This window comes from Lutra lutra, chromosome 8 (assembly GCF_902655055.1).
Source record: "Lutra lutra chromosome 8, mLutLut1.2, whole genome shotgun sequence".
Taxonomy (NCBI): domain Eukaryota; kingdom Metazoa; phylum Chordata; class Mammalia; order Carnivora; family Mustelidae; genus Lutra; species Lutra lutra.
The window spans coordinates 17,293,380-17,581,737 of NC_062285.1; the positions used below are offsets into that span (position 1 = coordinate 17,293,380).

General features: G+C 43.0%; 1 protein-coding gene and 1 long non-coding RNA gene across 4 annotated transcripts; one reads left to right on the plus strand and one right to left on the minus strand.

Annotated features, from left to right (window-relative positions):
* Positions 1 to 31,519: 31,519 nt before the first annotated feature.
* Positions 31,520 to 206,003, plus strand: PIP4K2A (phosphatidylinositol-5-phosphate 4-kinase type 2 alpha). Its single transcript, XM_047740564.1, has 10 exons — positions 31,520 to 31,900; positions 140,290 to 140,387; positions 141,731 to 141,827; positions 157,062 to 157,214; positions 169,720 to 169,866; positions 175,518 to 175,556; positions 190,278 to 190,391; positions 199,464 to 199,707; positions 201,766 to 201,869; positions 204,390 to 206,003. The coding sequence occupies exons 1-10, from the start codon at positions 31,757 to 31,759 to the stop codon at positions 204,468 to 204,470; spliced, it is 1,221 nt and encodes a 406-aa protein (XP_047596520.1). The 5' UTR covers positions 31,520 to 31,756; the 3' UTR covers positions 204,471 to 206,003.
* LOC125106484 (uncharacterized) lies at positions 200,706 to 241,314 on the minus strand. Of its 3 annotated transcripts, XR_007129336.1 has the most exons (6): positions 241,029 to 241,314; positions 240,687 to 240,773; positions 203,954 to 204,053; positions 203,699 to 203,789; positions 202,990 to 203,152; positions 200,706 to 201,040 (listed from the first exon to the last, which is right to left on the minus strand). It is a non-coding gene; the product is annotated as an uncharacterized LOC125106484 (long non-coding RNA). The 3 variants fall into 3 exon arrangements; XR_007129335.1 differs by having other exon boundaries at positions 203,699 to 204,053; XR_007129334.1 differs by having other exon boundaries at positions 202,990 to 204,053.
* Positions 241,315 to 288,358: the final 47,044 nt, after the last annotated feature.

A 288,358-nucleotide genomic window follows, 5' to 3' on the forward strand; every position in this document is an offset into this window, starting at 1 on the left:
ACAAGAAGTAGTACTGATGGCTAGGAATCTAACTAATTTGGACATTAATAAGATATCAGTACTAGAGTTCAGAGTGATGATAATCAAGGTGCTAGCTGGGCTCAAAAAAAGCATAGATGATTCTACAGAATCCCTTTCAGGAGAAATAAAATCCCTTTCTGGAGAAATAAAAGAACTAAAATCGAACCAAGTTGAAATTTTAAAAGCTATTGATGAGGTGCACTAAAAAATGGAGGCTCTTGCTGCTAGGATAAATGAAGCAGAAGAGAGACTTAGTGATATAGAAGACCAAATGGTGGAGAATTAAGAAGCTGAGAAAAAGAGAGATAAACAACTACTGGACCACAAGGAGAGAATTCAAGAGATAAGTGATACCATAAGACAAAACAATATTAGAATAATTGGGATCCCAGAAGAAGAAGAAAGAGAGAGAGGGACAGAAGGTATACAGGGAGCAAATTATAGTAGAGAATTCCCCTAAATGGGTGAAGGGAACAAGCATCAAAATTCAAATTAACCCCCCTCAAAATCAATAAAAATAGGTCAACACCCTGTCATCTAATAGTAAAATTTACAAGTCTCAGTGACAAAGAGAAAAGCTGAAAGCAGCTCAAGACACGAGGTCTATAACCTACAATGGTAGAAATTAGATTGGTAGCAGACCTATCCACAGAGACCTGGCAGGCCAGAAAGGACTGGCATGATATATTCAGACACTAAGTGAGAAAAATATGCAGCCAAGAATACTATACCCAGCTAGGCTTTCATTGAAAATAGAAGCAGAGAAAAAAAGCTTCCAGGACAAACAAAAACTAAAAGAATTTGCAAACACCCAAACCAGCCCTACAGAAAATATTGAAAGGGGTCCTCTAAGCAGTGGACATCAAAAGAAAGCTGAGGTGGCAATCCTTATATAAGACAAATTGGATTTTAAGCCAAAGACTATAATAAGAGATGAGGAAGAACACTGTATCATACCTAAAGGGTCTGTCCAACAAGAAGATCTAACAATTTTAAATATCTATGCCCCTAACATGGGAGCAGCCAATTATATAAACCAATGAATAACAAAATCAAAGAAATACATCAACAATAATAAAATATTAGTAGGGGACTTTAACAACCCCCTCACTGAAATGGACAGATCATCTAAGCAAAAGATCAAACAAGGAAATAAAGGCTTTAAATGACACACAGGACCAGATGGACATCACAGATATATTTAAAACATTCCATTCCAATGCAACAGAATATAAATTCTTCTCTAGTGCACATGGAACATTTTCCAGAATAAATCACATCTGGGTCACAAATCACGTCTCAACTGGTACCAAAAGACTGGAATCATTCCCTGCAGATTTTCAGAACACCGTGCTTTGCAACTAGAACTCAACCACAAAAGGAAAGTTGGAAAGAACTCAAATACATGGAGGCTAAAGAGCATCCTACTAAAGAATGAATGGGTCAACCAGGAAATTAAAGAATTTTTAAAATTCATGGAAATGAATGAAAATGAAAACACAACTGTTCAAAATCTTTGGGACACAGCACAGACAATCCTGAGAGGAAAAGTATATAGCAATATAAGCCTTGCTCAAGAAACAAGAAAGGGGGGTGCCTGGGTGGCTCAGTGGATTAAAGCCTCTGTCTTCGGCTCAGGTCATGATCCCAGGGTCCTGGGATCGAGCCCTGCATTGGGCTCTCTGCTCGGCAGGGAGCCTGCTTCCTCCTCTCTCTCTCTGCCTGCCTCTCTGCCTACTTGTGATCTCTATCTGTCAAATAAAATAAATTAAAAAAAAAAAAAGAAACAAGAAAGGTCTCAAGTATACAATCTAACCCTACACCTAACACCTAAAGGAGCTGGAGAAAGAACAGCAAAGAAAGTCTAAACCCAGCAGGAGAAGAGGAATAAGAAAGATCAGAGCAGAAATCAATGAAATGGAAACCAAAAGAACAGTAGAACAGATCAATGAAACTAGGAGCTGGTTCTTTGAAATAATTAAAAAGATTGATAAACCTTGGCCAGACTTATCAAAAAGAAAAGAGAAAGGACCCAAATAAATAAAATCATGAATGGAAGAGGAGAGATCACAACCAACACCAAAGAAATACAAACAATTATAAGAACATATTATGAGCAACTATACACCAGCAAATTTGACAATCTGGAAGAAATGGATGCATTCCTAGAGACATATGAACTACCAAAACTGAACCAGGAAGAAATAAAAGACCTGAATAGACCCTTAACTAGTAAGGAGATTGAAGCAGTCATCAAAAATCTCCCAACAAACAAGAGCTCATGGCCAGATGGCTTCCCATGGGAATTCTACCAAACATTTAAAGAATTAATACCTATTCTTCTGAAACTGTTCCAAAAAATAGGAATGGAAGGAAAACTTCCAAACCCATTTTATAAGGCAAGCATTACCTTGATTCCAAAGCCAGACAAAGACCCCATCAAAAAAGAGAATTACAGACCAATATCCTTGATGAACACAGATGCAAAAAGTCTCACCAAAATTCTAGCCAATAGGATCCAACAGTACATTAAAAGGATTATTTGCCATGACCACATGGGATTTATTTCTGGGCTGCAAGTTTGGTTCAACATCCACAAATCAATCAATGTGATACCATATATTAATAAGAGGAAGAACAAGAAGCATATGATACTCTCAATAGATGCTGAAGAAGCATTTGACAAAGTACAGCATCCTTTCTTGATCAAAACTCTCCACAGTGTACGGATAGAGGGTACATACTTCAATATCATCAAAGTCATCTATGAAAAACCCACAGTGAATATCATTCTCAATGGGGAAAAACTGAGAACTTTTTCCCTAAGGTCAGGAAGACAGCAGTGCTGTCCACTATCACCACTGCCATTCGTCATAGTGTTAGATGTTCTAGACTCAGCAATCAGACAACAAAAAGAAATTGAAGGCATCCAAATTGGCAAAGACATCGTCAAACTCTCACTTTTTGAAGATGATATGATACTTAATGTGGAAAACCGGAAAGACTCCACTCCAAAACTGCTAGAACTCATACAGGAATTCAGTAAAGTGTCAGGATGTAAAATCAATGCACAGAAATCAGTTGCATTTCCGTATACCAAACCAAAGAAAGAAAAATTAAGGAGTCAATCCCATTTACAATTGCACCCAAAACCATAAGATACCTAGGAATAAGCCTAACAAAAGAGGCAAAGAATATGTACTCAGAAAACTATAAAGTACTCATGAAAGAAATTGAGGAAGACACAAAGAAATGGAAAAACATTCCATGCTCATAGACAGGAAGAACAAATATTGTGGAAATTCTATGCTTCCTTAAGCAATCTACACATCTAATGCAATCTCTATCAAAATACCATCAATGTTTTTCAAAGAAATGGAACAAATAATCCTAAAATTTATATGAAACCAGAAAGGACATTGAATAGCCAGAAGAATGTTGAAAAAGAAAACCAAAGTTGGTGGCATCACAATTCCAGACTTCAAGCTCTATTACAAAGCTATAATCATCAAGACAGTATGATACTGACACAAAAAACAGACACATAGATCAATGGAAAATAATAGAGAGCCCAGAAATGGACCCTCAACTCTATGGTCAACTAATCTTTGACAAAGCAGAAAAGCATGTCCAGTGGAAAAAAGACAGTCTCTTCAACAAATGGTATTGGGAAAATTGGACAGCCACATGCAGAAGAATGAAACTGGACCATTTCCTTACACCACACACAAAATTAGACTCAAAATGTTGAAAGACCTCAATTCAAGACAGGAATCCATCAAAATCCTTGAGGAACATAGGCAGCAACCTCTTTGACCTCAGCCACGGCAACTTTTTCCTAGAAACATTGTCAAAAGCAAGGGAAGCAAGGGCAAAAATGAACTATTGGGACTTAATTAAGATCAAAAGCTTTTGCACAGCAAAGGAAACAGTTAACAAAACCAAAAGACAACTGACAGAATAGGAGAAGATATTTGCAAACGATGTATCAGATAAAGGGCTAGTATTCAAAATCTATAAGGAACTTATCAAACTCAACACCCAAAGAACAAATAATCCAATCAAGAAATGGGCAGAAGACATGAACAGACATTTCTGCAAAGAAGAGATCCATATTACCAATAGACACATGAAAAAGTGCTCCACATCACTCGGCATCAGGGAAATACAAATCAAAACCACAGTGAGATACCACCTCACACCAGTCAAAGTGGCTAAAATTAACCAGTCAGGAAATGACAAATGTTGGTGAGGATGTGGAGAAAGGGGAGCTCTCCTATATTATTGGTGGCAATGGAGGCTGGTGCAGCCACTCTGGAAAACAGCATGGATGTTCCTTAAAAAGTTGAAAGTAGAGCTACCCTATGATCCAGCTATCACACTACTGGGTATTTACCCTAAAGATACAAATGTAGTGATCCGAAGGGGCACATGCACCTGAATGTTTATAGTAGCAATGTCCACAATAGCCAAACTATGGAAAGAACCTAGATATCCATCAACAGATGAATGGATAAAGAAGAGGTGGTATATATACACAATGGAATACTATGCAGCCATCAGAAGAAATGAAATCTTGCCACTTGCGACAATGTGGATGGAACTAGAGGGCATTATGTTAAGCAAAATAAGTCAATCAGAGAAAGACAATTATCATATGATCTCTCTGATATGAGGAATTTGAGAGGCAGGGCTGGTGGGGGTCATGGGGGGAAGGGAGGGAAAAAATGAAACAAGATGGGACTGGGGAGGGAGACAAACCGTAAGAGACTCTTAATCTCAGATAATCCATAAGAGACTCTGGGAGTGTCCCAAGCATAGGAGCTTCTGTCCCTGAGGAGTTGCTGAGGGTTGCTGAGGGTGGGGGAAGAAGGGATATGGTGGTTGGGTTACGGACATGGGGAAGGTATGCTCTATGGTGTGTGCTGTGAATTGTGTAAGACTGATGATTCACAGAAAGGTACTCCTGAAGGAAATTATACATTATAAGTTAATAAAATAATTAATTAAAAATTTTTAATTAAAAAAAGAATGGATAAATTGTGAAAATAGCCACAAATTCCTCCTCTTCCTACATCCACATTCTTGTGAAATGACTTTGTGTATTCTCTCATTGGGAGGTGAAATCTATTTCTCTACTCCTTAAGTCTGGGTTTGGTCATGTGACTTGCTTTGGTTATTGTAAAATATTAGCAAACCTGACTTAAGAAGAGACTTGAAAAACTCTTGTATGTTAGGATCTGCTCTCTGGCAGCTCGTGCAGACACTTTCACCACCATGTGGAAAGGCCTGGATATTTTAATGGATAATGAGGCCAAGTAATATGGTCCCAGCTAAGAGATGAGCCACCCCAGCCAAACCTCCGAGAATAACTAGCTCCTAGTGTCCCTAGAGGTTGACCACAGATATACAAAGAAGCCCAGTCAAGACCAGCAGAACTGCCTACGCTGAGCTCAATCCAAAATGTTTATCGACAGACTTGTGAGTTAAAGAAATTATTGCTTTTTGAAGCCACTGAGTTGTGGGATGATTTGTTACCCAGCAAAAACTGATACAGGGAGAGAGAGAACAAAAAAATCAGAGATACATGAATGTTCGATAAATAAGACTAAATGGGAAAGAAAAGAATAATATTTTTCTTATCTGAGATAAGGAACTGAGTCACCCAAAGAAGTCCTACAACTTTCTCAAAAGTCACATTTTTATTATAAATATTTAGACCAAAAAAATCTAAATAACTTGCATACTAGCTGTGTTCTAATTATTACTCTATAACTATTCCAGAGAACCCAGAAGAGTATAGTTCTTTCAAGTTATTAAAAGCTGATTTAGGTTTTGCTATACTCATTGCTATCTGATCTAAAAATTCTAGACCATGTAGGTTACAGCCAGTTGGGTTGTGAGGCAGTCAAATGTGATGTTTCCTTAAGTGTGGGAGGATATGTTACTACACTGGGTATGACTAAACTTTAGTTTTTCATTGCTTTAAAATTATAATAGAATATGGAGTTTTCCCTTACTGTTACTTTGAGTTTTCCAAAATCTCTATGTATTCCATTTATCTTTTTATGGGGCTTTGTTCGGACAAAACTAAATCTTCCTTCTGTGGTTCTCCTTTGCTCTCACACACTATTATACTCACAACACCTCTGACCACGTGTGGTTGCACCAAGCAATTCTTTTATTTTATTTTATTTTATTTATTTGTCAGAGAGAGAGAGAGAGTGAGAGAGTGAGTGAGCACAAGCAGGGGGAGCAGCAGGCAGAAGGCAAGGGAGAAGCAGGCTCCCCGCTGAGCAGGGAGCCCAATGGGGCACTCGATCCCAGGACCCTGGGATCATGACCTGAGCTAAAGGCAGTTGCTTAACTGACTAAGTCACCCAGATGTCCCGCACCAAGCAATTCTATGACACCAGCTGATTGTCCTACGATTAACTCAACTCGACATAGATAGTGTCAGATCCCGTAGAGTTAGGGCTCAGTCCCATGAGACTGGTCCCATTTTATTTTCCGTTCACAAGTGGTAGGTCCCAGGTCACCCACAGCTTCTTTCTGACTTGACAACAGATTGGAGGTTTCCATGGCCTTCTCCCCATTGGATTTGATTATTTGCTAGAACAGCTCACAAAACTCAAGGAAATGCCCTCTTATAGTAACAGTTTATGAGAGGATATGGTGAAGGATGCTGATGAGCAACCAGATAGAGAAGTATATAGGGCAAGGTCTAGGAGAGTCCCAAGCGTAGGAGCTTCTGTCCCCGAGGCGTTGGGGTGCATCACCATCCTGGCACAAAGATGTGCTCGCCAATCTAGAAGCTCTCTGAGCTCCCTACTACTGGGGTTTTTAGAAGGTTTCATCATACAGGCATGATCAATTAACTCCATTTCCAGCCCTTCTTCCCTCTCTAGAGAATGGGGGGTGAGGCTGAAAATTCCAAGCTTGTGATCATGGTTTGACTTTCTGGTGACCAGCCTCCATCCAGGAGTCCCCCCAAGAGTCACCTCATTAAAGCAAAAGATGCTGCTACCACCCAGGAAATTCCAAGAGATTTAGGAATGCTATGGGGATCAGGAACCAGGGCTAAAGACCAAATATTAGAACAAAAGGTATTCTTAGTGCTCTTATCATTTAGGAAATTACAAGAATTTTAGGTCCCCTGTACTGGGGTCAAAGAATAAGCATTGGAACAAGAGATTCTCCTGGCACCCCTGTTTACAAGGGCCTCAGGAAGCCTATGGTAACAACCGAGGCTGGAGACCAGTATAAATACATTTTTTATAATTTCACAGGCTTACTTTTGAGGAGTCCATGAAAGTCACTGGTTTTCAGTTGTTTTGAACAGTGTAAACATTATCAAGGTAATGAAAAATGTAAATTAACAAAAATTTAATTGTAGGATATCTATCTGTACCAAATCACATGTTCCATTTGGAATGATTTTGCATATTGAACTCTCATCCTATATTGACCACTGGGGACCATACATCTGTTAAGTCACAAAAGCAACAATGAAAAATTCTTGGCTACCTGTGCAATTTAGTTGAACAATTGTCTAATTCTTTCTTTTTAAGTTTTTTTTTTTAAATAATCTCTATATCAAACATGGAGTTCAAACTCACAACCCTGAGATCAAGAGTCACATGCCCTACCGACTGAGCCAGCCAGGCACCCCCAAAATTGTCTAATTCTTAACCAGAATCATCGCTTAACTGGACAAGCAGTATTCATAGTATTGTACCCTCAGAGTCAAGAAAAATAGGCACATTTGTAATAAAATGTTTAAGCGTGGCACTCTTGCACAGTTTCCTAAAATAGTCAATATAACAACAAAATTTATGGAGATAGACAAACAGTACTGGGTAAACATAAGCTTTGAAACTGGAATAATTTTTTTCAAAGTGTCCTATATTGACAAACAAGGTGTGTTATAGTGGTCCCTGGATAAGAAGGCAGAGCTTTCAAGATGGGTAAATGTATATCAAGTTCAGAGGTAATGAACACAAAGACCAAATGGATGGGAGTCCTGAGTTGACCATGAGGATGATTAATTGAGGCATGCCATTAGAGACAGTCCTTACAATTAATTAAGCTCCTTCCTGTCCTCCTTTTTTTTGCCTTGCAATGAGCAACATTGCCTTAAACTCAGCTTAGAGTGGAGAACAAGTGTGTTAGGCCTGAGAGAAAAGTAGCACCCCAAGATAAATGGCAACACTCACAAGCAACAGGGAAACCCCACACCTAGATGGCAAGCTGCTGGCATACTTCACACAGCAGCATTTTGTTCCTTCCCACAATCACCAGAGATAAGCTTTTACAATAGAACTGGCATCTCAGGTGAACATAAAGAGTCACTTACAAAGGGAGGGAGCTGGGGAATCAATAATCCAACCTCACTGCCTTCCTTTCCTTTAATCTCCTGCTAAGGTTCCCCATTTGTCAAACTCTATCATAAGTCAGAGGACAAGAAAGCCCACAGCTGAGGTCCACACAGAGCCTCACAGGGAAGAATATGGTGCATAAGGCTAAGAGAGGATGTGGATGGGGGCACCTGGCTGGCTCAGTCAGTAGAACATGTGACTCTTGATCTTGGGGTTGTGAGTTTAAGCCCCATGTTGGGCGTAAAACTTACTTAAAATAAACCAACAAATTAAAAAAAGAAAAGAAGTTGTGGATTGAGTAGGTGGATCAAATGTATAGGTTACAATTTTAATTATGACATTTCAAGAATAGAAATAATTTCCAAACCACTGGAACCAAGAAACACAAACTAAGCACATACCTGATCAGTCCAACGTTACAGTAGATTGCCTGCAGGGATGGTGAGATAGCCCCTCACACCCTGTCCACCTGACCCATTATAATAATCCTTTGCCATGGCCCCCATCAAGTGGTAGTGTTCCCTTCTTCACCCTCCAAATCCAGGCTGGACTTGTGACCTGATTTGACCAGCACAATGAGAAAGAAGTGATACCATGGGTCTTCTGAGCTCAGGACTCACGCTGTTTTGCTGCTTCCACTGTCTCACCTTCTCGGTAAAGAGCTATGGCTAAAAAGGTCCATGTGACCCTCCTTGAGAAGGGGAAACCATGTGTGGAGAGAGGTCCCCCTGAGAGTCAGCACCAACAGCCACACACATGACTGATGTCTCAGTTGAGCCACCAAGTAACTGCACCTGCATCAGAGGTCCTAGGCAGGACCAGTGGAAGAACCACCCCCTGCTGAACCCAGCCCAAAGTGCTGACTGACTGAAATCTGAAACAAATAAAAAGGTAGTTGTTTTGAGTTTGAGGGTGGTCCCTTATGTAGCAGTATATACCTAATGCATGAAAAAAGTACGCATGAATGGCAAGCAAAGAGCAAATCCAGAAATGCTATTTGTAGGAGTTACAAAAATGGCATGGTTTAAAAATGAAGGGACATCGACTTTACTCAAATAAAAAAAAAAAAAAGAAAGGAAGGAAGGAATGGAAGGGAAAAAAAATCATGTTAAGCAAAACGTAATTAAAATTAGAAAAAGTAAAAAGTATTTGAAAAACAAAGATATTTCATATTGATAAATGTGATTTTTTCCAGAAATATACAAAAATCATTAACTTTTATATACCTAATGTTGTAACTTCAAAACATGTAATAACTGCTTTAACATAAAAGAAAATTTGACAAAACACTTTAGAAATAAATAGATTAAAAATAAATAAAAATATAGAGAATTAAACTTAGATAATCAATAAACTTAATTGAAAGTTTATATTTTAATGAAATCTGTACCAGTCAGCGGTATGAGACTCTTGATCTTGGGGTTGTGAGTTTGAAGCCCATGCTGGGTGCAGAGATTACTTAAAAATAAAATTAAGAAGAAAAGGAAAGAAAAAAAAAATCTACACCAAATATTTGGAAAAATGCATTACAAAGTTTTATTTATCCTCTTGTGTATGTACTATTTCCAACATAAAAAGTACAATTCAACAGCATGTACCTGCCAATGAGATTGTTTAAAGGCTAACTGGCTTTGAGGTTTGTTAAGATCTTTTCATTTCTGATAAATAAATGTAAGAGACAGAGCAATACTTTCTTATCCCATTTACCTCTGTCCCTCTCTGAAGATAACAACTATCCTTTCTAAAATGTGAATTTCCCATGCTATTTTTAAAAAAGATTTTATCTATTTATTTGAGAGAGAAAGAGAGCGCCTGTAGGAGTGGGGAAGGGGGGAGGGCAGAGGGAAAGGGAGAAGGAGACTCCCTGCTGAGCAGGAAGCCCATCAGGCTCACGGCCCCAACCCAGGACCCTGAGATCATGACCTGAGCTGAAGACAGACACTTAACCCCAAATGAGCCACCCAAGTACCCTTCCACCCTGTTTTCCATACTTTTTTTACATATAGATGTCTCCATAAATAATATATGGGGTTGTTTTATGTATTTTTAATATATACATTGTAGGGGAGGAAAAAACCTTTTCCTGTGGCTGGAACTCTGAAAATTAAACTGATAAAAGACAGATTAACAAGAGAAAAACAGAGTTTATTAACATGCTTGGTAGAAACTCAATGATGAGTGACTCAAATTGAGTTAAAACTGGGAGCATATATAGCATCTCAACGAAGAACAATACATTTGTAGAGAAGTGACAAGACAAAGGAATAGAGATTTAGGCTCTTGGGGTGGCAAACTGTGGGAAGGTAAATATGTCAGGAAAATACTGGAAGATAAAGGCTGTTGAGTAAGATTTGTAACGCAGAATCCTTTTTCTGCCTAAGAGACTGGAGTCACCTCTGGGAATAAGCCCCCAGTGAGTGAGAGTTGTTCTCTGTACAGCACTAGTGATTATACTTAACAATACTCTATTGTGTATTTGAAAGTTGCTATGAGTAAATTTTTTTATAAGTTCTCATCACAAAAAAAGTTTTCAACTATGTGATGCGATAGATGGTAATTAAACTTGTAATCATTTTGCAATATATATATATATATATAAAATCATTGCATTGAATACCTTAAATTAACGCAATGTTATATGTCAATTTTATCCCTACAGACTGAAAAAAAAATTTTTTTTAATAAAATAAACAACCATCACAAGCAATGATAGCAATTTTCCTTCTCTGGTACTGGAGAGACAAACACCTTTACAAATGGAAAAATGATGTCCTGTTTTTACTCAGATAGGGGGAGGGCAGCGAGCTTTTTTCTGTGTCTGCTGTTCTTAATTTGTATAAATGTGTCTCTTCCTGCGATATTTTCTGAATTCAAAATAAAGTAACCAAGGTTCGTCTAGGTGGCTCAGTCGGTTAAGTGCCTACTTTTAGCTCATGTCATGATCCCATGGTCCTGGGATCAAGCCCCACCAGCTCTCTGCCTAGCAGGGAGTCTGCTCTCCCTCTCCCTCTGCCTGCTGCTCCCCCTGCCTGTGTGTGCTCTCTCTGTCAAATAAGTAAGTAAAATCTTTAAAAATAAATAAAGTAATCAAGCTATATCCATTTATTCTTTCCAGCTTTACTGAGATATATTTGACATATAATGTATCCATTTAAAAACATAACACAAAGTTCATTCGTTTTAGCTGTGGGGACGTCTTCAATTCAGTGATCCATTCTCTTACTGATGAATATTTAGGTTGCTCCTAATTTTTTGCCATCGTGATCATTCTATGGAGTGCCCCTTTGTCTACACTTCTGTAGATATATGTAGAAGCATTTCCCAGAGAAGTAGGATTGCTGAGTTGTGGGGAATCTGCATCTTCAGTTTCACTAGTTATTGCCAAATTGTGCTAAGTTGCACCAATTTACGCTCTATCAGAGGTGGCTGAGATTTGATTACCTCACATCTCAACCAATACTTTGTATAGTTGAATTTTTAAAAAAGATTTTATTTATTTATTTGACAGAGACAGAAACATCACAAGTAGACTGAGAGACAGGCAGCCGGGGGGTGGGGGGAAGCAGGCTTCCTGCCGAGCAGAGAGCCCAATGTGGAGCTCGATCCCAGGACCCAGGGATCACGACCTGAGCCAAAGGCAGAAGCCTACCCCGCTGAGCCACTCAGGTGCCCCTATAGTTGAATTTTTCAAAATCTGTGCCAATCTGATGGAAGAGATACGGTACAGTTTAGTTCCGAACAGATTCCTAGGTTGATTGTTACTTTCCCTCCATAATCCATTGTCACGTGACATCTCATATTGCAAATGAGAGATACACTATCAACTTAACTGACATTCTTTATCATTTTTAAAAGTGATCTCTACACTTAATGTGGGGCACGAACTCATGACCCCAAGATCAAGAGTCATATGCTCTATGGACTGAGCCAATCAGGTGCCCCGAACTTTCATTCTTTTCAGGTGACTTCTTTATCTAACTTTTGTATTTTTCCTTGTCTTTGATATTATACAGTTCACAATAATGGTAATCAGGTGTTGATATTGTAATTCATTCTGCTCTGGACTAGATATCTTCTTAAATTAGATCCTTTATAAGCTTCTAAAAAAATTCCCAATTATTATCTTTTAAAACATTGTCTCCTGACTTCCGTTTCCAACAATTTTGCAAATTTGGTGTAACCATCCAGGTAGAGAACCATTTTTCAATGATAGTAAGAAATAGGAAATCATATTTTTCAAACTATTTTTTAAAGGGTGAGGGGCAGAGAGAGAGAATCTTTACTAGGCTCCACACCCCGTGGGTAGTCTGACACAGGACTCCATCTCATGACCCCGAGATCGTGACCTGAGCCAAAACCAAAACCTGACACTTAGCCCACTGAGCCACCCAGATGCCACACAAAATAATATATTTCAAAAAAGATGTTTCTCTGTGGTCGAGAAAGTGAAAGAAAACAATGAGGCTACAAAATGCTAGACAACATGATTTCACATTCACTCAAACTAGCTTTTAACTGGAGAACATCCACAGGTCCCTGATGACCCAGGATCTGAAGACCAAACAGAATAAAGGGTCAAACTAGGGGTTGTGCACAAAAACCAGGACCTTCCCCTAAAGATGACCCATAATAGGGTGAACTAGAAAAGAAACACCTCAAGAAAGAACACTGACTTGTTTGGGCCTGGGCTCTGGGTAGAGTAACAAGAGTTGATCAAATCAGTGTGTGGTACATCTGAAACTAACATAAATTGTGTGTCAACTATTCATCAATAAGATCAAACAAATAAATAAGTAATTTTTTACATTTTTTTAAAGATTTTATTTATTTATTTGACAGACAGAGATCACAAGTAGGCAGAGAGGCAGACAGAGAGAGAGAGAGAGGAAGAGAAGCAGGCCTCCTGCTGAGCAGAGAGCCCGATGCGGGGCTCGATCCCAGGACCCTGGGATCATGACCTGAGCTGAAAGCAGAGGCTTTAACCCACTGAGCCACCCAGGCGTCCCAATAAATAAATAATTTTTAAAAGAGAGGTGGACAAGTCTCCTGACCATTGGTAGTCACAGCAGGCACTCACCCAGCTCTGGAGCTGGATTCATACTACTTATATGGCAAAAAAGGCCCATCCTGGAATCCTCTCTAGAAGAATGTTTCCTAAGGACAGTCCTCAAAGAATGCCAAAACATAAAATTCCAAACACACAGCTGTGTTAACACCTTGAGTTTAGCCTGGTGAAACCCATTCCAGACTTCCGACCTCCAGAACTGTAAGAGAACAAATTCTGTTGTTTTAAGCCAGTAATTTGTTGCCTCCCCCAAATTCCCATGCTAAGTTTTCTTACTTGATCTAAGGGACCTCTCACTTGATCTAAGATGAGAGAGAAGAAGGCCCCTGGCATTCTGCAGTGTTCTGTCAAATTTACTGTAATTTGTTACAGCACGGAGAGGAAACGAAGTCGGCAAAAATGCGTACATTTTCCCATGGACTTAGCAGATCTGCCCATAGTAGATTGCCCGACCCCTCACCTAAATGAACAGCAAACTTCTTTGCCCCTTGGCCAAGTAAGTGGGCAGACTTCTTTCTATTATTGTTTCCATGGGCAGGGCAGACTTTTGAGGTCAGGCTTTACCCACATCGCTCAGTTCCAGCTTTCAAACCTATACAGACCCAAGATCATGATGCCTAGGCTTTAAAAACCTTAGCAGACTGCCCCTCAGGCCTTTTTCCTGTCAGCTGTGGGAAAGATGGCAAACATGACATAATTCTCACTTAAATCATTTCATTCTTTATTTCTGGCCTCTGGAGAAGGCTGAGCTATTGACTTTTTCATTTTGGCTGAGTGGTTGACTAAAAATATTTTTTGTTGTATTTTGTCCTTCATTTCCAAGTAACTGCTAGGTTCAAAAGGACACTTAAAATAAAATTATAAACTATTTAGGAAAAGAGCAAAAGGGGAGCCTGGTTGGCTCAGTCAGCAGAGCATGTGACTCTTGATCTCAAGGTTATGAGTTCAAGTCTCATGTTGGGCATGGAGCCCTTTTTTTTTTTTTTTTAAGATTTTATTTATTTGACAGACAGAGAACACAAGTAGGCAGAGAGGCAGGCAGAGAGAGGAGGAAGCAGGCTCCCCGCTGAGCAGAGCCCGATGAGGGGCTCCATTCCAGGACCCTGGGATCAAGACCTGAGCTGAAGGCAGAGGCTTTAACCCACTGAGCCACCCAGGTGCCCCTAATTTTTTTTTAAGATTTTATTTTTTTATTTGAGAGAAAGTGCATGAGCAGTGAGAAAGGACAGAGGGAGACACAGGCCACCTGCTGAACAGGGAGCCTGACATGGGGTTTGATCCCAGGACCCTGGGATCATGACCTGAGCTGGAAGCAGATGCTTAACCAACTGAGCCACCCAGGTGCCCCCTCACCTCCATGGAGATTACTTTAAAAAAAAAAAAAAGTAAAACAAAAAATAGAAAAAAGCAAGAATGAGAAAACATTAAAACTATGAGACATGAGCATACTGATAACCAGGGAAAAATAAATAGACTTATTTTAGGGCATATATTAGAAAATAAGTAAGATTATAAATAAATAAAACATCTAACCATTCAATTCAAGAATACAGAAAACGAATAAAATAATCCATAGGGAGGATTTAAAAAATTTAAAAGCTGAAATTGTATATATTAAAAAAACAGAAGAAGTGATATAATCCATAAAACCAGTAAAACTTTTCTGGGAGTGAGAATAGAGGGCTAGCTATTTTTGTCAAATCGGGATCGGGAGAAAAACAAAACACATCTTGAAATTATACATAACTGCAGGTATAAAAGCTATTAATTTTATGAGATACCATATAAAAATTTATATTAATAATATATAAAACCTAAGTGGTTAATTTTCTAGAAACATGTATATTATCAAAATTGAGTCAAGGAGATAGAAAACTGAACAGGTAAATACCCAAAGAAACTCCTCTGAAATAGCTCCTGTGAGACGAGCAGTTTATGAGTGGTTTCTGCTATACTTTTAGTGATCATGTGAATCATATTTTATTTTAATATGATAGAAAAACATGTAAACTTGTGAAAAAACATTCCGATTTGTTACTAAAACCATGTAATGTGTATTAATAAGAATTGTCATTATAGACTTAAGTATAGTGAGCATTGGGTTTTTTTCTAAATGATTTTATCTACTTATTTGAGAGAGAGAGACATGGGGCAGGTGGGGGAGAGCAGAGGGAAAAGGACACGCAGACTCCCGCTGAGCACAGAGCCAGAGGCACGGCTCAATCCCAGGACCCCGAGATCATGACCTGAGCCAAAATCAAGAGTCGGGTACCTAACTGACTGAACCGCCTAAGACGCCCCAATATGCATGATTTTTTAAGTCTATGTTCTAATATCAGAAGCCCTATAGTCATTTAAATGACTAAGTGATGGGCTAAAGTCTCTATGAGGCCTCCTTGCTTCCAGTTCCCCTTTACTTCTGGGTAGAGCCATCTCGCGTGCCAATTAGAAGATAAGAGGACACACCAGGGTGACTATCATTGAAAGCCTGCTACTCTAAATTGTGGACCCTAAACACGAAAGCCTAAGAATAACTACTCAGTCTTTCAGTCGCCTATTTGGGAATTTGTAAAGGTCCCTCGGGGAAGAAGCACCCCACTTCCATGGATTTCCATCTTGTCCTTGACCTGAAATTAGAAATACTTCACAACCCCCACTCCACCCAGTCTGGTTCGCTCGGTGAGAAGCTTGCTCAGTAGTTACCTAATGTGTCATTTGGGGAAGGGGAAGGGGAAGTCTTCACACAGGGCATTTTAAGAACATACACTGGTGATTCAAAGCAGCAGAAAATGCAACAAAGGGCAATCAAGGGTTTATAAACAGAACACAGTCCACAGGAATTTGAACGGACTGGTGAAAAATATTTGGTTTTTAGTGATGGAATATAAAAAGCAAACACTAACAAACAAAAAACACTGTTGTTGTTTTTTTTAAGTTGACCCCGCAGGCTGCCAAGGGCTTGACGATTTGCACCTGGTTTGTGAGGCACTAATATAAACACCATTTCTTCCTGACAGAGTAATATGCTCTGGTTAGAAATGTGAGCACCTTACTTATACCATGAAGCTCTCAAGGTACAGACACAATCTTCAATCCTTCGTTGACCTCGAATGTGAAGTACTCCCTGAGTTCATGAATGGCACAAGGTTGACTCTCACAGAAAAGTGAATTCTAGTGGATGACACCTGTTTATGGTTGTGAATAAATACAAGTTTTAAGAATACAAAACTTCTTTCTTTTGATTAAAACTAATGATCCCCGGGGCGGGGGAGGTAGTCTCTATAAACCAGCCTTACTATGAACACAGACACAAGAAAATGGTAGTAACCAAAGCAGCAGGTTGTTATAAGGCAGAAGCTTAACTGACTGAGCCACCCAGGCACACCCTAAAACTAAAATTTAAACACAAAAATTTAATAAAGAAGTAAATCTAACAAGAAACGCATAAGGCTGGGGCACCTGGGTGGCCAGTCAGTTAAAGCGTTTGCCTTTGGCTCAGATCATGATCTCAGGGTCCTGGGATCGAGCCCCACATACCGCTCCCTGCTCAGATGGAAATCTGCTTCTCCCTCTGTCCCTTCCCCCTGCTTGTTCTCTCTCTCTCTCTCTCTCAAATAATAAATAAGTCTTTAAAAAATATATAAAACCTATAAGGAATTATAAAGTTTTACTGAAGGTCATAAAAAGAAAACTTTAAAAAATAGATATATATGTTCTTAGATAAGAAGTCTCAATGTTGTGGGATGCCTGCGTGGCTCAGTTTGTTTAAGCTGCTGCCTTCGGCTCAGGTCATGATTGCGGGGTCCTGAGATTGAGTCCCACATCCGGCTCCCTGCTCAGCAGAGATCCTGCTTCTCTCTCTCCCTTTGCCTGCCATTCTGCTTACTTGTGTTCTCTCTCTGTCAAATAAATAAATAAAATCTAAAAAAAAAAAAAGAAAGAAAAGAAAAAGAAGAAGAAATCTCAATGTTGTAAAGTTGTAACATTTCAGTTTAGTCTGTAAATTTAGTGCAATCAACAAGACAAGTTCATAAGAAAGAGAAAATGCTTGGAGTGCTTGGCTGGCTCAGTCTGTAGAGCATGTGACACTTGATCTCAGTGTTGTGAGTTCAAGCCCCACGTTGGGCATAGAGCCTACTTTAAAAAAATGCTTAAATACAGCCAAAAGTTTTTGAAAAGAAATTCCATCGTATTGGAAGATTGACCAACCTGATACCAAAGTAGAAAAATACAGTGTTTTAAAAAATAAAATATTAAGAGAAAAATAGATAAAAGATAACTGGATTGCAGAGTCAAGACATATTCCCATTTAAGCAAAATTTAAATTCCAGTATGCATGTCTTTTTACATCAGTTGGTAGAGAATAGTCTATAAATACATGGTCCTGGGGCCCCTGGGTGGCTCAGTCGGTTTAAGTGTCTGCCTTCGGCTCAGGTCGTGATCCCAGGGTCCTGGGATCGAGACCCACGCGAGGCTCCTTGCTCAGCAGGGAGTCTGCTTCTCTCTCTCCTTCTGCCCTTCCACCCTGCTTGTGCTTGTGCTCTCTCTGTCAAACAAATAAACTCTTTAAAAAAAAATGTAGGGACGCCCTGGGTGGCTCAGTTGGTCAGCAGCTGCCTTCGGCTCAGGTCATGATCCCAGCGTCCTGGATCGAGTCCCACATCGGGCTCCTTGCTCATCAGGGAGCCTGCTTCTCCCTCTGCCTCTGCCTGCCATTCTGTCTGCCTGTGCTTGCTCTCTCTCCCTCTCTCTGACAAATAAATAAATAAAATCTTAAAAAAAATGTAATAGATCTTTAAATAAATGACCCCTTAACAATGTAGAAGACCAACAATAGACAGAAATAGAATATTTGTGATGTGTATAATATATAAAGGATTATACCCAGAATAAAGCACCACTACAAGCCACTGAAGAAATGGAAAGACTATGAATAGACAATTCACAAATTAATAAATATACTTAGGGTAACACATACTAGGCTGTGTCCCAGTCCTGATGGATGTATCTCCCCAGCTGCTGGGGTGTTGCTGGCTGCCTGCCCTCAGCGTTCAGCCCTCTCTGGGAATGCTTCTTGCTGGAAGGGTCACTTCACCCAAAGGCTGTGTATCTTCCCAGGGCAGCCCTCATCCAATGACTGGGGGAAGCAGGGGTTCTAAAGGCTTGGCCACCGTGCTCTAACTCAAGACAGCTCACAAGGGTCAGCCTAGCTTCAGAGATCACCAAGAAGTCAGCTGAGGCCTTAGCTAAGCATCCCAACTTTTCCTCTACCTAATCCTGCTTCCTTCCCTTCCCCCTTCCCCCATGGGTGTTCATCAAAAGAGAGCACTCCTTCATAAACACAGGTACCCACATCTCCATCTCAGTATCTGCTTTGCAGGACCTGACCTACAGCAGTCAGTAAACATGAAGAGATGCCTTGCCCCAGTTCTCATGAGGAAATGCAAATTAAAAAACAAACAAACAAACAAAAACTAAAGGTCCTATTTTGCTCATTAGATAGGCAACATTTTCAAGGACTGGTAGTATCCAGAGCTGGTGAGGGTGTGGGACAAAGAGCATTTCATGAACCGTCAGAACTGTCATGAAACTGTAAGTCATTTTTGGAAAGCAATTGCCAAAATCTGTCAATTCCACCTGTAAGTACAAATCTTAGATAAATGCTAGTATGTATGTACAAACATATACATACATATATATATACATATATATATATAAGTTCATTGAAACTCTTTTAAAAAGGTTTATTCTTTATTTGAGAGAGGAGAGGGAGAGGGAGGGGCAGCAGGAGAGGGAGAGAGAGAATCTCAAGCAGACTCCCACTGAGCACATAGCCCCAACACGGGGCTCAAGCTCAAGATCCTGAGCCATGACCTGAGCCGAAATCCAAGAGTCAGACACTTAATCAAACCGAGACACCAGGCGTCCCTGAAATATTCTTTTAGGATTTATTTTTTAAAGTAATCTCTACACCAAATGCAGGGCTCGAACTCACAACTCTGAGATCAGGAACCACACGCTCCACCGGCCGAGCCACCAGGTGCCTCTTAAAACATTTTTAATAATGAAAAAACTGCAAACAGCAGTATATGTACTGTTTTGTAATCTGCTCAGCATTCCTTCTTTTGGAAAAACGCCACTTTCCCTCTCACTTAGGGCCAGTGGTGCTGTCACTCATAACGGCTCTATGATGGTTCATTTTATGTCAACCTGACTGGGTTAAGGGATGCCCAGATAGCTGTTTATTTCTGAGAGAGACTGTACGGGTATTTCTGGAAGGGATTAGCATTTGAATCAGCAGACCGAGTAAAGAAACAACACCCCCTCCCAACCCCGCATCAGTGTGGGTGGATGTCATCCAATCCTTTGTGGTCCTGAGTAGAACAAAAAGGCAGAGGATGAGTGGATCTGCTCTCTGCTTGTGCTGGATGACCATGCTTGGACATCAGTGTTTCTGGTTCTCAGGTCTCTGGCCTATACTGGGACTTAATACCACTGGCCCCCTGTGTTCTCAGATCTTCGGGTTTAGACTAGAACAACACCACCAGCTTCCTGGGCCAGTCATGAGGCTCCTCTGCCTCTGTAATCTTGTGAGCCAATCCCTCATAATCAACTTCTTTCTCTATATCTGTATCTGTATCGGTATCTATCTATTTAAATCTCCTATTGGTCTGTTTCCCTGGAGAACTCTGATTGATACAAGTTCCTTCCTCTATCTGGGCACAATGGCCAAGGCCTGGCTAAAAAAATAGCATTTGGCCAACCATTTGGACCCAGTGACAGATCCAGAGGTGGGTACTGACTCCATCAGGGCCAATCTGAGACCTGCTCTTGAACTGATAGAAGGACACTGGCATAAAGAAGGTATCTAGGCAGAGTAGTTGTTAAACTACGGGCTGTCAGGGGCCCTCTCCTCTGGCACATGGCAGGATGAAACCAACACACACACACAACACAGGCTCATCAAGAGATGGAAACATTGATGTCTGAAGCAATTGTTCCGTTTCCTAGTTCCAGCTATGCCCAAATCTTCCATTTCAATAAACCAGTAATTTCCTTAACTTTGCTAAAACAAATTTAAAATAGGTTGGTAAATCTTTCAACCAAAAGAGAATTTACATAACTTGTTGAGCAGTAGGGGACATGTTAAGCAAGTGACAGTGCTGGGTAGAGCGCGAGACTCTTAATCTCAGGGCTGTGAGCTCACACATGGTGTCAGGTATAGAGCGTACTAAAGTAATAATAATAAAAAAATAAGTGACAGTACCTTCATACCAAGAGTTGGCACACTTGGAGTACCTGGGTGACTCCTCAGTTGGTTAAGTGTCTGACTTCCATACGGGGCCTGATCTCAGGGTCCTGGGATCGAGCCCCGAGTCCAGCCCTGTGACCAGCTCTATGCTCAGTGGGAGTCTGCTTGTCTCTCTCCTTCAAATTCTGTCCTCTCCCCCATCCACCCCATCTACTCCCAACCCTCGCTCACGCACTCTCTCAAATAAATACAATCTTAAAAAAGGGGGGGAAAAAGGGAGTGGCAAACTTTTTTTCAGCCAGGTAGTAATTTTCTGTTTTAGGCTTTGCAGGTCATACGGTCTGCATCACAACTCTTCAACTCTGCTGTAGCAGCAGAATTGGCCCTCAGGAAAACACTGGCCAAGCCCTAAAAGTCCCGTCCTTCTGTAGATACTCAAGTAGTAGGATAATATAAGCGATATAACCACATGGCTTGCGTTCCAGGTAATTCCTTCTAACCTTTCCATGGGAAACCCTTGGCACCTGTAGGCATTCTGAATATTCTTCCTTTGGGTACCTGCCTGGATTGCTCTCTGCCTCCTCAGGTTTCTTCTCAAATGTTTCCGGGAGCTTTTCCCCTGGACATGCTTTCTCAAACTCATGAGCCTTCCCCAACCCTGCCTTTCCTTCTCCCCTGTTGTATGCTGTTCCTTCGTTATTTCCCCATTTAACATACTCTGCATTTCCCTACTCAGCAAGCTCCAGGAGGACGGGTATGTTAATCCATGTTATTCTCTATTCCAGCGTTTGTAACAGGCTCTGGCACATAGTAGTTGCTCAGTAAATAGTCGTTAAATAAAGAGTAATAACAGTTCTATCTATCTAGTACTTCCTACGTGCTGGGCACTGTAAAAAGCGCTTTGTGTTTATTTATTTGATTTATATTAAAGCATTTCCTATAAATACACATTTAATTCACATTAATTATATATTACTATACAATATGTTAATCTGTGGTTCAATTTATATTAATCTTCACAACAACCATTTGCAGTCGGTCCCGCTACTATTGTCTATTTGATGGGTATCTGGACGGTGACAATGTGGGTACCTAGTTGCCCCAGAGAAAGGCCAAAAGGCAACACATGCCAAAGTTTAAAATCCTTGGCTTTCCTTCCAAAATAGTTCCTCAAGACCCACAGTGAAGGTCAATGTGTTGAAAAGCCAAGGCTTTTGGCTTTTGCAAGAGCTGAACTTTTAAAAATTTTTTTAAAAAATGTAAGCAGATTTTTTTTGTATCCCAAAGCCAAGTATCCAAAGGATTTGAGAATAAAGTTTATCCTTCAATAATAGTTTGGGATATGAACATATGCCTTTTAGAAGGAGACAGGAAAAAAACACTCTTGCTTTGGGGTGCCTGACAGCTTCGTTGGTGTAGGGTGCTGCTCTTGATCTCAGAGTTGTAAGTTCGAGCCCCATGTTGGGTGTAAAAATTACCTTTAAAAAAAATCAGGGGCGCCTGGATGGCTCAGTGGGGTTAAGCCGCTGCCTTCGGCTCAGGTCATGATCCCAGGTCCTGGGTTCAAGCCCATATCCGGGCTTTCTGCTCCGCAGGGAGCCTGCGTCCTCCTCTCTCTCTGCCTGCCTCTCTCTGCCTACTTGTGATTTCTCTCTGTCAAATAAATAAATAAAATCTTAAAAAAAAATAAAAATAAAAAATAAACCACTCTTGGTGTAGCTGGGAGATCTTCTCAGAGTAAGAGGACAGCAGAATGGACCCCTGGTGTGTGTCTGGAGGCAATCCAGAACAGACCTGGATTATCCGGTCAGTCCCAGGAGGCTAAAAGCTGCAACTCCAAGAACGAGGGCATATCAGGACACGGAGTAGCGCGACTGACTGAGGTTCCAGGCAGAAGGGCCAGGGTAGCCCAAAGCCCCTGGGATCCTCTTAAGGAGGCAGAGGCGGCTGAGGTGGCTGAGGTGGGGGGAAGGGCAGACCCAAAGAGAACTGGAATCTGGCTGAGAAGTTTCCAGAGCATGAGGCCTGAGTAGAAGAGACCATGGTGTGAAGGAGGTCTTCTTCACATCTCCACAATCTTCAGTGGTCTTCACTCCTAAGGCATAGCACAGAAGCCACCTGCCCCCATCCTACTTACTCCTAGGAAGAGGGAAAATCTACCTTCACTGAGTATTTACCTAATAGAGGATGTGATCTAGAAGATATGCGATCAAGTTCTCTGGTTTTCACCTAAGAACTGAGCTAAGAGTGACATGAAGTGAAAGATGGATTAAGAAAAGGACAGTTTGTGTGCATGAGATGCATGACCATGAGACCAGTCCCTCTTTCTCCAGAGTGGAAAGATCTCCAAGGCATAGCATTAAGCGGAAAGGAAGCAAGCTGTAAAACACGATGAAAGTGCATTCCCATTTCTGCAAATGAAAGTAGAGGGGAAGTGGAGTGGAGGGGGGGACTTTCCCTTTTTAGTCCATGGTTGCCTTCTGGTTTGAACTTTTGTCATCTAGCTGCTTTTTGTACAGATACAACAATGAAATTTTAAAATGCTGTGATGATGCTGCGTAGACTTCTTTTAAACTCAAGCACCGTCATTTCAGGACCACCTTCCTTCCCTTCCCTCCTCTACCCCCACAGGCAGATGGAGTGGTCTTCTCGCTCCCCCACACTCTTGCCACAGCACATATACCATATATTACTGAAAAGGATCGGCACATGGGTTTATCTTCTCTACTAAACTCTGGGTTCCTCAAGGGCAAGGAACGTATCTTATTCATCTTTGTGCCCAGAATCTTCTAGGATTTCCACACGTACGGGATGAATGAGTGAGGGAAAAAATGGTAATAAACCTACTTCTGACTTCAGATTAGTCCCTGAGTTCTATTTTGTCACGTTTTAAAATATCACTATTATGACCTACTTAAAATGTGAGTATGAAAACTTAAACAGAAAAAGCTCAAATTAATAAAAGCAAAGCAGAGTTCCTCATTGAAAGTGAGCTTTCCGACAACTCTCTGAAGATTTAAGATGCCTTATTTAAGATGAAAGCACCAACAAACGGCATGAGTATTAGGAATGATCAACAGTCTCCTGTCTTTAAAATTCAGGCCTAGAATTTTATGTAACGATGATTTCATCTATAGCTTCCTTTCAGTATAACATTTGGATGTTAGCAGGCACTAAAAATACATAGGGGAAATTCAACGAGCTCCTCTGAATCCAAGCAACAGGATGAAACCCAACTCCCCTCCTTTCAAGACTTTAGGAGACCTGAGAACATAACTAAGACAGGTCTCTATAAGGTGACAGACACCAAATTATTAAGACTGAAAGGAATCAGAACTTGACATACTAAGCACCCAAACTCAAAACCGAAAAAACTCACTCATAGAATTCTGAGGTCTCCATACAGGTGAGAGAGAAAGGTCAGTGAATTTGCAGACTTCTAGAATGTTCTCTAGGGTCAAAATGGGGTGTGGAAATGGGGCTCCCCAGGTTTGGAAGAGAGGGTGTGAAGAACACAGTCATGTCCGAGGGATACCATTGTAGGACGCCCCCTCACTGCTCTGGGGCTGCTCCTACTTACGCGGGAGGCGGAAACAGTCCATTTCAGGAACCGAGAGCAGTGAGGGAAGAAGTGGAAACAGCCTGGGTAGGAATGGGCATCTTACCGGGATCCCTTGTTCCTCTTTCCCACTTCAGTTCTTCCCCGTGGGTGGATGGACTGTATATTTCCCATATACACATTGATTATTTCTCTAGGTTTTCCTTGCTGTAACATCAATATGGAACATAGCGTGTTTTCGAATTAAAAATACCAACATTAAAGAAGACTTAGGGTAAGATTGTTCTTTACATGCCTGAAAAACAGGTACTTAGGGGTGCCTGGGTGGCTCAGTGGGTTCAAGCCTCGGCCTTTGCCTCAGGTCATGATCTTAGAGTCCTGGGATGGAGCCCCACATTGGGCTCTCTGCTCAGCAGGGAGCCTGCTTCCCCTCCCTCCCACCACCCCCCCCCGCCTGCCTCTATGCCTACTTGTGATCTCTGTCAAATAAATAAATAAAATCTTTTTAAAAAAAGAAAGAAAGAAAAAGAAAGACAGGTACTTAAGCCAGAATGTCCCTTGATAGAAGGAATGTTAAAAACACAAATGCAGGAGTGACTGAGATCTTGCGCTAGGCTCTTTTTCCCCCCGCAGTGAGGCTAAGTTTGTGCTTTCTGGGCTTCCATCCACCTTAAGACACTACCACCCCTTGTAGATGCATTTGCCCATTTTTTTTCTCTATCTTTATTGTCAGGACTTCAGTCCAAGCCACCATTATTTCTTACTTAGTTTCCTGTATAGTTTCCTTTTTTCTCTCCCTATTTTAACATTCATGTTTCTTCAGTCTGTTCTCCTCATAGGAGCCCCTGAGATTTTTTACAAACAAATTATTAGCTTCCCGAGGACGCCTACGGCGTTTAGAATAAAATTCAGATTCTTGCCAGGGTCTCAATGACCTGACCCCTGCCTTCCTTGTCAATACAGGCTTCCTCTGGCTTCTAGAACGGAGGTCCTCACACAGATGGCCCCTCTATCCAGGCCACTTTTCGCCCCGTTCTTTCCATGGCTGACGCTTCTTATCTTGCAGGCTTATAGATCTCTTCCTTGGTGAGGTTTTCTCTGACACTCTACCTATTTTCTATCCCTGCACCAGGTTTATTACCCTCAGAACTCTGGTCACAATCTGTGATTTTAGGATTATCCCTTTACTTCTGCTCTGTGTCCTCTCAGACCGTAAACTCTGTGAGGGAAGAAATCATGTGTAGAACTTAGCATGCCATCTAGCACACAGTAGGTGCAATCAATAAATAGGAGTTACATAAATGCATTTTTCTGAAGTGTTAATGGAAAAATAAATAACTGAGGAAAATCCCAACCACCTCAACAAGAATCAGTTTTAACTCGTGCCACCACCATAAGGGATTGGGGCAAGTTCACAGACACCTTGCAGGGTTTTCTATCTCCCCACTTAGGGTCCTCACCAGCCTCCACACATGTGGGGTCCCCTTGCTTCCTGCTTCTTGACATCATGGACTTTTTTCTTAATCAGGAAAAGAGCTCAGACTGAAGTCTGATACCTCCAGTCTCTTCAGTCAGCCTTGGCTTCTGAAGGTCACACAGATTTGTATGGACATTGTTGATCAACAAAGAATAGACCTTCCTTCTTCCCAGAGCGTTTGAAAGGCTCTCTTAAGTATTGGGCATTCTTGATTTTAGGAGTTCCACCCCTTCATTGTATCAAATGTCTTAAAAGGAATTCATAACTCACATTTAATACAATACTCATGCTGTAAAATATTTTGGACAATATTTTTATAATTTTGCTCTCAGACTTTTTTGACTATGACTAACATTTCAGTTTTGGTTGGCTTTATACTATCTTTTTAAATCAATCATTATGTATGCTTATAAAATAAATGGTAATTCACCAATACTTGTCAATGTAGTGACATTTTTGAATAAATGGAATAAATTTGACTGTCCTATGTCATGTTTTGTAGCCAGTTAATAAAATGTTTGTTATTAATATTAATTTTACAGTTTTCTTTTGGATTCAGTTTTTTTAAGGTTTTATTTTTAAGTAATCTCTGCACCCAACATGGGGCTCAAACTCACAACCCCAAGATCAAGCATTGGATACTCTACCGACGAGCCAGGCAAGTGCCCCTGGATTCTCAAACTTATTCTAAAAAAAGAAAAGAAAAAAAAAAAGGGTAGGTCCTAAGCATTGAGAATATGATTCTCAATTGATGAGAAAAGCCCTATCACTATTTTCCTCATATTTGTAGTTTTGCTTTTCTTTTCTTTCTTTTTTTTTTAGGGATTCTGTGAGCTTCTCTTTCCCTTACATATTGGAAAATGGCCCATTCCAGTACAAACTTAGTTCAACACTGCCAAAATTATACTGTAACTATAATAAATAGCAAGGAATAACTTAAAAGGGTGTTCTGTTATAGGAATGGGCCAGTATGTTAAATGCTATTACTGTGTTATTTATTTAACCAGGGAAGATGGTTGCATGTAAAAAAAAATTACTATAAACATAACACAAATAAAGTTTAGAATATTTAGAAAATGCAGAAATATATTTTTAAAATCATTCTTCATCCAACACCTCACCCCTCATATATTACTCTTAACAATATGATGTATTTCCTTTTGGTCTTCTACAAGTATATACACACACGTACACACATTTTATGATGTCAAAACCATACTTATATACAATTTTGTATCTCATTTTTTTTCACTTATATTAGCATCTGATTACTTTAGGCCATTATATTCTCTGAAAACACAAGTTTTGGTTGCATTATAGTCTGCTATTTGATCTTACTGTACTTCATGAAAATTGCTCTCACAATGCTGGATATTTCTATTTCTATTATAAAGGTGTGAATAATAAAAATATAATGCCATCAGAGATTGTCCTGTCCTCCACAGAGGTTCCAAAGGGGCTGCTAAAGTTCTCAACCCTCTGGCTTGGGGAGGGGAAAGAGAAAGTGAGGCAGGCTGGGGTCCTGGTCACAGTCCCTATGTTGGCTCCTCTGTGTCCATCTTCTCCTTATCCAGTCTCTCTAGTCAGGCCAACGGAAGAGCTGCCAAGTAAGTGGTAGATTCCTGGAATTAACACCACTGTCCTGGAAGTCCCAGCCAGCTGGAGAAACCAGAAGAATCACTATCAATATTTCAGTTGGGTGGACAGCCCTTACCAGCTGCTGCCAAACCACAGCGAGCCCTGGAGGGGTTTGGACGGCACAGCTAGACCCTCAGGACTCCCAGATGGCAAGTTGGGCTGCCTCTTGTCAACCCTCCCACTAAAGAAAAAGTAATTTGTATGTCGCAACTGAATTCTTGGATCCCATTTCTTACAGTTTGTTTGGGTTCAACTATATGGATTTTAATAACGGTCTTCCAAAATAATACCATTTTGGCTGGCAAGGCTCTGGACGACACTACATTAGATGAAAGGGAATGGTCCCACATCTTGCCTTGATTTCCTTATGCAGCAATGAGAGGCATAAAAGCTTCCAAACAGCATTACTGAATGACTCAATGAAGAATTCTAATTGGAATTATTCACCAAAGGAAGGTTGTTTTTCTGGGGTTTTTTGTTTGTTTGTTTTTTAGTGAAAAGGGTAACAAAATATAAAAGCAGAGCATCCCCTTATTTCAATTTTCATTTTTGGTATTGTATACCTTAGTCAACATCACACTTTCGCCATACTTTTCGAGGTTAGTAAGTAGAACTGGTTAATAAGGTAAGAGACAGAAAAACAAAAACAACAGTAACAATAAGCAGAGACAAGTGAGCATCTGCCTTTCCATCTTCCTGACATTTCCTTCCTTCTTTGCAGTGAATTTGGCTGCTAGAGCATTTCTTGCAACTGTGATGAACTTGGCACTTGGATGAACAGCCCAAGAGGCCAAATGCAAACAAATGAGAGCAGATTCCCCCGACCAACATAACCACATACATCCCGAGATCAAATTTCTTTGCTCTTCTTTCTCTAGCCATGCCTCTGGTCAAGACCCTTGAGACATGCTGGTCGTTGGGGTGCTGCAACTCTGCCTGAACAGACACAAGCTGCCTGAATGTAGTGCTGAACCAAGGTCATATGCATTGTTTCATTATTGCACAAACTCCGAGGAAAAGAGCGATCAAATTGTTAAGTTGCAAAATCCATGTAGTATGTAAACTTCAACCTTTTTTTTTTTTTTAAAGATTTTATTTATTTATTTGACACCAAGAGAGAAATCACAAGTAGGCAGAGAGGCAGGCAGAGAGAGAGGGGGAAGCAGGCTCTCTGCTGAGCAGAGAGCCCGATGTGGGGCCCGATCCCAGGACCCCGAGATCATGACCTGAGCTGAAGGGAGAGGCTTAACCCACTGAGCCACCCAGGCGCCCAAACTTCAACCTTATTTTAAAAATTAATTAATTTAAAAATATTTATTTATTTATTGTAGAGACAGAAATAGTGTGTGTACGTGGGGGAAGGAGCAGAGGGAGAGTCTTCAGGCAGATGCCGCACTGAGCATGGAGCCCACCCTGGGGATCAAACTCATGATCTATGACATCATGACGGGAGCCAAAGCCAAGTCTGACACTTAACCAATAGAGCCATCCAGGTGTCCCTAACCTTCAACTTTAAATATTATGCCTCGCCTAGCCTAATCTTCTAATAAACTTTTCTGAATGGAACTTGGTACAAACATTTACTGGGCATGAAAACTTTCTGTGTAATTTTGCAGTTAGAGATGAAAATTTCCTTACCATTTGTTCACCAAAACTTTGCTGTAGGTGCTACCAGAAAGGGAGTATGTTAGGTTCATCTGGAGAATACAGAGTGACTTCCACATGGACCCTGCTTTCAAGAGTTTATTATTTGCCAACAAATTAGGAAGTCTCTTAAGTCTAGATCTTAGTTGTCTGAGTATATCGTTTGAGAACCAGATTAGGTATTTTCTGTGGTCGTTTCTGTGACTCCAGAATTTCCACATCACACACCCCCTATGCAAAGGACAAAGTTAATGCAAAAGGTCATTGGCAAACTTACTTAATGACCTATTCACGAATGGCATTTATTATAGTGCCATTCAAATCAAGTTAAATCACCCCAAATTCTATCACTTAACAATACTGTATCATGTACTTGGAAGTTACTAAGACAGCAGATCTTAAATGTTCTCATCACATACGTGGCACAAACACTAAGCAATTAGGTGTGATGGAGAGGTTAACTAAGCTTATTGTCCTAATCATCTCACCATATATACATGGCAAGACATCAGGCTGCACTTCTTAAACCTACGCAATGTGATATGTCAGTTGCAACTCAATGAAGCTGGAAAAAAATTCTGTCCTTTAACGGATACATCTCTGCTCATTACTATCCAAAATAGCACATAGATGTTCATCTCCAGGTCTATGCTCCTGACAGGCCCGACAGGGATGACGCCTTGTGCGCAAACCCTATCTTCCTGCTCTCCTACGTCTGACCGTCCCCACAGGTGTCCATCTCCCCTTCCTATAGATTCAACACGTGTCATCACTAAATCCAGTTTTTTCAGGGTTCACAGCACGCCCACTGTCTGCATTAATGATTACATTAATGATACACAATTAAGTACAATGAAATGCTACAGAGCATATCAAGTGTTATGGAAGCACTGAGGTGACAGATTGATTTTGACCAGGAGGACCATGAAAGCACTAGAGAAAGATATATTTGAGAACAGCTGTTTCCAAGGCCAGGACCTGGTAAAGGGTTATGTGGAGTATGGTGAGAAGCAGTAATCAGTGATGATTCTAATCTTTCAACCTGATCAATGAAAATTTTTAAACAAATGAACTTCTAGCTGGGGTAACTGAGTGATAGGAATGCCATTTCCATAGAATTAAAGAGACAACTTGGATTTAGACACTTTTTTTTTAAAGATTTATTTGAGAGAGCCACCACAAGCAGGGGGAAAGGCAGCAGGAGGGAGAAGCAGGCTCCCCTCAGAGCAGGAGCCCGCTGCAGGGCTAGTCCCAGGACCCAGATCATGATCAGAGCCAAGTGAGCATTCAACACACTGAGCAACCAGATGCCATCCATTTTAGACATTTTTTAAAAAAATGCATTTAAGTTTTGGACACTTTTTAAAGGTGCCTATGGACAACTGATGTAGAGATATTCACCCAGGCACTTAATTCCCTGAGGTCAGCAGAGATTATATGGTTATTTGCAAGTACTCTACATTTATGAGATTGAGCATTTCAAGGGATGAGGGTCTGTCACCCTTTGTCTCCTTGACAGAACCAAGCACATCACCAAGTACACAGTGGGCATCCACTATATTTGAGTCGAGTAATAATGACAATAGATAACATGTTTGCCCAGTGGGCTGAGTCAGGGCAGGTTTGGGGACAGCACTGTGTTTAGACACACTTGTAACGTCAGCTTCCTGAGGTGGGTCATTTATTCCCAGCATTAAGGTGTACATGGATGAAGACGATGAACAGGCATCTGTGGAAGGTTAGTGGAATGGATAAATGGAAGAAATGTAAGGGGACCTTGCGGAGGAGCTGAAGTAGAAGGTGCAGGTTTGGGGCATGACTCTCCAGCGAAACCACGGGCTGTGAACCAGGAGTCCAGGGTCTTGCCGGGTGGTGGGGTAGGAAAGACAGTCAGTGTGGTGGGTGGGCGTCTGCACTCTGCAGGACTCAGTGCAGAGGTCTGCAGTCCAGTGTATAAAAGGCCCGAAAGTTAAAGGCACAATAGGAGTGTAATTTCATGTCAGTGTCACTCTGGGAGGTGGCCAACGACGTGCCCAGGTTCTTTCCCTTGGTGCTAGGGAAGCCCCGGTCTCCACGCAGCATTTCAGGACTCGCCAGCTCTTCGGACTCCTGGCAACGGTAAGTGGCGGTTCCCTGAGCCTCATTCCTTCGCCCTACCGCCGCCTCTGGGGGCTCCTCTTCTCGGTTCTCCGCACTCTTCGGTCCTTCCCCCTCCCTTTCTCCCTGGGGAGCGAGGGGGGGGCGGTTGCCCAGCCGGAGGTCTCCCGCTCCTCGCCGGCCTCTTCAGCGGGACCGGAGCGGCCGCCTTGAGTTCGCGGCACACCAGGGCGCCGCGGAACCGGAGCCGGAGCCGGAGCCGGAGCTCGAGCGCTAGGCTGCTGCTTAACGGTCCCGCGGCCGCGCCCCGCCTGGCGGCGCCGCCGCTGCTACCCGCCCGCCCCCTGCGTCATGACGCCGGCGCCCAACGCGGAAGCCGCTCGCGGCGCGCCTGGTCCAGCCGCGGGCTGAGCGCGGAGCCGCGGCGGGCGCGGGATCCGGGCCGGGGCGCGAGCCGAGCGCAGCCTCCCTCCTCTGTCGGGCCGAGCGGGCAAAGCGGGCGGAGCGGGCACGGCGCGCCGGGGCCGCAACCGGGGGGATGCGGTTGCCTCCCCCGGCCGGCGTGTAGAGAGGGCGGGTCCCCGGCCTCGGGAGCGCGGCGGTGGAGGGGACGGAGGCGGCGGCCATGGCGACCCCCGGCAACCTGGGGTCTTCCGTCTTGGCGAGCAAGACCAAGACCAAGAAGAAGCACTTCGTAGCGCAGAAAGTGAAGCTCTTTCGGGCCAGCGATCCGCTGCTCAGCGTCCTGATGTGGGGGGTAAACCACTCGGTAAGGGCTCGGGCTGCGGCGCGCAGTCCCTTTCCTCCTCCTCCTCTTCCTCCTCGCTCCCCTCCTCCTTCTGCTGCAGCTGCTGCGGGGCGGGGAGCCGGAGCGGGGACCCGGCCCTCCGGCTGCTCGCTCTCCGGTGTTGTCCGCCCGCCGCTGCGCCTTGGTGCCCCCATCCCCGCGGCGCGCGCCCGCCTCCCCGGGTTCCCCGGGCGCCCCTTGAGCCCCGTTTGGACCTAGGGCCGGGTGCAGGACGAGGGTCCCATCTGCAGTTGAACCCTGCGGCGGGGACCACTGTGGTCCCCGGTCCGCGCGCTCGTCCGCCTGTCGGCCGGTCCTCGCAGCCGGGCAACTGGGAAGTTTGTGTGGGGCACGGCTCCGCCTGGGCTGTCATCCCAGGCGGGGGCTGCCGGGGTCTGAGTCTTGCACATCGCTCCCTTATGGCAGCTGGTGGCGGGGGCGGTCGGGTCCTCCGCTGGCTGGCAGGTGTACCTGTGCGAGGCTAGGAGCGTCTGGAGCCTCCCCGCGGGGGAAGAGGGGTGAGAATACTGGAGATCGGGAAATGTGGTCAGGGCTTTTTTTTCCCTTCGGTCCTTTTTTTCCTTTAAAGGCGATATCATTGGATACAAGGAATCTTTTTGGCAAAGAAAAAGCTCATGTAAATATGGCACTGGTGTTTAGCATCTTCCTCTGCTCCTCTCCCGCATCACTCTGCCGCTGTGCGGGCTGAAGAGCTGCTTGGCGGGGAGTCTTCCTCCCCACACCTCCTCCCCCACCTTGGGAGCCAGGCCGGAGTCACCGACTGCGGAAAGGCGGCCTGGGGAATGGCAGCAGGAGGGGGTCTCCGCGGGCGCGGACAGAAAGCGGTCTCGAGTTGGCCGCACCCGTTTTTGGGGGTTTGTTTAAAAGGCTGGAGGAGAACGCTCGGGAAGGTTAGCTTAACACACAGCCAGAGGTGGTTGGAGACTCGCCGCTGCGGACTCTGCGGACTGCGGTTTGAGGGTCTGAAATAGCCTCCTGCTGATCTTACTTCGAGAAACTCCTGCGGTTTTAATCTCCTTAGGATCAGGAAACACGATAGGAGCTGTTGGCTGAGCCATGAAAGTTTAAATGAGCCTGTGAATTTTGACCATGACCTTACCACTGCAGTCAGTTAGCATGTGAGGAAGAGTGTAAGCTTGCTTGCTGTCCTTTTGATTTCTTTGGATGTCTGTGTGCCCTTTTCAGCATAATAGAAATGACAGAAAACCATTCTCAGTTTAAGGAAGTTGTTTAAAATGGCTCAAAAGCATCATATTTGTATTTTCCTTTCTCAGGCTGAGCTGGGAAAAGGTGAACTAGCATATCAGGATTGATTGTGCTTGCATGAAATGATTGTGTTTAAGAGAGTTGTTTAAGAAAATGAGTTGTGTTAAAGAAAATGAATGCCTAATCCACTGACGTTCTTTTTAACTTCCTGATAACTTCTTTAGCAATTAGGAATGTGAGCTTTTACAAGCGCCTATGTTAATGCCCCTAAACTCTCCGAAGTTTCATTGTAGTAAGTGAAATGGAATTTTCCCTCAATAATGAATCTACAATTTAGAATTATATCTAATTCTATTACGCTTTTAAAATTATGTATGTTAGTTGCTGTTTCAAAAATATTAATATTGTTCTATATTTATTGGTGCTTTTATCTCCTTGAGAGTTCTGGTGTTTTGGTCAGGTGAGTTTGTGTGTGAGGGTTTAATGTAGTAAAGCATTAGTGCCAACAATATGCTGCGGAAAAAGAGCGTCCTTTCTGGGGATTAGTCTGAATTCCAGTTTACTTTACAAAATCTTGTAATTGTGCATATTTTCTTTTAACCACTTATGCTGTACCTTATGTTTATGAATTGCTACATTTGTTTTAGAATTTCTTGCTAATTGGAATTTTCAAAACTACTTATGGCTTATAAATATAATGTAGGTTTGTAGATGGTACCTTTTATGTTATTTTCTTTTGCTTTCAAGAAAAGTTAGCAATTCTCAGTATAGTCATCCCAAGGAGTCAAGTTTCCTTAGTATGTAATGTAACCAACCATGTTATTCTTCGAACAAAGATGTAGTAGGCAAATAGTACCGGTCACTGTGCAAAAGATGACTAAAACTGCCCATATTTTCATCCAAATATCTTTATTTTGAGGGCTTCACTGACATAAGAATGTTCTGTTTCACAGCATTCTTTTTCAAAATGTCTGTTTTCTTTATTTCTGGAAAAAGAGTGTATATAACTATGAAATCTAAACACCAAGATGCCATGTATTTCTGGTGGATTTCATTTTAGGTAACAAAGTCTAATACTAGATAAACATTTTTATATGAACTTCACCAAATATGACCAAAGTCAACAGTATAATATGAGAATAAACTACGTCAGCATTATTAAGAAGGAGCAAGCTTACTGTTGTGTATGTTAGGGACATTTGAGAAAGCTTAGCAGAGAAGGAGCAGATCATTTAAATCAGGCTTTCTCCTGCGTTTTTAATGTGACCACAATTAATGGGAAAAGACTTCTCATGAATATAGCAATTTCATGCTTTTATAATTCATTTGAATTTGTCTTACGGATATTTAGCAACAACTGTACCTTTGTAGCACTAAAGGAAAACTTCATATATATTTATCATGGAGGCATCTTATATGGGGATTGGGAACCTACATACTCTGGTAAAATGCTCAATGTACATGTGTTCTAATTTTTTCTCTAATTCTGGTGACCTTGGGCATGATAACTAACTAGTTTTTGCATTGACATTTGCATCTATGAAAGTAAGGTGATTGGTCTGGATGATTTCCAAGTATTTTTCTAACTTCGAGATTCAACCATTTTTACAGTCCACTGGGTTCATAGCATTATGTTAGGATCTGTAGACTAGCAGTAGTTAATGGTATAGAACAAAAGTGGCATTACTATTGTAACCTTGAAAATGCAGGGGCATTGAGGGAATTTTCAAGGCTGTGACTAGCGGGAAGAAATCTGTGGTGATTGTAAGAGAGGTGTGAACTAGGAGCTTGTTGGATTGATCCGAGTTGGACTGCATTGCAGTCTACGAAGTTAAAGTCTATTTGATTGAAATGTAAAAACTGGCAATTAAGGTGGAAATTTCCAAGTCCATTGTGGTGGTAACTCTCAGTGACAAGAATAAGCCTGACTTTGTGTGGTGAATTTGATATGTTACTGCTTTCTAACTTAAAACACCCATCAGTAAATGGATCCCTGCCAATTTTTATTTTAAGTGTTTTAAGCAGGGAATATAATTGAATACATAAAGGAAAAAAGACGACTTAAGCAGGCAATTTTGTCTTGTTACATTTGGAATTAAACTAAAAATGATCAGGCAGTTAGCTCTCTAAAATTATATTTTAATAGTGTGTGGAGCATGTAGCATGAGAGAAGCCAAGACTTATTTTAAAGAGATATCCTAAAAGATTTTTATGGAGAGTGAAATGTGAGCCTTTTGGAAATTAGTATTTAAAGACCTAATTAAATATCTAAAGGAATTCATCTGTATAGAAAAATATTAAAGGATATAAAACTTGTCGAAAACAAATATAGCATTTAGAAGTAGTCAGTATAAATGTTAAATTCCTTTTGTGGAAAGCTGTAGAAATGTGAATGAGCTTAGCCAAAAACTTTACTTGTTAGGAGGGTTTTGGAAGTCTGTCCTGTGCAAGGACCAATTAGTAACCAAACCTAGAGAACAGGAATAGGGTTGGGTTCAGCAGTAATTGGAACCAGGTGCTTGGGTGCTATCGGGACTTGTCTGTCCATTTTGGCTCTCTTCGTGCTCAAGGCTCACTGGTTTCCTCCACAGGGCAGGGAACTAATGGTTCCTGAATCTCACATTTTGTAATTTCTGCCCCTTCCCCCCTCCAAAAAAGGGACTTTCTGTCTCTGCTTCAGTTATAAAAATCCCATGGAGGGATTCTGACTGATCCGGCATTGCCCTGGGCTAGCAGTTTGGAAAGGTGGAAGCTGCTCTTGCCTTTTGGAACAGTTCCCATAAGAGTGGAGGGGGCCTGGATAGGCCGTGTGAGGCTGGTATCTGTCCTAGTGGGTGTTTGTCTTGGTGTCTGGGTGCCGTGTTTTGTGTGTTTGGGCAAATATGCGGTTTTCTGGGTAGAGCATCGAAGCTTTTGTTATATTCTCAACAAGTCCTGGGAGTTGAATTAGGTAAATACTATATTGGAAAACTAGTGACACCTTTTAGGTTTGTGGGTTTACATTTGGGCATTGAAAAAAATGAAAGAAGGAAACTAGGTTTAAAAATGAAATGAGTGACTGTGACATGTTGACTGAATGGAATATAATGAGGCGATTAAAATAGTAATTAGCTAGACATTGGATGAAACTTATTGAATGAAACCCAAATAACCATTCATTCAAGAACTAGTCTCGCACTGTTTTCGTTTTTGTTTTTGTTTCTAAGTAGGCTCCAACGCCGGGCTTGAACGCACGACCCTGAGATCAAGACCTGAGCCGAAATCAAGAGTTGGCTGATTAACCAACTCTAGACACCCAGGCTCCTCAGTCTCATACTATTTTTATTTCTTCCCTTTACTTTAGAGCAAAGAAGAATGCCAAGCAGACACACAGCATTTATTACTAAGGAAACAGTTTTATGCCCCTTCACACTTAGGATTAGATCCTGAGAAAAGAATACATTTTCTTCTCCATTTCCCAAATACCTTAGGCTGGACTTGAGTGTTCAGAAGGATGCCCGTGGCGAGACAGCGATTTCTCTTTCTAAACCTGGGTCCTCTGCTCCGCCTTTAGAAAGACTTTCAGCAAGAACTGTAATAAACAAAATCTACCTTAAGTTGAGTAGAAAATGCAGTCAAGCAGAGTAATTAATTCGGCCAACATACCCTTTGAAATACAAATTTTGGAATTTAAGGGAATTAGTGCAATTTGGCAAAACGGTTTGTGGTCAGACAGATTAGGTTCAAATCCTGCCTCCATCAATTATGGACTCCTTGAACAGATGATTTATCCACTTGAGCCTCAGTTTACTCATTCTGAAAATAGAGACGATGATGATTCTATCACAGGATTATTCTGAGTGTTAAGTAAGATAATGTATTTAAAGTCTAGAACTGTAATTAGCACATAATAGGGAGTTAGTAATTGATACCCCCAAATGTTCAAGTTCAGATGCAGTTAGGCTGTTAACATATTCATAAGCACCAGAGAAGTGCTTCTCAAAATTTAATGTGTGTATGAATCACTTGAGAACACTTTAAGAAATGCAGATTCTGACTTAGCAGGTCCTGGGGTATGGGGGTGGGTTCCCAAGACTGCATTTATTGTGCTCATAGGTGATGACAGTGCTGGTTCTTGGGACGCGTGTTGAGTAGCAAGTCCATAGGGCTAAAAATAAAGAGAAATACCCAGGATTTGTCCCCTGACTGCATGCGATGACTCTCCTTGGGAGAATGGTGACTCCATGGTAGAGTTAGGAGAAGGAATTGTGTATCGAAAAAGGTTAAAAAATTTTTCTGGCTGGCTCAGTTGGTAGAGCATGGGACTCTTAATTTCAGGGTTGTGAGTTCAAGGCTCACATTGGGCTTGGAGATTACTTAAATACATTAAGTGTTAATCTGCAGGAGATGGTGAATGGGTATTCTAGGGACAGTGCCCACGGGGGTGGGGAGTGTTAGAAGGTGGAATTATAGCTCAGGAGCAAGGTTAAGGCTGAGACGGAGAATGGAGACTTGTCCACGCTGGGTTGCTAAAAACGGGGGTAAAGTAGGTCTCTGAGGAAAACAACTGGCTTTGAGGGAGGGATGGAGGAAGAAGAAACAGGAAACAAGACGAAACTCTGCAGGAAGGCCAGCAAATGAATGCTTGGGAGATCATGATGTTCAGGGAGGTACTTTTCCTGACAGTGGCTGATTGGTATGTGTGCACGCACGCATGTGTGTGTGTGTGAGCTTAAAGAGTTAGAGAACAAATGATGGAAATAGAGGCAGCATTTCTTTTGAGAAGGTTAGGAGTAGAGGGAAGGAAGGTGGAACATGCCATTTTATTTAGGGTTACCAAGGTATTTTCCTCACCTCCATCACTTTCCATTCTCATCTCTACAGCCTAACCAGATTTGTTACCTTTCTTGAAATGTTAAAAATACCTCCTAGCTTATTTCCCTGTATCTACTTTTATCCACATTTCCCTTTTGTGCCACGTACCCCTATGGCAGTCTAGTGAAGGCTGTGGTCCCCTTCATAGAATAATGCTTTTGAATGAATAAATGAAAATACGTAAAGCTGCATGCTACCAAGTTCATGGATCCCCTGAATTCTGTCCATGGACCACTTGGGAGGTATGGAACCTAATTGAGAACTCTTGAAAGAATAAGGTAGGAGTGGGTATGGGGTGAGAAATGGGGGAGAGTGTGCAGCAGCCAGGAAGAATAATACATAGCAGGAATGTGCGCAGATGAAATTAATACCTGTTGAGCACACAGTGCTAGTAGGCGGTGGGATTCAGACCTGTACCCACAACCATTGAACTTGGCTGCCTGGGCCAGCCTCAGAGTTAGTCCTTTCTGTGCTTTCCTTAGTCTATTCTTCCCCTTCTTTTCTTTAGTCTTAAAAGCTATACTTTGACAGACTGAAAGCTATTACTATGGAGTATTACCTATTAATATGTGTTTAAAACAGTTTTTCCTTTATAGGAAGAAAGTCATTGCATATATTCAAAGTATGTGGGAAGAAAATGCATATATTCTATATTATATATATTATAATATATGTATATTATAATAAATTTTGTGTGGGTATACATATACCCACACAAAATTTATTAAAGAAAAATGTAGGGATTTTGAAGACAGTAACCTACCTAAAGATAAGCCTTTACATTCAAAGTAATTCTTCAAAGTTTTTCACCTGTCGGCCATGGTTAAGAGCTTGGACTTGGTGCCACACTGTTTGGTTGGCTTTGACAAAGTCATTTGGGCTCTCTCTCAGTTCCTTCTTTGTAAAAAGAGATAATAATTGTATCTAGTACAGAGATTTGCTGTATGGGTGAGATGAGTTTGTACTTGTAAGATACCTAAAGAGTTGCTGGCACATAGTAAGTTGTTAATGAATGTTAGCAGTCATTAGTACGTTTTAAAGAAATGTTTTAAATGAGAAAACGAGCAATTATTAGAGTGCATGTTAAAGTAATGTTACATGAACATTGTTCATAGATAAAGTCACTGCTGCAGTTGCATCCTTGAGCATCTTGGAGTTGCAAATTAATCCCTTTAGAATTATCTTTGTGCCCTTGCTTTGATTTCTCTATCTATTTTGTTATAATGGCCTTTCTTGTATCTTTAATGCTTCCACTATGGATCAGGTTGTTTGAGGTGTCAAAAATTTCATTCGGATTCATTAGTTGTACATTGTGTTAGCTCTTTCTTTCTTTCTTTCTTTCTTCCTTTCTTTCTTTTTTTAACTTCCTTCCTTGCTTCCTTCCTTCTGCGTCACTGTGCGAGACTCTTGGGATGCAAAATGAATATATTGTGGACCCTGCCCTCCAACTGATCATAACTACAGGGGAGAGAGACATAGACGCAGACCTTATGTATAAATAATAGAGTGTCTAGGAATGCTGGGGTTCAGGGTGTTACAGAAGGTGGTCAGACTATAGACAGGGAGGATGAAGGAGATGAAGGGGTTGGGATATCTGGGGGAAGGGCATTTTAGGTAGGAGGAACAGCTTGTGCAAAGGCCCAGGGCTAGTGGTGGCTCTTAGAAACTGCAAGGAAGCCTGTGTGGCTGGGGCAGTGTGAGAAAGGGGGAAAGTGATAGGAGATGGAGGCAGGGACTGGATCACGACTACTTGTGCCCAGGACTCTTGGAAGAAGAGTTCAAGAGGAGCTGACATTGAGAGGGCCTTGAAGATAGGGTAGAATCTCCCTTCTAGAGAAGGCAGGGAAAGGTATGTATGGCCAAAGGAACAAATTGCTAAAAGTACATAGTATGTGGTCTGGTATGACGATGGCCTAGGGCCTTGCCACTCATCAAGAGTGTAATCTACAGAATGGTGGCCTCAGCCATCACCCAGGTGCCTGTGAGAAATGCAGAATCGTGGGCCTCTCTCTGCAGACCTTCCAGGATGGAATGTGCACTGTAATAAGAAAGGTGGTTTGTGAGCTCATGCCAGCTTGAGAAGCATGGCTAGGGCAAATACTTGGTTTCAAACCCTGAGCTTCCTTGGAGGTGCCTCAGAGGGTGGTGGGAGGGGGCTGAGCTGGTGGGAGGGGGATGAGCTTATGGGAGGGGGATGAGCTGGTGGGGGGAATTGAGCCCCGACCTCACTTCCATCCAGAACAACTTGTTTTTGTTCTCCTCATCATCTTTTAAAAAATTTTTGATTGAGGGCACCCAATACGTACTGTGTAAATACAAGGGCAAATATGGACGGGGCAAAGTTTCTGCAACCACCAAGATTGAAAACCATAGAGGTAGATGATGGGAAATGTTTAGGAGATGGTAGAAGAGGTGGTTGGAGGTCAGATTTTAAAGGGCCAGTAGCCAGTGTTTGCCACTAAAAAACCTAACAACAGTTTCGGTGAGAGCCTCTTTAAAATTTACCATAAATCATAACATATGCTCTTTTTTTTTTTTTTAAAGATTTTATTTATTTATTTGACAGACAGAAATCACAAGTAGGCAGAGAGGCAGGCATAGAGAGAGGAGGAAGCAGGCTTCCTGCGGAGCAGAGAGCCTGATGTGGGGCTCGATCCCAGAACCCTGAAATCATGACCTGAGCCAAAGGCAGAGGCTTTAACCCACTGAGCCACCCAGGCGCCCCAACATATGCTCTTTGAAACCATTTCTTACCCTTTTCTTTCTCCTTAAACCTTCCTCTAGTGTTTTGCCCCTTTGCCCTCTTCCAGCTGGTAACCTTTCATGCTTTAGAAAACACTGGACCAACAGAAGCCACTTCCCACCACGCATGCTGCTAACTTATGGACAGCTGAATCCATGAATCCACAGACGTGCTGGAGGGCCGCACGGTCCAGTTTGGAAGCCATTGTCACACATAGCTATTGACATTTTACTGAATTGAAACTGAATCATAAGGTTCAGTCTCATGTCGAGTGCCCAACAGCCACACACACGGGTAGTAGCTCCGGAGCTGCACAGCGAGGGTGTAGACCGCTGCTGTCCCTGCAGCACTGTCTAGTGGACAGCGCTCCCTGCACTGGGGCCTCGCCCCTTAAAAACAAAATAAACAGCCAGAGTCACCAAAGTCTCCTTTGGTATTACACCCTCACTTTAGTGTCCACTCTGCTTCTCCGTTCCTTTTTCTAGCAGAAGTTGAAAAGCCTTGCCTACTGTACCTGCCTCCTGTTGTCCGTCCGCAGCTGCCGGCTCCTCCCTGCCTCTCTCCTCGAACCAGCGGTAGCCTCGCTTTCATCCTGCCTGCTCCGAGCACACAGTACGAGCGACACTCATGTTTTCAAATCCAGGGGTCCCCTTTTCATGTCTTCCCTTGTTTTCCTCCTGCCTTACCCTCTACTCCTTCCTAGAGACCTTCCTTACGAGGTTCCTCTTCCTTTATCCAGTCTCTAAAAGTGGGAGCGCCCAGAACTCTTTCCGGGGTCGTGTTCTGTAACTAGGCATATTTTATCCACACCATCTTAGTTAGTCTCTTGGCATTTCATGCTGATGACTGAGAAGTTTTTACCTTCAGCTCTGAGTTCCCTGCTGGGCTTCTATTCAATTTCCTATCAGATCTCTTCCCTCAAAACTGAATAGACATCTCAGATGTGACCCAAACAGGGCTCTCCATCTCCTCCTGCCCCTCTACCCCACCTGCTGTCACGCCCTTCGCCAGTTTCTTCCCCTGTCCGTAAATGGACTACCATCTCCCCAGCTGTTCAAGCCAAAAACCGTGGCGCCAGCCTTGATTCCTCTCTCATTATCACCACTACCATTTCTGAGTCCTGCACGTTTCTGCCTATTTCTCTCTTTCCCATACGAATTCCTTTTCTCCAGAGCACTGTCATGGTCTGCAGGTCTGCCTGTAGTCACCCCTCATGCTGGTTCCATCCAAATTCTCTACCGTTGTAGCAGAGTGATCTTCCTGTCATTTCACGTCTTCGGTGAAAACCTTCCAGAGGCTTCCTGTTGCATTGTGCACAAACCCCAGGCTCTTCTTCTCTGTGGCTTGCAAGGTCTTGCTGGCCTGGCCTCTGCTTCCTTCTTTGCCCTCATTGTTTCTCACTGTCTTCATGACTTCTTCATTCCAGCCACACTGGGCTTTCTCTGTTCCTTAAACAAGCTGACCTCAGGGCAGACACACAGAGCTTTTGCATTTACTTTGCTCTTTGGAATGGTCTTCCTTCAGGTCTTTGCGTGGCTGTCATTTTAGTCTCTCAGCTAAAGGGTTGTCTTCTCAGACGGCCTCTCCGACTGCCTGTAAAGTAACCCTCCACTCATGTTTCTGTTGTTTCCTCTGTGACACTTCACACCATCGGAAACTGAGTTGTCTCCATGTTTATGGTTTATTTCCCCCAACTGGGATGTTAAATTCCTCAGCAGCCATGGCTGTCTCAGTTACAGCTGCGTCCCCGCACCTAGAGCAGTGCTGGAATGTAGTAGGTGCCCAATAAACACTATCAAAGGACTGGACAAAGCTGGTGTCCGTAGACCGTAGGCCGTTCGTGCTCAGCTGGTGTACTGTGAGCCTTTCCACAGGAAATTTTCACCCATGTGTAAAATTCATTTCTGCTATGATCGAGCGCGGTATTTAGAGCATCTGGCTGGCGGGTTGGGCAGTGCAGTGGGGAGCGGGGAACTTGCTGCACAGCAGTGATAAGAGGTGTGGGGTAACCGTGAGCTGATGCCAGAGAAGGGGCTTTGTCCGCAGTGGCATGCAAGAGCTTGGCCTCATGCACAGCGCAGAGGAGGCTGAGTGAGGAAACCCCTTTTCTCGCAGGCTGTCACGGTGCTGCACAGCCACCGAGGGAACGCGTGAAGACAGTGAATGCGTTTCTGAACGTCTGAGACATTATTGAAGAAAAGGGCACTGCGGTGTTATTTCTGGTCAGAAGTTTGGCGTACATTAAGTTTAAGATTCTGTGACTGATGTAAAAATGGTGCTAATCCCAACATCCTGAATCTCTGTGGGGTCTGTTCCACTGTGTTACATTTCTGCTGGTTTGTGGTCCCGGCGCCTCCTTCCCATATTTGCTTGGTTATGTTGGCCACGAGCCGCTGCTTCCCCTTGGATGTTACTTGGGGAAGGATTCTCTGAATCTTAGGGCACAAGTGTGTCCCTTGTGCCCTCTTGTCCTGAGTGTTTATCCTTGCCATCTGGTGGAGGGGAGGCTAAGGGTGCTATAGATCAAGGCCATTTCAAACTAAACTCATAGCTTGGGATTTTTTGAGTCTCACAGTGATATAAATTTGGACTGCAGGCCCCTGGGGAGGGGGAGGAATGGGTTTATTTTTGGCTTGTACTTACTCTGAGGGTGTGACCCTTTTGGATTCTAGCCCCATGGAGAAAGCCCCTCTTAGACCCCACAGCTTGGGTCAGCTCTAGGCTCTGACTTCTGTTTGTCTCCACCTCAAGAGCGTCAGAGCCCTGAGGGCCGAAGTGGCTTCCCTGACTAAGCTGACTGCTCCGGCTTCCAGCTCTCACTTCACCTCTGCCGAGCTAACTCTTGCCTCCTCGGTGCTTCGATGTCTTCAAGAAGATGTTTACAAAATATTTTATTCAGGATGTTTAGAGCTGCATAACTTAGTGATACTCTATTAGTATTTACACTAATTTACTCTGAGATGAGCCTCAGAGTTTCTCAGGAGACAGGGATGGCCGGCGGTGAGTGAGGGGGAGCAGGTCAGAGCCTGTGGTGGGCCCAGGGCCAGATCACTCTGTCAGGACCTGGGGGCCACGGGAGGATGGACAGTCAGGGAGACAGGGCTGTCCTCTGGGAGTGGCAGTAAAGACAACGGGTGTGCCTGAGGAAAGCTCTGGAAGTCAGGTCAGCTGGATTTGGTGGCGGCTCAAGGGATCGGATAGTGGAAGACATATCTGGGTTTCCTGGCCTGGTTGCCTAAATAGTCTCTTGCCCTTCCTGCTCCATTCCGTTATTATCTTTTGGGCTCTTAGCCAAAAAGAGCCTGTATTAGCTGCACTTGTGTAACTAATAAGTGGAAATGACATTTCCAATGTTGAAGTTTTCACAAATGTTTTAACATATAGGTCAATCCAGCATTTGATCGATAACTCAGCATTTGATGTCCCGAATGTGACTAGAATCCTGAAGTGTGGTTTAATGCTCCAACTTTAACTAGTCCTTCATTTTGTAAAAATTGTCATTTTCATATCTAATAAAGTTCTACAACCAATAACCTATCATTGGTGTGCATTTTTTGGTATTTTCTCTAATAAGGCCTAATAAGAAAGACATATGAAAAAGATAGCTTTTGCTTGTAGGGAGTTCATAGTCTTACAGGAAAGATAGGCAGTGATTATGTGAACAAGGTGGTACATTGGTGAACGAACAGGAGTGCCTCATTCAAGGTTTATTTGGTGGCAAATAATAGGAAAGTCTGATCAGCTGAAGGAAAAACAGGGTTATTGGGTCCCCCTTGGAGCGGAAAGGCAGGACCCTCACCTGAGCCTCACATAGCCTGGGACCCAAAGTGGCTTCCTTCCTGTCTTTCTGATCTTTGCATCACTTTTCATGAACCTTTTCTCTAGGCACCTTGGCTTTTCTCGGCTGCTTTGTGCAAGTAGACCCCACACAGCTTCTAAGCTTACTTGCCCCCATATCCGGGTCCATGACGGGGGGCAATTAGCCACTCAGCATCCTCATTTCAGCTTTCTTAAGAAAGGAGAAGAGAGGGTGCCTGGGTGGCTCAGTGGGTTAAGCCACTGCCTTCACCTCAGGTCATGATCTCAGGGTCCTGGGATCGAGTCCCGCATCGGGCTCTCTGCTCAGCAGGGAGCCTGCTTCCCTCTCTCTCTCTCTGCCTGCCTCTCTGTCTATTTGTGATCTCTCTCTGTCAAATAAATAAAATCTTTAAAAAAAAAAAAAAAAAGAAAGGAGGAGAGACAAAAAGAAAGTTGGTGGCCATAAGATCCAGCCAGCTGTGGCCACAGGAGCAGGCCCTCCTGCCATGTGGCCTTGGTTTTGCCCGTGGAACTTGAGCAGAGGGTCAGTGACAGCTGTCAAGCGTCAAGTGGCACCCGTCCTCCCAACTTTTATGCAGCGACAATTACACACAAAAAAGGATTGATAAACCATTCCAGGGGGAGTTCGTGTTCTTTGGGTTGAATCTTGAAGAGTGAATTGTAATGAATCTGGTGAGGAGACTGGAGGAAACAGGTAATAGGCAGGGTTGAGTAGCAGGTACAAAAGCAGGAAGGGCCGCTGTCAGTTTTAGGGAACCGTTGAACCTTTTTTTTTTTTTTCTCCAGGTACTATTATACTTCCTGTGGTCTGTTTTTCTGGTTTTATTTGTTTTCCATTCTTTTGCCCATAATTCTATTGACATTATTTCTGTTCAGTTTAATTTCTTTAGGCTTGTTTTTTGAGGATTAGAATCGTGTTTGCAAGTGGCTTGGTGCCCTGAAGTTCAGAGCTGAGTATTATCTGTAGTTGTAATAAACACGCTTTCTGTATGTTTCCTCAACCTGCACTCTGAGGAAGGTGTTCTGTGTTACAACCCGTCAGTGACCTCTGGGGCCCTGTGTTCCACACAGCCTACCCCAGAATGCCCAGGCGCCTGGGAACGTGTGGGCTGAAATCCCATCGCAGCCTGCATACCATGGCGGAGGGCTGCACTAGCTGGAGACAGGCCCCTGCTTTGTGATGTTCCTGCATGGGGGGGGCGCGGAGCTCATCTTCTGATGGGCACGGGGTGGGGGGGGCCGGTGTGCCAGCCGCTGCCCTGTTTTGCCCTAGTTTTCTCGGGTCATGCGTCCAAAATTGCTCATGTCAAATTCCTACGTGCTGGCATCCTTGACGAAGCATTCAGGAGGTGTTTAGCCTAGACAAAAGAGAAGAAAATGGGATTTACTAACTTCCCTTACAGATTTGAATCTGCTTTGGCAAACGTATAATTATGCTGTCTTTTTTGCGACATGTGTGTTTCTATAATGCAAAGTAGTTTACACAAGGTGAACAGATAGGGAATGATGGCATATCATGTGGACATTGGTACATACGCAATTTCCCTGGAGCATCGCTGCATCCTAGGAACAGCAGCTAGATTCAAAGTCTGCTAACAAACAGCCAGAGGCAGCAGTCCAGGCAGGACAGCAGGACTGGGCACCTTGCTCATTTCATACTTGTTCTTCCTCATGAGTCAGGGGGCCAGGTACCTCATTCTTAGAAGTCATAATTTTGTGGTTCTCTCCATTCTTTATGCATTTTATCCTAATCTTGATAATTCAGAAGCCCTGGTTGTTCCTCACATTCTTTCCATCGGGCGATCTTCACAATTGTACTTTTAAAGATAAAGTCCATTCTGTATTTAAATGGAATTAAACAATTTTGAAGACTCATATATATATATTTAACATTTTATTTATTTATTTTCAAAAAGATTTTATTTATTTATTTGAGAGAGAAAGCAAATAAGAGGGTTAGAGGGAGAGGGAGAAGCAGACTCCTGGTTGAGCGGGGAGCTCAACGCAGGGCTCGATCCCAGGACTCTGGGATCATGACCCGAGCCAAAGGCAGATGCTTAACCGACTGAGCCACCTAGGTGGCCGGCATTTTTTTTTTTTTTTTTTTTTTTTAAAGCATTCTGGTGCTGAGTTCTGTAGGTTTTGACCGGTCTCCCTACATTGTGTTTTTGGTGTGTATACAGAACTTAGTTTTTCAGGAATACTATGACATTATAATAGAAACATTTGTACTGACCATAGCTGCATGCCCAGGCTGGAATCCCCCGGCATCGTCATTGTGTTGTTCTGCTTCCGGGGATAACCAGGCATAAATATGCTTACAAAGTTTGAAGACACATCTAAATCAGCAGAAACATAATTTCTTTATGGTCCTCTTAGATTTCCTTAGTGATCCTCCTCCTGCCTGGCCATGTTGCTGTGTCCCACTCTCTCCCACTCCCAGGCATCACGTGTGTTCGTATCTCTTTCAGGAGTCTGCCCCGACTCCTGGAGCTTCCGTGGTCCAAGATGGCCTATCTCGGTGTGCTCCACATCAACTTTACCTTTTTGAAAATTTGCTCTAGCTCTCTTCTGTGCCTGCAAACCTGATAAGGAACTTTATTTTCAATGGACCCCTCCCTCATAGATCCAAGACTTCAGGGTTTTACTTTTAACATGATGACTTGGAAAAGTTTCCTCATAGAAACAAACAGCCAACTTACAAATGAGTGTTTGGAATACAACCCATTCATAAATTAGATTCTGTCTGCACACAGATGAAAAGTTCAGAACGCTTTGGCATGGAAAGAACTGTTCAGAAACAATTATGATAAACCCATAAGGTACTTACTTTTTTTTTGGCACATGGAGCCAAAGTAGGAGGACAGGAACAAATTTAAGTGGGAAAAAAAAAAAAAGGTTAGGAGAAGCTAGTGTATCCTTTTGTCTCCCTCACTTTTCTCTTGCACTTTTGGCATCAGATATTTACATATTTAAAACATGCCAGTGAAGATTTGATCCAGTAGCAGCCAATAGTGAACATTTTTATTTTGTGTTACATGAAACTTCCTTCTCATGTTTATATAGGTGAACTAGAGACATTTATGATATCATAGGAATTTAAGTTCTAATTAATACAGAGGGAGATCTATCTTTCTCCCCCATACTTATTTTATATAATAATATATGTATGGTATGTACTCTGTATAGAAAACTTGAAAAATAGAGATAAATGTATTAAAAGTTACCATAATCATCCTATTCAGAGGCAATCAGTGTCAATGTTTTGATGTGTGTTTTTCAATCTCTTTTAAAATCTCATTGAGATTACATTGTCTGTATATTTCCTCATATCATTATGTATGCCTCGCAATGGTAATTTTTAATGACCACCTAATAGTCTAATGAAGTTTTAATAGTCTATACATTGGTTCCATTTTTTTGCTACCATAAAGAATGCAGCAGTCCGCATCTTCCTATAGAAAACATTTGCCTTTTTTGGTTGATTTCCTTAGAACAGATTCCCTTTTTGAGGAATTACTTGGTCGGAGGCTATGAATATGTTAAGGCTCTTGTACCTGTTGTCAGATTGCTTTCAAAAGGGCCACGTGAGTGTATAAAGCTTCTTAATCACATCTCCTGTCTGAGTATCCCTAAATTGTACGGCAAAGATTGGAATAAAAATATAGCCTTTTCTTTTTTTTTTTAAATATTTTATTTATTTATTTGAGAGAGAGAATGAGAAAGAGAGCACGAGAGGAGAGAGAACAGTGGGAGAAACACTCGCTGGCGATCAGAGAGCCTCATGTGGGACTTGATCCCAGACTCCAGGATCATGACCTGAGCAGAGGGCAGTTGCTTAACCAACTGAGCCACCCAGGAGACCCTAGCCTTTTCTTCATATGTATTTTTAAAGCTCTGTTGAGAGGCATTTTAGGCAGTTGAACATATGTGCAGTGCAGGGGCGTCTGGTCTGGGCAATGGAGGCGCGGCCTTCGCGCGAGCTGCCTGTCCTCTACAGAGGGCTACTTTCACTGAGTCATTCAGCCCAATCTCGTGGTCATTCAGCCCAATCTCGTGGTCATTCAGCCCAATCTCGTTCTTCATTTACGTTTAGAGTCCTCAGGTTTGTTGAAACAGAGGACTTGGTAATTCCCTTTTTAAAAAACAAAAGCCGCAAGACCACCTATGTGCTTTCCTCCAAGTCCAGGGTCTGGCAATTGGGGCGTCGAGAGAACAGTAGTGATTTTTCAGGCAGAGTACTTGGATCGCAGAATCTGTTTATGTTTGCTTCCCTTCAACTGGCCACACTCTACGTAGCTTTTATTATTCCCAGCCCGCTAGCATGTACAGGCAGGTTAAAGTCTTTAGACAGAATACTAGGAATCTGTAGTTGGTTACCTAATCTTACCACTTCACCGGAGACTTGACCAGTAGATGATTCAGTTAACAGCGTTCCTCAGATGTAAGGCGACACGCCTCTTGGAATCTGTAATTAGCATGTATGTATATGAGTGTTCTTACCCTTTGGTAGTCCTGTCCTTGGCTTGGAGCTCCATTCTGCATGCTGTCCCCTCTGCTCAGCATTATCTGATGTAAATATGTCAGTCACCTGTGCTGACTTTACAAACATCTTGCAGCCCGGCAAGGCCGGGTGGGGGAGGTATTCTGAAAGGAGAAAGTAGCATAATTTTTCCTTCGAACAGACATGAACAAGTATATTGTGTATTTTCATGAATAAAATTCCCTGCTGGCTCAGTTGGAAGAGCATTCGACTCTTGATCTCAGGGTCTTGAGTTTGAGCCCCACATTATGGGTAGAGATTACTTTAAAAAAATAAATAAATAAAATTACCTATTTTAACATTTAACTCTTTTCCATGGTCTTAAAAATAACATTTTATTGAAGAGAAAGAATTCTTGAGAACGTCGAAGAAAATTGAAGGGACATGCAGAACACTCTTAGAAGTGAAAAGTCATGGGGTGCCTGGTGGCTCAGTGGGTTAAGCCTCTGCCTTCGGCTCAGGTCATGTTCTCAGGGTCCTAGGATCGAGCCCCACATTGGGCTCCTGGCTCAGCAGGGAGCCTGTTTCCCCTTCTCTCTCTCTCTGCCTTTCTTTCTGCCTACTTATGATCTCTGTGTGTCAAATAAATAAATAAAATCTTTTTAAAATAATTTTAAAAAAGAGATGAAAGGTCATACTTATAAACTGCAGTCAACCAGATAAACTGTTATTTCTACTTTCTGTGGATGTGTTGTATTGTGACAGTGGTACTACAGTTGCCAATTTTCAGGAGGCCTAAATTACTGTTTCAGATGGATGCAGGCTTTAAAATTAGCCCCTGGATAATACATTTCGTTTAAAATGGAACTTAATTGATTTTTATTTTTTAAAGCTTGAATTAAGTAGAAAATTAAGGGCCTTTTATAAAAAGCTGGTAATAATATTTTAACTTGGATGATTACTTAATAGAGAATTATTCCTATCCTATTATTATTTTAAAATATTAACTGACATGAAAAGCAGAAAATATGCATCTTGTTAAGGAAGTCTCCTTAATTCACGTTTAAAAGTCACAGACCAGGGGTGCCCGGGTGGCTCAGTGGGTTAAAGCCTCTGCCTTCGGCTCAGGTCATGATCCCAGAGACCTGGGGTTGAGCCCTGCATGGGGCTCTCTGCTCAGCAGGGAGCCTGCTTCCTCCTCTCTCTCTGCCTGCTTCTCTGCCTACTTGTGATCTCTGTCAAATAAATAAATAAAATCTTTAAACAAAAAAAAAGTCAAAGACCATTCTGAATAGGCTTTGGGAAGGGTGTTGAGTGAGAAAGTAGTCAGTATGACTTTTCAGTATGAATAAACTAAATGTACTTTTTCATTAATTTCAAAATAAGAACTTTTTTAGAATTATGAATATAAATCTTTTATGCTTTCTTTCTTTAAGAAAGTACTTTGTTTCCTTATGTGAGAAATTTCTGCAAGAGTTCAAAAAGCTTCAGTACAGAGTAATATTTGGAATGGAATTAGTCGTTTTCCACCTAACCAGAGTGGCCAAGTACTATTTCAGAACAAAGGTATTCCCATTTCTGAACCTTTAAAACAAGAGTCTGTTGAAGAACGCATTTCAGTTTGATTATTTTAAGAAGAAAAGACTGTTTTGATGGCATGTGGAATAGTGCTAAATAAGAGTTGAGCTGGAAACATTTACTTATAACTCTTGGGTACACCAACTGAAGAGAGACCCTTTTATCCTGTTTCCTTAAAAAGCAAAGCCAAAACATAGATGTTTTCTTATAATAAAAAAAATTGGAGATAATATACATTCCTATTAGCGTGATGTTTGGGTTAAATGAAATATGATGTATCTATATATTGAAACACATTGTAGCTATTAAACAGGTTTATGGACATCAGTGTAACTGCTGTGGGCAACTGTGATAGGTTGAATGAGGACATAGCCAGTGTTTGAAAATGTTACATGTTTTAAAGTAATTAAAGAAGAGGAGGAGAGGAGGGAATGATAAGTGATTTTTTACTTTTTACTTACATCTTTTTAATTTGATTTAAATTGATTTTAATTTAATTTGATTTTTAGTTTGATTTTTTAAAAATATTAAGCAGACAGTACTTTCTAATTAGGAAAACAAGACATGTTCTTAGGTGTGGTAGATGGGAAAAAAATCTCTTACATACTAAATTTGGAAAGGCAGAAATAGATATATTTGCTTGATATAAAGGATTTTTTTCTTTTGGGTAGCTGTCCCAAGAAGTCCCTTGATTATAAAGCATTATTGCTTTATAGGAAAACGAGACGTGTTCTTAGGTGTGGTAGGTGGGAAAAAAATCTCTTACATACTGAATTTGGAAAGGCAGAAAATATGTCTATTTCTGCTTGATATAAAGGATTTTTTTTTCCTTTGGGTAGCTGTCCCAAGAAGTCCCTTGATTATAAAACATTATTGATTGTATTGGGAGAAACTATTAAGTGACAAATGATTCTGAAAGTTGTTACTTTTGGTGAGCTGGAGAAAAAAGATAAACTGGAATGATTACCACTAATTTTCCTGTAGGTATCCAGGTTTTTATTGTGCATCCCATTAGTAAAAAAAATGTGAGCGTATTTCCTCAGTATATAAATCCTTAACACATTTCATGTTGTACTACTACATTATTTTCTTTGTTTTAGAATACAACGAAGTTTTTTTTTTTGTTTTGTTTTGTTTTGTTTTGTTTTTAAGACAGAGAGTGCTATGGGAAGGGGCAGAGGAAGAGAGAGAGAGACTCTTAAGCAGACCCCACTCCCAGCGCAGAGCCCCATGCAGGGCTGGATCCCACGACCCTGAGATCAGGACCTGAGCCCATATCAACACTTGGATACTTAACCAACTGAACCACCCAGTGCCCCTAGAATACAAATAAGTTTTAAAACTCGTTAAAGATAAAGTAAATATTAACAGATAAAATCTTGTTCTTCTTAAGAATGTTTTAATATATTGTGTGTGTGTGTTTAAATGAAGGCTAGTGGGTGAATTTGTGTCATTGTTTCTAAAAATCTTTGTGAACACTTGGTGATTTGCAAGTCTGGCTCTACATTCAACTGATTTTGTTATATGGTTTGAAAAGTTATAATAGCTTAAAAAAAAAAAAAAGTTGCCTCACGAAGATATATTGATCCAAATGGATGGATCTCATTTTTGGCTAAGTTTATTGACTTGTGAATCTCGTTTTTCAAACGAATGCAGAACTTTTGGTTAAAATTTGGTAAATTTCCTTTTTTTCCCCTGATATCATTAAGTTCTCAAAAAATGTATTTCAGTTTATATTAATAAGGATGGTGGAGGGTTGAACTAAACTTTCTACATTCGTTGAAAATTTTAAAATAGAACACTATTTCTAAGCTGTCTGTAAATACAAAAGCACCCCGCTTTTAAAATTTTTGTCTCCATAACATGAGTTTCTTTCCAAAAAGCAGTTATTTTTTGAACATTTTAGAACCTCATCTTTATCTTGAAGAAACTAAGTAACGTTCATTTTAAAAAATCTGCCAGGTAGCACATTACTGGCTGCTACTTGTCATTGTGGACTAGGTCAGTAAATTTAGAACAGATTATATTTACCTAAAAGAAAAATATGTTAATCATCCTTAAGACAATTCTTTTTATGTATTTTGCCATGAGATAACTAGAACACCTCTGTATCGGTGCAAAATATTTTTGTGGTCATTCCCACCTCATTATTTAAAGGCTTTGTGTTTTATACCCCATAGATGACATCCTACCATAAATAAACGGAATGGATGACAGGAGACCATCTGACATGTGAATCCAAATGAGGGTGCTGGTGTTGATATAGCTGCATTTCTTTCCTTCGAAGATAAAAATAACTATAAATAGACATTCTGAGAGTTTCTTCCTAAACCCAGCAGATTGTCTTGCTCACTCTTCCCCTCTTCCCCTAGAAGATTCTACAAGCAGTATGCATGTGGTGGAGTGACTCCAGATTTGCACCTTTTCATCAGGTTCTCTTCATTTCTTAGATTCCTTCTCAAGAAATCATAAAATCTGGGTAGAACCAGATGCTACTTGTGATCCCCCCCAATCATGTTACTCATGAAAATACAGACATAGAGAAAGAGATGATCTTCAGTTAGGACTAGAAACACATTTCCCTACCCAACACTGGGCTCTTCTGCTCAGTTCACTTCACCTCTGAATAGTGTGTGGATGACCCACAGCTACCCGGACAAACTAGTGGAGATCTGTCGGTAACTGACTTTCTCAAGACTAATTTCCTTTGCAAATCTCTCTGTTCTGTTCTTTGGCTTTCCAAGCATATGGCCTTGGAATCATCTTTTTCTTTTTCCTTCCTTTTTATCAGAGACACATGCTTCATCTAGATATTACTGAAACGTGAAGAGTGCTCATAAGTACAGCCTCATTTCCTGAGGAGTAGCCTTCTAAGTGAATCAAGATGCAACACAGAATCTCTCTGCTTTTAGGGATGAAGATGAAATCCTTATGACCCATCTCCTCTCCAAAAGTCTTGGAGACTTAACCGAGAAGCATACATAAAACAAAACAACAAACAAGGTAAAAGAAAAAAATCAAATTGTAAAGAAGAAGATGGAAATATACATTTACTGTAACATGGTACATGGTCCTGGTTTAAGACATTGACATTTGAACTTGAATTTTTTAATAGCCATGACAAAGCTGTGACTGAACTATGCTTGTCTCCTGGGAGGACAAAAACTGATTTCATTTTCACTCCCTGGTTCTGAGGGAAATTTGCTGTAGAGGGCAATACACAATGAAATGAATGGCCCCAACAGAGGATTAAAATGACTGGAGATGCACAACTATTATTGAATTCCGTGAAAGCCACGGGCAAAAATGGGACCCAGGGTTGGGAACTCTGAATGATACAGCCCAGGAGTATGGCCTTCTCCTAATCTGGCTTTTTCTGAGATAAAGCTTGAATAAATGATTACTTCAAGAATCAATTTTTCCAGTCTGGCTTAGTGATGAATTGAGGTGATTATTGATTCCCTAACAGATGGGTTTTCTGCATTGTTGACTGAACGAAGATTCACATGCTGTAGAATTAGTACCTTGGTATGTAAGTAGTGAAGACCATGTTTTATTAGGTAGAAGGAGAATCTGACTTTATAAAAAAGGGCCACCTCTGTCGCGGGGAAGGTCATAGGCAGGATCTGGGTATGTCTCAGAAACATTTTACTGTAATACTCAGTTGAAGTCCCCAGATTCTGAGCTATAGAGTTGGGAAGACAATGTTTAGGGTAAGGTAACAAGTCACTATACTCATGATAGGAGAATCAGAAGACAGCTTCTGTAATATGTTTGCTTAGAAGCATATTCTACCCTACGCTTTTCCTCAATCTGGTATAGGTTTTGGACTATTTTCTATTGTGTAAGACATTAACAGGGTTCTGATACATGGTCCAGAGTGGCAGTGACAAGGAATGTAGTTTTGACTCTAGTCTAGAGATGCTTTCTGTAATTCTTCCTGTTCGCTAATTATTAGAATTGTTATTAAGAAAGTTCATTTTTGACGGGGCGCCTGGGTGGCTCAGTGGGTTAAGCCGCTGCCTTCCGCTCAGGTCATGGTCTCAGAGTCCTGGGATCGAGCCCCGCATCAGGCTCTCTGCTCAGCAGGGAGCCTGCTCCTCCTCTCTCTCTGCCTGCCTCTCTGCCTGCTTGTGATCTCTCTGTCAAATAAATAAATAAAATCTTAAAAAAAAAAAAAAAAAGAAAGTTCATTTTTGAGAAGTTGTGCTGCCCTGAACTGTGTATTTGAGAGTCATTTACTGAAGTCCTGTCAGTGCAACATTTGCTGGAAGCAGGTTCCCCTTCTCTCAGGAGCTCCTAGCTGAAAACATTGGAAATGTAATGGAGCAGCGACCTCATTGTTCGTGAGGTCAGGTAGGGCATCCATAAATAATGACTGATTTTAAGTATTACAGTATTTCTCTTTTACACAAATGATATTTAAAGACTCAAGTTTTATGAGGAAAAGGGAAGGAGTAGAATTTTAAACATTCAGTCACAGGAAGTTTTGTTAAAAACTGCGGGGGATTCCCCCCCGCCCCGGCTTTGTATGAGGATCCATATAATGGAACACATGTTACTGGGATGGAAATCAGTAATCCTGAGAGGAGGATAAGGAATGAGGGAATAAGAATAAATCTGGGGCTTTTCATATCCAGAAGAGCAGAAAGAAGCAGTGGTATCTGGAAAGGCACTCCAGGCTTATTACCTGTAAGGTCCTGGGAGATGGTACAGGTATTTGGGAGGTGAGGTGCCAAGGCAGACACGAGCGTGATCCAGCTGGGCTGTGGGAAAGGTGGCTGGGGAATAGCTCGGAGCTCAGCCACCATCCCGAGTGCTGCCACGGTAAAACAGAGTCTTGTGGCCAAGGGGCATGGTTGCTGCCGTTTGGCAAAGATACCCAGCACTGTGGTTTGTGCCCCTGGGATCTCTATAGGCTTTACCAAAACCATTTTCTAATTTTTTTTGTTTTTGTTTTTAAGATTTTATTTTTAAGTAACCTCCACACCCAACCTGGGGCTCAAACCCACAACCCAGAGATCAAGAGTCACGTGCTCTGCTGACTGAGCCAGGCGGGCACCCCCCCATTTTCATATTTGTAAAAGGGGGACTCCCCCACCTCTTCTACCTTTCAGAGGGGGTTAGGTGGGGACTGCAGAAGCTGATGTTTGCTGGAGGATAAGGACGTTTTCATCCTTCGGGGTGGAGCAAATGCCTGGACAAAGGGGCTGCTGGAAAGATTTGCTTCAGTGGCCCACGGCCAATTTATACCCCACTGCTCTTGTCTTTGCATTGAAGGCCTTTGTTAAGTGATTTGGTTAGTATTGGACCCAGGCTGTTTGAGACTCTAACCCTTCCGATGCCCTAGACAAGTTACTCATCCTTCCAAGCTCAGTTTTGTCATCTGTAACATGGGGTTGATGTTTCTTGCCCTGTTGTTATGAGGACAAGATGAGGTAAGGTACATAAAAGCATCTGGCAGTGTTAGTAGCTGTAGCACATTCAGCAAATGTTAGGTTTTCTCTTTTTTTTCTGCAGCTGTGCTCTTTGAAGAAAAATTCCCTTGAAAGAGGAAATCCTTCAGTTTTGTATCACTCTCATGCACAAAGGGAGAAATGAAAATCTTCCAAAATTTTGTTTAAAATATTTCAGTTCATGAAAAGCACATTACGATAGTAAATAATCTTGGGGCGCCTGGCTGTCTCAGTCAGAAGAGCACACGACTCTTGAGTCGTGGTTGTGAGTTCGAGCCCTACATTGGGTGTAGAAATTACTTAAATAAATAAAACTAAAAAAAAAAGGTAGTAAATAATCTTAAAAATTTCCAATTTGGGGAGCCCTGGTGATTTAAATGTGACTTGATGCCGTATTGAAAGCCTGGAGGAGGTGGTCCAGCATGGGGCCTGAGTTCATACGCAGCAACCAGACTGACTGGGCCCACTTACAAGCTTTATGATGTTGGACAAATTCATTAGCCTCGCTGTGCCTCAGTTTCCCCTTTTGTACGATGTGGGTAGTACTAGTACCTATCTCATGGGGTTGTTCCCCCACCCCAGTGAGAGTCGTTTTGAGGATTAAATTAATTAATATACATAAAACTCCTAGAACAGTGCCTTTTACTGTTTCTTCTATTTATTATTATCGTTACGATTCTTTAGCTGCTGTTGCTCTAATGCTAAGGTCAAGATTAACACAAGTTTCAAGAGATACTTAATTGCATAAAATATTTTCTTGGGATAAGCAATCATGAGACTTTTTTTTCCTTTCTTCAGGGCTCAAGTATTTGAATAGAGTAGTAAGCAAATTCTGGCCTTATGCGTGATGCACTTAGAGCCATCTGTCATTTTTGATGTGAAGGTGATGCTAAAGAAAGGCTGGGGGCAGTTCGCGGGGAGGCAGCACAGTATCGTGGCAGCACAGGTGGTTTTCAGTGGTTGCACTGCATTCGGTGGCTCTCCCAGGGTTCCACGTTTTCTGAGTGCATTGTCACACTTGGTACATAGTAGTGCACCTTGGCGCATTGTTGACATTTACAAATTAAAGCCATATATTCCTTTATTGTTGTTTAGAGAGAAATGCGGGTATCTGTTTCCTCTAAGGAATTAGTGACATTGCCAAGCAGTCTGTCAACATTTCTAGATGTAGGAGCTTTTGTTAACTGAGTGCTCAGGTGTCGACTCAGAATGTGTTACGTGAGCCTGAGCAAGGGCACTTGCCGTCGCCCAACGGCCTGGTGAAGGAGAGGGGGAGAGTCGGAAGGAAGCCCGGGGAGCGCCAAGGCTGGACCCTGGCCCCGGATGCCCCTGAAGTTTCCAGCAAGTACTGTTTTGTGAAGCCTGGAAGAGCCATGTGCCAGAAAATGAATAAAAGGATGAGCTGGTGTCTTTCGAGTTACAGATGGACACGTGAATCTTTAAGTAATTCTTTTAGTGAATCTAAGTCTTTTATATTCGATTATTTTTGAGATGTGTAATAAGCCCAGATCTTTTGCTCTTGGTTCTGGGTATGCATATATGTAAGGAACTTAATGGGAATAGAAAAGGTTCAGCTTTGGTGAGGAAAACATTTCCTGCAGTTTCCCCCCTATATGCTGTCGGGCCTGCTGAGGATGGTATGAAGCAATTTCTGTAAGAGTGTTCTTAGCTTTGTGCCTGAGAGCTGAGAGTCTGTACAGGGTCGTCAGATAGAGTTTCATCTTAAGTCTGTATCTTCTTCTCCATTGATAACTGTATTTTAATGGTTTTGTGTTCTCAATTTCAAATTTTTCATTCGTACTGCTTTTTTAATGGATTCAGGAAATTTTCTTCTTTTTAATGTTTCTAATTATTTTCATTTTGGTGGCCCCTCTTTTCATCCCTAGTAAAATGTGAACTTATTCATTTTCAAATTGAAAATATTGAAATGCTACCAACCTACTTTGTTACCATACCTTCTTTTATTTGTAGATTATAACAGAAAGAAGAGCTTCCTTTCTTCGGTGACTAATGGCCCCTTAATGTAGAATAACTGACAGGGAGAAAATAGTCTTTTTGACACCAACTCATACCACTTTTCAGGTCTCTGAAAGGAACCCAGGGGTTCAGAGTCCTCTCCCCCAATTCACTTGTGAGGTTTAAGTCAGATGTAGTATGTGTAAGCGATTGGGAGATGAGACCTCCTTCAGGAAATAAGAACAACTGTCTAGGAGTTCAAGTTGTTTAAGGATGCAGTCAGCTGCCTTTGGGAATAATGAGTTTCCTGTTCCTGAAATTATCTGAGTATGTGCTGGGTCAGCATGTTTCAAAGTCTTTTTTCCACAGTGGTAGACAAGATGGATAAACATTCACAATCAGAGCACACTCCCATGGGCAGAGTTGGGTTTGGGCAGCATTCCTGACACGCCAGCTGTAAGTCCACCCCTCCCCCTCACTCAAGCATGAAAGGGACACTGTGGTGGCCAATTTACTTATAAAAAAATTTACTTATTTTTTTTTTATATATAAAAAGTAGGTTCTTAGGAAAAAACCTTTAATTGCTATTGGTACTGAATGACCAAGAACACAGTTGATAACTGAGTAATTCTCAGTTACCCATGTGTGTGACTGAAGTTGACAATGACTGGCCCCAAAGCCTGCTTTGTCCAGGGGCATCAGTCCCCAGGTAGGTGACAGGATTAGGCAGCTTCTAACTTTTTTAGTCCTGAGGCTTTGATTCTGTGCCATGACCAAAATTTCTTGAGGAGAATTTTCTTTCTTTTCTATTTTTCTTTTCTTCTTTCATCCCTTTCCTTCCCTCTTTTCTTTTCTTTTTTTTTTTTTTTTTTTTCTTTTCTTTCCTCATCTCTTCTCTTCTCTTCTTTTCTTCTGGATACAAGAGGAGAATTTTCTTTTTAATGATCCACTTTTCTTCTGAAATTTGTTACAGGTGACGATAACGGTTCAGAGACATAGAGACTTTGATTCCTATGCCCTAGCCCCTTCTGCCTATTTAGCAGTAAGTGCTTGACCTTATACTAAATATCAAAAACATTGGGTTAAAAAAAAAATCAGTTGAAGAGAATGCACACTAAAGAAAGCAGAGCTTTCTTAAATCCTTAAAAGGATTTGCAAAATCCTTTTGCAAATGTTAACTGTAGAATTCTTAAAAATACATCCATGGCCTCCCTGCCCTCGTTGACATTAAATGACAAGATTGTCACCAGTAATGAGGTTTTTCTCTCTGCATCCATCCCGCAAGCATGAGAATAACCCTTATGAACGCGCTGTCTTCCTAGGACTGGACACTTGGCTGGAACAGCTGACAGTACAAGAAGGGAAGCAGCTGTGCGTGTGGGGCTGAGTGGGGCAGCTGCAGGCAAGATGGGCATAAGAAATGCTGTAAGGACACACCGGAGCACGACTTGAAATGATTTGGCAGGGCCGCAAAGTGCTAGGAAGCAGCCGTAATAGACTGGGCATTTTCCCAGAAGTTTTCAAAGAACCCAGCGGTACTTCACAAATGGCCACTTTGCCATATGCCTGAGACATTGTGACAGCTTCTAGCAGGTGACTCTGCCTAATGGGATGATGCGTGAGGAGGTTCTGGTGTCCTAGAGACCAAGGATCCTTTTGATAATAGGGAGCTGCGAGGGAACTTCAGGTTTTCTGATAAACATAAGTCATGTTTCATTAATATAGTGTGGTGTGTTTTTTGTTTTTGTTTTTTTGAGGTAGTTTGAGGATAAGGAGAGCCAGTGGGTATAGTTTTTTATTATGACTATGACATGTACGCCAAAGAGCGTAATGACACAAACAAGTACATTCAAAGAATAGTGGCGAAATGCGCTGGGTGTAAGCTTTCGGGGTTGGGGGGGCACAGCAGGAGAAGCTTTAAAAGGTTTTTGACAGTTTCCTTGGGCAAAGGAAGTAAAAGGATTGGCTATGAGAAAATCAAGGAATGGGGCAAAGGATATTTTTTGTTCATGGGCTGTTAATACCATAGATTTTGATGCTGGATTTTAATTTAAAATGACCCAGTCAGTAATATCTTTGAGATTGGCTAAATTTACATTTTGCTGGTAAGGATTCATAAACACGAAAACAGCAAACCAGTGGGGAGAAGAAACGGAAAGATGGTTTGCCATAGATCTGAAACCGCAGGAGGCTGGGAGTTGGCATACTCAGCTGTATACAGAAAAATGCAAGGTAATGCATTTGGAACATTATAAAAACATTAGAAATATTTAGAAAAATGACAACAAGTGTAAAAAAAAAACGTGGGCTCCAAACTTTTTTTTTTTTTTTTAAGATTTATTTACTTATTTGAGAGAGAGAGAGCAGGGGGGAGGGGGAGAGGGAGAGAGAGTCCCAAGGAGATTCCAAGCTAAGTGCGGAGCCCCGTGTGGGGCTTGACTCTGGGCTCGATCTTATGACTCTGAGATCATGATATGAGCTGAAACCAATAGTCGCTTAACCCACTGAGCCACCCAGGCACCCCGGGGCCCCAAACTTCTTATTAGTATTTCAGAATAGGAATTGCTAATGGGCGTTGGGCTGATGCACTGCCTGTTGCAGCAAATGACAGCAAGGAAATGCTGGGCAGTTGCAGGACAGGTATAAAGAAAATATTTTAAGATCTTAGAGTTTTGAAAAAAAATTTTTTAACTTTAAAAAAAATTATTTGCGAGAGAGAGTATGAATGCATGAGTGAATAGGGGGAGGGGCAGAGGGAGAGAATCCTCAAGTAGACTCCCCACTGAGTGTGGAGCCTGACTTGGGGCTTGATCTCACAACCCTGATATCATGACCTGAGCTGAAACCAAGAGTCAGTCGCTTAACCAACTGAGCCACCCAAGCGCCCCTAAATTATTTTAACTTTTAAATTGAAGTATAGATGACATGCAATGTCATACTAGGTTCATGTGCCTAACAGAGTGATTTCACTATTCTCTACATTACCCTGTGGTCACCAAATTAAGTATAGGTACCATCGGTCACCATATGACATTATTACAATGTTATTGACTGTATCATCTGTGCTGTACTTTTCATCCTCATGACTTATTTATTTTATGACTGGGAGATTGTACCTCTTAATCCCCTTCACCTACTTTGCCCAACTCCACACCCTCCTGCCCTCTGGCAACCATCAGATTATTCTCCATATTTGAGTCTGTTTCTGGTTTTTCTTTGTTTGTTCATGTTTTGTTTTTTTTTAGATTCCACAGTAAGTGAGATCATCCAGTATATGTCTTTCCCTGACTTATTTCACTTAGCATAATGTCCTCAAGGTCCATCCATGTTGTCACAAAATGGCAAGATTTTATTCTTTTATTTATGGTGGCTAACACACCATTGGAGATGTGTGTGAGTGTGTGTGTGTGTGTGTGTGTGTGTACACATATACACACATCACATCTTCTTTATTGATTCATCTATCTATGAATACTTGGGTTGCTCCCATATCTTGGATATTGTAAATAATGCCACAGTAAACATAGGGATGCATGTATCTTTTTGAATTTGTGTTTTCATTTTCTTCGGGCAAGTACCCAGAACTGAAATTGCTGCATTGTAAGTGTTTCTATTAATTTTTGAGGAATATCCATACTGGTTTTCACAGTGGCTTCACCAATTTACATTCCCACCAATAGTGCACAAGGGTTTCCTCTTCTCCACATCCTTGCCAACACTTGTTATTTCTTGCATTTTTGATGATGGCCATTCTGACTGGTATGAGAGGATATCTCATTCTGGTTTTGATTTGCATTTCCTTGATTATTAGTGATGTTGAGCATCTTTTTATGTGTCTATTGGCCATCTGTATGTCCTCTTTGGAAAAATGTTGTTCAGGTCCTCTGCCCATTTTTAAATCAAATTTTTTTGGTGTTGAGTTATATGAGTTATTTGTATATTTTGGATATTAACCCCTTATTGGGTATATCATTTACAAATCTCTTCTCCCATTCCTTAGGTTGCCTATTCATTTCCTTCACTGTGCAAACGTCTTTTATTTTGCTATAGTCGCAGTAGTTTATTTTTGCCTTTGTTGACCTTGTCTGAGGAGACAGATCCAAAAAAATATTGTTAAAGTGAATGGTAAGAGATTACTGCCTGCATTTTCTTTTAGGAGCTTTAAGGTTTCAGGTGTTACATTTATATCTTTAATCCATTTTGAGTTTATTTTTGTAGGTTAAGATAGTGTTCTAATTTTATTCTTTTGCATGTAGCGTGCCAGTTTTCCCATAAAAGAGAGTCATTTCCTTATTCTATATTCTTGCCTAGTTTGTTATAGATTAATTGACCATATAAGTATGGGCTTATTTTTGGGTTCTCAATCCTGTTCTGTTGATCAATGTATCATTTTTTGTGCCAGTGCCATACTGTTTTGATCACTGTAGCTTATTGTAGTAGAGTTTGAAATTTGGGATTATGATACCTCCAGCTTTGTTCTTTCTGAAGACGGTTTTGGCTGTTTGGGGCCTTTTCTGGGTCCATACAAATTTTAGGATGGTTTGTTCCCGTTCTGTAAGAAATGCTTTTGGTATTTTAACAGGGGTTGCATTGAATCTATAGATTGTTTTGGATACTGTGGACATTTTAACAATATTAATTCTTCCCATATGTGAGCATGGTATATCTTTCCATTTCTTTGTGTCATCTTAAATCTCTTTCATCAGTGTCTTCCGGTTTCAGGGTATGAGTCTTTCACTTCCTTGGTTAAATTTATTTTTAGGTATTTTATTCTTTTGGATTAAACTGTAAATGCAACTGTCTTCTTGATTCTCTTTCTGCTAGTTCATTATTAGTGTATGGAAATGCAGCAGATGTCTGTATGTTAATTTTGTATCCTACATCTTACTGAATTTACTTATTCTTTCTTTTTTTAATTTTAGAGAGCACAGAGGGCAGAGGAAAAGAGAGTAGGAGGAGAGAGAGAGAGTATCTCAAACAGATTCCGTGCTGAGTGTGGAGCCGGATGTGGGACTCGATCTCATGACCATGAGATCATGACCTGGGCTGAAGCTGAGAGTCAGATGCTTTATAACCTGAACCACCCAGGGACCCCTGAATTCACTTATTTTTTCTAATAGTTTTTTGGTGGAGTGTTTAGGTTTTCTATATGGTATTATGTCATCTACAAATAATGACTGTTTTACTTCTTCCTTGCCATTTTGGATGTCTTTTATTTCTTTTTCTTGTCTTGAGTGCTGTGGCGAGGACTTCCAGTATTGTGTTGAATAAAGTGTTGAGAGTCGACACTACATCCTTGTCTTGTTCATGATCTTAGGGAGAAAGTTTTCACTTTTTACCATTGAGTATAATGTTAGCTCTGGGTTTGTCATATATGGTCTTTATTATGTTGAGTTATGATTCCTCTAATCCTCTATACCCACTTCTTTGAGAGTTTTTATTATGAGTGGATGTTGAATTTCATCACATTTTTTTCTGCATTTAGTAAGGTGATCATATGATTCTTATTCATTTTGTTAATGTAAAATATCACATTGATTTATGAATACTGACCCATCCTTGCATGCCTGGAATAACTTGTACTTGATCATAGTGAATATCTTTTTGGGTATTGCATTTGGTTGAATTTGGTTTGCTCATATTTTGTTGATGATCTTTGCATCTGTGTTCATTAAGGATATTGGCCTGTAATTTTCCTTTTTGTGGTGTCTTGGTCTGGTTTTGGTACCAGGGTGATGCTGACCTCAGAATGAATTTGAAAGCATTCCTTTTGCTGTAATTTTTGGTAATAGTTTGAGAAGGATAGGTATTAACTCTTTAAATGTTTGGTAGAATTTACCAGTGAACCCATCTGGTCTTTGACTTTTGTTTGTTGGGCATTCAGATTTTCTATTTCTCCCTGTTTCAGTCTTGGAAGAGTGTATGTTTAGGAATTTATCCATTTCTTTTTTTTTTTTTTAAGATTTTATTTATTTATTTGACAGACAGAGATCACAAGTAGAGAGGCAGGCGGGGGGCGGGGAGCAGGCTCCCTGGTGAGCAGAGAGACCAATGCGGGGCTCGACCCCAGGACCCTGAGATCATGACCCGAGTCGAAGGCAGAGGCCTTAACCCACTGAGCCACCCAGGCGCCCCAAGGAATTTATCCATTTCTTATAGGTTGTCCAATATGTTGGTGTATAATTTTTTTTGTAGTAGTGTCATAATCATTTGTATTTCTGTAGTGTCAGTTGTAACTTCTCTTTCATTTCTGATTTTGAGTAAGTTCTCTCTTTTTCTTGATGAATCTGGAAAGGTTTATCAGTTTATCTTTTCAAAGAATCAGCTCTTAATTTCACTGATCTGTAGGTTTTGGGGTTTTTTGTTTGTTTGTTTTTTAGTCTCCTTATTTATTTTCCGATCATTATTTTTTCCTTCCTTCTACTAATTTTGGGCCTTTTTTTTTCTTTTTCTAGTTCCTTTGGGTTTAAGTTTGGTTATTTATTTGAGATTAATCTTGTGTCTTTAGGTAGGGCTGTATTGTTATAATCCTTCCTCTTAGAACTGCTTTTGTTGTGTCCCAAAGATTTTGAACTGTTGTGTTTCCATTTTGATTTGTCAAATCAAAATGGTATTTTTGGACTTTCTCTTTGATTTCTTCGTTGACTCATTGGCTGTGTAGTAGCGTAGCATTTAGCCTCCTGTTGCTTTTTCTAGCTTTTTTTTCTTCTTGTAACTAATTTCTAGTTTCATACTGTTGTGATCAGAAAAGATGCTTGATATGATTTCAGTCTTAAGTTTCTTGAGACTTGTTTTGTGGCCTAGCATGTGATGTGTTCTGGAGAATATCCCATGTGTACTGGGAAAGAATGTGTATTCTACTGTTTGGGGATGGAATGTTCTATATATATCTGTTAAGTCCATCCGGTCTAATGTGAAGATCTTACACTTTGAATCGTGTGTCTTTGTGCATGCGTGCACATATGTTCATTTGCTCTTTGGTAGGAGGGCTGTATCAGTGCCGGGAAGGGTATGAGAGTGATAATTATATACCAAACCACGAGGAGAAATTAAAATCAAACAAGGCTCCTCAGTCTTGAAAGATGAAGGTGTGATTAAAATAACAAGACAAAACATAGGCTAAATGTTTAGACTTCTTTGAAAAATAATTTTTATTAATTTTTTAAATTTACTTTTTATTTACTTTATTTATTTACTTAGTTTTATTTACTTTTAATTTACTTAGTTTATTTACTTTTAAGTAAGCACTACACCCAATGCAGAGCTTGAACTCACGACCTGGAGATCAAGAGTCACGTGCTCCACGGACTGAGCCAGCCAGGCCCCTGTTTAGACTTCTTTATCAGACCCTGTGGAACTAAGCAAAAGATAGCTATTAATGCTTGAGAGGAAAGTTTATGATAAAAGATAGTAACTTCAGTTTAGTGTTTACAAAGCAGTTGCATCTTTGTTATTCTCTTGACCCTAACACAGCTCTGAGAGGAGAGAGGGCGTGTGTTGTTTTCCACAGCTGACAGGGGAGCAAACTGGCCCTGACTGAGAAAGTGCCTTTTTGAGGCTGACACTCTCAGGGGTGGAGTAAGGAGCAAACCCTCCTCTGTTCTGACTCAGGTCTGGGGTTCTTGTCCCTGCTCAGTATTTAGAAAGCTCGGAGCGTCAGTAGGTTCTTGTGCGTAGAGTCTGTCTCTGTGGTGACTTACAGTGTCATGGCCAAGTGTAGGTATGAAGAATGAAGAGGTGAATACTGTTAAGATCTTAAAGGAAAGCCTTGACTCTGCGGTATTAGCATAACTTTGAAGAGTTGAGATCATAGGGGGTAATGTGTCATCTCACAGCTCTCTTTGTTAGAGGCTGGCGGTGGAATAGTGTAAGTTTTATTGACTTGATCAGATATAAAGTTTCCTCATTTTCATTTGTACCGTTCTATAATGGAAAATAAGCTTTTGCCTTTGTGTGGAGGGAGGGGGCGAGGGGGGTAGGGGGGGTGGGCGGCTCCATTAGGCAGAAAGCAAAAGGATCCAAAAGCTCAGCCTTGTGTGAAAAAGGACTGCAGGTAACATGGTAGGTGATTGCACATTGTTCCATTCCTGGGTCAGTGCCAGAATGTTCCGACACAGATGATGCATATTTAAAGATTATTGGACCATCTGTGTCTCTTTAGATGCCTGGTGAGAATCCCAAGTGTTCCAACAGGGGTCAATGTGGTAGGTTAACCCTAGCTAACTCTCAGGTTATAGTTCTCTGTCCCTGCATAGGGACTCTAGGAGCCGTGTTCAAGTCTGGAGGAAGTCACAAATTAGGCAGGTTTAATGTGAGAACAGACACTCTTAGTAATTTTTTTTTTAAAAGATTTTATTTATTTATGTGACAGAGATTACAAGTAGGCAGAGAGGCAGGCAGAGAGAGAAGGGATAGCAGGCTCCCTATTGAGCAGAGAGCCTGATGCGGGGCTCGAACCCAGGACCCTGGGATCATGACCTGAGCTGAAGGCAGAGGCTTTAACCCACTGAGCCACCCAGGCACGTCCACTCTTAGAATTTTCGAGGCCTTGTCGTAATATCTGTGTTCTTCAGCTTGTTCCTGCCTCACCCACCGCCACTGACACTGTTGTTTGTTCCTTTCGTATGGGTTTAGCTAAACTGACAGTCTCTATTTAATAGTCAGCACTTTTTTTTTTTTTTAGATTTGTAGACGTTGTTGATATGATAACCAAGAATTTGTTTTATCAGTTAAGTAAAACACTACATTAGGAGTAAAATGATCAGAACAGGGTCATCCCCTAATTTTTCAGTTGCTGGCATTTTCTGGTAAATGGAGGCAAAATGTGCATACTTGGTGGTTGAAGGCTTTTGCCTCTTGGCAAAGAAAGTGAGCAGACCTTTGAGTTACCAGTAAGAAACTAGTTTAAAGAAGCTTATAGTTGAAGTTATAAGAAAAGTTTAATAAAAGCTGAAATTGGCTCTTAAGTAGAGCAGTTTGAGGACAGTGAAAAATTTAGTAGATAAAGGTTGAATATTTTCTTTCTTTCTTTCTTTTTTTGGCGGGGGATAAGTGAGCTCTAGGCCTAGTGTGGGGCCTTGAACTCATGACCCTGAGATCAAGAGTTGCATGCCCCACCTACTGAGCCAGCCAGGTGTCCCAAGGTTGAGTATTTTACACAAGAAACATATGCGGATGTTTGTATAAGATACTCAGCATAGTTTTACTCTTTTGGCATTTTTATTGTATCTTTTGACTTCAGCACAGGGATTAGCAAACTGTGGTCTATGGGCTCCATCTGGCCCACTGCCCATTTTTTTTTTTTTTTAAAGATTTTATTTATTTATTTGACAGAGAGATCACAAGCAGGCAGAGAGGCAGGCAGAGAGAGAGGAGGAAGCAGGCTCCCTGCTGAGCAGAGAGCCCGATGCGGGGCTCGATCCCAGGACTCTGAGATCATGACCTGAGCTGAAGGCAGCGGCTTAACCCACTGAGCCACCCAGGCGCCCCCCACTGCCCATTTTTATATGGCTCTTGAACTAAGAATGGCTTCTGCATACATGCATAGGAATGGTTAAAAAAAAGTTTTAAAAGGGGGCGCCTGGGTGGCTCAGTGGGTTAAAGCCTCTGCCTTCAGCTCAGGTCATGATCCCAGGGTCCTGGGATGGAACCCCGCATCGGGGGTCTCTGCTCAGCGGGGACCCTGCTTCCTCCTCTCTCTCTCTCTGCCTGCCTCTCTGCCTACTTGTGATCTCTGTCAAATAAATAAATAAAATCTTTAAAAAAAAACCAAAAACGTTTTAAAAGGAGAATATCTCATGACTCGTGAAAATTATATAAAATCCAGATTTCAGTGTTCATAAATGTTTTATCAGAACACAGCCATATTCATTTGTTTGCATATGGCCTATAGCTCCTTTTGTGCTACTGTCCAGCAGAATTGACTAGTTGTGAAGGAGACCATATGGGCCACAAAGCCTAGAAGCTTTACTAAATAGCCCTGCTATGGCAGGATAATATTAATATCTGAAATTAGTGTTCTTCTCCTTTCTTCTCTGATTTTTTGAAAATAGAAATGTTTTAGCAGACAGACTGATTTTATTAAATGGAAGGGCCAACATCTTTTCAGTAGGGTGAATCTCTTTATTTTTTAAGTCAGAAGGAAACAGCACCCATGTAGCTGCCACCTTTTACCAAACACCAAGTGTTTCTATTAAGTATCTATCTCAAGCCCAAGGCTCACTCTTTGGATACTGTTTTCCTCTGGTCATGCCTGCAGATGGTCTGCAGATAGATTTACCAACAGTTCCTCCCATTCTTTTACGCTCAAGAGATTTTCCTCCTTGCCTGGGATCTGGGCTGGCCCTCACCTTGACCAACGGAATATGGTGACTGTGATGCCGTGTGACTTCCAGACACCAGGCCTTTAGAAGCCTTGCAGTTTCTGTTTTGCCCTCTTGACAACCAGCCACCAAGTCAAAGAGGCTTGAGCTGGACTAGGAGAAGTGACGTGGTGGAGAAGGAAGGACCCGCTCCAGCTGAGAGCTGTCCTGGAGACCCAGAAGAAAGAGTGGGCCGTTTTGGATGGCTGAGAGTATCCGGGAACACTTCGTGCCTGAGCCCTCCTCAAATTCTTGACCGTTGTAATTGTGAGCCAGTAAAATGGGAGTGGTTTGAAGCCACTGAGTTTTGGAGTGCTCTGTTGCGCAATCTTATCTAACTGGAACAGTTTGGGGATATATGTGACTTTTTAACTATGAAAAATGAAAAAAAAGTTCTCTAATATAGGCTATTAATAAACTGGCTGTTGCATGCTTGAGTTCCTGGTGCATGTGGTTCCTCTGAAAAATTAAATAGTTATTTTTATGATTAAAGAAGTAATGCATGCTTGGGGTGCCTGGCTGGCTCAGTCAGTAGAGCATGAGACTCTTGATTTCAGAGTTGTGAGTTCAAGCCCTGCATCAGGTGTAGAGCTCACTTAAAAAAAAAAAAAAAAAAGGTTATATATAGTTATTGGAGAAAATTTAGAAAAAGAAAATTCTAAAGCACAGAATTTAAATTACTTATAATTCTGCCATCTAGACTAGAGAAACATTGTTGGTTGCAGCCTTTTCTTTACAAGCATAGTCTTGTTTTGTAAAATTATAAAAATATATAGTTTTTGTACTCTGCTTTATTTTTGTAATATTATACCGTCATTAAATATATTTCAAAATACCATTTTTAATGACCACAGCAGCTTATTTAAGTGGACTACAAAAAATTCACATAATTCAAAGTCAAATACATGGTCTTCATTTTCTATTTTGCTAGTTAGAGAATTTTTTTTAAAGCAAACTTTTTAAAAACCATTTTATTAAGCTATAATTCACATTCCATACAAATATATGATATAAAAACCATTTAAAATATACAATTCAGGGAGCGCCTGGGTGGCTCACTGGGTTAAGCCTCTGCCTTCAGCTCAGGTCATGATCTCAGGGTCCTAGGATGGAGCCCCACATAGGGCTTTCTGCTCGGCGGGGAACCTGCATTCCCCCCCCACCCCTGTCCCTCGCCTACCTCTCTGCCTACTTGTGATCTCTCTGACTCTGCCTGTCAAATAAATAAATAAAAATCTTTTTTAAAAAAAGTATATAAGTCGGCGTTTTTTTAGTATTTTCACAAGCTCCCATAATCATTATAACAATCTAATTTTAGAACATTTCTTCTCCTCTAAAAAACCAAACCTCTTCTCCCTTCCAACCCCTACCCCCAGCCCAAGGCAACCACAAATCTACTTCCTGCCTCTGTAGATTTATATGTGGTCTTTTGTGACTGGCTGCTTTCACTTAGCACAATGTCTTCAAGGTTCATCTATGTTGTAGCATGTGGCAGTACCTCGTTCCTTTTTATTGTCGAATAATACTCTATTATGTGGCCGGACTGACTGTCTTTGTCCATTCATCAGTTGGTAGGTACTTGGGTTGTTTCCCCCTTTTAGTAATTATGAATATAATACTCTCTGTGAACCTGTGTTTTCATTTTTCCTAGGTATATACCTAGGAGTGAAATTCTTGGGTCATATGGTGACTCTGTGTCTAACTTCCCAGGGTATTGCCGACATTTTCCCAAAGCAGTTGTATCGCTTTTTCTTATCACCACGAATGTGAGGTTTCGGATTCCGCTCCGTTCATGCTAATGTCTCCTTGATACACAGCCATCCTAGTGGTGTGCCCGGGGTATCTCGTTGTGGTTTTTTTTTTTTTTTTTAAAGATTTTATTTATTTATTTGACAGAGAGATCACAAGCAGGCAGAGAGGCAGACAGAGAGAGAGGAGGAAGCAGGCTCCCTGCTGAGCAGAGAGCCCGATGCGGGGCTCGATCCCAGGACTCTGAGATCATGACCCGAGCCGAAGGCAGCGGCTTAACCCACTGAGCCACCCAGGCGCCCCTCTCGTTGTGGTTTTTGATTCTCCTTTCCCTCATGGCTAATGACTTTGAGCATCTTTGCCTGTGCTTATCGGCCACATCTTTTTTTTTTTTTTAAAGATTTTTTATTTATTTATTTGTCAGAGAGAGAGAGGGAGAGAGAGCGAGCACAGGCAGACAGAATGGCAGGCAGAGGCAGAGGGAGAAGCAGGCTCCCTGCCGAGCAAGGAGCCCGATGTGGGACTCGATCCCAGGACGCTGGGATCATGACCTGAGCTGAAGGCAGCTGCTTAACCAACTGAGCCACCCAGGTGTCCCTCGGCCACATCTTTTTTGAAGAAATATCTATTCAAATATATTTTGCCCATTTTTAATTAGGTTATTTGTCTTTATTATTCAGTTATAAGAATTCTTCCAGATAAGAGACCCTTATGAGAGATGTAATTTGCAAATCTCCTCTCCCGTTTTGTCTGTTTCTTTCTGTTCTCGATAGCATTGCTTACAGCATTAACGTTTTCAGTTTTGATACAGTCTGCCAGTTTATCTTTTTTTGTTGTCGTTGCTTCTTCCTTCGGTGTCATATGTAAGAAACGATTGCCTAAACCAAGGTCACAAAGCTTTTAGAGAATCTTTAAATGTTATTTTACTTTGTCGCTAGTACTGCTAGGTTTTTTTGGTTTGTTTTAAAGTACAGACCCTTCTGGGATAATACGTATAGAGCACATTCTTTTTAATAGCTGCATAATATTCTATGGTTTAAATATACCTTAATGTATTTATTCAGTCATTATCTATTGGTGGGCATAAGGTCTTATTTCCAGTTTTTTGGGGTTTGCCACAAACAAGACTGCAAAAGTCCTTGTACATTTATTATTTTGTTCCTGCAGGATACATTATCTAGGATGGAGTGGAGAGCTTCCTTCAGAGTCCAAGTAGCTAAGATTTGTTCTGTATTAGATCATGAATACTCTAGTCAGCCAATTAAGAAAAGTAGTTAACAATCTACTACAAGAGAGCTCTTGGTCACAGCAAATTCATTTCAGAGAGTAGGGTTGCCCTCACGACTTTCTTTACCTTGTTTAAGGTGGGAGAAGACTATTTCACATACAGCAACAGAATGATGAATACAGAAAGGTTTGGACACAACCACTGAAAAAAGTATGCCAGTGCGCCCTGCCTTCCTTTTGGATTTATTGTTGGCGGGTTTTTGCCCTGTACCGCCGAAATGGAATTTAGGGACCACATAGAGACGCCCCCCCCCCCCCGCAGTGTATGCTGGTGTGTAGACTGATGAACTCCTTTGGGGAGCTGGTGCTGGCTCTTTGCCGAGGTCCCATAACCGATATTTAATTTCTTGTGTATTGTTGAAAAGGGGATTGGCAGGGGCTAAAATTCACGCCCCTGATATTTTTCAGGCAATGATGACAGAATAGGGACATTTAAAAAATAAAAGCCCAGCAATTAAAAGTGAATATCATTTTTGTATGCTTTATTCATATTGGTCCAAAAGGAGCAAGAAACATTCTAGGAGCTTTAACTGATATGCTGGCCCCTAATGTCATTAATGGTCAGCTTTTCTCTTAGAAGATCCAGTGTGGCAGGGAGAGGTTTAGTATTTTTAGATTCTTTCTCTTTAGAGCCCCAGTGGCTGTGGCATTGACTCTTCATTGGAACACACTTGGCCTCTTTTTAAATAAACCTTCAAACCGTTGCCGTCATTTCGACTTTGGTAAGAGACGACTTTAGTGTCTTGGTGGCCGATTAAGATGCTAAGTTTTATCTTAGTTTTATTTAAAAACTTCATCTGATGGTTTTGGGCTCTGTTATTGCTTGGTAGGAGTTAAACTAAGCAAAGAACATGTAGGAAACTGACAACTAGAGGTGTTTTTGAGGGCTTTTGTTTCTCTTTTAACTTGTTATTAATGGAAACTTTAAAATATTTCAAAAGTAGAGAGAAGAGCGACTGAACCTCCATGAGCCTATGACTCATCTGCCACCATTTGTCATCTCAGAGACGGTTCTGTCCCATTGTGCAGCGTGGCCCACATGGCAGCCGCCAGCCACCTGTGGCTGCTCCTGACTGAGGTGTGAAATGCTCCCTCCCTGCCTGTTTTGGGAAGTTTGCAACCCCCGACCCCTACCCCCCCAGGTGCTCTTGGGTGTGGGGGGGATTCTGTTCTGACTCTCATCTGTAAACAAGCCTTTCCCCAGTCCTTTTCTCTGTAAGCTCCTTGTTTCCTCCCAAACACCTTTCCAAGTGTAGTTACTGAGTTAAATGACTTGCCTGGGACCTTCCCATAGGACTCCCTACAGTAAGGTGACCTCCAGGGGCAGCAGGGCCCCGGGTGGACTCGTGACTCCTCAGTGAGCTCACACCGTGGCAGGAACACTCAGTCCGGGCCCACCCAGTGCTTCTTTCACAAAACATCCTGATGTGACACTCAGAGATTAGAGAAATGATCTCTACATACAATTTTAAAAAGGTGAATTATAGTGCCCTAACTATAACATCAAATTTGTAACAAAAAAATGTGTTGTTCCCACCCCCCCCCCATTTCTAGTATTAACTGCGTGGTTTGTATCAAGCTAAGCCTCTGCCAGATGCAGCCTTAAACTCTGGTGACTGTCGTTATAACACACAGAGACCGCAATCGCGGTCCTCCACTGTTTGGTCCCTTGCTTACTTTCAGGCCTCTGCTACAGAACTCCCAGAGAGGCCTGTCCCGGCACAGAACCGCAACCCCCTCACCCAGCACGCCCCATCCCTCTTAACTCAGCCTCCCCCCCAGCACCGAGTACCACCTGGCATTTTCTGTGTGTGGTTTTTGTTTGTTTGTTTGTTTTTTCACCTGTTTCCACCCAGTGAGAAGCTCCATGAGGGCAAGGGATTTTTCTCTCGAGTTTACTGCTGTATCCTCGGCACCTAGAACAGAGTCTGCCATGTAGTAGGTGTTCAGTAAATTTTTAGAGAACAAGTGAATCCTCTTTGCTCTCTCTCTTGTACTCCGACTCTTCAGCAAGGAGGGCCTATGAATGGCTGAACTTGTCCGAAAAAGTATCCCTCGTCAGCCCATCATTGGGACCAGACATTCCCTCTGGTTAGTCTCTTACCCTTGTAGAGAGACATTGTGAACAAGATGAAGAGACTCCACACCTGTATCTTTCTCACGTCATATTCAGATTTTTAGGGGACCCCTCTTGATCTGTAGCCGCTAGCCAAGAGGTGATCTCTAGGTAACTATTGATCTATAGTAACTACAGAAGGTAACTATAGATTCGGACTCAGAATGGACTAGGACTTGACATCTTTTGGGTGTTCACCTTGTCTGTTGGTAGCAAGGCATCAATAATGGAAAGTTCTGTGGATGCCAGTTCCTAAAAGAAGGGATGCAGTTTCTATTTGCTATTTAATACAACTTGGTAGAGGTTTATCAGGTAGAAGAAACCTCTGTGACTTGAAAGCACATGTTATCTGGGCCATAATCAGTGAGCCAGTGCTGTCCATGGGATATGTTTGAAAAATCCTCTCCAGTGAACATTAAGAGGAGACCCAAAGAGGAGAGTCAAGATGAAGAGGAGTGGGATTGCCAGCCGCCATCATGGGGCCTGGAGATGGAGCGGTGGCTGTGAGGTGGCGGTAGTCTGTTCATTGGCCTGTGAATGGTACCCAGGAGAGCCTAACCAGCATCCCGAAGTAGTGAAGTCATGAATCATCTACAGTAAATCCTGTCATTTTACCAAAGTGTAAATCAGGTTCCTTTTATTCCAAATCAGGAAATGTAAAAGGAATAGCATTCGAGGATGATGACCAAGGTTTAATGGGGCTTAAGCACTTCCTGGTCTCGTTTCTCTCCAAACATGCGGTGGAGTCGACACGACAGCCCATTTGTGGCACTGTGGTTCCTGTGGCAGAAGTGTGCTGCAGAGATCATTTAAGGGAAACATCCTGCTTGTCTAGAAGATTCTTTCCCTTAGAATACCTTGTTCATTGGCCTTTCTTATTTACTGTTTTTTCTCAACAGTGTTCTAAGAGTTGACGCAAAGGTGTCAGATTAATACTAACTAATGCTGGCTATGATAGAAGAATTCCACTTGCTTGCTTCTTTTTCCACTGTTGTATTAGTACAGATGTTGTTTTCCAGTACTCAAGCAGTATGCCAGTCAACATCGTATGAATAATAAGCAACATCAATGCTAAGAATGAAGGACCAGAAAGATGTCCCATACCCTCCATGAGCGCCCTGAGCTATGTTCCCTTATGGCCGATAAGTAAGTTCTCTTTGCTTAATGGTTGCCTTGGCTACCTTCTAACTGCCCAGGAAAGGTATAGTTGGAAATTTCTTAATAAAACAACCCTAGTGAGTAGCCCGGTAGTCCAAATAAATGTTTTTCATGCTATAAGGAATCTCTAATTATAAAATTCCATTTCCAGAACATATTTCCATCCATGTTCAGCGGAGGCTGACAGTGAAAAGCTGCCCCGTAGCTTGGGGACTGGCGGCCACTGCACGCACAATAAATATTTGTTGAGTGCCTAACTGGGCGGCGGAAGGAACGGACTTTGAGCAGTGAAAGCAAATAGTCTCCCCTTTTCTTCTCCCAAGTCTCTTCCTCCCTCCTTCTCTCCGATTCCTGTGGCAGGATTCTTAGAGGTGTCTGAGAAGCATGGGAACAGTGCTTTTGAAGGGAGGGAGGGTTTACCCAGAGAAAGCGATCTGAGATGAAAGGAATTGTTTGGAAATAGTGTTGAAACAGATGTCAGGGCTAGTTAATGTTTTGTAAATACCTGCCACATGCAAGTCCCAGGCCAGGGTCTGCTCGGTGCTTCACGTCTAAGAAATTAAGGAAAGTGAAAGTTTGTGTCCCTGTGGTTCAGTGTTTGGTCGTCAGCAAGTTCGGGCTGGATGTGACACCATGTGAGATATGGGAAAAACCAGAAGAAAAGCTAAGGTTCTCTGTGTAACTGGGGCGGGAGGTGGGGGGGGCAAAGCGGCCTCACTGGCACAGCACATTCCTGCAGAAAATAAGTTGGTCTTTCAGTTGGTGAAATGACTTTTCATTTGGCTGTAATATTCCTCTGGGAGGGCTCCGTGAATTCAATAAAACAAAGCTAAAGAAAAACCTCTTCTGTTTGAGGGAATATATAATTAACCCATAGAAATTAGTGCCATCTAGTATATTACTGAGGAAAAAGGATTAAATACCGGTATGAATAAAAATAGTGTCTGTTATTGTTCTCTCTGGGATAAAATTACAAGGCCTGTCAGTCATCCTGCTTAAGGGTCTAGTTTGTTCTTGGCGGGGTTGGGAACAGTGCTTTCTAGCTCCCTATTACATAATGGTCCACAGTTAGATGAATAGTGGGATTTTTTTCGCCCCTCTTCTCAGAAGGGTCAGCTCTGAGGTGCCACAGTAACAGAAAAGGCAGTTACGGTTGTCTGGGAATTGTGTTTGGTATATGTTAAAATGAGGTTAGAATGATTTTTATATCTTTTAAAGTTCCTTTCTGGATATTGCATACCTTTCGTCTCCATACTAGATGCGTGGAGCCGAGCTAGGACTTGTGTTCTGGTCCGAGGTCTGCCTTTGACTGCTGTGGTGGTTTTAATTAATTAAAAGACATTGATTGTGTTTTCCTGCGTCAAGTTCCAAACAAACTAAAAGGAATAAAACCCAGTTCCTGCCTTTAAAGGAGTCAGTGTTGTTGGAGGATCGCCCATGGAAGCAGAATGGTAATGAGTATGGACTGTTGTGTGGAGGGAAGCCAAACCATCCTTGGTGGGGCCCAGTGGGGAGTAGCCCCCTGGGGCCTCAGGGGCTCTTTGGGCCCTCAGGTCGGAGGTATAAGTCCAGATACCCTAAGTTGTAGGACTCAGGTGTGTTCAGAGGAGTCACCAGTCCATGAGGAGGCCCCAGACAGGGAGGCAGGAGGTGACCCTGTAGGAACGCGCTCTCTGGATGGTGTCTGCCCCCCGGAAATGAGATGGTGCTAACACAGGACTCCCAAAGAACTTGCTCATTTTCTCAAAAACTGTCACATTGCTGCTATAGGGGAAGAAAAACTGAACTCTCATTGTCCTTCATCAGTCTTGGGTTCATTGGCTGGCGCCCCATAAATTAGACTGACAAAAGACAGATTAAGAGGCAGAGAACAAACACAAGCTGATTAACATGCACTTAGAGTTAACACTTAAGGTCGCTGTCACCAGACCCATGGGAGAACCCAGGGATGAGTGACAAAGGAAAGGTTAGAATCTGGGGTCTATATGCTTAATTTAGTAGAGGAAGGGGAGGGGTAATGGGTACTTTTGGAAAAGAATATGACAATTTGGAAAGATCAGTGGGTCCTTAGGAGAATCAATGGGAGATGGGATTGTGACAAAGTCTGTCTGAGTGTGGTGCTGACTTCTGTCCAAGAGAAGAAGGTCGGAGTTGCTCCTGGGGACGGGTTTATGGCAATTGAGTTCTTCTGGAAAGCTTTGCTTTTCGGCAGGTGTGGGATTTCAGGAACTCAGATGCCTTCAGCTCAGAAGAATGCTTACACCGAAGTGGTCTATTTCGGGGGGGGGGGGGGGACATCCTGATGTCTTTGCTGCTTCCTGGTCAGTAACATATTAACCTGCCAGCCCACCTCCGTAGGGTGTTGAGGTCTGAGTATTTAGTGCCTGGAGTGTGACAGCATTTTGAGGGGACTGCTCTAATTCAAGGTTGGTATGACTCACGATCGAGTTATCAGACTCTTCCTTCTGTTCCTCTTTATCAGCTGGTCTTTATCTCTGTGTCTGCCTTGTGCAGGCCTCTGTCTCTCTTTCTGCCCCTTCTTAATCTGTCCTTCTGAAATTTATCTCTGCATCCATCTCCTCTGGACGAGTGTTCATTTCTGTTTTCTCTGGCCCTTCCTCAGTTCCCGCACACTTGACTGGATTTGTCCCTGAGCATCTCAGGTGCACCTGTGACAGGTGTGCCTGGTATTTTCAGAAGTCCGTGTTAGTGTCAAATAAGTGTCTAGAACAAGCTGATGTGAACACGTTCTTAAGGTTAAACTGCGTGGATAAGAAATCTCTTCATTTTTCTAATTCCCGGGAAGCCGTGGGGAGAGGTGTAAACAGATTTACTGTGGGGGCAGATTCACTACATTGGATTCTGTGGTTTCAGCCCCATCCCTTGCTTCGGGAGTTCCTGGGGCGGCCAGCAAGACCTTTGTCCCCCAGTGCTCTTGCTGCTGGATTTATCCATGGTGTCATGAAAGTCAAGGTGTTAACTGGCTAGGTTTCTTTTTTCTTTTTGAATAATTACCACATATTGTTGATTCATCTTTATCCTTAAGAGAAAAAGCATGACCAGGAGTCTTTTTGGAGGAAGAAACTGGTTTTCGTTGAGATTCATCGTATATGACTTTTGTTGTTAGAGAGTATAGGCAAAACATAGCTGCCAATTTCTTAGAGTAAATTTTGACTTTCAGTGAAACCTTGGTTGCCGAAAGAAATTATGTCGTATATTAACAGTTATTAGTTATTTTTGATAATTTATTCTTCCCAGTGGGTGCTTGTCCAAACATTTTTATGTTTCTTAATGGTAATGGGCCTGCCTACTTCATGAAAAAACAGCAGCTTCTTTACATTTAGCTAGAAACATATTCTTGGAGGGAAGTCCTAGGCCGCCAATTTGCATGTGCCTCTAGATTCTAACAAAATCTGGAAATTAAGGCAATTGAAAGTGAAAACTGTCTCTTCCCAGTAACCTTTCTCTTAGCCTCAACTTAGATGACATTTCCTCAGGAAGGCCAGCGCGGGCCCCTTGGTTCTGGTTGCACCCAGGTGCCCCAGACCTCAGCTCCCTGGGTAACTCCATACATCGCAGCATCCAAGATCCACCTGGCCAGACCTCTGCGGTATGGTTTACTGTCGTGCCTTCAGCAGCCCCAGAGCTCGGGCGGCTGCCTTCCAGCCACGTGCCCTGATCATGTAGTGATCAGGTGAAATTAAGGAGGGTGGCTTAATTGAAAGCCTTAGAACAGTGGCTGACCATAGTGAGTCATCCGCCAACAGCAGCTCTTAGCAAAAGCTAATCAATATGTTGTCTCCATCCAGAGGAGACCAGTAGGAAAGGTTCCTTGGATCTTTCTCCCTCCGCCTTCTTTCTTTGCACTTTTTATTTACTCACATTTCTTTTTGTGAATTGTTTATTGCCAAAGACATTAAGTGAGTACTCTTGAATTCACTATTTTGATAGTACTTTAGACGAATATATATCTTTTTAAAGACTTGTTTTTTTTCATTTTTAGTAATCTCTGTACCCACTGTGGGGCTCCACCCAACATGGGGCTCCAACCTGCAGCCTCGAGATCAAGAGTTGCGTGCTCTACCGACTGAGCCAGCCAGGTGCCCCCAGATGAATATATTTTTATTTTGTGTATATATATTATATACATATAAAATATATGTTATATATATTAAATGTATATATTATATATATAAATAAATTCATACATGTATTCTATATACATACATATGTATATGTTAAATATTTTCCCCAACTCTTCTCTAAGAAACTACTGTAAATCCTGGTAGTCACCACTGGCTCTGGTGGGTACTCGCTAAAGGGAAAGGCAGTCCCGGAATCAGAATCGTCGCTGCTTGATGGCAGGTGTGGTGACACCCCCCCACCCCCCCCATCTCATGCTTCCCTCTCTGCTTTCTCTTCCCCTGAGCTCACTGCAGCTATCACTATACTTACAATCAAATAGCAGTTTCCAGTATCACACTTATATTAGAAGCAAAACATATCCACTGCTTTACCCTTTTTTTTTTTTTTTTAAATAGAGGTTAGAATTCTGGTACCGTCCCTGGTGAGAATTTTTGGTCTCTTTCCACCGCAAGCCTTGCTCTGAACTGAACCGGAGGGAATTCTGTAGCCAGACTTGTCTTGCCTCCTCCACGTTCTTCCTTTCCTAGTTTTGTTTCCATTTCAGACAGGTGGGGGTTTTCTTAATCTATACTTACATATCTTTCCTTCCCACTTTCTTAATTTTCAGCCTCTCCTGTTTTCCTTTTTATACTGTCTCTTTGTATATCAAAAAATCTCCCGTGGTTATGGTTGAAAAACATAGAGTTAACATTTAGGACAGTGAACTATCAAAGGATTTCGGAACTGTGAGTTTTGAAGTAAAGTGAGGCTTAGCTACAGTGTCCTTGGGCCCCACAGCTCTTGAAAGCTCCATGGAAATGTTAACGGGTCTCTCGCTTTAGTTACACGTGCTTTCCCTAAACAAATGAAACTGACAGCTTTCTGTGTAGGAGCTGTGTGTTATCACCTAGCAGCAAAAGCATGGGTATTGGAACCACGAGTGTTTTATTAACAAGAAACATATTAAATAGATAACAGAGTTAACAGAAGCCAGACGGGAAGGAACATTCCCAGAGTTTGCTGTTACATTATTTCATGTGCTTGTTTTAACCAGAACAGCCCAAACAATGTTTTGCCTCAAGCACCAGGCTTCAAGAGAAGTAAATATTTCTTATTTAATTTCCATTGGAGTTTTGTTTTTGTTTAATGTCTAGTGTTGATGATAGAATGGTTATTGCAAAAGAGATTATTCTCTGCACTGAAACATACATAATAGCATTTCATTTAAATTTGGGTCATATATATATAGGATTTTGTGGGCTAGTTTAGAAAACCAACTTCGGTTTATAACATTGAATATTAGGGAAAACGTATTCTGAGTTGGAAGCTGCCTCATTTGTAAGCCAACAAAGGACTTTCACTTGGAACCATATTGAAATTTGATCGGAAGCATCTAGCTCATTTAGCATAATGAAAGGAGAAAAGCATTTTGCCAGTTAGCTAAGGAAGGGCCCTGGTTTTGCTTTGAAATCAACCTGTTGTCTTTTAGTTGGTGACGTTGGTGAGGTAAGAATATAATAAGAAGATAAAAATATAATAAGATCTCTGTGTGGACAACAAATATGCATACCTTGTGCCCAGTAACTCCACTCCTAGGAGCTTTTGGAGAATCTTTTGACCTACTTCTAAAATATTTTGGAGGGGTTTTAAAAAAACTAGTATTCATTTTTTTTTTTTTTCCTAATGCTCTTTTTCTAGGTATTAGTCAGTGGGGGAAGCAGTCTGAAAGACACATTTTCTAGTTAGGAAATGCAAGTAAAGGATTCACTTTCCAAGAGAATTTCAATTTTACAACCTCCCACATTAATGTTGTGGTGTGTGAAAACGTGTGTCCATGGAATGTAATATGAGGAAGATTTCATTCGTTAGGTGTTAATTGTTTTTATGACCGATAGTTTTATAAATGATCCTTTGTTTGTTGAAGAATGATTAAAACCACATGGATGTGACTTTCCCACTTCAAATTTTTGTACGAAAGCCAACACATTTAAAGCCAAGGAGTTTATAGTGGCATCTTAAGGTAATTGGGACCATAATTGTAATTTGGTATTCTGTGAAATAATTATGCAGTATTTCAAGACTAGTATGCCATATGTGAATACACACATCAAAAATTTTTTTTCCTGTATGAGAAGTCAAATTAATTTAAGGCTTTTATTTGATGGAATGTAATTGAACATGAGTTACTTTAATTTCCTTGCTACTTGATCAAAATCTTGTTCTTTTAACATCATATAAAACCATTCGTAACTCTTGTATGGTGAAAGAAGGCATTTTACATGATATGGAAAATATTCTTAATCTGAGGAGAGATACCTCTTCCGGTCAATACATTATTATTTTTACAAAGTTACAGCCTATGGATTAGAAACATGAAGTTTTATTTTATTTTTTTCGTTTTATTTTTTTTTTTCATTTTTCATTTCATTGTATTTGCTATAATTATCAATATAGTCAATGTATTTTACTTAAACGTTAAGTTCTACTAAAGCAAGCAGTGAATGGGTTCACCTGCCCTTTTTGCTCCTGGCCCATAGAGTGGCTGCAGCGAACAATTTACTTTCTTGCCCAGGTGTGAATGTTGGTTATTCTGATGTCCCTGCTGCTGGCTTGTTACTCTTATCAGTGTAGGACCATTAAAACCTTTCAAATGTGTTGGAAGAATGTATTTGGGAAGCAAAAGGGTAAGGTTTATCAAATGCAGGCGATGGCTTAAAAATCTGTGTTCCCGATGGGGATGGGGTCTGCAGTGGAAGTAACCGTGCCCGGTGTGCTTAGGTAGGTGGGAAGCCCCGCAGGTGGGGTTTGTGCGGGCAGTAGCAAGCCTTTGTTGCTAAGACAGCTGCAAGATGTTGCAGACTGGCTAAGCTCGCCCTTGGGCTTGGAGTTCTCTTCTGAGTGGAATTTTAGAGCCGCTCCTTGGTTCTTCCTAACTATTGATTACATCTTTTTGGATTGATAAGTTTTGGAAACAAGACTTCCTAAATTATTGCCTTTCTGCTGCATGAGAAGTTGTTCTTTGGTAAAGAGGGGGAAGAGGCCTTGAAAGATCCATGTTTTGTCTTGTGACTTTTGTACCTATTTCGCCCGCCCCCTCGGCACCCCCCCATAGTTTAGAGGACGACATAAAAACTGAGGTTGATAATCAGGAAATAAGGCAGGGTATTTTAAAGTCATGGTCTCGACATTTTGCAGGTGCTTATTTTGAAATTCCTGGTGGAAAAATGTGTATAATACGTTTTTCTGTATTTTCTCATGTAGTATTAATAATTAGGTAAAAGTGTTATGGGGAAACAAAGAGGGTAATAAAAGCACAAACCATATCACTGGAATTTTAGGAGAGTAATTAAAATGTGTTCAATGGGTATTTAATTTTCTTCCCAAGATATAGGTGGTTAGTTTATTAGAATCCTATCTCAAACATGGTAGAGAGTCTTACACGTTTATAGTCTTTCTGGAGGGCCATCTGGAAGTATTTGTTAAAGGTGAAAATATATACAGCTTTTGATGCCGCAGTCCCATTCCTGGTAATCTATCTCCTAGAAATAGAAGCACTGGTTCGGAAGGTTATATATACACAAGTAGTTTTCCTACATCATACTGAATAGAGTCAAAACATTGGAAACAAAATGAATGACATTTAATAGTGGAATGGCCAAATAAATTGTAGCACATTCCTACTCTGGGATATTAAGTAGCTATTAAAAGTAATAGCTTTGGCTATGACATTGGCTGAGGTTTGGGAGTGGCAGAAGTTTAAGGGAAGAAAAGTGAAGAGATGAGACAGATAGAGAGCCACTTGTTTATGTACAAGTATATACATGTATGTATATGTGTCTCCGTTTGAATGCATTGAAATTACACATAAAATATGTATATAAAATGTTCAAAATATTAATGGTGGTTATCTTTTAGTTATTGGTATGTTAGTGATGATTTTATACTTTTTCCTGATTTTTCTCTGTTTGAGGTTCCCCCCAAGAACTCCACGTCTATATAATATTAATAAAAATAAAACTTCATGAAATAGGGAACAAAAGAAAAGTGATTTCTAATATTTGATTTAATGCTCTTAGCATTCTTATGTAAGCCCCAAACCTTTAATGAAATGTGCTACCTATATACAAATACATCCCTTAGTTTACAAATGAAAATCCTGTGGCTCTGGGATAGTAATTTGTACTATTATAAAGGTGTTTCTTTTGTATTACATCTTTGACACATTTATTAGTATTAAGTAAAAAGTAAAACATTTCAGAATTGTGAAATTTTTGTTTAGAAACATGTGGACACCAGGGTGGCTCAGTCGGTTGGGTGTCTGCCTTCGGCTCAGGTTGTGATCCTGGGGTCCTGGGGTCGAGCCCTGCATCAGTCACCCTGCCCAACGGGAAGCCTGCTTCTCCCTTTCCCACTCTCCCTCCTTGTATTCCCTCTCTCACTGTCTGTCTCTCTCTGTCAAATAAATAAGTAAAATCTTTAGAAAAACCATATGAACACCAATCTGAAAGCAAAGGGAAAGATTAACAGGTATATAAGCACATGAAAATGAGAACTCCTCATCATCAGTGCTGGCCATAACCAAAATCAAAAGAAAAAGTGGGGGGAAATTGGCAACCACAAAGGCATACTATTTTGTACGTACATGTCTGATCAAAAGGAAAACAATAAAACGAGAAAAGAGGAAAAACTTCAGTAGGAGATGGGTAAAAAAACATGAACAGGAAACACCACAAATAAATGTAAATAGCCACAAACATGAAAATGTTCAACTGCAATAGGAATTAGTGTAAATGAAAACAGCAGTTATACGTTGCTGATAAGAATATAATAAGATCTCTGTGGACAACAAATATGCATACCTTGTGCCCAGTAACTCCAGTCCTAGGGATTTATCATGACTTAGCTAGTTAGAAACATCTTTGAAAAAATATACGTACAGTGATGTTTATCATGCAGCTTTGTTTATAGTGGCCAGGAATAAGGGGAAAATTAGAATGCATAACAGTAAGAGGATAGTTAAATTGTGGTATGGCATACAGTGAGTCCTGTTAACAATAATCGTGATGTACCTGTATTTATATGGGAAAAGGTTAAGAATTAATTTGAAAATAGCATACATATGTTTGTCATTTTTGCAGAAATTATATAGTATTGCATGGGGAAAAGTCTGGAGGAATATATATCAAAACATAGTAATAAGCATGGAGTGAGTGATTTTTATTTTCTTCTCTTTGCTTTTTTTTTTAAAGCAGTCTGATAAAAACCTCGAACTCTTAATGAAATATGGTGCCTACATAACACATTTCTCGGTTTACAAATCTAATATGCAATATATTCACTTTCTACAGTGAACATGTATTATTTTATAATTAGAAAGTGACTTTGTTCATTTGGTATGTTGAAAAAAAAAAACAAACAAAACCACATGGAAAATACACACAAAGCATTTCTTCAAAGTGAAGAGGGAAGAGGAAGTTCAAAGTAGCGAACATTTACGAAGCACCAGTTGTGTGCCAGCGCTTTGCATACGTTATTGCAGTTAAGTGTTTATTTACTAATTTAGCAAATTGATATTAAACACCTACTCTTCAGACCTTTTTAAAAAAATTTTAAAAAGATTTTATTTATTTATTTGACAGAGAGAAACACAGAGAGGGAACACAAGCAGGGGGAGGGGCAAAGGAGAAGCAGGCTTCCTGCTGAGCAGGGAGCCCAATGCAGGGCTTGATCCCAGGACCCTGGGATCATGACCTGAGCAGAAGGCAGACGCTTAACCAACTGAGCCACCCAGGTGCCCCATTCAGACCTTTTTTGAGAAGGATATAGCCTCAGAAAGGTGTCCTCTGCGATCACAGATGTAGTTAATTGGAAAGCCAAAGATTTAAATCCAGCGAGCATTGTCAGGATCCTCTCGCGGTACTGCGGACAGGAAGCTCGGAGAGTTGATCTACCAGTGGTCACCCCATCACTGGTAGGATGAGGAGAATATACATCCTCATCCCTGGCTGATCCCATAATCTGGGGGGTTACCGACTGCTTCCTCTTTCTGCTTATTCTGGGCCAGCATATTTTGGATGTTGCAGGATTGCGCATGGGCTGCACGGCTCGTCCCTAGGCACCCACCTAGATGCGTGCCTCCACTCTGAGTCCAGGCTCACAGATTCCTATTTTGGTCAGGTGGTCGGATTTTATGGGGACGGTTTGTATGTAGATGTTCTCACCATTGGCTTTTAGCCATTTCTCCACCTCCCTGTGTCCAGATACACTCTGTTAATGTAATTTCTCCATTTCCTGGCCAGCGCTCGTGCATTTCTAAGCCATTTGAGCGGTCGTCAGGCTAAAGGATCCTTTTACATGACTTCACATCTTGTCAAATGAGCTTTTAATCTAACTCAGGAGTGTACTTCCCACAGATGAACCGCGATGTGCCCTGCATATGAAAGGACAAAGCTCAACACCGCACACAAGAGTCCTTAATTATGTGCAGAATGTTTTCGGTCGCATCTGCTGGCATCAAATCGAGGTTGCCTTCTGGAAACCTCTCAGCATAACATTTCAGAAAGCCTCTTCAGCATTCAGCAGAATCTCACTGAAATGGTCGACCCGACTGGAGGAAAAAACTCTTCTGATCTTACTAAAGGCTCTTGGTTCTTTGGATTATACTTAGGAAAGGATTTGGAAGTGTGGGAAGACAGGAGAGAGAACTTCTGGCCGGATGCAGTCTGATAGGAGAGTGCAGACACCTGGATTAAATGATTGTAAACTGTTTTTTAAAAATGAAAATGCAGTGGAATAGCAGAGGGGAGACTGTAGGGAAGAAGGAGCGTCCACCACTGAGGGCGGGGACTAGTTAGAGAGCTTTTCCTTTCTGCTTCCTGCAGTGTGAGTGGTGGGTCCTTACCTGAGCTGTCCTCTTGTGATCCCTGCGCCCAGCTTTCCAGAGCTGGAATCACGGTCACCTGTCAAAGCTGCTGTTTCTCCTGGTGAAGGAGTTTTTTTTTTTTTTTTTTTTTTTAAAGATTTTATTTATTTATTTGTCATAGAGAGAGAAGCGAGAGTGAGCACAGGCAGACAGAGTGGCAGGCAGAGGCAGAGGGAGAAGCAGGCTCCCTGCCAAGCAAGGAGCCCGATGTGGGACTCGATCCCAGGACGCTGGGATCATGACCTGAGCCGAAGGCAGCTGCTTAACCAACTGAGCCACCCAGGCGTCCCGTGAAGGAGTTTTTATTCGCACAAGCTGGGAGAGCCCTTTTGGCCCCTGAATGCCACGGGGTTCTTTCCACATCCTATTCTCTTTATTAATTTCCCCCCCGTGTTTGCTTATGTTTTTCCTCCTGTGGGTAGTTTTCTCATTTCCAGATGCTTCCCTCTGGTCCTCAACCCTAGAATCTGTGTCCAGTGTCTGTAACTCCCTGCTCTGAAATACTGAAAATAATATATTCACTTTGCTTTTTGTTTTTTAAAAAAGATTTATTTTAGAGCGTGCCTGCGTGTGGGGGGAGGGGCAGAGGGAGGGGAGGAGGGGGAATCCTCAAGCAGACTCCCTGCAGAGGACCAGAGTCTGTTGTGGGGCTGGATCCCAGGAACCTGAGGCCGTGACCCAAACAGAAACCGAGAGCAGGCGGCTTAACCAACTGAGCCACCCAGGCACCGCTGGAAATAGTATGTTCCCTTATTGATTGACTGATTCACACAGCATTTATTGGGCACCTACTACGTTTACTGGGTATCAGGGTAGGGGAAGAATGTCAGCAAACAGCAAGGTTCTTGCCCTGGAGGAGCCTGTGGTTTAATTTAAAGGCACACGTAAACCTAAACCGCACAGTTGGGACAAGATGGGAAGGTGCTGCAGGACGCAAGGGGCAGTGGCCTCACTGCTTGCAAGCCCAAAGGGAGCCGCTGGGAAATGGAAAGACCCAGGGGCTCGAGGGCTTTCTGGGAGCCTTGAGCTTCTGTCCATGATGACCTCATTACCCTGATGGTAGGATTTCCAGTGTCTGGCAGAGAATCCCTTTGCTGTCCATGCACACTGCTTTTCTGCTTCTCCCTCTATGTTGCCAGCCTTGCTCTCGCATTCATAGGAAATGCTGCCCCCATCGTCTGCTCCCTCTTTCCTTTGGAACTCCGTTTAAAGTGGCCCCCTCTGGGGTGCCTGGGTGGCTCAATGGGTTAAGCCTCTGCCTTCGGCTCAGGACATGATCTCAGGGTCCTGGGATCAAGTCCCACATTGGGCTCTCTGCTAGGCAGCGAGCCTGCTTCCTCCTCTCTCTCTCTCTGCCTGCCTCTCTGCCTACTTGTGATCTCTGTCTGTCAAATAAATAAATACAATCTTTAAAAATAAAATAAAATGGCCCCCTCCTTGAAGCTTTCTTGACTGCCCCCCACCTTGGGGATAGAGCTTTGTGGCCTGATTTCAGGACATGTGATGTTTCCTGTCTTTGTTCTCACATATTGAAAGCATTCATACATTTCGGTATAGCCCAATATACACAGGTCTGAACTAAAAATAAGATGAGGGGTGCCAGGCTGGCTCAATCATAAGAGCATGTGACTCTTGATCTCGAGGTCAGGGGTTCAAGCCCCATGTTGGGCATGGCGCTTTATTTATTTATTTTAAAGATGCATTTTTTTGAGAGAGAGAGAGAGTGCATGACAGGGGTGAGGGACAGAGGGAGAAGAGAGAGGGGAAGCAGACTCTCCACTGGGCACAGCGCAGGAAGTGCTGGATCTCAGGAGACTCTGAGATCACTACCTGAACCAAAACCAAGAGTTTGACGCTTCACCAGCTGAGCCACCCAGGTGCCCCTGGAACCTACTTTAAAACAAAACAAAACAAAACAAAACAAAAAAACCCAGCAAAACAAGATGACTTGGAGGATAAATACATATCTTTCCCGGGAAAGCTCCATCTGATTAATTTCAGTTGCTTGCAAATAAATGATTTTGTCATGTTGTGGTTTGCAACTGTAAGGATAAAAAAAAAATGGTTTAAGTTAAAACACTCAAGTCTTTAACAATGTGGATTGACTGGGGTGGTGTTCAGGTTCCATGATAATATTTTTTGCTTTATTTATTTTTTTACAATTTTGTGCCCTGTGTTTTACATTTTTTCATTTAAAAACATCTTGCAAATTTTCTTGGGTTCTAAAGGCTCTCTAGTGTATTTAAGTATTGGTTGTTGTAAGGGGATGGCAGACGTACAGATTATTAAAGCAGAATGTAAAGAATTGCCTCATTTGAAATTGAGATAAAGATTCTGAGAAATTATTAGCAAGATGAATCAATTTCTAATTCTCCTTATCTTTTAGGAACAGGTCCGTTTGTGCAAAATAAGACAAGCATGTACTTGGTATCTGTTTAATGGGATCTTGTGAGTCATAAAGTACATAGAGTACCTAGATTCTTTTCTCTTGTCTGCCTTCCTACTTGCCTTTTAAAAGAAAGAAAATTCAGTGTTCAGATAAACATGTGTTAAACTCTGATCCTGTGCCCAGCATCATAGCAAGGACTAAGTGCTGGGGATATAGGGATAAGTTAGGATGGTGTTCATGCCTCAAGGAACTCATGTCCAGCAAAGCAGAAAGTCACGGACACAATCATCAAAGCTAGCGTGGTGCGTGAAGGACGCAATGTTTGTACTTCATAACTGGGAGGGACGGAGGTTTGCTGTGGGTGGGGATGTGTGGGCAGGGAGGGAAAGCTTCCTAAGACTTGTGACATTAAGCCACACTAACGATAACCAAACTCCACCACAGCCTTATCACCCTGAAGACAGCCTCTAAAAGAGATCCCCAGTAGATCCGTCCTTTATGGCTATTAAATGCAGGTCTCTTGCTCAACTAGTCCTCATGGTAATTGAATCGTTTGTAACATGTATTATGAGTATATTGGTCACTGTATGCTTAGGAACAGAAAAAGACAATCCCTGAAGCCCGATTAAAGCTGTATTTTTTCAAATCAAATTCAACTGTTAGAACCAGAAGGAGCCAGGACCCCATGCAGTCTAACCAGCTCCTGAGCTGAAGACACAAGGCACCAGTTTGGCCAGCAGGCTGACTGCGGAGCTCTTGGCTCAGCCACAGTGCTGAGTGGCCCCAGGCGACCTGTATGGGCCTGGAAATCTGCTAAGGGGCATTCTGGAGCCCTTCCCAAGAGGACAGGAAAAGCTATGGGTTTTGTTGTGGGATTAAATATAATCTGGTGGGGGGATTCAACTTTTCTGAACTCAGTTTTCTCTTCTTTAAAAGGGATGTAAAAAAAAAATCATATCAAATGGACTTGTTCTTCAGACTTGATGAGTAGTATATGTAAAATGCCTGGGATATTATGGGGTTTAGGATAGTGGTTTAGAGTTAATTAAAAAGGAGGACGTCCTCATTCTCATTCCTGTGGGATCTTTGGCCATATATCAACTATATAATCCCAGTGCATTGATGAGATAGAGAAGATTTGGTAAAAATCTAGTCAAAGAAGCTTCTTGTTTAAGTTTTTTGTTGGTGTTGTTGTTTTTAAACAGGTATGGAATTTCTTTTAGTTGTGGTTCTTGAATTTGAGTTATTTTCCACTGCCTCACTATAGTTTGACCTTTTGGGAGTTTATACCAACTATCCTTCCTACTTTTCTTTTTATTGTATTTGTGTCACTTTAACATGTATTTTTTCTTTCAAGTTCTCAGATTCCTGTGTGTGTATGAAACATTAATGTACCTTGGTCCATTTCTTCACCAGTGTCTTTGGTTCAAGTATTAAAGTTGGTGTTATGCTGCAAAGTGTTGCAATTATTTCCAGGAAAAATCTCTTCTGTTGCAGTTTATGTCCCGTTCAACACTTTGAGTTGTTATTTTTGTTTTTAAATGTTACATTTTCTAATTGGCAATATTTTTCTAAAATGATTTATATTGTGGCATGACGTTTTGCTGCCCCCTAAAGTAGAGCAAACCCTTGAAAGTCTAATTTCGAAAAGATCAACAGAAGAAACGTTTGGAAAACTATTTCCCTCTGTGGTGAGTAAAGCGTTTTTGCATTTCATTGGTTGCCGATTCCTTAGAAAAAAATGACACTTCTCTTTTCTTGTTTGAATTTCTGGCGCCACATACTTCTGTAGTGGTGACCTCAGTAGGGTTGTAGGTCCAAAAAACTAGGTAGGTCCCATTGGCAAGTCCATACCAGATTTGAAATTTCACACGATGGCACCCATTTTAAAAGTTACATTAAAAAGTATTCCCATTTCCTTCTCTCTCTCATCCCATGCCTGGGCTTTCAGCTTTTCAGATGGACAGGTCAGCTGTGCTAACCTGCCTGTCTGAGCCACATGCCCCAAATTCAAGCTGTGTCATCAGGTCTTTTGTATTCTTTGGTGGGCACATTCTTTTAGATGACACTTATATTAGGAACAAGAGCAAGGACAATTCTGTTCTAGGGACCTGCTGATGTGTGGCATTGTGTTCCCATGGACAATACCATGTTATACATTTATAAATGCATTACAGGCAGTTCTCATGTTATGTAGTTCATACCACAGTTTAAAAAAGAAAAAGAATAAAGACCCTTCACATTTACCACTGTGGAATCTAAATTTGTTTTAGGTTTGCTTTTTTGGAGTTTGTTTTTATTTTTTGCTTTATGGGGGTCAAAATAGTCTCTCTTTCAGCCACACGAGTCCTTTCCCTTGTTTTGGGGTGCGGAAGTTAAAGGCATCCTCTTGGAGATCCTTCAGGTGAAGAGAAAAATCTGAAATTGTTCTTGGAGGAGTTGTTACAAACCCACAAAAGGAAAAAATAAAATAAAACTTATGTTCCTTGAAGAGGCAAATATTAGGTCTCTTGAAATTTGGAGGTATTGACAGAAGACTGGCTCTCTGTTCCTAAGAATCACTCATTTCCCTCAGTGATTTGGGATTATTCCTAGCAATTCTACTTGGCTCTTGAAGGGATATGGAGAGGGCAGGAAGCACTGCTTTGCCAACAGCCTTTTCTCTACCAATAGGCTGTGATGGGGTTGAAGTTTATGAGAGCGTCTTATTCCATTTGAAGACCTAACTTTAAGCAACAAATAGATGTTAGATGTGTCCATCATAGTCTCAGGTGTTGGGACAGATACCAAGCAAAATAAACCATGGCCCAGGACCCAAGGTGTACATTAATCATTGAGCACTGTTCTTGGTAATTGGGAGCCAGAAGGCACTTAAGCAGACTCAGGGAGTTTAAAATCTAATTGGCAAATCATTCAAGGCCCTATTTTTTAGATTGATTTTGTAAGTGTCTGAAGATAACTCGGGCTGGGTTAATCAAGAAGGGAACTTACTGGCCCATGTATACAAAAATTCGGATGTAGTTCAGTCTAGAGACTCACGGATAAGTTTACGGCTCCCTGGTTCTTTGTGTTTTTCTTGGCTCTACTTTGTGTTGGCTTTATCTTCATCCTTGTGGCAGCAAAATGGCCCCAGTGGCCCAGCTCTGCTTTCATCATTGAGTCCAGCAGGAAAATGTCTCTTCCCCTGATGGTTTGAATAAAAGGATTGTATTGGGTCATGTGTTTGTTTCTAAAACGATGGAAAGTGCTTATTTCTTAAGAAAGGCACAGTGGACATGTACCACAGAGCTGGGCTCCAAATCACAGGGGCTGGTGCCCTGGGTAGGAACGCAGGACACGGTCACCAGAAGGAGCAGAGTAGACATCGAGCAGCAGGTGCAACAGGTGTGTCCATCACAGGAAGACAGGGCCAATCCAAGAGAAAAAAAAATTGCCCCTAAGTGATTGGTAATTATATAATCATTTCATTGACTGAGCTGTTGGAATTGAGAGGACCCAAGCGAGGGCTGGAGTGGTTGGGGCGTTAACGCTTCATAGAGCAGATGGATGTGAACTTGGTCCTTAAGGACAAGTATGATTCTCAGTTTGATCCTCCCAAGATACTAACGAGGCTGATGGCAGTGATTCTAATGTTCGAATTGATGGTGTCCATTCCTTTGTTAGTCTCTCATGGAAGAAGGATCTGACACGTAATTATGTAAGAGATGGAGCCCTTAGCCTAACATGGGAACCAAAATACTAAACTTTGTGCCTGAACCAATCATGGAGATAATGAGACACTGGGGAGTGGTTCAATAACATTAAAAAAAAAAAAAGATTAATCACAGTACAGACACATGTTAGAATATTTTCTAGCCAAGAAATCATGTTTGCATTTCAATAGTCACTGAACACCTACTTGTTAAAATATTTTGAAGAATTCTTGAAGGAGAAAAACTGGACTCCAGTATGGTTTACTGTCTGAGCTCAGCCGTTTGCAAACTACTTGGAACCTAAAAGCCTAGAAGGAAATACATCAAAACGATACATTGCCTCTGTTCTCTAGGCTTACCTGTCTTTTCAAAACAAATAAAAAAGACCACATAGCTGTGAACCGGCTAAATCAAGGGACAGCGTTTGAAAGCTGGGGCTTCAGGCTTCTGTAGGGGCGGCACCCAAGTCACCACTGTTCTGAGAGTCAAGGCCATGGTGGCAGACTGTGGTCTCCGCCCTTCCGAAGGCTTCAGCCCAGAAGACACTGCCCACGTCTATATGCACAGGAGCAGTGATAACAGAACTTTGTAGTACCCGAGCACTTATTTTTAATTCCAGTGCCAAATTCGTTGCAGGTGTACAATATAGTGATTCACTTCCAAATATTATTCTGTGCTCATCAAGAGAAGTGAACCCTTAATCCCCTTCACCTGTTTTACCCATACCCCCCCATCTCCCTTCTGGCAACCATCTGTTTGTTCTCTATAGTTAAGAGTCTGTTCTTCAGTTTGTCTCTTTTATCCCCCTTTGCTTGTTTGTTTTGTTTCTTAAATTCCACACGAGTGAAATCATACAGTATTTGTCTTTCTCTGACGGATGTATTTTGCTCTCTAGATCCAGCCACGTCGTTGCAAAGGACAAGATTTCATTCTTTTTTCATAACCAGATAGTATTCCACTGTATACATACATCACGTCTTCTTTATCCATTTATCTATCGGTGGATGCTTAGGATGCTTCCATAATTTGGCTATTACAAATAACCCTGCAACAAACAGAGGGGACGTATCCCTTCAAGTTAGTGTTTTCATATTCTTTGGGTAAGTATCCAGTAGTGCTGCCCATTGGTTTAAAAACTTATCTTTCCTTAAACATCTACGGAACCCTGCCTCCTTGGTGTTAGGCCAAATCATACTTTGCCATGACTCCAGGACTTCCACCAGCTTATCCTGTGTGCGCCCCATCTCCTGCCACCTGCCGGGAGGTTCTGTTTCCTTGGTTCGTGTGTTTCTTTCTCTGCATTTCCTTGGGCAGAGCTCCAGGCCTGCTCTATGCCATAGCCTTCCTCTTTGCCTTTAACTTGAAATTTCACAGGCAACCCTTTCATAGTTTTCAAAGCACTCTACATACCCCGTTTGATACCTTCTGCTCTAGCCGGATGGTATTATAAGCCCTATTTCTAAGTGTGATGAGAGGCTCAGAGGGTTTAACCTGCTTGGAATTATATAATGGGGTCTCGGGACTCCAGATCCAGGTGCCTCCCTATGGTGCCTCTTGCTGCAAAGTTTTAGGAGTGCTTGACCCTCCCAAGCAGTAGGACCAGACCCTCTTTTGGGAGTTACATGGTTGACCATCCGTGCATCTCTTTAAAACGTACCTTTCTGGGGCACCTGGGTGGCTCAGTGGGTTAAAGCCTCTGCCTTTGGCTCAGGTCATGATCCTGGAGTCCTGGGATCGAGCCCCATGTCAGGCTCTCTGCTCGGCGGGGAGACTGCTTCCCCTCTCTCTCTGCCTGCCTCTCTGCCTCCTTGTGATCTCTGTCTGTCAAATAAATAAAATCTTTAAAAAAAAAAAAGTACCTTTCTTTGAAGACTCTGCTTCTCAGAGACAACTAAACTAGTACTCTTCAGTCTAGTTAACCACCTAGCCTCCCACCACCTTCTTTAAATTCTGAAGTCACTAGCCCAAGTCTGGAATGCCTGTCACAGGTAGGGTTGTTAATGGAATCCCCCAGTTTGTAATTTGTCATCCTTTGATTTGAATCATTTGTCCACTATTAAATATCTCTGTGTCTACTCCCCCTGACCCCTGCCCCACCCCGTGCACTGTAAGTTCTTGGAAAGTAAGAATTGTGTCTCCATTTTCTTAGTAGTTGATTTTTCTCCTGGGGCCGGGGGAGGGCTTAGTTCAAATAAGTGCTGAGTGACTGACCGACTGACCTTGATTGAGGAAATAAAATAATTCATCCTTTAGGAACGTTTTCATAGCATTTCTGGAAATGATTATGAGGTTCAATTTTCTTGAAAAATTTACTGAAACATCTGTTTTCCAAAATGAAATTGGAAATCTGAATGGCCTTGGGCATGTGTACCCAGCAGAAAGTCATTTACCGTTCCGGAACCCCTTGCCGGGCTTTCCTTCCTTCCGCCTTATTAAACCCACGCCCCATAGCAAGCAGAGACCTGCCTCGCTCACCCAGAACCCACCCTTTTCAAAATCTGTGGTCACTGCAGAGGGTACTGCTCTCTCATCTCGGCATCCGTATGCCCTACACATTGTCGGTTACTCAGACTACGGACCTTTACCGAAGTCTCCGCCAGCTTCCAGAGTGCGGATTGCTGGAGCAAATGAAGTATCGGCAGGATTCCGCAAGCCCACCAAGCTGTCCACCGTGCCCTGCAGATTTAGCACCCGCAGTGCTCTAACCGCCGGGTTCCAAGCAGCTTGGGGCAGGGAAACTGGCTTCGTCTTTTGTTTGTCTCTCGGCCGATGTGTGCCCTGTGTGTCTGCCAAATGGAGGCGGTGAGAGACCGATGACGATGGGTGGATGGAACCCAAGCTCACAGTTCACTTCCCCAGTGAAACCGACTTGTGCGGAGAAGACCAAAGGAATTTGAAGTTGGAGGGTAATTTTTTTTCATCATCATGGCTCAGAGTGTCAGGGGCCCCCTGGATATGCTGGGCTGGGGAAGACGGGAGGATTTAGCTCTACTTTGTAGAACATAATCTGTCTGCCTTCATTTCCCCCCACCCCCGTATCTGAGGCATGAGGGGAGGCCTTACCTCCTTCTCCAGTCATTCTTCCTTATCTGATCTGTACAATTGTATTTTCCTTCTCAGAGCTGTCCTTGGAGTGGCCCTGCACTTGACTGACTGTATGGTTCCTACACATGGGGATGGCCCTTTCCCATAAATTTCAAAGACCCTCAGTATTGATACAGAACAAAGGGGTAGCATTTTTCACCGAGAACTATTTGCATGTTGTTTGTGGAACAAATACCATTTTCCATTCTCTGTGTTGCACATACTGAGTACAACCTGAATTACAAGACTAAATTTATCACACAGTAGGAGACTTCTTCAGTTTTTAGTTTTAATGCACATTTGATGATCTCAAAAGCAAACATAACCTTTAGCTCATGAAATAATATGCTTGATGACTTTTGCCATAGATGTTTAAGCTGATTTGAATTATTTCTTGCATGAACTAGAGCCACAGTGTTGGTAACTCTAAAGACATTGCTTTGCAAAAGGAAAAGCCCCACAAAATATCCTAATTCAGTGGTCTGTAAGACTAAAGTAAATGGTTAAAAATGGTCATGTGTGTAGGTTAGAAACTTATTTATGAATATTAAGTGGTCACTCAACCCATGTGGAGCACTGAGTCAGGGTTCATTTATAGACACAGAAGCTACTGAAGCCGGTACAGATAATAAGGAATTAGATGTCTTAGTGGGTGTTGATAGTAACTCAAAGAATCTTTCTGAATGCTGAAGAGGCAGCCTTAGGTTGAGCTGGAGGGTAGGACTGATTTTACATCTTGGTGGCTACTGGCAAGGAACTTTAAGAAAGGTAATTTTTATTTTATTTCATTTCCCCTCATTTTATTTCATTTCTTTTTTTTTTTTTAAGATTTTATTTATTTGACAGAGAGAGACACAGCAAGAGAGGGAACACAAGCAGGGGGAGTGGGAGCGGGGAAGCAGGCTTCCTGCTGAGCAGGGAGCTCGATGCGGGGCTCAAACCCAGGACCCTGGGATCATGACCTGAGCTTAACCGACTGAGCCACCCAGGTGCCCCATTTCATTTCATTTTTATTCATTCATTCATTTATAAATACGGAACGCTTCACGAATTTGGATATCATCCTTGCACGGGGCTGTGCCAATTTCTGTACCTCAGCAGTACAGGTTCCCCACAGGAAGGAGGCACAGCCATGTCTGTGGCTCCTGGGGTGACAGCTCTGCTGGCCTGAGGAGGGAGAGGCACTCAACCCTGGGCACAAGGAGCAGTCCCGACTGTGATGAGGCCGGAAAGGACAGGTACACGATACTTAGAGGTAAACAATAAGGGAACTTAATCCAAACTGGAGATGCGGAGGAGGCTAGAAAGGCCTCTGGAGGGAAAGGCGTGTGAGTGGAGGGTGGGGGTGAGTTTGCCAGGGGAAGCAGGAAGTGGACTGGGAAAGAGAACCCTGGTAGTGGAAGTCTGAGTGGGGCTGAGGCTCACTGGCACAAGGAGAGAAGGCTGGTGTAGGGAGGTAGAGGTGAGCTGGGGAGGGTCTGATCCCACAGGGCTGTGAGATAAAGGACTTTTTTTTTCCTAAAAGCAATCAAAAGTGAGCCTTTGAGTATGAAAGTGATTAGTGGATGTTTTCACATGATCCCAGCAGCCACAGTTGGGAGAATGGCTTGGAGGAGGGAAGGAGAGAAAGCTAGGAGACCAGTTAAGAGCGATGTTGGAGACACTGGGGGGGAGGGAGCTACGTGCACATGCATGTGGTGCCAGTGGTGCTGGAGAGAAACCAGAGGCCTGGACGCAGATCTCGGAGGGCGACTCTCCAGGACTCGGGGAGTGATTGGGTGTAGGGAGTGAGTGAAAGAACAAAATTCCCAGGTTTCTGGCATAATTAACTGGGCAGTGAGTGCTTCTGAGTGATCTACGTGGGGATGTCGAGAAAGCCATAGGGAGGTTGGGAGCTCAGAGAGAAGGCATGAGTTGGGCGTCCATCTCGATGGGATGTGGAGCCATGTGATGGGAGAGGACGTGGGGTGAGAGGCCTTTGCCCACCCCCTCCCCCAACATGTAGATGTCTGCTAGAGCAAGAACAGCCAGGAGAAGATAGAAAAACCAATTCAAGTAAAATCCATGTATTTCCCCAAAGAGGAAACTCACCATCAAGTTCAGTGGGGAATATTTTTATTTTTGAAACAGACCACTTCGAAAGCTGTAGAGATTGGTTCATGTATCCAGTTCTGCTGGCGGCTAGACCATGCCTGGAAAAGTTTATTTAAAATAAAGAGTGAATTTATTACTGTTATAGTAGCAGACATACCATGATAGACCATGAGTGATGCTTACATGAGGGACAGTATTTTGAGACCAGAAACCCAGATTATTAACAAAATCTAGCTAAAACGTGACCTCACGTTTATATAGTGATGGGCAGGCTACTCTGAAATATGCCACTTGTGCATCTGATTTTTGAATCAAAATTACTTAAGAGACAGCCCCTGTAAGAAGGACACTCTGCCCCTCCTCGGCTCCTCTGAAAGCAGCAAATGAGTTCCCCATGGGGAGGGGACGCACCTGGAGGGTAGAAGAAGGCATCCTTATGGCCAGAGATGGGGAATTCAGGGCTGAGAAGGCTGTATAAACAAACTGTTACTTCTTCATATATTTATTATCCCAAGACCAAGACCCATTGTCAAATCTTCACAAATCATTGTTTCCCTGTCTAAAAGGTGTAAAAGCTGCCTGCTTCGGTCCCTTCTTTGAGTCTCATGTTTTTGTGAGCTCCTATATGTACAAAGTCACATTTGGTTTTCTCCTGTTAATCTGTCTTATGGCAATTTAATCATTGGGCCAGCCAAAGAACCTAAAGGGAAGAGGGAAAAGTTTTCCTCCCCTACAGTAGTGCACCCTGATAGTGCAAGGTGAAGTATGCGGGACGCATGTTCCAATTTCCATTTTATAATTGGGGAAACTGAGGTTAAGAAGGAGTAAGTGACCCAGCAGCTGAACAGTTCTACCCACGAATAAACCCCTCCAATGGCTCTTCAGATCATGTGTCACCAGAGCAATCACGCCGCTTAAGCGTTTTGTCTAGGGCTAGTCTTCCTTCCTACGCTGTGCCAGGGGCCAAGGGGTCTGTAGTAATCACATTTCATTCCTCTCACTGAGTTAATTTGTTCTCTTGTGTAGTGGTGGACCCTGTCCCTGGCATGACACTCAGGTACATGTTCTCACCCCAGAGGTGAGCAAGTCAGTGTGTTCAGGTTAAGTCTTGGCCCCCATGCACGTTCTTTATGTCCCATTCCCACGCTTTCGGACTGCAGGCTGTGTCCCCTTCCAGCCACATTATCAACTCCTGGAGGACAAGGGGTGGGTTTCCTTCTGACGGTGTGGCCAGGCATGGTGCCCTGTACCAGACACAACACGGCCCTTGCGTAGAAAAGAAATGTCAGTTGGGTGTGTGTTTTGGCTCAGGGTGCCCTCGCTGTTCGACCGTGACTCCTGTCACTCTACCCTTCTTATTTGGACGATGATTCATTTGATAGCCAACTGAATGTTTTAGAAATGGGAACTTCGTAAAGAAACTTTTTTTTAATAAAACAATTATAGCCCAAGGAGGAAGAAACTTAGAGACATGATTATAGATCCATCTGATAGTGAAATATGAGAAAATGTTGAATTATTCATAAGTTGCTTGATAGCTGCTGAATAAATGCATGATGGGACTTTTAAAATTTGGCAATCCCTTCCAGAGACTCCATTAAACAAGCGCATGCCCAATCGTACATCTGCAAGAATTTCTGGAGAAATTCTTATTCTGAAAAATTGAGTGACGTATAGCTAAACTCCAGTTAGAACTATGGATGGACATATATTCCAGTGCTTAGAATAGTGACTTATTTTTATAGGGATCTTCTGGCTTGTAACAATGAGATTTTGATGGAAGTTAGATGATTAATTCTTTACAGCCAGATACTGGTGTCTAGAATGTGCTTACTGCTTCCAGGCAAATGTCTTTGGGCTATGTTCTGAGAATCACAAACATTTCTGTGCTTTTTTATTTCAGGAATAGCTTTATTGGCCAAATTGATCCCCCAAAGACATTGTGGTCTGGCAAAAGCCACTTCTCACTCGTTAGGCTTGCTTATGTTTTAAATAGTTACATTCAATTATATTTGTTGCCGTAAAGCATGTGAAGAAAATGCGCTTGTTGGAGACCACAAGAGCAAGGGGATTTTTTTTTTATACTTGATTGTGGTTAATCAGTTTTCTCTTCTCCCTGGACATAAGCTACATAAAAAAATGTTTCAGGGTCCCCTCCTAGAAAAGTCAGAGATGTTAGAATGACAGGACATTTGACATAATATTTGACAGAGTTAAATAATATTTGACAGAGTCAAATATTAATGAACGTTTTTCAGACTGAGGGGAAATACTTAGAAGAGGCAGAAAGCTCATTGTCTGGACTAAGTGGTTAAAGATTTTCAAAGACATTCATAAAAATTTGAATAAGTGGAATAATGAAAAGAAGCTGGTCCACGGAAGAAACTTCCTTGACTTTACCTCTCCTCTTCTTTGATACAGTAATAACCTGAGGGCTGGGGAATCCTGGCTAACAGAGTATTAACAGAATGTGTTATGCAGACTTGTCCCTCATCTTAAAGGAGTGCTAGGTTTTTTGTCTGAATATTTTCTGTATATAATAACTCATTTAGTACCTTCACCCCCCCCCACTTAGTGTATTTTAAGATACAACTTTGCAGAAAGAGAGAGAGAAACCTAGACCTATAAACACACTGAATGATCTATTAAGTGCCCTCCAGAGGCACAGACAGTGGAAGGAAGATCAGTCAGGGCTGGGATAACCCAGGAGGGCTCAGAGGAGGGAAGAGATCCCATCTGCATAGCCTTGCGAGATGGGTGCGATGGGTCGATGTCCCCTAGGACTCAGAAAGGTATTTAGATAAGGGTGGCTCACAGTGAGGAAAAGTATGGCTGAGATGTTCTCCTCGATATTTTATTTTTATCTTCTAAATGCTATTCTTGAAACATAATTCTTCTTTCTTTTCACGCATTGTTTTCATTTTGTTGTTCTCAGCCCTCTGCTTCCAGGCTGGGGCCGAATTCTCCCACCACTCGCTGGAGATTTGACTGCATGAAATCCCAGAGGGTCACTATGTGTCGCTTGTTGTCAGCAGCATGTTTTCACTGGGTCACTTACTGTGGCTTCATTTGCCAGCTTCCTCAGTGGACCCGATGTGCACAAAGTCTCCACAGTCTCGTCCTCTGCGACCTCTCAGGGGGCAGTTTCCCTGTTCCTTGGAGCAAAGATGACATGGCTAGTTGTGGGAAGAAGCGATCCCTGCCAAACATCGCACCAGCCACTTGTTTCCCTCCATGTGGCTGAAGGCACGTGGGATTGTTGTCATTTTTTGGTATGTTGGTATCTTTCCCATTTTACGGGCAAGTTGGGTCTCAGATGGGGTTGGAGGTGGGGCCCTGCCACCCCCGAATCCCAGGAGTGCGTGTTCATCTCTAACTCATGCATCCTGGTGCCTGTCGTATGTTCTTATCTGTGTCTCTGCGTCTCCCTCCATCCCAGAACTCTTTCACAAAATAACGACACAGCTACTTGAAGATGAAGCAGGACTGCGCACGCGCGCGAGCACACACACACACACACACACACACACACACACACACACAAACACACACACTGTTCAGATACTGAATTATCTGGAAAGATTTAGAAGAGGATTTTCCCTCCCTGTGGCATGCTGCTGAATGGCATGTGGGCAAACACACCCCCTCTTAATAGGCTTCTTACAGCTCAGGAAACAATGACAGGAGTAATGATAATAGGAGTTATGAGGTCTCATTTTTCCTATTCTGCTTTTGCCTGAGAACAATAAAGTCTTTTTCAGAAACCAGGTTTCAATCCTTGTGTTAAAAAAAAATACTTTGTAGTATAAGTAAACCATATTGTTTATTTTAGGAAGAGAAAACATCTGTGGGTCAGCTAAGTTGATAGCGTAGTCAGGTTGCATCCCGTTTTTCTCTCTTCTCTTCCTTTTCTTTTCTGCTGGTTTTCTGTAAGAAGAGTGGGAGCCCTTCTCGCTCTAGATACATAGAAGACAATAATTAAAGAAAAGAATGTATCAGCTGACTTACCTCGAGAATGATCTAACTAGATAACCTTCAACTTTCTTGACTAAGTGTGTTTAACATTTTGGATCAGTGCTAACTGGCTTCCGTAGGTGGGAATAAAGAGAGCGTGTTTCTTCCTCCCTGGAGCTTCTAGGAGCCCCACCGGGGCCACTGACCCCTGCTTGGGTTCAAAAAGAAAAGAAACATCGCCCCTCCTAAGTTAGAAACTCAGGTGTGTATCATGTAGCTTTTACTCTCTGATAAACAGATGTTATTCCAAACAATTATTTTCCGCAGAAGTAAGGGAGGTCTGAATTGTTTGCCGTCCAAACGGATCTGCTTCCTGTCTCTCAGAACTCAAGACCATCGGTAGGAAAAACAGGTGTACCTAAACCCCTCAGCTCTGAGATGAGTACAAAATACCTAGAAACAAAATCCAAGGAAAATGTGAGTTGTTGGCACTCCCTTGAGTTGTTTTGCCTGAGATGGAAGAAAAAAAAACACGGTGTCAGGCTATCTGAACTATTTTTAGAAAAAGAATAGAGTCAAAAGTCCAAGAAGATTTTCTTCTTTGCTCTCCTCTTGGCTCTTTCTCCGACTACATTTGGGGACAAATACGTCACATCCCCAGAGGTGGGTCCTTGACCAGAGAGCCGGCCTGCAGAAAACAGAGTAGTGGTTTCTTTTTTGTATCTACCAGAAAATCAGCTGTCAAAGGTAGTTCTGTTTGTCCATGTGCACTTTCAAGATTATTGGTTTCCCCAGGGAAGCTGATCACGAAATGAAAATTATTTCACGTGGGTTAATTATGTTATTAAGTATTATACCCCATTCCATGTAGGCAAAAAGAGGCTCTTTATCTGCAGGACATTAAGGTGCCTTCTGGGGGCCACAGCCTCCGGATGCCGCCAAGACCTCTCTGTTTCTCTTCTGTGCTGCCGTCAGCACCTCTCCCTCCTCCGGGCCAAGTCGGCAGGATCCAATGGCCTCACTTCTTCGTGTCTCTCCATTGAGCCATGCGGAGAGGCCAGCATGAAGACCCCATGTCCGGCCCTGGAAAGAAGACTGCCCGTGCTTGGGGCTGTGGTCGGCAGTTATGGTGAGGAATAGGGAGCTCTGATGGCCAGGGTCACCGTTGATAGAGACCTTACTCCTGTGCTAGCCAGGCATGTGTAGGGGAGAGGGATGATGTGGGTGGTGAGCTGGGCATTCAAAAGAGAGGGTTGAGTATGTATTAGACACGTAAACGTGAGGTCTCTTGAGAACCAAAATTCACTTACGTCAAAGTCAGCACCTTAGTGTGATCTACCGAGGGTCCATTTTTCGAGACAGACTGTGGTCTGTGGATTTGTAGTGGCAGAGAATGGCCTTGGTAGGCTCAGGATCATTTCCCGTGGGCTGTGGGGTAAATGCAGTGACCTCTGCCGGGTAGGAACTCTGGGGTTTTGCCCACCTTTTCCATGAATGCCCTTGGGCCTCAGTTTCTTCTTTTTATAAAATGAGGGTGTCAGGGCGCCTGGGTGGCTCAGTGGGTTAAAGCCTCTGCCTTCCGCTCAGGTCATGATCTCAGGGTCCTGGGGTCAAGTCCCGCATCAGGCTCTCTGCTTGGCAGGGAGACTGCTTCCTCCTCTCTCTCTCTGCCTGCCTCTCTGCCTACTTGTGATATCTGTCAAATAAATAAATAAATAAAAATCTTTAAAAAAAAATGAGGAGGCTAGATTAGGTGGTCTGCTGAGTACCCTCTGATTCTGAAATGCTGTCTGCAGCATCTTTGGTCAGAGGATATAATAAATTTACAGTAAGATTAATGATGATAAATTTTAAAAAACATTGCTGTTCTCCAAATAAATAAATAAAATCTTTAAAAAAAAAAAGGGGGGGGGGTGCCTGGGTGGCTCAGTGGGTTAAGCCACTGCCTTCGCCTCAGGTCATGATCTCAGGGTCCTGGGATCGAGTCCCGCATCGGGCTCTCTGCTCAGCAGGGAGCCTGCTTCCCTTCCTGTCTCTCTCTCTGCCTGCCTCTCTGCCTACTTGTGATCTCTCTCTGTCAAATAAATAAAATCTTTAAAAAAAAAACAACATTGCTGTTCTCAGCATATATTGCATTCCTTTATTTGATAAGTCTTGATTATATAAAAGAAAGTCATGAAGATGTTTTCAAAATAAAATGAGTCAAATTTCATATATATAGATACATATATATTTTTCCCCCAGGTCTTCTTTCTGATTCTTAGAACTATAGATTGCTTTTTTGCTTGATCATTTTCCCTCGGATCTCATTAGGCTCCACATCCTTGCTGTATGTTTATACAGAACATTCGATATTGTTCTCTTTCATCTAACTGCAACTGCTTCTCTATTTCCACTTTGCATTAGGGCATACAAAACGAAGCCATGTTTAAGCAACTTAGCGTCAGTCACTGGAGTCTAGGTTCCATTATCCCACAGGATGAGAAGAAGGTAAATAAATTGGACCTACCAAGAGCCTGAATATTAGGATATGCCCATAATTGTCTTTCAGCACAACCCCATGAAGGGGGCAGGCAAATCCCCGAGGTGGTGCCCAGGTCACTGGGGGCACTGCCTTATTACACAGCGTCAGCATAATCCGCTCCCCGGGTCCTTTGTGGGGCAGTGGGTCTCTGCTAGCCTGTCGTCCTGCCACAGCTGCTCTCCTTCCAGCCGATTCTGCTGCTCCTTAAACACTGTCATGTCAGTCCTGGGGAAAAAGACTTCGTGTTGGTAAACGGGCTGATACTTCACCTTGCCCCACCCCATCACTGGAAGGGCTCCTGTGTGTGTAGAAAGAGCATTTGCTTGTTGACAAGATTCTTTTGGTTCTAAAATACCTGGTGCTGCTAAGGGAGACCCTGAGGAGTGAATTTCCCCCATGCAATACTGTCATCATCATTCCGTAGTTTATGAGTCCCGCTTGTGGTAAGCCAAACAAACACTTTCTTTCAATATTCCAGAACTAATAAGAAATCCAGTGAGCTCCATGTAAAGGATCGTGTTTTAATGAAAGTGGTAATTCAAAACACCTGTTTAACTCCTGGCTTCCGAGTCTAATCAAAGCTCTGTTAATCCTTTGCTTGGGACATCTTGATTTATCTTTTGCTTTTTCTTAACCAAAAAAAAAAAAAAAAAAGAAAGAAAGAAAGAAAGAAAAAAAGGGCAACACACCCATTTGATTGAAATTTGAATCTTCTTGGTGAAACTGCCAGTTTTAATTAAGTTCGAAAATTGAAATGCAGCTGGAAATTGGGTGAAATTCAGCATAGTGATTTCCTTCACGTGTTCTGCGTGTTCTAAAGAAGGCACTGTGAATTTGTGCAGATGAAGACATTACATGACTAATTGTTTCTGCTTCGATGAATTAAATACAACTTTTTAGTTTTATTGGTGTTCATGAAAATCCTTTTATGCTTATTGAAGGAAAGAGATTACTGAAAGGATGTTCAGTTTTAAGCTATGGCTACTTCTTTTTATTAGCTATGATAAACAGTCTATCCAGGGGTCTTATTTAGGAAAATTGGGGTTGCAGAAAATTGTGCTCTAATTTTAAAGAAATTTTAGGGCTGGGAATGCTCCTGAGATGGTGCACACTCTGTGTTTTTGTCCATTTACACTCTTGGGTCTATTACCCACTTTTTTTCCTACTCCTTATTTCCAAGTCAGTTTGACCTGAAAAACAGCTGGGGATATACGTAACTTTTTTTGGTTGGTTGGTTGGTTTTAGAAAGCTCTTAATTCTGACTCTGGAATAGAGAAAAGCAATACACTTATATTGCGTCTCTCAATTAGTTAAAATGTTAATTCTTTTTAAACTTCCTTTGATTTCTCTTAAGTGTAAACAAGAGCCAAGGAGGTGTTTCTGGTAAGCTGAGCTGTGGTTTCTCAGAGCACTTCTCAGTTTGCTTGCGTTTTAGCAGTCGACGATTACCTAAATGTGCCTCAGATATTCCTTCTTGGCCTCTGTGAATTATCTGTTATCAACTAATTTACATGCTTTTACATTTTTCCTCTGATGTCTTCGATTTGGCAGGTGCCCTGTGTTATGTTCCCCTCTCCTGACCACGGGTTTGCCCGTGACTAACTGTTTTTCCTATCAGTACAATCAAATCAGTTTGGTTTTGCTGTCATCGGTTGACGGTATGAGCTCGTCGTTCTGGCTTTGGCCGGGAGAATATACCTCCCAGCTTAACTATCTGATTAGTCACAGCATTTATTTATTTATTTGTTTGTTTATGTATTTGTTTATAAGCAAGCGTGCACAGGGGGAGAGAAAGAGAGAATCTCAAGCAGGCTCTACGCTGAGTGTGAAGCCCCGTCAGGGCTCCATCTCACGACCCTGAGGTCACGACCTGAGCCTAAATCAAGAGTCAGCCACTCAAGCAACTGAGCCGCTCAGGCTCCCCAGCTTTTATGTATTTTTTAAAAAATGCTGGAGATCTGTGACTTTAAAATGTGGGTAGTTACAAGAAAGATTCTTACTTGGGTCTACTACTTCGAATCTTTTAGAAAAACATTAGTAAACAGCCCAAGGCACTCTGGGTTTTAGACTGTCCTCTTCATTGAACTTCAAGGTCCTACAGAATTCTTCTAAAACAAAAGCCAAGAAAGTGTGTCAGAGAATTATTTGTGATTGAACTTAGCATAACAGTAGAAGAATCATTTTTCCCCTTTCCCTTTAAAAATTGATCCTTGGCCACTGGGGGAGTGGTAATAGACAGTTTCTACTTATTTTGGGAAACGTTTAGGTGGGATCAAGAGAAAGCAGAAAAGAAGACAACGGAAGGAGGAACATGAGCACTTGGGTTGGATGCTCCCCGCCCCTTCCTTCTGGTTTTATACTTAAGTATGGGACACTTTTGGGGCGCCTCGCTGGCCTCGTCGGTAGAGCCTCTTGATCTCAGGGTTGTGAGTTTGAGGCCCACGCTGGGTGTAGAGATTACTTAAAAATAAAATCTTTGAAAAAAAAAAAGAAATACTTTTAATAAGACACACTTTAAGGTAATCGAAGGCAGGACATCAGGGAAATGTGGAGAGGGAAAGAGAGGAGTTTTTGAGAGGGGCTGTAAGTTTAAGTCAAATTAACTGAAGAACGTGGTCCTACATATGTAGAATCTTAATGGGAAGATACAAAGAAGAAGTTATTCACAGAAAAAAGACAGCATGGTAGAGACAAATGGGAGTTCATTTAATATGATGTGCTTTTGAAGTCCCAACTCTAATTTTAGATCATATGAGGGTGTTTTAAATCAAAACCAAATGCTTTGTATTTGAATTATATTAATTTACTCTTAGCAAGTTGAGTTAACCAGGAAGATGAAACCTGTATCAAAAGGCAGATAATTATCCAAATGGGCCCTCCTGGAACCCCTACAGACCTTGGTCAAAGGAACTCCTCAGGAGGACGTCATGAGAGAATAAGTCAGCCAAATTATAGGGCACGAGATCTCCAAATGTCAGACTTTCCAGGGACGATGTTCATTTATAGATCCATTACAGAACCGTCTTCACACCTATTTTCATATTGTCCATTTGTATCATTCTGTGAGTCAGAAATGTCAGTGAATTTCAGAGTATATTTGTAAGACCATCTTAGTCAACGAGCAGTGTCCATCCTGAGACTTGATGTGCATCGAGGCTATATGTGGGATAAACATTGTTGGTGGGGTCTTATAGTGACATGGGCTTGGTTCCCGTGGTTGCTGTGGTGGTGATGGCCTGGGTTCTGGCCTCGTCTCAGTAGTGTGGCTTCTGTGACCTTTCAGGCCAAGTGTACTTTGTGCTTCTTGTGTTTTGTCTCCATGTTGCTTCTCTGAGCAGCAGCTGGATGATTCCATCCAGCCTTTGAGCCTGACTGCACAAGGAAGAGAAGACTATGTACCCCATGTGTCCTGGGGCCAACGAAAGGCTGTATCTCTTGAGGCTGTGAAGCCTAAATTATGACAGTGTGTGGTCAGGACTGGGCAGGTTTGCACAGCCCAGAGCACATCGGGCTGAGTGGTGGCCGCTCAAGATTCTGGTTTTGACACTAAAAACAGTTTGTGGTGCTTTAGAAGCGAGTCACTTACTTGATTTTAACTTCCTCATCCTTTGGTCATCTTGGGGACCTTCTGCTCTTCAGTTCTGAAACCACCCCAGGTTTCAAATCATGGAACCATTTTCAGTCTTCTGTGGGCATTTAGGTAGATTGATAAAGAGATAGATACCCTCCCATTCTGAACCTACAACCTCTTCCACATTTGCTCTTCCTTGTCTCTCTACATAAATTGCTTTTCCTCCAAATTTACAGTGTACAACCCAAGCGGTTATGCCTTGGTTTACAACAAAATACTCCAAAATGTAGTGGCAAACAGTTTGCTCGTGATTCTGCAGTTTGAGCTAGGGTCTGCTGGGCAGCTCTGGTCTCCTTCATGTGGCTGCCGTCAGCTGGGGAATCCACAGGGGCTGAATGGCCCGTCTCACATGTCTGGTGGTCAGCTGAGACTGTCCCAGCAGTAGTCTCTTAGAAGGACAAGCCCCAAGCCCAGCACTTCTCAGGCTTGTGCTTGTGTCTCATCGGCTGATGTCCCACTGGCCAAAACAAGCCAGAGTCAGTGGGGGAGGGGCCTTCATTAGGGTGTGATAAAGGGAGCTGTGATTCACTGAGGACCATTAATATCCAATCCCCCCTATAGTTATACCCTGAATTTGTGTTTTGAAAGTCTGTATTTAAAATTTTAAAATTTCAAATTTAAAGTATGTATACCTGTATACCCTACCCTAGATTATCAGCTTTCACAAAGTAACAGGTTTAGCTTTCACTTAATGCACCTGTGTCCTGCAATGAAAGTGGAAGGGGCTATGACGATTATTTGTGGTGGTAGAGGTGGGTGTCTGTATGCCCTGAGTGGCCAGGAGGGAGCATTGCCTATTCCCTTCTGGTTCTTGTATCTCAAAATATTCCTATTCATGGGGTGCCTGGTTGGCTTAGTTGGTGGAGCGTGTGACTCTTGGTCTCAGGGTTGTGGGTTCAAGCTCCACGTTGGGTGTAGAGATTACTTAAAAATAAAATCTTAAGGGTACCTCAGTGGCTCAGTTGTTTAAGTGTCTCCCTTCGGCTCAGGTCATGTCTCAGGGTCCTGGGATCCACATCCGATCCCTGCTCAGCAGGAAGTCTGCTTCTCCCTCTGCCCCTCCCCCTGCTTGCACTCTCTTTCTCTCTCTCGCTCTCTCTCAAATAAATAAATTAATTAAATCTTTAAAAATAAATAAATAAATAAATAATAAACTCTTCCCAAAAATGAATAGGGGCCCTGGGTGGCTCAGTTGGTTGAGCATCTGCCTTCCGCTCAGGTCGTGATCCCAGGGTTCTGGGATCAAGCCCCGCATCAGTCTCCCCACTCAGCAGGGAGCTGGCTTCTTCCTCTCCCTCTGCCTCTCCCCCCTGCTCTGCTTTTGCTCTGTCTCCCAAATGAATAAGTAAAAAATCTTTTAAAAAATGAATAAATGAAAATATCCTGTTCATACTTCTCTGCTGAGTCCTCTTCCTAAGATTCTGGCCATTTCATTTTTTCACTCTGAGCAAATCCCCTTGAAACACTAACAGTTGCTATAGCTGCAGCTTTCCCTAAAGCTTTAAGAAATATCTCTTTACAGATTACTTCTAAAATGTTTGGCCTCAGAACCATATTTGTAAGTGCGTATTAGACCTCTTCACATGAATAATCTGCACACCCAAAATAATTCATCTTCTGCGTACCCTAATCTACTTCTCCTTCTGTATTTCCTATTTCCGGTAATGGCTTCACTGTTCTCAGTGTCAGAGGCTCAAAACTTCTTAACCATCTTGGGCCCTCCTTTTCCCTCCTGTGTCCCAACCACCACATCCTGCGCCCCAGCTCCTGCCTCAGGCCCACACCTCGATGCCTGGCCTCTGGGCTTCATCCTTGCTCCAAAGAACATTCCCTGCAGTAGGAACTTGTTCCTTACTTGGTCCTCATAACCACCTGGCTCAGAACCTTCCATGACTCCTTTCTGCCCTTTGAACAGAAACCAGCCTTCTTAGCCTGCCCTATCGGTTTGCACCCCTGGAGTCCTTCTTGTCTTTGCCTGTGTTAGTGACACGTTCTCTGATGCAAACAAAAGGCCTTTCCCTCCTGACACGTTCTCTGATGCAAACACAAGGCCTTTCCCTCCTCTGAGTTCTGGCTCTAGGGTCTCCTTAGACAAAGTCAGTGGGTAGTGGCATCTCTCTTCTTGGTGCTATCACAATGCATTTCATGTTACCAGTGTATGTGTGTGTGTGTGTGTGTGTGTGTGTGTGTGTGTGTGTGTTTTAATTAATAGACTATATATTAGAGGAGTTTTAGGTTCAGAGCAAAATTAAGGGAAAAGTACAGAGAGTTCCCATATGCCCTCCCCCCAGCCTCCCCCACCAACGTCCTGTACTGGTGGTACATTTGTGACAGTATGAACCAGCACTGACACCTCATTAGTAACCAAAGGCTATAGTTTACATCAGGGTTCACTTGGCCTTGTACCTTCCATGAGCTTTGATAAATGCAAATGACCTGTATCCACCATTATAGTATCTGATGGAGTATTCTCACAGCCCTAAAATTCCTTTCCACTCCACCTGCCCTCCTCCCAAACTGCTAGGACTTTGCAGTTTACGTCTGTTTCTGTCACTTAGCTACCTTGCCTTAGTCTCCCTTCACTACATGAGTCTTTAAAAAATATGGATATATAGATTATGTCTTTTAAATCTCCTTATGTCTTTTAATTATCTCCTTATGGAAAGCCTAGATTTTACACAAATTGGAAATGGGGGTGGCAGAAACACATACCACTGAGGTTAGAAGTCACTTTTCATTCATTTATTTATTTATTTATTTATTTATTTATTTATTTATTTATTTGAAAGAGAGTGAGAGAGAGCATGAGCAGAGGGAGAGGCAGACTCCCCAGTTGAGCAGGGAGCCCCACTCAGGACTCCATCCCAGAACCCCAGGAAGGCAGACGCTCAACTGACTGAGCCACCCAGGTGCCCTAGATTTTGCTTTTGGAAAAGAACAGTGAAACTTGACAGTTAAGGGAGACATTCTCTAGCTTGGTACAGGCTGATAAGCATTTGGGGAAATTAGAGTTGAATTTTACCTTCTATTATAGTTATGTGTGCTCCTTCCTAAGTGGTTTCTCCATAGATTTAAAAAACCATGCTTCCTGAAACACTTTGCACTCTGCTAAATTGAGAGATAGAGACAGAATTGGGCCTTGGAAAAGAACACTCCAGTGAGTCCTTCTTTAAAGCAATCTCATTTTATAATGTGAATAACCACCTCTTAATTTGTTTTCTAAATTCGGACTTCAAAAAATGCTATTTAAGTATAATAAGCAAGTCTGTAATGTATACACAATATGATACTGCTTCAGAGAGTTAAACAAAAAGGTATAGAATTCTCGCAGCATTAAACATCATGGCCAGCCAGCGTCTCCATGTTCCCCAGATCTGCAACCACCGAGGAGGTGAGCGTGAGCTGTGACCAAGTCCTATGGGAAAGGAAGGTGATATACCAGAGAAAGACATTACAGTTCCTCCTAACAAAAGGTGGGATGTATCCTTGTCTTCGATTTGCTAATGACAACAAAGGGAAGCAGGCCTTGCCTCATCTGAAGGAGATCCTGTTTGCTCCAGCCTGCTTCTCCCTACCTATGACTGTCCTTTGGTCTGTGCCCCACCCCGTGAAAGGACGCCCTGTAGGTGCTCGGGCAGCGTCGCCCCCTCAGTGGCCGTGCACCTGCTCTCCGCGACATCTCTAGCAGGCCGTTGCTTTAGTCGCGGGCCCATCTTAACTCCAAGCCCAGTGGTCCTGTTTTGTTTTCACCACATTTTGTTTGAAATGAAAGGCAGCAAAGGTTCCCTAGGGCACTCGCTGCTCTGCAGCTCTGCAGCTCTGCTCCGGGGCCCACTGACCACCGTGCAGGTCAGGTGCGCTCCCCGAGCCAGGCCCCTGAGCTCGGAATCCGCGCCCCCAGCCCTGCATCTCAGATGCCTGAGACTTAAACTGCCTCTGCCTACATGTAGACTCATTTCCTCATTGCCCCCCTATTGGGGCGAGGATGTGGAAACAAATCAACACTCGTGTGTTTAGGATTTGTTGTCTTGTTTCTCTGGTTACCAGTTTTAGAAAGTGCTTTTAGAGCATGAAATTATGGACAGTTTTGGGCTGTGGCATCGGCGCAACCACAGCCTTGTTGAGAGTCGGGGCCCGCAGTGTCTCTGACACTTTCCCGCTTTGGGCTCTCAGCCTGTATTCCCCTCCCCTCAACCCACCTACTTGCCCCTTCTCCCGGCATCCTTTGCTGCAGGCTCCTAGGAGCCCCCAGAAGCCCCAGGCTGTGCTGAATGTGAGGATGACATCATTTTTCCCTCCACTTACTAGCAGATGACACAAAACTGGGATTTTTGCATGAGGAATTTTTACTGTGGGTGACTGCGTAAATTTACAAAAAGGGCAGAAAGTTGAATACACTGAAGAAAGCAGATAAGGTATTCTACATAGAGGCTTTGTGTTTCTGCTGTCTAGCTGCCATCTGCCCCTTAAGCACTTTTCTGTCAGTTACTTTAAGTAATTGAACAGGTGTTGTTGTTGTTGTTTTCCTTTTTAAAATTTATATCCTTTTTATTTATTAATGTGTCTATAAGACAAGAGGCAGTTGAGTGCCATGGCTGAGAGCCCAGACTCTGCAGTGGCACTGGCCAGGTGAATGGAATCAGCCTGCCCTGCACAGAGGTCGTTGTGCCAGGTGTCGTTGTCCCAGTGACCTTGAGCCAGTCACTTAGCCACTGTTAGCCTCTGTTTCCTTCTCTGGAAAGGCGAGGGGCATCCTCTCCTGTCTGATTCATGGCGTCATTAAGGTGATTACATAAGAAAGACCGTAAAGCAATTAGCAGATACCTCACACATAGTAAGCCCTAAATAAATTTTAGCCTTGAGGATGTGTTGTTGTCGTTAATTTTTAGAAATGATGAGTGCTGGGCATGTACAGGTGTTGTACAAATAGAAAACCAAAGAATACAAAGCAAAAAGTAAAATTCAAATATTTTCTCGAAGTAAGACTTATTTTTTTTTCCTCTTGACTGGGAATTGTTCGTAACATTTGATGATGTAACATAGTCGAGACTCTTTCATGTCCTAGTCCCTTTGCTTTTTTTTTTTCCCCATAATTTTTACTTTAAAATAAAATTGAGGGATTCATTCATTCATTCAGCCCTGACCCAGGCACGGAGCTAGGTACTAGGGATGTAAGTGCGTATCTTACCTGTGAGGTCCATTCTTCTTGCTCACAGATTAGAACGGATAAGATGATACTGCTTATCCTAATGGGACACGAGAGAAATATTCCAATTAACGCATGTAAGACATATATGTGGCTTAAGTGCAAACTGAAGGAGAACCAAGTTGCTAACTTCAGTAAACAGAGTGCAGATTATTAGGGAGAGATGTGCTATACTAATAAAAAAGATTTTTTTAAACTTTTCCTTTTGAAATAATTTCAGACATATAAAAATGTCACTAAAAATAGTACTGAGAATTCTCATAAACCCTGCGTCTAGATGTTAACATCGTACATAACCAACAGTACAGTTATCAAGTTCAGAAAATTAACACTGATTCAATATTATTAGGTAATCTGTAGATCTCATTCATACCTCTAGTTGTCCCAGTTTTGTTTCCTTTCTGGTCTGGGATCCCATATTGTGTTCGGTTTTTATATCTCCTTAGTCTTCTTTAATCTGGACCAGTTTCTCTATCTTTATACGTCTCTCTGGAGCTTCACAGTTTTGCTGAAGAACAGTGTCTAGTTATTTTGTAGAATGGCTCTCCATGAGGGTTTGTTTCCTAATGATCAAATTCAAATTGTGCATTTTTCTTTGGAACCAGATTGTTGATGCTGTGTCCATCTCAGTGCATTTTATCAGAATACACGTCATGTCCACTTATCCCATTACCATCGATGGTAACTTTGGTCTCCTGGTTAGAGTGGATCAGCTTTCACTCCTGTAAAGGTACTATTTTTCCTTTTGTTCTGATCCATTAAAAGTTATCATCTTAGTTCTTGTCTATACCCCTCACTGCTGTTTCCATCTTACTATCCTTTGTATTTATCCTTATTTAAAAAAAAAAAAAAAAAAAAAAGAGCATTGGTGTGTCAAACTTGACCTAGGTTTCCTGGCTGAATCAGGAGGGATGACAAAGGAAGGTGTGTGAGGACGTTGCAGTAACTGTAGTTGGTGAGTCAGACCTCAAATTTGCACATCCTGTCTGAGCTTTAGTTGGTGGTGTGGTTCCTGAAACCAAGACTTGAAGAACAGGAGTTTTTGTTCTCCTCTATGGTTCATTCTTATGTTTTGCTGATATTCATACAGTCACTACATCTAAAAACAGACACTAAGGTCATTGCTTTAAAGTGAATAAATGTGGCAGTTTTAGCAGCTGTGGGCTTGGTGGATTCACATGTATGAGGGAAAGCAGTTTTCCCCACCACATCTCCATTTTATGTGTTGTAAACATAATTTTTATCCAGTTACATTTTAATAGTCATTTAGAAATTCTGTATTTTAATACTAAGTAGTTACAAGGAATATATTCTGAATATCTACAAAGTAGCTTTGATTTGAAACAATGGTTAACATCACAGTATATAATGAACAGGGACATGGGACCACCTGGGTGGCTCAATCAGTTAAGTGTCTGCCTTTGGCAGGTCATGATCTCAGGGTCCTGGGATGGAACCCCACATGGGGCTCCCTGCTCAGTGGGGAGCGTGGGAAGTCTGCTTCTCCTTCTCCCTTTGCCCTCCCCCACCCACTGTGCACGCTCTCTCTCCCTCTCACACACATACCCATACACACACATAAATAAAATCTTTTAAAAAATGGGCAGGACTCTCAATTTTGGTGCTCTGTATCACAGGGTTAGAGAAAAGAGTATAAATCACATAATTAAACTGTTACAATAATCAGGATAGTGTAACTCATCATGAAGTTTAGAAATTGGGTACAGGAAATGGCATGATATCATTAGCAGCTTTGTATCAAACAAGAAAGTGCTCTGTCCTATATACTCAATTCACGCTGTGGTCTGTGGTTGGAAGCCTACACCAGGCGCAAGCTTTTTTAGTCAAGCGGAACCTGCCTACCAAGTACAGGGTGTCATGTGCAGATCAGTCCAGTCAACCAAAGAGTCCGACTTTGGGGGAGAACATCCCTCTTCGTCCAGGCAGGCTGCTCTCTCAAAGTACCACTGACCGGGTAGCTTATAAACAACAGAAATTTATCTCTTATAGTTCTGGGAGCCAGCAAGTTCAAGATCGAGACACCACCCTGGTCACATTTTGGTGACGGACCTCTTCCTGGTTCATAGCTGGTACTTCTTTCTGTGTCCTGCCTGGGCCTAGGGATTTCTACGGGTCTCTAATAAAGCAGTGGTCCTATTCATGAGGCTCTACCTTCATGATTTAAGTGCCTCCCAGAGGCTTAGGCACCTTTCCCCCATCTAATACCATCCTCTTTGGGGGTTAAGATTTCAACATACAAATTTTGGGGAGACACATTCAGACCATAGCAACACCTAATACCCCTTCTTTTTTCTATCATCTAGTGAAAGTAGACCATCTTTCTTCTTCTTTTTTAATAGTTAAAGAAAATTTTTTTTTAAGATTTTTTATTTATTTATTTGACAGAGAGAAATCACAAGTAGGCAGAGAGGCAGGCAGAGAGAGAGGAGGAAGCAGGCTCCCTGCTGAGCAGAAAGCCCGATGTGGGGCTTGAACCCAGGACCTGGGATCATGACCTGAGCCGAAGGCAGCGGCTCAACCCACTGAGCCACCCAGGCGCCCCAGAAAATTTTTTTTTAGTTAATCTCTACACCCAATGTGGGACTTGAACTCATGACCTTGCGATCAAGAATTGCATGCTCTACTGACTGAGCCAGTCAGGTGCCACAACCATCTTTTTTCCTTAATTCCATTTTGAAAGAAATCTTTTAGGAAGGAAGAATTGAGGGCATTTATTGCCATCAGTAATTACAGGCCCTGTTGTCCAGATTTCACATTTGGGTACGTTGTTATTTGTAGCTTAATTTTTTAAATAAAAGATTTTATTTATTTATTAGAGAGAGGGAGAGAGAGCACAAACAGGGGGAGCAGCAGGCAGAGGGAGAGGGAGAATTAGTCTCCCTGCTGGACAGAGAGCCCCATATATAGGGCTCGATCCCAGGACCCTGAGATCATGACCTGAGCCAAAGGCAGACATTTAACTGACTGAGCCACCCAGGTGCCCCATTCGTATCTTCAATTTATCTTCAGTGTTGTTTATATGTTATCAAAGAGCCACTCTTACTTTTTGAAATATAATATAGGTTTTTTTTAAGAACACCCTGTTTTATAGTTATCTCAGTAAGTTGCTGTCTTTGGACTAAAAATTGTCATCTCCCTCTAGCTGACTGTGCCAGTTGAGATATTACTGCCCATGTCTTAGAGTAGTCATGGGTCTAGGAGCTCTTTATGCACACACATTTTTTAAGAATGCAGGTAGGTAAACATTTAACCAATGGAGGTAAAATATTAAATACAGCAGGGCCCCCTGGGTGGCTCAGTCCGTTAAGCATCCTGCTCTTGATTTCAGCTCAGGTCATGACCTCAGGATGTGAGATCGAGCCCCCTGCTGGGCTCCACATTCAGCGGGGAGTCTACTGGCCATTCTCTCCGTCCCTCTGCCCCTCCCTCTGCCTCTCCCCCTGCTCCCGCCCCCCCCCTCTGTCTCCCTCTCAAATAAATAATTTTTTAAAAAGTATTAAGTAAAGCATGCTTGTAGTAGGTTGTTTTCTTTTTACTTTCAGTTTTCAGGCTTTCCATAGTGTGTATTTAGAGACTGTGAATAAGGACGCTTGTGTATTAAAACTGAATACATTCTTAAGCACTGTTGACCTGAGTCTCTGATAAATGTTCTTCTCTGTTTGCTTGGGTGTCACCAAGTTGAATGGGAATGAAAGTTGTTTATTGTGGATTTTTTTTTTGTTTTTGTTTGTTTGGTTGTTTTAGTATGAAGAATTGCTGTTTCCTTAGTAGACAGTAAGTGATAACTTTAAAGCATTTAGGGTACTGTTTTTCTGTGATTTCTGGGCCTTTGGATGATGACAGAGGTTCATATATTATAAAGATGATTTAAATAATGGATATGAACATTTTTCATGAATTTAAAATGCTGTGTAAATGTACAAAAAAAAACATCTTCCTCAAGAATTGCTCAGCTGATAGAATTAGTATTTGGAGAATATTTTATTTCATTTATTTTGTGCCAGTAAAATAATCTTTCAGTAAGTCATCTTGCATATTACCAGTCCAAACTTTGGCAATTTGGTAAATAGGCATTTAGTCAGCATTGTTGCTTTTGGTTTTCTGAGAGATCAATATGAGTATCAGGATTTGTCTGTGCTAGATATAATAGTAAAGTCACTTTCAAAGTTTATAAGCAAAGGAAGGATTTAGTTTAAAAATTTGTTTAACAACTGTTTCTTGTAATTGGTCCCTGGGGTAGACAGGAATGTACAATGATGAACCAAATCTAGTTCCCACCCTTGAAGTGTTTATAATCTAGTAGGGAAAAAAGATGACTATAGGCCAACTTTTTTCTCATTATAAGAAATTTTGTCTTATCCTGCTGTCACAGCAAATGCTTAGATTGTGTTTAGATAAGGAATCAGTCCTCAAATAATTGCTGTCACTAAATAAATATATCGTGGGGGGACTCTTCAATAGAAAAGGCCTAGTGCATGGGCAAAGCTCTGGTAGCTACAGTGGACAGCGTCTGTGGAAAACATAATTTGTTGTGTATCACAGCAAGACTTTCGGTGGCTTTCTTTGTTTTCTTAACATTAGATTGTGGCTTAATAAATGCAGGTTTATTTCCCACATTTCTGAAATTTCACATCCTTGATGAGCAGGAATAGACAATGCAATAGCTCTGGGTTGCCTTCATGTTCATGTTCTACCACGCAAAGTTGTGTTTTTGTTTTTATCCTTAATTGGTACCAGCGAGCATCCATAAAAGCTCTCATTCTTCACTTTCAAAGATGTAAGTGCTTATTGTTATCATCACTGAGCATTTCAGGGTCTGAATTACAAGGTAAGGTAGGACCCTGTGTAGTAGGAAAGGCCTTTTAGTCATGGTCAAGGCATCACTGCCCAAGTGAAATGTTCAGTGATGGCTTCAAGAAGCATTTACACCTTTGAAATTCAAGTCCTTTGGCCTTTCCTGAGATATATGTGGTATTTGGTGACAAAAGGGGAAAAAGAGCATGAGGGGGAAAAATAATCAAAAATTAACAAAGAAATAAGCAAATTTTGATTTTCCTCTGTTAAGATTGGAAAAAAAAAAAAAAAAGGATGATTCCCATGGAATTTCATGCAGCGTTCCCTTGATTTTTTACCTTGACTATTCAGGTTTAGAGGAAGAAAAATTAGTGACCACGAATGAACTTATTCAGAGTTGACAAAACATGAAGCTTGGAGTTCTCTAAATCACGTTTCTCTGTCTTAAGTATGTCTTCTCACTGCAAGTTGACAGATAAACTTTAAATAGTATTTAAATCATATATTCAAAAGGTAACCATGCTCTGGTCTCCGAAACCTCAGCTTTTAAGCTCAAAGGGGAAAATACATCTGAATGCAAATGTTGACTCCTGGAGTTAATGTAAAAAAAGACATTCATGAGAAAATACTCAAGGAACGAATGCACTGTATAATAGATCTATCTCCTCACACTAAGATCTGCATTCCAATTCCTCCTGCCTTACCTTGGAGAGACCATTTAGAGCAGTCCAGTGTTCCTGGGAACGTATTCGTAATGTTGAACAGTGAATATAGGTTAACTGCCTGCCTGCGGTTGTTCTTTCTTGATGAAAACCATTAGCCTCAAATGATTCGGGGGGAAAAAAAGCTTATTGAAATATAATGGCAAAAGAAAAAAAATGGAATCTTTTGTAACAGCTAAGAGTACTGTCAGTCCCTTGTCCAACCTTCTTAGAAGTTTCTAGATTTAAAATCCAATAAGAACCGCCTGGATTCAAGCTGGTGTGTTGCATCCTTAATTCACTTTCATAGCATATGGAGAATGAGAAATTAATGTCAGTTGATCTAATTAGGAATTAAGATTCTCTGTCATCTAATTCTCTGGGGCATTTTTCTGCTTATCCATTTTTATAGTCGATAGAATACATAGAATGTGGTGGGAGGAGGTGGGGAAAGGAGAATAGAATTATTTATGCAAAACTCACGTGATGGCAAGTGCTCTTTTTCCTAAAATAATGAAAACAAACAGCAGCTTTTTTGTTCTTCTGACAATTTGTGAATTAAGAGTATTTGTGGATTGGAGGTACATATGAATTGGTATGGCATGTTTTAGAAAATTAATGAATTATGAAAAGGTGACAGTTTTTTGAACGAGATAAAAAAGGGCGCTTATTATTATTTGTAAAAGACTTAAGTACATTGATTTTTGAGTATATATGGATCTAGGTAAAGGATTAAAAATACTCTGTTTTCAGCTATGAAAAGAAATTGGCTGAGCTAATGACCCTTTTTTTTTTTTTAAACCACACCCCCGTGATTCACATCAAAACGTAAAGTAAATTTGTGTCCATAAGAAAGAGTAACCTTCTGCAGTTCAGGTGCTGGAAGCCTAAGGACGATATAAATCCTACACTGAAGCCTAGGTTGAGCTTATCCTCAATTTTCAGAAACATTTTCATGGACAAAAGAAAATTATGTAAGCAATGTGGCCTGGTATGTCTTCAAAAAAAGCATCATCTTGTTCTGAATAAAATAACTTCAGACTATTGTTTGCTGAACAATTATTTCTTTTTTAGACAAAACTCGAGTTGCCTGTTGGCTTTCATTTTTTTAGAAAAATGCACTTGCACGTGCTGCAAATAGTCTTTTCGGCTAAAGACTGTAACTCACCAGGAAAACATGACTAATTCAGCATATCGGATACAAAAGCTCTGAGTTTAGAGGCAAGTTAATCTCAAGTTTTGGAACAGAATGTATTTTCAAAGTGGTGGGGTGGAGAAATGAATGGAGAAGACTGAGATTTATACACTGAACGTGGTTAATCTCATACAATCGTCGGAGAGAAATTTATATCCCTAACCTCGCAAGTTGTATAAACTTCTCACATGCTCCCTCCTCCCTGGGATTACCAGAAGCCTCCTCTCACAAGCCTCCCCGCCCCCCGCAAGCGGATTCAGCTGGACCCCTGTTTTCTCATTAAAATACTGGACCACGTGTCTGCCATCTATTCCATGAAGCACCCCCTTCAAGACTCTGGAGTTCAGGGTCCAGTGCGTGAGAGGTTGGTACAAGCTTTGGGCTTAGCAGAGAGGAGTCTAATTTTACCTTTTCTTCAATGATCTAAAGAAAGACTTTTACCCTCTCTGTTGAGTCTTTAAACTTTATTTCTCCTGGTGCAGTGAGAATAATTCTACCTCACTGTTTTGAAGGAAAAACCAGGCGAATGTGACTCATCGTTAGGAAGGAAAAATCAGGTATACGTGAGAGTGCTTTTTGACAGTTTTTTAAAATGTGATGTTGCTCTGGTTAAGAGTGAATGCTATGTAGTAGGCCTGCCTCTGGCCAGCAAGACTGTAACAGGATCGTGTTTCTTTCTCAGTCGTTTCTCCGAAGTGCTCTGCGCCTGCTAGGCCCTGCTGGCTCCGTGGGAGAGAGCAAAGGAGGAGAGGGTTGTGTCAGAAATACCTGGGAACTTTTCATTGTACAAAACACACAGCCAAATACCCTGTTTCCCACCACAGGGCTTGTAGATGGGTAAAGAAACGTGCATTTTGAAAAATCTCCCCTAGAACAATAAACTCCAGATTTTTTTTTTTTGAAGATTTTATTTATTTATTTGACAGAGAGAGAAATCACAAGTAGGCAGAGAGGCAGGCAGAGAGAGAGAGAGAGAGAGAGAGAGGGAAGCAGGTTCCCTGCTGAGGACCCTGGGATCATGACCTGAGCTGAAGGCAGAGACTTTAACCCACTGCGCCACCCAGGCGCCCCTAAACTCCAGATATTTTTGATCACATGTCATATATGTGAAATCGAAGCATGCTGACATTTGCACTTATTTATATATTATATTCCGATGCAAATAGTAAGCTCACATCCATTTTACAGCTCATCTAAAAAACAAAAAAGGTAAGATTAAACATTTTAAAATAATTTTAATGCTATAAAAAAAGTCTTTTGCCCTCATTAAAAATGATTACTTTTTGAGTGAGCAGTGCAATTAATTTATGTATTTTGAAAATTCAGTTTTAACACTGATTCCTTTTAAGTCCAGCTGAGGTTCCTTCTGTATATTTGGATTCTTGGTTTTAGTGGCTTTTGCTGAAAAATATACATAAAGATATGTAAATACCAACAGAAGATTCATATCACTGGCCATTTCCTTTCTACTAAATCCCTACACCCCTTGCCTCAGCCCAACCTACCAGTTTTAATTGACCGGACAAAGGTAGTATTCGACTTTCAGATGTTAAATTTTATCCCCCCTCCCCCAACACTTCAAAACTCATCAAGAGGTATTACGGTTTAAAGTTTTGACAAAGGAGCATGAAATTCTCTGGCAAGATTTCTAATAGGCTAGAATATTCTCTTTCCAAGTTTTTGAGTGTGCTGATACAAGAGTTTTCATAGGTGACACAGTTACATTGTTTTTGGCAACAAGTTAACAAAACAGTGGAAACATTTCCAAACATCTGTTTTTAGAATTGTCTCTTTTCAAAGCCTTAGTTTCTCTTGAAAACCAATTATTTTTCCTCCTGGATGTTGAGTCTCACCTTTGCTTTGAAAGGATGGTTAAAGAAGTTTATTTCTTCGCTGCTAGATAGCACATCACTGACAGGGACCCCAGCCCCTGCAAAGGCCCACAGATTTGGAACACTTGTCTTTTTGTAAAGGAAAAGCACATGACTCATCTCACTTCTTAAATTACTTGGGCTTTACTTCCCTCTCAGCCACACACTGTAGTTCTTTGAATGAATATATGGAGTAATTTAGTGGTAGACTCATCTTCACTTTGGTGCAACTATGAAGCAAACCTTTCAGGCTGTGCATTTTGTTCTAATCTTTGCATATTGCCCAGGATCTTCTATGTATCTGCTAACAGTGTTTGCTGACAAAGGAATGCATTTAAATCTGGTGCCATATTGGTTTTCATGCACGTTGGGCCATTTTTTAAAAAATTTTTTTTAAGATTTTTATTTATTTGGCAGACAGAGATCACAAGTAGGCAGAGAGGCAGGCAGAGAGAGAGAGTGGGAAGCAGGCTCACCGCTGAGCAGAGAGCCCGATGTGGGGCTTGATCCCATGACCCTGGGATCATGACCTGAGCTGAAGGCAGAGGCTTTAACCCACTGAGCCACCCAGGCGCTCCACATTGGGCCATTTTTACGGGGGGGGGGGGGGGGGGGGGAGCTATCCATGGTACCTAGTCTTTTGCCACTCAAGGAACCTAGAAAGGAGCTTCTGTACACTGATCAGTAAATTCGTAAAATTTCGAAGAGTGCTGACTTTGCTGCATTAGTATTACATGATGTTAAGCATCATTAAGATAACCATAGGTATTTGTGTTTGGGTTAAGAACTTTGTGTGGAAATAACTTGCCAATTTCGAGAGCCCTATGCTATCCCCAGCTAATATCTTAAGATATCTTAAGGAAGTGCATGGATATCAGTTAACCAGAACTTATGGGAGCCCACATTTTAAACAGTCCTCTCAATAGTGTCAATTGTTTTTGAACTACTCTCGTCATATCCTATTAAATCATCAACGCTTGACCTCATGATTTGGTCAACAGAGAAAATGGGCCAGGAGCTCAGCTTTCTGCCAGCTCGGCCGTGTTCTGATTAACCGGTGCTTGGGTTTTCACCATTAGCTTCCGGAGGTTCTTTTTAGTCATCTTTTTCAGCACATGTCTGTTTTATGAGGGTTAATTTAGCTTCGTTAAAGCTGGGCATGTGTTCTGTAAATGCGCACCGCCGTCAGCAGTGAGGCACTCACTGGGTGGGGACAAGGGCATGATGTACCCACCGCCAGCCCTCCAAGCTGGGGGGTTCCAGCTGTTTCTTCCAGCCATCTCCCTTACAGGAGATGGTTCAGGACTAACCTGTGCACTGATGAGGTATAATACATTTACAGAGGTTAGTTTTCTTTGATATGAAATAAATAGCAATAGAAATTCACCCTTCTCTTTGTTGGGGAGCATTGCTGTGTGGTTATATGATATGCCCCTGGGTTAGATGCTTCGTGAGTGCTTTGGTTTTCCCTCCATCATTATGATGAAAACAACATGTAGGAAACTTCTCCCCCGGTCCTCCAACCCCCAAACCCACTCCTCCAGCTTTTATGGGCTTCCTGTAAGTTTCATATACAAATACGCACATGTGTAACCTTTCTCAAAAACCTAAATGGGAACATAGTAAACACATCGTGCTTTTTCCACTTCATCCTGTTTCTTAGAGAACTTTCCATATTAGCACAGAGGTATGCTTAATAATAATTAACCCTGGTATGTACCTCTATATTTCTAGGGAATTTTTATATTTGTGCGTTTGTCAATCATTAAGTATTATCTGTTGACTTTCTTTTCTTTTTTTTTTTTAAGATTTTATTTGACAGAGAGAGAGAGACACACACACAGCAAAAGAGGGAACACAAGCGGGGGTAGGGGGAGAGGGAGAAGGAGGCTTCCCACTGAGCAGGGAGCCCGATGAGGGGCTCAATCCCAGGACCCCAGAACCATGGCCTGAGCCAAAGGCAGATACTTAATGACTGAGCCACCCAGGCGTCCCCTGCCATGATAGATGTCGCTCTCGTAGGCTTTTTCTTTTCCGCTCTCACCCCATTTTGGTTAAAATAATACACAGCTTTTGGTTAAGATGATAGCACCTACCTTCTATGTCTCAGTTATTTTGAGTACTTAGTAAAATGCCGAATTTCCTAATTTTGTATTGTGTGGGGTAAAATATCACTGAAAAAGTTAGAGATTTGTCTGAGTGCTTCTTTCATGTTCGAGGTTTTCCTCACGTGTCTGGTGGTTCACGGCTAGCCATTCATTTTCTGGGAGGAGAGGAGGAAGCAGATGGCAGATTCTGGCTATGCGGAGGGGCCACGCTTGCCGGCTGGTGGGCTCTCGGCTGGGTGGTTGGGGAGGGTCTAGCCTTCTCGTTGTCGCCCACTGGTGGAGTTTTCTCTGGGGCTTTTCTCCTGGGGGGAAGCCTCCAGTGTTCCGTCAGGGACTGGCCAGGTGTGATCGCAGCAGAGCAGAGGGTGGGAGCTGAGGTCCCAGGGGTGAGTGGAGATTTCCACAGGTCCTGTGCCCCAGCCTGCCCGGCTCTGAAGCGTCTCAGGTTCTGTTCTCTAAGGAAGTAATCCTCTGTCTCCCATGGGGAGTGACAGTGGTTAGCAACAGGGGACACACTTTCTGCCACCTGAACTCCAGGCTCCAGGGCCTCTGCATCTATGTGAGCAAGGTGGCCAGGCATTGAGGTGCTACTTTTCCTCTGACATCAGTTAACAGTGCTCTCTCTGCTGTCTTTTAAAAAGTATTTAAAATTTTCTCCTTTTCTGTAGTCTGCTCTCCATTTTTTTCTTTCTTCTTCTTCTTTTTTTTTTTTTTTTTGGTCAGGGTTGTTTTTTCCATCTCTAACTTTTTTGTCATTTTAGCAGGGTTTCTGGAAGGGAAGGAGATAAAAATGGTGGTCAATTCATCACTTAAAACAGGAATCCAGGAAAGCTATAAAAACTGCATAATGGTAACCTTCCTCATATTGTTCTTTCTTGTGCCGTAAAACAAGCTGACCCTCTGTTCTGTTCATGGAAAGAAAAACAAAAGTCCAACCCCGACAGAATCAGGAATTCAGTGCTTCCCTTCTGGAATCTTAATATAGGTTTGTTCCCAACTAGGAAGTTTGCTTTGAAAAAAAAAGAAAAAGAAAAAAAAAGGCTGAACTCTCACTGCCTACCTTCCCCAGCATCTGGTGGGTTTTATTGATCCTACATGTGAGTGAGTGGTTTTCTCAGTGCGTGACCGTCTCTCCTTGCTTCCTTTCTCAGCAGATTGGCCCTCCCGGGGTATGCCGGTGGGACATACCAGACTCCTACCACCTTCAGCATAGTCAGCCTAGCCCCACTCCCAGAGAGCTGTGCGAGATAGGGCCTCCTGCCAGCATTGCATCAGCATCGTATCTCTTAGCGCCTTAGGGAAGCTTCTTCATGGTCCACCAAGGGCTCTGTACACTTAGGATGTCCTTATCGCAGGATGAATCTGCAAAAAGACATCAGGAAGCATTAAATTATTTTGGCATATTAGATATGTGACCATTAAAAGTAAAATTTGTTCATTGGAAACTTCCAAGGTCAGTTTCTTGGAGTGCTGCCCCATTGCTAGTATTCATGCCCTCAGACAAGTGCTGTTTGTATTCATTTGAACTTGACTAAGTATAGGAGTGTTGTATTTGAATGTCTTCAGTCACAAGTGGCAGAAACCTCACTTGCACTAACTTAAAGATTTGGTTGGTTTGGAGATCTGGGATGGGTGGCGGGGGTAAGCTGGCCTTAAGATCCCCTGGGTCCAAGAATTCAAAGGATGTCCTCTCCAAATGGTCCTTGCCTCTCTGATCACACCTTGCCTGTGTGTCAACCATGGTACCCTTCTGGGGTTGGCCTGAAGGCATGGTTCCAGCCAGCTGGGGGTACTACCTCAGGTTAGCATCCCTTTCAAGTCTTTATTTCCATTTCAGTGAAGGGGCCAAGATCATACAATGCCCTCGATTATAATATTGATGCTGTGGGCTTTCTCTTCCTACCTTTGTCCCTGTCCTCCAGCACCCATATAAGCAAAACACTTCATGAGGTCATCCGTTTCTTCTAGGAATTAAGAGAATCTCTGTGGAAAGTTGTTTTACGATTCACTTTTATTTGTGGGCCTGCCTCCCGTGCGGGCCCTGGAGCCCAGTGGTGGCTGAAACCCTAGAATGAGTGAGGTCATCTGCGCTGATGACTATGGGGAGTGGTGGGCCCTGTGCCCAGCTAGCGGGTGCATCCCCACTGGTACTCAGCACCAGATGATGCCAGGCAAGATGCCAGGTCTTCCTGTTTTCCAGAGAAGCCAGAAATCCAAATCTGGATGTCAATTTTCTCAAGTCTGAAAAAATTGGGTAATTAATTCAAGCATTTCCTAAATCACTGTCTGGGCCAAACAACACATCGTTTACAATCTCTTGTCTTCTCGAACTCATTTTTTAGAGCATAACACAAGATCAAGAGAGCTGGAGCAATTTGCTCAAAGTTAGGCAGAGATGCAGTGGCATGAGGGCCCTGTCCCAGGTCTCCTGACTCCAAGACCTCATTCACGTGGCAAGATCTTGTTTTCATTGGCAACATTTTCCTTGAAATTTTTTAAAGCCAGTATTACTTCTGTAAAAGCCTGTAAATTTTTGGCCTTAATTCAGTAGTTTCATGTCAGAGTCTTTGGTTCATGAGAGGTACAATTTTAACATGACTTCATTCTTTTGGAGGAAGTTGGCATTGGGCCAGCCAGCGAGAAACACCCATCAGAAGTCTGATTTAGCTGCAGATACCAAGCTGACAGATGGTGTAGAGTGTGTGTCTATGTTATAAATTAAGATTCTAAGCAAGAGTTTAAATATTTCTGATGACATTTTAATTTTAGTCAAGTAGCCATTTATCAAAAGATTGACTTAATGATCCTTGTTCAACAGAAAAATCCCCGTAAGTATATTAATTTGGGCTTTTGAGTTTATAGATGTTGGAATGACAGACCTTTGTGCTTTGATTTGCGTCTCTACTCAGCATTGCTATCAGAACAGTTTTATTTGGCTCATCAAAATAAAGCATTTATTTTCTAGACATTTGAAGGTAGCTCACATTTCATAAGGAGGCTCTAATTAAAACACGCTTGCATTTTTAAATTTTTGCCTTATCTGCAAATACAAAGATACTAACTTTTAAAACATAGTTTTAATGAATAGTGATGGAGTAGCTTAGAAAATTGACCTCTTGCCTCAAGACAAATAAAAATACACTTCACAAACATTTTCAGCTGCCTGTTTTTTCTGCCTCTGTAATTGACTCTAATTTGCTCTGTCTGCCCCTCTGAAACCTCAGATCTTCGAAATTGCTTTTCAATTTGTAGTCTAAGTTATAATGAGAGCCACACCATTCCCAGTGCAGGCTGCACGCTTGAGTCATACTGAGACTTCAGTTTTTAAAATTCTTCATTATTTCAAGCTATCTTCATTGTAAGGTTATAAAAACAGAGAGCTGATGCTCAAATGAATGGGTATTTTTCTAATAAGGAATAAGAAATTACAAGCTAGGTATCCAAAAGATAGTAAAAAAAATCAGATTAAAAAAATCTTAGGTAGTCTCCTCCCCTCCCTGCACACACAAAATTTACTAAGAAAATTAGTAAAAGAAAGGGAAAATGGTGCCTTTATATTTTTTATTCTGAGGACACTAGCTATCTCAATCACAAAATACGAGCTTCAGTATCTAAGTTGCTGGTGAGATCCCCATTTTACAAACTAATAAATGTAACAAGTTTTTAGGAGCCTACTCCCAGGCATTTGGAAGGGGTGGTAATAGGTATTGCATCTAATTTGGGCAATTCCATCTAAACCAGGCCATCTGCCTAATTTGCTAAAGTTTATTGTTACAACCCTCAAAGTTAGGTCTCTCTGCTTCCCTGCTCCTTGTCAAGCTTCTGCTCCCCACCCTCCCCACAAGGGGTGAGGGCAGAGGGCTCTGGAGAGGAGCATGGGGAGAGACCTGTACTATCTTGATGACCTTTCCTAGGTCACACTGTGGAAAATATTTTCTTAGAAACGCACCCGAGGTCATTCTGTATACCTTTGGGGGGAACCAGTGAAAGTTCTGGTTCACATTTCAATGACCCTGCTGTTTGTGGAACCCAGACAGAAGGCATTAGAACTTCCAGCTGTGATTTGTTCCCATAGCTCTGGGAACACCATTACCTCATAGAAGTAGTAATTTTAGTTTTCTACCTGTTCACTTATGAAAGCCAATGAACCCTAGGTCAGAAATGTCCAAAGAAACTTATTTGGTGGGTAGGATCCTTCTATGCATATGAACCACAGAGTCACAAAGGAATTTTGTTTTTTTAGGATGAGTCCAGTAAGTGGAAGGTATCTGTCTTTGGACACTGATATGAGGGGATATATGGAGGGATTAGAAGACTTTTTAAAAAAAAAAAGATTCTATTTCTCTATTTGAGAGAGAGGATGAGACAGGGAGCACGAGTAGGGGAGAGGGAGACGCTCACTCCCCGTTGAGCAGGGAGCCCAGTGCAGTACTCAATCCCAGGACCCTGGGATCATGACCTGAGCCAAAGGCAGATGCTTAACCAACTGAGTGAGCCACCCAGGTGCCCCAGAAGACCTTTTTTTTTTTTTTTAATTTAAATTTTTTTTTTTTTTATTAACATATAATGTATTATTAGCCCCAGGGGTCCAAGTCTGTGAATTGCCAGGTTTACACAAGAAGACGACATTTTTAACATTAATAGTGAAACTTGTGCCGCTTTTGTAACTGTGAAGTCAAGATCCTTTTGTAGACCAGAAGCAAGTGTGAAATCTGTAAAGTCTAAGGACTCTGACTGGACATATTTATTATTTGATTTCCCTAAGAAATTAATTAAGGTTCAAAGAGTATCCAAAACTGTCAAGTTACGCATCAATCTCGTCTTCCCATTGGGTCCTTACTGCTCTCAAGTCCTCTGGCTTGATCTTGCTGGGGTGTATCACCCTGCGCTTTACCCACTTTGTTTTTATTAGCAAATTGCATTTTAAAATACGCACTCATATTTAAATGGTAGGGAGGTTGTGGGGTGGGGGCAGGGGGAGCAGGCCCAAAGGGAGAGGAATCTTAAGTAGGCTCCTCCTCGAGACTGGGGGCTGGATCTCACCACCGGAGATCATGACCTGAGCTGAAATCAAGAGTCTGCTGCTATCCAGCTGAGCTCCCAGGTGCCCCAGGATAAATGGCCTTTCAAGACCGTTCTCACTCTCGCCATCTCCTGTCTTGCCCTGGTCTGAGATGGACGTTCTGCTCCGAAAACAGCTCCCACCCACCACCTTTATGCCCAGCAGCGTAACCTGCAGATTCATATGCTGGATGCCTCAGCTCTTTCATCTCAATATGGCATAATTTGTAGTCAATTGTCTCTCATAATCCGAATAAATATCTCAGTGTCTCCATGGAAGAGGGTTTTTTGTTGTTTTTTTTTTTTTTTTTTGGTTTTCATTTGGCAGGGGTGGGGGAGGTCTTTTTTTTTTTGTTTATTCTTGACTGAATGAAAACAAATTACTAATTATGTATTAGTCTGGGAACATAGTATTTAGGCTGAATATATCTGAATTAATTGCCATTAATAAGCCTCACAAATTATGAGCCTCGTCTTTGCTTGATTTACAAATCATATAAAGTAGTGAAGTTTATTTTTTAAATGTCGCAGTGTAAAGTGGTTTGGTGGGAACACTTCTGTATGTCTTAATTTCAGAATCATTACCAGTTGGGTCTTATTTATTCCTTGTCCAGCAGCCATTTATTATGCCTACTTTTTTGCAGCTTAATTACAAACTCTGTTTTGTTGCCAGTATGAATTCAGTGTTATATCTGCTGGAGCGATAACCGCTGTGATCAGCAGATCTGACCCCCAAAAACCAAACCTAATGTTTTGCAGCATGGGAGGTGTCTTGAATGAGATGGTGCTTTTGAATGTTTTTCTGAGGAGAGGAATCAAGATACCTTTTCTGAATTGGTCCATATTTTAAAAGGGAAAGTCCACATAAGTTTTGCTAAACTATACGTTAATCATATTTCTCACAAAGGAAAAAGACAATTTGCTTTAATAAATTATTGCTTTGTGAAACAATTTTGAATCCTTCAAGGATACTGTTTATAATTCATTGTGATTTAACGGCACGTTGAAGAATATTTATTATCCCTTTTTTGAAATGACAAGGAATGTTAGAAGAGGGATAACTTTTCACTGCTAATAGGTCTTTCCAAATTTAGATTGCACTTCTTGAAATCATAGCTGTTGTAATTGTAGCAGATCATGGTACAAATTTAATTAAACATGTGTTTAATAATTTATTCTAAACATCTATTTAATTATTCCCCCTTTTAAAGAAGATAAGGAATGTTTTAGTAATTTTTGGCACAATGGAAGACTTAAAATTTCAGGTGGACTTTTTTTTTTTCCTTTCTTTCTTTCTTTTTTTTTTTTTAAAGTAAGTTCTATATCCCGTATGGGGCTTGAACTCATGACCGTCCAGTGTATATCTTATGAAATTGCTGTGAATCTTACCTTATAGGCTGTCAGCTGCCCCAAGGGATCTTTGGGTCAGCCAATCCCACTGTCTGAATTTTATATTTGAGGTAATTCAAGTGAGTGAGTTGCCTGAGCCAGACAGGCTGGGTTAGTTTACCTAATCTCACTAAGCCTCAATTTCCTTACCGGAAAATGGGGATAATGGTCCTATCTACTCCATTCTGTTGTCAGGATCAGATAAGATACTGTACCCGAAATGCTTAATGCATTCTTGGCGGGTGTCCACGAAGTATTAGAAGCAAGGTTAATACCAGGTATCAAAGTGAGTTAAGAAAGCTGAGTGGAGACCTCTGAAGCCCTCCCCATCTTCCTCCTTCACCACCCCGTGCCCATCAGTATCCTCCCCTCTACACACATTCTCTCTGCTCTCCCCCACTCTTGGCTTACATATGGCCACTTTGTACTAAACCTTGCTGCTAACCCTCCTCTCACCCCTTTGCTCTGGTTTCTGTTGAGACTGACAACAAAGCTTCTTTATTCGGTGTCTTATGTTGGGCCCCAACATTGTCCATATTGATGCCCAGGGGCTAAGCAGAAAAGCGGAGCTGGTCCTCACCTGTCTGTTTTGGGGGTGACTGGCATGGCCTAAGTGGAAGTGAGGCTCTTCCCTGGGTCCTGGGAAAGACGCATCCTACAGCCTGTCCGCAGGGGGGTATTTACTTTACTTTTATGCCCTTGAGCCTTATTGGGCCGTAAATATACAAAATGAAAAAAATACTTGCCAAAATGGTTTGACAGCTTTGAAGTACTCGTAAGTATAAAGTGGTGTTGCTCTTCTGTGGTGAGAGTTAATTAAGGATTGGTAACCCAAAGTATCTTGAATGTGGCCTTAATAATACAGCTGGTGCTTTCATTGTATTGTTAACCTAATAAAATTTGAATAAACTCCAAAACCATTTTTATCTCCATAAATTTAAAACTACTTGGATTTTATAATGTATGCTTACTCTCATGGGAGGTATGTGTCATTCCTTCCTTCCCAAGTGGTAATTGTGGACACAATTGTTGTATTTCCTTTCATGGATATTATGTAGCATATATCAATATAACTATGTATGTGTGTTCCCTATGGAAGTATCTATAAAGAAAGAAAATGTTAAATACTAATAATAGCAGATGTAAACTCGTGATGATAAAACTGTGAGTTTTGCCACCAATTTTGGGGTGGGCCGTATGGAATGGTTGGGCGAGATAGAATGCCAAACTAATAAAGTTTTCTCACCCTAAAGTCTTTGAAACCCAAGAATTTTGTCCTGAAACAGTGTTCACAACCCAAAGCCATGTGTGGAATATGGAAATTAACAAATAGGATTAATTTAACCTTATTCAAGATGGTAGCTCATTGTCATTACCTCCATGAGCTCGAGAATGTGAACTAGAAACAAGGATATATTTTGATTTGTGTAATATCAGACTAAAGGAGAGATTGTCCAGAAAGTTAAATAGACTTTCAGTTACTGGGTAGCCTTACAATTCATACATTTGGGTGAAACTGATGAATGTTGTGTACAGATGATCTTATAGAAGAAGATAATATAGGGGCTTGTGGGCACATTATTAAAAAATAGTATTTACTAATTAAAAGCTTTTAAATGGTAGATCCTCTGGTCTGTGAAGTATTTATTCACAGATCATGAGATCCAGCTACTCATAACCTGACCCAGTGGATTGGTGGGAGAATTTCTGGGGAAAACAGAAACTCAAAGGAAATGTGAAGCCATCATGAATGAAAGAAAGATAAAATAGTAGCCGTCTGATATAACTTAGAATGGAGTTGCTTCTCCATTATAAAGGGGTACATATACTGGGATGCATTGTAATCAGCAAAATGAGAGACTAGGCTAGCATCTTTGAGATTCTTTTTTAATTTCATCATCTCACGAGTCTGTGTAAAGCAAGGTGTGAGTGTAATCCTATTCCATTTCTTTTTTTCTTCCCTAATTATGAGGGTGAAACATTCCCCCACATCCTGGGGTGTTCTGAGTTGTGAAGCTGGGATTTGTAGCAATAACTAAAAATATGCATTTTCCAGACGTTTAAATGAAACACTAGTCACATCTCTCTGTCCGCCAAGAGCCACATCGGGCTTCAGTCCCTCCCGGAAGCCATCAGCACCTGCCACAGCAGCTCCCTGCTCACGTTCCCGTGTCACTTACTGGCTAGACTCAGCATTTCTTCTCTCTGCTTTGTCCCTCACCCTGGGTGTATGTGTGGCCACCGTCAATGACAGTGGAATGTTTTGTGCTGACTTTCCGTTTCCAAGTGATTACCCTGGAACTCCATTGCTCTTTATGTCACACTCGACTAACAAAAACCTTGGACATGAAGGGGACCCCAGCCATCCACTGCCTCTGCACCGAGCTCTGCCCAGAATGTCACTCCACGGGTTCATTTGGTTCGTGGACTACAGATGGATGCCCCTCGGCCCCACAGGCCAGCTGTATTTCCCTCTTCAAACTCCTTCTCCCACATTCTGTGGCCACTCTTTCTCTGTGGTTCTCTGTGTTCTCTTCAAGCCTCTGAGCACCCCCCGCCCCCAGGCTGCCTGTCACTCCCCACGGATGGCCACAGGCCCTCCTTCCCAGGGAGAACAGTTGCCAGGGGACAGGAGCTGCCGACTTCCCTCAGGGAGATTCGGCTGCTTCCACACAGCCCCATCCCTTTCCCTCTTCTGCTACAGGAGCTGCCTCCCCACAGCCCGAACCTTGACGCCCGCCTGGGTTCCCACCTGCTCCCACCTCAGAAGGGCCATGGAAGCAACCTCCCTCCTCTCAGGCGTCTCCTCCATCCCTCTCCCCTCTGCCTCTTTCTCTCTCTCCTTCTCTCCTAGACTCAGAAACCAGCCAGATTCAGCATCTGCGTTCTCTCCCCTCACCTGCGCCCCTCAGCCTCTCCACTCTGGTTCCCACTGCTACCCTCCAGTGGAACCCCTCCACGCTGAGCTCGCCAAAGACCCCGTGGTGCTCGGTCCAGCTTGACTTCCCACTTCTTCGAAGCAGTCAACACTGTTCTTGTCCTGTTTTCTTCTTCACTCCCCGCTCCCTCACGTCCTTGAGGTGACACCATGCTTCCCCTTCTCCTTTGCGGGCTCATCCTCTCCTCCATGCCATTAACCATTGATGTTCCTCAGGACTACTTTTAGGCCCTCCCGTCCTCTCTGTCAACTCTCCGGCTTATTTCATTTACTCCCAAGGAAGAACTACTGTCTTACATGTGGGTAACTCATATTTTTATGTCCCGCCCCTGCCTCCCCTGGGAACTTCAGATGCACATGTCTACCTGCCTACTGACATGAACACTTAAGATGTTGAAACAGCACATCATATTTAATAAGTTCAAAACTGAACTCTTCCCTTAAAGCTCTCTGACTCTGTACATGGAATCATGGTTTATCCTGTCACTCAGGTCCCTGTTTTTACCACCTCTCTGGGATCTGTTTTCTTTGTCTCTGCTGTTGCTGCACTGGGCCAGGCTTCTTGCCTCTCCTGGAGCTCCACAGTAGCTTCGTATAGTCCTTGGAGGCGTGCTGTTCAGCCCCATCTTGTCACGTGCCCTCTTGATTTTTTGCATTCTTAACATGCTAACCTTTTATTTCTTTGGTTAACTGTGCCCTCCTCCTGCCACAGGGCCTTTGCACCCCTGACCCTACTTCCTGGAATCCTCTCCACCTGCCTTCTGCTCAAGTCTAGCTCCCCCTCTGTCATTCCTGCCCTCTTCTAAGGTCTGTCATGCTTGCTCCTATCCTGATGTCCTTTCTCCTGACACTTGTCACTGTTGGAATTTTACATTTGTGCACTTCTTCAGTTAACTCTGTGTGCCCCTCTGGACTATAAGCGCCGTGATGGTGAACACTGGCGTTTGTACAGTGCCCGACCCAGATTGGACACGCACATGTTGCGCTCGTGAAAGGATGGGCGGTGAGTGAGTATCAGTGAATTCTCAGATGATACATTCCATTTTGGCTGAAAGGTTTTCACATTTTTTTCTCCACAAAACTTTTTCCAGAGCAAGAACTCTATAAAGCAGAAAGGATTGAAAAAAGTTTCTTTTCTTGCTTTCTTTCTAAAGAAGATACTGTTGCCTGTCCAGATCCCAACAGCATGTGGCATGAGGTGTAGGAATTCAGGGGTTTGGTTTCTCCTCCTTCAGACTGGGTTTTGCTTTCTTGGTAGTCACTTAGAGCCTACATTGTGATGAGAATAATTTATTATGTTCTCTCCCACTTTTTTCTGTCTAATTTGGGGAAAGTGATATGAAGTGATGGCTCCTCCACTTCCCCTTGCCACCCTGCAAATGTCCTCTGTTTTTATTTACACTCTTGTTTCCATAAGATGCAGAAAAACTGATGGGTCACCCAGCTTTGTTCTAATTGTGCTTGTGGCAAAGTTTGGTTTTCAGTTCTGATTCTCTTGTTTTCAAACTTTCCAGTGCTGGTATGAAGATATATATTTTTCAATTTTTCACAGAGAGACTGAGAATGATTTAGTATTTAAGATACTTGGGTAAAATGAATAGGAGAGAATATATAATTTTAATTTAATTTATTTATTTGACAGAGAGAGATCACAAGTAGGCAGAGAGGCAGGCAGGGGGAGGGGAGGAGAGCAGGCTCCATGCCGAGCAGAGAGCCCGATGTGATGCGATGCGATGCGGGGCTCAATCCGAGGACCCTGAGGTCATGACCTGAGCCAAAGGCAGAGGCTTAACCCACTGAGCCACCCAGGCACCCAGAGAATATATAATTTTAAATTAGCCTCCTATTTTTGGTAAGTGGCAGTTACATACATTTTTTAATGGATCATAACATGAAGGGATTTTAATAACATAGAGGAAACTAAAAGTGATGCCTGATGAAGTTACTGAAATAATTTGAAAGGAACAGACTTGTAATTTGGCCTCGCACAAACAGTTGGTACAGAGTTCCGCAAGGAGACTGCTTGTAGAGATCATTAGTTTATACAGGTTAAGGATTAACTGCTGGTTGTAACTAAGCTTGTTTGGGATGAATCTAAAGCGCTTGGAGGTTATGATCCGTTGCAGTCAATTTTAAGGGATTATTCCAATGATTTTATTCTATCATTAGATGATAGCATTTGCTGTTTTAAACATCTGCTGTTTATCTCCGTGCTTTCCAAACTCCGCCAAGGTGCCGGAGGGCATTGCAGCAAATTTACCCCACAATGCCAGAGGATATTTTCGAATTTCAAGAGAAATGTGGCGGTACTCAGCATCTGTAAGATAGCATGCAAAGGACTGGCTTGAGGGAGTTCATAATTCAGCTCAGATTGTTCTGCTTTCCTCTCAAGGACATGGTATCTTTGGGAAGCTGGGTGCTGAGCAGTTGTATTTAAAAAGAAAAAAAAGTTATCCCAGGAAAATTGAAGTGGATCAGGAGAGGCGGGTGGTGGTTTCTAATCAGATCATAAGGCTTGATCTGCAGCGGCCAACTCTGTGTGTGTGTGTGTGTGTGTGTGTGTGTGTGTGTGTGTGTGTGTGTGTGTTATAAATAGCCTGATGGTTTGCATATGTGTTTTCCATTTTGTCATTTTAAAAAAATTGTTGAAGCACTCAGGTTTTTTTTTGTTTTTGTTTAAGATTTATTTATTTGACAGAGATCCCAAGTAGGCAGAGAGGCAGGCAGAGAGAGAGACAGGGAGGCAGGCTCCCTGCTGAGCAGAGAGCCCAATGTGGGGCTCGATCCCAGGACCCTGAGATCATGACCTGAGCTGAAGGCAGAGGCTTTAACCCACTGAGCCACACAGGTGCCCCAAAGCACTCAGTTTTAACATGATTCAGAAAGCAAAGGCATAAGAAGGAATTCTCCCCCACCTTGGATGATGGCAGCTCTGTCCCCATAATTGCTCAGGCCAAGACCTTGGACTTGGTCTTGTCTTCTTTCTTACACCCCATATCCAGAGCTTCAGGAAATCATGTTGGCTCCACTTTCAAAAAATACTCCTTTTCCTACCTACACTGCTCTCACTGCTCCCTGCTTCTATAGTTGTGACCACTCTCACCCCTCCAGTAATCTTTTTAAACCCTAAGTTAAGTGATATCATCACTCTACCACCCAGAACCTTGCAACAGCTCCCATTATCACTTGGAATAAAAACCAGTCTTTCCAGTGATCTCAACGCTTAAGCTCTTTCTCTTCTCAGGTAATCTCCAGCCACAGAGGTCTCCGTGTCTCAGGTGTACCAGGCACACCCTGCCCCAGGGCCTTTGCACTGGAATGTGAAATGTCTCTTCACTTCCAAACCTTGGCTTACTCCAGCCCTCCTGATTTAAAATACTTCAGTGACCCTCACCCATGCAGTGATGGGCATTTCCTACCTTTTTATCCTGCTTTTTTTCTTTTTTTCCATGGTCTTCTAACACAGTAGATAATTTATGTCTAACATAGTAATTTACTGAGTGTACCTTTTATTTATTGACTCTCCCCACTCAAATGTAAGCTTCAGGAGGGCAGACATCTTAATCTGTTTTCAATCACATATCCCAAGCCTCTGGAAGACCACTTGTCAGTCATAGGTGTACAGCATTTATATTGAATGAATGATGTCCAATATATTGTTTAAAAATCTTTATCTTTCTTAATATTTTGGCTGTTTGAACTATCCAGAAGGCATATTCAAATCCTCCTCTAGGGTAGTGGGTTGCCAATTTTCCCTGAGGTCCTAACAGTTTTTGCTGTATACTTCCAGACTAATTAGGTACTTAAAATATGACTCCTATCTTCCTGGCTAATTGAATCTTTTATCATTATGTATAGGCCTTCTTTATCCTTATAATGCTTTTGTCTTAAAGTTATTAATTCATCTGATGTTAGTAAAGGTCAACTAGCTTCCCAGTAATTTTTGGTACTATTTAATGTGTTTTTTCTGTTCTTTTTCCACCTTTTTGAGTTGTATTTTAGGTGTTTCCCTTGCATATAGCTCAAAGTTTCTAATTCATCTTGACAGTCTATTTTTAACTACTAGTGTGTGTGTGCTTATTGGGATTATGTGGGAATCCAGATGAGTTTCTACCATTTGCTTTCTATTTGTCCCATTTTTACAGTGTTTATATTTTCTTCTTTGCTCTCCTTTTTAAAATAATGAGTTTTGTTTTCTTATTCTCTTCTTCCCCTTCTAGTTTGGAAGTTAGAGAACTCTGTTTCTGTTCTTTTAATGTTTGCCTTTTAAATGTTATCATGATAGTTAAAGTTATATATTACACTCCTCCTGAATAATACAGGGCCTGTCACTGTCTGCTTTCCCACGTACATGCTGTTGTTTATTCCTGTACATTTTCATCCCATGAATTAAAAGCATTATTACTTTATATAGGTGATATTTACTTGTGTTTATCCTATTTACCAATTTACTTGCCTACTAATTCTTTTCACGTCTCAGGCCTTCCACGCAGAACGTTTGCTCTCTTTCTGAATCATATCCTTACGGTCTAAATAATATGGTTCTAAAATTGATCCATTTCCTTAGTGCGCTCTTTTGTCCCTAAGTCCTTGGTTTTTGTTTCTATGAAAGAGCCTTTATTTTGCTAATTCTTTATTTGTCTCATTCTGGGGACGGCAATTTCAGCGGCTCTACCCCACGTGTGTTTTTTTTCTAGCACCTCGAAGCAGTGACTTTTCACGCTGTCTTCCTGGACGGAGATAACCTCAGGCCCCACGGGTGAAGGGCCGCGTCCCACAGTCGGCCCTCCCTTCAGACTCCAGCTCCGAGCCCAGGCTGTCCCCTGTGCCACTCACCACCCCGGCTCCCAGCCCAAGGTTCCACGGCCTCCTCCTCAGGTGTGGTGAATTTGCTAGAGTGGCTCAGGGAACTCAGAGAACACCTTTATGCACATTCACCACTTTAGTCTACAGGATCTTGTAAGAGATCCAGATGAACAGCCAGGTGAAGAGGTACACAGGCCGAGGCCCAAAGGCTCCCGAGCACGGGGACTTCTGTCTCCGTGGAACTGGGGTGTGCCATCCCCCTGGCACATGGATGTGTTCAGCAGTCTAGAAGCTCACCACGTCTTGTTCAGGAGTCTTTATGGAACTTCCTCCCTAGCAACCTCCTTCCACTTCCCTGAGGTCAGTGAGCAGGGCTGAACGTGCCAAAGCCGTATTTACTTGTCCTTCTGGTGACAGCCTCACCCTGAGTCACCTCATTAGCATAAATTCAGTGGTGCTCAGGGCGCCTTATGAATGGCAGAAGACATTCCTGTCACTCTGGAAATTCCAAAGGTTTTAGATTTATTCCAGGAACCCAGATAATGGACCAAAAATATACCACAGTATACAGTTCTATATAGTCATTTTTCACCGTGAAGATCTGCCAGTGTCTTTGGGCTGCCAGCTTGGCTCTTAACAAGTTGGCTGTCCCTCTCATCATTGCTTCTTTGCATTCTGTCTCTTTCCTCTGGCCACTTTTCTTCTCTTTGATTTTGATATCTTCAGTTTAACTACAGTGTATCTAGGTGTGGATTTCTTCATAGACTATTTTGTGTGTCATTTCTTATTATGTATCCATAGATTTATAATTTCTAGCAATGGTGGGACATTCTCAGCCATTATATTTCAAATATTGGCTTTTCCCCATACTCAATTCCCTTCCTCTAAGAGTTCATGTAATCTCACTCCACATGAGCATTCTTCTTCTCCTTTACTTTTCTTCCTTCATCATTCTTTTATTTTTTTATTTTTTATTTTTTCCCTTCTCTCCCTTTTTTTTAAATGTAATTTAATTTTTTCAGTGTTCCAAGATTCATTGCTCCATGTAGTACGTGCCCTCCTTAATACCCACCACCAGGCTCACCCGACCCCCCACCCCTCCCTTCCAAAACCCTGTTTGTTTCTCAGAGTCCACAGTCTCTAATGGTTCATCCTACCCCCCCAACCCTGATTTTCCCCAATTCACTTTTCCTTTCCTTCTCCTAATGTCCTCCATTCATCATTCTTTTAAATGTTACATTTTCATTCTTTGTGGATTCTGGGTAACTTCCTCAGAGCTCCCCTCTGGTATACCAGTTATCCAGTCTGCTTCTGAAGCCTTAAATTAGGAGCTTTTTGTTCTCTTTTCTATTCACCAATCATAGTTTCCATTTTGTAAAAGTTTTATTGGATTCTCTTTCAACCTAACTGGTCATTTGGAAAGTCTCATAGTTTACTCATTTTTGCCGGTCTGTCTTTTACTTCTTCATTAATTTTACATACAGTTTTTGTTTTCTTTTCTGTATCTGATCATTCTAATAGCTTTAAGTCATGCAAATAATTTTTGTTTCTGCTGAATATCTTTTATCTGTTATCTTTGTGTGCTCACCGTTGGTTGAACTGAATCTCTGCGACTCCTGGAGGCCTGTGCTGGGGATGCTTTTCCCCAGACACCATTTGTGTTTACTTCTACCACCTGTTGGGACTCCTTTTACTTCCTTCAGGGGTCCTCATTTAAGGTTTGAAGTGTTTGGTTGAGCTCCCCAGCTTTCCTTTGACCCAACTAAATGTCAAAGTTGGTATTTATCTTCAGAGAAATGGCTCTCTCTGTTCCTGCTTGCTTGATAGTCATCGAATTCCCTGTGGATTAACTTCTTTTTAGGAGAAGGAAGACATCGTGAAGATTGCCTCGACTATGAACCCAGCAATGTGTTAACTGCTCTGCTTTATCAAAGAACTCATTTTTTTTCCTTTGATTTGTTTTGTTTTGTTTTGTTTTTATAACTGAGAACCCTTCTGCGAATCCTCAATTTACTGGAATTATAAATCTTTAAAGTGGTTTTTATTAGTAGCAACAAGGGAGGTATAGCTTGGGAGCCAAGAGAGAAAAAATAACCAAGAGAAAGTTCAACCTTTTCAAATTCGTATATCAAAAGCTGTTCCTGCCATTCACTGGAACTCAGACAGAACTTGGTCCAACCCTTTGTTTTCTTTTCTTTTTTTTTTTTTAATGATTTTATTTATTTAATAATTTATTTTAGAAAGAGAGAGTGCAAGCTGGGAAGGAGAGACGGAGAGAGAGAGTCCTAAGTAGGCTCCATGCCCAGTGCAGAGCCCAACGTGGGGCTCTGTCTCAAGACACTGAGATCATGACTTGAGCTGAAACCAAGGGTGAGACACTCATCCGACTGAGCCACCCAGGCATCCAGCTCCAACCCTTTGTTTTCTGTAACCACATCTTTACTTCTGGTCTTGACCCCTTTCAAACTCATCTCCCTTTTACTCCCTCAAACCAATACGGTTTACACCTCAGGACTGTATGTCTCCTTCCCTTCCTTCATGAAGGCTGCTCTCTTGGTAAATTCATGCCCTGCCCCAAAACTTATTTTTAAATGTAGTTCCTGTAAGAAAGGTAAAGATCATATAAATGACCATGTTGCTTTTTGAGTACCCAAACGTTTAAAGAAATGGTTACCTTCATTAATTCGACAAATATCTATGTCAGAAGTTGTAAAGAGCCCTGGGCTGAGGCTCTGGAGGGGAAGTGGGAGGACAAATGGGAGAAGCAGGGACTGCTGGCCATGAGGGTTCACCCTCCAGGATTCCTCCCTTGTCACTGCCCCCCAAAAGTCTTCCACAGGCCCAGCAGCAGACCCAGATGAGCAGTGGGAGTTGGAGCTAGAAGGGAGGTGGAGGCAGTGGCAAAGTCTGAAGAGGGAGTAAGGAGGGCCTCAAAAGAGACGGATTGGAATCGGAGCAGGAGGAAAGTGGGCGGGAGGTTTTTGGGTCTACCTGGTTTTCTTCCTGAGCCCTGTGTTCAAGTGAAGCACTTTCCACAGAGATAGTAATAACCTGTGCCATTTATTTTGTATTTTTCTAGATCAATGAACTGAGCCATGTTCAAATCCCTGTTATGTTGATGCCAGATGACTTCAAAGCCTATTCAAAGATAAAGGTGGACAATCACCTTTTTAACAAGTAAGTACAAGTATGGCCCTTTTATAGGACTGACATGGCTGCCAGGAGCATGATTTTTGTGAATTTCTATAATCACATTATTTTTCAATGGGTGGGAGTAAAGTTTTGCTGATGAAGTTAATCCTGTGATAAACATAACCATCTGTCATTTTCAGAAAAGCAACAGCAGGCCCTCTTGGGTAATATCCTTTTGCCATATGGCATATTGTTCTCTATGAATATCTTATATGTTAAAAGTGATATTCTCATTACAATTTAAACGTTTGAAGCTGTAAATTGCTTGGAATTTTGAACAGCAATGGACCTCAGCTATCTTATACGAAACTTGAATAATGCCCACTTCATGAACAGGATGTGACTCCTTCATAGAACAATAAAGAATTAGGGTACATTTTCGTAAAACATAATTGGATGCCATGGCAGGCACTGAGACCATTTCTCCTTCATTTGAATATCATGTTAGATGTCATTATGGAGCACCTTATGTATTAGCTGTCCACAAGAGCGGGAGGTACAAGGAAGTGTGAGAAATGGTCCTGCCCTCAGGGGGCTCACAGGCAGGTGGTTGGAACTCGACACGTATACAAATTACTGTAATTTGGTGTACAAAGTATGACAGTAGAGGGGTGTGTGTATGTATGTGTGTGTGTGTGTGTATGTGTGTATGTGTGTGTGTACATGTACACAAAGGAGGAAGCAATTCTGAATGAGTGGGATATGAGCCTCCAAGAAATCCCACCCACACAAGGATCAAGTATAGAATTTCTTACTGTGACCATTGTTCTGATGGGAAGCAGATGTGTTCATTCTCTTACTATTGTTTAGAGGTTGACCTCTGGAGGAATATTTTTCTGTGTGAATTTAGAATGTGGTATTTATATATAGCATAACATTGGTCGTTCGGGAGTGAGAGGTAGTGTTGTTTTGTAAGCTTTAATCACCACGTCCCTGAAGAGGAGTGTGGGGAACATGTCTGTGACTTGCTCTGCTTCCCATCCCCAGCTCCCCAAGCTCTTTGCTATCCCTTCATGGTTTCACTCTGTATGGCCTCTTGTCTTTCCACTTCTTCGTCCTTGGGGGAGCGACTCTCAGGAGTGGTCAGGATTAGAACAGTCATCTAGTCCCAGGGCCCCTAGGTGATGCGAGGAGGTGAATGTGACCAGTCTGTCCCTGTATCCTCCTGATGTACTGTGGGTCATAGTCGATCCTATGGAGCACACCCGTGCCTTCTGGGGGTGGGGAACTCCAGGCACTTGGCTACGTGTGGAACTAGAAGGTGGCGGATTCAGGTCTAGTTAACATTCTATACATCTAAACTTTACTCCACAATATGCCTGTTTCAGAGAAAACATGCCGAGCCACTTCAAGTTTAAGGAATACTGCCCGATGGTTTTCCGTAACCTGCGGGAGAGGTTTGGCATCGACGATCAGGATTTCCAGGTGAGTTGCTTTTGCAACCTTTGCTTCAGATAGGTTTTGCTCCGTAAAACAGGACTTACATTTTTTTTTCATTACAAGTAATTATATAATAGTAATTTTCATTTTATATAAGAATGTTTCAGTGGTTTTTTTTCGAAGTAAAGGGTTCTTTCATTTAGGAGCCTCTGTACAGAATGATTTTGGCAGTCGGTAGGAAAAGATTATTCTTCAGGAAGAGAACACACGGGAGAGTTCTAGGTGATACTTGCATTTCCCGGTGGAAGCGTCCTGTCAGCAGAGCCTCCTTTTGATTTCTGCCGTCAGCTGTGTCTGCAGCCCGTGCTAGTGTGTATGTGGGTCTTGAATTCACATTTCCTGTATTTACAGAGGCCACTTAGCAATCATAGAAATTCTATTTTTGTTACGATTTATTTGCTGCTTTTCAAATTGGCCGAACCTGACTCTGCTCACGTTTTGTCAGAGGCCACACCTTGTGCGCTGTGATGCATCATGGTCTAGTGACCGTAGAGCTGTTCTCATCAGCAGGAGCCTGCCAGTCCTGGGAACAGCTTGGGGAGCACTCTCGTCTGCTCTTGGTACCCACCACAGAAAACTGTGCTCTATTGCTTTTCTTCCTATGTATGCCTGGTTCTCAAATTTGACTTTAAAAATTGAGATCGTGGGGCTGCCGTAAGTGCTAATCCATGGTCATTTCTGCTAAGAAAGGACCTGACATCAGTTAGCCAGTCAGATTTGTAAAAACCAAAGATTTTTCTAAAGATTTTATTTATTTATTTGAGAGAAAAAGAAAACACAAGTTGGGGGGAGGGGCAGAGGGAGAAGGAGAATCAAGATCCCCACTGAACAGGGAGCCTGATGCAGGGCTCGATCCCCGGACACCAGAATCATGACCTGAGCTGAAGTCAGACACTTAACCAACTAAGCCACCAAGGTGCCCCCCAAGGACTTTTTTTAAGAGCAGAAAATCTGAGTTAAGAGATGCAAGGGCTACTTTCTGGTCTTTTAGGACAGTCTATTCATTTTACTGTAGAAGCACGGACTTATTTTAAATCCCTTCAAATCTAGTAAACACTCTTTCATTTGCCCCAAATCAGAGATTCTAATTTACCCTGCATTAAGTACCATATAGCTGTCCCAAGTGACCTTACAAGTTGAACATCGACACAGTTTACTTTGTATTTTCCCTTAAAGAGTAGGGTCCATAAGGCACTACTCTTAGTATACTTCCCTAACAATATGTGGGCCTCCCCACCCTGTCCTGCCCCATTCTTGGGTTTCCTAGAATTTCTCTCATGCTCACTCAGGCTTCCAAGAATCTTCCAAGCTGCCAGGGTGCCAGTGAGATGCCTTCCTCCGTGGACTAGAGCTGAGGTTCCCAAAGAGGTGGGTTCCGAGCAGAGGCTGGCTGTACCCAGCGAGGGCTAAGGAGAAGTGGGACAGGGTAGAGTGGATGCTCACTTTGCTTTCAAAAACTGGTGGAGCCAGCACTCAGATTTGGGCCTCCTGTGTAGGAGAAAGAATTTCAATCAAACCTAGACTTGGAATTTACTGCTGAAAAAAATGTCACTTTTATTTATTTATTTATTTATTTGAGAGTGAGAGAGAGAGAGCAAGAATGGTGGGGGGGGGGGTGGAGGGGAGAAGCAGACTCCCCGCTAAGCAGGGAGCCCAACAACATAGGACTTGGTCCCAGGACCCCAGGATCATGACCTGAGTTGAAGGTAGGCGCTTAACTGACTGAGCCACCCAGGCACCCCAATAAGTCACTTTTAAAGAATAAATTTCGGAATAGTAAAAAAGGTTTATATAAAATAAAAAGGAATAATTCTACATTATTTAAGAACTGTTTAATACATTTAAAGAAGCCGTATGAAAATAAACGGTGCCTTAAAGGAATGAATAGCTGACAACTTCGATGTCCTAAGAAAATCTCCTCTGCCTGATTCCCATGTTAAGTTTTTGTGTGTTTCTCTCTCTGTCCCTCCCCCTGCCTTTTTTTTAATTGGCTACACTGGCATTTCACAGAAACTGGCTTTTGAGAGCCTATGCTATAGGATCTTGAAGTTCCTCAATTCATTACCAAAATGAAGTTCTTAAATTTCTTCCTGTAATCAGCCCTGTTAAATGCGATCTGAAATGGACCCTTTATAGCCTAAAATCTGTACTACAGCTGATAAAAGTAGTTTTTTTGAATTTCCTAAAATGACCAGTTTAGTTGCAGAAATACCAAGACATGAGCCAGTTTTCCTTCACCTTTTCCCCCCTAAAAACAAAACCGTGTAACTTGGTATTTAAATAAGTGCAAATTGCTAAGTACAAACTTTAAAGGCAAATCAGGCAAGTAGAGGATGATTCAAGTAACTAATTGGCAAGTCTCTGAAGCTCTTAGCGGGAGAGATCGGTAGAGAGAGCCGGTGTGCGTGTAATTAATCATTTCAACACCACTCCTCTCCTCAGCTACACCCAGTGCTTTTGGCATTTAAATTGCTGCTTTCTCTTTGGCAACTGTATTTCTATTTAAAAAAAAAAAAAAAAAGTGAGTGTTTAGTAACTTTCATAAACCAGAGATATATGCTGGTTTCCCTCCCTGTTCCCATGTTCCTTTCCCAAGGTCTCTACCTTTTAGGAAATTTTCAGTAGGGGTAGGCCCAAGAGTTCAAACTGAAGATCAGATCATAAATGTAGGGCTCCACTCCCCTACTTTGTTGGCTACCTGGTTTGGAAAAATGGAAGAAGTGTGCCAGCTCTGGCTCTGAGTTCATACCTTGGGACCTCTGGGCATTGCCAGGTTGAAGGTAGAGGTGCTATGGTCCTGGGAAAGCCCTGGGAGGCCCAGCAGTGGGCATAGGCCAGGACTAGAGGGGCTGTTATCCCAGCTGCTGGGCACATCAACTCAACCACTGCCCAGACATTGCATTGATTGTGGCACGAACAAGTAACGTGTATGGGTTGACATAGAATACCAAATTAAATACTCTTTCTCAATCTGATTTGAAAAGTAAGATCAGTGACCTGGGGTCTGATCATCTTTTGATGGCACCGATTGCTAGAGGGGACCAGACCTCACACTGCTTTGCCTTGCCTTGATGTGTTTATTTTTCTGAAGAGCCTTCTTATTGGATGAGTGGCTTTAAATCAATATGGCGATAAGTAATGCCACTGTCTGGTTCATTTCATATTCAGACCTCCTTATTGAATCAAAGGGATAAACTGTGTTGACCCACCCTGTGTGTGTGAATGCCTTTTTGCTGCACCTGAAAAAAAGTCATATTGATGAATCTGATAAAAGTAGGACATGGTAATTAGCCTACCTAATTGACCTCTATCAGCATACTTAAACTTCTTGACAAGAACTGAAGAGCATTCCTACCATAAACATTTGTATTTTTCCCCTTCAGATCTAGTAAACACTCTTTCTTGGATGTCCTTTAAAATAAAACTTTTTTCTTGCTGTTAAAGACAAATGCAAACAGTGGTTCTAGAATATTCATCATTAATAACAGTATCACTTAACATTATACATATAAACCTCTGTGTAGGTGTGTCCAGTGCGTCCAGATTCGGAACTTTCGACAGCTTATTAGTGTGTCTTAAAATTACTTCACTGGTTTGTAAGAGGCTCAGTGTTGAATTATGTTCTTCTGATCATTGTTGGGCCAATGAGATGCTGCATTACTGTACTTTTAAGATAAGTCATCTTTCAAGATGACTGCACCCATGCAGTGCATTCACTGTTGGAGGTCTCCACTGTTCCTGACACTGTTTCTGCCTCCGCTGCTCCCCGAAGCTCTGGTCCTCCTTTGGTGGAGGATTTCATGCACAATTACACTCAGTGTGTGTTTATTTGCACCTAGTGCACGTCAGGCTGTTTGCAAGACATTATAGGGGATGCAGAAGGGAAGAAAGAATGGAGGAATTCCTCATTCTTTGTTTGTTTTAACTGTTCTCTATCAGATTCTGTATAAGATGCTAATGAGATTTATAGAAATCCAGACATCTTAATTTTTACTGGTCTCCAAGAAAACCTGCATCCCTCTTTCCAGTCTCTCAGAGTACCAGAGCCTCTTACAACAGGCCTGGCAAATCAAAGGGAGGGTTCGCTTAAAGTTTCTGAGCTGCGGGAGAGGATTGCCCGCCAGAAACCAAAAAGTTCTGCACGATGGAGATGATGCTATTAAGCCTCACCCCACCACATAATTGAAACTGAGCCCTCTTGTTCTTCCTGGAGGATAATACCAGGTTTACTTTCCCCTACTGCGTCGCCTGAATTAGAATCCCTCATTATTTGCATTTGATGCATCTTCATCTTTGTATTTGTAATGGAGAATTCTAATTTTAAAATAATTAATTTTAAAAGCTAATGTTTTAAACTTTTGATGCTCTAGTTTCAAGTTTAAAAATAAAATGTTCGGGGCGCCTGGGTGGCTCAGTGGGTTAAAGCCTCTGCCTTCGGCTCGGGTCATGGTCTCAGGGTCCTGGGATCGAGCCCCACATCCGGCTCTCTGCTCAGTGGGGAGCCTGCTTCCTCCTCTCTCTCTGCCTGCCTCTCTGCCTACTTGTGATCTCTGTCTGTCAAATAAATAAATAAAATCTTAAAAAAAATAAAAATAAAAATAAATAAAATGTTCAAGTGTTAAGACCTTGAGAGTATACAGAACTTTGGGGGGAAAATATCTGCCAGTATCTGTAGAATACAGAGCCTGTCCCTGTATTTTCAAATGTAGACTTCCCAAAAACCATTTAAACTTTCTGAGGGCAGGGACTGAGTCTCCTGTGTCTAGGGGTACAGGCCCAGAGTTTAGTATCAACCTGGCTCGGGGCAGGCACGTAGGAAATATTTGTGGCAGAAAGGGAGGCAGGGCTTGCGGGTCAACCCAGGGAAATGAACCTTCTGGGCCAAAGCATGGTGCCAAGAGCTCAGGAAATGTGAAGTGCCGGATGGTGGTGGGACTGTGGAGAGGAAGATGGGAAACTGCCCCGCAGGCTTCTCTCAGATTCTTCAGCCCCAGAGCTGTGGATTTTGCACAGGGGAATGATGCGATGACATGTGGATTTTCTAAAGATAACTGAGGTGGTTACGGACAGAATGCATAAAGGAGATAACGCAGCTCGGAGACTATCAACTATCCCAGGGACACGAAAGCCCTCCGCACTGACAGGGTCAAGCAGAGAGCAGCGCCCCAAGGTGGAGGGAAAAGAAACCTGACAGGAGTGGAGGTGTTGGAGCCTGAGGCGCTGGGGGAGCAGGGGTACTGGTCACTAGCAGGGGGAAGGCTTGGGAAAGGGCGAGGGGAGAGCGGAAGATACAGTTGAGTTTTTAGCCTTTTGAACATAGAGGTGATCTTGTGTGTGGGGCAGCCTGGGGAGCGCAGGCCCAGACGTGGGAGGGATTGGCTTCTGGGTGTTGTCTCTCGACAGACCTACTTGTCCTGTCACCATCTGGAATCTGCTTCCTCCTTGAGCCATATAAGCTCGTTCTTTCCTCTGTAACTGCTGTGTCTCTTGAGCTGGCTCATTCACAGCCTCTCCTCACACTTTATGGCCTCACCGGTGAGCCTCTGTAGGCCTCACAGTGCATATTAGACAGAAACTCCTCCTGGGCCAAAAACCAAAGCAGTCTTCTCCTGACAGACTTTTGGGAAAATTGCCTCACAACCTATCAACATCATCAGATTTTTTTCTTGTTCTTTTTCTGCTCCTTCTTCTAAGTTGAACCAGTGACTGTCCCCATCACAGACTGTCGGCCTTTGTCTCCCTCCCGCCCCCCGCAACCACACTGAACCCTTTGGGTTATGACTTGTGGTTTCCAAGAGCTGACAGTTGTCCCTGCCACAGGGAACTCCTGTCCAGGTTAGATGTTGTTTGCTTATTATGATCCCCGGGCACAGGTCTGTGGTATCTTAATGTCAGTCAAGTACCAACCGAAGGTTTTTAAAGGAGATCTCATGGTGCTCCGAGAAGTTCCTGCAACTCTGTTTCTCTGCCAGTCATCACCATTCATTGTTGTGTTCTTCTTTTCTCAGTTGTTTCATTATTGATAAATGTTAAATTGCAGTGTTCTTACTCCCCGTTTTAATGAAAGCCACTCTACACCTGGGATCACAGCTCAGACTTTCTTTGAAATTCCCAAAGAGCTTAACATATGGCTTTGAACACAGTGGGCATTTAATAAATCCTTGATGGTAATGTTCAAGTTAGCATGTTGGTCTTTACGGTCAGAGGACCATCTGTGCTCCCTCAGATATGTCAAACGCAAACCCAGAAAGCGGCCTCGGCCGGGCGGTTGCTCCTGGCTCCCGGCCTTGTGATTTGAGGCATGTAATCATAATCCTGGGTTGTCAGCAGGGAGCGATCAGCTTCCAGGTTTCAAGTCCATGAAACAGGTAACGTGGGTTAGGAAAAAGAACATTTCCTGGGGGCAAAGAGGTTGGTCTGAGTCTTGGATCTTCAGGGACTGTGGCTGTGGGCTGTCTCCGGTCACTTAGTCCTGGAGGGTCTCAATTTTCTCATCTGTGAAATGAGGGAAAAGGACATGATGTTCGCTGAGGCCCTCCCAGCTGTCAACTCTCTGAATCTGTTATTAAGTCATCTCAAGGAGATGACAGTCACTGAAGTTCTTGTGTACAAGACCGACATGTTCCCTTTGCAAGGTGGTGGCTTTCATACACTGGAGTATGGCAGAGTTGATCTTAATGGCTTTTCTGTGGATTAAAAGTAAGAAGTTTTCATACATGATTTTTAACAGGACTACAAATCCATATCAAAATGGAAAAAAAAATCCAAAAACATTTAAGACTCAGAATTAAGTGTTCAGAATGCTTGGGTATTTAAAAAACGCACAGGGGACCATAATGGTTACTAAATCATGACATTTTCAGGAGAGGCATAGAAGATCGGTGGCAAGAATGAGCTAATTAAATTGACCTTTGCATTTCCTCCACACTTCTGGAGGCCCCACTAATCCCGGACTTCCCACTGTGGAAATAAACATCTTCAGTGTCGCCTTGCAGAGGAGTGGAGAGGAAGGATGGCATCATTAATCCCTTTCTTAAGGGAAATGACAATAAATTTCCAATTAGAAGCGTAAGAAGGCCACTGAAGAGTGAGCTTCATCTCTCATTATCTTCCTTTATTTCCTGCCGAGGGCTGACATGCCACCAGAGCTTCAAACATCGCTGTTGAGTTTGGGGACAGGGTGTTGTAAGATCAGCCAGGTACTAGGCTGTGCAGAATAGAAATAGTAAAAATCAGTTCACTTACCAAGAGGCAAGAAAGGCAAGTGAAAATGGAGTAAATTGTCAGATTGTTACCTGTCTTCCATTTAATAGCTCTTCCATTTAAGAGCTTTAGTTTTTGTCAGAGAGTTCATTTTCCTACCCAGCTCCCAGCAAGCCTAGGAGCAGCCTAAGAAGTAACATTTGCGTGTTGTCATGTGTCCACTGCACTGGACCGAGCAGAGCGTGCGTGTAAATGTCCCTTCACTCGCCAGAGACAACCCAGGCAACCAAGCTGCTTGCCTTAGGGACTTGCAAGAGAAAAGTTTGGTCCTGTCACAGATGCCTGTGTACTGGAGGAGTGTGTTTATATGAAATGTCCAGAATTGGCAACTCTAGGACAGTGGAGAGTGGTTTCCTGCTTGGAGGATGGATGTCAGAATGGGAGTGACTGCTAATGGGTACAGGTTTCTTTTCGAGGTGATGAAAATGTTCTAAAATTCATTGTGGAGATGGTTAACTTTGTATATGTACTAAAGACCATTGAACTGTACACTTTAAAGAGGTGAATTGTATGGCATGTGAGTTATAGCTCAGTAAAGCTATTAAGGAAGAAGAATGCAGCTTAAACTTCGTTTTTATTCAATACGTGATTTTCATTTTCCTCCACCACTGACTTTGGCTGCCTTTTTCTTGAGGGTAGGGTGTTAGGATAACAGTATTGGCATTTAGAACAAGTGAATTTGAGGAATTACTTAGTTTATAATATGAAATGAATGAATGGCTAGTGAATACAGCACACATTTTGCAGTTAGTTTACACTTGTGATCAGATTTTCCCCCTAAACTAATAGCAAATCATTATCTATTTCCTATTTTCCCCCTAAACTAATAGCAAATCATTATCCATTTCCTATGTCTCTACAAACTAACAGCAATGACTATTACTGAACACTAATTAGTAGAGCAAGAAGGAAGCCTAGAGACATGAAGTCCTACTATCTTTGCAGATAATCAGGTAACAGAGTGAGGGGGGGGGGGGACTGGGAGGCCTCCTTGCCCTTGACTTCTAACTCGCTCTGTTTCTGCCATCCCTGCGGAGACCTGGAGCCTGTGAGAAATTTCTGTGGGCAGTGGAGGTTAACAAGACACTCTATCAATGTCTGTTCATCCATATTTTAAATGTTGAATTGAGTCTTTTAAAGCCTTGCCTTGAATGGGATTATAAATGTCACGGTAACTCAGTGTGTTACACAGATGACCTCCCAGACCGTCCGTTCCAAGGTTGCTTTTCCAAACCTCCATCCCTCTCCTTAGGCCCTCATTTTTACCTGGCACCCACTCACCTTCCTTTATTCTCCCTTCTCCCTCGAGGTAACAGAGGTGTGTACATTGAGCTCCCCTGACTTTCCCTTGCCTGTGCCTTCAAATTCATGGGTGTCTTCCTCCAGCCTACTTTCCTCCTCCTCCTCACCCTCCTCCCTCTCCTCAGGAAGGAGTCGCCCATCTCTTCAGGCTGCCTTCCCCTGTGCTTTCTATTTCTTTAGAGACTTGTCCCACCCCCTTTCCCCTCTGAGGGAGGTAAGCAGGGGCCAGGGACAGAAGGAAGACCTTGTGGGTTGGGATTTTTTAACTTGTAAGTTCTTTATAAAATGTTTTAAATTCTTTTGTAAAAATACAAGTGGTCATTAAGGAGGGCTACAGGAAATAACCTGCAAAGGTAAATGACAATGTATGGCTCTCGATTTTCAGTGGGCACAAACCAGAGGCTTGGCCAGGGTGGGGGATGGAATCGAGAGCAAATTGGAAGAAGCTTATTCTAGAAGTCCTTCTTCATTTTTAACTTCCCAGCCTGCAGAATCATGTCAATACTGATCTGCACTTCTAAATCTCTTCCAAATTGAAATTCACTATTTATAATAACAGCTGTCATTTATTGAGTACTAATCTCTTCCAGGCACTAATTTGAAACTTTATATTCCTCTAATTTAACTCTTTTGACTATACTTTTGACTAGTGTTATTATTATTTTCATCATTATTTCTATAGATAGGGAAACTGAGGCACAAAGAGCTTAAATGCCCAAATTCACAGTCTTGACTTTTAAGGTTCCCCGTGTCCGATGTTATGTTATAACGTCCCCCAGCTTCACCATCATCCCTGTTTGGAACTTGAAAGGTCACCAGGCCTCTGCTTACGGCCATGTGGACCTGAGAAAATATGAGGAGATGAAATAGAAGTCTGACCAAACTAAACAGGGAGAAATGGTTTTGATGTTCAAAGCATTCTGATGAGTGTATACATAGTGGGTGTGTGAGTGTGTTCTCTTCTGATGGCTTCGAGCCTTGGGAAGGTGTTGGAGGACATTTCCGAAGGCCAGTGGGACATTTCACACATTGAATGCTCTGGATTGCCTTTAAATTGTCCTGTGACTTTGACCCCAGATATCCAGAGGGCATTTTGTTTTTGCACATTCACACTTTTGAACTGAGAGTTTCAGAATCCCAGATTTTGAATTTTTTAAATGGCACCTTATTTCAGGATATATGGCTTTGTCCATGACAAAGAATCTGTTTGCTTTTTCCCTTCCCTTCTTCCTTCCCTTCTTCCTTCCTCTCTTCCTTCCTCTCTTCTCCCTTTCTTTCTTTTGTCAGTCCCTTCATCCATCTGTTTTCTAATAAGGCAACGAGAGTAGAACTCTACACTCTACATAGATTTCATTGGGTGACTTTACCCCACAGCTTTCTCATACACACAGACAGGTAGGTAATGGTGAACATTCCTAAGAGTAAATATTTTACTTTGAAAATGGGAATTACCTTGTAGATGACTAAACCAGCCCTATTAGCAGTGCTTTTTAGGTCTTTGGTTAGATCAGATTTTCTTCTTAGACTTGGTTTTTTAAATCTGATGGTTAAAATGAGACAGAATTTAAAAAAAAAAAAGATCTCTTAAAAAAAAAATGGAATGGTCTCTTCAGCTGGACCTTCTTTCTTCCATGTAAATCTTGTCCTCACTTATAGATTTTGTCTTAACTTTCTCTCTCTCTCTCTCTCTCTTTCTTTCTTTCCTTTCTTCCTTTCTTGCCAGTTTAGCATTGTGGAGAGTAACCCAGCATATCACATTCCCAGAGTAAAGGATTACTTGTTTCAGTCTTGGCCTTCTTTGCCAAGAAAACCCTTACAGTTTTCAGCAGGGAGAAACAGAGGATGGGACAGTAGAAACCTGTCACCAAAAGAGAAGGAAAGCCTCCAGCAATATTCAGAACAAGTGAACTAATTAAACAGACACTGTGCCACATGGTCAGAAATGTGAAGAATTCTTAGGATTGACACCATCACCCCATGCACAGAACTGTCAGAAGAGCGAAGCACTAGGCAGCCTTCAGCCCTGTCTGTGCCACATGAATTGTAGGCCTCGAAGCCCAGGGCTCAATCACACATGCTTTCCCGGTCCTGAAGCCTTGTTCCACAAACACACATCCGTCTCAACTCTGGCCTTGAGAAAAGACAGTAACTACACCTACCCACCTCAAGTCGAATAATGAACAGTGCTAGAATGAGTCAGGATAGATTTGTACACATGTTAGTAAAAGTGTAAATTGAGGACTCTGGGCTGCATTAACATTGAGGCTGTTACCGATGATACATTTTTACTTGGCAAAACGGAAAACATACAGACAGTTTGGGTTTTATGCCAGTTCTCTCATGCTCTAAATTGTGATTAGAAGCTATTTGTCACCGCAGAAGACTGTGTCAGCAATCCCATCGCTAATGCCCACCAGATTCTCAAGCCCGGGAAGGAGGCGGCAGTGGCAGGAGGGACGGAGGCCAACTGCTCTGGGCAGGGTCCCTGTAAAGCCATGTGCATACATCGACCCACTCAGATGTTCAAGCACTAAGGCAAGCAAGTCATTTCCGTTGTCTGGGTTTTGTTTTCTTACCTTTAAGTTGAATGGTTTGGAATGATCTCCAAGGTTGCTTTTAACAGTCATGCTCTTTGATTATGAGCATTATTTACACATGGGGGGAACCCTATGGGGGCTCCCGAAGGTCCCTCCCAAGCTCTGCTTCTCTCAAGCCGTCCTCTTGACCTCCCAACCATCCTCTATGATACTATGGGTCATTTTGCCTTGTGACAGGGCAGAGCACACTGAAGAATTTCAATAGTCAGTTTTGCTACATAGCAGACTGTATGGAGGTCGCTCAGTGACTCCTTTCAAAACATGGCCCTGATTTCCTTCTCTCCGCTCATTTTCTTGGTCTTGCCAAAATTGTCCTGAGAATGTCTAGAATCTATGAAGTTTTATTTTCATGCTGTCCTAAGAACTATTGCCATCTTCTTTTTAATCATGGCCCAGATATCCTAAGCCATCATTATGCCTCTGCTGAGGTGATGGTCGTAGCTTTCTGACTGAACTTTTGTTCCACTCACCCTCTGAGGTGAATCTATAGTTCCTGGAGCCGTGCATCATGCCTTCGAGTAAATACGTTCTTAGAGTTATAAAAGGTCTGTGGTGGAGATTTCACTCAGCTCACCTTCTCCCCTGGTTTCTTCTTGATCACTTTACAGACATAGAAACTGAGGCTCAGAGAGGCTAAATCCAAGGGTTGAAGAAGGCAGACCATTACACAGTACTGCCTTGAGAGAGAGAGAGACACACACACACACACATTTCTACCTTATTTCAAAGACCACAGAAAGTCAATGATTGTGATGTTAAGTAATGGAAAAAGTTTAGTCTTTGAAAATTGCCCCTTTTGGTTTCCTCAGAGGAAGCTTTAGGGAGGAGCCTGCGTATTACTTGACTCCCTTGTACTCCACAGTTTGGTTATCTTCAAGTAGGAAAATGCATCTGGCCTTTCCTATCTCAGAGGAATGTTGTGAAAATAAAGATGAAATAATGAGTTGGATTTTTCCTGGCCTTAGAGCCATTCCAAGAATTGTGCATTTTGTGTGAAATACTGTTTACTCTTCTGATTTTCTGCTTGTCTAAGGCTTTCAGGAAATGTGATTCATATCTTTTTATGTTCATAGTGATAAAGGTACTTTCTTAATTTTCACAAAGTGTTCCTTACTTCTTTGATTATTTGAAAATTAAGAGCTTTAAAAAAATCCTTACACACGCTGGAAGTAGACACTGTGGGTTGGGTCTACTCATGTGATTATTGAAAAATGGAGTTGAGGCAGAACCAATATTAGAATTTGTGAAGTGTTATAATCAGAATTAAGACATGGACAATATGCTAATGCAGAGTCTAGAATAAATGATTATCAGTATATTAGATACTGACAGGGAAGACGAAGAATTTGAAAAGAGGTAACGTTTGAGCTGAAGAGCCATTGCTTATTTGATGAGTCATTTCTAGCCCTATGGAAACCTATACATTGCCTTGTACATATCGTTATTAAACATTTCTCTACTGAATTACTACAGTGAATGCAACAAAGTCTTCTTTTTCACTATAAAGCTTCCCACTTGGGGGCACCTGTGTGGCTCAATCAGTTGAGCGTCCAACTCTTGGTTTCTGTTTGGTCATGATCTCGGGGTTGTGGGATCAGGCCCCACATCAGGCTCTGTGTTGAGCATGGAGTCTGCTTGTCCTTCACCCTCTGCTCCTCCTTGGGCTCCCTCCTCTCTATTTCTCTCTCTCAAATCAATAAATAAAATCTTAAAAATATTTATAAAATAAAGTTTCCTATTTTAACCAAACCAGAATGGGACAGAATATAGTGGGAAAGGTGTTTATGCAGGTACCACCAATGCACTGGACTTGACACACTGTGCAGACAAAACACATCAGAGCCACAATTCAGCAGACTCTTGATTCTTAACCAGGGAGACAGACCTGCTGCAACTCTGTCAGTGTCCTCTGTTTCTTCAGATGCCCCGCCCACACCTTTGGGGTCAGAATCTGCATTTCAACGTGATCCCCAGCGAACTTGGTGGCTCATTAAATTTTAAGAAGTACTTACTGCGCAGCTTTCAATTTTATTCTCTCCCGTTGGTCTGTGATAGAATGTTAGACTTTAATATCTGATATTAATGAATATGTTGCTGTCATCCTGTCCTTTGCTGAGCACAGGTGGCCTTTCTTACCTACCCTGCCCCCTTCCAAAAAGAAGTTATTTTGAATAATTCTTTGCAGGTTAATGTATGGGAGGAAAATATAAGACCACTAGCCCATGGCAATGGTTGCCTTTTTTTTTTTTTTTTGCTAGTGTTTAAAATCCCAAGGAGTTCGCTTTGATTTTCTCCTTTATTTCTTCTTAGTAGGAAGTAGTGTGAAGGATAAATTTTTTTTTTTTTTTGAGGACCAAAAAACCAATGTCATGGAGAATTAGACTCTCTTGAATATGGCCATTTTCACCCTGAAAATTATTTTCATCCTTCTCAGTCTGTCGAATGGATTTCAGTTGTCTCAAGAATAGTTTAACACTTCCAGATCCTGCTATTTAACGTCATTGGAAGTTACGTCGATTTTTTTTTTTTCCCTTCTCTCCAGTTTCCTAATAACCTAAGGAAAGCAAATTCAGCTCATTGGCAGCCTTGGCTCTGCACTCGACAGGTGTCCCTGGCAGCACTCTGATCAAGATACGCTGTCGCAGGATGTGGCAGTGCGGACAGTCGTGCCAGGGTGCATCCTGGGAGATAAGAATATGCCGGCGGGCCACTCCCTCAGCACCAGAAGGACCTTCCTGAGTTACTACCCCTGTGACATAGTTGTACTTCATAGGGCTTAATCCTGTCAGATTTCCTTGAGAAAGGAAGGAAAGTATAAAGAGACTTGAATATACCAGATTGAAAGGAACAATTTAATCAAAAATCCATCATGGATGCATGATCACCTACCTCTCTAAAGACATCTGTGTCCCCTTTAGTGGACATTCAGTGGGGCTTTCCAATGCCCACTTTTGGAGAGGAAATTGGAGAGGGAAGGTGTGTTTGCCTTTGAATCCCTCCTACGTGACCCAGTGAGGCCAGGCAGGACAGGAGGGTCAATACCTAGGAGCACAGGCAGCAGGGGTGAGGTCCAGACTCCCGAGATGTTAGAGGTTATCCTAGTCTGAGTGACCAGAGTAAGAAGGTGTGAGGAAGTGGGAGCGGTTTCTTGGACACAAAGAAAATGAGAGATTCAAACAAGAAAGTCACAAGTGAGAAAAGCGGAGACTTTAGGATGGATTACCCACCTAGAGTGTCAGTAGTGGCAGCTAGATACTGGAATGAATGGTGCTACCAGAGCCCCTGCTCAGAGCCCTTTCTTGCCCACCACCCCAGGAGCTAAGCTGTTCTCAAAAATGGCTGAAGGGGGGGTGGAGGATGGACCAAATCAGAGTCTTGTGAGGACCTAGTTTAGAATACACCTGCCCAGACTCCTCCCAAGGCATGCCACAGACAGCGTGGTTTTGAGTGCTTTACTGGTGGAGAACTGGGGCTTTGAGCCGGCCACACTGGAGATATGACAACAACACTTCCCCTTACTAGTCGTGGACCTTTGCCCAGTGATGAACCCTCTCTCGTCCCCATCTCCTCATCTGTAAAACTACGATGGTATGAATAGTAACCACTTCATGGGGATGGTATCAGAATGAGGAGAGCTGTTTCCCGCCTACTATCTGGCAGAATACCCTCCTATAAGGAAACCACTCAGGGAATGTGACAAAAATTCTTTTCATGACTGGAACCTAATTTGCTTCAGAAGAAAATTTGAGCTCTCTTGTCCAACTCAGAAAAGAACCAGATCAACAAAATAACTTTGATTGTAATTCTAGGCATTAGCCTACTCTAAGGACATTAGAAGCATAGTATATATCCAGGCTGTTTTCATGTCATTTCAAAGACTAGCAATTTGAGTTACGACGAATATATAATGTTGTCATCCTACTTATAGGATATACCAGTTTCTTCCAAACATAAATGTGTTTGAAAGCTTGTGATGACAACATATGATCTGGAAATCAGAAAGCCGTGCCTCTAACCCGTCTCTTTCCTCCTCCCCCCACCTTATCCTGACCGGAAGAATTCCTTGACCAGGAGCGCACCCCTTCCCAACGACTCCCAAGCGCGCAGTGGGGCTCGATTCCACACTTCCTACGACAAAAGATACATCATCAAGACCATCACAAGTGAAGATGTGGCCGAAATGCACAACATCCTGAAGAAATACCACCAGGTAATTTATCTCCATTTGAAACGCTTGCGAACGTTAACATTCACAATGAATTATGACCAAGGCCAAAGATATAGTTAGGAAATGAGAACACGTTTGACAGAAAAATCTCCTCTAACTGGGTTTATTAACACTCCCATGGCTAGATTACTGATCGCTAACATTTAGGAATTCTTGTACTGTAAAAATCTGTAGTTATTTATATAATGCTTTTCATATTTATATAATACTATTTCATGTAAATACTCTTTTGCATAATGGTTTTGATGATTACCATTCTGAATTTAAAATCACTCGGTTGAAGATTTGGCAACGTTTCAGAAGTGTTTTGACCAGAAATACCTCCAAATCCTATCCTGCTTTCTCTGTCTTTTCCTGTCCCAGCCCCAAAGAGGTCCACCCCACTCTGAGAAAAGTAGCCGATTTTAAGAAAGTTGGTGTTTGTCTACTTCCTGCCTCCTTTTCGCCCCTCAGTGTTCTCCCTTCGTAATCCCCAGGGAATAAGATGAAACTACCTGTGGGAGCAGTGATCTCTCTCTCTCCCTCCTTCCCTGTCTCTCACTCTCTCTCCCTTCCCCTCTCTTTCTCTCAATCTCAATAAATTCCAACTTAAGTGTGCCTGGTAGAGCGCACGCACCCAGGTCCCAGCTGGAGCTGTAAAAGGTTTTACTATGACATAAGAGCACGAAGTCCAGTGTCAGACACTCCTGAGTTCAAATCCCAGCCCTGTCACTTACTAACCATGTGACTTCTGGACTCCAAAGCCTCCGTTTCTTCATTTAGACAATGGAGGTAATAACAACACCTGACTCTGGAGGCCTGGAGGTTGGAGGTTAAGCGGGAGAAGGCACATCAGATACTCAGTATAGCATATGCCATGCCCTGGCAGGTCGGTATATGGCATCAGCCACTGTCGTCGTCATCAGGTCACACAGGCATCTTGAGCAGTTGTGATCTTTGTCATGAATACGACCAACATCACAGCAGTCATCTTCAGAACTGGTATCTTACACACACACACACACACACACACACACACACACACTTGCTTTTAGACTCCTGCTACATTTTTTTATCTAAATAGCTCCAAATCCTCCTCACAGGTAAAGATTGGCTGTCACAGAGGGTATTCAAAATGAAGTGCTGAGGGCCCCGCTTGTGTTACCCAAAGGATTTGGAAACATTATTAAGTCTCGGCCTCTCAAGGTGACGGCTTTGCAGGCGGTGCTCGTTTGGATTTGTGAGCTCTGAGATGTCTGTTTAAAAGTCAGCTTCCCTACTTTATGGTCACGTCTGATGCTCTGACATCACGGGCAGTTGCTTTTCCTTCCTGTCTCTGCGAATGCGATCGATTGCATTTTGCTTGCACTGAAATCTATTAAAAATCTTTGAGCTGTATTCTGTTTCTGGAAACCGGGAACTGCTCCTAATCTGTTCTCTAAAAACATTAGTGAGCCACTAAATTCCTTGAATATCTAAAAAATCTTTTGTAACATCTCTTCCTTTTGAAATTTGTTCTATAGCACTTACGTTGTTGCCTAATACAAAGGACATTTTAAGATGGCAGGATAATACGAGTGAGGGTGAGAACACCACGGCACAGGCTTCTGAATGAATTGAATTACAAGATGGAACTTTTAACTATTCACCTTTTAAACTGTCTACTGTTTCATTTCTCCCCCTCTGGAACTTAATGTCATACTTAGACATTCTTTTTATTCTTTCTTTAAATATTCTCAGAACATTCAAAGCAAAGTAATACCTTAGTGACTGATGAAAACATATTATTCTGATAGATGGCTACAATACCGTTCTAATAAAATGTGACATGCAATTCAAACATCAACTTCCTGATGACAACTTTGAGTTCAGAATTTTTTGACTTTCCAGAAATCACTGTTTGAAACATTTTCTCTGGGGTAGTCACTGTAACCTCGCATGCAGATTTGACATGTCATCAGTATTCCATAAAATACATTGGGGATCAAAATAAATCTATTGACGTGCTCCTGGGGCTTCCACAGTGCTAAAGATTGCCTTTCGTTCCACTGCTAGAAAACAGTTATTTTCTTGCTATGTTCTTTACCCAGAAAAGTCTGTTATCCGACGTCTAGCTTTTTACTTCTTCTTAAAAATAGTATTTTAAATCTAATCTAAAGTATCTTAATGATTGAGAATCACCGCTATTAATGCAATTTATATCAATGACATTTAGTTGAAAGTCAAGAGACCTAGATCTTGGCTTGTTAAAAAATGGCTACTTAGGTGATCTCTGAAGCTCAGTTTCCCTATGGATGTTTCATTCATTCATTCATTCATTCATGGATTTACCTTTGACCTAATACCAGAAAGGATTTCAGGTGGCCTTCAAGGAAGTTTGAAACATAAGACATAGATGGGAAAAGAGGGAAGGAGAGGGCAAAGACATAAAATGGAGCCTGGGATGAGCTGAAAATGTCATGCCAGGATGCCAGCATGCTTGCTTGCATGAGGACGGGGAGTTTGAGTTTCTTAGGACCTAAAGTGGAAAGAGAAACCCGAGCAAGTCCATTACACAGCTGCTGTGCCTGAAGATACGAATGACTCGGTTGATCAGGAGGACTGGAACTGTTCTTGGCACTAGGATCAGTCAGGGTTGTTTTGGTCTAAGGAGTACCCCACAGGGAGGACATGTGACACAGTCAGCATCATCCTTACAAATGCCCATGCAACACAGAATTTCACAGAACTTGAAAAGAAACTCATCAGTACGGGCTGCTGAAACCACACCGACACACAATTACACTTAGTCACCACGGTTGCGCAAGGGAGGATGCAGTTTGCCCGGGCTCCCTGACCCTCTGCCGGCCCGGCTTTCTCCAGGCAGTATTTGAATGTTCTCCTCTCCAGTCCTCCCACGGACCACCTTCACACAGGGGGCAGGTGATGTGACGTGGTGGCGAGCTCAGCCTCGCCCATCCCCAGGTGTAGCTATTGCACATGGTCGGACACAGGCCTCGTCACCTGTGATCCAGGAAGGGTCTCTCCAGGCTTCGTGGTTCTCTCAGTGATGCTCACAGGCATTTGAGATGCACATCAGGCCTTTCTTCCTACCTTATGAAAGCCTGGGCCAATTCGAGGACTTAGGCTGAGTCTTACAAATTCTGTTTTCTGCTTCAGCAGCAACCGTCAGTTCTTCTCTTTCCTCTTGCTCTTTGCTGCTTTTACCCTCTGATTCGCTGGGCTTTTGAACTGCCTGGTCTGGACGAGCAGAGAGGCTTCTTCCAACTGCCTGTCAGTGGACGGGCCCGGCTCTCAAAGAGGGTGTGTCCCGTGGAGCCAATGGCTAGACTTGCCAATGTTTGCCATTATTCTGTGGCCCTTTGGCTTCTCTTTTCCCTTCTCTTTGCTTTCATTGTTTTCTGTTTTGATGGAATATATCCAGAGCTGCAGCTATAGTCTGGAAGTTTAAAATCACCACAAGGCCAGACTCTGGAGAAGTGGAACCTTGCTAGATGTTTAAATAAATCCTTCCTGGGACTAAGCTTCTGACAAGCCAACCTCACCAGTGACACGGTGTGGTAGGTGGTTCAGACCTCAGACTCTGGAGCTGTCTGCTGCAGTTTCGCCCCTGACCGGCTGTGTGACCTTGGGCAAGTTACTTAACCTCTCTACGCCTGCTTCTCTGTCTATAAAATTTGGGTAATAGTTCTTCCTTTATTGGGTATTGTACTAATTAGGTGAGTTGATATTTACAACCTGCCCAACTTGGTGTATGGTGTAAGTGCTCTATCAATGATTGAATAAGATTGAGACCGTTCTTCTACTCAGTTTCTTACCTCCCAGTGTTGAAATCATTAACTCTGGTCAATCCACTAGGGGGCCCGGTTTCTGGTATCATGTGGCACTGTTGCAGAATTATGAAGATTCAAACCATAAGGAGTTAGAATTTTCCCCAAACCCCCGCATCTTACCTTAGTCTTTACTTCCAGCCCAAATCCTGCCATAATTTCCACTCAGCATCATCTCTCAGACCAGAGGAGAATTTCTGTTAAGCAAAGCAAACATTTATAAGTCTCTTTTACTTTATTTGGTTTTCTTTGTTATATTTGGGAAAATAACCTAAATTTTTGGTGTCAATACCATTTTATTCAAATTTCTGTTAGGCTAGAACAAACTTGGGTCTTATAAATGATGATTATCAACTGACTAGTTCACCAGTGTTAGAATAACGTTTGAAAAGAAAACAATAGTCAAGAGCCTGCTTAAATGTCTTACTTCTCTTAAGATGATTTTTCCCCCCACTACCCTAAAATCATTGGGAGTTCTGACATCAGGTAGCTTCAGCTCTAACTGAAATTCTGGGCCAGTGTCAGTAAAATTTTAGAAGTTTTAGGAGAGGAAGCAGGTTTCTGCATACATCATTAAGAAATGTCTAGGGGCGCCTGGGTGGCTCAGTGGGTTAAGCCGCTGCCTTCGGCTCGGGTCATGATCTCAGGGTCCTGGGATTGAGCCCCGCATCGGGCTCTCTGCTTGGCGGGGAGCCTGCTTCCTCCTCTCTCTCTGCCTGCCTCTCTGCCTGCTTGTGATCTCTCTCTGTCAAATAGATGAATAAAATCTTTAAAAAAAAAAAAAAAGAAGAAGAAGAAATGTCTAAAAGTATATCATTAAGAGTATCTTTTAAGTTTTTGAGATAGAGGGTTTAAATTTACTTGTTTCTTATTTCAAATGACTGAAACGATAAACTGCTAAAGTCGATAAAGGAACCCCCAAATCCTTTTTTATCCTTTGCATTGGGAAACAACTAGAAACTTGAGCCGAATCTGAATGTCATGCCTAAACATCTGAATTCCTTGTTAAATAAGCTAGCTAGTACCTCACATCTCTTTTTATCCTCCCATAAGGGACAGGGGTGTTGGTGTCATCACTGGAAGAATGAGGCACCCTAAAAGCCAACAGCTAAAACAGCTGGGTGTTGCGCAGAAGGAGAAAAAGTTACATACGGCATCCGTGCTTCTCATACTTCGACTTTAGACACAACACCCGAGACCCAGGCAGAAATGCAGATTCTCACTCAGAAGGTCTGTGGTGGCCCAAAATGCCACATCTCTAACCTGCTCCCAGGTGACGCTGATGGAGTTTATTACGTGGCAGGCGCTGTCTACTTTCTAGAGCTGGAGAAATAGTCTGAGTCTGCTCCTGGGTTTTTGGTTCCCGATCTGAGGAGAGGTCAATTAAAATTTGAAAAGTGGGTTAGAGTTTCAAGTCCAAGGAATCCCCTGGAACTCTGCTACTGCAGCTGAGCTCCCAGCAGGGCCTCTGCCCTCAGGAGCTACAGACACATTTCTTGGCGTCTCTTCTAGAAACCTCAGGAAGGCCTTTGCCATCTCCTGGGTCCCCAGGGAGCACCCCGCTGAGCTCCACTTTGCAGGCAGGGAGTGGCCGCTTGCTAATGGAATGATCAGAGCCCTCAGTTCCCAGGTCCCACCCATTTGTTCTCAGGTTTCTGGGGAGTTGCCCAACCTGTTCACCAACACCCGCTGCCCACAGCGGATTTCCTCCAGTTTCTCGAAATTCCGTCATCCTTTTCTCTTTATACACCGTCTGTCTCTTCTCATCTTTCCAACAGCTAGAATGTTCTCATTCTGGTTTCCACAGCTCGTCCGTCACTGTGCTTTCTGTTTTCTGTTTCTAGACATCCCTGCTCATGAGATACTGGGGAAATTCCTCCGCTCTGCCAGTCCCAGGTCTCTCCTCTACTGTCCTATTCTGTTGTCTCACCTGTCCAGTGGGGTTTTATTTTCGAAATGCCATTTTTCCTTATCGACGTTCCATTTTTAAAAATCTGCCAGTTCATTCCTGATAGTTCCCTGTGTTAGGTTCATCTCTGAAATTGCATCCTTTATTTTTTTAATGGCTTATGCATGACTGTTCAAGCTCTATTTCTGATGGTCTTAACCTCTGCCATTTCTGGGAACCTGATGCTGTTGTCTCTTGGTCCTGCTGCCTCTCAGTCAGAGTGAGCTTCCCAAGCAGAAGCCCCCACAGTCTGGGGTCAAGACGTTGGCTAGGGATCAAATTTATCTATGTAGGATGGGGGAAGAAGTAGGGCTGGGCAGAAGGGCAGGTCAGACCACCACGCAGGCCAACCAAGCTGTAGCCATCTGCTGGGGTGCTCTTGAGTGCTTCCCTTGGAAGCTCCGACGATGGCCCAGGGTGACTGGGAGGTAGAACCGGAAGGAGCTGCCAGCAAGGCTGCGGACTGCACTCCACAGCTGGGCAGGAAGGCCTTCCCCAAAGGCAGCCATACTTGCCTTCTTGTGTTTGATGGTCTTGGTGAGCTCATTGCTTCATCTCTAGAGGACCTCCGAGCTTATTTTAGGAAAAGCGTTGTCTGGAGAGTTTTATCTGTGCTGAAGAAAATGAGCGGGGAGCACAACGTGTTTCTGTCAGAATCTAGCACCTCCCAGCTCCCTGGCTCCCTGGCACACCTGCTTGAACTTCTGGCGTCCCAACCCCAGTCACAAGCCACAGGGGGCACAGCTCCTGACTGAAGGGCAAGGGGCTGGTTCTGGAACTCGCTTTCTTTGACCAACGAATGCCTCCCACAGGGTGCGGTTCTAGTGGAGGCCATGGCCTCTCAGATCTCCTTAGGGTGCTGCTGGAACAGCAGTTCTGCGTTTTCATTGTGGTCAATGAATAAATGCCTTCTGCACTTATGATAGAATCGTTTTTACACGGTCATTTCATCTTGAACAACCGTGGTGTTTCTGGGTCTTGTTATGGCGTAACAAACAGGGTTTTCCTTCAGGTATGTTCTATATATTCTGCGTTATCTCAGCACTGAGAGTGTCTGTAAACGCTTCGGAGGAATGTTTATTCCTTTTAAATCTGATTTTATCAATTTTAAGAAAAGCAGTAGTTTTGTATTTAGATTAGCTTAAATGTAGTCATCCTTACATCCTTTTTTCACCTCAAAACTGTTTGAAACCGAAATAAATTCTCTTAACTGATCCTTAAAGACCATTTTCCCAAAACATGAATTCAAGTTAAGTTTAGATTTATTTATTTGTTTGGTCCTTCTAAAGCAAAGCAATCCTTAATTTCAGGCTGTCTTTCTTTCCTTTCCTTTCTTTTCTTTCATGTCGTCACAGTGCGCTATAAACATAGCCAGAGGCACAATAAGGATTACAGGTAGTTTAACCTTTCAGAAACATTAAATGAAACAAGACTTTACATTGAAGTATTAATTTGACGCTATATTAAATTGTCACTTCAAACCTCTAAAAAAATGAGTGAAACATGATAATAACAGCAATTTCCAAAAGCCAGAGCCCAGGCTCGCACTCCCAGGTGGAGATATAAATATTTATCTGTCGCAGTACATCACTTAGAATCTTCTCTGCTGAACCCTTCAGTCAGCTGGGAATCTCTTAATGGCATTTCATTTTGCATGAGAAGAGCAACAAGGTGGGGATTCATAATACTTGTTATTCTTATTGAGCGCCCAAGAGTGAAGGGAACAGATCTTATGGCTGTTTCCTTGTGTCTGTTTTAGAAATTCTGATTTCACCACGTTGATTTATCCTGGTAGGAGAGCTCTGACCAACCCATGGCTGTGTAGGCCAAAGTTGTAAGGAGGCCTTGCGAAGAGATAAAATTTGGTTTTATCGATTGCACCGTGGAATCGTTTACAAGTACCTTTCTCAAAAGAAGACAAAAGAAAGTAAAAACTGGTAGTGTTGACAGCACAACTTTTGGACGGAAGCACCGCCAGCAAACAAAAGTTTCTGAGCATCCTCTTGAGAAAAAACAGAAGCCGCTCTGGAAGAACAGGTGACTCGAGGTATCCAGCCACGACAGGACAAGTGTGAAAGATACGGAGAACAATATCTAAAAACCCAAATGTAGGTGATGCAGTGAGTTTAACACTGAGCGTATGGACGCTGGCCCCAAGAGTAATGGATTGTCTTAGCTTCCTATAGTGAGCATGATAAGAACCGATGATAATCAAGGTGACTCTTCAGAGATTGGAGGGTCAATATTCAGTTCCAATTCAGATGGAAGCTTGTGTCATTGTGGACTTACAAGCATTTGAAAGCCACCAGTCCAGGCGCCAGACCGAACTTCTCTGTTGGACATGAGAGAAGAGCGTGGCTGCCGGTGACCTAGAGAGCCGGCCTTACGCCACGGGTAGGAATGCGTCAGGAAAATGCCACATCCGCGTAGCCACTGAAAGGCACAGTCTCCAGCACTGTGTACTTGCAGCCACACTCTCATAAAAGAAGCATTTCTCTTGCCTGATGAGTGCTCTGAATTTCTGAGCCACACCTGGGTGATCATCATTGCCAAACGTTTTGTCCATCTGTGGCCTTCTCTCCCTCGAGACCTCAGAGTGGCAGAGGACAGAAGTTGCAGACTCATCTGACTTCTAGAAGGGAGTCTGCGAGGCTACTGTAGGCGCTGCACCTGCTCCGTCTGTGGACTGAGATATGAATACGACGGGCGGGGAATACCCATATGTCTATGTCCTTTGCCAGTGGGAAAGGCCTGCCTTGGAGCCACATCAAGACAGGGGTTGAAAGTGAAAGAAATATTTATACCTTCCTTTAGGAGTCATCCTCGGGATTAAATTGTATTTCTTCATTCTTGTAGTCTGGAAGTAAAGCTTGTAGAAGGGAGGAAGCAAAGATTCCTTAGATTATCTTGTGGTCGAATCAACAGTGTTAAAAAAGAAATTGAGAGATGCTGAGGATGTTTTTCAATATTCAGAAAAAAAAGAGGGTACTCCTGCCAAATACTTGGTTATTGAAGAAAGACATGATATCGTAGCCTTCGCAAACACCCCTTCTTATTTTGGAAGCGTTTATATATGAGTTGTTTTGTAAATTTGTCAATGATATTTAAATTCTTAAGGGGAAGGTGCTCAGAGTTCTGATCCTAAAAGCAACATGAGAGAGAAATATAATTTTTTAGTGTTTCTTTTATATTTACAAGAATATTACCTCACTTTATAAACAGATAAATATATGCTACATTTACATATACATTCGCAAAATTATTCATTTTTAGAAAGCTTTTGTTCTGTGGAGGTTCGTTGAAATTGAGAGTTCCCATCATGCATTTAAAATCAAATGCAGGGGCGCCTGGGTGGCTCAGTGGGTTAAAGCCTCTGCCTTCGCTCCGGTCATGATCTCAGGGTCCTGGGATCAAGCCCCGCATTGGGCTTTCTGCTCAGCAGGGAGTCTGCTTCCTCCTCTCTCTCTGCCTGCCTCTCTGCGTACTTGTGTCAAATAAATAAATAAAAACTTTTAAAAAAATCAAATGCATTTCTCAGCATTTTAGGGACACATCAGATGCTCTAGGAAGTCTCTCTCCTTCCCTCCGTCCCTCCCTCCCTGCTTCCTTTTCCACCCTTCACCCCAGGGTCTTGGTTTCATCTTGTTCCAGCTCAAGTCATGGGCAGTTAGTGCCCCTCTCAGTCCTGTTTCCCCGGTCTTCATATTCCTCACAAAAACCTATGCCCTCATTACTGTCATTACGCCTCTTCTCCAAATGCAGAGGCACAGAGAGGTTGAATAATTGACCGAGGGATGCACAGCTAGGGAGTGTGGACCTGGACCGAGAGGGCTCCTAGCCCCGTGATGTGGCTAAGTCATGCCAAGGGCCCAGCTAAAGCTCTGGCCGTGAATTTACAGTCGCCCTGGATGTGGGATTACTGGGATTACCCCGGTAGTTCACATGTGTGGTTTGCAGATGTGACGCCTGGTGTCAGAGTTTGTGTGCAGCATTTCCCGGGACAGCTGGTGCAGAACCCGAGAGGGTGAACATTCAGGCCTCTGTGCCAGTCCCCCACGCAGTGACAGGCCATGCTAGAGTGGCGGTCCGCCAGCCCTGGCATTGCCAGAGCCAGTGGAATGTCCTTCTACTGTAATGAAACCGTGTCATCTTTTCCCGGAGCCCCAGAAATTCCATCAGTGGGTGGGATTTTCTCTTCTGCGAAGTTTTGACCCATAAATGTTTTCTAAACCTTTGGCACCAAGGTTGCTCGTCAGTACTGGGATCTAATAGGATAGACTTGAATATGGGTTGTGGTCTTGTCCGTATTTATAAACTTAGGAGCTTGAGTCTATTAAATCTGTATTTTTCAAGGTGTTCGTCTAAGAGCCTCATTGATGAGCCAGGCCTTTGAGAAGCAGCGCCTGTAGAAACTTGGAGATGCAGATTAAATTGATCTCATTTTTATAGGCAGTAATTTATTTAATCTTAAAAATAAAGGGGCTGTAGAATGTAATCTACGTGGGTGTTTTTCTTCGGGGAAAATAAACCCCTGTTGACGATTTCCTGTACAGTGTGCAGAAAGTTTTGTTATCCTTTTCATTACCTGAATAATATTATCCACTCGTCCCGAGGCACTCTGTGGCTCGGTACAGAAATGTTGATCAAAAAGACTTACTCTGCTGCCAGGACTTGTAAGAGACAGGCCAGAATGAGAATAATCTGAGCACAAAGAGGGGTTGAGCAGCCAAACTGAAACCAGCGTGGGACAGACGTGCTCTGCGAGCCTCTAGAGTACCTACACACGGCCTGCCTCAGAGTACGGAGGGCCAAACAGATAGGGGTAACATTGAAGTTTCTTATGAGAGTGTTGAATGAAAATAATCGTTACTATTACTACCGTTCTCTGCAGAGGGAGGAAGAGTGCAGTGCAGCGCATAGGCCTGGCACAAAACAGGTTGACATACTAGTCCTCACAACTTTCCTTGCCAGTGGGAATTATGGTGCTCATTTTCCAAAAAATGAAACTAAAATGAAGAATGTTCTAGTAACTTGCCCGAGATCCCACAGCTGGTACATGGAGGCACCAGGATGCACATGCATTCTTCCCAACTCACAAATCCACCTTCTTTCTACTATGCTCACGCAGTGTAGACCCCCACTAGTCTCTATGTTTTGAAGGCTCACCCAATCATCTTCCTTCAGAGGTGAGGGACAACAACGCTTTTTATTTCTTGAAGTCGGGTGTGAGAAGTTTTGTTTTCAGCCAACGCCTCTTCACCGCCTGTTTTGTATTAGCAAACCTCACGTTAATTTCCTGGGTTTTTTGAAAGGAGAGAGAAAGAGAAAATGTTCTACTGATCTAACTTCAAATGAAGAATAAATTGAGATGAAACTCTACTCAGGAAGCATAGCAAATTAAAACGTGTAGCCCAGTTATGGTCAGTGTGCTAGAAAAGACCAAGAGCACCTTTAAAACCTGCCAGCGCTGGGTGACAAGTGTCACACTCAGATACCGATGCTTTTCGTCTTTAATGACAAAAACTGAGGGCTTTGTTGACCTTTAAGATGGTTAAATGTTATCAGAGTTGATTATTAACCATGCTTACCACTAAAAAGTTTGAAAGGGCATTTTATTTTTATTTTTGTAAAATGCTCGTTGTAAAAATGCAAAAATTTAAGCGGTATAATTTACAAAAAGGGGGGGGAAGCGAAATTACCCCAGATCCCACCATTGCCACTTGGTGACCATTCTTCCAGGCTGCTCCCTGTAAATATGCACAACATGTGTGATTTTAACAATTTTTACAATTTTGGAATCATGCTATTCACACACCTGTCGAGGACAAAAAAAGAGCTCTTTTGAAATAGTCTCTCTCCTTTCATTTTAAAGAAAGGAAAACCCAACTTTCCTTTGGAGAGTGCAGTGGGACCCATTTTATAAATATCAGCTTTCAAAGGAGATGTGTCTCCCTCTCGTGGCCCTTTCGAGGATGGTCATCAGTGCTTCAAGACTTGCGTTGTGTTTTTGCAACCGTAATCACAAATGGTGTCAAAGCTAGAACTTGTCCAACGGCCATGATGAAATCTGACATGGGGCCAGAGTACCTCGTCTTGTCCATGGAGCAGGAGCAAGCACTGGGGTAGCGTGGCACCTTCCCTTCACGCTGCTGCTCTGGCGGGCAGAAGGTTAAATACATTAGTGTGGTGGGTGAGAAACATAAATTAGGACTAGAGAGGACTGTCCCAGTTTCAAACGCTTAGCTCTCTCCACAGTTTCCTCTTTAATCACAGCTTCAGGGCTGTGGTTTTCATAACGCTGTTAAAGGAGCTGTTCTTAGTGGCCAAGTGACTCTCCCTCAGCCTCACAGAGTCATCACCCAGGCTTCTGGGGAGGAAGGGGGAGGCCCTCGGTAGAGTGTGATTTCCCTTTAGAGGAATTAGCAAATGGACCAATCACTTGTCCTCTTGTCTCACACTGTTACATCCAAATTTTGACTTTACAGATTAGTTTGGGTTGTTGGGAAAATATATCTCTTTGGAGATAAAGTTGAATTTTCTTATCTATGTATACTTGCTGAACATAGATCCTGCGTCAGGCAGTATAAACACGGTCATTTTCTGTAAACAGCACCTTAGTGGTTGGATGGTTTTACTTTGTCTAAAGGCCAAAGGCAGAAAAGTTATGCTTTACATCTGAATGAGCACCTTTTGATTGCATAATGTTTTCCTTTTTCTCTCTCCTCTGTAGTACATAGTAGAATGTCATGGGATCACCCTTCTTCCCCAGTTCTTGGGCATGTACCGGCTTAATGTGGATGGAGTTGAAATATACGTGATTGTTACAAGAAATGTGTTCAGTCACCGTTTATCTGTATATAGGAAATACGACTTAAAGGTGAGCTTTTTGTTCATTTTTATTAAGTAATGAAGCAACTGTTGTAATTGATCTTGCTAATCGCTTAGGAGGTGCTCAGAGCTTAAAGCTACCGGGCAACTAAACTAGTAAATCTTGCCTTCGAGGGACGCGAGGATCACTTGCTAGCTTTACTGGAAGACTTTTGCACTTGTCAGGAGCAACGTGTCTGATTTTCAACAAGTTATTTATTGAACACCAGCTAGGTTCCAGGCACTGTTTTGGTGCTGGGAATAGTAGGATGAACAAAATGGACCAAACCTGAGCCCAAGGAGCTGACATTGTGGTGGGGACAGACAGACAATAAGTAAAAGCAGCGAGTAAATCCTGTAACATAGTAAGAAGGGGTAAGTGCTGTGGATAGAAGTAAAGATGGGGAAGAACGGGGCCAGGATACAGCGGATACAGGGTGTCAGGGGAGGTTTCCCTGGAAGCTGATATTGCAGCAGACCCAAAGAAAGAGGGTGTGAGCTGAGGGAAGGGCAGTCCTGGCAGAGGATACAGGCCCTGGGACCAGCTATTTCAAAGACTTTGGGTGAGAGGCACAGTGTAGAAATTCTGAGGGGAGTGAGCTGAGCTGAGTCTTTGGATCACTGACTTCAGGGGAGGATGTTGGTGTTGGGAGATGGCAATCTGTGACCTGCCTGCCTGGCAAGTCCAGCTTGGCCATTTTTGTAAATAAAGCTTTATTGGAACACTGCAGGGGCCAGTGTTTCTGCATCACGTGTGGTTGTTTTGTACTCTAATGGCAGAGTTGAGTAGAAACGCAGAGACTGCTTTGAACCACAAAACCCAAAACATTTGCCAGCTGACCCATTCAGGAAAAGTTTGCCACCCTTTGGTCTTTGCCAGTAGATCTCAGATTTTTTTAATCTCAGACTCCTCCACTCTTAAAAGAAGACCCCCAGTACAGCTGGTGTGGAAAACAGTATGAAAGTTCCTCAAAAAATTAAAAATAGAATTGCCATATGACCTAGTAATTCCACTATTGGGTATTTACCCAGAGAATACAAGGACACTAATTTGAAAAGACACACGCATGCCTATGTTTATTGCAGCATTATTTATAGTAGCCAAATTATGGAAGCAACCCATGTGTCCTTTGATAAGTGAATGGATAAAGAAGATACATGTATGTGTATACAAACACACACACATATGCATATATGATGGAATATTACACAGCCGTTAAAAAGAACAAACTCTTGCCATTTATAACAACATGGATGGATTTAGAGGGTATGATGCTAGGTGAAGTAGGTCAGAGAAGGACAAATACCATATCAATTCAATCAAGTGGAATTTAAAAAGCAGCGCAAACCAACAAATTTTAAAAGAGACGAAACAAAAACAAAAACCCATTTTTCTTAGGTATAGAGAACAAACTGATGGTTATCAGAGGGGAGGTGGGTGGGGGATGGGTGAAATAGGTGAAGGGGATTAGGAGTGCACTCGTCCAGATGAGCACTGAGTAATGTATAGAATTGTTGAATCATTTTATTGTATACCTGAAACTACTATGACATTATATGCTGATTATGTTGAAATTAAAATTTTTTTAAAAAGTGGTCTCCCAAAAGCTTTTGGTTATATAGGTTGTATCTACTGCTATTTACATTGTTAGAAATTAAAATAAGAAATTTTTAAATGCTTACTTTATTTACAACTTTAAAAAGCATTACATGTTAACATTTTTATGAAAAATAGCTGTATCTTACAAGTAAAAAAATTTAGTGAGACAGGTGGCCTTTTTTTTTTTCCTTTACATTTTTGTAAATCTCCCTAATGATATGATTTAGTATGAAACAGTTGGAATGTCCTATCTGGTTGTGCTGTCTGTTGCAATGTTATGTGATTGAAGTATATGAAGAAAGACCTTACACAGATACATAGTTGGAAAATGGGAGGGTGGGTGTTTCAATAACTTTTTCAGAAATTTATGGATATTCTTCCTTGATATTATGCTAAAACCTAACAAAAGGTGATTTCTCAAAGCTTAGTTACAATGTGGAATCAGAAATCACATCAGTGAACTTGCTGTACTTATTTCATTAAAACCCCCTGGTTTGTTTACAAGCTTTGATCATTTGAAACAGATGGGTTCATTGAGTTATGTGGTCTTCTAAATATGGACACATCTCATTATGCGATATCGAGAAGTCACATTAATACCACCACAAGTCTCATCCAAGAAGTCTTTAAATACCGAGAAGCTCTCATGCTCACGGTGGTGGATACAAGTTCTTAAAAACTCTGATTTCCACTTGAAAGCCCAAATTTTACCACTGGCAACCAGTCCTGTGAGCTGTTTTCTGTGAAATGCCAGCACACACCTCCCCCGCACACAGCCGAGCCCCACTCGGCTCGTTATTATTGAGCAAATATCTACCAAACGCCCAGATCTGAGTAAAGAGATTGCCAGTTGTTCTTTCGGGTAAAAATGTTTTCATGAAAAATGTGGCTAGTTGAGCTCATAACTCAAATCATCACAAAAATGACTTTTCTTATAACATTCCATCTTCATAAACAAAAGCATTCTATACATATTCCCACAAGGAATATTGAAGAGATGTGTACTCCGTGGTCAAGATTTACTAATTTCATTGCCTCATCAAGGACAGTTTTAGACATTTATATATAATGTATATTTTGTAGGTATTTTATGACAAACTCTATTAGTACCATTTGGAGCCACTGGATTTGTGCTAAGCTGCCAACAATTTTACCCACTATTGTTTTTGTAACATCCATGCAAATATCAAGACAGTGAAAAAAGGCTGATAATGTCTCAATATTATTAGAAAGGTGGTTTTGATTTTGCAGAGCTCTTAAGGGGTCTTGGGACCCCAGGATGCTGAGCACACTTTGGGAATAGTAGTCTAAGGGAGGAATTTTTGGTTTAGGCTTATCTCCTTCTTTCTGGAATTCAGATAAACTGCAGAAGCTTCCCAGATCCAGCCTTGCTCTGTTTTGCCTCCCAGTTGAGGCCGTTTTGTCCCCTGGAATCGCCCCTGGTGGAAATTCCAGCCACTCTCCAAGGCTCTTGGATACCATCTCTCTCATGAAGCCTTTGCAGTGCTGCTTAGAGGAACGACTCTGTGGAGCATTACGGGACTTTGTTCACTGGTCTGACTCCCCCACAGAATCAGCCAGAGAGAACTCTGAAGCGCCTGTCCTGGTTTTATCACTTGTTAGCAGTGGGTGGGTTGCTGAACTTTTATTGAAACTCTGTTTCTTCATCTGTAAAACAGGGATAATTATACCTACCTTTGCTGGGTTGTTATGAGGATTCAGTTGTGCATGTGCGCGCGCACACACACACACACGTATGTCATGCCCGGCATAATGTGCGGCCTATGGGAACTGGTCAATGAATTTGGGTAGTGACTCATCCATTCTACTAGTAAGTGCCTTAAAGGCAAATCTTTGGTCCTTTTCTTTTTTATGCCCCTAAGATAGTGTCTCGTTCAAGCAAGCATCTAGGAAACATATCTTGATGTAAATTATACTTCTAGACTGGATAGTATAGTTTTAATTTGCCTCAGACTTCCTTAATTTCATCTCCAGTTTTTAGTTTGTAGAATAAATTCTCTTCTTACCAGTACTTTTCGGTTGTGATGGAACGTGGACATCTGGCATCATTTCATGGCTCAAACTCTTGGCCTTGACTTACTAACTTTATTTTCTGTTTCTGTTTGAGTTTTTATTTTGAATTCATTTAAATTTGAGTGAGCTCCGGGCACCTCCCCGCCCCCACACCCTATGCTAATGATCCGCATTTACATGGAGATGAAGCTTCACCGAGAATCGGAAGCAGGGTAAATTTTACTGCAGGAGGGAAAGCGCACAGGGACCAGAAACTTGGCTAGAGATAAAAAGAGGAGTAACTAATTTCTTCCTCTGACCAGGAGCACAGACAGTGCTCAAATATTGCAACTATCCTGTCTTTTTTTTTTTTTTTTTTTAATCTGGAAGCATTTTGTTAGAAATCAGTGTGTAAAGGAAGATGTTTGTGGTCTGTATTCAAAAATCCCTTTAAAACAAGGAAAACGAACCATTACAAGTGGGAGCTGCTGGGTTTGTGTGGGCCGGAGGCGGGGGGGGGGGGGGGGGGGCGCGGTTGTGGAGGCTGTGGTTGTGCAACGGGACCACACATTTCCCCTCATGAACAATTTACACTGTCCCTCATCACTTCGTGGATCAGCTTTCTGCCCCTCTGATGCATCCCCCAGAAACTCAGAGCATTTCCCCGGGGCTGACAGCAGGTCTCTGGGGATGCTGACCACCAGTGGGATGGAACATTGACCTGTGGGGGTGGAGGTGGCGGGGGGGAGGGGGGGGACTCTCTTCATAGTTGGCTAATGCACAGCTTCCAGGGCAATAAACGCCCATCTAAGAGGTGGTCAGGGAAGCATGTCACTCTACTGACCTGGGCTTGCTGGGGTGGCCAGCACCGTGGGGGAGGGGAGCATGGTGATGTGGTCGTGATCCTTCTCCAGCCATTTATTTGGGGGATGCAGGCATTGCTGTGTGAGATACGTTGAGGAGCACAAAGAAGAAATTGTTCTTGTTGTTACTGACATTGCTGGCGATCCACATCTTCCAGACAAGGGGACCTTTCTCTTCTTGAGTTCTACCGCATGCCCCTGTTGGCGTCTGGGTGGGCTTGGGTCTTCTCGCACAACCTCAGAGCTCCGAGGTATGTGTGGCTTTGAAAACCAGTGCGGCAGAGTAGAGTTATGCAGATCAAGAAGCATGTTTTCTTCCCCTTGATACCTTTGTGCTTTGCTCAGCCTAAGTCCTGGCACAAAGCGGGGTGCGAGTAAATATATGTCTGAAGGGATTCCCAGAGCGAAGGGGGACAGGAAGGGCCCACAGGGTCTAACTCAGAGTAGTGAGGACATGTCCATCAGTAACCCTGACAGGGGAGAAGGGTAGGCGGAAGGCCAGGACGGGGCCGCGTCTGGAAGATATAATGGAGGGAGGGGGCATCTAATGCCTGGGTGGCTACTGCAGCCAGGGATGGCCCACATCACCTTTGAAGATGTAAAGCCAACCATTTCTGGCAATCGAGGCAAGAAGCAGAGCATGGTTTTGATCTGGTGTTAATAAGTTATCCTTCAAGGGGCGCCCGCGAGGACTCAGTCAGTTAAGTGTCTGACTTGATTTTGGCGCAGGTTGTGACTTTAGGGTTGTGAGATCGAGTCCCTGCTTTGGGTTTGGTGCTGGGCATGGAGCCTGCATAAGATTCTCTCTCTCCCTCTCCCTCTGCAACCAAACCCCCCACCTTTTTTATGTCTCTTAAAAAAAAAAAATTCATTAAAAAAAAACAAACAAACATTACTGTTCAAGTGATTGTCAGGTTTTCTGATTTCCACCAGGGACACAAGAACCAGAATCCGGCTTGGATGACAAGCCAGGGAAAGGTTGGAGATGAGCCAGCAGGAATGTCTGTCTGCAGAGGGGGGAGTACCCCTGGGGCAATGTTGTGACCAAGGAGGGGACAGAGCTTCCTCAAGGCAGGGCTCCAGGGCCAAGGGGGGTGCTTGTTTATTTCTGCGCTCTGGCCTGACACACTTGCGTATTTTCCACGTGTGACACCCGATGTTTTCATGATGGTCTTTGTGTTTCAGGGCTCCACTGTGGCCAGAGAAGCCAGTGACAAGGAAAAGGTGAGTACCCTGACTCATCCCTGCTGCGGTCCTCTCCGGTCCACTCTTCCTCTCCCACCTTCCAGCGGCGGTTCTCCTGCCCCCTCGGCTGCGCCAGTGACAAGCACGGCACTGACCTGAGAAGGCTCCTGCCTTGAGCTCCCCCACACTCTCTGTTGGGCACTGAAGTAGTTCTGTTAGTTTTATGTGTGGTTGAAAGAAACATTCCGCGTGCGACATGGTCTTGAAAGCACAGTCACCTATGCGGTTACGGGATCCAGATGTGACTCCCGGTCAGCCCCCAGGGTCCTCACGCCGGTTGCCCCCGCAATAGGCAGTCGGGAGCTCCAGTCCTTTCCACGCCGCTCCAAAAATGAGTGTGTTGAGCTTCAATTTCACCTGGAAAAAGGTTGGCTCGGACAAGCTTCAAACTCCTTTACAGCTCTAAGACAGGGTGAGAGGGCTTCTGACGAAAGAATTAAGCATGTGGAAACTATATCTTTTCTTTTCCTGAGTCACTGGACAGCAGGGGATATTTGAACCACATTTGGCTTATGATGCAAGAGTATAGACAGATTCAACTGAAATTGGTTTGATGAAACGATGGGAAGTAGATTTCTGTATGGAAATCGAAACTGACCAAAATCCACATTTGCTTAGACAAAAAGTACCTCGAAATTCTCAGTTACCCCCCTGCTCATCACCTGGGCAAGTTTTTTGACCAAACTATTGAAAGCAGGGCTCAGGATTTTTGTTTCTGTTTTTCTTTAAATCATGAGTTTATATTATTTTTAAAGATTTTATTTATTTGACACAGAGAGAGAAGTAGGCAGAGCAGTAGGCAGAGGGAAAGGGAGAAACAGGCTCTCTGGGGAGCCCGACATGGGGCTCGATCCTAGGACCCTGGGAGCATGACGTGAGCTGAAGGCAGATGCTTAACCGACTGAGCCACCCAGGCACCTCTAAATTATGATTTTAGAATGTTTTCTTCCTGTCTGGATTTGAATTTTACATTTTGGAAATCTCCTGTTCTTTGTTCACTCAGAAGTATTTGTAAATTTTTTTCATGGTTACCATCCTAGCTTTAGGGGCTAAAATAAGGAACCACATGACACATCTAGCAGGCAACACAGATATTAAAATAGGCAAGGAGTTATCATGTAATAAGCAGTTTAATAGAGAGCATGTACACCTGACTCATGCTCGGGGGGAAAGGGGGGGCTTCCTGGGGGAGGTAATGTTTGGAACCCTGAAGGACAAGGAAGAGCTAGCTAGAGGGAAAGGTGAGACAAAACACCCTGGGCAAGTGGGCAGAGGGGGAGCACTTGGCGCTTTAGCTGGAGGGTGACATCAGCCATACCAGTTGGGAAGGCTGTTGAAATAACCCGGATAGAGTGGTGTCCTGAGCTGGGTTGGTGGAAGAGGATAGATTCTAGGGAGATTTGGGAAGAAGAAGCCACAGAAGATTCAATGTGGGAGGTGAACAGTGCCAGGGAGTGTGTGTGGAGGCAGGGCGGGGTTCAGAAGGACTCCTATATGTCTGGTTTGGACCATTGGGAGGGTGCTGGTTCCACTCACTGAAAGAGGGAGCAGAGTGAGAGGAGGGGTTCGAAAAGTCAGTGTGGCACTACAGCAGGGATGGTCCGTAGGCATGAAGGCTCCAGGGAGGGTTTCAGCTGGGGAAAAAAGGGGCTTGGAAAACCTCACAGGAAGGATGATCAGCAAAGACAGGGAAGTGGCTGAGGCCACCCAGGATGAGTATATGGAATAGAAGAGAAGGATATCTAGAAGAGCCCAGAAGAACTTCATCACTGAAGGAGTGGGTGGAAGGAGAGAGTCCTGCAAAAGATCAGCCAAAGAGACAGGAGACAAACAGACGAGCCAGGAAAGTTCAGGTCATCAGACATTTCAGACATTCTGTTCAGACATTTATGGAGTATCTCTTGTGAGCAAGCATTTCTCCAAGCACTGTGAGAAACACTGCCTTGAGTAATGGCCCTGGTCTTGGGAGACTTGCACTCTCGTTGTATTCCAGAAACCAGAGGAAGAGAACTGTCCCAGAATCATATGCTTCTGCAGGGTTAAGTAGGATGAGGACTGAGACAATTACCCATTGGACTTACCACCAGGGAACTCTCTGGTGATCTTGTCCATGACAGTGGGTGGAGCAGAAGCTAGGTCACAGTGGGTGAAGAAGTGAGGAGTGGGAAAGGAAATGGTGGATCCTTCTCTGTCCATTCATACTTTTACTGTGCACTAGTGAATATATTTTTACACTTCTAATCTCCACATAAATAACCCTGAAGTCACCAGCTTTGGCCAATAGTTTGCAGAAACAATGGACTGCCACCTTCCATGTTGCTATGACTAAATGTTTGTCCATGTGCCCAAGACCCAAGCGAGTATTTAGGTTTTACTCCATGAGAAACTCAGAGGTTTAGTAGGATTGGGATTTTTCTCTTAGGAGAAAACATGTGGACTGTTTGGAGAGCCACACAGACTTTTTGGCCTCCTAACAGGAAGCCAACCCCTGAGTAAGAACTATGGTGGTGATGACAGCTTATGCTCCATGCTGGTGGCTCTGTCCCAAGTCAATGGCTTGGGATTTGAGATTTGAGATTTGAGGCAACGGCTAGCAGATCCCACTCTTTTCCCCCAATTCTGTTCATTTTCATTTCTTGAGATTTGGTCACCAAGGGCATGGTCTGCTCTGACAAAAAACATTGCCAAGATAGACAGAGGCCATGGGGTTGTTTCTGCTGAAGCCAAAATCATGAAACGAGTCCATGTGTGAAGGAAAGCCATGAGTATTGGACATCCTTAATGCTGTAGTATTTCATCAGATGCAGACCATCCAGTTGCCTGTCCCTCCCTCCACTGTTCTGCCTGCAGGACCACATGGTTTCCAGAAACCTGTGACATTCACATTTCTACTGCCCACCTCACCAAAAATGCTGAGCCCTTTACTGGCATAGGTTTCTGTGAAAAGAAAGAAATTATAGAATTTGTCTAATAGAAAACCACTTTTCTGAGGAGATTACCTGGGATGCTTTTATCCTGTACTGAGTTGTTCCTCAAAACATCTCCCCTGGAGGTGGGCTTAGAGAAGTCAGCCGTGGCAAGGACCTCACGACACGACAGTTGGGAGGCCCACGAGCTTCAGTTCCCGCGCGCCTTCACACAGTCAGTGGCAGAGGTGAAACCTTACCTTCATCTGGAGATTATTTTTTTTACAATGAATTGTGGTGTGTTGGGATTTAGGAAGGTCAATAGTAATACTTGATATTTGTTGAGTGTATACTACGTGCCAGAGTGTGGTTTACATTTTACATGACTCAAGCCATCTCATCCTTCCAGCCATCTTACGAGGTCGCGCCATTATTACTTCCTTTGAGTAAACGAGCTTGCTTCACAGACAGGTTCGGTGACTTGTCCAGAGCCCCTGACTTACGACAGGGTGCAGCCAGGCTTCTAGCCCAGGGCTCACGTTTCTAACTGCTGTGCTGTTGCCCTCTGAATGTCTGGCGTGTCTCAGTCTCCTTTTTTAAAAGGACCTATTACCAAAAACGCGTAGCAATCCCGTGAATCATGAAGCATTCCTGCATCGACAAAAACAATGTTTTGGAGTTAAATATGGTACAAGAGCAGTTCATTCTGAGTCTTGGTTTAAAAATTTTCAGGAGTTGTGAAATAAATCGTTTGGTTTCCTACTGTGTTGGCAAAACAACCAATTCACATCTCCATTTGGGGTTTTTGGCATATTTATAACTACGTTCCACCGTATCTCACACTGGGTGAACATTAAAGTCGTCTACACCATGGCCCTGAGGAAGAATCCAGTGCTCTCTGCCTCCTTCTGGGCTCTGGGTTAGTGATACCTCTGCTTCCAGAAGGAGCAGCTCCAAAAGGCCATCCACCTGCCCTTCTAGTTTACAGGCGCTCCCCGCTCCCCGGGCAGGGGCAAGAGGAAATACCTTATAGATAAGGAAGTAAAAAGTCATTACAATTTGTAATCGATGGAGACTCCGCCTGCCTGTGCGGGTACAGGGGCACTGTGGCTCTGACACAGTAGCTGGTTTATAATCTGGCCACAACTGAAGCGACAGTCACCAAACTGTAATACGTAAAAATAAATGAAATGTATATAATGGAGCTGAACTCTAAAAAACATTGGTTGTTTTTAAGTTCTAAAAAATTTCTTTGCCTTTCTCTTTCTGTCAGTTTTCAGGTTTTCTTTCCATGAGCAGTTAACATTTTGCATTTTCCAAGAGGCTATTCTTTGTCTCCACAAATAAAACCATAATGTTATCAAAACAATCGCTCTTCTCTCTGGGTAGAACCATTGGAGGAAGGCTAAAAATATTTCTTTTCTACATTTTCGCCTTTTATGAATGAAGTCGCACGATCTGCCAAAAATCTTTTCATTGCTATCCCTGTGGGACTGTGTTCTCTAAGAAATGATTGTCATGGTGCAAAGAATAATTTTCGTAAAGAATTTCCATTGACACGGCTTAATTAGTAATCTCAATTGTGAGTTTTCCTTTCATCCGAGTCATTATAACTGTTTTAATTTCCCGTACTTTCAACTTGTTGATGACAAGTTTTGAAACCGTCATTTCAAATATTTAGTGCTATATAGGTACAGACAGTCCCGTCCCTTCTATTTCAGCTTGACACATAATTAGTGTGATTTGCATTAGCATAATAATGAAGATGGAACCGAGAGGAATAAAGAAGTTACGTCGCAAGAATAGTGGCATCACTTTCATGGCAACAAGTATCCGAACACGCATGTACAGATGTCTTGAGTTTTGTTTTGTTTTGTTTTTTAAAGCAGAGCAGTGCCTTTTTTTTTTTCCTTCCTTTTTTAAGCCGTTGTCAAATTCTGACAGCTGCTATGACTTGGTTTATTCTTTAATTCTTCCCTTTTTAATGGAAGGACATCTTCCATTCATGGCTCCAGCAGTTTAGCTGCCTCTAAATGAGACAGAGAAACACGGATCTCCCTGGTGGTCGATCTTTCCACAGCTGCGCTGCGGTTCCACTGTGACATCAAATTAGTAATTATAGCTGAGCGGGCTGCTTTTTACAAATGACAGCCCGAGCATGCTGCCAGCAAGCAAGCAACGCAGCAGGGAATCCGGGGAAGTAAAAGAAAACATAACTGGACTCACTTGATTTCTGGGGGATTTGACCTGACTCTTTAAAGAGCCCATGTTCTTGAGGGAGAGAGTCCTGGGGATTTGCACAAATATGCATTTTGTTCATCGTTCTGCACACTTCTCCTCAAAACTCGGGTCTGTTTGTGTGAGGTAGAGCAGAGTGTGTATAATGGAGTCACTGGGTCACAAGCAGAAGATTCCTTTTAACATCTAACCTGCTCCCTGGGGCCCACGTGACCGGAAACAGCTGCCCCGCAGTTGGCATTTGTGTAACTCTATCGTCAGTAATCATTGTTGACACTTTGATAATGGACCGCAGAAAGCTGCCTTGTCGATTCGCAGGCATCGTGAATTGCACCAGCAATTAAGTGACTGTCACCTTCTCTGACATTTTACCTATTACGGACGGAAGGTTCTAGGAGAATTGATCATTAATACCCTTACATCGAGAAATGCTTTCCCAAACCAGTTTTCAGCATTTCTTTTGTGATCTTTAAATTGTAACAAATTACAATTAATGACGCCCTCTCTCTGCTTCTTTGGGATGCAGTTAAAGGCAAGGTGACAAAGCCGCTGGACAATAAGGGACACAAGCACAGCGGCATGTCCTTTCCTTCTGGGAATCTTTCTGCCGTCAGCCGGTGATCAGTTAAAACAAGATAATCACAGTTTTTGCACCCCAAACTCAGCTCATGCTTTAACCTTCTTCTGTAAAATCCCTTTTCTTCCCAGATGGAAGTGAATCATTTCCCTTTGCCTGCCAGTGCTAGAAACCCCGATTCCAGCCCCCAAAATGCCAGGAATAGCTTCCCATCAGGGCAGAAGCAGGGCCTGTTCCTCTTAAGTTAAAGGCAACACGGGTAACCTCTGCCTCGTGGCGTAGAGATGTTTTATTAAGGGGAGTTTGCGGGGAGGGGCGGCAAGCGGCAGTCACGGATCTGAGTCCCAGCCCCTGCTCTGGCATTAATGGAAGTTCGGGGGTTGGGGATAAATCATTTCACTTTGTCATCACTCGGAAAATGAAAAGATGGGATGGTATCATTGGTTCTCCTGCTTCTGTGTCAGAATCTCTTGTTTCAAACGAAGCCCTCCCCCGCTGCAGAGGCACAGATCAGCAGCAGAGTGGGCTCTGAGAAGTCCTGGACTTGACAATCACTCAAGTCCTGTCTGTTCCAGGTACGGCTGAAGGCGATTGCTGGGATTCATGGAAAGAATGTTCAGAACTGTCATGTCAGCAGATGCCAGGGCAAACCTTAAGAACCCTACAATGTAAACCTTAGGGGATAGTCTGGGAAGTGGAGTTTTTAAGATTCAGCTCATTTGGAATTTGCTAGAAGTGGCACATGAAAAAGAAGGGGTAACATGCAGTGGTCCTTGTGAGCACCGCCCAGGCAACAGCATTCGTCCTTAGGCCTGTCTGGCTTACAGTGGCGTGGCTTCAGTTGCCTTCAATTCACTTTTATGTCTCTGGGATGAATTCAACCCTGGGTTTCCCAGACACGCCAGGAGCAGTGCTGTTAGATATGGGCTTTTTTTTTCTTTTTTAAGCTGACAACTCTTACTCAGTTGGTTCCAGAAAGAGTCGGGGTGGAAAGAAAACTTTAAAATTTAGAATGGGACCTGAATTTTAGCCAAGCTGCTGCAGATGCATGCTTTTTAAAAATAATAAAATAGGGGCGCCTGGGTGGCTCAGTGGATTAAGCTGCTGCCTTCGGCTCAGGTCATGATCCCAGGTCCTGGGTTCGAGCCCCGCATCGGGCTTTCTGCTCGGCAGGGAGCCTGCTTCCTCCTCTCTCTCTGCCTGCCTCTCTGCCTACTTGTGATTTCTCTCTGTCAAATAAATAAATAAAATCTTTAAAAAATAATAAAAAAATAAAAATAATAAAATATGGGGCACCTGCGTGGCTCAGTCGGTTAAACAACGGACTCTTGATTTCAGCTCAGGTTATGATCTCAGGGTTGTGAGATCGAGCCCCGCATCCAGGCTGCTTAAGATCCTCTCTCCCTCTTCCCTTCCCCTTCCCCTCCCCTCTCTAAAAAATAAATAAATAAATAAAAGTATAAAATAAAATAATAAAATTATGATGTTCGCTCGGTTAGTATTAAAACAGAAACCATATAGTACTTAGCCAATTTCCTAAGTTTTCAGACTCTGAGATTTCTTATATTATCACCACCAACATCCTGCAACAGAATCTTCCAGTCAGATCATAACAACCTATTTTGTGGGTCCTACCTGCAGGTTAACTGTCATGTCACAGCCCATGGAGGAAAACCAAACTGTCCCTATTGATACCACCCACTTCCAGTTAAAGGGGCATTATGTTTTGGAAAGTATGACAATATTTGAAAAGCAATATATTTCACATTTTAAAGATTAGCTTGAAAATCTTAGGATAAACAAATAACCAACAGCTGAGCACTGCCAGCTCCAACAGTTCTAAGGGCCGAAATCACACTGGGGTTTACCTGGTTTTGTGCTACTTAATTGTAGTCTGGTTTCACAAGGGTGTTGAAGTTTCTTCTCTTTCTACGTTTATATATAGACAAGTTCAAACCAAAAATGATGAACCTTTCACATGCAGATGCTGGTCACAAATGTGTCGGTTCTCATTGTGGAAATTACAAGGTAGTACTGAGCTGTGGGATCATTTTCCAAGCCATGAACTTGCATAGACATTCCGCTTATGTTAAAGAAGGTGGTTACATGCACTTTGTGAGAAAGAACCTGTTATCTTTGCTACTTCTGTGTGAGCTTTACCCATATTCACTAATTTGCCTTTTCGTGTATCAAGTTTGTGGTTTGGATGTTTTGAGAAGCAGAACTGATTTTATTATAAATCTCTAACATCTCTTATTACCCTAAAATTGATACCACATATATGATGTTATTCAATCAAATTATCTTTATCCTAGCTCCAAAGTAAGGATTACCTAAAATTCTGTCCCTCACAGAAGTATTTCTGGAGAGTATATTTTCAGCCCCACAGACTCTGATTTTTTTGAAGTGTTTTGGAAAGCCTGCTGAAAGGGGTTTTATTCTTTCTTTTAGTTTTCATTTAGGTGAGCTTGGAATAACAAGTAAATCGGGAACATAAGCAGGTCTAACATGAGACAATAATTAGTACTTTTTTTTTTATGTTGTGTATTCATCTCCAAATGTGACAATACAGCCCATCAAAGGGATACCAGGTGGCAATCCTTGACATCAAGGCTTACAATTAGACTTTAAAAATGGGTTGCCAAATGACCACATCGAACAAAAATTCATTTCTTTCTGAAATACAAGTCTTTTAATCACAGAGGACTATGCCTTGCATTATCCTTTGCATTGAAACCTTCTGGTGCCAAAATCCTGTTTGCATTAAATACTCAAGTGTGACAGAAGTATGTTCCATTTTCCTGTTAGGGTTTCTGTCCAGGCAAAAATGAAAATGTGGCTCTGTGTTATATAAATTTTGGCTCTTTGTGTTTTGAATATATATGTATTTTTTTTAACTTTCCTATTGCAACGTAAAATACAATAGACTCTTTAGCATAATTTAATATAATTGTAGCATAACAATAAAACCTAGGATCATTTTCATTTGAATTCTGTGTATATGAAGGATGTTTTTGACTGTGAATACAGATTTCAAATCCTTGTGATTTTTTTAAAATTATTTCTGAATCCTCTAAGAGATTATTTGATTTTTTGTTCTCACTAAAAATAAGAGTTCTCTATCATTTCTCTGACTTTACTAGCCATTAACATATTACTAAACTCCATGTACAAGACAGCAACCCTATATCACATCACAGAGCCCAGTGAAGTAGATAAATATTTATATGTAACCAACAGGTTGACTTCCATTTGAAACAAGATGTAAGTTCCTTTGCTAAACATTTATTTTTGGATCTGTTTTCAGAGAATATGTAAAATTTTTACTAATTTGGAATCTTAAAAGTTTCATTAACAGCACTATTTCTATATTGGAAGGGCAGTTCTAATGCCTTGTTTTGTTTTGTCTTGTTTTAATCTCCTTTCTACAATTCTTTCTTGGCCCTTCCGGGATCCATGATTTCTGGCCATAGAAGCACATGTCCAGTTCTAAAAGTGAGAGTTCTGAACTCGGTTGTGGTTAATTCTGCATACTTTTTCCTTTTTTTTTTTTTTTTTTTTTAATCTCAAAGCCCTGGCCAAATCTGTCCTTAGAGATCATTGATGTGTTTCATTGAACCCTCGGGAATAATAAGTATCTATGTTCAGAAGCATTTCTACATGTAAAATATCTACGTGTTGGTTATCTTCAGGCTCTGACACAGTTGGGTTTATATCCTGTCTCTCACGGCCCTGATTATTTGTGTTCAGTTACACAGAAACCATTTCTGACCGTGACCAATATTGTTACATAGTTATGTTTCTTACTGATGAAGAGTATAGACTTGCGAGGGACAGATCAAGCAGCTGGTTCAGAACATCACAGCTAGTATAAAAATGTTAAATATGCCAGACTTTTAAAAAATCTTGCTCTGGATTTATCAGCTGTGCATTTTTCCCCGGCTACACAAGCCATACTTGAGAACATGACCAACAAGTAACACTGACGATGTTTGTCTGTTACCCTCCACATGGCAAGCACTGCCCTAAGCTTCTTACGTGTATGAGCTCAACTCATGCTCATACCAGTGCTATTTGCTAATCCCCGTTTAAAGAGGAGGAAACCAAGTTACAGAGAGGTCAGAGCTGCCCAGCTAATCGAAGTTGCTGAGCTCTAAGCCGGGCAGCTTGGATCCGGTTTGTGCTCAGAACCTGACATTCAAGTCTGTGTCCCGTGCAGGACCAGGCCGAATGGACCCGGCGTCTGGCATCCCCCTGCAGGAAAGTGTGAGGGATATGCATCCTGGTAATTTTATCCAAGCAATGGAAGCAGGATAGCTAGGTTGCAAGGAGAACGGTGTCTGCTTATGCCTTTGGCTGTCTTTGTGCATTTACGTGTTGTATTAGTAGAGGTGAATGTCCTTTTGCGTCCAGCCACCCCAATAGAGTTACCTCATTCCAAAGGAAAAGTAACCTTGCCTGACTCTAGCTGTTTGGTTGTACACAGCCTCCCTCGGCTGGCGGGGGTCCTGGGAGGAGCTCCCAGAGGCCCCCAGGCAGGAGCCCCAGCCTGGGACAGGCAGGGTGGGGGAGGGTGACGGAGCTCATCTTTCTTGGCCTCGCCTCCCAGCAAGTCCCTTGTGTGGTACCGCCATTCCCCTGTCACACTCTGAGGCTCCCAGTCTCCACGAAACTGGCCAGGAGAACTTAATTCAGAGGGAATAAATAAAGACTTAACCTACTACCACTTCAGAAAGGTTGCTGACCGCTGGCTGGGAGCCAGCCTCGGAGAGTCCACAGTTAAGCGATTCTGAGCTGATGTCTTTAGCTCTGGCGGTTTCCTCCGCCCTCTGGCTGGTTCTGCATTGAACTAGAAAGGGTATGAAAGACACCCACTAAAGAACCAGACCAGTGACTTCGAGGCTTTCAAAGCTCTCCTAAGTGCAAAGAATCGAGTGTTGCAAAGCGAAGGGTAGACTCCATTGCTCCCCACAGTTACCCCCCTGGGGCTGCTCTGCAGACCTCACCTTTGTGGGCTGTGTAGCCGGGAGTGTGGAAGCTCATTCGCTCACAGCCTAGAAGTTCTCTGCAGTTAAAAAAAAAAAAAAATTGTGTTTAAATATAAACACATCTCACTATCAGAGGGATATATTGAAATCGTTCTCAAAGCTAAGCAATAAAAAAGAAAAAAGACAAACCAAGAAAGACTCTCAACGATAGAGAACAAACAGATGGTTAGCAGAGGGGAGGCGGGCGGGGATGGGGGAAACAGGTGATGGGGAGAAAGTGTACATGTACCTGACGCGCACTGAGTGATGTGTAGAACTGTCGCACCGCTCTGTTGTACGCCTGAAACTCACGTGACACTCTGTGGACTACACTGGAAATCAAAATTTTACAAAATTTTCCAAAAGCTAAGAATAAGGTTTTCTTGAGCATCAATCACTGTCAGGTGACTTTAATCTTTGTCACCTAGTTCTCAGTAAAAAAGAACAAAGTTTTGCTGCTTTTTTTTTTTAAGAGAAGATTTTGTATTCAGTCTCTCAACCTATGTTGTTAAATCCGTACAAGCTGGTGAACGCTCACGTCGACGATGGTGAGGAGGACGAGCAGCCCTCGCTAGTTAAGTGTGTCACACAGGTGTGGGCGGAGTTCTCAGAACAACCCCCTACCCCGCAACCCCACCGACTGAAACATGAGGAAGCCCGGGTTCCCCTCTCCACGTGAGAACTGGCTTCCTAGTGCCCTTGCCAGGCTGTGAGACCTTAGTTCAGACCTTGTAACTTGCATAATCTCTCTGAACTCAGTTTCGTGTCGGTACGAACCTAAGAGTAATAGTTAAGGTTGTTGTGGAGGATGAACGAACCAATGCACTGAAATGGATGCAGGTGAAATGCCTGTTAGCACCAGGACCTACAGCTGCTGGTGCTGGGTGGTGCCTTCCCCACTCCCTGCGTAAGACCGCGGTCTGGAAAGCTCCAGAAACCTGGCCCCGACCCCCGACAGGTAGGGCGTGGAGCCAGGACCCGGAACGTCGGGATTCACGTCTCCCACGCACTGGCGGTGCTCCCAGGCGCTCTGGCCCACCGCAGACCCCTCGGGGGTGGGTATGTGTAGACCCGTGTTGGATTCCTCCAGCAGCTGTCCTGCTAAGGATCTGCCCTTGCCTCTTGAGCCTTTCGGTAAGCCCTTTAGTCCTTTAACCAATCTGGTTGCCCTTTCTAAAACTTGATCCAATCTAAATATGTCCCTAGTGCCTGTGAAATTCACAAGTGAGCTTAGTGAGAGTGCAGGGTGCCCCGAGTTTTATGAGCTGGGATTAAGTTTTCCCTGTCACATGAGATAATCCTGCTGGGGTGAACCCGAAGTAGCATTCATCTCCATGAATGTGCCTGGAATTACAAACACCTATCCCCTGTGTCATTTACTGCCTCGGCTCTGTTCTGACCTCCCCGGCTTCAGTTTCCCTTGCTCACACAGAACCCCAAATCCCTCCGCCCTTCTTCTCTTACACATGCGAAGTGAGCTGTGGAGTTGAGGCTGATACCTTAATCCCTATCACCGCCACCCTCCATCACCGCCACCCACACACACTGCTGTCATCCCCCCAACACACAGTTAGATGCCAACACCCAGGGTGTCCCCTTAGAGAATCCCCTCCTCCATCTGTGTTTATGTGTGTGGATCTGGCTTCAACCCTTTCTTCTAAGGCACTTCCAGTTTTATATTTTGGGTGGTGGTTCTCACGGCCCTCTGGATTTGTGAAACTTAAGATTCTTGTATTTCATTTGCTATGAAACTGTGTTGCGTTTATAATTGTGCTAGAAGCAGACCTGCTGGTAGAGTGCGGTTGACTCAGACATTTCACATTAATTTGCTGTCTTCACATGTCAGGTTTTTTATGTCACATTTATGACCTTTTTAAATTATTAATGACAGATTTAGGGAGTCAGTCTAGCAGGCCCCTCCATAGTTTTTGTGAAGAATGTCATTGTGTTTTTATTTCCTCAAAACTCTGACTCAGCATGAAAGTATTTGAGAGTAGATCAGTGTCCTCCAAGGGATGATTACTATTTATCTGTCCATTTTGCATACTAGTGCTGTCTTGTTCTTTGTTTTTTTACCTACTTGTTCTGTTTTTCTCTCACACTAGATCACGGACCCCTTTAGAATTGTTGACTTACTGGGACGCTTGGGTGGCTCAGTGGGTTAAGCCTCTGCCTTCGGCTCAGGTCATGATCTCAGGGTCCTGGGATCGAGCCCCGAATCGGGGTCTCTGCTAAGCAGGGAGCCTACTTCCCCTGCCCCCTCTGCCTGCCTCTCTGCCTACTTGGTGATTTTTTTCTCTGTGTCAAATAAGTAAAATCTTTAAAAAAAAAAAAAAAGTGTTGACTTACTCATTTTTGCATTCCTATACATAATGTTCATTCAGTAACTGCTAATTGAACACAAACCTTTGGATTTCTGATCCTTGATATACCTGCTTTGTAAAGATTGTTATTTTGGCAGTAGTTTTATCAAATTAAAAATTGCAAAACTTTTGAGGCGCCTGGGTAACTTTTTAAAAAGTGTCTGCCTTCAGCTAAGATCACAATTCCAGGGTCCTAGGATCGAGCCCCACATGGCGAGTCCCTGCTCAGAGGGGAGGCTGCTTGTCCCTCTCCTTCCGCCCCTCTACCCATTCGTGTATACTCTCTCTCACTCAAATCTTTTTTAAAAAATTGTAAGACTTCAAATTTTTGCAAAGTTAAAATGAGTGGCAGCTACAAATTTGGAATCACGTAATATATATGCATATATGTGTGCATATGGACTGATGTGAATAGTATACAGAGAAGAAAAAGTGAGCCATTCAGGCATTTGAAAGATGGTTCAGTAGATCTATGCAATAGGTTTTCTGTTACTGTTCTGAACAACGAGGGGGGCTGTGTGGGGAGCAGGAAGGAGAATATGTTGTTTCCTTGGATTATTTTTTTCTTTCATTTAGCTCACACTTACAAGAAAGCTATTCAGACATTCATTGGTTTACTAAGTGTCTTCTGTTGGATTCCTTTCAGCTGGAAGAAATAAGCTATGATTAGCTGACAGGAGCGGGGAGGGGCTTTGATTGGTCTTGAACTCTCCCAGAATGCAGGTTGCACGAAATTAAATAGAATAAGCCACACTATTTTAAGATCATATGCCCATATTATCCTAGAGCATAAGCTAAAGGTTTTTACTGCTTGTGACCCATGTTTCAGTGGTCACCCATGACTTTGTGTTGTGACGGTCATTGTAAGGACAGTGTAGTTGCCAGCTCACCCCTTCTGGTTATTTGTAAAGAATAGAACTGCTCATCTTACTTAATATGTTTTGTGTTAGAAGAAGACATTGTCCAAATTGTCCAAAGAAGACATTTGTCCAAATTTTCTTCTTGGCGGGGTGGTGACCAGGAAGGGGCAGATGGCCAGCCTCTGGGTGCATATTGTCCCTGAGAAATTAGATATGATTATGGATGGTGCTTTTCTGAGACAAGATAACCTGTTATTTGTAACATGAAGCCAGCAAAGGCTACCCAAAAAGTGTCAGGGGCGTGGAGTTGGGTTGTACCAGTAAGAAAATTGAAGGTTCCTGACAAAGAATTCCAAGAATACAAATTCTATACTTAGAAGACTTCTTGTAAGAGAGTGGATCTAAGAAAGCCGTCGGGTTTTTATGCCCTGAGATCTATTGCAAAACTTCCTAATATGGAGTACGTGCAACCCTCCAGTCCTGGTGGGACTGCTTCCAGTGGTCATAGCTCACTGGTGCCCCCTTGCGGTATTCACGTCACCTCACATTTTGTTGCCTCGGGTGAGAAGCCTGCGGGAGGGAGGCGCACACTCCATTTCCCGGCGCGCGGACTGATGTGAATAGTTTACTATGTGAATAGTTTACAGAATCTTCACCTCTGGGGTTGGAAGGCATGTATTTCTTCGCTTTTATTCAAACTTATTTCATTCCCTTTGTCGTTTGTTTTAGGCCAAAGAACTACCGACTTTAAAGGATAATGATTTCATTAATGAGGGCCAAAAGATTTATATCGATGACAACAACAAAAAGGTGTTCCTGGAAAAACTGAAAAAGGATGTCGAGGTAAGAAAAAATCGACATGAAGGACAGCCCCGTTGTAGAAATATCACCACTCTCGAGTCTCAGAAGCTTCTTCAGCCGTCCATTTAAATCTGCAGGCGAGGCCAAAATTCGTATTGTTCATTGTGAAAATCCCGTCCGAACAGGTGCCTCTCTTGTGTGATCTGCTTTAGGAAAGAGTGTCCTGCTTCAGCAGCTGCTTCCTCTAGATGATGGACCCAGGGAGTCATCTGCGGGGCTTCCCCACCCTCGGGTTGCCACCGTCTTGGTCGGCGGGGAGCCTGTGTGGCCACAACCCGCTCACATGGACTGCCTACAGCAACCAGAGGGAGGGTGACGCTGAGCGATGACATTCTGTCACACAGTAGAGCGTTTCAAAAACAAATGCTTAGTAACTGTTTGAATTTGGGGTTTTCTTCATCTAAACCACATCTCGGTGTTAGTAAACACAGCCCTGGTTCCCTGGTGCTTTAACATTTCCACCAGCTTCTGTGGAAGTGATGTCATTGGGCCCACCAGGCCTCACACGTGGTGGGGACAGCGCCAAGGCTGTTCGCGACACTAGCAGCACAGGGAATGGTTGTGACACACAAAATACTGTGTGAACATGGGCTTTTCGTCTCTCGTGAGGGAGGTTTTCTTAACTGTGTTTTTGTTTAAGAATTAAAAATATACTCTTCCCTACCCTTTTGTTGATTTTAAAGGCATCACAGCTCTCTTGTGGGACTTCCTTTTATGATTCCTTTAGAAATTAATTCGGGGGGGGGGGGGATTTTCTTGAGAACCATTAGGTTAACAAGAGCGTGCTAAGAGAATTTTAATGTAGACAGTTAATGAACATAGTTTTGCTGAGCTGTTACTTCCTTCATATGTATGTGTGGGTGTGGTATACTTTTGTTTAATTTTTATTTTTTTACTTTGAAATACAGTGCCCACCCCCACCAACACCAGTATAGCTCTTCTACTCAGAGGCTTTAGTGGAAAGTTTTCTTCTTCGTGTCATTAAATAAAAATAATTAAAATGGCTTAAACCAACGATTGAGTGTCTTACACTCGACTGTATCCCCCGTGAGGGCAGAGCAGTTTTACAATTGCGTTTTTCCCTGTTCTGACGTCTCTTTCATTGTAAGACACCCAGACTGAGTGAGTGAGTTCATAATTATTTTTATTTCGTGGGTTATTTTCATTAAAAAATGTTTACTTTTTTTTCAACCTAGCTGGTATATATGTATTTCCAGGAGAACCTAAGTAGTGTTTATTTGTGAAGGATGCAATGTCTACTTGAAAAGAAAAGTAGAAAAAAGTGTTCGCTTTTATCATGTAACATTTTTTCCTCCAGTCTTTCAGCAACAAGCATTTTTTTCCCATGTTGCCAGTGATTATTGTTACCGTATATATTAGTTAAACATTGGTTAGACACTTCCCATATTTTGGTGTCAACTTGATCTAACTGGTAACTAGATACTCTAGGTAGACCTGCTCACTTTCGGGTTTTTATTCCTCAATCAGCAATTCCTTGATCTTGAGAATAATACCATTTGAGCAATTATGGTAAATATCCTTTAGGGTTATGTCTGATCTGCCAAAAAAAATAAATTTTTGTTTCCATCCTTTTTTCTCTTGGCTGCATATCACTGGGCTCAGACTCCGATACAATGTAACTGAAGCGGTTCCAGTTTACAGCTGAATTACATAAGGATCCTCTTAGCCCTTTTGTTGTCTCTAATAATGTCGTTGATTAGAGGATTTGGATAGTTTAATCCCATGCAGGGCTCTCGCACTTAGCTGTTTTGTTGAAATAGGAGCAGGGCATAAAGCATTCTTTCATTAAAAAAAAAATTCTCAATGGCTGATACAAGTATCTTTAGTTTTGAAATTCATGCAGAAGCATCATTAAATTTTTAAGCAGGTAATTATGGTGAAGTGGCTTGACATCTGATCTTGATAAATGAGACTAGAATTTCATCTAGTTTTGTTTTTTCATTAACACTGTGCTTTCTAATGTAGCTGACTGGCCTGTTCATTTGAGTCCAGTGTTTTGGTTCAGGGTGGGGGTGGGGACGACTCTTTGTTTTTTACTTAATGCTTAAGGTAGAAGATGAGTTTATTATAGCTCAAGCAGCAATCTGTTTTTGTAGCAAAAAGAGAAGAATTGTCATGAGAATCTAGCTGCTTTTTTTTTTTCCTGCAGCTGAAATCCTGCTCTGTTCATATACCTTGAAAATATTTTAATTCAGAGAACTTTGCACATAACTATGTATGAGGGAGCCCTTTTCTCCAAAAGCCCGTGCTGTATGGAGCGCGAAAATGGCTTTGGCCTTCTGGTCTGCTTGTTGTCAGCTCCCATCATGATGCTGGATGGTGGAAAGCTGGCACCCATCTCCTCTCACTGGCTCACGCTGGGAGCCCAGTGGTGTTGGGGAGCCCCTACCACAGGGCATCTCAGCTGTCATGTTTGTGGGCCCACAACCTTGGAAATGGGTGGGAGGCTGGGGACAGGGATAGTGGGCCGCCGACATTGACGGAGCCACTGGTAGAGCCTAAAGCCCTTCCCAGGCATTCAGTCTCTCTTTCATTCATAACTGCCCCTGAGGATGAGTGCTGACATTGCCCCAGTCTATGGATGAGAAAACTGGATGAGCCCAGAGACTTTGTGTAATTTGCTCAAAGACACACGGGTACTAAATTCAGTCTGGGGTCGGAGGCTGTCAGAGGCCACACTCCCGAACTGCTCTGCTGTGAGGCGCAAATTAAAAATGTTTGTGAGAACACAGTTGAGACTTTGTTTCCCGATGAACGCCCCAAAGGAGGATCATTATAACTTTTAACAAGTGATACATGATAACTGTGAGATAGGGCTGGTTGGAATTTTAATCTGCGTTGAGATGTGTTAGGAGGTGGTAATTCGGTAGAACAAATGTGTTAATAAAGTTAGCAAATAAAGTGAATTTAAATGTTGTGAAGGAGAGTTTATTAATGGCTCTCTTACCCCATAGTTTTCCAGAAGGGTTTGTGACAGGGCTCATGAAAGGTTTTGAAGATTCTAGCTCAAAGATTTGGCATAAAGAGGAATTAATTATGAAGGAATCAGATTAGGTGGGATATTCTCAGGGAAAAAAGGAAGCCGGCCAAAGGTCTGGCAGATAATTATTAAAAGTTGGAAAGTGGGAAAGGCGAGGGACCTAAAGATTATAAAGATTTAAAAATTGTCATGCTTTGAAATCTTATGTACTTAAAAAAAAATCAATAAATTTGAGTCAGAAGCTTAATGGGATGAGCCGAAAACAAAGCAAGTGTGTATTAAGTTCCTTAATGTCAGCTGGAGGCCAACCCCAGCAGTGTAGCCCTTAACCCCTTCCCTCCTTTCCTTCCCCTCAACGTGGAGTCTTACAGGCCATGGTGATACCCAGCAGGAATTTTCTCTAATAAGAATCTCAGGTTTATTGCCATATTTCATTCCCTTCTACTTCAGAAGAGATTTTAAATTGTTTGTGAAGATAAGAACTAGTGAATCTCTGGGCTTTTCCACAGTTCTCCTCTTGGCCCACCTCACTGAACCCGTCTCCATGTTTAAAGTGCATATTTGATGAAAAAGTCCTTCTACCGTAATAACCACCCGCACGATCGTGTCACAGGCTCCATGGTTACCTGCGAGGCACTGTTTTCATTGCCTGAGCTCCGCTCTCTCTGTCCTCTCCACCCTCCCCCTGACATTAGTGGTATTATCCCATTTTATAGTTAGAATAACTGAGGCTCAAGAGAGGTGAACTCATTGTCAAGGCGCAAAGCTAGTAAAGCGAGAGGTTTAATCTCCCGTCTGACTCCCAAATTTAGACTCTTTTTATTTTAAAGATTTTCTGGTACTTTAATTAAAGAATAAAGGGGTCAGCCTTATCAGCAAAACCTATTGCTGTTCCCCACTCTGCTGTCCTTGGTCTCCCATTTCCCTCTCAGTGTCCTGGATTGGAACACTTACGTAATACCCACTTGGGACTGTGGTCCTTGATCTTGGCTGTGTCAAAGCAGCTTCCCATCTAGAGACACATTTGACACATCACCAGTGGTTTTGCTTGAGGTTTTAGATGCAGAGCTGCCTGACTGGGAAGGAGCCCGGGCCATGGTCTGACTGCGGAGCTCAGGCCGGGAAGGGGCCTGGCATTGTGAGCAGCAGCCATGTGAGAGGGACACTGGAGCCTGGAGACCTTCCCCAAACTGAGGAGGCGGGCCAGCCCTGTCATTCCTGCCGGGCTGACCTTTGCAAATTCATCACAGGCAGCTCTCTTCCTTTTGTAATAAAGCCCACTTAAGTTTTTTTTTTTTTTTTTAAGATTTTATTTATTTATTTGACAGAGATCACAAATAGGCAGAGAGGCAGGCAGAGAGAAAGGAGGAAGCAGGCTCCCCGCTGAGCAGAGAGCCCGATGTGGGGCTCAATCCCAGGACCCTGGGATCTTGACCTGAGCTGAAGGCAGAAGCTTTAACCGACTGAGCCATCCAGCCGCCCCCCCCCCCCCCCCCCCCCCCCCCCGCCGACTTGAGTTTTTGAAAGCCAGCCACATGAAGGTGGAACAGTGAACTCCCGTGTTACGGGGATACTCGTTCCCTCAGCGCGTAGACACATGATAAATGGTCTCATTGTGCTCCTGGTGACTGCTGCCTCTTACGTCTCGGGCCAAGGTTTTTGTGCTGCTTTGTGCTATGTTTTTACCTGGCTGGGGTGATTATTTCTTTGAGAAGGGGGTTAGGGAGATTCGGGTGAGGTAAGCAGCAGACATCTCATTCATTTGTTCAGTAAATATCAAGACTGACCATCACTGCCTGGCAGACGGGAGCGCGGTGAGGGCAGAAACAGCCATAGCTCCTATCCTCATGGAGCTGCCACGTTTGGGGAAGAGACAACTCGACTCATATAATCTAACTAGATAAATGAGCAGCTGAGCCAAGCATCATTAAGGAAAAGTGTGCTGGTCCATCCAACATGCCTGCGCTTTGGGATGTGGCCTAGGCAGGAACCAGGAAAGGCTTCCCATAAGCAAGTGTCTCTTCAGCTGAGATCTGAAGTCAGGTGGCAGGTAACTGGGTGCGGTAAGAGGGCCAGAAGGTGGGCCAGAACAGAGTTCAAGGTGGCCCAGGAGGTAATGGAACCAAACTATCCTGGCGCACTGGGCCATGTTAGAGTTTGCTTCTGCCCAGCAGGACATGGGATACCATGAAGGCCTTAGCAGGGGCTAGGCAAGATCAAACTTGCCTTTGGAAAAGATCTTCCCTTCCCAGAGGACTGGGGGTCAGTTTGCACAGCCTCGATCTTTACCATTTCCCAGGAAGCTTCCAAGGGCCTGGAAAGAGCAGGGATGGAGAAACAGGGCCTTTGCCTGGCCACAGGTCAAGGGGAGCAGGTCCTGGCCCGGCCAAGCCCCCACCCACCCTGCACCCACACGAGCACATGCACACACACGCACATGTGGACTCTGCAGAGAGATGCTGTCACCTGGTAATCAGTGTCTGCAGCTGTGTGCGCCCAGACCTCTAGAGGGTGTCCGGGATGGGCAGAGGGGGCAGGCCAGATAGACTCTAGAGGGTGTCAGGGCAGGCACTATGCTAGGTGTGGGAGAGGGCCATGTGGGGGGCAGAGGAGGCCCCGACCCTGTTCTCTAGGAGCTCAGAGGCTGAGCTCAGCCCCAGGCACAGCTGTCTGGGACCCACGGCCACCAGTGAACCACCTGCCTGTCCTATCTGCTGGGGGACAGAGGGTATGACTGGGGATTTCTGATGCAGTGTTTCCCAAATGTGTTGTTCCCAAATCAGTAGCCCATGGGGCATTCTGAAGGGGCGAGAAGAGCAGGCTTCATGTTGAAATCAGTGTGGGGCCTGCTGCTGGTGCGCACCCCATCTCAGAGACTCACAGTCCTTAGTAACTTTGGGAGGCCCACCTCCTCAGAAACCATTGGATTTGATTGACTCATTTTTTTCCCCAACTAGTGTTGCAAAGAACAGGACTTGGGAAAAGCTACCTTAATGCAGTTTCCAGAAGCAGCCTAATGCAGTATAAAGAACAGGAGCTTCGAACGTAGGATCCTGAATTCACTCCGCCTTAGCTTTGATTCCACGGGCAAGCTCTTTTAATCTTTCCGAGCCTGTTTGCCGTCTTGCACGGGGATCGGAACGTCTGTCTCAGGCTAGGCTCAGTCTCCCTATCCCGCCGGGCCTGGCTCTCTTCCACCTCCACACGCTTGTGGGGAGCAGACCAGGTACCCAAGGTCCGGCTGCGTGGCTGGGAGGCTGGCTCCGCGTGGGGAAAAGATTCAAGCTTTATGAATACAATGCCACAACTTTATAGTATTATTACTGCCTCAAGACGGGGAAGGCTGCCCACACAGAGGAGCTCCCGGCCAGATGCACCGTGACTCCCAGCAGCGGCAGGACGAGCAGTCTCTGGCCACTGGCTGAGGGAGGTGGAAAGTTGTTCTGTGAGGACTTGAAAAGGGGAGTGTGGGAAAGCCCGTGGGAGGAACAAGAGCTTCCTCTATCTCTGGGGCTCAGCAGACTGATCGAAGGCATGAGAACCAGCACTCCGTTTTATTTGTTGTTGGCTTTTTTTTTTTTTTTTACTAGAATAAGTAACATCTTTATTTCTTTACCCAGCTTTATTGAGGTAGAATTGACCACAGGATTATAGGATATTTCATGCATACGTGGTGGTGACTGATGTGTGTGTATCCCCGGGAAAGGATTTCCCCATCAAGTTATGAACAGAGCCATCACCTCGCGTGGTGACCTTTGTGCTTTGGGTGAGAACATTTCAGTTCTGCTCTCTTAGCAGATGCCAGTGATACAGCACAGCATTACTGACTGTGGTCAGCATGTTCTACATCAGATCCTCAGACTTTACTCCTCTGAGAGCTGGAGCTTTGTACCCTTTCACCAACTCTCCCTATGTCTTCCACCCCCTTCAGCCCTCAGCAGCCACGTTTCCGCTGTTTCTAGGAGTTAAATCTCACACACACACATGTACGTGATATCACACAGTATTTGTCTCTCCCTGTCTGACTCCTTTCACTTAGCATAATGCCCCCAGGTTCATCCATGTTGTCGCAAATGACAGAATTTCTTTCTTTCTTGAGGCCAGACAATGTCCCACTGTATACGTACGGATCACATTTTCTCGATCCGGTCGCCCACTGACAGACACCGAGCTTGTTTCCCTACCTTGGCTGTTATGAATGATGCTGCCGTGAACACGGGCATACAGAGATCTCTCCGAGATAATGATGTTGTTTCCTTTGGATCTGTACCCAGCACTGGGGTTGCTGGATCTTTCGGTAGTTCTGTTTTTAATTCCTTGAGGAATTTTCGTACTGTTTTCCGCAGCGGCTGCACCAGTTTGCATTCCCACCAAGAGGGCACAAGGTTCTCATTTCCCCACATCCTCGCCAACACTGGTTCTCTCGACTTTTTGATACTCACTCTCCTGACAGGGGTGAGGTGACTGTTCATTGGGGTTTTGATCTGCCTTTCTCTGATAACAAGTGACATGGGGCCTCTCTGTACCTGTTGGCCATTCGGACTCTTTTTTGCCAAAGGGTTTGCATGTATCAATTTTTAAGTTTTAGGTCTCTCCGACCTCACTTACCTATCTAAACAAAGAGTTGTGTGATTTTCTTTTTCCCCCTGAGCTTAAGTGAGGAAGAGTCAGCCTGGCCCGAGGGGACTCATGGTGCGAAGACAAGGAAATGGGAGCTGAGCAAGAGGAGAGCAGGCAGGAGGCGGCCTGGGCTGCCGAGGAGCGAGGAGCGGAAGGCATCAGGGACAGCGGGGGCAGCTCCTCTCCTTGTCCTAAGGGAGCGTGGCTTTCTCTCCAGCTCGGAGAACAGGCCGCTTCCCAACAGGCTCAGGACGAGAAGTGGCTCTGTGGGTCTCCACAAATTGATCTCCTTTCATTTCCAGCCAGAACTTCAGACCTATAATTTCACATGCTTGCCCTTTGCATAAGGAAGTTCATTTCCTAAGTTCTAGCTGAGTCGCCCGAGGCCCACCAGCTGCTCCGCATCACCGAGCAGGGTTGGCACCGAGGCCCCAAGGGTTGGGGTCATGCGTCGTCGTCTTGGGCCACAGGCCCAGGGTCAGAGCAGTCTTGGACCCTGTGCCGAGCCAGCCGGCTGGGGGACTGGGGGGCTGCCGGCGTCTTAGCCAGCAGACGGGCCGCCACGCTCTGTCCTCAGTAGGCCTGGCCACGTCTGACTGAGCGCTTAGAACAGTGTGCTTCAGACCACGCGTCCGGGGACGTCTACTTAGAAGAAAAATCATGACCTGAAAAGGCAAACGAGAACTTGGCAGGCAGGAGTAAGCTGCCCGACGGGGCTAGGTCCTGCCCCACATTAGTCTCCCCACGGCTGGACCAGGAGAAGGAGGGAGAAGAGGCCTCCTGGGCCGGTGCTGCTGCGTGGGAAGGGAGCCCCGTCCGGCTTCTCCGGTCCCCCCGCTCCCGCCATAAGGAAATCCGAGCAGGACAGAAGGACCGCGTTAGTCACCAGAGCACTGACACGGGCATTTGCTGGCTGATTGGGACATTTGGGCTTTTACTTCTTTGTGACAGACAGCATAATAATCTGCTCTCAGCCCCGTGTGCTGAATTTCAAAGTGCTTTCACAAGAGACTCTGCTGGAAGCTACTTGGGAGGTCCCTGGTTTTTCCCATCAGCCAGTCTTAATTGTCGGGAGAACGGCTCTCTTGCCTCCTTCTTGCCAGTCATGCGCTCTGCTCTTTGGGGTAATCCAACCTCCACGTGATCAATGCTTGCCTCTCGGCATCCAGCTTCGCGTTTCAGGGAAAATAATACCAGGGCTGAGCCAGCCCCAAGTGTGGGGCTACGTTTTTGGCCAGAGAAGCTGCCTGGGACTGTGAGAGCATCATAGAGGAGGCTCCTGGCTGAGCCGCCTCTTAGGGAGACCCTCGCCTCATTTCTGCTGCCCCTTCCCTCCCAGCGTCCCCCCCACAGGCATTTTCCTGGGCCCGTTTGCTTCAGATCTGGGGGTTCGTTTAAGGCATGACTGACCCTGTTGCCTCCCCTGCCCCCAGTTTCTTGCCCAGTTAAAGCTCATGGACTATAGCCTCCTGGTGGGAATCCACGACGTGGAGAGAGCCGAACAGGAAGAGGTGGAGTGTGAAGAGAATGAGGGGGAAGAAGAGGGGGAGAGCGATGGCGCCCATCCCGTCGGGACCCCGCCGGACAGTCCTGGAAATACGCTGAACAGCTCACCGCCCTTGGCTCCAGGGGAGTTTGACCCGAACATTGATGTTTATGGAATTAAATGCCATGAAAGTAAGCTGAGTTATTACCAACTCTTTTTATCTATGAAATGGTTTGATTTTTGCATTGTTTCCTACCAGTAATTGTAATCCCCGTTAAAAGTAGGCTGCCCTCCAAGACTTACTCCCCAGAGCCCCAGGAATCGATTCAGGGACGGGAGTATGTTAAGAGGATCTGTAATCTCTGGTTTTGAAACCTACTGTGAAAAGGCCCTTGAATTTTTTGATGTTAAGGGAATAGAGCGAAGCCACCAACTAGTTTATATACACAACACACATGTGCACGCACTTCTGTAAATGTAGGGGACACGTAGAAGAAATGTTTGTAAATGTTTTCTTAGCTCTTACGTGGCTCTGAAAGAGTGTTGGGAATCCCTCCCCCGCCAGGTACAGATAGGGTCTGAACCTTGCTCGGCCACCCTGTAACGGCGGGTGTCTCATCCCTATCAGCCCTTTCCCTTTCACGAGCGCTGCTGGCCCAGGGTGTGGGATGAGAATGTCTGGTTTGCTGTTGTCCATCCTCTGCTGAGCGGACACTCTGTCACTCCAGCCCACCTTGGCCCCATTAAAGGGTCGGTGGCTCTCTTCTCCAGCGTGAGCGCAGTCTTAATCCTCAAAATCTGTATGATTGGGTATTTGAAGGAATATTACTTTCTACTTTAGCTACTTATGCATGAGAAAATCAAAATAATTTAGAGAGATGATAAATGCCTCTTATTTTTTGAGTAATAAAAATGGTTCATCATTGTTTAAACACAGCTCAGACTCACTTGGCTGATATGCCCCATGAGATTTTTTTTATTTTGCTCACCAAAATTCTCAACACAGATAATTAGATATAGTCAAATGTACTTCTCTCATTGTTTACAATTAAAACAGCATTATACTGGTGGAAATACGCAGGAAGACTGATTGAATATATGCCTTTATCCAGTTCTGATGCTGGACTCAATCAGAATTACAAACAGGCATGCCTCAAAGATACCCTGGGTTCTAGACCACAATAAAGCAAGTCGAATGAATGTGCTGGTTTCCCAGTGTGTATAAAAGTTGTGTCTACCCTAGCCTATAGTCTATTTGTGCAATAGCACTGTGTCCGGAAAAAAAACCATACACATCTTATTTTAAAAATACTTTATTGCTAAAATATACTAGCCATCATCTGAGCTTTCAGTGAGTTTTAATCACTGATCAAACATCACAATAAAAATATAATAATGAAAAAGTTTAAAATATTGCTAGGATTACCAGAATGTGACCGAGACAGCAAGTGAGCAAATGCTGCTGGAAAGCTCCATGCAGGGTTGCAGGCAGAGGCAGGCTCTGCGAAGTGCATTACAGCCGTACTGGTAGAAAAGGATTAAGGAGCAAAATTACCTCTATTGTATTTTTAAAATAGCATTTTTCTTTACACCAAGGCAATACATAATGATTAAGGAAAATGCAGATTAACAAAAAAAGGAAAACAGTCTTGCCCTTGGACCTCTACTGGTGATATTCTGGGGGTTATACTTTTTTTTTTTTTTTTTACTTTTTAAATTGAGAGAGAATTGGGGACAGGAAAAAAAAAAGCTATTTAACAGGGATATGCAGGAGTTACATGGATTTTTTTTTCAAATTACGATTTTATTTTTTTTAGCACTTGTTTTTGTTTTGTACTTGAGGAGAGCTGACACACCATGTTAGGTTAGTTCCAGATGTCCGGCATAGGGATGGGACCAGTCTGTCCATGACGCAGTGCACACCACAGGGGTGGCTGCCGTCTGTCCCCTCACAACACCGTTAGCCTCTCACTGCCTGTATTCCTTGTGCTGTGCCTTGGTACGCACTCCAGAACTGGAAGCCTGTATCCCCCAACCCCACTCCCCCATTTTGCCCCTCTCCCCACACCATTAAACCAGAGGAGGGAGTAAAAAGTAAGTTGTCGTTTTCCAGAATGTGTTTGAGCTGCAGTGTACCCAGCCTTTGTGGTCAGACCCCTCTGGTCCCCGTCCCGGATTCCTCCCCCTCCGGCGGTGCTCTTTTAGGCCATGTCACTGGTCCCACAGTTGTTGCTCTCATCCCTTTACAGACTCGCCCAGGAAAGAGGTGTACTTTATGGCAATTATTGACATTTTGACTCATTATGATGCAAAAAAGAAAGCTGCCCACGCCGCCAAAACTGTTAAGCATGGGGTAAGTACCTCCACCAGGTTTCCCTCTCCGCTCCCGGGCCCCGCTGCTGTCTGCGGTGCGGGGACCGGCCCTGCTCCTCACCGCCAAGCTGGCCAGAGTCCCTCGGGGATTCTTGTTCGTTTGGGGGGTCGAGTTCAGAGTGTGAGACTGAGAGGCAGCAAATGCCAACAGGCTCACACCAGCTCTCCCCACACCCTGGGCAAGTCACTTAAACTCAGCGGCTTGTCCTTTTACGCACGGGATAAGTCACAGACTCGTGCATCTCTGGAATGTTGTACGAATGCGTTTTTGTTGGGAAAATGCTTCAAAGATGACAGTGAAGACAGCTAAGTGTTTTCACATGAGTCCTCAAAACCGACCTGTTGAGACTATTCTGACGCACTAATCTGTGCTTCAGACACTTCCTGAACATGCGGGATTATCTTCCGTTTTGCACAGTGAATGGTATTTTCTCTATCTTTTGCATGCAAGATCCAAGTTTAATAACATGGATTCTTCACCTTCATTGTGCTTGTTCTAAATTACCACTATCCTGTGCATATGGGGACTTGCTGAATTCCCCGTGACGAGCCCGTGATGGCCAGTTGTGTAGCCTGCTCAGGTCACAGCACTAGAAAGTGGTAGAAATGGGACTGCTCCCCAGAACCTAGCCAGCCCCCTGCTCTCTGGTAGTCCCATCCCCTGCCCTCCCAGCAAAAGCCCCCTCCCTGGTTGAACTGCACATGTTGTGACCATCCATTATGCTCCTATTGTAGAGATTTGTTTTGGCTTTCCAGGCATTGCTAAAAAAGCCAGAGACCCCCAGCCCATAGCAATGAACTTGGGCCCTGGCCCGTTCACACAAGGAGAGGTGCCTGCCTGTAGTGGGTACAGCCAGCCGAGAGACACAAGAACATCAGCCTCGATTAAAAAGGCTCTTTTTCTGTATTTTAAAATCAAACAGGTTGTCCTCCCAGCAAGGGAGCCAGTCTACAAACATATCCTCTTTGCCAGAGAAACATTTTAGTTACATCACCAGCAACTACGTATGATGCTCCTGCAGTGTGCAAAGCAGGGCTGAAGACCTCACCCAGCCCACTGCTGGAGTCCAGGGCCTGTATCGGTACCTGGGGGCTCTCACCTGGCAGCTGGCATCCTTCGGAGTAGCGTTTGTGAAATACGTGCATGCCTGAGGCACCGTCCCCCTTCTCTGGTTCTGAGTCCGGTGCAGGAGGCTGGGGGAGGTCTGGAAAAGGCTCTGTAGTCATTCTGATACTCACCGCTGGCTGAGAACCACGGGTCTACTGCAGAGATCAACTGGCTCAGAAACCCTATAATCCGTATTTTAGCCTTCCCAGTTGTGTAACCTTGAGAAAACACTTCGGAGTTTCAGGGCCCCAACTAATAAAGGAGTCCTAACCCCTTGCTGATGGGGTTTAGTGGAGGACACCCGAGGTGAGCAGGTGCTCTGCGTCTGAGCCTACCTCTCCCCACATGTGCTGCAGTATCACACACCCTGGGGAACTCGAAATCGATCGGAGCAAGCATGGCTCCATTCTAGTCTCTTCTACGAGACCCCGGCTCAGCTCCACAATACGCCACGGACTGAGCACAAGTTTGCAGGAGCAAGACCTTACTCTTAGCAAAGGAATGTGTCGAGCTGCTGCTGGAAACTCTTCTCTTCTCTGCCTTCAAGGCCTGGGCTCCTCCGTGGAGATCCCCGTGGCCCAGGCCAGGCTGGGAAATTACAGGTTCCCCAGGGAGTATGGGTGTCTAAAAATAGCCCATGGTGACTTCATAAAACTGGTCTTGCCCTCTGCGGCTCAGGAAACTGGCCAGTAACTACATACCTCAGGTCTGGCCGCCAGGGCTGCCTCCCGGAATGGGAACTCCCCGCTGAGCCTCCGCGAGGGGCCCCGCTTCCTTGCTCCAGGCAGGTCTCTGTGGAGGGGAACAATGGCAGCCCTGTGCCCCTCGCCGAGGGAGCTGCCTGGCCCTGTGGGGGGAGGTGCCATCCGCAGCCTTTGGTCTTACCTGGCTGGGGGGCAGCTGATCCAGACCCGGCTGCTGTGGCTGTCACCCCTCTTGTGAGCTCCGCCTCTTACCTGAGTCCTGAAAAAGAAACCTGATCCTCTGTCCTTGTCTGTTCACTTCAAGCAAATGTTGCTGTTGGCATCACTCTCAAGGGATCTCCAATCTGCTCTCCTGAAAAACGGCAATATTGTTCGTGTGGCTTCTGAGCGTAGGCCGCACAGTCCACCGCCTGACAGGCACATCCCAAACATGGCTAGTTTGATTTTTTTTTTAAGTTGCTGAAGTCAGTGTGATAACAGCATCTGTTGTTACTGACTCTTCGCCTCATTTTCACACAGATTTCTAAGAACCTTGATTGTTTGGACACAATATGCAAGATATTTTATGTTTTAAGAACAGAGGCAGAGATTGGAAAATTACTAGCTTTGTGTTTAGCTGCAATTGGAAATTGCTATAGAGACTTAGTAGTAATTATATTGATAATTCTTCTCTTTTAAAACTGCCCAGGCTGGTGCAGAGATCTCGACCGTGAACCCAGAACAGTATTCAAAGCGCTTTTTGGACTTTATTGGCCACATCTTGACGTAACCTCCCACATGGCCTTGGACGGACATGAGCACGGGAAGGACAGAGGTGGCTTCAGCGTAGGAAAAACGAAAACCAAACTCAGTGAAGCACACCTCCTCGTTTACATCTTCAGGCCAAGATGACTGATTTGGAGGCTACTCGCTTTAACAGCTACCTGATATTTCCCAGCATCGTTCTAGCTATTTCTGACACGTGTGCGTGCGTGCGTGTGTGTCTGCGCGCGTGTACCTTAAAAATTAATTAATTAATTAATGAAAACCGATCAGCTTCAGTCAGAGTGCATTTGGGCAACAACCCTCTGATTCCAGCTGTGGATGGATGGATGGGTGGGTGAGCACACGCGGGGGGAGGGGGTAAAGGCAATGCATGTCAGACCGACCATGTTGGCATCATGCGATAAACTGTGGATCAGTTTATTTTTTGGAATTGAAAGATGTGACAGTATTCATAATAATAATGAAGATAATAATAATGATGATAATAATGATGGTGATTAAAAGAAAAAAACTTACTGCGAATGTTACATTTCTACCACGCACGCTGACACTCCTTTATAGTTGTCCACCAAGCCCCTGGCGCTGGCCGGGGGAGCGCAAGCATCGCCAGCACGCCCGGGCTCAGGGTTCTGCCTCCACAATGTCGGGACTCCCGGTGTCCGGGGACAAAGGCCCCTCCTCCAGCAAGAAGCTGATGCCCCTAGTGACTCTTGTCTGTACATTTTCACCTCAGTAAGTATGTCCAGGAAAATTGCTTCTCTTTTCTTGCCTGGAGCTTCTTCACTGTTACACTCTTATGTTGCAATATAGGAATTAATGCTACAAAATAAAATAAAGCTTACCTGAAAATTGCATAGTTTTGGGCAATGGTATCTACATCTCCTACTGTGGGAAGGTGAGCAAAGCATTAGAACTCTGAATTTTCCTGTTAACAATGGCAAATATGGATTCTAAGATGTTTGTTTCACCATTGATTAAAGAGTGGTATTTTGTTATGAATTATCCCTTTAACTGAAACCCTCAATTTTACTGTTTACATTATTAGGAAAACAGGGATATTTTTGAATCTAAAAATTTAATGTACAGCATGTGATTTCTGAAGTTTACATGTAAAGTCATTTTACAGTGTAGGTGAAATAATGTTTGTCCTATTTTGAAATGTATCCTGCAGTCATGTTTTTGGGTGAATGTTTTATTCAAAGTACATGGTAGGCAGTCTTATACAATAAAAGGAAAAGGGTTGTTTTGTTTCCTCCAGATGTACATTTATCAACCAGATTTTTTTTTTAAATGTTTAACCCAAATCTGGTTATGTAAGTTCATTGCCCTAAACTGTGCTGGTTGTGTTTTAATCAGTTTATAAGTTTCCAACATCAATCATGTATTTACCAACTTTCTGGCATCCTCGGAAAGGCGTCAAGCTAAAATATTAGACTTGCTTAGGGTAGGTTATCAACTTATACACTGTGCTAAAGCTGTGCCTTTGAAATTCTTTGTTTAAAACACGAGATGATTTTTGTAGGCAGTTTCAGGAAAGGAAAAAAAAAGCCACCTTTCAGTGATTACTTAGAACTAAGCAAACACCCCCGCATACTGCCCCTTCCAGGAACTTTACTTCAGGGCTTATCAAGACTTCAGTTGTGCCCACTGTGTGTGGGTTGACTTGGGAAAATGAGGTGATAGCAAAATCAGGGTCTCTGAAAGCCAGCAGCAATGCCATTCTACAAGTAGTGACTTCACCCGAGGTCTGTGAGTCATGGTGGCTGATGTTCTCACCCCTGTGACATGGCTGTCCAAATCTGAATTTTATGCCCTCATATTAGCTGAGACTGGGATTTGCGCCCCTCCCCCCCACACACCATTCATTCTGGCATCGAGTCCGTTTCAGTGTTCTGAAGTCATATTGTGGTTTCTTTGACCCAAGAAAGTGAGACCCTGAAGTAAAGATAAGGTACACATACATTATTTGAGTAACCATTTCCTTTGTGGCCCGTCTGTGTATGCTTTTAGAAGTTTACAAAATGTTTTTTTTTTTTTTTTTTTTTGTCTGTAACAGTCTCTGTCATTCATTTGTCGATAAACTGTTTGGACAGAGTGAGGAAGTTTGCCTTGTATCTCTTAGTGCTAACAATACACTCCAGTCATGAGCCAGGCTTTACAAAATAAAGCACTTTGATGACTCAAGGTGGATCCTTCGTTCCTCTCTCTCCGTTGTGTTTCTCTCTACTGCAAATGAATTCTAAGTACTCGGTACTTAGCTGATCCTTGAAGTAGTAAAAGTGAAATTGAATCTTTTCCCTCTCTAGAGCTTTGCCTTCAACCTGTGACTTATTTTATTAGTAAACAGAAACTTCCCCACCAAAATGGACATACTGCAAGAGGGACAGGCAGAGAAAAGAAATCTCTCCAGTGAATACAATTGTTTCATTTTTAACTTTTACCAACCATAGTTCTTGTGTCAGCATTTTCTGGAACTTTCTTGGGGTTCCGCGGACGGTGGAAGGCTTTCTGACAGCATTCTTCTGCCGCTGGTGCCAGGTTAGCAAACACAGTCCGTTTGGCTATAGCACTTGTTTTGAAAATGCCTGTGTGTTCTAATGCAACTGAGCTATGAGGAATCATTTGAGCATAATGTGCTTTTCCCCATTTACTTGTGTGCACTTCGGTCCACCAGGAACATCAGATGAACACAGCAGACTACCCCCAGCTGAACTGTGCCACACAGGAAAACATGAGACGCAGCCCCCCCCCCAACATCACCAGCTCCCCCAGTGTCGCCCCCTGTGCGCAGTCACCCTGGTCTGACTTGGGATCACTCCATCCTCTGCCTTCCAGCAGCCCCAAAGATGCAGCCCTTCCAAGGCCCTCTACCACAGGTTCCATGCAGGTCCTTTTCTAGATAACCTGCCACATTTATTGGGGTATTTATATGGTTCCTGACAACACTGAAAACTGTACTACTGTTCTTATTAGGTTGCTTTTTTTTAATTGTACCAGTGATGAAGTTTTGGGGTACTGTGCCCCTTTGTCCCAGTATTCCCATGAGCTCTGTGGGTTTTATCGTGCACAGAGCAATGACTGAATTTCCTGACCTAAATTCACATTGGTCCCAGAAAATTGGTTATTGCTAATTCACAGAAGGACAAAAGCCGATAGGAAGCATTACTCCTTGATGCCAACACTTTGGGAATAAGCAACTAAGGGTTAAATGCAAAGGGACTAAGAATTGTGGACAATGAAGTGGTAATGTACGGAACGAAGCAGTGTAGAGGAGAGAAGGCCAAGTGGAAGATGGAATTGAACCCAGGAGTTCTTAACGTCGGTGGACTCTGCAAGTCCCCAGCCACCACTGAACATGGATGTTTAATCAGCACAAAATCAGCGGTCATGGTCTCTACTGCACATAAAAGCCTCTTCCAATTCGCAAAATAACAGCCCCCATCGCTTCCTCCCCATCTTCTTAAACAGCACTTTAGTCAGCTGCAGCCACGTTATCTGGAGCTGTGATGTTAAAAATATAAAAGTTGCTCTCCCTAAAGAGCAGAAACTTGCTGCACCTTGAGTTTCCCACGCACAGGAGGGACCCGCACAGTGGCACGCACGCTGTCTGCCGGCTCACACACCGAGCAAACCGCTTTCTTTAAACAGTTGGCTATCAGAAACTCCAAAGTGGCCCCGAAGACTACAGAAGTGTCCCTGGGAGGGCAGACTTGATAAGCTACACAGAGCGACTACGGAAAGTTCCTTCATACAAAACAGGCTTAAAGAGCACAGCTGGGTACCTTTTCATCTAAACCGAATGCCCTTCAGAAGTTTTAGTCCTCTTTTTGCGATTGGGTGGAAATCCTGCCAAAGGGCAGTCTGTAATTTTCTCTCACTCTTAAACACTTGTGTCTAGTTTAACTTCTTAAGAGAAGGGACCAGAGGTTAGGATTTCTCAGAATCCAGTGTGACAGATCTGTGTCACAGAATCCCACACCTTGTGCCACAGGGGGTGTCAGAGATAAGGAAAGCCTGGGCTCCAGAAGCCAAGTCACTCGCCCCGGAGGTCAGAGGACAGTTCACAGCAAAGTCAGGGCGGGCACTCTGTGGCAGCTCGAGATGGAGAGTTGGATGCTTGAACGAGGGCCCTCGTACCCTCTGGGGACTCCCAAGATCTCACCACTGCCTTTCCTGGGTGAGCGCTCCTCTCTCCCTGGTCCCTTCCGCTGTGTTCTGAGAGCTCTCACTGGCATGCAGCCTCCCGCATTTTAGAGCAGATGTCCTACACAGTTCATTTTATGAGAGTTGATCTGTATTATTCCAATTCTATCATTCTTACCTAGTCCAACAGCTTTTTATTACTGTCGCTTGATAGGAGTCTCACTTTTTTGATGAATGGTGAGTTTGGAAAACACTGTCTTAAGTGGCTAATCCCACTAAATGAGTCACTGATTTTAAAAAATTTTTGTAACAGCATCTTTCTCTCTCCCTTTCCGTCTCTTACCGCCTCCCCTTTCTATACTTAAAATATACAAACAAGATAGCTTCTTACTGATTAGAGCAGCAACACAGCCTGAGGGCCAAATCTAACCCACACATGATCTTTGTAAAGTTTTACTGAAACAGTTACACCCATTCACATATTTTCTATTGCTGCTTTCAAGTCACAGTGGCAGACTGAGCTGTGACTGAGACCTGACACCCATTAAGCTTGAAATATTTACTATACGGCCCTTTGCAGAGAAAGTCTGCCGATCCCTGAAACAGAGCCTCATTTTAGTACCACAAAGTAGTTTCTGCAAAACCATAGACTTCAGCTACAACTGCTATATTATCCAGAGATCTTCTCCTCCTGCCTGGAGTTGTTGAGATTTCTTTCATTCTTTTACTAAAGTTGTTGCAACTTCTTGACTGCCCTCAGTCTCTACTGAAGTTATTACTGCCATTTGAGTTTGAGCAAATTGCTATGATCATCCCAAGTTACAGTCATGGCCGCCAGGGGAACGGACTACCTGAGAAATCCATTTACAAAAGGGGCATAACTTCAAGTCATTCGGTCAATCACTTTGTTAAAAGTCCTATAACTTTAAGATACTCCTACACACTTTTAAAAAATCTTTTTTGTTGGTCTCTGATCGTATTAGTTAAGGATTCTGTGGCAAAAATATGTGCTACTTTTACCTAGTTTTTTTTTTTTAAGATTTTATTTATTTATTTGACAGAGATCACAAGTAGGCAGAGAGGCAGGCAGAGAGAGAGAGGAAGGGAAGCAGGCTCCCCGCCGAGCAGAGAGCCCGATGCGGGGCTCGATCCCAGGACCCTGGGATCATGACCTGAGCCGAAAGCAGCGGCTTTAACCCACTGAGCCACCCAGGCGCCCCTTACCTAGTTTTATTTACCAAAGATGATAGTACTAAAATATAAGAATCTGTTAGACTGTGTTTACCTAACATTTTTTTCCCCTCAAGCTTCCTGGTAGTCTGGGGGTCAGCAGCTTATTAGCCTGTGGATCTGGTGCCTTAGATGGCCTCAGATATTTTCCCCCAAAGTTCCAGAAGGGAGTTTCTTCTTGCTTTGGTTGTACTTAAACATCTCCAAACCAAGGTTTGACCAGGCAAAATGAGGAAGTTTTCCATTTAAATTCTGAAACTACAACTCATCCTTCCACTGCACTCCACTCCCACTTTATGTCCAGATTGCTAAAGATGACTTACTGAAAGTTAGCAGGTCTAAGTTTCTAAAAATAAGTAATCACAGAATGACCAGACCGTGTTCCTGCAGTGAATGCACTTGCAAAGCAGAGAAGCGTCACACTGTCAAGCACAAGGCTCTCAAAATCCAACACTGAATTGAATGTCTAACTGTGAAGCCATACATTTTTTTTTTCTTTTACTGTCTTCCTACGTGGGCTTAGGAATTTAGCTTTTAATTAAACAAAGTGCCTAAATAGAGCCTTGCCTCTTTTTATAAAAAATAAGCAGCACCAAAAATGCCAAAATATACAAATGCACTGTGTGTACTGATCACAGCTCTAGTGGACCGGACAGACTAAGGGACATTTGTGATCTGCCGACTGGACACACATCCACTGTCCCCACATGGGGTGGGGGGAGCATACATGTGCCATGGATGTAGAGATGCTCTTGGCTTTTGGTCCTCTAAATGCTGTTATATAAAAAGGTTTTTAAGTCATCAGTGTGATGAGATTTAATTTGGAAAAATTAAAAAAAAACCATTGACTCAGGGGTCTGTGTTGGGCTAAAGCATTTCCCTTCACATTCTCTCACTTAAATCTCACACACATGGTTTTATTTGTATTATTCTCCTCTCACAGTGAGGAGACTGGGGCTCAGACAGGTTGGTAAACCCTCTGAGGTAGTAAGTCCCGGGGCCAGCTCTTCAGCCATGTCCTCTTGGTGTTCCTTGTACTGCATTAGGTATTCTTTGTACTGTATCACATCACAAAGTTTCCCAAAATATTAGATGCCCTCGATTTCCTTCCACTTAATGCACGTGGAATCAAACTGTCACTTTGTACTGCATCTGATTTGGACAGTCATGGTTGGCTTGGTTTCTCTGGAGACCCCATGAAAATCTTTGATCAAATGCTCATATAGGTGTTGCTAGGAAGGTATTTTGTAGATGGATTCAGGTCTATGATCAGTTTATGTTACCAAAGAAAGATTAGTATAGATGACCTGAGTGGGCCTAATTCAATAAGGCCTTAAGAGCAGAATTGGGGTTTCCAGAAGAAGAAATCCTACCTATGGACAGCAGCTCAGCTCATGCCTGAGATTTCCAGCCCACCCTTCCCAACAGCCGGCCCTCTGATTTTTCAACTTAACCTAATAAGCCCTCACAATTATATAAATCAATGCCTTGCAATAAATCACTTAATAAACAGCTTTGACTGGTTGTGTTTTTCTGGAAGAGCCCTGACTCATACTGATCTTTCCAGAGCTTTTTCAACAATAAGGGGAAAGGGAATGGTGGAATAAAACTCTCTGAAAATCCACCTCTCCACGAAAGTAATCCAAACACTTGCCGAAACTGTCCTCATCAACTTTTTCGGAGCTCTGGATATTAGCCAAAAACCTACAGCAATTAGAGGAGCTTTTATTCAAGAAAACAACTGCATCTTGGAAAGAAATGAGGGTTTCATGTTTTGTCTTTTACTTGTCACTAACAGACCCTCCCTTTATAAACACCGAATGAAGTTCTTCAAGCTGAAGTGAAGATGGTGTCAGCAAGCAGGGGAGTAAAGCCCTGGTCCCTCTTTCCCCCAACAAACACACCAATTCAGCAACAATCCAGAAACAGTGTCTTTCTGAGAAATCTAGAAACGAACTGAAAGGCTCCTGTACACCAAAGAACACAAAACCAGACTCACTGAAGTCAGTAAAGAGATTCAGGACACCCTCTCACCGGAGTCCCTGCACCCGGCAAAGCACCCCATGATCAGGAAGAGCCCCCCGAGCTCCCTGCTTAGCCCAGGGGAAGGCAGAAGTTGGCTACACATCCAGCACCCCAACTTTTCCAAGAGGTCTCCCCAGAAGACTAGCTTTTATCTTGTCGGTCTTGGAGCTCTGACAGGCCTGGCACAGTTCGCTGCTGAGGGAAAAACAGGACACAGCAGCTTAGGCTGCCCTATGCCACAGACCCTCCTCCTGCCTGGTACAGAGCGAGTGGATGAAAAATCCCTGTCAGTTGTCAGCTGCCTCTACGGAGGAACAGAGTTGATTTTTATGCCCACCACCCCAATTTCTCCAGGGCTGCCCAAAGAGCTAGTAACGGTCTAACCGGTTTTGAATCTCTTTACTGGTCGGCACAGGCTCGTTGTCTAGGAGAGAACAGAGACTGTGGTTTGAACTGATAGCTTCCACAGCCCCCTACACCCAGGTTCAGCACAGGGCAGGAGACAAAAAATGACAGCCACCTGCTTCTCCCTGAGGAGGGAAAGAGTTGGTAGAGGTCCCCACAATCTCTAACCCGGCTGAATGACAAGGGTCTTCTGTACAAAAGCCAGTCCGTGAAGCAGGAGGGGTGCCTGCTTTGTCTAATACGTGGAGACCAAGAGAGTCAAGGACGATGAACCATCAGGAAAAGACGTGCCAAACAAAGGAACAAGACTTATATCCAGAATTCATAAAGAATTTTTACAACTCATTAATCAAAGAAACAAATTCTAAAATGAGGAAAGAATCTGAATGGGCGTTTCCCCAAAGAAGCTCTGCCAATGGTTAATAAGCACCTGGAAAGATGCTTAGCGCCGTTAGTTATTAGGGAAATGCAGATGAAAGCCATAAATCACTTCACGTCCACTAGGACAGACAGAATCAAAAAGACAGACAGTAGCGAGTATTGGTGAAGATGTCGAGGAACTGGAACGCTCAGAGGGCTGGTGGAAACGTGAATTGGTACAACCACTTTGGAAAGCAGTCTGGCATCATCTCCACTGGTTAAACACAGGTTACCATAGGCCTCAGGAATTACACTCCTAGGTATATACCCTTCCTTCTGGAACCCTGAGGGGAGACTCCATTCTCCAAAGCCAGCAGTGCAGCATCTTCAAATTTCTCCCCAAACTCCGCTTCTGTCATCACATCTCCTTTTTGATTCACTTACCTAATGCTCTGTTCTGTACCTCTTTTCCAAAGCACCAGAATTTTTATTAATGGATTTCATCTACTGTTTTTCTGTTTTCAATCCCATTAATTTCTGCATTTACCTTTATTATCTTTACATGCTTGCTTTTGGTTTTATTTTTTTTTTCCTAGATTTTTGGATTGGGGATCTAATTCATTTATTTTCAATTTTTAATTTTAATTGATAAAAGTGTTTAGGGCTAGGAGTTTTTAAATCACCACTGCTTCTTATATAGACATTTTAACCATGTAACTATATAAAAGTTTCATGAATATATTCTTGATTTAAAGCCTTTTCATTATCATTTTTCAGATTCTGTAGTTTTTATGTATATTTCCCTCCTAACCCAAGCGTTTAAAAGAAATTTTTAAAAATTTCCAGGTGGAAGTGCTTTTTTATTTTTAGTTTTGTTTTTAATGTTAACTTTACTGTACTGCGTTCAGAAACTATTAGTAATATTTCATTTTGATGAAACCTGTCGATTTCTTTGCACCCTAATATATGACCCCTTTCCAGGAACATTCACATGGTCTTTAAAAGAAGGTATATTCTCTCTTATTAGGGAGCAGGGTCTGAGCCAAAGGATCCTAAGGCTGAGGGTGCACAATTCACTCTAGTGATGGCCTTGTCTGGGGTCCACAATAACCACTTGCCCCAGTTTTTCTCTGTTCAAGTTTATATAAACTTCCCCGTGGCCAAGAGTCCCCTCACTGCCGTCACACGCCGAGACCTGACTCTCAACTTCAAATCAATACCAAAATTTTCACTCCCCTCTTTCGGATGACCTACCAATTGAATTTCCCCATAGTCTTTAAAATCATAAACCCGGTCAGTCTGCGCGATCTTACCCCCGATGAGTGAACACCAACCACCCCGGGAAACAGCGGGGAGCCTGGGGTGCTGGGTGGCCCCCCAGTCCCTCTGGCCCAGCAGCCCGCAACCGGTCCTCGGCGCCATCTTGTCCCGCTGACCCTTGACCCCGCGTGCTTCCGCGCATCGGCCCACGACGCAGGCGCACTCTATCTTAATAGGCGTCCTGCCTCCCGTTATGAATACCCAACACACACGGTCTTAGTCTACTTCCCTCGCTCGCTCCTTTCTCTCACTATTTTGAATTATATTTTTCTACTTGTTCAGAACATATCATCTTTATATATTATTCTCTTGCCCATAGTTCCACCCTTATTTTAGCCTTGGTGCTGTAATTATAGGAAACGTTCACCATCAGTCCTCCTGCCAGTACCCCACGTCATGTCATACTGGATAAGGTTCACCCTGTAGTACAAGAGGAGACAAGCGTTCTCACTGAGGAACCTGACAGTAAATATTTTGGGCTCGGTGACAATCTGTCAAAATTACTCAGTCTGCTGTTGTAGAGCAAAAGCAGCCATAGACAATACGTAAATGGATGGATGTGGCTATGTTCCAACAAAATTTTATTTACCAGAAAAGGATGGCCGGTTTGCTGAGCCCTCTGTGTTAGTTACTTTTATATGTCATTTTGACTGGATCACAGGATGGCCAGATCCTTGGCTAAGCATTATTTCTAGGTGTGTCTGTGAGGGTATTTCTGGATGAAGTTACCACTTGAATCAATAGGTTCAGTAAAGCAGTTTGCCTCCCTCCCTCCTCATCCCACCAATGTAGGGGAGTATCATCCAATATGTTGAGGGCCTGATTAAAACAGGAGAAGAAGGAAGAAGAATTCAGCCCTTCCTGCCAGATCACTGGAGTTGGGACATTGATCTCCTGCCCCAGGCGCTCCTGGTTCTCAGGCATTTAGACTCATACTGGCTTTCCTAGGTCTCTAGCTTCCAAATAGCAGATCATAACACTTCTCAGTCTCCATAATTGTGTAAACCAATTCCTTACACAAATCTCTTCCTGTATTTACCATCCTATTGGTTCTGCCTTTCTGGAGAACCCTGGCTAATATGCCTGCTTCTAATAGATTCCTTTGGAAAAGCACCTGTGTATGTACGTAGTCCCTGAGTTCTTGCACACTCAGGACTGTTTGTTAATAGCTTTGATATTCGAAGGGTAGCTTGGCTGAAGAATTTTCCTCTTTATATGTAAAGTCTAATCATTTTATCGGGCCTACAAGGCAGCATCCAGAGATCCTCTCCTCCTGGTAGTCATGCCTTTGTTTAATCCTGACCCCTCAAGTGCAGGCTGGAACAGTGATTTGCGTCTAACAAATAGAATATGGCAAAAAATGATGAGATGTCACTTCCAAGATTAGGTCACAAAAGACTCTGGCTTCCATCTTCCTCACCCTCTCTCGCTCTCTTGGTTGCACCCTCAGATGGAATCCAGCTGTCATGTCATGAGCAGAGGCCCACTTAGCAAGGAGCTGATTATCACTTCCCAACAGCCAACGAGGACCTTCCCTCCACCTGCCAGAAACCATGTAGGTTCTCCCTCAACTGAGCCTTCAGGTGAGACCCAGGGCTGAGAACTTGCCTGCAGTTTCACAAGAGACCTTTAGGCAGAGGCGCTTAGCTAAGCTGCTCCCAGATTCCTGACCCACAGAAACTGTCAGGTAAGAATTGTTTTCCGTTTTAAGCCGCTAACAGATAATAGATAACAACATACCAGGATAACTCAAAAGATCATCTCACGCTCATTGTGAAGGTGCCCACTTCCTTAAAAAAACAAACAAAAAAAACAAAAAAAAAAACAAAAAAAAAAAAACAAAACTGTGGTAAAATACACATAACATAAACTTTCCTATCTTAACCAATTTTAAGTGTCCAGAGTTCAAGGGTGTTAAGTACATGCACGTTGTTGTGCCATGGGGATCTTTCCCCCTGCAAAACTGAAACACTGTACTATAAAACAACTACCCCAGCCCACCTCTCCCAACGCCTGGCAACCACCATTTCACTTTTCCTTTCTGTGAACTTGATTCCTCTGGGTTTTTCATGTAAGTGGAACCATAAAATATTCATCCTTGTATAACTGGCTTGTCTCACTTAGCATAATGTCCTCAAGGTTCCTATTGTAGCGTGGGTCAGAATGTCCTTCCTTTTTAAGCCTGAATAATACTCCCATTACACAGCCACCCCACATTTGTTTATGCATTTACCTATCTATGGACACTTGAATGGATTCCACCTTCTGGCTGTTGTAACTATTACAATAGTTTTATGTGGATGTGGTCTTGTCTGTGGTATTTTCATTCGTTTGCACAATAGTGTGGGGGGAAGCATGGATATGTTTTTTGTTTCTGCAGGATCCCTAATTTTTTCCCCTTCTTTCCTTCTTTTCCTTCACTGCTGTATCTCTAGAGGTTTTTCCCCTTCCCCATAATAGCTGAGTCTCCCCCAGAAGCAATGCTTCTCCCAAGTGCTTCCGCTCTGCTCACTTTCAAACTCTTTTCCTTTCGCCATGCTATGAGTTATCAATGCATGACTTGCATTTCAGTATTGGGCTTTCTTTTTCTAGGGGTGACGTTTTTATTGTCTCTGTACCCTTCTACTCTTTATTGAGTCTCTTTAGCTTCCTCTCCCTTGTTTTCCACACCCACTAGCATGTGTGGTGAGCAGGGGACAGTTGAATTCTTACTTGTTTTAGTTTTAGAGGTAGTTTGAGTGCCCTGGTATTCTGTCTCCTAGTACTGCGGAAGGTGTGGGGCATGGCTTTATTTGCTTTCCTTGTTGGATTTATGGATATTTGCAGAGGGTGAAAGGGAAGATTCAGAATTAGGTAGCCACCATTGACCTCCAAACCTAAAAGTTCCAACTGAGCTTTAAATGTTAGCATTCCCTTGGGTTTGGACCTGGGTTCTCTGCTCACTGTATGTAACTGTTTCTAGTCAGTCTCAAATATTTTCATGACTCCAGTTATCAATGATACATCATAAGCCATACATCTGTACCTCCTACTCATATCTCTCCTTTGAGATCCAAAACTTCAACCAATTCATCTTCTACAATTAGAAGTTTCAAAGGCCCTTAAGCCACAGACCCTGTAAATACCAAACTAAATTCATACTCTTCTCTCCCCCCAAACCTAGGCCTCCTCCAGTTTTTCTATCTTACTCCCATCCATTTAGGTGTATAAGCCAAAATCTGGGGAGTCATTTTCCCCACCCTCCATTCTACCACCTCTCCCCCATATCCAATAATATCACATCCTCCTAATTCTCCCTCCCAAGTTATCCCTCAAATTCATCCATTTTCCTTGTCTACCACCTTGTTTAAGCTTCCAGAGTCCAGGGGCTCCTGGGTGCCTCAGTGGTTAAGTGGTTGCCTTTAGCTCAGCTCATGATCCTGAAGCCCCAGGATCGAGGCTCACATCAGGCTCCCTGCTCAGCGGGGAATCTTCTTCTCCCTCTTCCTCTGCCCCTCAACCTGCTCATGTTCTTTTTCTCTCAAATAAATAAAATAAAAAAAAAGAAAAGAAGAAGAAGCTTGCTTTTTCTCAGCACTTTTGTCACCAGAACACAGGTGTCATGACAACCACCGCTCAGCCTAAACCAAAATGGGAAAAGACTCACATCAACATCGTCATCATCAGACACATAGATTCGGGCAAGTCTACCACTGCAGGTCATCTGATCTACAAATGTGGTGGGATCAACAAAAGAACTCTCAAAAAATCTGAGAGGGAGGCTGCTGAGATGGGAAAGGACTACTTCAAGTATGCTTGGGTCTTGGATAAACTGAAAGCTGAACATGAACATGATATCACCATTGATCTCTCCCTGTGAAATTCAAGACCACCAAGTATTATGTGACCATTATTGATGTCCCAGGACACAGACTTTATCAAAAACATGATTACAGGCACATCTGAAAATAGAGCTACCCTACAACCCAGCAATTGCACAACTGAGTATTTACCCTAAAGATACAAATGTAGTTACCAAAAGGGGCATGTGCACCCCAATGTTTATAGCAGCAATGTCCACAATAGCCAAACTATGGAAAGAGCCTAGATGTCCATCAACAGATGAATGGATTAAGAAGATGTGGTGTATATATACAATGGAATACTATGCAGCCATCAAAAGAAATGAAATCTTGCCATTTGCAATGACGTGGATGGGACTAGAGGGTATTATGATAAGGGAAGTAAGTCAATGAGAGAAAGAATTATCATATAATCTCACTGACATGAGGAATTTGAGAGGCAGGGCAGGGGATCGTGCAGGAAGGGAAGGAAAATGAAACAAGAGGAGACTGGGGAGGAAGACAAACCATAAGGGACTCTTAATCTCAGGAACAAACTGAGGGTTGCTGGAGAGGAGCGGGGTGGGAGAGTGGGGATAGGGTGGCCGGGTGATGGACATTGGGGAGGGTATGTGCTATGGTGAGTGCTGTGAATTGTATAACCCTGATGATTCACAGACCTGTACCCCTGAAACAAATAATACATTATATGTTAATATAAATAAATAAAATAAAATGTAAATTTGGAAAATATTTAAAAAAAAAAAAAGCTTTCAGAGTCCATTCAGTTAATCAAATGAAAAACCTGGGAACTACGATTACTCATTTCTTTCCCTCGCTACCACAGTCAATCCATTAGCAGATCCTGCTCGCTCTTCTTTCAAAATATCCCATTCCATCAACTTCCCCCTTTTTCCACGCCTATCATTCTGGTCCAGACCCACTATCATCTCTCACTGAGTGCCCACTTGCTACAAGGGATATTTTCCTCTCCCCAAAAGGTAACTCAAAACATGTCACTTGTTACTCACATATATGAAACCCATCAATGGCTTCTCATTGTACTCAGAATATCCATACTGCTCACGTGGCCTGCCAGGCTTTAGCTCATCTTGCCCCCCGACTTGTTTCCTCGATCTCATCTAATCTCTTGGTTCCTCCCTGTGTTCCAACTATACCTGATTTGTGTCTGTTTCCCAAATAAGTCCTGTTCTCCCCAACTTCAGTGCCTTTGTGCTTACACTTCCCATATCCTGCAAGGTCCTTCTCTGACTTGTTCCTTCTCATACTGAAAATCCTATGAAATGGAGGTTCTTCCATAATTCCCTCTTCATCATGATACTCCATTCATTGGCGTTAGAATCCATCTTACAGTCTGTCATTTTTTCACATGTTGGCTTGCTGTCTGTTCTCTGCTATAAGGCAAAAACACAGGTGCCTTGGGTGCCCACAGAAAGACAATTAGGCCATCCCTTGAGGAGACAGAAAGCTACCAAGAGTAAGTGGTTCTATCTAATTTGAAATCCAAAGCATCGTGTGCCAGGAGAGGAGGTGGGATAGTGAGTGAGAGAGGACTGTTCTGACTGAGTGAACAGTAGACAGAGAGAACTGAGACAATACGGCACTTTCAAATGGTTTTACGCCACTAGGGATAGAGTTAGAGGCCAGGAGTAGACAGGAGGATGAACAGAATGAGTGGCATATTCTGTACATAGATATATGAAAATGGCGGTAGATAGAACTTATTCCTTTGACACCCCGATCCCTCTGATAGGAATTTGTCCTACAAATACTCAAACATGTATGGAACAATAATATTGGCACATTCACTGAAGCCCTCGTTGTACTGGCAAAAATGGAAAACAACTTAAATATCCAGTAGACGTTTATCTAAAAAAGAGAAAACCATGTAGCTCTTATAAAGAATGTGGATACTCTAAATGTGCTGATTCTGGAATGATCTGTCCAAGATAAACTGACAAATGAACAAAACAGAACAAAACATGGCACCCAACAGTACATCGAGGTGTACAGAAGATAATCCCAGTTGTTCTAAATAACTATATATGCACGTAGCTACACAGAGAATCTCTGGGACAAGACACATGAAACCAGCTTCGGTGGCTGCCCCTGGAAGTAAGGGGAAATACAGGACTTCAAGACAGATGGGAGACATACTTGCTCTACGTAATATACCCTTTTGTACCCTTTGCAAATACAGAATACAAATGAAATCAGAACTCTTTAAAAGAGTGCTGGTATTGAAATTGAGGGAAAGGCTTTTGACACTCAGAATTTTCTTGGAAATAAAGGAGTAGAATAAGGTAGGGGAGCTGGGAAGTGACTCGAGTGGCCACTTCTACCTACATTCACTACAATCTCCCCTGAGTGGGGCATAAACAACTTGTTCTTAGACTGGTTGAAGGTTTGTTAAAACCTGGTCTGGAGTCGGGGAAGTGGACAGGTGTCTGTGCTCTAAAGGGCACTCACAGAAAACAGTGGGATCAGAAACATCCCCAAAGTCATCCAAGCACCTGGGTCTTTCTCCTTTCTTATGGTGTCTATGCCCCTAGATATTACTACCCAAGTATTAAGCAGCAGGGGAATGCATGACAGCTTTTAAAGCCTTTGTATTTATAGAGAAAGTTGTAGGGTCACCTTGAGCTAAATCCCCAGCTCCCCGCTCTCAACTTGCTTGTGTAGACTGTGTTTGGTAACGGCTCGTGCTGGTTGGCTGGGCCTTCTCATGGCTGAACCGAAATCACAGGGGTCAGTGATGGGACCATATGCACCCTCACCTTCTCGTTATACTGTGAGCGAATGTTGATTCAGCATTTATAACTTTACTTGTAAAAAATAGGATGTTGAATTCCCCCACACACACCCCCGCTTTCTCATTTTTATTTCCTCACTCATTTTCATTTATTTATTATTTCCCAGCCAGAATTCTCACAGGGACAAAAACAATTGAAACATGTGAATCACATGTCAACAGCAGCCCTATGTTTGCACAGGAAGCAACCACAACAATGAGCAAAGGAAGGGAGAGGGCTGTGTGGGCAGGCTGTGTCGGGCTGTTAAGTGTAGGTGTCCTGATGCCTGTGAGACCAGCCCCGATACTGAAAAAATGCTGCCACAAAACAAGATCCTTAGATACATGGGCCTCTAGGATTTGACTGTACAGAAATTACATCGCAATCTCTCATGTAACAGCATATACTGAAGTCCTAGTGTGTGTTAAGTTTTGTGTGAACCACTGAGGATGTGAAAGTCAGTCAACTAAAGGAACTTATGGGCGAGCATGGATGGTAACTTGACATTGGGGGGCACTGGGGACTAGGGGGCCCTCCCTTGCAGACCATAGCTCTACAGGCCTGGGCCCCTGTTCTCTGCTTACACCAACCTTCCAATTACAATTTTCTCCCAGACAGAAGATGTGACCGAACTCATCTCCAGTGAGAGAAAATGGCTTTACAGTAACTGGTAGACACACAGCTCTGAGAGGTTTTTACTGGGACCAGAATGTTTTCTAAAGCTGTCTTAACAACATGTTAGAGATATTTTTCTTCTCCTTTACCCTGTCTCATTACCATCTAGTTTGTTTCTCAACATCTTCCAGAAACCTCCCTCTGGCTGGTGGCTTCCATCCTGAATTTTCTCTACAAGTAAAATGCGTGCAGGCCCTCTGTTGAAGTATTCTTTAGCGGATCTTTGATGCAACACAGCGGGTGAAAAAAAAAAAGAAAGAAAACTTTACTGGACAAGGAGTTCAGGGAAACATGTTGATAAGCATGCTGTCTTGGGGCAGAAAGAGACTGAGGTTAAGGGAGAGTAATTCCCATTTTCTTGGATGTCATGAATAAGTGATCCTTAGCTGTTTTACTACATTACAAAAATAATAATGAAAACTTCCTGAATATTTCTGTAGAGCGATGAAAAAGTTTAAAAAGCATAAGGAAAAAAAGTCCACCAATCCCATTAAGTTGTAAATGTAGTCCAAGTCGCAAAGAGAAACCATGACACAAATTCCAAAACCTCAGGTTTTTTCCACTTGTGGCTTAAAACAGCCGATTCTTCTCACTTCCAGAGGGTCCCTTTCTGGAGGCCCCAGCAGCCCACTGAGAAGCCCACTTAGCAAAGGTCAAACCCATCAACAAAGGTCATTGCCAGTGTCCCCCCTCGCGCCCCACCCCTACAAATTTCTCTTGTCAAAATTCCAGGCAAAGATTAAATAATAACATGCTTCGTAATAAAAGCAAGAACAAAAACATAGGCAAAATACATTCCTATTTATCAAGAATCAAATTCATCTGAAAACAAGAGCTCACAGAACGCTTTTGCTGAGCTGCACGATGATAAATGCTGTGCAGGCAGGAGGACATCCTCGAGGGCTTTAGGACTCACCGAAGAATCCCATCAGTCATGGTGGGGTTGGTCCGTGCGGTGTGAGTGTCATTAAGGCTTTTGAACATTTTTTTAAAATTAAGTGGTTCATTTAGGGCATATCAATCAACTTAATCAGGAGTCCCCATTTCCCAATCATTTGGGGGCGTGGGTAGGTTCTACAGGAAAAAGCACTGGCTGACTTTTGGGAACACAAAAGCTTTCACTTGGTCCCATCCAGTCATCCACCCAGACGACAGACCTTCACGGACACCTGTGTTTTGTGCTGGGGGCTCTGCGGTGCTCGCCAGCCTTTTCCGTCTTCACCCAGCACCTCCTCCGCCCCAACTGTCCTCTCCTCCTCCTCTGCTTCTAAGCAATTTCTCGTCTAGTCATTTGTGACAGAAACAGGGGACATAAAGGCATGCCCTGTTTCCCCCAAACTTCTCAGAGGTACGCAAAAAGGTACTATTAAACGCTCAGGGCTGAGATATTTCCACAGATGCACAACTTCCCAGGAGAAATAGCAGGGGCTTTAATGAAACAAAGTATTCACTTATGCCCTGTTTCTAAAAAGTCATGTTTTTGCGGTGATTTCATGCTGGGAACCAAGGGCAGACATCACCTCATTCCATGGTCACGTGGGTTTCCCGCATTCGCCCTCTGGTACCTGCTCCCCAGCCCATGGCTAAAAGCCTCTCCCAGACCGAGCCTGCTCGGATGCTACCATGTCTGTCAAGCACTTTTTCAAAAACAAGACTTCCCAGAGAATCTCACTTTCCCTTCAGAGTTCCTCAAATTCGGAAGAAGAATTCATTACGCATGAAATCTGAAATAATAGGATTACCTTCTCAGCAATTAAATACTTAACCATTCTAACCCCACAGATGAGAACCCCAGCCAAATGCCTTTCACATAGAACAATACTTCAACAAGGCGATGTCAACTTCTTTTGACAAAGACACACTTTCTCAGAGTTTGAAAACGGCTCTTCATTTGCAAACACGAAGTGTACCTGCAGAAATGTTTGTGTGGTTGCAAACTTCATCTCAACTTTTTTTTTTTTTTTTAAATCAACTAAAAGTGACCGGAGTTCCTCTAACATCAGTGGGTGCTCTCTTCCTTTAAGTGATACCACGATTTTTCCTTTGAAACCCCGCGCCTCGCTGAAAAATGTCTCCACATTCATCTCCGCTCGCTTCGTCCAGGACGGCAAGGTGCCTGTCAGCACATGCTGGCTTTGCTCTGTGTGTCCCAGCCACTTTTTCTCCCCCAGCTCTTAACATGTGTTGACTTCGAGATCCTGGTCAAGTTATTTCAAGGCATTTGAAAAATGTTAAGTATTATCACAGGGCAAATAAATAACCAAGACGAGTATGGGAAGAGTGAGTAACATTATAGCAGAACTCCTGGCCCCTGAGGAAGGGCTGGTTTGGGTTGGGGGTGGGGGGCGGTCACTGGAGGGAGCAGTTTGTTTGGCGAGGCCTTACCTCTCTTCCAGAAATGTCACCTTCTGTGTGTTTTCCGTATTCGGCTGCCAGGGGACTGTTTTGCCAATAAACAATAACTCTTAACTCCATTTAACAGTGATTTTTACTGGCATGCATGTCTCTGAATCTGACCTGAATCAGCCCATGGCCCTGGGGCTTAGAATAATCTGAAGAGGTCCTAGATGGGGACCTCATAGGTCTTGATATTATTTAAGCCGTCTCTTCTGACTTTTACATGAATGTAAGGCTCGTAACACTCCTGGAAAGGTGGTTTCCTCTGATTTCCAAAGACAGCAAATGAGGCACGCGAGGCTGAAAGGTTTCTCCAGCATCACGCAAGGCTCCTTTGGCTCCGGCAAGGGTTTGGTTTTGACGTGTCTAATTCCTAGTTTTCAAATCTTGCTAGCAGAACACGCTCCCTCCCTTTAGGCCAATAAGTCATATTAACCCAGGAATTGATGTTGCTATTCCAATCTAATCATAAAGGTCACTTTCAGTAATGGGAAAAGGACACATTTGCATATATCGCTCGAAGTCCATTGTCCTGTGAACACTGCCGCCAGTTAAACAAAGGCTTCCTCACACAGGGGAATCACGGGGGACTTCAGAATCTTATCTATCTTGATGGTCCTGAATATACGGCCCATGTCACAGTATAAAAATATGACTGTCAGCTCAGGACAGGTTTGGTTACTATAAAGGCCACAGGAAGGGTGTATGGGTGTGTGTTTCATCAAAGCCATTACTAGACAAAATCATTTTCTCCCCCTATGACCCTCTCTGTAATTCCTCATTTTAGAAGCATGAGGGGAAACAGGACGGCTTGTGTTGGCGTAGTGTGTGTACAAAGTGCAAATGTACCTATTGATTATTGTGAACCGTGGGTTTGGTTTGGTTTTTGAGCAGCTTCTCCTTGTTGACAGAAAACAACGGACAGATGAGAAGATCACTGTCCCTGAAAAACATCACCAACTTCTGTCTCTATCCCGCTTTAGCTGTAATGAACCGACGCATTCCGTCCCTAACCAGAAGCACGGGCCGGACACCAGTGCCTTCATCCCGCCTTCAGGCGAGCCTCGCTCCGCATCTGACCTGATGTGTGTCCCCTGCCAGTTTCCAGGCTGTGCCTTCCAACCTTCGAATTCAGGAAAGAACTGGATTGGCTGCTGGCATTGGAAACTTCTCTCCATGAATGCTTTTTACATAGTTTTGGCAGGCACATATAATACCAGCGGGGAGAGAAATCCCACTGGCAAGAGAAAATAAAACCCGTAACGTAACTGTAATGGCCCTGGGTGGCATTTTACATGTTATGCTAGCTCGAGATTTATGTTAAAATCAACCTTGCAAAGAGGTTTTTAAAAAGTCTATCAAACTGCCAAAATTCAAACAGCTCTTTCTTTTCTCTCCAATGACAGTTGGTTTAACAGCCGAAACGGCTGGTGCAAACTGCCATTTCCCCACAGTCTGAGACCTTGCGGACCCCGGGTCTAATGTCACCAAGCGATTTTCATTTCCTTTACAAATGACTGACTCCTTCCTGTTCTCTCTCCTCACGTCTCCTTACTTCTTTCTGATTCTCGAGTCTCTCTGTCCAAACTTGGGAGGAACCCAAGAGAAAGGATACTAATTAGTCCAAGGTCATTGAAAGGAATATTTTCATTTGGAAACCGCATTTGGAAAGGCTCTCGCCTCACCCCGGAGCCCTCCCCTCAGACCTCTGTGCCAGGCCTGAGCATGCTGGTGTTCACACTCACACCACTAACGCCTGGGGCTCCCTCCCCAGCCCGGGAGTTGTCACTGCCCCCGCACACGCCCACTCCCCAGATCAGCACACCACCGCCAGGGCCCTCTGCCCAAGGAGGGGGTGCTGGGGCCCTTCAGGGCGGCTGCCCGCACCCTTACCTCCGCCATCCGGGACTGTTCCATTCTGGGAAGAGCAAACACCTCTCTGTATGCACACCTCGGCAGGATTCAGACCCCCTCAGCTGGCTAATTCATTTTACCTGGGAACTTACGTGATCTCAATTGCTGTCTCTGACAAATGCTGAAGAAAAACGACTCCCCGCACGGGAAGCTCCTTCATCTGGCTTAGCTTCTACTGAAGTGGAAGGGGGACGGTGCTCTAATAAGAAGCTGGTCTAACAACAAACCGGGAATTTTTTTTTTCTTTTTCTTTTTTTTTTTTTAAATGTATTCATAATGGAGAGGCCACCTGCTTCCAAGGAGGAGCTGAGGCCGCAGAACAAGGCAGGCAAATAATGAGTTTTCATGCTGACGCAGTGTCTCAGATGCCCAGTGAGTGACCCAGGGCTACCGGCTACAGGGGCACAATGCACAAGGGCAGGACTCAATAATCACCTTCCGGGAGGAAGGAGGTGGCCCAGCTGTTCTCCATTCTGCCTGAGGACAGAAGGGAAAGAAAGAAACCGAGGGACTAATGTTGAGAAGACAGACTTGCCAGGAACACGGGTACAGGACCGAGGCTGCACCACCTTGCCTGGGGCTCACCTGTCCTCATCACAGGGATCAGAGTGTCCCCGCCAGACGCAGGGTTCTATGCAGGAACTCCAAATCCCTGCATGGACTAGGCATCCTCACAAGTTTATTTGAATTTATGGCCTTTGGCATTTGCTCCAACAGTTTAGATCCAAAAGGCCGTGGTAATGTCCATCAGAGGAAGAGAACACAGCGCAGCCTTCACGCACGCCCACTGCCTGCCGTTCCCTGCGGTCCGAGCAGGCCGGGCCGCTCTCGTGGCCGTAAGGGCACAGGGTCTTCACAGAATATTCTACACATGGGACCCTCGAGTGGGAACTCCCTAGTGCAACACGTGAGGCTGGTTATCCCTTGAGAATACGGCAGTTTTGGAGAGGAAGCCTGTGCCCTCTGAGGACAGATGAAAAATTCAATGGTGCGGAGGTCACCATCTCTCCTCTCAGCAGGAATAACCTCCGTCCCAGGCCAGGTAGTTAGGCCCAGGGGCTCCCACCTCTTATGCCAAGCTCTGTGAGCTACTGAGCAGAACTTCGCACAGGTCCTATCCCCAGGGACCCCACAAAGTGTCTCCGGTGGCCATACTCCTACAAGATGCCCACTGGGAGTCACATGTCCAGATGGCCAGCAAACTCCAAATCACTGTGCCAGTGTCAATTTGTCTTGTTGGATGGATAACTAGCGCGATCAAATAAAACCAGCCTTGTTACATCCTGGTGATGGGGCCAGGACAGAAAGAAAGGCATCCAATCCAGAAGACTGTACATCCTTAGAAATAAACTTAGGAATGTCATGAGGAAACAGACTTGAGGGCACCAGGTCAGCTGCTAAAGGGATGCAAGGTTTCTGGGAGATCTAGCAGACCAGAAAATGAGTGCTGGTTGGTACAAATGTTGAAGGTGGCTCAGGCCCCCTGCCCTTTCCCTCATACAGTTATCAGAATCTTCCTCTAAGACACTGACCTCCTCCCTTTACTACCCTGTTACAAACAAACAAGTAAAGTCTATTTCCACCCTCCCTCTAGCCCCCTGCGTGTAAAATTCAGTCCCTTCGACCCCTCTCCCTGCCTTCTAGAACTTCCCCCAACTGCTCGTGGATCCTTCCGATTACATGTGCTGCAGTTCTCAAAGGAACCCTCTGTTCTAACCATGCTCTAGCCAGGGCCTAACTACCTTAACAGGCGCAACTTAGGTCCGCGTTTCAGTTTTGTGAGCAGGAATTCTGGGACCAGAAAGGACTCTCCCTCCTTTCTCCACCCATCCAGTTATACCCGTTCTTCACAGCTCTGCCTATGGTTCCACACACATCTCCCCCTTCCCTGCCATGGTGCCCTCAAAACCTAACCAAAGTACCTACACATGGTTAGTACTCGGTAAATACTTTTGAAGAAGCGATTGGCTCTGTTGGGCACAGAGTGGGCAAAGTCAGAGCCCCAGTCCTGCTAAAGGCCACTCGGTTTCACATCTCGTAGTCTGGGGCTAGAAGCCTCACTAGCTTTCTCAAAAACCTCCTTCTTCCCAAGCTGCCTGTGGAGAGATGATGTGTAGAATTCCATCCTTTGAAGAATGTCTGAGTGCATGTTTTGAGGGGGTAAGTCCTATCAGTTAGAAAATGTATTAAAGTCTTAAGATTGATTTGTTCACTCTTTCACTCAACACAGAATTCTTGATTCTGGGGTAGACACTGGGACGCAAAGCTGTGGAAACTTCTTCCCCATCTTCACTCCTGCCACTGAACACGGAGTTGAGAGGACAAGGCAGGGACAAAAGCCAACAAACCCAGTAAGGATGGGTGCGCACCGGATACTACAGGGGTCAGAGCAAGGACCCTGGTTCAGCCTTGAGGGGGCTCCCACAGGAAGCTGGACACTTGAGGGAGCAGCAGCATGGGGGGCAGCGATACCTATAACTGAGTGTAAATCTGTGACCGGGGCAGGAGGGGGCAGGCCACTGGAGGCCTGGAGGGTGAGCTGAAAAAGCTTCGCCCAACCCACTACAAGGACTAAAACGAACAAGATGGCTGATCCCACGGTCCAGGAGTTGGTGAGGATTTGGAATGACTACAACACTCAAACGCTAGGACAGGACATGTCAAATGGCCCAGCCACATGGAAACCAGTGTGCAATATTCTTATAAAGTGGCAGGCACACAATGCAGCAATCCCACTCCTGGGGATTCACCTGCGAGAAATTCAAACGTGCTCAGACAAAGATACGTACGCAAATGTTCCTAACGGATTTACTTCAGGATAGTGAAAAACAAAAGAATCCAGTTGCCCATCAACTGTAAATAAATAAACTAATTGTGATACATCCACAAAATGCAATATTAATCAACAATCAAAAAGAACGAGCTCTGATACATGCAACATCATGGACAAATATAAAAAGCATTAGGTGAAAAGAATCTGGATACAAAATACTACATTCTCTAGGGTTTTTTTTAATATATTACTTTAAAAAGGCAAAACTACAGTGACACAACACTTTTCAACAGTTTTCAGTCAAACAGTTTTCAGAAACTAGAGATAAGGAGAGGGCGATATCAAAAGGATGTGAACAAATTGTTCTATGTTCTGAAAGTGGTGATGGTGGTGGGCCCCTGGATAACAAGTTTTATCAAAACTCACTGAACTATACACGTAACATCAGTGAATTTTATTGTACATAAATTATACTCAACAAAGCTGATTGCAAAAAGGAAAGGGAAGGGAAGGGAAGGGAGGGCAAGGGAAGGAAGGGAAAAGGAAAGGGATAGGGAAAGGGAAAGGCAAAGGAAAAAGAAAAGGAAAAGGAAGCTTGTGTGTCATACAAAGGGGATAGACTTTATCTGGAAGGCACAGGGAGTCCATGGGAAATGGCCTAAGCAGGGTGGGTGACAGGATGAGATTTGTGCTCTATGACCACAGCAGGGAGGCTCAGGAAACTGGATTTTCATGCCCAGCCCTGAGGCTGTCAGAAGGAGACATGACGGGCCCTGTGGCTCATATGACACATAGACCTTCAGTCATGTCTCCTGCCTTATGCCATCTAAACAGGGTCAAAGGGTTAACAGTGATTCTCTCTGGATAGTAAGTCATGGATAATGTGCCTTCTTTGTAACATCTTATATTTTCTAAGTTACCCATAGTAAGCATGTTTTACTTTTAAAATCAAATAGGTTCTTTTCTTGGGATGCCTGAGTGGCTCCGTCATTAAGCACCTGCCTTCGGCTCCGGTCATGATCCCAGGGTCCTGGGATAGAGCCCCGCATCCAGCTTGCTGCTCATCGGAAAGCCTGCTTCTCCCTCTCCCACTCCACCTGCTTGTGTTCCCTCTCTCACTGTGTCTCTCTCTGTCAAATAAATAAATAAAATCTTAAAAAAAATAAGTTCTTTTCTTTTAAATAAAAGTATTACTAAAAAGTTAAGCTAGCACCAAATCTCAAAAGAATTTTAAGAAACAAGACCAGCACCTCCACTCTGCATCTAGTCAATGTAGCTCCAGAAAATCACTCCTGGGACATCTGTGACAGCACAATTCTGTGGCACCCGTGACACTGGTAGCTGCCTGGAAGGCATCATGTAACTTGCCCATATGCTGTTTCCGCCTACTGGCCCTCAGCTAGCACACTGGCCCTCACATGCTGGAGGTCTGACCACTATAGCTATGTGAGGAGTGGGCAGGGGGAGTAAGATCAGAGACACAATAAACAGCCAAGAAACCGAAAGCTCAATCTCCAGAAACCGTCAAGGGAAACCAAAGAGACACACTGGGTTTGGAGGCTCACAAGCTAGAGATGGTGACTGAGAGGTGGATGACATTGAACAACTGTCCCCATCCAAGTATGGAGAACCCAGAGGTCACTACAGAGCTGAGGGTCAAAGGTAAGTTCACAGTCAAGACAAAGGGAGAACCCACTGGAAGACCTGGGTTTAGGGAAAGCCTGACTCAAGGGTAAAACCTTCCATTCACTTCCTGCTCTTGGAAGATCGAACGTTTGCTGCAGTATAGCAACCTGACAAAGGAGGCAGATCCTGACATCCAACCAGTCATTTGGATGGGTTTATCCATCCAACTAATGCTTACTGCTATAGCCTGAATGTTTGTGTGCCCCTAAAATTCTTATACGTTGAAACCTAACCCCCAATGTAACAGTATTAGGAGGTGGGGCCTTTGGGCAGTGATTAGGTCATGAGAGTGGAGCCTTACCAAAGAGACCTCCAAGGAGTCCCTCATCCCTTCCTTCCTCCACGTGAGGATGCTGCGAGAAAACAGCCATCTAGGAGCCAGGAAGCATCTATGTCCTCACGGGACGCTTAATCTCCTAATGCCTCGATCTTGGACTTTTCAGCCTCTAGAATTGCGAAGAATTTCTGTCATTTAAAAGCCACCCAGTCTACAGCATTACATTATAGCAGGACACTACGGACCACTGACCTATGGCAGGGACGAAGCCAGGTGCTGCAGATAGGGCACAAGTAAAAGATGTTGTCGTCTTTATGTAGCAGCATTCTGTCATGATTTGAATGCTACCTTGGAAAAGGTAGCTCATCCTTTACAAAAAATTGACTCATATTGGAATTGTCCATTTAGCAACTGAGGTGCCACATCTGTACAGTAATCTGAGTTGTACCACATCTTACAGTTGAAAAATGATTCAATTAATAGGCTGTCCCACTGGGGCATTGGGTAAACAATAGGAGTGTTGGTGCTTGAACCTTCTACTCTAGTCTCCCTTATCTGTAACTCAGCATTTCTAATTCCCTGAATTCAGTTAATAACAATTATTTTTAAAAAAATCTCTCCAGCTCTTGATTTAATTTTCAGCTCTGCTTTCTCTGGTCCACTGTGAAGTTGTAGATCAGTGATGATAGGGGTCTGAGGCTGACCTTGGAAGTCAATGAGCATCGACAGCGTCGGTGCTGCTAGAGAAATCTGGAGGTTTAAGAGAAGTTGATACTTGAATTTTAGGTGTTTTTATATTAGGTAAAATCCTCTTTCTGTGCACTCTCAAGGGGATCACGTACCCTCCCCGTCATGGCCCTAGCCACAGTTGAAATTTTACATCTACGTGGGTGGTTATTTAATGTCTCCCACCCATTAGACTGCAAGAGTCAGGAGGGTGGGCGCCATGTTTCAGTTTTTTCCCCGGACCCTAATGTAGTACCTGGAACAGAGTAGGTACTCTACAGAGATCTGGTGACAGTGTGAAGGGGTAGGGGGAGAGGGGAAGTGCAGAGTGAGGTGGGACAGGAAACCAGAGACAGGTGGAAAAGCCTGTTCTGAAGCAATGGACAGTCCTCCTCTGTGGCAGTCTGTTCTTGGTCAACTTAGCTAAGCTAAAGCTGTTCCCCAGAGTTCCCTTCCCAACAGGCTCCCAGTGAGAGCTGGGCCCAGGGAAATCTGTACTGGTGGGAGGGCAGAAGTGAAGCGGCAGCCACACCACACTGGAGGTCAGTGTAGGACACCAGGGGCCGTGGCAGCCCCTGCAGGTGATCTGCGGGCTCGCCTTGTCTGAGGGGAGCAGCACCTGGCCCGCAGCTCCGGCAGCTCCCCCAGGATCTCCTGCTTCAGCTTCTCTGAGGTGGGGACGAGGTATGCATGCAGCTCCAGGCAAAGGTCTCCCATGACCCAAGGTTGGGGTTCATGAAAGAAAATGCAGATTCCAGGTTGCCCCATAGATTCCAATTGGTTCTGTCTCCCACTGGCATGCAGATTTTCTTCCCCAATCCCAGGTCTGCTGACCCAAGGTAGCTTCAGGATGGCCCCAGGCTCAGCGGCAAAGTAGTAAGCCATAGAGTCATCCCTGCGCTAAATCCTTCACTGCCAATCACTCCAGTGCCGCTGCCTCGCTAAGCGCGCCCAGGTGCACCATCAGAGCCGTCCCAGTCTCTTCCTCTTGGGGCAGGTGGTCCTATGAATTAAGGGCTTCTACTGCTGACACCACAGTTGTCGACAGGACTAGCTACCAAGGACTCTGTGCCAAGCGGAGAAAAGCACCCCACGTTACACAGCTGAGGCAAGTCTGCAGCCTAGATTTGTCTTTTCGCATACCTGTGTTCCTTTCATATGCCTTGCCTTTTCTTTTTTTGTCTTAGCAAGGCTTCATTTCTGAGTGGGAGTTTGTCTCCTTTAATTTTCACCCATGAGCCATCATAGCCTGGTGTTTCCTTTGAGTAAGAAAAACAAAATGGCAGGCTCTATTTAGTCAGTAGGGCTGCTCAGGGACACCAGCAGCCGGTTCTTCAGCAATAAAAGGATCGACATTCTGTTAGCATGTGACTTTTCAAGTGTGAGAGGTCATGAATCAGTAAAGTTGATTTTCCAGGAGGGAATTCTCAGAACTCTTCAAGGACGGGGTATACCTGAGTCTAATATGGCTCCTCACCACACGGGACATGGCCTCCTCCACCACAGTCTCTTTGGGAACAGGAGCTACATCAACTTCACATCACTTCTCCAATACCTAACATGACACCTGGCCAACAGTAGGGGCCCAATAAATGCTTGTTGAACAGAGAGGTTGTGACTGAGCTCCTTTACCCCACTCAGAATTTCCATCCGCGAGTATACTATTTTCCTTACCTCGTCATTGTTCCATCACCCTCTGGGAATATGTGGGCCTATTTTTAGTGTGACAGTTTTTACTTCCCCATTACACTGATCAAACAATGAGACACTTAGTATCCAAGGCCAGATTTGGGAAATCTCCATGACAAAGAAGTGAGCTGGGCCTGCCTTATCTGACTCATAAGGTGTTCACCCTGAGCAAAACCGCAAACTACATGACATGATGTAATTGAAGCAGATTTTCAAATATATTTTACTTTCCATAAAAGACCCCCATGACAAGCACTTCGTTCATAGGTGGGAATCTACACAGCTTCAAAATACCCTCAAAATTGAAGGGAAACTTTTGTACAGTCAAATGACAAACGCTTTTTACAAGATTTCACTCTTCTTTCAATCTATGGGGATAGGCCCAGGAATGAATCCTGTTTGTCAGACAGCAGTCTGTTTCCCAAGTGACACATGGTTTCTTTGACAGAGTCTGTCATCTGGCTGTCAGTGACAGGTTTGTTAAGGAAGTTAAACTGTGACTTTCCATGCTTCCATGCCATTAGGAATTTGACAGTGAATTTGCTAATTTATTTTCCATATAAGACATTTATCTGCTCTTTATGAACCGTGGACTTCATCTCTTTCAGGCTGGCCTCTTTGGGGAATTAACAAACTGACAGTGATTTTCCATAGAGTTTTTCCACCTGCCAAGGGCTTGTGATTCTCAGAAAACTTAACACATCATGAAACTATCCAGCCCTGTTCACCTCTATGATTGCTCAAAAGCTAAGTGTTGTTCCTACACTTAGCGAACTTTTATTAGGAGCGTACCACATGCAAGGCACCAGAGAAGATTCAAAAGAAGTGTATGAGAGAGGCCCTGTCCTGGTCATGAAGAGGAACATAGTCCGGGAGCAGCAAGGCGTGAAATTATACATGGATGTGCTTGGAAGTCCCAAGTTGAGAAAGAGTAGCCTGGCTTGAGTGATACGGGAGGGCTCCCTGGAGGTGGTACACCAGATTTCCTTAAGTCCTAGGAAGCTGTGAGGTATGAGAGACCAGTAGGGACTGCTGACTAGAGGCCCAAGACAAGAGATTCAATACGATTTTAAATTAAGGAGTGATGGCTGTAAATAAACAGGTAACAAAAGGGAGCCATATGATCTAAAAATAAGCCAGCAGCCACAATCAAGCTGAGAGTAAAGGTCATAGAGTGACTTAAGTTCACACTTCTCCAAATTCCTCAGTTTCAACTCTTATCTGCAGTCCATTCTCAATATTCTTTTGAAGGAGAACTTGTCAGGGACTTCAAGTGATTCTAGGCCCAAACTTGGAGTTACGCCAAAGGGGGCCAACCCCAGTTCCACTGTTACTAGCTTGAGAGTGATAAGCCATGTAAGGCTCAGCTTCCTGATGTTGAAAATGTGAGTCATGGGCAGAGTGCTCCGAAGATTAAATAAAATTATGTGGTGTAGCGTCCCCAGCGTGGAGCTCCACAACTGCTAAAAAAAAAAAAAAAAAAAAAAAAAAAAAAATGGCAGCCATGATGGCTTAGCAGAAGCATCAGTGACAGAGGTTTTCTCCAGCGACATGCGACAGGCACGCAATAAATGTTTACTGAATGACTAAATTAATTAAATGAGGATCCTTCCGGTTCATTTAAAAGCTACTGTTAAATCAATACGGCACTCATTTTATATTCCAGTGACACTCAAGCTTGATTGTTTTGAAGAAAACCTGTGACAGAAAATGACTCTTTCGTACTTGACCTCAGAGAGGATGCGTGAGTAGGTTTGATCTTCTGCAAAAACTGCCAAGAACTGCTGGTGAGGTTCTTCCATTAATGGGGAAAGCGAAAATGTAATCAAGGGAATGCAACAACTATTTTGACAGAATAAAAAGTGGCTGCTCAATTCAAACATGAAGAATTAGGAGTTATTTCCTTTTTCCTCCAGCAGGATTTTTCTGGGTCTTTACAATAAGTGAGTGAGTCTCTCTCCCTTCGTGTAGGAAGAACATCAGATGAAGTTTTTTAAATGTAAACAATAAATAGGTTTAAGATAAATTTGCTTTCTCAAAAAGGAGGAGGCATCACCCAGCAGAAGACATAGTTTCTGACTCTTCTCAAAAAAAAAAAAAAGCTGTGTAAGTTGCTTTTATATGTGAATGTTGGGATTTTTACAGAGACATTTCAAGTCCTTGGCATGCAGTCACCTCGTTGGCACAGTTTGGAAAGAAAAGTATCAGTAATGATGTCAAAAGAAGGAAGCCGTAAGGCCAAAGAATAAATAGATTATATAGTGCAACATATCAGAATACGAGAGACAGACAGACAGAGGGAATGCAAACATTGGCAGCAAACCTGTCTCAGGACTGACTCCTTGGTATTGTGGACACCACTTGGGTCAAATTGACTTCATGGTTTAAGGATATCCTGTTTTCTGCAGCTACCGTGCTTTGAATAATTTTGTAGCATCTGTTGGAAGTAAACCATAAACTGTTCCAACTCACTTGTATTTTTTGAATTTTGCCTCAGCAGGCCCTTCAGATGGACTCTACTAACCCACTGTTGGTGGCAGAGCTTTGATAAGAGTTGATGGTTTCAGACAGAAACAAGAGCCCTCTGCTTCCGGCCACTTTTCTGGAAAGGCAGAGTAGCCAGGCAAACATTCACAGTGGCCATTAGGACCACAGGGCTGTGAGCACCCAGCACCTCACAGTTTTACCTGACTTCTCTACTTAGATTTGTTCTCTGTGTATCTGCAGCAAAAGTACTTTCAAGATGGCCGAAACCACATATTCTCCTACAACCAAAAGGAAATAGTGAAGGATTGTCTGACTCTACACAAAGCACCGATTTACCATGGCTGCAGCCCAGCTTCCTGTGTGGCTCCCGGGGATGTGGGAGAACTCAGAACAATCTAGCAGTGGGTCCTTCCACAGCAGGGACACCGCACTTGGTACGGGGAGGGAGAGGAGACTGAGCAGGGGAGAGAACCACCTTCTAATCACGCCACTTCTCTCCACCTGATGGGGGTGTTTTCTGGTCTTTGGTAACTACCTGTGGACAGATTAGAAAAGAAAAGGAAAGGAAAAACCCCTGTGAATGAGTTTTGTTTTGTTTTTTAAAGATTTTTATTTATTTATGGACAGAGAGAGATCACAAGTAGGCAGAGAAGCAGGCAGAGAGAGAGAAGCGAGGGGGGGGGGGGGAGCAGGCTCCCTCTCGAGCAGAGAGCCCAATACAGGACTCAATCCCAGGACCCTGAGATCATGACCTGAGCCAAAGGCAGAGGCCCAACCCACTGAGCCACCCAGGCGTCCCTGTGAATGAGTTTTGAAGGATTTTAGTGTGTGTGTGCATGTGTGTGTGGTGTACATGCTAAAATGCATAACTTTAAGGTACAGAGTCAGAGTTTATACCGTAAGTTAAGAAAAAACAACTCAGATGCACATGGTATTTCCACCTCCAAAAAACCTTCATAATTAGGGGAGAATATACATGTGCTGTCCCCAGAGGCTACCTGGCAGACTACCGAGGAAGATGACAAAAAAAACGTTTCTTTTCCCTTTTGGGAAAGTAGAGGAAGAGAAAAGTGAAGAGTAAATCCGAGTGAACATAATCTGCCCTTCTGGGTTCCTCATGTTGACCTGAATGAGATATTGTTTCTATTCTTTGCTTTAAAATGTTTTTATAGCTAAAAACCTAAAAAGTCAGAGCCGCCTATGCCAGTTTCTGCTAAAATGTATATAAGTTACTATTTTTCAAGAAAAACATAAAGGCTACATAAGCTCACTTTAGTGACATGATTCTATTTGTGTCTCTGACTTCAGTGATAGAAAATGGCGGAAATACAGTCCTAGTCCACCCACGCTTGAGCTTGCCTTGTTAGAGTTGAGGAAATTCACCCCTAATTAACGTCAAATGATCAACTTCAGTTAGTTTTGATAAATAATACTGTATAATCAAATTACCACCGCGTCATCTGGCCCTGCTGCAAAATCATCTAACGTGAAACTTTTTTTTTTTTTTTTCCATGCAGGCTACAAAACATTCTAAGGTCCATCACCGGCCACAAGGATATTTGGATCAGCCAAGAAAGACAAGAATTCTTATGTCTAAAATGCAGAGATCAAATTCATGAGAAAAATTTTGACACCAATAGCTACATGGGCAAAATATATTAACCACAATTCACACATAAGAGGGAAGACACGTTTGCAAACATCTGAAAAAGATCTGTCCTCACTTGTAATGGAAGAAACAGACATTAGAGCACCCCCTCCACAGCTGTCACTTTTATACCTGCCCGAGTATCAGCTTTAAAGTAGCAACACCCAGTGTTACTAAGGTAGAAAGCAAGACTGGTTCTCTTCTTCACAGGCAGAAAGACCATACACGATTACAACCCCTGCAGAAAGCATATGGCTGGGCATAGGAAGAATCCTAAAGATTTTTTTCTTCCCTGGAAATTGAATAATAAAGGACTAAAGGTAGGGGCGTGGTACCTTCACTGGGATGGTGACTGAGAGCACATGGGGAGCACAGCAACTAGCACCCTCCTATGTCTGCCACCCCAAGACATGCCTCAGTTTCCAAGTCTGTAAAATGAGATTATTAAAATCTACTTTCTAGGGCTTCTGGATGAGGCTTAAGTGAAATCATAAACACTTAAAAAAAAAAAAAAAAAGATTTTGTGTATTTATTTGAGAGAGAAGAAAAGGGAAAAGCCGGCTCCCCATTGAGCAGAGAACCCCAGACAGGGCAGGTACTCAACTGACTGAGCCACCCAGGCGCCCCATGAAATCATATACACTTTAAAAGTGCCTAAGGGGCACCTGGGTGGCTCAATGGGTTAAGCCTCTGCCTTCAGCTCAGGTCATGATCTCAGGGTCCTGGGATCGAGCCCCACATCAGGCTCTCTGCTCAGCCGGGAGACTGTTTCCCCCTCTCTAACTGCCTCTCTGCCTACTTATGATCTGTCAGATAAATAAATCTTAAAAAAAAAAGTGCCTAACATAGTTCCCGGCACAGGGTGAGTGTTTAGTAAGTGGCAGACTTCAATATCATTATCAATTAAAGTGCAAAACATAAAATTGAAACAACTTAATTTTTCATTTTCAAATACATGATTTACTATATTGCAATAAATCAGTAAAATGACTTGCGCAGCCATTTTCTTAGTATAAAGTCTATTGAAATCGTGGGATGTTTATACGATAATATGTTAACTATAAAATAATATGCTTCCTCTTACTGAAACTATTCACGTGAATGGATGTCTCAAAAATAAAAACAGTTGTATGAGGGTGGGGGGATTGTGGTCCATTAAATGTTATTCTAATGTTGCTATACTTCTATTTATAAAAATTAAGTAATGTACTAAAATTAGGCTACACGAGAACGATTCACACTTTAACATGGTGGTCGACGTATTTAATAAACCAAATAAATGCACTGCATAGTGAAGAAAAAAGAGTAAGTTATTTTCCCCATCATTTACATCTACTTAATTCAAAATATTTCTACATTAAAAGACACTTCAGTTCTATCAAACTAGCCCTTTCAAAGTTGACACATTCTGGCTTAGGTACTTAAAGACTGCTCAGAAAAAGTGAAGAGAAAATCTTGGAGTTGCTTTGACCAGATATGGAGGCATAAAACATTTTTTGGAGCTAGAATATAACTTCGCAGTCTAATTAGCCTTTCCCTTTTTAGTTTTACTAACAACCAAAGCATGAGAACAATGATATAATATTTTAAGGAAATAAATACCCTGAGATTTTTACTAGCTAATTAATCCTCCTGGATTTCAGTTTCTTGACCTATAAAAAGGAGCTGATCGTATCCATAACCCAGAAGTATCTGGGAAATAAATAAAACACGTAGAACACTTAGTGCCAGCATTCAGAAAATAACTCTTCCTTTTCTTCCACAATCCCATCAATTCATTTTGTGAGAAAGGATAACATACCTTATCTAATGCTTTCAATGTGAGAAGAATAAATGAAATAAATTTGCAATACCAAAATGCTCTGAAAAATAAGAAGCACTCTAAAGACAAAGTATTGTTATAAAAGCAGAAACAAAAACAGAGTGCTAGGGGAAACAAACAGACCTCTAAAAACACTTTGAACTACAGTAAAGTTTTCAATAATTACTGAAAATAAAATAATAACTTAAGAGTAGAACAGTTCTTTATAAGGTTTACTTGCCATTGACAAAAAGCTATTTAGGTATTGATTTGGCCACTCCTCTCATTTTCTAAGATTTTCAATGCATGATTTTACTTTTGGTTTCATTTTGTTCATGTCTACTTTCTCTGGTTTATTACAGCAGTTTTAGTTGGCTTTATTCCTGCTGCCTCCTCATTTCCTCTGATTTAAGATAAATAAGAAAGCAGTGACAAGCCATACTGTAGCTTGAGGCAAAAGGAAATGTCAGTAATACTGTTTCTTATTTAAAATTTGGATTATGTATTCATCGTTAATTTTTTTTGGTGTTAATTTTGATTTTTAAAAATACTACAGTAAAATATTTCTCTTGATTGCTGAGTTTTTTGGCACCGTCTTTAATCTTATGCACAAGGCAAATACCTCATTCACCTCACCCTAGTCCCAGGCCTGTAAAAAAGAGATGACAAAGCTAGAAGAATTCCTTTTTTTTTTTTTAATTTAAATTTTAGATAGTTAACATACAGCACAATATTGGTTTCTGGAGCAGAATTCAGTGATTCATCAATTACATACAACACCCAACTGCCCTCCTTCATACCCATCCCCCTCCTAGCCCACCTCCCTCCAACAACCCTGTCCTCTATTACGAGTCTCTTATGGCTTGTTTCCCTCTCCTTTTTTCTTTTCCCCCTTCCCTATGGCCATCTCTTTTCTGGCTTAAATTCCACATATGAGTGAAATCAGGTGGTATTTGTCTTTTCTGACTGATTTCTTTCACTTAGCCCTGGGATCAGGACCCCAGCCGAAGGCAGAGGCTTTAACCCACTGAGCCACCCAGGAGTCCCATAGCTGGGAATCTTTTTAACAAGGGACACAGCCTTTCATTCCACAGTTAGAGTTAAGGGCCCAAGCGCAAAGAAGAAATGTCCAAAACGAGACGCCACGAGTGAATATGGTTTGTAAGACTGTAAATAAGTGTGATCCGTGTAAAAGGCGCTACTGTCATTGACTCAAGCCACGTGGAATGTCCAGCCACTAATAACAGCTGTTTTCTTTGTACACCTCGGCCCGGCCGGATTCAGAGCTCTGTGGGCCACAGGTTACAAGGGGGAACTCAAGGCAGCCAACCTTTCCATTTCTAACCACTTGTCACCTTCCTCCAGGTTCAACCACCGGAATCTCAGCCCTAACATGGGGCGGGGTGGGGGTGGTGCATGGAGAAGGAAAGCGGAGAGGAAAAAACAACTTGAAATCAGTGTTCTTGCTAAGAACCATGAAGAGTCTCTTTATCCACGAATAGCCACTCGGCTTCAGCGCCCACAACCTCAGTGAAACCAGCTTCACCTGCTGGACTGATGACGGCTCGTGCTAGCTCCCAGGTAAACACAATTCGGTGAAATCCTGACTCTGCTACTTGCCAGCGCTGTTACAGAACATCTCTAGGTCTCGGTGTCCTTACCTATAAAGTGAGTAGAGTCACAGTCACCCCCACAGTGTTGCCTCGAAGATGGAATGAGTCCACACATGTCAAGGGCTTAGCACAGTGCCAGGTACATAGTAAGTGCCCATCAAGGTCAGCCACCATTACCAGTCAGACTCCCTGCTTTGATGAATATCAGCTGAGTACTAATTTTCATAATTAGTTTACAACAATCTTTAAATCCTCAAACGAGTAGCCCCAGCCCTACTCATCGAAGATGCTGTCTTCTCTCCTCTGATACTCCTTCCCACCTCACTCCAGCATTTTCTAGGCTACTTTTCTAGGCTGAGGACATGAGCAACTCAAAGTAGCAAACACGAAAATCCAAGCGAATGCGAGAAAGCCTACCTTCAATTCTTGCTCACCTTCTGGAGACCTTACCAGGTGAGAGGTGGAGCTTTGATTGGTCATCATGGCCGCGAGTGACAGGTGTGTCTATGGTACATCAAATTCAGGAGGCATTACAGGTCTGAGGTTGGTGAGTGTCTAGGGCTAATAAACATCACGCCCTGCAACTTCTGAGGAGGAAAAAACCTGTCCCAGACCATAGCCTGCCCTGCTAATCAGGGCTGGCAGCCAGTGAGTCAAGCCAGAGTGGAAGGGAAGGAAGGGGAGAATGATAGGGACTGATCACCATGGGGGGACATCCCTTGCCCTGCCTCCACCTTTGGAAAGAGAGGTGTCACTTACTTTTATAACATCCGCCAGCGAGAAGGCTTTGTCCTATGGAAAGGCCTGACTCCCACTTGTGTCTTTGGCTCTGTTGCCTGGACTGTCCCTGGTTTCTTGTTAGGCACGCACTCGTCTCTCTGCCAATGAAAGATGTGTTGGACCCAGCTCCTGCCCAACGGAGTGGAGAAGCAATGGGAATTCTGGGTTAAATACCAATTAGAGCTCATCAAGTCTACTGCTGACCTTAAAGTGACAGGTGTGCTAGCAAGAAGACTCACAAGATGCCCCATTCTCTCCTGGTGGCCTTCACTTAACCTCTCCAGATTTCAGTTTCTTCATCTATAAATGCAGATAATAAATTGTTGGAAGAAACTAGCCCTAATTTTGTCAGCTCTGAAGTCTGATAAAAATGGAAGGTGTTATGTTGCGAATCGTGTCAAAGCTCCAGGAGCTGCGGGAAGCTCACTCAACAAGCCTCTGGTCTGGTCTGGTCTGGTACCTCAGCCAGCCAGTGACAGACCCAGCAGCTTTCTGGGTCCTGTCCTAGCATTGCATCATTTGGGGCGGAGCACGGTGAGGCCGAGTGAGCAGAACCCAAAAACAGCTTCCAGAATTTTACTGCCAGGAGGACGTAGAGCCGTGTGGGGGGTTTCAGAGAGACAAGCCGGTACGTGGCTTTGATCTTTATCAGGCTAAAAAGTTGCACACAAAATACAAAAAGGACAGATTTGTGAGTGTGCGTGTGAAGGGGGTGAGCTAGAGATCCCAACACTGTCTAGCAAAGAACGATTTCCAAAGGCCTTGTGAAACCCTTCTTGGTAGAGATGAAAGAGTTCCTAAGACAATCGGAGAAATACTCCCACTAACAGATTTCCAGATGCCTTCCTGCGCTCCAAAGGACAGGCGGCCTTTGTGTCTGCCCACATTCCCACCACTGCCTGCCTCCACCCACCACAGAAAAAAGAAAAGTGGAGTAGGCTCTAGGCCTGATTATTAACCAGGCTGCTCAAGCTGAATTTCCCTTTAGAGAAGGCCAACCCCACTGGTCTTCCGTAGTTTTGGGTCTTTTAACATTTACTCAATACCTGCTGGCTGCAGGAATAGCAAAAAAATAAAACCCACACCAGTCCAAATGCCCACCACTGCCACCGCCGCAGGTCCTGGTGCCCATGCCTTCCCCACCCCCTCCTCCTGGGCAACCGGCTACAGCCTGCTTTCCCACGCAGGTGACCTGGGTGCCACATGGTGGGAGCACTGACCTCCTAGCCTGAACACCAAATTGGGTCACCCCAGCTCTGGGACCCACTTAAACATTTGCTGCCAGAGTGTGGAACCGATGCAAATTTTACAGAAAACTTCCATTTGGTCAGCAGGAGAGTTGCAGAAACTGCCTAGGGATTCTCGTGGCTACAGTGCAAGTATCCGACTCCGAGGTGGATTTGTTTTTGTCATTTCAGCGGACAGTTCTGTCACCACCATAGTCTGATAATTGACATTTCAGCTTCCAGAGCTCAGAGTGTCTTTTAATTGGGCCTTCCTGGTGGATCTGTAATTTTAACTGAAATATAATGGGTACTAATTTAACTGCTGTGGGGATTTTAAATAAATTCTTATTTTGCATTTCAAATTTTCCTCCTGATGCACTTTAAATGGGAATTCATCAAGTAAATGGACATTAATATTTTTAAATGATATCGTCATGATCTTGGAGAGTGGACAGCCAGCACCTCTCTGCATGGAGCAGTTGTCTGTTGGCACAAAACTCCAACAGAAGTAAGTGGGCAAGAAATAATTCGGCAGCTCCTCTTGGCCTACGATGTTTGCTTATTAAGAGCGACCAGATTGGTGCACAGAAAGCAGGGCTTTCTCAAGGAGCCCGCGGACGGTGCGTCCTCCCTGCAGGGCTGTTCGCGTCCGCTGCTTTGCCAGGACAAGCTCAGCTGAGCCTCCTCCTGCGTCCCGGGTATCTAGGCTCCGCAAAGCCTCCTCCAGGGAGCGACGAGACACTTCTCGGCTCCGAAAAAGCCCTGGGGACACCCGGTGGAGGTGCGGGCGGGAGTCTGGGCCTGAGCTACTGAAGCCTGCGGGTCGGGAGCCCGCACCCTGGCCCTTTCCAGGTGCCTCCCAGCGCCTACCCGTCCGCGACCCTGCGGGCGAGGAAGGCCTAGTTACCCGGCGCAGCTCTCGCCGCACCACCCCGCCCCCCGGGCTCTCAGCTTTTGGGCCTCGTGGGGAGAAAGCTCAGCGAGTGGCACCAGCCCACGAACCCCCACCTCAGCCTCCATCCCCGGGAGAGCGCGGCCCTGAGCAACTGCCCCCTCGGAACTGGCCTCCTCCTCTACAGCGCGCGGCACGCAGCCCGGGAACAGAGGGAGCAGTCCTCGGGGAAGTAGCGGGAGGGAGGAGAGGTGGGGCGGAGGGACCCCAACATGTAGGGGCACCAGGTAGGCCGGAACTGCGGGCCGGAGCGCCCCGGCCGCCGTGGAGCCCCCAGGGCAGCTTGTCCGGGCGAGGCGGGGCCGAGGCCTTCTGCGACCCGCAGGCCTCTGTCCCCTGGGCCGACACAGGTGCCTTCGGATAAAAAACGGGTGAATCCAACCCCCTCCAGGGGCCACTCCTCCGTGCGGAGCTCCTCAGATGACTGCTTCAGTAACAGGTCTGGAACGAATAGAGGCGGGGCCCCTGGTGGCAGGGAGAGACCTAGGGGACACGAGGCAGCCAGGGGGGCAAGCGACCGATGAAAAGCCAAAGGGCGTCAGCTCGAATCTCTCCGAGGGTGATTTTAACTCGCGGAGAGGCGCAGCATATGGTTTCCATGTTGGGCGGCGGATACAAAGAACTGCTTGGAGCCAAGGGAATCTCTTGACATGGAAACCCAGCAATCCCGATTTAGGGGGGCCTGAGTGGCAGCGGGATGAATTTTTGGTTGAGTTGCAATTAAAAGGAGATAATTATGCCGAGCCTCTCAGCTTATTAATATTTATAGCTGGGAGCGACAGGACTTCGCTCCCTGGGGGCGGACTTTTCAGGCCCAGGAGCACAGCCCCGGCATCTCCGAGCCTGGGACCTCACCAGTGACCCAGGAGGAGAAAGTGGAGTGGGTAAAATGGGAATCGTTCGCCTTTTGCATTTCTGCTAATTAGAGGAGCGGTGAAAGTCAGGCCGGGAGGCGGACGAGCCCTACGGGAACCGCCGTCCGTGCGGCCTGAAGGCGGCCGAGCGCGGCCGAGCACCTCGCAGGGCCTACCGCCCGGCCCAGGGCGGCCAGCGTTTCGGAAGCCCCGTTATTGTCTCTTTATTAATTACCCAAACATTGCCTTCCTGCAATATGTTTCTCGCTCCGGGGACAGACGGCGTGCTAGGAAATGTTCCAATAATTAGGACTCGGGGTGGATGTCATTGATGCTCCCTCCCACTTCGAGAGCCTGCAGGGCAGGGGCGAGGGATTAAATGCGGCCCTCGCTTCGGGGAGGTTCTGCAGAAACGCGCACGTCGGACCTCCAGCTTCCTCTGGGCGACGGTCCCAGCAGGGTCCGAGGGCGTCGGCGAAGCCCGGGACGGCAGGAGGAGCTCTCTGCGCCCCGCGTCGCGCCCCATGCCGGGGGCCCGAGCGGGAGCGGCGGGAAAGGAGGGGCCGCGCGGGCCGGTCCGGTACTGGCCTCCACCGGGGGCTGCGCGCCCGTCCTCGGGGCTCCCAGCGCCGGCTCCCGGCCCCGCCCCCGGCACGGCTTACGGAGTGTTTGCCACGTGTATAGCCATTGTCCGATTCCTGCTTTCCCGCACGGGTGCTGGGGGCGGGGGTTAGCGCCTCTCTCCGCCCCCGGTCTGGGGGAGGCCGCGGAGCGGGTTGATTCTAGCCTCATAAACGCGGGGTTCCGCGGGGGCGCCGCCGCGGTTCCCATGGCAACGCGGCGCCTCAAGGCAGCCGGCGAGTCCCGGCGGCGGGAGGCTTGCGCTGCGAATGGAGCTCTTCGCTGTGGCCGCCGCGGCAGCCAGCCTTTTCTTACTTCTGGTCTTCCTCATCTTCATCTCGGTCTACGTCGGCTCGGGGCCTCTCCACCAGCCACTGTCCCAAAACTGTTAACTGAAGGAAGAGGAATTTGTCGTCGCGCGGCGTGTTCCCGATGGAGCTGCGTGCTCCCCGCAGGACCCCGCTCCATCCTGTGGGCACCTGCCTCTGGCACCTGGGCCCAGATGCGGCGGCGCCAGACACTGCTCCACGGTGGTGCTCGGCCCATCCGAGCCGCTGCGAGGGCCGGCTGGCCCCGACACCGGTAAACCATGAGGAAGACTCCCGGTTTATGGAAAGAGGAATCGACAGGATTTAATTATGATGATTATGGATTATAGCATAAAGGCATATTTAACAAAGAGACAGAGTTGGCATTGTAAGCGAGTTTTCTTTACCCATCTCTCTCTACACACACACTCTCCCTCTATATACGCACCCGAAAAGAAAACCTTTTTGTCAGGCACGAAATGATTTTTTGCTGTTTATCCATAGAACGTGTGTCACTCACGATGGTGGAGTGAAACAGGGCGGAACGGTGGCGCTAGATAATGCACCATGAGGGATATGCTGCCTCAGATATAAAAGCTATACTGTTTTTTCAGTCCACTGCCATGTATGTGTGTGAAGCCCCTTTTAACGTGAGCCCAGCTTTAAAAACAATGTAATGATGGCAACCTTCAGTTTTATCAGGGGAGAGTCGGATCTGATAGAAGGGTAATCTAGTCCTTGCTAATTTCCAGTAGATAAAACACTTGCTCTTTGTTTACACTTATTGCTTGAAATAGATCATGTATACCAGTATTTTCTTTTTCATTTTCTTGACTTGCAGTAGTATCTTGGGTAACTGCTATATTAGCCATTCCCCAACCCCTTATCCTGCTTGTTTCTATTTTTCAAAATAAGCTTTTAAAATTTTAGAATAGTTGAAGGCTTGCAGAAAAGTGCCAATTTTCCTACACTCAGCCTCCAGTTCTATTGTTAACATCTCGGGTTAGTGTGGTACATTTGTCACAACTAATGAGCCAATACTGATACATTATTGTTAACTAAATGCCATATTTCATTTGAATTTTATTCATTTTTAAAATATTCCTTTTTCTGTTCTTCGATCCCATCCAGGATATCACTTTACATTAGTCCTCATGTCTCCTTAGGCCGTGAGGGTTTCTCAGACTTGTTTTTGGTGACCTTGAAAGTTTGAAGATTTGTTCAAACTGAAGTATAATTTACCCATAGCGAAGGTAGGGACCTCACATTATGTTTTTTTGCGTTTCAACAATTGCATACACCTAATACAATCCACCTTTGCGTAGTAAACATCAAATCTTATATTGGAAATACTCTTACACAAATGTTGCAGATGTATTTGTGTAGCTTCTCCCACATATGTACACAATTTACTAAAAATTTTCCCACAACCTTTCATCTCCAACTTAATATTTTAAAATTTTCAGTTCCAAAGCATGTTAAAGAGCTATTAGCCTAATGTTATTTTAATGTGTTGTTGATCATTTAGCTCACTCATCTTCTTCTGGACACAATTTAAGCTACTGATTATTCCCTACTAGAGAACATTTTCTTCTCTGTGGAGAGTATAGTCCAGGCATGCTCCTTAAGAAATCAGACAAATTGGGGGATGAGTCACTCTGGGAAGCTTATTGGGGTGTCTTAGCAATTTTAAAAACAGTTTCTTCATTTTGAAGCTCTTCATTTTTTTTTTTTTTTGAAGCTCTTCATATTAAAGCAATAACTAATGCACTCATTCACGCACATCTCTTTGGGAAGTTGTTTTTCAGCAATTTTGTCATAGGTCACTGATTCTCCTAATTGTAAAAAATTTGTTCCACATTTTCTTAAGTCCTTGAGAATTTGACATATGCTATAACCCCCAAAGATATATTTGTAAGTGATGTTAGGAAATAGGAAAAAAAAAAAGTCTTACATCATTTTGAACAGGGATTCTATCCCCTCGAATTTGATGCAAACACATACATTTTTAATCAGTGAGTAAAGTATTCAGCTAATAGAATCCAACTTCCCCTCATTTTTGTGGGGTTTCATGCTAAGAGGCTCAGTGGAGCACAGTTTCATGGTTAGTAATACAGAGTAGTGGACATGAGAGAGAAAATGTAAAATTTAAAGTCCTGCTTCTCCTCTTCACCATTCACCATTCATGCACACCTATTTTTAAGAAACCCACAAATTTGCCCAGTGGTGTGGAGAACTTCTGACCACATTCAGTGGAAGCAGATCATGTCTGAGGACACTTCTGTCCATAATTCCAGGCCCCGCCTCTCGGAAGAAATTTTTGGCTTTTTAAGGTCAGGCCATTTTGTGCCAACACAATTCACATTAGCTTTCCCAGTCCACAAGTAAAAACCAAGTCAATGAGGGTAGAAGACTGTTCCAAAAGTGTAGGTAGCAGCAAGCAGACGATTTTCATTTTTTTTTTTTAAGATTTTATTTGACAGAGAGAGAGAAATCACAAGTAGGCAGAGAGGCAGGCAGAGAGAGAGGGGGAGGAAGCAGGCTCCCTGCGGGGCAGAGAGCCCCACCTGGGGCTAGATCTCAGGACCCTGCTGGGATCATGACCTGAGCCGAAGGCAGAGGCTTTAACCCACTGAGCTACCCAGGCGCCCCTGATTTTCATTCTTTTACCACAACAAAAGAAGATTTAAAAATCTGTGTAATTTGGGGCACCTGGGTGGCTCAGTGGGTTAGGCCGCTGCCTTCGGCTCAGGTCATGATCTCGGAGTCCTGGGATCGAGCCCCGCGTCGGGCTCTCTGCTCAGCGGGGAGCCTGCTTCCTCCTCTCTCTCTGCCTGCCTCTCTGCCTGCTTGTGATCTCTCTGTCAAATAAGTGAATAAAATCTTAAAAAAAAAAATCTGTGTAATTATTTAAATATATTTTTGCACACATTATTAAGAAAATCTTGATCCCTACTCAAGCCACATAATATGAAGAAATATCATCCAGAAAGATAATTCTGAGGGGGAGAATATGAATTTTTTGAGGAATAATGCCTTTCTAATGAAGGCTACCTTTAATTAGAGCTGAGAAAAGAGAAAATGGTTAAAGAACCATTTTTTAAAAGCACGTGCATTTTAAATTATTTTCCTGAATTTAGATACACTGTGACGTATCACACACACATGTGTGGCCCTCAAATGTGGCCCCTGAAATTAGCCAGGACCCTTTCTGGTGCCCCCACGGGCTTGCAGATGACTTTAAGCATGTCACTTAACTCTGTGCCCTCAACTGCAAAATGGGGATAATTCTTAACTTTGTAAAATTGTGTAGATTAAATGAGACATACATAACACTCAGAATGGGAAGCATGTAAGAAGCATTGGTGAAAGGATAAATATCATTGTTTTTATTAAGTTTCAACTAGCTGCTGTAGTCAGGTAGTATACCATATGCTAGTTTTCAATAAGGTAGAAAATGGATGTGTTACTTCACGGAGCCTAAAAACAATCCCTAAATTTGTGTTTTGTCCCATCTAATTTAATTTAAGAAGCACTTATTTCGCCTATGACACTGGGCTGACTCCTGTTGATGTTGCTATGTTCTTGTTCATTGTCACAAAAGAGTTAGGAACGCAAAGGAGACATAACTTCTAGCCAGCCTATCCAAGCCCCAGGTGGATAAGCTGTGTAATCATGCATAGATCCCCTTAAGATTCCCCCCAGGAACACTGAACACTGGACCAACTGTAAAGTCTCCTCCATTTACTCAACAGACATCAGCGAGTAGCAAGCAAGTGCCTGACGCTGTTTGGAGCTGGCTGTTTATTCATAAACCAGTTACAGTCACCACCTTCAAGATGCTTATGGTGCACAGGGCAAGATACAAAATTAAATATAGATTAGGGTTCCTGGGACAAGTGTTATGATAGAGATGCAGGAGGTTCTCTGTGAACAGATGGGGCATCTAGCACATGGAGGAGTGCAGATAGGCGAGAAAAATCTCCCAGAGAAGATGCCTAATGTGGGTGTTGAGGAAAAACCGTGGCATTGATCCAGGCGAGGAACATGAGAGCCAAGCTGAGAATGGACTGTGGATGGAGACAAGGGACTTGATTCCAGAGGAAGAAGAAGCAAAGGCTGGCTACCAACTGGCTGTGAGGAATAAGGGAGAGGAGAGAGTGAAGGAAGTTTCCAGGTTTCCATATGGTAGTGCCATTGACTGAGAGGGAATCATGGAGAAAAGGCAGATTTGGTGAGGAATTTGATCTCAGATACAAGAGTTTGAGATATTCAGGGGACATGCAAATGGACGTGTCCAGTCTACAGATGGTTATAAGGGTCAGAGGATGGGAGGTAGGTGGGAGTGGCCATAACGGGTTATGCGGAGTGCTGAGAGCGCATCCCTGTGGCCATAGGAATGAGGGGCAATGTTTCCAAAGAAGGGATGGACAGAAGACAGGTTAATGGGTGTCACTCGTCACAAGCAATTCCCAGCTCTAGAAGGTACAATGTTTAATCCAAAGGAAAACAAGAATTGAGAAGTCAACCAATCTCCTGGGTGAAATCCCTATGATCTACGAAGAGAGAACATGTAACAGTAAGAGAATGAGGTGAATGGAGAGGTGATACCTGACTTGGAAACATGAAAGACAGCTACAAGATATTCTAGAGTGTTCTATACGATCATTGCTATACTCTTAATCCTTTTAGGTTGGGATAATTTCCTGTAAAAAATAGACTTACAGTTTTCCATAGGAAAATAGCATTCACTCTGCAGAAAGTCATTTTATGACTAAATTGAACTCATATTCCATTCCTAAAATAAAGGATGTACAGCATTATAGTTAGTTCCTTTATTTAGCTTAAAATGTTTAGCTATTATAAAATTTCTCAAGGAGTCTTAAGAATCATGAAAACGGATTATAATAAGTACATTTCACTCCTGCCAATTCCTTTGTTTATTCTTCTTGGCACACTATTAACCAAAATATGAACATAATGCTATGAACAAAGAAATCACTCTAGCTGACTCAAATGGCCTAATTGGAGTGGATGCTGAGGAAGAGAATAATTCGTAGCTTCCAAGAGGTAGTGTGGCATGGCCTGGGCATTAAGGCGACAGGGGGAATTTTAATCCTGCCAGGCTTTCCCTCTTGCTACCTGGTTGACCTTGGCAAGGTCATACCTCCAACTGGATACCACACTAGTACTTTTCCTACTTGTTATGAAGATTCAATCAGGTAATTTATGCAATGTCCTTAGCATAGTACCTGCAAAGTAACAGTCTCAATACATTTAGCTATTACTGATAACTCACTTAATTCTTTAGGGCCAAGGTTTTTTTTAGAGTAAGTTGGTATGTCTTGGGTTACTTTACTTCTCAAGGTCAAGTTCTTCCAACAAGCCATCACAGAAAATGCTATTGTCCAGAGAATTATCCCTGCATAAAATGAATGATAGCAGAAGGAATGGCACTTATTTCAGGAACCATAATTTTACCAATAAAAACCAATATAAAGGGCACCTGGGTGGCTCAGTGGGTTAAGCCGCTGCCTTCGGCTCAGGTCATGATCTTAGGGTCCTGGGATCGAGTCCCGCATCGGGCTCTTTGCTCAGCAGGGACCCTGCTTCCCTTCCTCTCTCTCTCTCTGCCTGCCTCTCTGCCTACTTGTGATCTCTCTCTGTCAAGTAAATAAATAAAATCTTTAAAAAAAAAACAATATAAAGTTTTGGGTGTTGTTTGTTAGGTAAAATTGAGACCTGCATCTATGTTTCTCCTGACCTATAATGGCAGCAGCAACAAAAGGCATTCTTCCTCCATAATGAAGGCAACACTTTCTGACTTGTGGTTTCGTTGACTTTTCCATCAGGGTGAACATGAGACCAGCCTCATGTCAATGACTTGCTCTAACGTCATGAGCTTAGTTAAACCCAAGTGTAAACTCTGCTTCTCGGAAACTAGCACAGTAAAACTCCACTGCAAGAGGGAGCATAATTTTAAATTTTGTTTCTGACAAAGGGTCACTTTTAATTTGGCAGAAAGTTACCTTTGGCCAACATCCCTTCCAGCTCTTCATCCAGCCGAGAAGAGGTCTGGGACCAAAGGCTGGTGGGAGGTTGTGCCTTGTGGGAAAGCTGCTGGTCTGTGTTGAGAGCCAGAGCCTTTCCAGCATGGGGTGAGCTCAGGAGAGCTCTTTGGGAGTGCAGGAGATTCAGGGAGAGTATTGCATTCTGTTCTCAAGCTTGTTGGCATCAATACATCCTACAGGCCTATAAGGGTGAAGCAGACAACCTTCCCCTCCTGCTCACTCATGAGGCCATCACTGTTACTTCTACCATTCCCAAACCTTCTTATGCACTCAGCATATGTATTTTATGGTTGCCTGGTTTTTTTTCCCTTGAGTTAAGAAAGGACTCCAGAGTGAATCAAGGGCTATGGGGTTAGGAAGTGAAGGACCCCAAAATCTGGAATCACATCCATGGCTATTTTTTAGGCAGAAGAGTAAATACTTATGAAATATTTGTTGAATGCTAAATCACAGCACAGACACATGTCTGTATGCCTACGCATTTACTTTAGTGATGCTTCATTCCCCTTTCCGATGAGGAACACTCCTATATTATCCCATTTTTGACAAGTTAAAGTGAGCCACACCCAATTAAACAATTTCTTAATGGCAGCAAAGAAGTCAGTTAGCTAAACTGGAATTTCAGATCCCTTCACTTTGAGCTGCACCAATACACACACCTTCCAGTATTAAAAATACCATTTATAGAATCTTCCTTGACAAAAATGCAGAAAATAGGGATGAGTGGCATATATGTTAAGTGTGGCATATATGTTAAATTATTTCCTACGTTTTTATATTAAGCAAAAAGGGCAGAGCACATTACCAGAATTCCAATTTTTTGATATTAGTGCTTGCTTAGGATTATTTCTGTTTCTCAGGAAACAGCTTGAACTGCATTAACTATATGATTGCGCTCTCAAGAAATTCATTTTCCATCTAATTCCAGCACACGTCATAGGAGATACTTCTAGTATTTGTTGTCACCTGAAATAAAATACAGAAAGAAGCACAAGCTTGTGTGAGAAGGACAAATGTCAAGCCAATGCACAACTTTAACATTGTTAATAGCTAATTGTGTACAGTAATTATATTTTCTAACCCAAAATCTGGCATCTGATCTGGAAAATACATGTGGGAACAATATGGCAAATATTTAAAACCAGAACAGTCTCAGAAAATTTGGATGATCTTCTTACTGTATTATTAAATATGAGGAAAATATTCTGGGATAACTTGGAAATACATGAACATTCGATTAATGTTTTTAACTGTACCTTTTCTGTTCTTGTTCTGCATATTTGCCTACCTCTTACAAACCCAGAATAACTAAAATGACAATTCAACTTAAGAATCTTAAATATTAAAATATTAAATGTTAAACTTCAGATAATATGCTGTTACTTTTCCCTACAATAAACTCCAGTGACTGACTATGTCTGTAAAGGCACTAGAAAATGGTACATTGAATAAAGTCCATGTGGGCAGACAGAGTAGAAAACCAAACAAAAACATCTTTCCCCTTGATTTAAAGATCTGTATTTTCTCTGAATTACAGAGCTGTTTTTATTTATTCTGAATTTTAGTCACTGCAGGAGACATTATTTTCTTGATTTGAAAGAAAAATAAAAAGATCTCAGAGAATTACAATAGCTGGGAAAACTTACTTACTGAGTACTTACTTACTTACTGAGTCCAGTAGTGTCAATGCTGAACAAACAGCCAAATCAACATATGGCCGATTGGCTCCTGGCCTCAAGGAGCCTCTAAGGAAACAGACCAATACAGGGATAATTGGAATACTATGTGGCAAGGTTTTGATGGGGCAAGAGTTCACACCAGGAGCTGAAGAAGAGCTACTTGCCCCCCCCCATCACATAGCCAATGAGTGGTGGGATGACATGATCCAACATGGTGGATACCTCATGGCACTGCCTCTTGGATAGTTTCCATTGAAAAAGAGTGCTTGGGATTTCACAGAATATATTGAAAATATACTTATGGTGATAAAGATAGTTGGATAAATCTTGAGGATAAGTCTCAAATCACCTAGTATGCTGCTTATAGTGATCTGTTTCTGCTCAAGAAGGTTTTAAAATCCAGTCTTAAGAGTAGATGCAAAAATGCAAAGCAGGCACTGCTTCATAAACTGCTTGATACACAGTCATTTCAATGGCCAGACGAGCCCTGATTAGGAACTAACAACAACATATTTGCTCATTTACACATTCTAAGAGTTAGATAATGGCCAAGTTACTAACTTCACTGTGCTTTATCTTCTTCATCTGTAAAATAGGATAATACTAGTATCTACCTCTCAGGGCTGTTGTTACGATTAAATGAGATAATTCATGTAAAGTACTTAGAATTTTGCCTGCTACATAGTTCTATTATATGTATATATTTTTAAAGATGTATTTATTCATTTAATATAGAGAGTATGCGTGAGCATGCACAGGGAGAAACAGCAGGAGAGAGAGACAGAGAAACAGACTCCCCCTGAGTGGGGAGCCCTATGCAGGGCTCAATCCCAGGACCCTGAGATCATGACCTGAGCCAAAATCAGGAGTCCACCACTGAACCGATTGAGCTACCCAGGTGCCCCCATAGTTCTATTATATTTCAAGCCAAAATGTAAGTAATGTCTGAAGTAGAGATATTAATGAAAGGGAATAGATACAGTTTAACTAATTTGGTTTGGGAGAAAGGCAGAATTTATATTCTGAAATTTTCCTTTGTTCTTTTATTTATTATTCATGTGAGAATAATTTGGTAAAAATAGCATCCTTGTCTTTTAGAGATTATACTGAAATATTTGTGGATGAAATTATATGGTAGCTGGGGTTTATGTAAAAATAATACAGTGGGTGGGGGCTGGAGAAGGAGGGAGTACAGAAATGAAACACCATTAGCCATATGCTGATCATTACTGAAGCTGGCAGTAGGCACATGAGGCTTAGTTAGACCTGTCTTTATTTGTGTGTATGTTTGAACCCATATAAAAAAGTTAGAAAATAATAGTAAGGTCAGGATTCATAGCTTCTGTCTCTTTCTATGTATAAATTCTCTGGTGGAGATTGAACGTCCAATTTTTCTTTTCAAACCAGGCAAGCATGAATTTATGTCAACGTGATGGAGAAATCAGGTTGCTACGGCAACTCTTCACCACATTAAATTACTGTAGAGTCAAAATGGCAGCAGGTTTTCTTCAGGAGATGATCTGAGTATCAGAGAGAGAAACCCACCCCAAAGACCCCTCCCAGCCATCCCACACACTCAAAGAGCCTCCATCCCCTGCTTACCATAAGGGACTGAAGGGGGTAGATGCCAACCAAGTTTGGAGCCCAGAAGATTAGGGGATGGGGAGCATCTGGTACAGACTTCTGGAAGAAGTCACCTACATTGAAAGCTCTCTCTCTCCGTGACTGGACTTCACGTGTAGTCAGCACAGCCTGGGCAAGGGCTCCTGGTTGTCAAGCAGTGAGATCTCCCTAGGAAGACAGACCCCTAGCGAACATCTGTTACTTTTCTTTTATGCCCATTCCCAACATTTGGGAATGACAATTGGCCAAGGACAAGAAATAGAACCCTCCCAACTTTCTGCACAGGGCACTCTTTCCAGAAAGACTCACTATGCGTTTTAGAATCATAAGTGAACCGTGATGTGGTCAGGGATCTCTGGGCATCATTAAGTCCATGCCTCTGCCTTCGGAAAGATCTTCTCTAAACATCCCATATGGGGTCTTGAACAGCAACATGAGAGAGGAGGGACCCGAGGCAGGAAGCATGTGGGTCCATTCCATGATACACAACAGGCCCTCTTGGCTTTGATCATTAGAGGGATTGGCTGCCGTCCCTGTTTGCCAGATCACCCTGGGCAAGTCATTCAACCTCTGTGTGTTCACTTCCTTGTTTACAAAAAAAAAAAAAAAAAAAAAAAAGATCCCAAGGTTCTGATAAGGATGAAACAAGATAAAATCTGAGGAATGTATGGGTGATTGCTATTTGCAAGAAGGGGAAAGGTAGGGATTACAAAGCCACTTACATCATTCCTTTTCCCTGTTTTCCTCCCTCCTTCTGTCTCTTTCCTCTTCCTTCCACTCCTTTCTCTCTTTCCCTCTCTCCCTTCTTTCCTCCTTTCTTTTTAAAAAATTCTACAAACCAGCCTATTTTTTTTTTTTTTTTAGCATGTCCCCTGGACACAGTCTTCTCACATTTTCAGCAATTAGCTTAATTTTAAGCGTCTGGGCATGGCCGGTAAGCACCTAGTCCTTGGGTTTAACCGCCCATCACATTGCCTGAGAGCGCCTGTTACACTAACCCCTCACTGCTGTCTTTCTCCTTCAACCTCCCTCCAGCCCATTGAATTCAATACTTTATTATGCTCACGACTGTGAGGTGTCTCCAAAAATTGCCTACGCAGGACAACCTGGGACGCTAGCTACCTGGGATTTCATCTACTCAATCAAGAAGTTGCCTTTATTATGGGAGTAATGAAATGTTTATTTTGGCTGAGTCAACACAGAGAGGTTTTTTTGTTTTTTGTTTTTTTATGTTTTCCCAACACTTGGTGCTGGCTGCAAGAAGTCCCCAGCATCCCGCTTGGCATCAGGGATTCAAAACATTTTTAAAGTGACAGAACGTCTGTGCTGGTGTGTATTTTAATATATCTCGGTGGTTTAGAACAGGCTGTTTTTCATGAGGCTGCTTCTGTTCCGTTCTCTTATGTCAGGTAGAAATGCTGACAAATGTGAACAGTCCTTATTGAAAGCTTTTTTTTTTTCCTTTTCACCCTTGAAACCGGTCATTCCAATTCCTGTCTTTGGTTTTCAGAGTGCCTGATGCCCGTCAGGCCATTGAATGGTATGTTAATTACAAATTGATCGAACATGTCTGCGTTTAGTTGCCACAGCATGCTGGCTATGGGAAGTGAAGCACATTTCTCCTTGTAAGCTCCCCATGGTGTGGAGGTCCCACAGCAGACAGGGACCGGAGTCATGAAACGCAGTACACATAGGGAGGAGCCTGCGTAAAGGAGAGGAATAAAAGTGTAGGCCAAAGTTTCAATGAACCCAAAGGGCAATGGGGAGCCACAGTAAGCCCTAGAGCAGCGACAAAATGAAACTGAAACCCGTTAAGAACCATCTGGCTTGCAGTCTCCCCTGGTTACTCTGGTAGTCTATAACAATCAGATCAGATCGTAAAGCAATCTACTTGATGGCCAAGCAGTCAAATGACAGATAATGGCCTAGATAGGGTTCAAACCCACTAAATCAAAGACGTGTCCGTATTAGACAAAGGCATTAAAATACTGGGAACATACTCGACCCAAAGATTTAAAAATAGCAGTGGAACATCTTCCTCGTTTCTAAGAAAAACATGCCAAGGATTTGTTAAGAAGAGCTTCCTTTGGGATTAAAGGGCTTCGTGAAGGAGATCCCTATCTCATAATGATATTTGCATGATCATAAAAAACAGACGTTGGCGTTCACCTGACACGTTGCAAAATCCTACATGAATAAACAGGTGAAGTCTTCCCATAAAAGAAGCTTGAACTCCAACCCAGAAAATTCCTACATAAAAGATGCAATACCCATCCACCAGACACACAGACTATTCATCTACTGTAAATGTCAGTCACATTCCCAGGCCCACCAGCTTAGAAATAAAAACAGTGTCCAATCAATAGTTAGCCTCTCATATTTCTCAGGACACAGTGTTCCTCGCTCTGCAGGAACTCTAGCCCTCCCCTTAGATTCCCAGATTCCTCCCAGACACTTCCAGGACTTGGGAGGAAGGGATGTTTGGAGAGAGCGCAAGCTGTCTTGGTTTCCATGTCCGTTGTGCATGGTTCCTCCTGTCCTGCCCCAGCTCTCCGCAGGCTGTCGTGGATGGCAGGGAGTGGGAGAAGCAGGATCTGCCTCAGTCCCTATGGGGCTAACTGAGGCTCCATGTTAAATCTGAGTATGCCTCTGCCTCCATGGCCGCTGGGACTGCCTTTTTAGTTCTCTATGTTCCATGGACATTTTAGTGAAGGCAGCTCTTCATTTTTTCCCCTTCCCATTTATCCAGTCTAATTATCAGAAGCAAGAGCTCCGAAGTCAGACCCACTTAGGATTCAGATACTCTTCTCTCTAGCTTTGTGGCCTAGGGCAACTTACTGAGTCTCTGTTTTCCCAGCTATAAAATGGGAATGATCATAATAGTACCTCTGTAAATGGGATGTCCTCGAGACTGAACTAATTGATTCCTGTAAAAGGCTAATCCTGGTGCCTGATCTTGGTCGGGCACTCAGTACATGTGACATGTTTCCATCCCATGTTGCTACACTTGTCACTGCTGCTGTTCTGCCTACAGTCCCCTTCATCCTGGCATTCAGCCATGAGTCGGTGGGGACTAGGCAAGAGAGCGATCTGCGTGATCCCCACTATGCTATCTTAAGAAAACCTGGCCCCATAAAGTAACTAACACAGTCTGGCACATAGTACCTGCTCAATAATGTGGCTTTCTTCTGTTGAAATAGTCCTTCCCTTCTTTAAGCACATGTCTGTCACTTGTACCCTGAAGGGCACACTTCTGTCCTCGGGGTTTTCTTTTTATCATTCTTAAGCTTTTTGGAAAGATTGGAAATATATATCTTAGTGTTGTTGCTGTTAACCTTTGTGTCCCCTGGAGTGCCTACCTTGTTTCCCTTTCCACCTGGCTGGAAAACTCCTCCCAACGCAGACGCAGACCTGCTCAGCACCAGGAGAGTCCCCACCTTTCCCCTCCACCACTGTCACAGAAAGTGCGTAGAGCCTTCGGGCCCCCACAGCATGGACATCAGCTGCTCCAGCCTCTCCTCCTGCCCAGATTCGGTTCTGCTCAACACAACAAGCCTTGGTTTGTCAAGAGTCTTCCCGACAGTGAAGGAATCCTGAGACTATTTTAAGTAAACCCTATACACAACATGGGGCTCAAAATCGCGATCCCGAGATGAAGGGTCACACACTGTACTGTCCAGGTGCCCCTAGACTATTTTAAATTTCTCATAAAGTCCAACAAAAGTCACATATGGGCCTGCTACTGAAGTCCCTGTGCCTGATTAAAATGCCATGAGCCATGGCAGTAGACGAGAAACACATCAGCAATGTGGAGCAGTACAGGTCCCTCCTGCTGATCAGATGCTCTGCACTTAAAAAGCAGAAAACCAATAAATGATAACTTCTTTTTTCCATGATGGCAGGTAATACAGTTCTTGGTGGTAAAATTCCGGATGCCTCTGCCCTATCAATTCCATTTTACCAATAACAAAATTTTCATGGAAATTCAACCAAAGGGTGGCAAAACAGGTTATACAAGAATGTAAGGATATTATGAGCCTTTAAAGGCCTGGTTTCCCTGGAACCCAGAAGTCTGGCTTTTTTTTCACTGGAGGCACCTAGCCAGCCAGGCTTAGCTTCATGAAGGAAATGCACTGTCGCTTTTCAAGAGCACCATGACCGAAAACCCTTTTAATTTTTCGAGCTCCTACTAGGTAAAAGGGCAGAGATAGCTGGAGGAATATCCAGCCTTTTTCCACTACCCTTCCTGCCTAGGTCCACCTCTGCCTCAGTCCTGTCAGTGGGCTTCCCTGTGCTTGGCCAGTTATGGCGAATGAGTGGAAATCCTCTCCTGCTCCAGAGCCCTTTGGCTATCAGGTGGGGACTAGACTCCTCAGGCCTCCCTAAACCGTAGAGTAAAGCGCAGAATAGAGTAAGCTATTCTGACCATACTTTTAAGGAACTTTCATTCTATTTTTATATTTTTCCTGTGATGTCTCTGACCACATCGCTTAGTGAGACTTCCGGAATCCATATCACTCTAAACCCACAGAAGAGAGGGGTCGCCTGGAGGGACTATTTCACGGTTTGGGCAAGGTGATGAATATTTCCAGTTTGCGCTCCTCAGCCTCATTAACACTCATTCTTACAGTTTATTGTTCTCTGAATTGATCGTATTAATAAATAAAGCATGTGTAGGGAGGAATTTCTCCTAAAAAAGGAGCTCACTCATCCTTGAAAGTTTTGTTTTTTTTTTCCTTTAAGTGTCTGCTTGGGGGGAAATGCTGTGGTAGCATTAATAGACAACAGTATTTTAATTATGAATCTAATATATTTGTATCACAAAACCTGGCATTTTCAATGATAAAGTACTGTGATTACATGAAGCATTTTTAGAAATAATAAAACCTCTGCTGAATATGATCATGAACCACATTAAGATTCAATTTCAGCTCTCGTTAGTAATATCAACTAATATGGGCAGGTTGATTATTTTAAAATGTATTAAATGTAAATTGATTTTGTATTGTCAGAAATAATATTGAGAGACATTCTGTAGTCACTGTCATGCCTCCTACCCCAGCTCCTGACCTTTATGTTTCTAATCACAGAAGATTCAGACAGCATTTTTATTTTCATTATGTTATCTTGACTGCCTGAAAGATACTTGCCATCGTTTTTTTCCAACCAACCTGGGGTTTGTCTGTTTGATGTGAACCAGGATCCAGTTTGGGGATAAACGCAAGGCACCAAGCCCAGGACAGAGGCTGGGGAGCCTTGTGGGTTGGGGGAGAGCCAGTGTCCCAAGTGCAGGTTCACAAGGCTACTTCACTTCCAGATTTTTCTTCTCACAAGACAGAAGTAATAGCAGAGACTGGGACCTTACATCTAAGTCACAGGCATTAATTTGTCATACAACATGAGTTAAGACTTTTTGAATATGATTTTTTTTAAAGATTTTACTTATTTGAGAGAGAGAATGAGAGAGAAAGAACATGAGGGGGGGAGGGTCAGAGGGAGAAGCAGATTCTCCGTTGAGCAGGGAACCTGAAGCAGGACTGGATCCCAGGACTCCAGGATCATGACCTGATCTGAAAGTAGTTGCTTAACCAACTGAGACACCTGGGCGCCCCTGAATACGACTTTATTCCACTTTTGGAATGAAGCACTGATTGCAAGTTTCCCTGGGACCTGCAGCAAGGGAGCTGGGCACCCATAACTCTTTGGGTTGTTCATGAAATCCGTTTCAAAGTGTGTTTCCTAAACATGCTAAAATAATCATATGCCTCCTACGTTTCATCTTCTGTCCTGGATAAGTATGAAGAAAAACGAAAGACCATGAAAAACTAGAGCAGAGCGCAAGACCTTAACTGATTAGCTATATAGTACAGAAAACACTCGTCAAGCAGGACTTAGGAGCGCACCAAGATGGGGAAGGGAAGAAGCACTTTCTGGGCAAAAAGAGCAGAGAAGTGCAAAGGCCTGGAGGCAGGATGCATTGGAGAGCAGGCTGGTCTGACAATGTTGAACAGTGTGCCTGTGGGGCTGGAGGGGATGCTGGGCCTAGCTGGCAATTGTTTTAAATTTCAGGCTTTTGTCTAAGGAGGGGAGTGGGGATTATCTCCCAGAAACACATTTTATACTTACGTTGTTTTGTTTTAAGAAAAAATAAAAACAGGGCGCCTGAGTGGCTCAGTGGGTTAAGCCTCTGCCTTCAGCTCAGGTCATGATCTCAGGGTCCTAGGATCGAGTCCCGCATCGGGCTCTCTGCTTGGTGAGGAGCCTGCTTCCTCCTCTCTCTCTCTGCCCGCCTCTCTGCCTAGTTGTGATCTCTGTCTGTCAAATAAATAAGTAAAATCTTTAAAAAAGAAAAAAGAAAAACAAACAAACATGGGAGTGGCCGTCCATACCCAGGTATAGCTTTTTCACTTATCTGTATATCAACACATTTTCAATGTTTTTCATTAGAGCCATTTTAAAATGCAAGATGGCCATTCAACCATTCCCTTGCAATTAGATAGTTAAATTTTTTCAACATGTTCTTATTAATATAAATTGGAGTTGCGCTGAGTAACTTCGTGCACTAAGCCTTTCCTCCTATTTAAAAGTAATTCTGTGTCAGGATATGTTCCTAGATGTCACACCAGCAGTATGTGGCAATATTAATTTCCTTGCTAATGTGACAATTTACTTGATGGGTGAAAAGTCACAATCTTCTAGTTTAAGCTTACATTCCTTTGATGACTAGGGAAACTTAATATGTCTCCATGGTTTTCAACAAGTATTCTTAGAGCAATAGGTAAAGTCATAAAGTAATTTACTGAGTAGATAAAGAGAACATCGGTTCAGTATCTTACTTCCCAATAAATCTGTGGAATGCACAGACCAGCAAAACAATTTTAGGCTAGGCTAAGTTCTTTTTAAAGCTATATCATTGTTTAAAAAGCAATGTGTTTTTTTAAAAGCTAAATTCTTCTTTGAAAGAAAGGTATTGGGGCACCTGGGTGGCTCAGTGGGTTAAAACCTCTGCCTTCGGCTCAGGTCATGATCCCAGAGTCCTGGGATCAAGCCCCACATCGGGTTCTCTGCTCCGCAGGGAGCCTGCTTCCCCCTCTCACTGTCTGCCTGCCTCTCTGCCTACTTGTGATCTCTGTCTATCAAATAAATAAATAAAATCTTAAAAAAAAAAAAAAGAAAAGAAAGGTATTAGGACAAGCTAGTAAATTCTATCTATAGACATTCACAGACAGTGAACGCAAGTATCCATATGGCTTAGATACTAGAGGAATCTGCATATGTGGTTTAGGCACGAATCTAAGCCTAAACAAGTATCCAGGTATCTAAGAACTTTCCTTTTCGATTAATAGAAACATTTTTTTGGATGCTGGTTGTTTTTGAAAAGATCTCATTGGAAGGGCGCTCTGTGGGAAACTCCAATGGTTTTATTTATTATTACTATTACTGTTTTATTACTATCTTTTACTATTTTAACCATTTTAAAAAATTGAGACATAACTGACATATAAACCAATGATTTTAAAATAGTGGCTTCATCAAGCCACCCCACACAGGAAAGTTGTATTTTCCAGCCCATTAGGACAAACTCCCAAATCAGTTTATAGCTGTATTCATGACAAGCTCGGAGTGAGATAGCTGGCAGAATCCACTTCAAAGCTCAAGTTCTAAGAGGGAATTTCTCCCCCTCCAGCTGCCTCCAGGATAAGACCCTGCTCTTAAAAGATTTGTTTGAAATGTGTATAAAATTGGACTGGTTCTCCATGAAATAATTATTACCACAGAGCCAAAGCCAGGCCTCAGATGGCGTAGATGCCTGAGGTCTGGCGGTCCCATAGAAAGCCTGTGGGCTGAGAATGGTTCTGGTGCTGAGTAGGACCACCCTCTTCCTGGGGTTGTTTCCCACCATTAAATGGACACACCCCAGAGGCCAGCCCCAGAGCCCCAGCCCTGAAAGCCCCAACAGATCAGGGCAGAGCTGGCCCCTGGTGGTACACCCCAGAAAATGCCAGACCTGGTCTCTCAAGGACCGGGGCGGGGGGGGGGGCGGGCTCTTTGCTGATAGCCCTGATTGAGTCGTGGACAGGGAAAACCTTTGGAGTCCACAAATGACATAGCACAAAGTATCCCTCTCAGCCCTTAGATGAGCCCAGGCCAAGGAGAAATGCGTGTGGAGAAATTTGAGTGGGCTCTTGTCCATTGCTGCCATTCCTTCGGGGGTTGGGGACATGATGCAGGGGACACAGCCCCCACCATCAATGCGTGTGCCCTGCGATCCTAAGCCCAGTGTCTATTTAATATCTTCTGGAAGCCACTTCCTTAAAAATGGCATTAGAAAAGGGTGTCAAGACTCCATATGGTACCCCAAACTAAAACACTGAAGAGAATGACTCTTTTAGGTCTGGTCAGCATAAAGCCACTGGGAATAAGTTTTAGCCCCTTGGCCATGGTAGTTTTTCTTATCTTGGAGCCTCTGACGTGCTCTTCTGGGCCACCTCCCTGTGTGTGCATCAGATTAAAGAAGCAAGAGCGTTTTTTGCCAAAACCCTTCTTTGAGCAAAGCCGGTGTGACTAGACAAACACTCCTTGATTGTTATTGTCTTCGGTCTAATCAACAAGTGGGGCATAAGCAAAGGACCTGAGGAAGTATGAAAAGTCACTCTAATGTATTTTATGCCTCAGGACATAGGGACTGTTCATTGAGGGGACTTGTTCTTTTCCACGCTCCTGAAACTGGACTCTGCGGAGGGAAGAGTATGGAGAGCCGGGGCCGCACAAAGAAAAGGATAATTAATCAGGTCGTTACTTGGCATACGGCCATAGCTTCCTTGGCAACATGGATCCTTCAGCTGTCAGCAATCAGACTACAGGCAACTTTCAATTATCAACGCTATTGGAGGGGGCAGTGATGTGGATAATCCCAAACAGCAGATAATCCCACCAAATCATTTAATTTATCTTTTGAATGGTTTTCACATGTACACATATGCAAACACACGTGATTCTTTCCTTCCTCATTATGTTCTGCGTGGGCCAAAAATAAAATTGGCGTGCTTTCCTTGGGCATACAGCAATTGATAAGAAGGTTAACTGAAGGAAGCTAGTCCTCGGATTAAACATTTTCCGTGGATCATCCACTCATGGATAATCAAGGGTTTAATATATTGATTTCATAGACTCATAGCACTGGAAGGAACCAGGAAATCATTCAATTCGAAACCTTTGCTTTGCAGAGGAAAAAAGTAAGTCCTGATGCGTTTGCCTAAAACCCTGTGGCTAGCTAAATGTCCAGGGGTAGTCATTATTTCATTCACAAGACTTCTTCCACTGATTGTCCCTTTAACCAGTTTGTTGCCCAGGAGGGAAAGTCAGAGGGACTTCTCATGAACCGCATAGTATGATGCTAAGATGCTAGGCCCCAGACCAGAGGCCCTGACAGCTCTTTAGAATTTGCCCAAGGAATATTCGAAAAACCTCAGACCGGAGCGCCTGGGTGGCTCAGTGGGTTAAGCCTATGCCTTCAGCTCAGGTCATGATCTTAGGGCCCTGGGGTTGAGCCCCACATCGGGCTCTCTGCTCAGCAGGGAGCCTACTTCCCCCTCTCTCTCTGCCTGCCTCTCTGCCTACTTGTGATCTCTCTCTCTCTCTCTCTCTGTCAAATAAATAAATAAAATCTTAAAAAAAAAAAGAAAGAAAGAAACAACACCTCTGACCAATGAAAGTGGAATCTGGAATTCGGGCAAGGGGTGGGGAGGGGCGCACTTCAGGTGAAGAGCAAGCATCAGAGTTTTAAAAGCTCTCCAGGTGAATCCAAAGTATAATGGAGGTTGAGGATCACTGTCCACAGCCTCCTGACTCTCTCCCTTACTAGCTACATAACCTCAGAAAAATCTTCTCACCAATCTGTGCCTCCATTTTCTCCCCTATAAAATGAAATAATGAGGATGATAGTTTAATAGTTGCCTGAGTTACTGGGAGGATTAAATGGTTTACTAGATAGAAAATACCTACTACAGTTCTGTTATGGACATGAATGCTTGTATCTCCCCAAAGTTCATATGTTGAAATTCTAACCTCTGATAGGATAGTATATGGAGGTGGGGCTTTGGGGAGATAATTAGGTCATGAGGATGGAGCCCACATGAATGGGATTAGTGCCCTTACAAGAAACACCTAAGAGAGCTTGTTTTCTCTCTCCACTCTTTGTCAGGTGAAAATACAATGAGAAGTCAGCCATCTGCCTACTAGGAAGGGACCTCACCAGACATCAGACCTGTCAGCACCTGGATCTTGACTTGCCAGACTCCAGAACTGTGAGAAATGTTAGCTGTTAAAGCTGTCCAGTCTATGGTACTTACTCAGTTAGAACAGCCCAAACTGACTAAATCAAATTCCTAATCAAGCACATAAAAAAAATCATGTGACCATTAGCTGTTATTTTTATTATTGTGGTGGTTACTATCCCTACTAGTACTATTTTATAAGGCCCAAAGAAAGAACATACTAAGGGTTCTGGAAACATTGAGCTAAAAGGAAACCCCTTTTACAAAGTTGACTTGGAATCTTGAGATTGAAGTTGATTTCTCTAGTCCACAAAATATCCAAGGAGGAGACTGTAAGTGCAGGGAAGAAAGAATTCTGCTTCTGAAAACAGATTTACCATTCAACTGGGTGGGAAAGGAAGAACATTGAAATGGGCTGAATTTCAGTGCTCTCTCTGTGTTTCAGTTACTAGAGTTTTCATCTATACCTTTCATCTATACCTAGCAGGTATAGAAACTATAGGTATAGTTTTCATCTATACCTAGCGTACTGATCTGCACTCTGCATGCAACAGTGTATGGCCAGAGTCGGAATTTAAAGCATTACTGATCCTGTTGCATTACAGTCACAAGTCCCTTCGAACACCTGGGATGCACCTTATATATTGATATGAATGTCAAAATGTGTGTTTGCTTCCCGAGGCCTACAGAGTCAGGGAACACTTTTGGTATCAGTTTACTTGTGGTTTTAAGAAGTTGTGTGTTATAATTTCACTCTGATGCCAGGAATTCTTCACCTTCCCATGTTTTATTAGGAAACTGAAAGATGAAAAATTATTAGTTATTTGCCTTTAGAAACTGGCCTATTTACTCTTTCTTTCTTTTTATTTAACAGAGAAACAGCGAGAGAGGGAACACAAGCAGGGGGAGTGGGAGAGAAACAGGCTTCCCACTGAGTGGGGAGCCCAATGCAGGACTCCATCCCAGGAGCCTGGGATCATGATCTGAGCCAAAGGCAGATACATAACAACTGAGCCACTCAGGCGCCCCTGTTTACTGTTTCTTAACAAAGTGGCAATCAGTTTTGTTCTAAGGAAGTAAAACTGTAAAAGCAGTTTCAGGCTGATGAGACTCACATGCTTCTCACTAAACACAGCCTACAAAAATGCTAGCCAATAGGTTCCTTTCTGAACCATAAACTACTGTTCTACAGAAAAACTTTGAGACTGATCATTTCCAATAACACAGAAAAGCATCATGATATTTGCATATTGTAAGTGCTACAAGATTTCGGAATTTAGTTCACTTCTTCTGGTAAAGAAACAATGTTAGAGTTAACTTGTGATTTTAAAGACTTTCTTTAAGAGAAGTTTCACTCTCTGCATTTTTTTTTGGTAAATTGTATTCATCTGTAAGGTACATACGGAAGAGGAGACCTATCGTTAAGTGCACAGCCTGATGAATTTCCACCAAGAATACAAACCCATGTAATGAACAGCTTTATCAAGAAGCAGAACGTTACCAATACCACAGGGCCCCACCACGCCCAGTCCTGCCCTCGCTTAACTCCAGTCCTGATTTTTAATACCACAGGCTAGCCCACCTTTAGAGAATGTTCGTGTATTTTTTAAAGGATTTTATTTATTCATTTGACAGACAGAGATCACAAGTAGGCAGAGAGGCAAGGGGAGAGAGAGGAAGGGAAGCAGGCTCCCCACTGAGCAGAGAGCCTGATGTGGGACTCGATCCCAGGACCCTGAGAACATGACCTGAGCCAAAGGCAGAGGCTTTAACTCACTGAGCCACCCAGGCGTCCTTGTTCTTGTATTTTAATAGAAGCATCTACTTTGATAGAAATGGAATCATATGGTGTGGCCTCTCTTGTACCTCACTTCTTTGCCTGCCCCGTGACGTCACGTTCATGTGTCCTGTTGCACACAGCTAAGGTTTCCTGTCACTGCTGTATAGTATCCCCTTGTATCAATATGCCACGAGTTCTTACCCATTCTGCTGTAGACAGACATTGTGACTACTTCTAGTCTGGGACTAATAGAGCATACTGCTGTGAGGATTCTAGTACACGTCCACACTTTTGTGTAGGCTATATGCTTAGGAGGGGAATTGCTGGGTATAAAGCTTTATGTGTTTGGCTTTAAGTAGATGTTCCCAGGGGCTCCTGGGTGGCTCACTGGGTTAAAGCCTCTGCCTTCAGCTCAGGGTCCTGGGATCAAGCCCCGCATTGGGCTCTCTACTCAGCAGGGAGCCTGCTTCCCTTCCTGCCTCTCTGCCTACTTGTGATCTCTGTCTGTCAAATAAATAAAGTAAAAATCTTAAAAAAAAAAAAAAGTAGATGTTCCCAATTTTCCAAAGTGGTTATACTACTTTATCCTCCTACCAGAGTATGTAAAGTATGATCATTCCAGTTGCTCCACATCCTCACCAACCCTTGATATTATACACTTTTCTCATTCTAGCCATTCTCCCACGGAACATTTTAAGGAAAGTAAAAATAAAGAATCTTATGAATGACGACACTGGGGAAGGCTAAGCCTCTCCTCATACCAGGCCAGGTCGGTCTGTCTGCAGGAGAAGTGCAGAAGGGACTAGCATGACATCATAGCCACCACAGGCCCCACGCATTCCTGGCTGAGCTCCTTTGGCAAGGGGAGAAAGAGAAGATTCTGGAAAGAGCCCTAGTTCTCACTGAGGATGCTCCCATAGCATCATGCACTCTAATCCCTGGGACAGTTCACAAATATTTGCTTAGCGGCTCCCACAATGGAGCCTTGTCAGGAACCCTGGACCTGCCCTCACACAGTTTACAATAAGAAACCTTGATGCCTTGGAAGGGGGTCTCTGGCAGCCGGCCATGCTGGGCACAGCCAACTGGATCAGGGAGGAAGTGAAACAGGGAGGTGCTCTGTGTCTAGGCATAGAAGAGCAGGTGCTAGAAACAGTGAGGCAAAATTTCCAATGGTTTCACCTACTCACTTTCCACCTCCTTAAAAGTGAGTTTCCTTTCTCTGAAAATTCAGACTCTCGATTAAAGTGAGTTTACTTTTTGGCTTTGAACTTTGAATGCTAAATACTAGGTTTCTGCTGAAGACTCCCTTGGGCGTCTTGGGCCAGCCCTGCATTGCTGGGCCCCTCTGTGGCCTTCATGGTTTTCTCTACATTTCTAGGATACTGCTCCTCGGTAACTCTGAATACTTACAGACTTTTGCTGCAAGAACTCATTAAACATAAATCTACTTTTCTGACACTCCTGGCCATCCTTACCTGGCGTAACACCTATGAGAACACACCTGGGGTTCAGAGTTCAACAGACTAATTTTTGAAACTTCTATCTGCAAAATCATAGCTTCCTGAGCCTGTCTTCAGTTGGTTCTCGGAGGATTAAACTAGATAACTTGTGTGAAATATTTAGTACTGCCCCTAGCAAACATTGAACATACATATAATAAGTGATAGATAATATTATTAGCTGTTATTTAACAACTCACCTGGTGTATTAGTCTGGGTTCTCCAAAAAATAGAACCAATAGAATATATACAGAGAAAGAGACAGAGACAGAGATGGCGAGATGGTGGGGGGCGGGGGTAGAGATTCGTCATAACTAATTGACTACGAAATTATGCAGGTTGAAAAACCCCAAGATCCACAGTCTGCAAGTGGGGCACCCAGGAAAGCCAATGGTGTAGCTCCAGTCTGATTCCAAATCTGAAGGCAAGAAGAAAAGACCAATGTCACAGCTCAAAGACAGAGAAGTCTTTCTTCCCCTGCCTTTTTGTTCTATTCAGGCCATCAGTGGATTGGATAAGGCGCACTCATACTGGGGAAGGCCATTTGCTTTACCCAGTCTATAGATTCAAATGCTAATCTAAAACACCCTCACAGACACATCCAAAATGTTTAACCAAATATCCAGGCACCCTATGGCCTAGTCAAGTTGACACATAAAATTAACTATCGTGCTTGTCAAATCATAAGGCAGTTTGAATTAGATGGGTCATTTCTTTTTTTTTTTTTTTTTAAGATTTTATTTATTTGAGAGAGACAGCGAAAGGGGGAACACAGCAGGGGGAATGGGAGAAGGAGAGGGAGAAGCAGACTTCCTGCCAAGGAGCCTGATGTGGGGCCCAATCCCAGAACTCTGGGATCATGACCAGAGCTGAAGGCAGACGCTTAACGACTAAGCCACCCAAGCGCCCCTAGATGCCTCATTTCTGGTGAGGTTGCACTGATACTGGATGAGGCCACATCAGGGAAATACTCCTTTATGGCCAGAAAAAGTCAGGCAGACAGCTGTGGGTTGAGGGAAGGGAGTTCGATGAATGGTCTGGTTGTGTTTTTATCTGAAAATTCAGTCTTCCAGAAACTCAGGTGTTTTGACTTAGTCTCAGTGTTCTAGAAATTTTCTTCTGTGGGTTGTTAATTTTTCTACTTGTTCTGAAGCAGGACTGAATGAATAGTGAAGACCAAGCTGCATCAACCTTTCTGGTTGGTCATTTTCCAAATTTAGATCACTTTTTCTCAAGCTTGAACTTGGCCTCTGGCATCGTTCCTTTCCCCACTTTTTCTTCATATAGTTTTATGCCTTCAGCTGTGTTCTCAAATATTTTTCCTAAGTGGTTATTGGATAATTGTACATAGCCAAGCCCAAAAGTAGGCTTGGGAAATATGGGCAAATCACCTTAAGCTCCAGGCCTAAGGAGGTTATGGCTGTACAACTCTGACACTTGAATGATTTGCTGAGATTATCTAAGAAATATTTATTAAACATCCACTTGGATCAAAAAACCATGAAGTCCCAAAGATTAATGAAAGACTGTTCTTGAGAGGCTCACAATCTTGAGGTGAAAATAAATAAACAGAGCACAGGGAAAAAAGAGTATAAACCAGGGTAAGTAATATTCCCCTCCCTGCTCCACTGCTTACAAGTTCTGTGACCTTGGCCAAGTTCCTTATCTTCTCTGAGCTTTACCTTCCTCATCTTCAAGTGGAAATAGTAAAATTCTTCTTGACAGTCAATTAGGAGAAGTAAATGAAACCATATCTGAAAAGCACTTAGCATGTTAGCTGGCATCGTAGACTTTCAATAAGGGTTGGTTCTTACCCTTCATCCCTACTTCCAGTTACACAGCAACACTCACACATAACTTTAAAAAAAATCTCAAGGTACATTTAAAAGAAATATTTTTCATTAAACAGAAATATTTTAATTAAATTTTTACATATAACATTGCTATATCAATTAAATGTGCACATTCAATGGCAACCATCAGTTCCAAGGACCAACTGATTCAGTGTTCACATGTCACAGGATGAGAGTTCTGGGTTGGAGGTGGTTCAGGATAATGAGCCCCTCATCCTCAGATTACACTGGGCAAGACTAACAAAAGAAAATACAAGTTTTGATACATACTCTTTAAACTTTAGAAGATATTTATCATATGGGGCACCTGGGTGGCTCAGTGGGTTAAAGCCTCTGCCTTCCGCTCAGGTCATGATCCCAGGGTCCTAGGATCAAGCCTGGCATCAGGCTCTCTGCTCAGCAGGGAGCCTGCTTCCTCCTCTCTCTCTAACTGCCTGTCTGCCTACTTGTGATCTCTCTCTGTCAAATAAATAAATAAAATCTTTAAAAAAAAAAAAAAGAAAGAAAGAAGAAGATATTTATAAAAATCATCTAGGGCAATGTTAAGTTGAAGATACAGATAATAAAAGATTCTAAGTAACCAATATTGTACAAACTGATTAAATGAAGTTTATGTTTTCTCAAAAGCACTGCTCTCATGGGTATCACCACGCCTTGTTTAACCACAGTGATAAGCACCCTTGGAAACTCACTGTTTAACTCATGGAACTTTGGACTTTGTGGAAGTGAACTAACTTCAAAATCTACTTATTGTTAATGTTGTTGGTGACTCTGCTTGGAAAACTTTTTCCCAAATTTGCTTGGCAACTAAAAGCTGTCTGCAAATGGTAATAATACTAAAAATACTTCCGCTTACTAGTTGATAGATTCAGCTAGTTACCACTACAGATAGCCCTTTGAAGAAATGTGTGCGCCTACAAATTGGCTAAAAGAGTGAATGTCTAAATATAAAGACTCTATTTTCTTTTTTTTTTTAAGACTCTATTTTCTAATTGGTTTTACTTAATTTTTAATTTTTTAAAGATTTATTTATTTATTTGAAAGGGGTAGGGAAGGGAAAGAGGAAGAGGGAGTGAGAATCATAAGGAGACTCCACTGAGCACAGAGCCTCATGTGGGGCACAATCTTACAACCCATGAGATCAAGACCTGAGCCAAAACCAAGGGTCAGATGCTTAACCAACTGAGCCGCCCAGGTGCCCCTTATTTTTTTTTAAATAAAGATGTTCCTTTGGAAAATGTTCTAGCACAGATAAATAATAAAACCACACATACGCATGCACTACATTTGAAAACTTTTCACACTGAGATGAGAAGTAATCATTTTAATTCTGTTATTAAAATAGTTATTGTACCATATGAGACACCTGCGTGGCTCAGCTGGTTAAGCATCGTACTCTTGATTTCAATTCAGGTTAGGGGCTCCTCACTCCATGATCAGTGCCTCATCTGCTTGAGATTCTCTCTGCCCCTCCCCTGGCTCTCTAAATAAATAAATAAGTAAATAAGTAAGTAAGTAAATAAAATAGTTATTGTACCATAAAATGTGAACGTGAAACATAAGGTTTTTTAAAAAAAACTTTCTATTATTTGCAAACAGTGCTATAAGCATTTCAAGCTTACACTAAAATATGTATATGGTGATTCTTTCTGTGCCCATTGCTCAGCCTCTGCAACCACCAACCCCAAGGCCATCCCTGCCCCATTCACACTCCCATCCACTTCCTCCCACCTATAATATTTTGAAGTAAATTCCAGACATTATATAATCTCACCTATAAACATTTCAGTACTTATTTCTAAAGTACAGTCTACTCTGTTTCCAAATAAACACACTATTCCCCCATCTAAAACAATAATCAGCCCTTAAAGTCACCAAATATCTAGTCAATGATCAAATTTCCAAAGTCTCATACATGTCATAATTTAATATTTTTAAAAATCAAGATCCAAATAAAGTCCTTGCTTCGCAGTTGACTGATAGATCTTCTAAGTCTCTTTTAAATTATCGGTCCTCCTCCATCCTTCTTTTACACCCTTGCAATTTATTTTTCAATAAACTATGTTGTTTGTCCTAAAGTTTCCTCTCTCAGGGTTTTTCTGATTGTATCCTTGGGTGGCATTTAGCATTTTTTCTGTACTGTTTTCTGTAAATTGGTAGTTGGAAGCTTGATCCATATGTATAATTTTTTAAGTGTTTTCTTTGGCTTTCATCCCTTTTCATTCATTCAAGTGTTACTGAATACCTACTATGTGTCTGCCATTGAGGGCTGCTATGGAAACAAAGATGCCTCAGAAATTTAGATAAGAGTGAAGAAAATGCATGCAAACAGAATTTTAATCAATGTGTTCAGTGTTTTTAAAAAGTGTAAGATAACTGCTAAAGAAGCCCCAAAGAGGTGGAAATTAACTTACCAAGGGAGGCTTCTCTGAGGAGGTGACTTTCGAACTAGGTTTTGAAAGATGGGTAAGAGTTTTCCAGATAAGAACATAGGAAGAGAGGAAGAAGAAGCAATGTCTAATCTAAGAGATCAGCACAGGTTAAGGCAGAAAATTATATAAGAAAATAAGTATAGCTCAAAGATCTACCTAAGGTAGGAAAACTGATGGCACTGTTCCCGAACTACATAAAATATCTTTAGCTCACTCTCCCCTATTTCTACTTCAGGAAAACCAGTTGCTAGTTCCTTCCTTCTCAGTGTCTAGAGAAGTTTGTGGCTTCTATAGAGTTGATGGTCTTGCCCAAGGGGAGCAGAAGTAGTGTATGGAGACGAATCAAGAGCAACAGAGAAGGAGTAAGAGGATATAAAAGGTCAGGGGATCTGAGCACTCATGACAAACTCTGGGTAGTGCCCAGCTAGCCTGGCCTGTGGCTGCGGCCTTTGGCAGGTTCACTGACAGGCATAAGATTTTACACATGTGTTCTGAGGCAGCCTTTGGGAAGAAGGTCAAGTGAGTAAAGTTTATTCTTGTCATTTCCTCAGTCCCCTCAGCACTCTGTTCTCATCTCCTCTCATCTCTCATCTCCCCCTCCTCCTTCCTTCGCCCCCACCCGCATTAATATAAGGGCAGAGTCTGATTCTGCCAATATGAGAAGATGCCTGGAGTAGAAAGAACTGGAGGCAAATGTAGGAGGTAGGGGTAAGAGAAGCAGAAATCTCCTAGGGCAGCCTTCCTGGCACAAATTTCCCGATTATCCCAGGGTGCCCTCTCTGACACAGTGTCAATCCCCACCCTGATTCCTGTGCTAACCACATAGGATCCCCTATCTCCAACCCCTGCTGTACTACCTGACACTTTATTTTTTTTCCCATTATTTTCTTATCTTCTATTTATTTATTTTTAAAGATTTTATTTATTTATTTGACAGACAGAGATCACAAGTAGGCAGAGAGGCAGGCAGAGAGAAAGAGAGAGGTGGAAGCAGGCTCCCTGCTGAGCAGAGAGCCCGATGTGGGGCTTGATCCCAGGACCCTGAGATCATCACCTGAGCCGAAGACAGAGGCCTAACCCACTGAGCCACCCAGGTGCCCCATTTTTTAAAAATTTTTAAAGATTTTATCTACATTCGAGTTATTTAACATATAGTGTAGTATTAGTTTCCGGAGTAGAATTTAGTGATTGATCACTTACGTGTAACACCCAATGCTCATGACAAGTGCCCTCCTTAACGCCCGTCACCCGTTTAACCCATTGCCCTCCTCCCCTCCAGCAACCCTCAGTTTGTTCTCTATAGTTCAGAGTCTCTTATGGTTTGCCTCCTTATCTGTTTTTATCTTATTTTATTTTGACCCATTGTGATCACTTCCACCTTTGGTTATGCTGATCGCTCTCATATGATGCTCCCATCTCTCCCCTCTCTGACTGGCCAACTCCTACTCATCCTTTAAGGCCAGCTGAGGGGCCACTGCCCCTTGTCCTTATGGAGCCTTCCACTGTGTCCAGGCTGGAAGAACTGCTGTACAAAGTTCTGTACAGCATGTGTACAGATCTTTGTTTCTCTGCCCACCACTCTCCACTGTGACCATCTGCTTAGAACCTCCATTTCCGTTCCATTTGCCTCTTCCAGTATCGGGACCACGTTCCATTCACCTGTTAGTCTCCATGCCTAGCCCAGGCGCACAAAGATATTCAATAAACATTTGCTATGTGACTAATTGAAAGTATTAACTAGAAAGGTGTGGCCTGCATCCTTTGCTTCACTTTTTTTTCTCCCGATTATCAGAGAGTATTACAGATAGTGATCTAGAAATAACGTCCTGACTTTACTATTGTGGTTTAAGGTTTAAAAGTAAGGCCCACTCTTATTTATGTCTTGACATCTAGGGAAAACTGGGATATTGTGAATGGCCTACATGCAAGTTCCCCTCCCTACTCTGCTCCAGAGGATAAGGTGCCCTGGCCAAACAACCCTCCCTATCAAACAGATCAGGTGCCACTCCCGTTTATCCCTGTCTACTGGGTTTCAGTTCCCTCCAAGCCCTCGAAATTCAAACTAGTCAAAAACCTCCTCCCATGGGAGCCAGGGCACCCCACCCTCTTGAGACTACAAATAAGTCTGTCCCCAACAGTTCCTGGTTGTTCATTGTGTTCCCCAGGGAAGACCGGCCCTGAATGTGGTGCCCTCCTCTCCCCGGCTGTCAGTATAGATGATGAACAAATTGCTGTCCAACTCATCTCTCCAGTGTCAGATGTGTGTTTGACGTTCCCCAAAACTCTAGGGAGGTAAATCCCTCCCTCACCAATGGTATGAATAGGAGGTAATTAAAACAACCATCAGTTCCAGAAGGACAGCAGTGATAGTGGAAAGTGAGAGCCAGGTTGGCAGGGATCTCGACCTGAGAGTCCTGATTCATCCCCCTTGTGAGTTTCATGTCATGTTGGGTTTCTCAGTTCCTGAGGGAGGATTGGAGATCTGTTTGGACTTCCCAATGCTACTGATAAAAACTTAAGAAAATGGGCACCACATATCTGAGTAAAGGTTACAAAGGATATGAATGATAAACACTACATGTTGTATAGTCCAGCTATTTCAAAACATGGCAGCCATGGAGTGGAAATGTAAGTTTTTTTTATAAGATTTTATATATTTATTCAAGAAAGAGGTTTAACTTTTAAAAAAGATTTATTTATTTATTTGAGAAAGAGACAGAGAGAGCACAAGCAGGGGAGAGGGGCAGAGGGAGAGGGAGAAGCAGGCTCCCTGCAGCCGGGAGCCCAACACGTGGCTGGATCCCAGGACCCCAGGACCCTCAGGGATCATGACCTGAGCTGAAGGCAGATTTTAACTGACTGAGCCACCCAGGTGCCCCTGGAATTGTAATTTTGTAAAGAAAATCTGGCTTAAACCAAGGTAAATTTCAAGGATTGCTGAAGGTTAAACTCTAAGAGAGCCCTCGGCTAATTTCCTTATATGCCATTGCTTTTCCCTCTTTAACCCAACTTAATCCAAGGGGAATCAATTCAGAACCAAAGCACTGCCCAGCTGAGGTAATCCAAACAAGAGTAGATATTTTTGGTTTGAATTGTTTGCACAAATGCCTCACTTTCCACCTGGCATTAGTGTTGGGTTGGGAGAGTTATTCTGAAACTGCATTTCAAGTTTGTGAAAGAACAGGATCCTTCTAATCAGCAGCTTTGAGACAGAAACCACAACTTCAAGACACAAAGCAGTGTCCCTTCATTTAATAAGTTGTTTACCATATAGTAATTTTTAAGACATAGGTATTAGAAAACATTGCTGAAAGAAATTGAAGAAGACACAAAGAAATGGGAAGGCATTGCCTGCTCATGGACTACACACACACACACACACACACACACACACACACACACACACACACATATACACAATGGAATATTATTCAGTCATTAAAAAAAAGAATGAATTCTTGCCATTTGCAACAACATGGCTGGAGCTAGAGATGGCTGGAGCTAGAAAATATAATGCTAAGCAAAATACGCCAGTTAGTGAAAGACAAATACCATATGATTTCACTCATACATGAATTTAAGAAACAAAACAGAGAACAAAGGGGGGAAAAAAAGGGAGGCAAACCAAAAAGCAGATTCTTAACTACAAAGAACAAACAGATGGTTACCAGAGGGGAGGTGGGGGGGGGCGGTAAAATAGGTGAAGGGGATTAAGAGTAAACTTATCTTGATGAGCACAGGGTGATGTATGATGAATTACTATATTGTACACTTGAAACTAATATAACACTATATGTGAACTACACTGGAATTAAAAGAAAATAAATAAATAAAACACCTTTAAAAAAAAAAGATACAGGTATTAGAAAACTGGGGAGATAACAACCATCCAAAACCAAAATGAAGAAAAACCCAAGATTCAGAAATCTATCAGAGTGATGTTCTTTTGAAAAAAAAACTTGTTGAATCATTCATTTTTTTTTTTTTTAGTGTTTTGGTAACTATTTTCAAAGGTGATTTTTGTGGGTGCCTGGGTGGCTCAGTTGGTTGGGTGACTGCCTTTGGCTCAGGTCATGATCCCAGAGTCCCGGGTTGGAGTCCCGCATCAGGCTCCCAGCTCTGCGGGGAGTCTGCTTCTCCCTCTGACCTTCTCCCCTCTCGTGCTCTCTCTCTCAAGTAAATAAATAAAATCTTTAAAATAAAAAAATAAGGTGACTTTATGTTAGCAAAAAGTCCAGATTCCATCCATAGTTGAAGTCCATAGTTCTCTGCGTAATTGCCCAAGATCAGAAGGGTATTACTTAATAATACTTATTAATACTTAATAATAATTATAATAATTAATATAAAATATAAAAAATATATAAATAATACTTAATAATTATTACTTAATAATTATTACTTAATAATTACTTAATGAACACATCTGATAAATGTCTGGGACACTTTGGACAAGGTTCGAATTCATTTTTTTCTGGGGAAAGACAGTATACTAAACATAGAGAACTGACAGTGTCCACTTTCCAAATTTTCTAAATATATTTTGACGTTTCCATATTACTATAGGTTGAAATACTATGTATTATTATTTCAACTCTATCTTACTCTATGGAGCACTTTATGAAAGGTAGCAATAATTATTACCTCAGCCTAAAAGGTGGTCTTGTTAACTTAGAAAAACCTAAGTAAATAATAATGTTTCAATAGTTCCATAGCTCTCCTTGTCCTTTTCCACCAGTAACCTCTTAAGATAGAGGTTCCACCAGTAACCTCTTAACTCAAAGATAGCATGGCAGACAACAGGTGCTGTGACGCAGTCCAAATCCTCCCACACACACGCAGTGTTTAGTTCTATTTATAAATATTGCTCCATCCACCTTTATTTTAGACAGCGACTTATGGAATAGTTACAGGAACTTGTCCATAGTTTCTCAGAACTAGAAACAGAGCACAGAACCCTTGCTCTTGAATTTTCATGCTGACTACTGGACCGTAGAAACTTCTAGAGTACTAAGGGATATGACAGCTCTCGTAGTCCAGTTCTCATTTCCATATATACCCACATATAAGTAAATCTCAGGAAAACACAGGCTCAGGGCATCCTTTTCTCCAACCTTCTAAGAAGCTGTGGGAGGGGAGGAGTGACAGGAAGCCTGTGGTCAGGAGTCTGGGTTCCAGTTCTGGTTTTTTTTTTTTTTACTAACTAGCAAGTTCCTCTTTCTTGACCTCACTTTCCTTTATCTGTAAAGTGAAGATACTGAACCAAATAATCTTCAAATGTTCTTTCAGATTGAAGTTTTTATGTACAGTAGATTATTTCTGAGAATAATCACAACAGTCCCTCCTACTTCCTATTTCCTGTTCTTTAAAAATTTTATCTAATAATCATAATAAAGTGCACACATTTTGACAAATGTATACACCTATGTGTACACCACCACAATCAAGGTACAGGACATATCTATCACCCCAACAGGTTCCCTCACGCTCTTTCGCTGTCAATCTCCACCCTCCAGACCCAGGCAACCAATGATGAGCTGCTTTCTGTCACTGTAGATTAGTTTGCCTTTTCTAGAATTTCATATAAATAGAATCACACAGAATGTACTCTTTTGCCAGTCTTCTTTAACTCAGCATAACCACATCTGTTTTGCAATGTGCCTGTACAATTGTCCCATCAAGAACAGGATCTATTTCTCAATCTCTTGAATCCATGCTTGCCCTACGACTTGCTTTAACCAATAGAATATAGGCAGAATAGAGGCGCCTGGGTGGCTCAGTAGGTTAAAGCCTCTGCCTTTGGCTCGGTTGTGTTCCCAGGGTCCCAGGATCCAGCCCCACATTGGGTTCTCTGCTCCGCAGGGAGCCTGCTTCCTCCTCTCTCTCTCTGCCTGCTGCTCTGCCTACTTGTGATCTCTATCTGTCAAATAAATAAGTAAACTTAAATTTTAAAAAAAAAAGACTACAGGCAGAATAATGTTTATGTGATCCCTTTACCCCCTTGGAGGACAGCCACCATGTAAGAATGTTTGAGCTAGGCTACTAAATTATGTAATACCACATGGAGAGGGAGAGGGAAAGAGAGGCATGTGGAGGGGAACAAGACATGTGGATGAGGCCACCTTGGATCTCTAGCACCAGTTGAGGTACCCTAGTCAAGAATGGAGCAGAGAAGAGCCATTCTCACTGAGCCCTGCCTGAATTCCCAACCCAAAGACTTGTGAGCAAATAAAATGGTCTTTGTTTAAGTCTCGGAATTTGGGGGTGGCTTGTAACTTCAGTAACTTAGTTAATTGAAACAATGAGTCTTCTGCCCTGTTTTCTTTAAAGGTCCATCAGATTTCTTTCAGACCCCTGGACTATTTGCCAGCTATGCAAATGTTTTACCTTAAATCACTTGCATTTCTCTTACTCCCTTTTCTTATTTGAAATTGAGGTATAATTGACACATATTATGTTTCAGATATAGATTCAAAATTGATATACTATGAAATAAAATAAAATGACCACCATAATAAGTCTAGCTAACATCCATCACCACACACAGTTACAGAATTGTGTGTGTGAGGAAAACTTCTAAGATTTCCTCTCTTAGCAAGTTTCAAATACACAATATAGTATGATTAACTATAGTTGTCATGCTGTTTATTACATCCCCAGGACTTATTTAATAGCTGGAAGTTTGTACCCTTTGACCCCCTTCATCTATTTGGGCTCCCACCCCCTCAGGCAACTACCACTTTGTTCTCTATGAGCTTGGGTTTTTTTGTTTCTCTGTTTTCAGATTCCATATATAGGTGAGATCTCACAATATTTGTCTTTCTCTGCATGACCTATTTCATTAAGCATAATGGCCTTGAGGTCTGTTCATGTTGTCTTGCTACCTTTTCATATTATTCTTCCCTCAAGTTTCATAAATTGCACTACATGCTAACTAAACAATAACCCTGTTACGTAGGCTTGAAAATTGTAAGGTGTTTTGGTTTTGTTGTTGTTGTTTAGAGTTTTTCTTAGATTTCACTTCTGTAGGGTTAAAAAAAAATCTCAAATTCTTTCCCTCTTCCCTTCAGATTCACTGTCTGGCATTTGATTTACAGCATGTTCTAGAGAAAAGAATGCCGAGTTTGAAAGCCAAGAGCACTCACTTCATACCTAACGAGATGTATGGTTCAGGGCAAGTTTAAATTATTCCTGCACCTGATCTTCTCCATATAAGCTATCTCATGGGCTGGTAGAGGGAAGATAAACTGCCAAAACAGATGGCAAAGTTATTTGAAAGCAAAAGTATTTTTCATTTCCATAACTCTGACAGTCCTTCTGCAATGATATTTGTATGCCCTCCATGTGTCAAGTTCTCTGTCATAGAATTAAACGCACAAGATACATTCACCATCGCCTAGAAGACAAGATAAACACTATTTCTGCCTTAATGAGAAATGAAAGATGTGCCTGTGTGTATGGGTGTGTGTATGTGTGTGTGTGTGTGTGTGTGTGTTTTACCTTACTTTTCTTTATATAATGTTTTGTTGTGGGCCATTATGACTTGTGGTGCTCAGGTAAAATCTGGTGAAGAAAATGTTCTCATGGAAGGATGAAAGCTGAGGTTTACAGGAAGAGATGCATTACTTCGTGGGAGACTTAAGGCTTAAGATTTTTAGAAGCCACACCCAGCAGTGGAAAAATTATGGGAGTCACATCTCTCTCCCTAAATACAATCCTAAATCAAAAATCTTATAAACCATAAAATAAAGGTAAAGAAGCCCAAGAGTTTCTGATCTGCACCATGATACTTAACTTTGAAGCTTTGTTTGAAATAGCAAATACAATCTTTCTGATTTCTTTTTCTTTGTTTTATGTTGCCCCTGTTTGGGGAACTATATCATGATAGCAGCAGTAGCATCACCTGTGAACTTGTTAGAAGAGAAGTGCTAATTCTTGGCCCCAACCCCTAATCTACTGAATCAGAAACTCCCGGTATAGGACCTAACAATCTGTGTGGTTTGTTTTTTAAGATTTTGTTTATTTATTTGACAGGCAGAGATCACAAGTAGGCAGAGAGACAGGCAGAGAAAGAGGCCAAGCAGGGTCCCTGCCGAGAGCCGGATGTGGGGCTCGATCCCAGGACCCTGGGATCATGACCTGAGCCGAAGGCAGAGGCTTTAACCCACTGAGCCACCTAGGCGCCCCAACAACCTGTATCTTAACAAGCCTTTTCAGGTGAGTCTGAAGTACTGAAGTTTGAGAAACACTGCCTTAGATACTTGAGCTGCCCACTGCACCGTTTCTCAGACTGGCTTTCATTCACATTTCTTGAGAGCTTTATAAAAATGCAAGTGTTGAGACTCTACCTCCACTGATTCTAATTCATTGATCAGGGGCAGGCCCAAGAAGCCAGTATTTTTTAAAGTCTCCCAGGTGATTCTAACATGCTAACCAGGGTTGAGAAAAACAAGCACGTTGGGGAATACAGCTGTAATTCCTAGGCTTGAGCAACTGGTGGGGAGGAAGATGAAGAAAGATAGGGAGGACAGAGAGGAGGTCTGCTTCCTCAGTTCAGGCTGAAGAGAAAGAGCAGGAACATAGGATAGTTCAGAAGAATGTTTAAGCAAATTTGAACTATAACACATTTCAATGTGAAGGCCATAGCTAGTAGTTAAGCCATACTCCTATGTATGAGGATTTTAGACTGAATGAAAAGAAGAAATTTTAGAGAAAATTGGTGATGAAGAGCAGAGTTAGTACAACTATGATAATATAGGCTTGAAATTCTTACTGGTATTATGTTGTGCACTAAAACCTTGTTCTTGGGGCGCCTGGGTAACTCAGGTCATTATGCATGTGCCTTCAGCTCAGGTCATGATCCCAGGGTCCGGGGATGGAGCCCCACATCGGGCTCCCTGCTCAAGGGGAAGACTGCTTCTCCCTCTCCCACTACCCCCTGCTTGTGTTCCTTTCTCGCTGTTTCTCTGTCAAATAAATCAAAATTTTTTAAAAAATAAAACCTTGCTCTTCATTTTATTTTCTAAGTCTCTACAACAGCATTTAGTTTACACCTTAAAAAAATAAAAATCTGAGAAAACACTGTTTTTAAAAATTTAATATTGCTATTCTCCATATTATGTTTTATTGTATGCTACTATAAGATCGGTATAGTCAGATAAAGTCTAGGTGAAGGAAACATTCTCATAGAAGGGTGAAAGCTGACTGGATAGTAATTATCTTCACTTATATCATAGCTAACTGGAGGAATCCAGGAAAGTCACTTTTAAACTTTAAAAAATTATAGCTATAAAAAGAAAATTTGAGAAATGATTTTTTGGCCAAAAGTTAGGTTTTTAAAAGGACTTGATGCTTAAAAGATGCAGTGAAAGGGTGGAAAGAAGGGATCTGGAAGTTGAACAATATAAAACAAGGGAGAGATTTTTGTTGGGGCTTTGTTTTGTTTTTCTGCTATCTCTACAGCATCTGGAACAATGCCTGACAGAAAATATTCAATAAACATAGTATATTTATTGAATGAATGAACGCTTTCCCAAGGTACCTCCGGTTTTGCATACCAGGATGCCATGATTACTGGACAACTGAGGCGTTGATATAAAATCTTAAGTTTATATTTTATGAAGAAACTTTCCAACCTGATAGGTATACTCTGACAGGTATTATAAACTTTCCTAGCCAAGGTGTGATTGTGGTCCTTTCCTAACCAAAGTTCCAAAGAAAAGGAGGTCGAGACAGGGATAATTCCTCAAAGGAGCTAGCTATTCTGATTCTCTTCAAACACTGCACTTTCACTTCCTTCAAAACTGAGCCTGGGAGGCTCAGCCAGTTAAATATTCGACTCTTGATTTTGGCTCCGGTCATGATCTCAGGGTGGTGAGACCCAGCCTTACACCAGCTCCTTGTCAGCACAGAATGTTTTTTCCTCTTACTCACCCACTAGCAAACACCCCTCCCTCATGTGAACGCATGCACACTCTTGCTCTGAAATATTTCTTTTTAAAACCTAACCCATCATTTATTAATCATCATCCTTTGGGGCCATTTTTGAAAGGGTGTTCAGGTAGTGAAAAGGATTTAGCCAGCTAATTCTCCTGTGAAACACACTCCCCAGATGTGTACTATATATGACATAAAGACTGAAGAACAGAAAAATATTTATCGAACATTGACAAAAAACCTTGTGCTCTGAATGTCTGGAAGCCCCATGTCTTGCTCATCAGACAGACTCCCAGACAGAGGTGAACATGTGCAGAGGGTTACACAGGATTAGTAAGAAAGGACCTCATTTTCCTCACAGACTTTTGGTAGGCTCACCTCAGAAAATCAATCCCTAGAATGAAGGAAAAGCGACCTGGAAGTGCAAACTCTTATTTTCCTATTCTTCTTTGGAAAATGGAATGGTGGTGTGACCGTCTTTCGGCTCTTCCTTATCAATTATTGCTCCACAATGAGAAGAGCAGGTTTGAAGAGATCGGTTTTCCTTGTGTCATGTGGCTTTCGGGTTTATGTTTCTCCCCCGATGCCTTTAAATCGCGTCATGTCTGTTTGGTAATCACTGATTTCAGTAAATATTTACAAAGCCCCAAGTACTTTGCCAGGTACCATACTAGGCTCCAGGGAACAACAGTAAACTCCCAGCTCCCAATAGGTTTCTATCCAGTGGGGAGAGACGCCAATAAACGCGTAAAATACACATTATCAGGTGGTTATTTATAAATGCTCTGAAGAGGAGTAAGGGAGATAAGCAGGAACGAGTCGAAAACCCAAACTTTGGTGCTATCGGAACATATTCTGCTCCCCTCTCTCGTCATTGCAGGTTGTTGTGTGATCACACAATAGAGGCTTCTCAGCTGACCGCAAGCCCCTTTCTTAACGTCCAGTTGCCCCTCACCGTCTCCCACCAGGCGCTTTCGTTGCATATTCATAAAAAAGCCACAATTTGGGGATCCCCAAATAACCTCTCAACAGCCCCGTCCCCCTCCTTCCCGCCCCTCCCCCCGTCCCCTCCTTCCCCTCCCCCATCCCCTCCCTCCTCAGCCTCAGCCCCGCTGTTTCTGTCAGGGCCTGTGTCTGAGGCCCCCCGGGTGGGTTCAACAAAACAAATGCGGGCTCTCCCTGTGTGTGAGCATCGCCCACCTCCACAGTTTTCTAATTATTTCTGAGCGAGCAAAGACTGTTCTAAGGGTCCCCAAACCACTCGGTTACATGAAAAATTTTAAGAGTAGCTGAAGACTAAAATATTAAAGGAGATTAAGGCGGATGGTAGCTCTTTACGGCGGCAGACACTAGGGCTCAAATCTGAATGAAAACGTGCGGAGGAAAATGCAGATTTTTCCTTTCTTTAATTGATATGGAAAAAATTGCCAGCGGTGCCCCGCGCGGTCCCCGCGGAAGGCGGCCCGGCGGCCATTCAGGGGAGGCCGTTTCGCAACAGCTCTTTTACTGCAGACAAAGCCTCCTTGTAAGTCCCTCCGCTGCCCCCGAATAACCACGTTCCGAGTAAGAAAAATAGCGCTGCTGCTCCCGTCAGGCAGCCAGACAATAGCGGCGGGCGGGCCGCTCCACGCCACAGGGCAAAACACCATCATCTTTGTTTCCACTGCATCCCTAAAATGAAGTCTCCAGATATTATCGCAGCGAGGAGGACGTGGAGGCGGAGAAAACGACTCCGGCCCACCGTCCTTTCTGGGGGCAGGGACGTGGCGGCCAGCCCTGGAAGGGCGGATGCGGCGTGCCACCCGCGCGCTTCGCCCTCTCCCCTCGGGCGGAGGAGGCAGCGCGGCGGCGACGGTTGACGCCGCGCCCACGGCGACGACTCGGCACCCGCCCCTCATCTCCCCTCATCTCCCCTGCCGGGAGGCCGTGGCGGGAAGTAGCGCCGTCCGCGCGCGGAGGAAAACGTCCGGGCGGCGCGGGGTGAAACGCCCAGGCACGCGGCACGAGCCGGAGCCCTCGCCGTGACGCGTCCGCACAAACGCGGCCGCGCGGCCCTCAGCTGAGTCCAGCCGCGGTGGCTCCGGAACTCCGCGGCGGCCCCGCCTCCGCTCCTGGAAGTGGCCCCGGCTGGCAGCTCGGCGGGAGCACGCCGCCCCGGGACGGCCTAAGGGGCGGTGGCTCAGACATCGGAGGGTGTCCGCGGGGCCTAAGCCCCGAGCTGCCTGGCCCAGCCTGTGCAAGGCCAAGCCCCATCTGCCCGCTCGACCTGGACAGCAGGTGTCACAGGCAGGGCTCCGGAGCATGCTGTGCGGAGCCGCCAGGCTGAGTGACCTTTAGGCGTAGGCCTGGGGCCCCTCTTCAAACCCCACCTGGGCTCCCTGAGCCTTGGGTCCCTCCACTGTGAAGCAGGATGGTGGTGAGGATCCCAGATGAGATAAAGGCCCTATGTTTAGCATTCAGAGTAAGTTCTCCAAAAATAGGAATTAAAGGGACACACTCTTCATGCATGGAGCCCCATGGAGGATCTGAAAAACGTTGTGCTATGGGGGAAAAGGGAAACACAAAAGGCCTTAGTCTGTGTGATTCCAGGTATATGAAATTCTACAAGAGGCAAAACTGGGGTGACGGAAGGCAGTGGGCTTGGGATGGAATGCAAAGGAGCCGAAGGCAACTCTTGGGGGATGAAGGAACAATTCCGTATCTTGATAGGAGTGGTGGTTACAAGACAAGTGGTTGACAAAATTTATCTCACCGTAGTCCCTGAATGGGTGAATTGTGGTATATCTAAATTACTCCTCAAAAAGAGGAGGGGGGGGGAACAGTTAAGGTAGTTGCTAGAGGTAGTTGAGGATTACGGGACGCGTTGGTTTACAAGATCTAAGACCTCAATGTGTGCTCTTTCTGGATTAAAGGACTCCTCCTCCCGTAAGAATCAGTGACCACTAGCACTGGGACTAGCGCAAGTCCTAGAAGGATACACTGCACTGGACCCAGTTTATGCACCTCCCTAGATTTGCTCAGTCCCACCCTCAACCCCCCTCTTAACTTCTTGCTCAGTGCAGAGGCCTGGCCTCTGCTTCTGTGGCTTCCTCTTAGCGTCGCCTCCCCCAGGTTGAGGGTCCGGCTTCAGCACTGCCTCCCATAACACGGTTCTGAGGTGGGAGCCTCTGGCTCCTCCCATCAGTCCCAGACTCAGGAGAAAAAGCTTGAGGTTCAACAGGCTCTTGCATCCCAGGCAACAGCCTGGAGAGGTCATGTCGCATACCCAGAAGAGTGGTGCATTAGAGCCTCAAGGGGCAAATTTGAGCCAAAAAGGACAGAAAGCAAGAAGTAGCCCGCATATAAATTCTTCCCCCTTTTCTTCCGTAGGTCTCAAGACAAGATGGTTTTGTAAGGTTTGTCTGGAAGCATTCCTTTGGGATTGAGCAATCAGCGCTACTTTCTTGTGAAGTTGTTTTCAGCTCAGTGATGTACTGCCTTGTATTTGCTTCCTTTGCATTTCCCCTTACCCTTGCTGCCCTGGGATTGTACCTCCTAATAAAATCTTAGCACTTAAACTTGGCCTCAGGCTCTACTTCCTAGGTAATCCTTTAGCAGCATTTGGGCTTTAAGGTCTGTGCTCTACTGAAAATTTCACAGCCATAACAACCAACAAAATTAGGGTTATTTTTGGCTCTGGCTTACTGTCTTGTTAACCCTAAACTGCTACTTTAAAAGGCAACCAGTTAAGACCAATACTGAATACATAAATTTATATATACATGCCTCTGTTTAAAGTTGGTAGAGATAAAAGTTTGCTTTTCCATTTATTGGTTCCTAATGTCTCAAAGTAAATTCCTAGAGCACAGACACATGTTTTAAACGTTTGGAAACTGAAAACTTAAAAAACTTGAAATGCATGTAGGTGCAAAAGAAATATATGTGTATTTCAAATATATATATATTCAAAAAATGTTTTCCATCATAATCATGAAGTTACTAGATTGGGGAGGTGTCTAGTTAGTTTTTGCTTTATTCCTAAAGCCATGTTCTGTCTTCTCTAAAATTTTATGTAAAAACCTCTTGAAGCAACTTTTTCTGGAATGCTTTACAAAACAATTTGAAGCAACTTTTTCTGGAATGCTTTACAAAACAATTTGTCTTTGCATTATAAATATTGAAAACTTCAGTAAGTTTGTATTTTTAATGATAACAGCCACTTGCTTTGTGGCCTGTGTTTTGCAACTTTGTCAGATCTTTCTCTTCCCTCCCACCTGGCTTGCCAACCATCTGTAACTTGATCAACAGTTACTTGAGATGGGACTGGCCAGGGTCATATGTTAAAAAGGGCATTTCCACTTTCTTGACCACAAAATTCTTCCTTTCCTGGTCACTTAAATACTGTTACATAGTCTACAAACACGTGGATCTGATGGTCTTCTGCTACATATGTTGGCAAAGGTCACACTTGCAAATCTGCCTTTCTCTTGGTACAGTATTTTTTATTACTTCTTTTTATTGCTTATAATGTAGCCTATCAGAGTGTTAAAAAATTATTTTAGAAAAAATGTTCTGCCTTCATCTACATCATCATAGTAAATTGATTTTTGCAGAGAAAATTTTGTTGTCATGTGAACAATTTTTAATCTTTGTATTTGAAAAATCTGCATTTCTATTTGGGATTAGTTTCAATTACAAGCAAATATGGAGCCAGGCTATACACAGAAGGGATGTAAACACATTTCCACAAAACAGAAAAATCATTTAAACATATCTTCAGTTACAGTATGCCATATCAGACGACATCCCATTAAGCAAATGCGAGCTACTCTAAGTCTTAGCACTTAATTCTTTTCAAATATATAAAGGCAGATGATGTTCTAGCAAATGCACAGGGTTTGGTTTTATATATACAACTAGGCATTGGGCCCTTCAGAATAGGCCATAAGCTTGCTGCAATTGTATTTCCATTACTCAAACATTTAAAAAAGTCTTTAGAAATTTGCCACAAGAGACTGAGTCACAGTTCTTTAAATGACATCATTCCATCAGAGATAGAAAAATCTTCCTCTTCTGAGATTATATTTAATTTTTAGAAATACCCAAAAGTCATTTGAAACCAGACCAGCCTTAGTAACATTGTTTAGCAGGAGAAAATTCAACAAGAAACAATAAAAATAAGTAATGCTTAAATTAACTTTGAGAGGGGCGCCTGGGTGACTCAGTGGGTTAAAGCCTCTGCCTTCGGCTCAGGTCATGATCCCAGGGTCCTGGGATAGAGCCCCTCAACCAGCTCTCTGCTCAGCGGAGAGCCTGCTTCCTCCTCTCTCTGCCTGCTTCCCTGTGATCTCCATCTGTCAAATAAATAAATAAAATCTTTAAAAAAAAAAAAAGAAATTGCTAAAAAAAATTAACTTTGAGAAAAGGAGAATTAAGGAAACATTGAAGCAGAAATCAGTGAATTAGAAAACAAACAAAAAACACAATTATTGACCAATTCCAAAAGTAATTTTTTTGTAAAAAATAGGAAGCAGGGAAATATCTGTCAAACCTATTTTTTAAAAAGAGAATGTATAAATTAGAAAGGAGACATAATAGCTATGGAAAGGTTTTTTTTTATTATTATATGAGAATACTATATGTAGTTAGCTATATGCTGTTATTTTTTTTCTAGAAAAACATAAATCACCCACACTGAATCAAGAAATAGAAAAAAATAAGTAGATCAAAACCAGAGAAGAAATCAAAAAAGGCTCATTCCCATGGGCAAATCTTTGCAAATTTTTAAGGAGAAATATAATTCCCTTTCTAAATGCATAAGATACAACAATTTAACCCATTTTATGAAGTAAATATAATTATGTAAAGCCTGTCAAAAATATTACAAGAAGTACACTCAAAATACAAATTCATAAGAAATTCAATGTCAAAATTCCCCTTGAAAATATGACAAAACCAGGGACATTTGACTGACTCCATTGATAGAGCATGTAACTCTTGATCTGGGGGTTGTGAGCTCGAGCCCCACACTGGGTGTAGAGATTACTTAAAAAAAATAATAAAATCTTAGGGCACCTGGGTGGCTCAGTAGGTTAAAGCCTCTGCCTCTCAGCCTACTTGTGATATTTGTCTGTCAAATAAATAAATAAATAAAATCTTTAAAAATCTTAAAAATAATAATAATAATAATAAAATCTTGACAGTGCCTGGGTGGCT

What these genes read in the sequence shown, in the direction of transcription:
- PIP4K2A (XM_047740564.1), top strand. Translation starts at nt 31,757, where the DNA reads ATGGCGACCCCCGGCAACCTGGGGTCTTCCGTCTTGGCGAGCAAGACC. An exon ending in TCGACGATCAGGATTTCCAG is followed by an intron (nt 141,828 to 157,061) that starts GTGAGTTGCTTT and finishes CCTGACCGGAAG; the next exon opens with AATTCCTTGACCAGGAGCGC. An exon ending in TGGAATTAAATGCCATGAAA is followed by an intron (nt 199,708 to 201,765) that starts GTAAGCTGAGTT and finishes ATCCCTTTACAG; the next exon opens with ACTCGCCCAGGAAAGAGGTG.